The 288358-nt window shown below is 39.6% G+C and overlaps 1 protein-coding gene across 11 annotated transcripts; it reads left to right on the top strand.

Moving 5' to 3' along the window:
* Nucleotides 1–89364: 89364 nt before the first annotated feature.
* LOC126291722 (uncharacterized) lies at nucleotides 89365–233647 on the top strand. 11 transcript variants are annotated; one of them, XM_049985382.1, is made up of 14 exons: nucleotides 89365–89583; nucleotides 89863–90008; nucleotides 100043–100102; nucleotides 110793–110861; nucleotides 135420–135545; nucleotides 151709–151822; nucleotides 172846–172895; nucleotides 215219–215423; nucleotides 231983–232192; nucleotides 232295–232489; nucleotides 232645–232909; nucleotides 232986–233102; nucleotides 233195–233360; nucleotides 233436–233638. In XM_049985382.1, exons 3-14 carry the CDS (start codon nucleotides 100043–100045, stop codon nucleotides 233473–233475), a joined length of 1617 nt encoding a protein of 538 aa, XP_049841339.1. In that variant the 5' UTR covers nucleotides 89365–89583; nucleotides 89863–90008; the 3' UTR covers nucleotides 233476–233638. The 11 variants fall into 11 exon arrangements, with proteins under 11 accessions (XP_049841339.1, XP_049841336.1, XP_049841337.1 ...); XM_049985379.1 differs by having other exon boundaries at nucleotides 89365–89679; XM_049985380.1 differs by having other exon boundaries at nucleotides 89365–89712.
* The last annotated feature ends 54711 nt before the right edge of the window (nucleotides 233648–288358 follow it).

The following is a 288358-nucleotide window of genomic DNA, read 5'->3' as shown; positions in this document are numbered from 1 at the left end:
CAAAAACTTACCCAATGGGAGCGTAATGTTGCAACCACATACAGAAGTTGACCTGCTCTGAGGATGAAACGAGTAAGTACATTTCAAACATGAAATAGGTCGTTTAATATCAACATGAAAAACCAAAATTCCGAAAGTATAAAACATAACAGAATACTTACCAAAGAATGAAAACGTATCATGCTCCGCATCCGTCTCACTGGCATGTGGTGCACAAGATGCCCCTTTCTCCAAAAATGTACTAAATGGGAGCGTAATGTTGCAACCATATACACCAGTTGACCTGCTGTGAGGATTAAACGAGTTAGTACATTTCAAACATGAAATAGGTAATTTTATATCAACGTGAAAAACCAAAATTCCAAAAGTATAAATAGAACAAAATACTTAGCAAAGAAAGAAAATGTATCATGTTCCGCATCCGTCTCACTGGCATGTGGTGCAACAGATGTCCCTTTCTCCAAAAATTTACTCAATGGGAACGTAATGTTGCAACCACATACACAAGTTGACCTGCTGTGAGCATGAAACATGTTAGTACATTTCATACATTTAATAGATCATTTTAAAATCAACGTGAGAAACCAAAATTCCAAAAGTATAATTAGAAAAAAATACTTACCAAAGAATGAAAACGTATCATGTTCCGCATCCGTCTCACTGGCATGTGAAGCAACAGATGTCTCTTTCTCCAAAAATTTACTAAATGGGAGCGTAATGAAGCAACAACAGACATAAGTTGACTTGCTGTGAGGATTAAACAAGTTAGTACATTTCAAAGATGAAACAGTTCATTTTAATATCAACGTGAAAAACCAAAATTCCAAAATTATAAATAGAACAAAATACTTACCAAAGAATGGAAACGTATAATGTTCCGCATCCGTCTCACTGGCATGTGGTGCAACAGATGTCTGTATCTCCAAAAATTTACGAAATGGGAGCGTAATGTTGCAACCACATGCACACGTTGACGTACTGTGAGAATGAAACGAGTTAGTACATTTCAAACATGTAATAGTTCATTTTAAAATCAACGCAAAAAACCAAAATTCCAAAAGTATAAATAGAACAAAATACTTACCAAAGAATGAAAACGTATCATGTTCCGCGTCTGTCTCACTGGCATGTGGTGCAACAGATGTCCCTTTATACAAAAACTTACTCAATGGAAGCGTAATGTTGCAACCACATACACAAGTTGACTTGCTGTGAGGATGAACCGAGATAGTACATTTCAAACATGAGATAGTTCATTTTAAAATCAACGTGAAAAACCAAAATTACAAAAGTATAAATAGGACAAAATACTTACCAAAGAATGGAAACGTATCATGTTCCGCATCTGTCTCACTGGCATGTGGTGCAACAGATGTCCCTTTATACAAAAACTTACTCAATGGGAGCGTAATGTTGCAACCACATACACAAGTTGACCTGCTGTGATGATAAAACGAGTTAGTACATTTCAAACATGAAATAGGTCATACTAAAATCAACATGAAAAACCAAAATTCCAAAAGTATAGAACATAACAAAATACTTACGAAAGAATGAAAATGTATCATGCTCCGCATCCGTCTCACTGGCATGTAGTGCAACAGATGTCCCTTTCTACAAAAATTTACTCAATGGGAGCGTAATGTTGCAACCACTTACACAAGCTGACCTGCTGTGAGGATGAAACGAGTTAGTACATTCAAACATGAAATAGGTCATTTAAAATCAACATGAAAAACCAAAATTCCAAAAATATAAAACATAACAAAATACTTACCAAAGAATGAAAACGTATCATACTCCGCATCCGTCTCACTGGCATGTGGAGCAACAGATGTCCCTTTCTCCAAAAATTTACTCAATGGGAGCGTAATGTTGCAACCACATACACAAGTTGACCTGCTGTGAGGTTGAAACGAGTTAGTACATTTCAAACATGAAAGAGGTCATTTTAAAATCAACATGAAAAACCAAAGTTCCAAAATTATATAATATAACATATTACTTACCAAAGAATGAAAACTTATCATGCTCTGCATCCGTCTGACTGGCATGTGCTGCAACAGATGTCCCTTTCTCCAAAAATTTTCTAAATGGGAGCGTAATGTTGCAACCACATACACCAGTTGACCTGCTGTGAGGATGAAACGAGTTAGTACATTTCAAACAGGAAATAGGTCATTTTTAAATCAACGTGAAAAACCAAAATTCCAAAAGTATAAATTGAACAAAATACTTACCAAAGAATTAAAATGTATCACGTTCCGCATCCGTCTCACGGGCAAGTGGTGCAACAGATGTGCCTTTCTCCAAAAATTTACTCAATGCGAACGTAATGTTGCAACCACATACACAAGTTGACCTGCTGTGAGGATGAAACGAGTTAGTACATTTCAAACAATAAATAGTTCATTTTATAATCAATGTGAAAAATCAAAATTAAAAATTATAAATAGAAAAAAAATACTTACCAAAGAAAGGAAACGTATAATGTTCCGCATCCGTCTCACTGGCATGTGGTGCAACAGATGTCCCTTTCTCCAAAAACTTACCCAATGGGAGCGTAATGTTGCAACCACTTACACAAGCTGACCTGCTGTGAGGATGAAACGAGTTAGTACATTCAAACATGAAATAGGTCATTTAAAATCAACATGAAAAACCAAAATTCCAAAAGTATAAAACATAACAAAATACTTACCAAAGAATGAAAACGTATCATGCTCCGCATCCGTCTCACTGGCATGTGGAGCAACAGATGTCCCTTTCTCCAAACATTTACTAAATGGGAGCGTAATGTTGCAACCACATACACTAGTTGACCAGCTGTGAGGATGAAACGAGTTAGTACATTTCAAACAGGCAATAGGTCATTTTTAAATCAACGTGAAAAACAAAAATTCCAAAAGTATAAATAGAACAAAATACTTACCAAAGAATGAAAACGTATCATGTTCCGCATCCGTCTCACTGGCAAGTGGTGCTACAGATGTGCCTTTCTCCCAAAATTAACTCAATGTGAACGTAATGTTGCAACCACATACACAAGTTGAACTGCTGTGAGGATGAAACGAGTTAGTACATTTCAAAACATGAAATAGGTCATTTTAAAATCAATGTGAAAAACCAAAATTCCAACAGAATAAATAGGTCAAAATACTTACCAAAGAATGAAAACGTATCATTATCCGTATCCGTCTCACTGGCATGTGGTGAAACAGATGTCCGTTTCTCAAAAAATTAACTCAATAAGAGAGTAATGTGGACACCACATTCACAAATTGACCTGCTGTGAGGACGAAACGAGTTATTACATTTCATACATGAATTAGTTCATTTTAAAATCAACATTAAAAACCAAAATTCAAAAATTATAAATAGAACAAAATACTTACCAAAGAACGAAAACGTATCATGTTCCACATCTGTCTCACTGGCATGTGGTGCAACAGATGTCCCTTTCTCCAAAAATTTACTTAATGGGAGCGTATTGTTGCAAACATATACACCAGTTGACATGCTGAGAGGATGAAACGAGTTAGTACATTTCAAACATGAAGTAGTCCATTTTAAAATCAACGTTAAAAACCAAAATTCAAAAATTATAAATAGAAAAAAATACTTACCAAAGAACGAAAACGTATCATGTTCCGCATCTGTCTCACTGGCATGTGGTGCAACAGATGTCCCTTTCTTCTAAAATTTACTGAATGGAAGCGTAATGTTGCAACCACAGACACAAGTTGACTTGCTGTGAGGATGAAACGAGTTAGTACATTTCAAACATGAAATAGTTCATTTTAATATCAAAGTGAAAAACCAAAATTACAAAAGTATAAATAGAACAAAATACTTACCAAAGAATGGAAACGTATAATGTTCCGCATCCGTCTCACTGGCATGTGGTGCAACAGATGTGCCTTTCTCCAAAAACTTACCCAATGGGAACGTAATGTTGCAACCACATACACAAGTTGACCTGCTGTGAGCATGAAACATGTTAGTACATTTCATACATTTAATAGATCATTTTAAAATCAACGTGAGAAACCAAAATTCCAAAAGTATAATTAGAAAAAAATACTTACCAAAGAATGAAAACGTATCATGTTCCGCATCCGTCTCACTGCCATGTGAAGCAACAGATGTCTCTTTCTCCAAAAATTTACTAAATGGGAGCGTAATGAAGCAACCACAGACATAAGTTGACTTGCTGTGAGGATGAACCGAGATAGTACATTTCAAACATGAGATAGTTCATTTTAAAATCAACGTGAAAAACCAAAATTACAAAAGTATAAATAGGACAAAATACTTACCAAAGAATGGAAACGTATCATGTTCCGCATCTGTCTCACTGGCATGTGGTGCAACAGATGTCCCTTTATACAAAAACTTACCCAATGGGAGCATAATGTTGCAACCACATACACAAGTTGACCTGCTGTGATGATAACACGAGTTAGTACATTTCAAACATGAAATAGGTCATATTAAAATCAACATGAAAAACCAAAATTCCAAAAGTATAGAACATAACAAAATACTTACGAAAGAATGAAAATGTATCATGCTCCGCATCCGTCTCACTGGCATGTGGTGCAACAGATGTCCCTTTCTACAAAAATTTACTCAATGGGAGCGTAATGTTGCAACCACTTACACAAGCTGACCTGCTGTGAGGATGAAACGAGTTAGTACATTCAAACATGAAATAGGTCATTTAAAATCAACATGAAAAACCAAAATTCCAAAAATATAAAACATAACAAAATACTTACCAAAGAATGAAAACGTATCATACTCCGCATCCGTCTCACTGGCATGTGGAGCAACAGATGTCCCTTTCTCCAAAAATTTACTCAATGGGAGCGTAATGTTGCAACCACATACACAAGTTGACCTGCTGTGAGGTTGAAACGAGTTAGTACATTTCAAACAGGAAATAGGTCATTTTTAAATCAACGTGAAAAACCAAAATTCCAAAAGTATAAATTGAACAAAATACTTACCAAAGAATTAAAACGTATCACGTTCCGCATCCGTCTCACGGGCAAGTGGTGCAACAGATGTGCCTTTCTCCAAAAATTTACTCAATGCGAACGTAATGTTGCAACCACATACACAAGTTGACCGGCTGTGAGGATGAAACGAGTTAGTACATTTCAGACAATAAATAGTTCATTTTATAATCAATGTGAAAAATCAAAATTAAAAATTATAAATAGAAAAAAAATACTTACCAAAGAAAGGAAACGTATAATGTTCCGCATCCGTCTCACTGGCATGTGGTGCAACACATGTCCCTTTCTCCAAAAACTTACCCAATGGGAGCGTAATGTTGCAAACACTTACACAACCTGACCTGCTGTGAGGATGAAACGAGTTAGTACATTCAAACATGAAATAGGTCATTTAAAATCAACATGAAAAAACAAAATTCCAAAAGTATAAAACATAACAAAATACTTACCGAAGAATGAAAACGTATCATGCTCCGCATCCGTCTCACTGGCATGTGGAGCAACAGATGTCCCTTTCTCCAAACATTTACTAAATGGGAGCGTAATGTTGCAACCACATACACTAGTTGACCAGCTGTGAGGATGAAACGAGTTAGTACATTTCAAACAGGAAATAGGTCATTTTTAAATCAACGTGAAAAACAAAAATTCCAAAAGTATAAATAGAACAAAATACTTACCAAATAATGAAAACGTATCATGTTCCGCATCCGTCTCACTGGAAAGTGGTGCTACAGATGTGCCTTTCTCCCAAAATTTACTCAATGTGAACGTAATGTTGCAACCACATACACAAGTTGAACTGCTGTGAGGATGAAACGAGTTAGTACATTTCAAAACATGAAATAGGTCATTTTAAAATCAATGTGAAAAACCAAAATTCCAACAGAATAAATAGGTCAAAATACTTACCAAGGAATGAAAACGTATCATTATCCGTATCCGTCTCACTGGCATGTGGTGCAACAGATGTCCGCTTCTCAAAAAATTAACTCAATAAGAGCGTAATGTGGACAACACATTCACAAATTGACCTGCTGTGAGGATGAAACGAGTTATTAACTTTCAAACATGAATTAGTTCATTTTAAAATCAATGTTAAACACCAAAATTCAAAAATTATAAATAGAACAAAATACTTACCACAGAACGAAAACGTATTATGTTCCGCATCTGTCTCACTGGCATGTGGTGCAAGAGATGTCCCTTTCTCCAAAAATTTACTGAATGGGAGCGTAATTTTGCAACCGTAGACACAAGTTGACCTGCTGTGAGGATGAAACGACTTAGTACATTTCAAACATGAAATAGGTCATTTAAAATCAACATGAAAGACCAAAATTCTAAAAGTATAAAACATACCAAAATACTTACCAAAGAATGAAAACGTATCATGCTCCGCATCCGTCTCACTGGCATGTGGTGCAACAGATGTACCTTTCTCCAAAAATTTACTTAATGGGAGCGTTATGTTGCACCATATACACCAGTTGACCTGCTGCGAGGATTAAACGAGTTAGTACATTTCAAACATGAAATAGGTCATTTTTAAATCAACGTGAAAAACCAAAATTCCAAAAGTATAAATAGAACAAAATACTTACCAAACAATCATGTTCCGCATCTGTCTCACTGGCAAGTGGTGCAACAGATGTGCCTTTCTCCAAAAATTTACTCAATGGGAACGTAATGTTGCAACCACATACACAAGTTGAACTACTGTGAGGATGAAACGAGTTAGTACATTTCAAAACATGAAATAGGTCATTTTAAAATCAATGTGAAAAACCCAATTACCAAAAGAATAAATAGGTCAAAATACTTACCAAAGAATGAAAACGTATCATGTTCCGTATCCGTCTCACTGGCATGTTGTGCAACAGATGTCCGTTTCTCAAAAAATTAACTCAATAGAAGCATAATGTGGACACCACTTTCACAAATTGACCTGCTGTGAGGATGAAACGAGTTATTAAATTTCAATCATGAATTAGTTCATTTTAAAATCAATGTTAAACACCAAAATTCAAAAATTATAAATAGAACAAAATACTTACCACAGAACGAAAACGTATTATGTTCCGCATCTGTCTCACTGGCATGTGGTGCAAGAGATGTCCCTTTCTCCAAAAATTTACTGAATGGGAGCGTAATTTTGCAACCACAGACACAAGTTGACCTGCTGTGAGGATGAAACGACTTAGTACATTTCAAACATGAAATAGGTCATTTAAAATCAACATGAAAACCCAAAATTCTAAAAGTATAAAACATACCAAAATACTTACCAAAGAATGAAAACGTATCATGCTCCGCATCCGTCTCACTGGCATGTGGTGCAACAGATGTACCTTTCTCCAAAAATTTACTTAATGGGAGCGTTATGTTGCACCATATACACCAGTTGACCTGCTGCGAGGATTAAACGAGTTAGTACATTTCAAACATGAAATAGGTCATTTTTAAATCAACGTGAAAAAACTAAATTCCAAAAGTATAAATAGAACAAAATACTTACCAAAGAATGAAAACGTATCATGCTCCGCATCCGTCTCACTGGCATGTGATGCAACAGAAGTCCCTCTCTCCAAAAATTTACTGCATGGGAGCGTAATGTTGAAACAACAGACACAAGTTGACTTGCTGTGAGGATGAAACGAGTTAGTACATTTCAAACAGGAAATAGGTCATTTTTAAATTAAAATGAAAAACGAAAATTGTAAAAGTATAAATAGAACAAAATACTTACCAAAGAATGAAAACGTATCATGCTCCGCATCCGTCTCACTGGCATGTGGTGCAACAGATGACCCTTTCTGCAAAAACTTACCCAATGGGAGCGTAATGTTGCAACCACTTACACAAGTTGACCTGCTGTGAGGATGAAACGAGTTAGTACATTCAAACATGAAATATAACATTTAAAATCAACATGAAAAACCAAAATTCCAAAAGTATAAAACATAACAAAATACTAACCAAAGAATGAAAATGTATAACGCTCCGCATCCGTCTCACTGGCATGTGATGCAACAGATGCTCCTTTCTCCAAAAATTTACTAAATGGGAGCGTAATGTTGCAACAACATATACTAGTTGACCTGCTGTGAGGATGAAACGAGTTAGTACATTTCAAACAGGAAATAGGTCATTTTTAAATTAAAATGAAAAACGAAAATTGTAAAAGTATAAATAGAACAAAATACTTACCAAAGAATGAAAAAGTATCATGTTCCGTATCCATCTCACTGCCAAGTGCTGCAAAGGATGTGCCGTTCTCCATAAATTTAGTCAATGGGAAGGTTATGTTGCAACCACATACACAAGTTGACCTGCTGTGAGGATGAAACGAGTTAGTACATTTCAAAACATGAAATAGGTCATTTAAAAATCAATGTGAAAAACCAAAATTCCAAAAGAATAAACAGGTCAAAATACTTACCAAAGAATGGAAACGTATCATGTTCCGCATCCGTCTCACTGGCAAGTGGTGCTACAGATGTGCCTTTCTCCAAAAATTTACTCAATGTGAACGTAATGTTGCAACCACATACACAAGTTGAACTGCTGTGAGGATGAAACGAGTTAGTACATTTCAAAACATGAAATAGGTCATTTTAAAATCAATGCGAAAAACCAAAATTCCAACAGAATAAATAGGTCAAAATACTTACCAAAGAATGAAAACGTATCATTATCCGTATCCGTCTCACTGGCATGTGGTGCAACAGATGTCCGTTTCTCAAAAAATTAACTCAATAAGAGAGTAATGTGGACACCACATTCACAAATTGACCTGCTGTGAGGACGAAACGAGTTATTACATTTCATACATGAATCAGTTCATTTTAAAATCAACATTAAAAACCAAAATTCAAAAATTATAAATAGAACAAAATACTTACCAAAGAACGAAAACGTATCATGTTCCACATCTGTCTCACTGGCATGTGGTGCAACAGATGTCCCTTTCTCCAAAAATTTACTTAATGGGAGCGTATTGTTGCAAACATATACACCAGTTGACATGCTGAGAGGATGAAACGAGTTAGTACATTTCAAACATGAAGTAGTCCATTTTAAAATCAACGTTAAAAACCAAAATTCAAAAATTATAAATAGAAAAAAATACTTACCAAAGAACGAAAACGTATCATGTTCCGCATCTGTCTCACTGGCATGTGGTGCAACAGATGTCCCTTTCTTCTAAAATTTACTGAATGGAAGCGTAATGTTGCAACCACAGACACAAGTTGACTTGCTGTGAGGATGAAACGAGTTAGTACATTTCAAACATGAAATAGTTCATTTTAATATCAAAGTGAAAAACCAAAATTACAAAAGTATAAATAGAACAAAATACTTACCAAAGAATGGAAACGTATAATGTTCCGCATCCGTCTCACTGGCATGTGGTGCAACAGATGTGCCTTTCTCCAAAAACTTCCCCAATGGGAGCGTAATGTTGCAACCACATACAGAAGTTGACCTGCTCTGAGGATGAAACGAGTAAGTACATTTCAAACATGAAATAGGTCATTTAATATCAACATGAAAAACCAAAATTCCGAAAGTATAAAACATAACAGAATACTTACCAAAGAATGAAAACGTATCATGCTCCGCATCCGTCTCACTGGCATGTGGTGCACAAGATGTCCCTTTCTCCAAAAATGTACTAAATGGGAGCGTAATGTTGCAACCATATACACCAGTTGACCTGCTGTGAGGATTAAACGAGTTAGTACATTTCAAACATGAAATAGGTAATTTTATATCAACGTGAAAAACCAAAATTCCAAAAGTATAAATAGAACAAAATACTTAGCAAAGAAAGAAAATGTATCATGCTCCGCATCCGTCTCACTGGCATGTGGTGCAACAGATGTCTGTATCTCGAAAAATTTACGAAATGGGAGCGTAATGTTGCAACCACATGCACACGTTGACGTACTGTGAGAATGAAACGAGTTAGTACATTTCAAACATGTAATAGTTCATTTTAAAATCAACGCGAAAAACCAAAATTCCAAAAGTATAAATAGAACAAAATACTTACCAAAGAATGAAAACGTATCATGTTCCGCGTCTGTCTCACTGGCATGTGGTGCAACAGATGTCCCTTTATACAAAAACTTACTCAATGGAAGCGTAATGTTGCAACCACATACACAAGTTGACTTGCTGTGAGGATGAACCGAGATAGTACATTTCAAACATGAGATAGTTCATTTAAAAATCAACGTGAAAAACCAAAATTACAAAAGTATAAATAGGACAAAATACTTACCAAAGAATGGAAACGTATCATGTTCCGCATCTGTCTCACTGGCATGTGGTGCAACAGATGTCCCTTTATACAAAAACTTACTCAATGGGAGCGTAATGTTGCAACCACATACACAAGTTGACCTGCTGTGATGATAAAACGAGTTAGTACATTTCAAACATGAAATAGGTCATATTAAAATCAACATGAAAAACCAAAATTCCAAAAGTATAGAACATAACAAAATACTTACGAAAGAATGAAAATGTATCATGCTCCGCATCCGTCTCACTGGCATGTGGTGCAACAGATGTCCCTTTCTACAAAAATTTACTCAATGGGAGCGTAATGTTGCAACCACTTACACAAGCTGACCTGCTGTGAGGATGAAACGAGTTAGTACATTCAAACATGAAATAGGTCATTTAAAATCAACATGAAAAACAAAAATTCCAAAAATATAAAACATAACAAAATACTTACCAAAGAATGAAAACGTATCATACTCCGCATCCGTCTCACTGGCATGTGGAGCAACAGATGTCCCTTTCTCCAAAAATTTACTCAATGGGAGCGTAATGTTGCAACCACATACACAAGTTGACCTGCTGTGAGGTTGAAACGAGTTAGTACATTTCAAACAGGAAATAGGTCATTTTTAAATCAACGTGAAAAACCAAAATTCCAAAAGTATAAATTGAACAAAATACTTACCAAAGAATTAAAACGTATCACGTTCCGCATCCGTCTCACGGGCAAGTGGTGCAACAGATGTGCCTTTCTCCAAAAATTTACTCAATGCGAACGTAATGTTGCAACCACATACACAAGTTGACCTGCTGTGAGGATGAAACGAGTTAGTACATTTCAGACAATAAATAGTTCATTTTATAATCAATGTGAAAAATCAAAATTAAAAATTATAAATAGAAAAAAAATACTTACCAAAGAAAGGAAACGTATAATGTTCCGCATCCGTCTCACTGGCATGTGGTGCAACACATGTCCCTTTCTCCAAAAACTTACCCAATGGGAGCGTAATGTTGCAAACACTTACACAACCTGACCTGCTGTGAGGATGAAACGAGTTAGTACATTCAAACATGAAATAGGTCATTTAAAATCAACATGAAAAAACAAAATTCCAAAAGTATAAATAGAACAAAATACTTACCAAAGAATGAAAACGTATCATGTTCCGCATCCGTCTCACTGGCAAGTGGTGCTACAGATGTGCCTTTCTCCCAAAATTTACTCAATGTGAACGTAATGTTGCAACCACATACACAAGTTGAACTGCTGTGAGGATGAAACGAGTTAGTACATTTCAAAACATGAAATAGGTCATTTTAAAATCAATGTGAAAAACCAAAATTCCAACAGAATAAATAGGTCAAAATACTTACCAAAGAATGAAAACGTATCATTATCCGTATCTGTCTCACTGGCATGTGGTGCAACAGATGTCCGTTTCTCAAAAAATTAACTCAATAAGAGCGTAATGTGGACACCACATTCACAAATTGACCTGCTGTGAGGATGAAACGAGTTATTACATTTCATACATGAATTAGTTCATTTTAAAATCAACATTAAAAACCAAAATTCAAAAATTATAAATAGAACAAAATACTTACCAAAGAACGAAAACGTATCATGTTCCACATCTGTCTCACTGGCATGTGGTGCAACAGATGTCCCTTTCTCCAAAAATTTACTTAATGGGAGCGTATTGTTGCAAACATATACACCAGTTGACATGCTGTGAGGATGAAACGAGTTAGTACATTTCAAACATGAAATAGGTCATTTTTAAATCAACGTGAAAAAACTAAATTCCAAAAGTATAAATAGAACAAAATACTTAGCAAAGAATGAAAACGTATCATGTACCGCATCCGTCTCACTGGCAAGTGGTGCAACAGATGTCCCATTCTCCAAAAATGTACTCAGTCGGAACGTAATGTTCAACCACATACACAAGTTGACCTGCTGTGAGCATGAAACGTGTTAGTACATTTCAAACATTTAATAGAACATTTTAAAATCAACGTGAGAAACCAAAATTCCAAAAGTATAATTAGAACAAAATACTTACCAAAGAACGGAAACTTATCATGTTCCGCATCTGTCTCACTGGCATGTGGTGCCACAGATGTCTCTTTCTCCAAAAATTTACTAAATAGGAGCGTAATGAAGCAACCACAGACATAAGTTGACTTGCTGTTAGGATGAAACAAGTTAGTTAATTTTAATATCAACGTGAAAAACCAAATTTCCAAAACTATAAATAGAACAAAATTCTTACCAAAGAATGAAAACGTTTCATGATCCACATCCGTCTCACTGGCATGTGGTGCAACAGATGTCTGTTTCTCCAAAAATTTACGAAATGGGAGCGTAATGTTGCAACCACATACACAAATTGACGTGCTGTGAGAATGAAACGAGTTAGTACATTTGAAACATGTCATAGTTCATTTTAAAATCAACGCGAGAAACCAAAATTCCAAAAGTATAAATAGAACAAAATACTTACCAAACAATGAAAATGTATCATGTTCCGCATCCGATTCACTGGCATGTGTTGCAACAGTTGTCCCTTTCTCCAAAAATTTACTAAATGGGAGCGTGATGTTGCAACCACATACACAAGTTGACCTGGTGAGAGGATGAAACGAGATAGTACATTGCAAACATGAAATAGTTCATTTTAAAATCAACGTGAAAAACCAAAATTCCAAAAGTATAAATATAACAAAATACTTACCAAAGAATGGAAACGTATAATGTTCCGCATCTGTCTCACTGGCATGTGGTGCAACAGATGTCCCTTTCTCCAAAAACATACCCAATGGGAGCGTAATGTTGCACCCACATACACAAGTTCACCTGCTGTGAAGATGAAATGAGTTAGTACATTTCAAACATGAAATATGTCATTTTAAAATCAACATAAAAAACCAAAATTCCAAAAGTATAAAACATAACAAAATACTTACCAAAGAATGAAAACGTATCATGCTCCGCATCCGTCTCACTGGCATGTGGTGCAACAGATCTCCATTTCTCCAAAAATTTACTAAATGGGAGCGTAATTTTGCAACCACATACACTAGTTGTCCTGCTGTGAGGATGAAACGAGTTAGTACCTTTTAAACAGGAAATAGGTCATTTTTAAATCAACGTGAAAAACCAAAATTCCAAAAGTATAAATAGAACAAAATACTTACCAAACAATCATGTTCCGCATCTGTCTCACTGGCAAGTGGTGCAACAGATGTGCCTTTCTCCAAAAATTTACTCAATGGGAACGTAATGTTGCAACCACATACACAAGTTGAACTACTGTGAGGATGAAACGAGTTAGTACATTTCAAAACATGAAATAGGTCATTTTAAAATCAATGTGAAAAACCCAATTACCAAAAGAATAAATAGGTCAAAATACTTACCAAAGAATGAAAACGTATCATGTTCCGTATCCGTCTCACTGGCATGTTGTGCAACAGATGTCCGTTTCTCAAAAAATTAACTCAATAGAAGCATAATGTGGACACCACTTTCACAAATTGACCTGCTGTGAGGATGAAACGAGTTATTAAATTTCAAACAAGAATTAGTTCATTTTAAAATCAATGTTAAACACCAAAATTCAAAAATTATAAATAGAACAAAATACTTACCACAGAACGAAAACGTATTATGTTCCGCATCTGTCTCACTGGCATGTGGTGCAAGAGATGTCCCTTTCTCCAAAAATTTACTGAATGGGAGCGTAATTTTGCAACCACAGAAACAAGTTGACCTGCTGTGAGGATGAAAGGACTTAGTACATTTCAAACATGAAATAGGTCATTTAAAATCAACATGAAAGACCAAAATTCTAAAAGTATAAAACATACCAAAATACTTACCAAAGAATGAAAACGTATCATGCTCCGCATCCGTCTCACTGGCATGTGGTGCAACAGATGTACCTTTCTCCAAAAATTTACTTAATGGGAGCGTTATGTTGCACCATATACACCAGTTGACCTGCTGCGAGGATTAAACGAGTTAGTACATTTCAAACATGAAATAGGTCATTTTTAAATCAACGTGAAAAAACTAAATTCCAAAAGTATAAATAGAACAAAATACTTACCAAAGAATGAAAACGTATCATGCTCCGCATCCGTCTCACTGGCATGTGATGCAACAGAAGCCCCTCTCTCCAAAAATTTACTGCATGGGAGCGTAATGTTGAAACCACAGACACAAGTTGACTTGCTGTGAGGATGAAACAAGTTAGTACATTTCAAAGATGAAATAGTTCATTTTAAAATCAACGCGAAAAACCAAAATTCCAAAAGTATAAATAGAGCAAAATACTTACGAAAGAATGAAAACGTATCATGTTCCGCATCTGTCTCACTGGCATGTGGTGCAACAGATGTCCCTTTATACAAAAACATACTCAAAGGGAGGGTAATGTTGCAACCACATACACAAGTTGACTTGCTGTGAGGATGAAACGAGATAGTACATTTCAAACATGAAATAGTTCATTTTAAAATCAACGTGAAAAACCAAAATTCCAAAAGTATAAATAGAACAAAATACTTAGCAAAGAACGGAAACGTATAATGTTCCGCATCCGTCTCACTGGCATGTGGTGCAACAGATGTCCCTTTCTCCAAAAACTTACCCAATGGGAGCGTAATGTTGCAACCACATACACTAGTTGACTTGCTGTGCGGATGAAACGAGTTAGTACATTTCAAACATGAAATAGTTCATTTTAAAATGAACGTGAAGAAACAAAATTTCAAAAGTATAAATAGAAGAAAATACTTACCAAAGAATGGAAACGTATAATGTTCCGCATCCGTCTCACTGGCATGTGGTGCAAAAGATGTGCCTTTCTCCAAAAACTTACCCAATGGGAGCATAATGTTGCAACCACATACACAAGTTGACCTGCTGTGAGCATGAAACGTGTTAGTACATGTCAAACATTTACTAGATCATTTTAAAATCAATGTGAGAAACCAAATTTCCAAAAGTATAATTAGAACGAAATACTTACCAAAGAATGGAAACGTATCATGTTCCGCATCTGTCTCACTGGCATGTGGTGCCACAGATGTCTCTTTCTCCAAAAATTTACTAAATGGGAGCGTAATGAAGCAACCAAAGACTTAAGTTGACTTGCTGTGAGGATGAAACAAGTTAGTACATTTCAAAGATGAAATAGTTCATTTTAATATCAACGTAAAAAACCAAAATTCCAAAATTATAAATAGAACAAAATACTTACCAAAGAATGAAAACGCTTCTGCTCCGCGTCCGTCTCACTGGCATGTGGTGCAACAGATGTCTGTTTCTCCAAAATTTTACAAAATAGGAGCGTAATGTTCCAACCACATACACAAGTTGACGTGCTGTGAGAATGAAACGAGTTAGTACGTTTGAAACATGTAATAGTTCATTTTAAAATCAACGTGAAAAACCAAAATTCCAAAAGTATAAATAGAACAAAATACTTACCAAAGAATGAAAACGTATCATGTTCCGCATCCGATTCACTGGCATGTTGTGCAACACATGTCCCTTTCTCCAAAAATTTACTAAGTGGGAAGGTAATGTTGCAACCACATACATAAGTTGACCTGCTGTGAGGATGAAACGAGTTAGTACATTTCAAACATGAAATTGTTTATTTTAAAATCAACGCGAAAAACCAAAATTCCAAAACTATAAATAGAACAAAATACTTACCAAAGAATGAAAACGTATCATGTTCCGCATCTGTCTCACTGGCATGTGATGCAACAGATGTCCCTTTCCCCAAAAATTTACTCAATGGGAGTGTAATGTTGCAACAACATACACAAGTTGACCTGCTGTGATGATAAAACGAGTTAGTACATTTCAAACATGAAATAGTTCATTTTAAAATCAACGCAAAAAACAAAAATTCCAAAAGTATAAATAGAAAAAAATACTTACCAAAGAATGAAAACGTATCGTGTTCCGCATCCGTCTCACTGGCATGTGGTGTAACAAATGTCCCTTTCTCAAAAAATTTACTCAATGAGAGCGTAATGTTGCAACCACATACACAAGTTGACCTGCTGTGAGGATGAAACGAGTTAGTACATTTCAAACATGAAATAGGTCATTTTAAAATCAATGTGAAAAACCCAAATTCCAAAAGAATAAATAGGTCAAAACACTTACCAAAGAATGAAAACGTATCATGTTCCGTATCCGTCTCACTGGCATGTGGTGCAACAATTGTCCGTTTCTCAAAAAATTTACTGAATTGGAGCGTAATGTTTAAACCACAGACACAAGTTGACTTGCTGTGAGGATGAAACGAGTTAGTACATTTCAAACATGAAATAGTTCATTTTAAAATCAACGTGAAATACCAAAATTACAAAAGTATAAATAGAATAAAATACTTACCAAAGAATGAAAACGTATCTTGTTCCGTATCCGTCTCACTGGCATGTGGTGCAACAATTGTCCGTTTCTCAAAAAATTTACTCAACGGGAGCGCAATGTGGACACCACATTCACAAATTGACCTGCTGTGAGGATGAAACGAGTTAGTACATTTCAAACATTAATTAGTTCATTTTAAAATCAACGTTAAAAACCAAAATTCAAAAATAATAAATAGAACAAAATACTTACCAAAGACCGAAAACGTATCGTGTTCCGCATCTGTCTCACTGGCATGTGGTGCAACAGATGTCCCTTTATACAAAAATTTACTGAATGGGAGCGTAATATTTAAACCACAGACACAAGTTGACTTGCTGTGAGGATGAAACGAGTTAGTACATTTCAAACATGAAATAGTTCATTTTAAAATCAACATGAAAAACCAAAATTCCGAAAGTATAGAACATAACAAAATACTTACCAAAGAATGAAAACGTATCATGTTCCGCATCTGTCTCACTGGCATGTGGTGCAACAGACGTCCCCTTTCTCAAAAATTTACTCAATGGGAGCGTAATGTGGCAACCACATACACAAGTTGACCTGCTGTAATGATACAACGAGTTAGTACATTTCAAACATGAAATAGGTCATATTGAAATCAACATGAAAAACCAAAATTCCAAAAGTATAGAACATAACAAAATACTTACGAAAGAATGGAAATGTATCATGCTCCGCATCCGTCTCACTGACATGTGGTGCAACAAATGTCCCTTTCCCTTTTAATTTACTCAATGGGAGCGTAATGTTGCAACCACATACACAAGTTGACCTGCTGTGAGGTTGAAACGAGTTAGTACATTTCAAACATGAAATAGGTCATTTTAACATCAACATGAAAAACCAAAATTCCCAAAGTATAAAACATAACATAGTACTTACCAAAGAATGAAAACGTATCATGCTCCGCATCCTTCTCACTCGCATGTGGTGCGACAGATGTCCCTTTCTCCAAAAATTTACTCAGTGGGAGCGTAATGTTGCAACCACATACACAAGTTGACTTGCTGTGAGGACGAAACGAGATAGTACATTTCAAACATGAAATAGTTCATTTTAAAATCAACATGAAAAACCAAAATTCCAAATTTATAAATAGAAGAAAATACTTACCAAAGAATGAAAACGTATCAAGTTCCGTATCCGTCTCACTGGCATGTGGTGCAACAGATGTCCCTTTCTCCAAAAATTTACTCAATGGGAATGTAATGTTGCAACCACATACAAAAGTTGACCTGCTGTGAGCTTGAAACGTGTTAGTACATTTCAAACATTTAATAGATTATTTAAAAATCAACGTGAGAAACCAAAATTCCAAAAGTATAATTAGAACAAAATACTTATCAAAGAATGGAAACATATCATGTTCCGCATGTGTCTCACTGGCATGTGGTGCCACAGATGTCTCTTTCTCCAATAATTTACTAAATGGAAGCATAATGAATCAACCACAGGCATAAGTTGACATGCTGTGAGGATGAAACAAGTTAGCACATTACAAATATGAAATAGATCTCTTTAATGTCAACGTGAAAAACCAAAATTCCAAAATTATAAGTAGAACAAAATACTTACCAAAGAATGAAAACGTTTCATGCTCCGCATCCATCTCACTGGCATGTGGTGCAACAGATGTCCCTTTCTCCAAAAATTTACGAAATGGGAGCGTAATGTTGCAACCACATACACAAGTTGACGTGCTGTGAGAATGAAACGAGTTAGTACAATTCAAACATGTAACAGTTCATTTTAAAATCAACGTGAAAAACCAAAATTCCAACAGTATAAATAAAACCAAATACTTACAAAAGAATGAAAACGTATAATGTTCCGCATCTGTCTCACTGGCATGTGGTGCAACAGATGTCCCTTTCTCCAAAAACTTACCCAATGGGAGCGTAATGTTGCAACCACATACACAAGTTCACCTGCTGTGAGGATGAAATGAGTTAGTACATTTCAAACATGAAATAGGTCATTTTAAAGTCAACATCAAAAACCAAAATTCCAAAAGTATAGAACATATCAAAATACTTACCAAAGAATGAAAACGTATCACGTTCCACATCCATCTCACTGGCATGTGGTGCAACAGATGTCCCCTTTCTCAAAAATTTGCTCAATGGGAGCGTAATGTTGCAACCACATACACAAGTTGACCTGCTGTGATGATAAACGAGTTAGTACATTTCAAACCTGAAATAGGTCATATTAAAATCAACATGAAAAATCAAAATTCCAAAACTATAGAACATAAGAAAATACTTATGAAAGAATGAAAATGTATAATGCTCCGCATCCGTCTCACTGGCATGTGGTGCAACAGATCTCCCTTTCCCCAAAAATTTACTCAATGGGAGCGTAATGTTGCAACGACATACACAAGTTGAACTGCTGTGAAGTTGAAACGAGTTAGTACATTTCAAACATGACATAGGTCATTTTAAAATCAACATGAAAAACCAAAATTCCAAAAGTATAAAACAAAACATAGTACTTACCAAAGAATGAAAACGTATCATGCTCCGCATCCTTCTCACTGGCATGTGGTGCAAGAGATGTCCCTTTCTCCAAAAACTCACTCAGTGGGAGCGTAATGTTGCAACCACGTACACAAGTTGACCTGCTGTGAGGATGAAACGAGTTAGTACATTTCAAACAATAAATAGTTCATTTTATAATCAATGTGAATAACCAAAATTCTAAAATTATAAATAGAACAAACTACTTACCAAAGAATGAAAACTTATCATGTTCCGCATCCGTCTCACTGGCATGTGGTGCAACAGATGTCCCTTTCTCCAAAAACTCACTGAGTGGGAGCGTATTGTTGCAACCACATACGCAAGTTGACCTGCTGTGAGGATGAAACGAGTTAGTACATTTCAAAACATGAAATAGGTCATTTTAAAATCAATGTGAAAAACCAAAATTCCAAAAGAATAAATAGGGCAAAATACTTACCAAAGAATGAAAACGTATCATGTTCCGCATCCGTCTCACTGGCAAGTGGTGCAACAGATGTCCCTATCTCCAAAAATTTACTCAATGGGAACGTAATGTTGCAACCACATACACAAGTTGACCCGTTGTGAGGATGAAACAAGTTAGTACATTTCAAAGATGAAAAACTTCATTTTAATATCAACTTGAAAAACCAAAATTCCAAAATTATAAATAGAACAAAATACTTACCAAAGAATGAAAACGTTTCATGCTCCACATCCGTCTCACTAGCATGTGGTGCAACAGATGTCCCTTTCCCCAAAAATTTACGAAATGGGAATGTAATGTTGCAACCACATACAAAAGTTGACCTGCTGTGAGCTTGAAACGTGTTAGTACATTTCAAACATTTAATAGATTATTTAAAAATCAACGTGAGAAACCAAAATTCCAAAAGTATAATTAGAACAAAATACTTATCAAAGAATGGAAACATATCATGTTCCGCATGTGTCTCACTGGCATGTGGTGCCACAGATGTCTCTTTCTCCAATAATTTACTAAATGGAAGCATAATGAATCAACCACAGGCATAAGTTGACATGCTGTGAGGATGAAACAAGTTAGCACATTACAAATATGAAATAGATCTCTTTAATGTCAACGTGAAAAACCAAAATTCCAAAATTATAAGTAGAACAAAATACTTACCAAAGAATGAAAACGTTTCATGCTCCGCATCCATCTCACTGGCATGTGGTGCAACAGATGTCCCTTTCTCCAAAAATTTACGAAATGGGAGCGTAATGTTGCAACCACATACACAAGTTGACGTGCTGTGAGAATGAAACGAGTTAGTACAATTCAAACATGTAACAGTTCATTTTAAAATCAACGTGAAAAACCAAAATTCCAACAGTATAAATAAAACCAAATACTTACAAAAGAATGAAAACGTATAATGTTCCGCATCTGTCTCACTGGCATGTGGTGCAACAGATGTCCCTTTCTCCAAAAACTTACCCAATGGGAGCGTAATGTTGCAACCACATACACAAGTTCACCTGCTGTGAGGATGAAATGAGTTAGTACATTTCAAACATGAAATAGGTCATTTTAAAGTCAACATCAAAAACCAAAATTCCAAAAGTATAGAACATATCAAAATACTTACCAAAGAATGAAAACGTATCACGTTCCACATCCATCTCACTGGCATGTGGTGCAACAGATGTCCCCTTTCTCAAAAATTTGCTCAATGGGAGCGTAATGTTGCAACCACATACACAAGTTGACCTGCTGTGATGATAAACGAGTTAGTACATTTCAAACCTGAAATAGGTCATATTAAAATCAACATGAAAAATCAAAATTCCAAAACTATAGAACATAAGAAAATACTTATGAAAGAATGAAAATGTATAATGCTCCGCATCCGTCTCACTGGCATGTGGTGCAACAGATCTCCCTTTCCCCAAAAATTTACTCAATGGGAGCGTAATGTTGCAACGACATACACAAGTTGAACTGCTGTGAAGTTGAAACGAGTTAGTACATTTCAAACATGACATAGGTCATTTTAAAATCAACATGAAAAACCAAAATTCCAAAAGTATAAAACAAAACATAGTACTTACCAAAGAATGAAAACGTATCATGCTCCGCATCCTTCTCACTGGCATGTGGTGCAAGAGATGTCCCTTTCTCCAAAAACTCACTCAGTGGGAGCGTAATGTTGCAACCACGTACACAAGTTGACCTGCTGTGAGGATGAAACGAGTTAGTACATTTCAAACAATAAATAGTTCATTTTATAATCAATGTGAATAACCAAAATTCTAAAATTATAAATAGAACAAACTACTTACCAAAGAATGAAAACTTATCATGTTCCGCATCCGTCTCACTGGCATGTGGTGCAACAGATGTCCCTTTCTCCAAAAACTCACTGAGTGGGAGCGTATTGTTGCAACCACATACGCAAGTTGACCTGCTGTGAGGATGAAACGAGTTAGTACATTTCAAAACATGAAATAGGTCATTTTAAAATCAATGTGAAAAACCAAAATTCCAAAAGAATAAATAGGGCAAAATACTTACCAAAGAATGAAAACGTATCATGTTCCGCATCCGTCTCACTGGCAAGTGGTGCAACAGATGTCCCTATCTCCAAAAATTTACTCAATGGGAACGTAATGTTGCAACCACATACACAAGTTGACCCGTTGTGAGGATGAAACAAGTTAGTACATTTCAAAGATGAAAAACTTCATTTTAATATCAACTTGAAAAACCAAAATTCCAAAATTATAAATAGAACAAAATACTTACCAAAGAATGAAAACGTTTCATGCTCCACATCCGTCTCACTAGCATGTGGTGCAACAGATGTCCCTTTCCCCAAAAATTTACGAAATGGGAGCATAAAGTTGTAACCACATACACAAGTTGACGTGCTGTGAGAATGAAACGAGTTAGTACATTTCAAACATGTAATAGTCCATTTTAAAATCAACGTGAAAAACCAAAATTCCAAAACTATAAATAGAACAAAATACTTACCAAAGAATGAAAACGTATCATGTTCCGCATCTGTCTCGCTGGCATGTGGTGCAACAGATATCCCTTTCTCCAAAAATTTACTGAATGGGAGTGTAATGTTGCAACCACATACACAAGTTGACTTGCTGTGAGGATGGAACGAGTTAGTACATTTCACACATGAAATACTTCATTTTAAAATCAACGTGAAAAACCAAAATTACAAAAGTATAAATAGAACAAAATACTTACCAAAGAATGGAAACGTATAATGTTCCGCATCCGTCTCACTGGCATGTGGTGCAACAGATGGTTCTCCAAAAATTTACTAAATGGGAGCGTAATGTTGCAACCACATACACAGGTTGACCTGCTGTGAGCATGAAACGTGTTAGTACATTATAAACATTTAATAGATCATTTTAAAATCAATGTGAGAAACCAAAATTCCAAAAGTATAATTAGAACAAAATACTTACCAAAGAATGGAAACGTATCATGTTCCGCATCTGTCTCACTGGCATGTGGTGCCCCAGAAGTCCCTTTCTCCAAAAATTTACTAAATGGGAGCGTAATGAAGCAACCACAGATATAAGTTTACTTGCTGTGAGGATAAAACAAGTTAGTACATTTCAAACATGTAATAGTTCATTTTAAAATCAATATGAAAAACCAAAATTCCAAAAGTATAAATAGAACAAAATACTTACCAAAGAATGAAAACGTATCATGTTCTGCATCCGATTCACTGGCATGTGGTGCAACAGATGTTCCTTTCTCCAAAAATTTACTAAATGGGAGCGTAATGTAGCAACCACATACACAAGTTGACCTGCTGAGAGGATGATATGAGTTAGTACATTTCAAACATGAAATAGTTCATTTTAAAAATCATGCGAAAAACCAAAATTCCAAAATTATAAATAGAACAAAATACTTACCAAAGAATGAAAACGTATCGTGCTCCGCAGCCGGTTGACTGGCCTGTGGTGCAACAGATGTCAGTTTCTCCAAAAATGTACTCAATGGGAGCATAATGTTGCAACCACACACACAAGTTGACCTGATGTGAGGGAAAAATGAGACAGTACATTTAAAACATGAAATAGGTCATTTTAAAATCAACATGAACAAACAAAATTCCAAAAGTATGAAACAGAACGAAATACTTCCCAAACAATGAAAGTGTATCGTGCTCCACAACCGGCTTACTGGCCTGTGGTGCAACAGATGTCAATTTCTCATAAAATGTTCTCAATCGGAGCCTAATGTAGCAACCACTGCCACAAGTTGACCTGCTGGACGACATAACGAGTTAGTTCATTTCAAACATGAAATAGGTCATTTTAAAATCAACATGAAAAAACCAAAATTCTAAAAGTATGAAACAGAACAAGATACTTACCAAAGAATGAAAATGTATCGTGCTCCGCAGCCGGCTCACTGGCCTGTGGTGCAACAAATGTCGATTTCTATAAAAATGGGAGACTAATGTTGCAACTACACACACTAGTTGACCTGCTGTGAGGGAAAAACGAGTTAGTACATTTCAAACATGAAATAGGTCATTTTAAAATCAACATGAAAAGACAATATTCCAAAAGTATGAAACCGAACAAAATACTTACCAGCAGCCGGCTCACTGGCTTGTGGCGCAACACATGTCCCTTTCTCCAAAAATGTACTCAATGGGAGCGTAATATTTGTAACCACACACTCAAGTTGACCTGCTGTGTCAGAAAAACGAGTTAGTACATTTCAAACATGAAATAGGTCATTTTCCAAAAGCATAAAACAGAACAAAATACTTACCAAAGAATGAAAACTCATCGTGCTCCGTAGCCGGCTCACTGGCCTGTGGTGCAACAGATGTCGTTTTCTCCAAAAATGTACTCAATGGGAGCAAAATGTTGCAACCACAGACACAAGTTACCTGCTGGTGGAAAAAACGAGTTAGTACATTACAAACATGATATAGGTCATTTTAAAATCAACATGCAAAACCAAACTTCCAAAAGTATGAAACAGAACAAAATACTTACCAAAGAATGAAAACGTATCGTGAATCTCAGCCGGCTCACTGGCCTGTGGTGCAACAGATGTCCCTTTCTCCAAACATGTACTCAATGGGAGCGAAATGTTGTAACCACACACATAAGTTGACCTGCTGTGAGCGAAAAACGAGTTAGTATGGTTCAAACATGAAATAGGTCATTTAAAATCAACATGAAAAACCAAAAATCCAAAAGAATGAAAGAGAAGAAAATACTTACCAAAGAATGAAAAAGTATCGTGCTGCGCAGCCGGCTCTCTGGCCTGTGGTGAAACGAATGTCCCTTTCTCCAAAAATGTACTAAGTGGGAGCCTAATGTTGCAACCACACACACAAGTTGACCTGCTGTGAGGGAAAAACGAGTTAGTACATATCAAAATGAAATAGGTAATTATGAAATCAACATAAAAAACCAAAATTACAAAAGTATAAAACAGAACAAATAGCTTACCAAAAAATGAAACGTATCGTGCTCCGTAGCTGGCTCATGGGCCTGTTGTGCAACACATGTATCTTTCACTAAAAATGTACTCAATGGGAGCAAAATGTTGCAACTACACACTCAAGTAGACCTGCTGTGTCGGAAACACGATTTAGTACATTTCAAACATGAAATAGGCCATTTTAAAATCAACATGAAAAACAACAATTCCAAAAGCATAAAAGAGAACAAAATACTTACCAAAGAATGAAAACTCATCGTGCTCCGCAGCCAGCTCACGGGAATGTGGTGCAACACAAGTCCGTTTCTACAAAAATGTACTCAATGGGAGCGTAATGTAGCAACCACAGACACAAGGTGACCTGCTATCCAACAAAACGAGTTAGTACATTTCAAACATGAATTTGGACATATTAAAATTAACATGAAAAACCTAACTTCCAAAAGTATGAAACAGAACCAAATACTTACCAAAGAAGGAAAACATATCGTGATCCGCAGCCAGCTCACTGGCCTGTGGTGCAACAGATGTCCCTTTCTGGAAAAATGTACTCAATGGGAGCAAAATGTTGTAACCACAAACATAAGTTGACCTGCTGTGAGGAAAAACGGGTTAGTACATTTCAAACATGTAATAGGTCATTTAAAATCAACATGAAAAACCAAAAATCGAAAGTATGAAAAAGAAGAAAATAGCTACCAAAGAATGAAAACGTATCGTGCTCCGCAGCCGGCTCACGGGCCTGTGGTGCAACATATGTATCTTTCTCCAAATATGTACTCAAGGGGAGCGTAATGTTGCAACCACTGACACAAGTTGACTTCCTGTGAAGGAAAAACGAGTTAGTACATTTCAAACATGAAGTAGGTCATTTTAAAATCAACATGAAAAAAAAAATTCCAAAAGTATAAAAAGAACAAAATACTTACCACAGAATGAAAACTCATCATGCTCCGCAGCCGGTTCACGTGCCCGTGGTGCAAAACATGTCCGTTTCTCCAAAAATGTACTCAATGGGAGCGTAATGTTGCAATCACCCACACAAGGTACCCTGCTGTGAGGAAATAACGAGTTAGTACATTTCAAACTTGAAATAGGTCATTTTAAAATCAACATGAGAAACAAAGCTTACAAAAGTATGAAACAGAACAAAATACTTACTAAAGAATGAAAACGTATCGTGCTCCGCAGCCAGCTCACTGCCCTGTGGTGCAACAGATGTCCCTTTCTCCAAAAATGTTTTCAATGGGAGCATAATGTTGCAACCACTGGCACAAGTTAACCTGCTGGACGACAATACGAGTTGGTTCATTTCAAACATGAAATAGTTCAATTAAAATCAACATGAGAAACCAAACTTCCAAAACTATTGAACAGAATAAAATACTTACCAATGATTGAAAACATATCGTGATCTGCAGCCGGCTAACTGGCCTGTGGTCCAACAGATGTCCCTTTCTCCAAAAATGTACTCAATGGGAGCGTAATGTTGCAACCAGCCACACAAGGTGACCTGCTGTGAGGAAATAACGAGATAGTACATTTCAAACATGAAATAGGTCATTTTATAATCAACATGAGCAACAAAACTTACAAAAGTATGAAACAGAACAAAATACTTACTAAAGAATGAAAACGTATCGTGCTCCGCAGCCGGTTGACTGGCCTGTGGTTGCAAAAGATGTCCCTTTCTCCAAAAATGTACTCGATGGGATCATAATGTTGCAACCACACACACAAGTTGACCTGATGTGAGGGAAAAATGAGACAGTATATTTAAAACATAAAATAGGTCATTTTAAAATCAACATGAACAACCAAAATTCCAAAAGTATGAAACAGAACGACATACTTCCCAAACAATGAAAGTGTATCGTGCTCCACAACCGGCTCACTGGCCTGTGGTGCAACAGATGTCAATTTCTCATTAAATGTTCTCAATCGGAGCCTAATGTAGCAACCACTACCACAAGTTGACCTGCTGGACGACCTAACGAGTTACTTCATTTCAAACATGAAATAGGTCATTTTAAAATCAACTTGAAAAACCAATATTACAAAAGTATGAAACAGAACAAAATACTTACCAAAGAATGAAAAGGTATCATGCTCCGCAGCCGGCTCACTGGCTTGTGGCGCAACACATGTCCCTTTCTCCAAAAATGTACTCAATGGGAGCGTAATGTCGTAACCACACACTCAAGTTGACCTGCTGTGTCAGAGAAACGAGTTAGTACATTTCAAACATGAAATAGGTCATTTTCCAAAAGCATAAAACAGAACAAAATACTTACCAAAGAATGAAAACTCATCGTGCTCCATAGCCGGCTCACTGGCCTGTGGTGCAACAGATGTCGTCTTCTCCAAAAATGTACTCAATGGGAGCAAAATGTTGCAACCACAGACACAAGTTACCTGCTGGAGGAAAAAACGAGTTAGTACATTACAAACATGATATAGGTCATTTAAAAATCAACATGCAAAACCAAACTTCCAAAAGTATGAATCAGAACAAAATACTTACCAAAGAATGAAAACGTATCGTGAATCTCAGCCGGCTCACTGGCCTGTGGTGCAACAGATGTCCCTTTCTCCAAACATGTACTCAATGGGAGCGAAATGTTGTAACCACACACATAAGTTGACCTGCTGTGAGCGAAAAACTAGTTAGTACGGTTCAAACATGAAATAGGTCATTTAAAATCAACATGAAAAACCAAAAATCCAAAAGTATGAAAGAGAAGAAAATACTTACCAAAGAATGAAAAAGTATCGTGCTGCGCAGCCGGCTCTCTGGCCTGTGGTGAAACGAATGTCCCTTTCTCCAAAAATGTACTGAATGGGAGCCTAATGTTGCAACCACACAAACAAGTTGACCTGCTCTGAGGGAAAAACGAGTTAGTACATATCAAACATGAAATAGGTCATTATGAAATCAACATAAAAAACCAAAATTACAAAAGTATGAAACAGAACAAAATATTTACCAAAGAATGAAAACGTATCATGCTCCGTAGCCGGCTATCTGGCCTGTGGTGCAACAGATGTCCCTTTCTCCAAAAATGTACTCAATGGAAGCATAATGTTACAACTTGACCTGCTGTGAGGAAAAAACGAGTTGGTACATTTCAAACATTAAATAGGTCATTTTAATATCAACATGATAAACCAAAATTACAAAAGTATGAAACAGAACAAAATACTTACCAAAGAATGAAAACGTATCGTGCTCCATAGCCGGCTCACTGGCTTGTGGTGCAACAGATGTCCCTTTCTCCAAAACTGTACTCAATGGGAACGAAATGTTGCAACCACACACAGAATTTGACCTGCTGTGAGAGAAAAAGGAGTTAGTACATTTCAAACATGAAGTAGGTCATTATAAAATCAACATGAGATACCAAAATTCCAAAACTATAAAACAGAAAAAAATACTTACAGAGAAATGAAAAATGTATTGTGATCCGCAGCTGCCTCACAGGCCTGTGGTGCTACAGATGTTGCTTTCTCGAAAAATGTACTCAATGGGAGAGTAAAGTTGCAACCACACACACAAGTTGACCTACAGTGAGGATAAACATGTTAGTACATTTCAAACAGGATATAGGTCTTTTAAAATCATCATGAAAATCAAAAATTCCAAAACTATAAAACCGAACAAAATACTTAGAAAAATAAGAGAATTTATCGTGCTCTGCAGCCAGCTCAATGGCCTGTGTGCAACAGATATCCCTTTCTCCAAAATTGTACTCAATGTGGGCGTAATGTTGCAACCACACACACAAGTTGTCCTGCTGTGAGGATAAAACCAGTTAGTACATTTCAAACATGAAATATGTCATTTTAAAATCATCATGAAACACCAAAATTACAAAAGTATATATCAGAACAAAATACTTACCAAAAAATGAAAAGGTATTGTGCTCCACAGCCGGCTCACTGGCCTGTGGTGCAACAGATATCACTTTCTCCAAAAATGTACTAAACGGGAGCGTAATGTTGCAACCACACACACAAGTTGACCTGTTGTGTGGGAAAAACTAGTTAGTACATTTCAAACAGGATATAGGTCTTTTAAAATCATCATTAAAAACCAAAATTCCAAAAGTAGAAAACTGAACAAAATACTTACCAAAGAATGCAAACTTATCGTGCTAAGCAGTCGGCTCACTGGCCTGTGGTGCAACATATGTCCCGTTCTCCAAAGAATTACTCAATGGGAGTGTAATGATTGCAACCACACACACAAGTTGACCTGCTGTGTGGGAAAAACGAGTTACTACATTTCAAACATGAAATAGATCATTTTAAAATCTACATCAAAAACAAAATTTCCAAAAGTATAAAACAGAGCAAAATACTTACCAAAGAATAAAAACATATTGTGATCTGCAGCTGCTACACTGGCCTGTGTTGCAACAGATGTCCCTTTCTCCGCAAATGTACTCAATGGAAGTGTAATGTTGAAACCACACACACAAGCTGACCTGGTGGAGAGAAAAACGAGTTAGTACATTCCAAACATGAAATAGGTTATTTCACAATGAACGTGAAAAACCAAAACACCAAAAGCACAAATCAGAACAAAATACTTACCAAAGAATGAAAACGTATTGTGCTCCGCAGCCGGCTCACTGGCCTGTGGTGCAACAGATATCCCTTTCTCCAAAAATGTACTAAATGGGAAAGTAATGTTGCAACCACACACGCAAGTTGACCTGCAGTGAGGGAAAAACGAGGTAGTACATTTCATCATGAAATAGGTGATTTAAAAAACAACATGAAAAACCAAAATTCCAAAGGTATAAAACAGAACAAAATACTTACCAAAGAATGATAATGTATCGTGCTCCGCCGCCGGGTCACCGACCTGTGATGCAACAGATGTCCCTATGTCCAAAAATGTACTCAATGAGAGCGTAATGTTGCAACCACACACAGAATTTGACCTGCTGTGAGAGAAAAAGGAGTTAGTACATTTCAAACATGAAGTAGGTCATTATAAAATTAACATGAAAAAACAAAAATTTCAAAACTATAAAACAGAATAAAATACTTACAAAGAAATGAAAACGTATTGTGATCCACAGCTGCCTCACTGGCCTGTGGTGCAACAGATGTCGCTCTCTCCAAAAATTTACTCAATGGGAGTGTAAAGTTGCAACCACACACACAAGTTGACCTACAGTGAGGATAAACATGTTAGTACATTTCAAACAGGATATAGGTCATTTAAAAATCAACATGATAATCAAAAATTCAAAAATATAAAACCAAACAAAATGAGAATCTATCGTGCTCCGCAGCCAGCTTACTGGCCAGTGGTGAAACAGATATCCCTTTCTCCAAAAATGTACTCAATGTGGGCGTAATGTTGCAACCACGCACATGAGTTGACCTGCTGTGAGGGAAAAACTAGTTAGTACATTTCAAACATGAAATAGGTCATTTTAAAATCAACATGAAAAACCAAAATTCCAAAAGTATAATACAGAACAAAATACTTACCGAAGAAAGAAAACGATCGTGCTCCACAGCTGGCTCACTGGCCTGTGGTGCAACACATGTCCCTTTCTCCAAAAATGTTATCAATGGGAGCATAATGTTGCAACCACACACACAAGTTGACCTGCTGTGTGGGAAAAACGAGTTAGAACATTTGAAACATGAAATGGGTTATTTTAAATGCAACATGAAAAACCAAAATTCCAAAAGTATAAAACAGAAAAAAATACTTACCAAAGAATGAAAACATATTGTGATCCGCAGCCGCCTCACTGGCCTGTGTTGCAACAGATGTCCCTTTCTCCAAAAATGTACTCAATGGGAGCATAATGTTGCAACCACAAACCCAAGTTGACCTGCTGTGTGGGAAAAACAAGATAGTACATTTCAAACATAAAATAGGATATTTTAAAATCAACATGAAAACCCAAAATTCCAAAAGTATAAAACAGATCAAAATACATACCAAAGAATGAAAATTTATCGTGCTCCGCAGCCGGCTCACTGGCCTGTGGTACAACAAATGTCCCTTTCTCCAAAAAATGTACTCAGTTTGAGTGAATTCTTGCAACCACACACACAAGTTGACCTGCTGTGAGGGAAAAACTAGTTAGTACATTTCAAACATTAAATAGGGCATTTTAAAATCAACATGAGAAACCAAAATTCCGAAAGTATGAAACAGAACAAAATACTTACCAAAGAATCAAAACGTGTCGTGTTTCGCAGCTGGCTCACTGGCCTGTGGTGCAACAGATGTCCCTTTCTCCAATAATGCACTCAATGGGAGCGTAACGTTACAAGTTGACCTGCTGTGAGGGAAAAACGAGTTAGTACATTTCAAACACTAAATAGGTCATTTTAATATCAACATGATAAACCAAAATAACAAAAATATGAAACAGAACAAAATAGTTACCAAAGAATGAAAACGTATCGTGCTCCGTAGCCGGCACACTGGACCGTGGTGCAACAGATGTCCCTTTCTCCAAAAATGTACTCAATGGGAGCATAATGTTGCAACCACAAACCCAAGTTGACCTGCTGTGTGGGAAAAACAAGATAGTACATTTCAAACATAAAATAGGATATTTTAAAATCAACATGAAAACCCAAAATTCCGAAAGTATAAAACAGATCAAAATACATACCAAAGAATGAAAATTTATCGTGCTCCGCAGCCGGCTCACTGGCCTGTGGTACAACAAATGTCCCTTTCTCCAAAAAATGTACTCAGTTTGAGTGAATTCTTGCAACCACACACACAAGTTGACCTGCTGTGAGGGAAAAACTAGTTAGTACATTTCAAACAACAAATAGGGCATTTTAAAATCAACATGAGAAACCAAAATTCCGAAAGTATGAAACAGAACAAAATACTTACCAAAGAATCAAAACGTGTCGTGATCCGCAGCTGGCTCACTGGCCTGTGGTGCAACAGATGTCCCTTTCTCCAAAAATGTAATCAATGGGAGCGTAACATTGCAACCACACACACAAGTGGATCTGCTGTGAAGAAAAAACGAGTTACTACATTTCAAACATGAAATTGATCATTTTAAAATCTACATCAAAAACAAAAATTCCAAAAGTATAAAACAGAGCAAAATACTTACCAAAGAATAAAAAAATATTGTGATCCGCAGCTGCTACACTGGCCTGTGCTGCAACAGATGTCCCTTTCTCCGAAAATGTACTCAATGGAAGTGTAATGTTGAAACCACACACACAAGCTGACCTGGTGAGAGAGAAAAACGAGTTAGTACATTCCAAACATGAAATAGGTTATTTCACAATCAACATGAAAAACCAAAACACCATAAGCACAAATCAGAACAAAATACTTACCAAAGAATGAAAACGTATTGTGCTCCGCAGCCGGCTCACTGGCCTGTGGTGCAACAGATATCCCTTTCTCCAAAAATGTACTAAATGGGAACGTAATGTTGCAACCACACACGCAAGTTGACCTGCTGTGAGGGAAAAACTAGTTAGTACATTTCAAACATGAAATAGGTCATTTTAAAATCAACATGAAAAACCAAAATTCCAAAAGTATAATACAGAACAAAATACTTACCGAAGATAGAAAACGATCGTGCTCCACAGCTGGCTCACTGGCCTGTGGTGCAACACATGTCCCTTTCTCCAAAAATGTTCTCAATGGGAGCATAATGTTGCAACCACACACAGAAGTTGACCTGCAGTGAAGAAAAAACGAGTTAGTACATTTCAAACATGAAATAGGTCATTTTAAAATCAACTTGAAAAACAAAAATTACAAAAGTATAAAACAGGACAAAATACTTATCAAAGAATTAAAAATGTATTGTGCTCCGCAGCTGGCTCACTGGTATGTGGGTCAACACATGTCCCTTTCTCCAAAAATGTACTCAATGGGAGCGAAATGATGGCAACCACACACACAAGTTGACCTGCTGTGTGGGAAAAACGAGTTAGTACATTTGAAAAATGAAATGGGTAATTTTAAAAGCAACATGAAAAACCAAAATTCCAAAAGTACAAAACAAAAAAAAATACTTACCTAAGAATGGAAACGTATCGTGCTCTGCAGCCAGCTTACTGGCCTGTGGTGCAACATATGTCCCTTTCTCCAAAAATGTACTCAATGGGAGCATAATGTTGCAACCACACACACAACTAGACATGCTGTGAGGGGAAAATGAGTTACAACATTTCAAACAAGAAATGGGTTATTTTAAAATCAACATGAAAAACCAAAATTCAAAAAGTATAAAACAGAACAAAATACTTACCAAAGAATGAAAACGTATTGTGATCAGCAGCCGCCTCACTGGCTTGTGTTGCAACAGATGTCCCTTTCTCCAAAATTGTACTCAATGGGAGGATAGTGTTGCAACCACAAACCCAAGTTGACCTGCTGTGTGGGAAAAACGAGATAGTACATTTGAAACATAAAATAGGATATTTTAAAATCAACATGAAAACCCAAAATTCCAAAAGTATAAAACAGATCAAAATACATACCAAAGAATGAAAATTTATCGTGCTCCGCAGCCGGCTCACTGGCCTGTGGTACAACAAATGTCCCTTTCTCCAAAAATGTACTCAATTTGAGTGAATTCTTGCAACCACACACACAAGTTGACCTGCTGTGAGGGAAAAACTAGTTAGTACATTTCAATCATTAAATAGGGCATTTTAAAATCAACATGAGAAACCAAAATTCCGAAAGTATGAAACAGAACAAAATACTTACCAAAGAATCAAAACGTGTTGTGTTCCGCAGCTGGCTCACTGGCCTGTGGTGCAACAGATGTCCCTTTCTCCAAAAATGCACTCAATGGGAGCGTAACGTTACAAGTTGACCTGCTGTGAGGGAAAAACTAGTTAGTACATTTCAAACACTAAATAGGTCATTTTAATATCAACATGATAAACCAAAATAACAAAAATACGAAACAGAACAAAATAGTTACCAAAGAATGAAAACGTATCGTGCTCCGTAGCCGGCACACTGGACCGTGGTGCAACAGATGTCCCTTTCTCCAAAAATGTACTCAATCGGAGCGTAATGTAGCAACCACTGACACAAGTTGACCTGCTGGACGACAAAACGAGTTAGTACATTTCATCATGAAATAGGTGATTTTAAAATCAACATGAAAAACCAAAATTCCAAAGGTATAAAACAGAACAAAATACTTACCAAAGAATGATAATGTATCGTGCTCCGCCGCCGGGTCACTGACCTGTGATGCAACAGATGTCCCTATGTCCAAAAATGTACTCAATGAGAGCGTAATGTTGCAGCCACACACAGAATTTGACCTGCTGAGAGAGAAAAAGGAGTTAGTACATTTCAAACATGAAGTAGGTCATTATAAATTCAACATGAAAAAAAAATTCAAAACTATAAAACAGAATAAAATACTTACAAAGAAATGAAAACGTATTGTGATCCACAGCTGCCTCACTGGCCTGTGGTGCAACAGATATCCCTTTCTCCAAAAATGTACACAATGTGGGTGTAATGTTGCAACCACGCACATGAGTTGACCTGCTGTGAGGGAAAAACTAGTTAGTACATTTCAAACATGAAATAGGTCATTTTAAAATCAACATGAAAAACCAAAATTCCAAAAGTATAATACAGAACAAAATACTTACCAAAGAAAGAAAACGATCGTGCTCCACAGCTGGTTCACTGGACTGCGGTGCAACACATGTCCCTTTCTCCAAAAATGTTCTCAATGGGAGGATAATGTTGCAACCACAAACCCAAGTTGACCTGCTGTGTGGGAAAAACGAGATAGTATATTTCAAACATAAAATAGGATATTTTAAAATCAATATGAAATTCCAAAATTCCAAAAGTATAAAACAGAACAAAATACATACCAAAGAATAAAAATTTATCATGCTCCGCAACCGGCACACTGGCCTGTAGTACAACAAATGTCCCTTTCTCCAAAAATGTACTCATTTTGAGTGAATTCTTGCAACCACACACACAAGTTGACCTGCTGTGTGGTAAAAACTATTTAGTACATTTCAAACATTAAATATTGCATTTTAAAATCAACATGAGAAACCAAAATTCCGAAAGTATGAAACAGAACAAAATACTTACCAAAGAATCAAAACGTGTCGTGTTCCGCAGCTGGCTCACTGGCCTGTGGTACAACAGATGTCCCTTTCTCCAAAAATGTACTCCATGGGAGCGTAACGTTACAAGTTGACCTGCTGTGAGGGAAAAACGAGTTAGTACATTTCAAACACTACATAGGTCATTATAATATCAACATGATAAACCAAAATAACAAAAATATGAAACAGAACAAAATACTTACCAAAGAATGAAAACGTATCGTGCTCCGTAGCCGGCACACTGGACCGTGGTGCAACAGATGTCCCTTTCTCCAAAAATGTACTCAATCGGAGCGTAATGTAGCAACCACTGACACAAGTTGACCTGCTGGATGACAAAACGAGTTAGTTCATTTGAACATGAAATAGGTCATTATAAAATCAACATGAGAAACCAAACTTCCAAAAGTATGAAAGAGAATAAAATACTTTCCAAAGAATGAAAACGTATCGTGCTCTGCAGCTGGCTAACTGGCCTGTGGTCCAACAGATGTCCCTTTGTACAAAATTGTATTCAATGGGAGCGTAATGTTGCTAACACACAAACAAGTTGACCTGCTGTGAGGGAAAAACGAGTTAGTACATTTCACACATGAAATAATTCATTTTAAAATCAACATGAAAAAGTAAACTTCCAAAACTATGAAACAGATCAAAATAGTTGCCAAAGAGTGAAAACATATAGAGCTTTGCAGCCGGCTCACGGGCCTGTGGTGCAACACATGTCTGTTTCTCTAACAATGTACTCAATAGGAGCGTAATGTGTCAACCACACACACAATTTGACCTGCTGTGAGGAAAAAACGATATAGTACATTAACAACGTCAAATACGTCGCTTTAAAATCAACATGTAAAACCAAAATTTCAAAAGTATGAAACGGACTAAAATTCTAAACAAGGAATGAAAACGTACCGTGCTCCGCAGCTGGCTAACTAGCCTGTGGTGCAACAGATGTCTCTTTTCCCAAAAATGTACTCAATGTTAGCGTAATGTTGCAACCACACACTCAAGTTGACCTACTGTGAGGGAAAAACGAGTTAGTACATTTCAAACATGAAAAAGGGCATTTTAAATTCAGCATGAAAAACCAAAATTCTGAAAGTATGAAACAGAACAAAATACTTACCAAAGAATCAAAACGTGTCGTTATCTGCGGCCGCCTCACTGGCCTGTGGTGCAACAGATGTCCCTTTCTCCAAATATGTACTCAATGGGAGTGTAACGTTACAAGTTGACCTGCTGTGAGGGAAAAACGAGTTAGTACATTTCAAACACTAAATAGGTCATTATAATATCAACATGATAAACCAAAATAACAAAAATATGAAACAGAACAAAATACTTACCAAAGAATGAAAACGTATCGTGCTCCGTAGCTGGCACACTGGACCGTGGTGCAACAGATGTCCCTTTCTCAAAAAATGTACTCAATCAGAGCGTCATGTAGCAACCACTGACACAAGTTGACCTGCTGGACGACAAAACGAGTTAGTTCATTTCAAACATTAAATAGATCATTTTAAAATCAACATGAGATACCAAACTTCCGAAAGTATGAAACAGAATAAAATACTTACCAAAGAATGAAAATGTATCGTGCTCTGCAGCTGGCTAACCGGCCTGTGGTCCAACAGATGTCCCGTTCTCCAAAATTGTATTCAATGGGAGCGTAATGTTGCAACCACACACACAAGTTGACCTGCTGTGGGGGAAAAATGAGTTAGTACAGTTCAAACATGAAATAGGCCATTTTAAAATCAACATGAGAAACCCAATTTCCTAAAGTATGAAACAGAACAAAATACTTACCAAAGAATGAAAACGTATTGTGCTCCGCAGCCGGTTCACTGGCCTGTAGTGCAACAGACATCCCTTTCTCCAAATGTACTCAATCAGAGTGTAATGTTGCAACCACACACACAAGTTGACCTGCTGTGAAGGAAAAACGAGTTAGTACATTTCAATCACAACATAGGTCATTTTAAAATCAACATGAAAAACCTAAATTCCAAAAGTATATAACAGAACAAAATACTTACCAAAGAATGATAACGTATTGTGATCCGCAGCTGCCTCACAGGCCTGTGGTGCAACAGATGTCCTTTTTTCCCAAAATGTAGTCAATGGGAGTGTAAAGTTGCAACCACACACACACAAGTTGACCTGCTGAGATGGAAAAACGAGTTAGTACATTTCAAACATGAAATAGGTTATTTCATAATCAACATGATAAACCAAAATTCCAAAAGTCGAAAACAGAAAAAAATACTTACCAAAGAATGAAAATTAATCATTCTCCGCAGCCGGCTCACTGGCCTGTGGTGCAACAGATGTCGCTTTCTCCAAAAATGAAATCAGTGGGAGTGTAAAGTTGCAACCACACACAGAAGTTGACCTGCTGAGAGGGAAAAACGAGTTAGTACATTTCAAACATGAAAGAGGTTATTTTAAAATCAACATGAAAAATCAAAATTCCAAAAGTCTAAAAACGAATAAAATACTTACCAAAGAATGAAAAGGTATCATGCTCCACAGCCGGCTCAGTGGCCTGTGGTGCAACATACATCCCTTTCTCCGAAAAGGACTCAATGGTAACGTAATGTTGCAACCACGCACACAAGTTGACCTCCTGTGAAGAAAAAATGAGTTAGTACATATCAAACATGAAATAGGTCATTTTAAAATCAACATGAAAAAATAAAATTCCAAAAGTATAAAACAGAATAAAATACTTAACAAAGAATGAAAAGTTATCATGCTCCACAGCCGGCTCACTGGCCTGTGGTGCAACAGATGTACCTTCCTCCGAATATGTACTCAATGGGTGTGTAATGTTGCAACCACACACACAAGTTGACCAACTGAGAGAGAAAAACAAGTTAGTACATTTCAAACATGAAATTGGTCATTTTAAAATTAACAAGAAATACCAAATTTCCAAAAGTATAAAACAGAACAAAATACTTACCAAAGAATGAAAACGTATCGTGCTCCGCAGCCGGCTCACTGGCCTGTGCTGCAACATATGTCCCTTTCTCCAAAAATGTACTCAATGGGAGTGTAATGTTGCAACCACACACACAAGTTGACTTGCTGTGAGGGGAAAACGAGTTAGTACATTTCAAACATGGAATAGGTTATTTCAAAATCAACATGAAAAACCAAAATTCCAAAGGTATAAAACAGAATAAAATACTTACCAAAGAATGAAAATTAATCGTGCTCCGCAGCCGGCTCACTGGCCTGTGTTGCAACAGATGTCCCTTTCTCCAAAAATGTACTCAGAGAATGAAAAGGTATCATGCTCCACAGCCGGCTCAGTGGCCTGTGGTGCAACATACATCCCTTTCTCCAAAAAGGACTCAATGGTAACGTAATGTTGCAACCACGCACACAAGTTGACCTGCTGTGAAGAAAAAATGAGTTAGTACATATCAAACATGAAATAGGTCATTTTAAAATCAACATGAAAAAATAAAATTCCAAAAGTATAAAACAGAATAAAATACTTAACAAAGAATGAAAAGGTATCATGCTCCACAGCCGGCTCAGTGGCCTGTGGTGCAACATACATCCCTTTCTCCAAAAAGGACTCAATGGTAACGTAATGTTGCAACCACGCACACAAGTTGACGTGCTGTGAAGAAAAAATGAGTTAGTACATATCAAACATGAAATAGGTCATTTTAAAATCAACATGAAAAAATAAAATTCCAAAAGTATAAAACAGAATAAAATACTTAACAAAGAATGAAAAGTTATCGTGCTCCACAGCCGGCTCACTGGCCTGTGGTGCAACAGATGTCCCCTTTTCCAAAAATATGCTCAGTGGGAGTGTAATGTTGCAACCACACACACAAGTTGACCAGCTGTGAGGGAAAAACGAGTTAGTACATTTCAAACATGAAATAGATCATTTTAAAATAAACATGAAAGATAAAAATTCCAAAAGTATAAAACAGAAAAAATACTTATCAAAGAATGAAAAGTTATCGTACTCCGCAGCCGCCACACTGGCCTTTGGTGCAACAGATGTACCTTCCTCCGAATATGTACTCAATGGGTGTGTAATGTTGCAACCACTCCCACAAGTTGACCAACTGAGAGAGAAAAACAAGTTAGTACATTTCAAACATGAAATTGGTCATTTTAAAATTAACAAGAAATACCAAATTTCCAAAAGTATAAAACAGAACAAAATACTTACCAAAGAATGAAAACGTATCGTGCTCCGCAGCTGGCTCACTGGCCTGTGCTGCAACATATGTCCCTTTCTCCAAAAATGTACTCAATGGGAGTGTAATGTTGCAACCACACACACAAGTTGACTTGCTGTGAGGGGAAAACGAGTTAGTACATTTCAAACATGGAATAGGTTATTTCAAAATCAACATGAAAAACCAAAATTCCAAAGGTATAAAACAGAATAAAATACTTACCAAAGAATGAAAATTAACCATGCTCCGCAGCCGGCTCACTGGCCTGTGTTGCAACAGATGTCCCTTTCTCCAAAATTGTACTCAATGGGAGCATAATGTTGCTACTACACACACAAGTTGAAAGGCTGTGAGGGAAAAACGAGTTAGTACATTTCAAACACGAAATAGGTCACTTTAAAATCAAAATGATAGATAAAAATTCCAAAAGTATATAACAGAACAAAATACTTATAAAAGAATGAAAATTTATCGTACTCCGCAGCCGCCTCACTGGCCTGTGGTGCAACAGATGTACCTTTCTCCTAAAATGTACTCAATGGGAGTGTAATGTTGCAACCACACACACAAGTTGACCGGCTGAGAGAGAAAAACAAGTTAGTACATTTCAAACATGAAATAGGTCATTTTAAAACTAACATAAAAACCAAAATTCCAAAAGTATAAAATAGGACAAAATACTTACCAAAAAATGAAAATATATCGTGCTTCGCAGACGGCTCACTGGCCTGTGCTGCAATGTAAGTCCATTTCTCCAAGAATGTACTCAATGGGAGCTTAATGTTGCAACCACACACACAAGTTGACCTGCTGTGAGGGGAAAATGAGTTAGAACATTTCAAACATGAAATAGCTCATTTTAAAATCATCATGAAAAACCAAAATTCCAAAAGTATACAGCAGAACAAAATACTTGCCAAGGAATGAAAATATATCATGCTCCACAGCCGGCTCACTGGCCTGTGCTGCAACAGAAGTACCTTTTTCCAAAAATGTACTCAATGGGAGCATAATGTTGCAACCACACACACAAGTTGACCTGCTGTGAGGGAAAAACGAGACAGTACATTTCAAACATTCAATAGTTCATTTTAAAATCAACATGAAAAACCAAAATTCCAAAAGTTGAAAACAGAAAAAAATAATTATTAAAAAATAAAATTGTATTGTGCTCTGCAGCCGTCACACTGACCTGTGGTGCAACAGATTTCCCTTTTTCCAAAACTGTACTCAATTGTAGCGTAGTGTTGTAAACACACACACAAGTTGACCTCCTGTGAGGAAAAACCGAGTTACTATATTTCAAACATGAAATAGGTCATTTTAAATAAATGTGAAAAACACAAATTCCAAAAGCATAAACCATAAAAAAAATACTCTCCAAAGAATGGAATCGTAGCATGCTCCGCAGCCACCTCACTGGCCTGTGGTGCAACAGATTTCCCTTTCTCCAAAAATGTAATCAATGTGAACGTAATGTTGCAACCACGCACACAACTTGACCAGCTATGAGGTAAAAATGAGTTAGAATGTTTCAAACATGAAACAGGTCATTTTAAAATCAACATGAAATACAAAAATTCAAAAACTATAAGACAGAACAAAATACTTACCAAAGAATCAAAATGTATTGTGATCTGCAGCTGGCTCATTCACCTGTGGTGCAACAGATGTCCCTATGTGCAAAAATGTACTCAATGGGAGCGTAATGTTGCAACCACACACACAAGCTGACCTGCTGCGAGAGAAGAACGAGTAAGTACATTTCAACCATGAAATAGGTCATTTTAAGTTCATCATGTATAACCAAATCTCCGAAAGTATAAAACAGAAGATTTAATTGCCAAAGAATAAAATCGTATTGTGCTCCGCAGCCAGCTCACTGGCCTGTGGTGCAACAGATGTCCCTTTCTCTAAAACTGTACTCAATGGGATCGTAATGTTGCAACCACACACACAAGTGGACGTGCTGTGAGGAAAAAGCGAGTTAGTACATTTCAAACATGAAATAGATCATTTTAATATCAACATGAAAAACCCAAATTCCTAATGTATAATACACAAAAAAATACTTACCAAAGAAAGAAAACGTATTGTGCTCAGCAGCCGCCTCACTGGCCTATGGTGCAACAGATGCCACTTTCTCCATAAATGTACTCAATGGGGGCGTAATTTTGCAACCACACACACATGTTGACCTGCTGTGAGGAAAAATTAGTTAGTTTATTTCAAACAAGAAATAGGTCATTTAAAAATCAACATGAAAAATCAAAATTCCAGAAGTATAAAACAGAACAAAATACTTACCAAAGAAAGAAAATGTACCGTACTACGCAGCCGCTCCCCTGGCCTGTGGTGCATCAGATGTCCCTTTCTCCTAAAATTTATTCAATGGGAGCGTAATGTTCCAACCACACACTCAAGTTGACCTGATGTGAGGAAAAAACCAGATAGTACATTTCAAACATGAAATAGGTTATTTTAAAAACAAAGATTCCAAGACTTACCAAGCGGGAAAGCGCCGGCAGACAGGCACATGAACAAAACACACAAACACACACACAGAATTACGAGCTTTCGCAACTAGCAGTTGCTTCGTCAGGAAAGAGGGAAGGAGAGGGAAAAATGAAAGGATGTGGGTTTTAAGGGAGAGGGTAAGGAGTCATTCCAATCCCGGGAGCGGAAAGACTTCCCTTAGGGGAAAAAAAGGACAGGTGTACACTCGCACACACACACACATATCCATCCGCACATACACAGACACAAGCAGACATATTTGTGTCTGTGTATGTGCGGATGGATATGTGTGTGTGTGTGTGCGAGTGTACACCTGTCCTTTTTTTCCCCTAAGGGAAGTCTTTCCGCTCCCGGGATTGGAATGACTCCTTACCCTCTCCCTTAAAACCCACATCCTTTCATTTTTCCCTCTCCTTCCCTCTTTCCTGACGAAGCAACTGCCAGTTGCGAAAGCTCGTAATTCTGTGTGTGTGTTTGTGTGTTTTGTTCATGTGCCTGTCTGCCGGCGCTTTCCCGCTTGGTAAGTCTTGGAATCTTTGTTTTTAATATATTTTTCCCATGTGGAAGTTTCTTTCTGTTTTATTTACATAGGTTATTTTAAAATCAACATGAAAAACCAAAACTCCAAAAAAATAAAACAGAAAAAAATACTTACCAAAGAATGAAAACGTATCCAAGTTGACCAGCTGTGAGTAAAAAACGAGTTAGTACATTTCAAACATGATGTAGGTCATTTTAAAATCAACATGAAAAACAAAATTCCAAAGGATAAAACAGAACATAAAACTTACCAAAGAATGAAAACGTATGGTGCTCAGCAGCCGCCTAACTGGCCTGTGGTGCAACAGATGTCTCTTTCTTCAAAAGTGCACTCAATGGGAGCGTAATGTTGCAACTACACACACAAGTTGACCTGCTGTGAGGAAAAAACGAGTTAGTACATTTCAAACATGAAGGGGGTCATTTTAAAGTCAGCATGAAAAACCAAAATTCCAAAAGTGTAAAACAGAAAAAAAGACTTACCAAAGAATGAAAATGTACTGTGCTCAGCAGCCGCCTCACTGGCCTGTGGTGCAACAGATGCCCCTTTCTCCATAAATGTACTCAATGGGAGCGTAATGTTGCAACCACACACAGAAGTTGACCTGCCGAGAGGAAAAAACGGATTAGTACATTTCAAAGCTAAAATAGGCCCATTTTAAAATCAATATGAAAAACCAGAACTCCAAAGGCATAAAACAGAAAAAAATACTTGCCAAAGAATGAAAACGTATCGTGCTCAGCAGCCACCACACTGGCCTGTGGTGCAAAGATGTCTCTTTCTCCAAAAATTTACTGTTTGGGAGCGTAATGTTGCAACCAGACACACATGTTGACCTGCTGTGAGGAGTAAATGAGTTAGTTTATTTCAAACTTGAAATAGGTCATTTTAAAATCAACATGAAACATCAAAATTTCCAAATTTTAAAACAGAAAGAAATACTTACCAAAGAAAGAAATGTACCATGCTACGCAGCCGCTACACTGGCCTGTGGTGCAACAGTTGTCCCTTTCTCCTAAAATTTATTCAATGGGAGCGTAATGTTGCAACCACACACTCACGTTGACCTGATGTGAGGAAAAAACCAGTTAGTACATTTCGAACATGAAATAGGTTATTTTAAAATCAACATGAAAAACCAAAATTCCAAAAGTATAAAACAGAAAAAAATTCTTACCAAAGAATGAAAACGTATCCAAGTTGACCTGCTGTGAGTAAAAAATGGGTTAGTACATTTCAAACATGCAGTAGGTTATTTTAAAATCAACATGAAAAACAAAATTCCAAAAGTATAAAACAGAAAAAATAATCACCAAAGAAAGAAAATGAACCGTGCTCCACAGCCACCTCGCTGATCTGTGGTGCAACAGATGCCACTTTCTTCGAAAATGTACTGGATAGGAGCATAATGTTGCAACCACACACACAAGTCGACTTGCTGTGAAGAAGAAACGATTTAGTACATTTCAAACACGAAATATGTCATTTTAAAATCAACATGAAAAACCAAAATTCCAAAAGTATAAAACAGAACACAAAACTTACCAAAGAATGAAAACGTATGGTGCTCAGCAGCCGCCAAACTGCCCTGTGGTGCAACAGATATCCCTTTCTTCAAAAGTGCACTCAATGAGAGGGTAATTTTGGAACCACACACACAAGTTGACCTTCTGTGAGGAAATAACGAGTTAGTACATTTCAAACATGAAGTTGGTCATTTTAAACTCAACATGAAAGACCAAAATTCCAAAAGTATAAACAGAAAAAAAGACTTACCAAAGAATGAAATCGTATTGTGCTCAGCAGCTGCCTCACTGGCCTGTGGTGCAACAGATGCCCCTGCTCAAAAATGTACTCAATGGGAGTGTAATGTTGAAACCACACACACATGTTGACCTGCTGTAATTAATAAATGAGTTAGTACATGTCAAACATGAAATAGATCATTTTAAAATCAACAAGAAATACTAAAATTCCAAAAGTATAAAACAGAAAAAAATACTTACCAAAGAAAGAAAAGTACCATGCTCCGCAGCCGCCTCACTGGTCTGTGGTGCAACAAATGTCCCTTTCTCCAAAAATGTACGCAATGGGAGCATAATGTTGCAACCACACCCACAATTTGATCTGCTGTGAGGAAAAGAAGAGTTAGTACATTTCAAACGTGAAGTAGGTCATTTTAAAATCAACATGAAAAACAATATTCCAAATGTATAAAACAGAAAAAATAATCACCAAAGGAGGAAAATGAACCGTGCTCCGCAGCTGCCTCGCTGATCTGTGGTGCAACAGATGCCCCTTTCTCCGAAAATGTACTCAATGGGAGCGTAATGTTGCAACCACACACACAAGTTTACCTCCTGTGAAGAAGAAACGAGTTAGTACATTTCAAACATGAAATATGTCATTTTAAAATCAACATGAAAAACCAAAATTCCAAAAGTATAAAACAGAACAAAAAAACTTACCAAAGAATGAAAACGTATGGTGCTCAGCAGCCGCCAAACTGCCTTTGGTGCAACAGATGTCCCTTTCTTCAAAAGTGCACTCAATGGGAGCGTAATGTTGCAACCACAAACACAAGTTGACCTGCTGAGAGGAAAAAACGGGTTAGTACATTTCAAACCTTAAATAAGTAATTTTAAAATCAACATGAGAAACCAGAACTCAGAAGGTATAAAACAGAAAAAAAACTTACAAAAGAATGAAAACGTATCATGCTCAGCAGCCACCTCCCTGGCCTGTGGTGCAAAGATGTATCTTTCTCCAAAAACGTACTGAATTGGAGACTAATGTTGCAACCACACACACATGATGACCTGCTGTGAGGAAAAAACTAGTTAGTACATTTCAGAGATAAAATAGGAAATTTTTAATCAACATGAAAAATCAAAATTTCCAAATTTTAAGACAGAAAAAAATACTTGACAAAGAAAGAAAATGTATCGTGCTCCGCAGCCGCCTCACTGGCCTGTGGTGCAACAGGTGTCCCTTTCTCCAAAAATGTACTCAATGGGAGCGTAATGTTGCAACCACACACACAATATGACCTTCTGTGAGGAAAAAACGAGTTAGTACATTTTAAACATGCAGTAGGTCATTTTAAAATCAACATGAAAAACAAAATTCCAAAAGTACAAAACAGAAAAAAATACTTACCAAAGAAAGAAAATGAACCGTGGTCCGCAGCCGCCTTACTGATCTGTGGTGCAACAGATGTCCCTTTCTCAAAAAATGTACTTAATGGGAGCGTAATGTTGCAACCACATACACAAGTTGACCTGCTGTGAGGATGAAACGAGTAAGTACATTTCAAACATGAAATAGTTCATTTTATAAACAATGTGAAAAATCAAAATTCCAAAATTATAAATAGAACAAAATACTTACCAAAGAATGAAAATGTATCATGTTCTGCATCTGTCTCACTGGCATGTGGTGCAACAGATGTCCCATTCTCCAAAAATGTACTCAATGGGAGCGTAATGTCGCAACCACACACACAAGTTGACGTGCTGTGAGGAATAAACGAGTTAGTACATTTCAAACTCGAAATCAATATGAAAAACCAAAATTCCAAAAGTATAAAACAGAAAGAATGCTTACCAAAGAAAGACGATGTAACATGCTCCGCAACCGGCTCACTGGCCTGTGGTTCAACAGATACCCCTTTCTCCAAAAATGTACTCAATGGGAGCGTAATGTTGCAACCACACACACAAGTTGACCTGCTGTGAGGAAAAAACGAGTTAGTACATTTCAAAAATATAATAGGTCATTTTAAAATCATCTTGATGACCCGGCTGGACACCCAAGAACCTTGGACACATCAACATCACCTGACGATGGCGGAACGGTTATTGGCCGAAATATTGTGTAACTTCGACGATCATATCCGGCTGGACACCCGAGAATCTTGGACCCATCGGCATCACCTTGTGATGGCGGAACGGTTATTCGCTGAAATATCATGTAACTTCGACGATCGGACCCGGGTGGACACCCGAGAACCTTGGACCCATCAACATCACCTAATGATGTTGGAATGGTTATTTGCCGAAATATCGTCGTACTTCGACGATCGGACCCGGCTGGACACCCGAGAACCTTGGACCCATCAACATCATCTGATGATGGCGGAACGTTTATTCGCCGAAATATCATGGAACTTCAACGATCGGACCCGGCTGGACACCCGAGAACCTCGGACTCATCAACATCACCTGATTAGGGAGGAACGGTTATTTGCCAAAATATCGTGGAACTTCGCCGAGCGGATCCAGCTGGACACCCGAGAACCTTGGACCCATAACATCACCTGATGATGGTGCAAGGTTATTCGCCGAAATATCGTGGAACTTCGATGATCGGACCCGGCTGGACACCCGAGAATGTTGGACCCATCAACATCACCTGATAATGGCGGAACGGTTATTTGCCGAAATATCGTGGAACTTCTACGATCGGACCCGGCTGGACACCCGAGATACTTTGATACAGCACTTTCGCCAGGAAAGCCTCAGATCACAATAAAATAACCTCTTCATTGAAAGAAAATAAACAAATCTGCTCTAGGAAAATTAAGTAATTTCATTATGGGAAGAAGAGTCGTTATGTAAAATTAGTCTGGAAGACACTGAAATGAAAACGCTTATAAAAGAACCAGTGGCCACTCCCCTTAAAGAAACAACTGAAACATGTTGGGAAGAAACACAGAGCGAAGATTCTCTAGGGGAGATGGTTGAAATTTTTCTTGAGAGAAAACAATAAGTTTTTCCTCAAAGAGTAAGAGAAAATCCCTTGTATAAACCCTCAATCTACTTGAGTGAGTTGCAAAAAATTGCAGATAAATTCTTTATGTTTCTGTTGTGACTTCTTTTTTAATAGCTTTGCAGTTGTTTAGCAGTGCAGTCTGGTTGTAAATTTTTTTTATTGGTATTGATAAAGGTGCTGTGCAGGTAATATGGGCCATTCTTTTGCAAAGCCACACCCACATTTTCTTTTGATTGACGCACGCGGAATGGTGTTCCAGGATGTGTTATAGGGTACACTTAATGAAATAGGGATCCGGCCCCATTCCTACTCGGAACAGTTTCCCTCGCGTAACCTCTTTGTCGACAACATCACACTACCATGGCTGATGTTGGTGGGGAGAACACTGGGAGTATCACTGATGTTGGTAAGGAATTTTGTCTTTTCTAGTGACAATTGAAGTCCTACCTTGGTAACCTGGAGTTTGAGCATATTGAGCTGCTTTACTGCTACTTCCACTGAGCTCGCTATAAGTGCCAGGTCATCTGCATAAGCTAAACAGTCTACTACCAGTCCCTTCCATATGTGTCCAGGTAAATACCGATTCGCATATTAATCCCCACTTGCATCCAGTCTTGTATGTGTGGGAAGTGATTCAAATACTCTCCTACATGATACTGCCATGGTTTGGTGTAAGTTGTCCTCACCAATACATTTGACATATAGAAATTGGGGCTCTGAGCTAGGCATGTGTATTGTGGGTGACATATCTACTGGTCTATGGCGAAGTGAAAAAGTTTTGTGATGGAATTTCTTCTCACTTCAAGGATGCGATATGTGTTCTTAGGAAACATCACAAGACCACGAGAGTAGTGGACCAAAGCTACCACCAGTGCATTTTGTTAGTGCCAGTTGCTTACATCAGTGGCAGGTATGCACCCAGGGGCAAACCTATTGTTCTCCATTGATTGAAAGGTCATTAACCTATTATTCTCCTTTGTTGACAAATCCTTAACCTACTGTTCTGCTAAAAGGACCCTTTCTTTTGATTGACAGGTCCTTAACTTGTTGTTCCCCGGCCCCCCACTCCCCTGCTCAGGAAACCTCCTCCTCGCTGCTTCCGGTACACTTTCAGGTCTGAGTTATTGTAAGATAGTAACAAAGAGATAGAGGGGCTGGCCAGTACTTACCTCAGCTCAGTACAGCCGATAGAAACACAAAAAACAACCGAAAATTTAAGTTCCTAGCTTTCGGAATAAATGTTCCTTCATCAGGGAGGAGAGAGGGGAAAGAAAGGGAAGAAGGGAAAGTGGATTTAGTTACTCACAACCCAGGTTATGAAGCAACAGGGAAAGGAAAACAGGGAAGGTAGCAAGGATGGAGGCATGGTTGTCTGAGGGAAGCCAAAGATATTCTACTGCAGGTACTGTGCCAGCTTCAAACCAAAGAGGATGCATACAGAAGTAAAGAGGTGTATAGTATAAAGATGTAGGATGGAAAGATGCATGAATGGCTAAGGAGGAAAGGGAAAGAGGAGAAGACTGAAAAGTAAATGGGAGTGAGGTTGTTTAACGTAGGTTCAGTCCAGGGGGATGGCGGGATGAAAGGATGTGCTGGAGTGCAAGTTCCCATCTCCGCAGTTCAGAGGGACTGGTGTTGGGTGGGAGAAGCCAAATGGCACAGGTTCCTAGGTCCCTAGAATTATGCTGGAGGGCATGCTCCGCTACTGGGTATTGGACATCTCCTAGGCGGACAGTTCGTCTGTGTCCGTTCATACGCTCAGCCAGTTTAGTTGTTGTCATACCAATGTAAAAGGCTGTGCAGTGCAGGCATGTCAGCTGATAAATGACATGTGTAGTCTCACACGTGGCCCTGCCTTGAATTGTGTATGTTTTCCTAGTAGCGGGGATGGAGTAGGTGGTTGTGGGGGGATGCATGGGGCAGGTTTTGCAGCGGGGTCGGTTACAGGGGTAGGAACAGCTGGGTAGAGAAGGTAGTCTGGGAATATTGCAGGGTTTAACAAGGATGTTACGGAGGTTAGGGGGACGACGAAAGGCAACTCTGGGTGGTGTGGGGAGAATTTTGTCAAGGGATGATCTCATTTCAGGGGTTGACTTGAGAAAGTCATATCCCTGGCGGAGTAATTTATTGATGTATTTGAGGCCAGGATAATATTGGGTGACAAGGGGGATGCTTCTGTGTGGTCTGAGGGTAGGAATATTGTTGTTGGACGGGGAGGAATGTATTGCTCGGGAGATCTGTTTGTGGACAAGGTCTGCAGGATAGTTGCGGGAGAGGAAAGCACTGGTCAGGTTATTGGTGTAATTGTTGAGGGATTCGTCACTGGAGCAGATACGTTTGCCACGAATACCTAGGCTGTAGGGAAGGGAGCGTTTGATGTGGAATGGATGGCAGCTATCAAAGTGAAGGTACTGTTGTTTGTTGGTGGGTTTGATATGGACAGAGGTGTGGATGTGAGCTTCAACAAGATAAAGGTCAACATCCAGGAAGGTGGCTTTGGTTTTGGAGAAGGACCAGGTGAAATTCATATTCGAAAAGGAGTTGAGGTTATGGAGGAAATTAAGGAGTGTTTCTTCACCATGAGTCCAGACCACAAAGATGTCATCTATAAACCTATACCAGGCCAGGGGAAGCAGCTGTTGGGTCTTCAGGAAAGCCTCCTCCATGCGGCCCATGAAGAGGTTGGCATAGGATGGAGCCATCCTGGTTCCCATGGCAGTTCCCCTGATTTGTTTGTAGGTCTGGCCTTCAAAAGTGAAGTAATTATGGGTGAGGATGAAGTTGGTAAGTGTGATAAGGAACGAGGTTTTTGGAAGATCTTCGGGTGGGCGTTGGGAGAGGTAGTGCTCAAGGGCAGAGAGACCATGGGTGTGTGGGATGTTTGTGTAAAGGGATGTAGCATCTATGGTCACAAGAAAGGTTTCAGGTGGGAGAGGAGTGGGAATGGATTTGAGGCGTTCTAGGAAGTGGTTTGTGTCCTTGATGTAGGATGGGAGTCTGCAGGTGATAGGTTGGAGGTGTTGGTCTACCAGAGCTGAGATATGTTCTGTTGGGGCTTTGAAGCCTGCTACAATGGGACGGCCAGGATGGTTCTCTTTGTGGATTTTGGGTAATAGGTAGAAGGTAGGGGTACGTGGCTCAGGTGGAGTGAGTAAGTCTATGGAAGCCATTGTGAGGCCTTGTGACGGACCTTGGATTTTTAGGATTTTCTGCAGCTCAGTCTGAATGGAGGGAATGGGATCCTGGGTAATAGCTTTGTAGGTTGAGCTGTTGGAGAGTTGACGCAGTCCTTCTGCCACATACTCCACACGGTCAAGTACCACAGTTGTGGAGCCTTTATCCGCCGGAAGGATTACAATAGAGCGGTCTGTTTTCAGCTGCTTAATGGCACGGGATTCAGCTGGGGTGATGTTGGGGGTTGTCGGGATGTTCTTCAAGAAGGACTGGGAGGTAACACTGGATGTGAGGAATTCCTGAAATGTCTGCAAGGGATGGTTTTGGGGGAGGGGAGGAGGATCCCTTTGAGAAGGCGGTCGGAACTGTTCTAAACAAGGTTCAACACTGGGTCTAGTATTTGGGGGCTGTGTTTGGGTGGTGAAGTGATATTTCCAGTTGAGGTTCCAGGTGAAAGAGAGGAGATCTTTAACCAGGGCAGTGCGGTTGAATTTAGGTGTGGGGCTAAAGGTTAAGCCTTTTGATAGAACAGATGTCTCTTGAGGAGAGAGGGATCTGGATGAGAGGTTTAGAACTGAATTGGAGTTGGTGATATGTGGCATTTGACTGTGGTTATAGTTGAGATTTGGTCTGTGTGGGGTATGTGCTGGGATGGGGAGATTGAGTAGGGTGGCTAGGCTAGGTTTGTTGGCTATGAGGGGGGTTTGTTGACGGTTCTGTTGTGGTTGGTGTTTGTGAGGGATAGGGAGAGGGACCCCACTTCTTAGGTGTTACACTAGCACTGTGGATAGTTTTTTCAGGTGGTGTGTGGCATGGGACTCAAGTTTGCGGCTGGCTTCTAGGATGATGTTCCTGAGTGTGTTCTCCAAGCAAGGGTTTGAGAGGTGGAGGACTTGGAAGAGAGATAGGAGCTGTTGGGAGTGGTGGTTACATGAAGTAGTGTAGAGATTCAGGACAAGTTGGGTAAGGGCTAAGGATTGAAGGTTCTGGAAGTCCAGGAGAGATTGGTGGAAGGAGGAATTGCACCCAGAGATGGGAACTTTTAAGGTAAGTCCTTTAGGGGTAATTCCAAAGGTTAAGCAGGAACGGAGGAAAAGTATGTGGGATTGCAGTTTGGTTACGGTAAATGCATGTTTCCGGAATGAATGTAAATAATGTGGTATAGGATTAGGGTAAATAGTGGGTAACTGGTGGGTAGGGAAATTAAATAACTAAAGTTAGAATAGTAATCATAAGAAGGAATAAAACACGGAAGGAAGGGCGAGAAAGAAAGAAATTGTGTTGGTAACGTTAAATACCAAAGAAAGACCACCAAATAAGAAAAATGCGGAAAAAGTTGACCAGACCAAGCAAGTATGTCCAGATCAGGAGAAAAAGAACACACGCCCCTCTATCTCTTTGTTAGTAATTGTTTCACATCTTTATATGAGATTTTCCATTAATTATTGTAAGATAGGCATTTCTTATTATAGATGTTCTTGGTTAATCGATATGCTAATTGTAACTTATTAATTCGAGTTGTTGGTGCTGTTCCTTCTGATAGATCATGTTCCAACCATTCTCCTAGATGCTTGAATCTGTCAACTTTCTCAATTTGACCTTGTTCCAACTGTAAAACACTGGGAGTATCATTGATGTTGGTGAGGAAATTTGTCTTCTCTAGTGACAATTGAAGTCCTACCTTGGCAGCTTGGAGTTTGAGCATATTGAGCTACTTTACTGCTACTTCCACTCAGGTTGCTATAAGTGCCAGATCATCTGTGAAAGCTAAACAGTCTACTACCAGTGCTTTCCGTTTGTGTTCAGGTAAATACCTCTCAGTATATTTTGTTCTTACATTTCTTTTCCCACTCTATGTTCCATAGGATCTCAGTCAACTTGCTAATTGCTTTGTCTCCAGCCTGCTTCCACAGCTCTGCAACTATAGCGTCTTGTCCTGGTGCTTTGTTATTCTTCTGAGACTGAATGATGTTTTTCACTTCTCCTTCTGTTGGAGGGCAAGAGTTTGGTTGTCTGGGACTGTCTCGATAGATAAAGGAGGTTTTAGGGGACTCACAATTGAGGAGACTCTCAAAATATTTAACAAAATATGTGGCGAATATGTGGCAGTTTGGTAAAAGTTTCTAGAGTTATTCTCCTTTATATCTTCATCTAATTGAGTCAATTATTTAAATGAAGAATGTGTGTTCGAGAGCTGTTGTGTAGAAATAGTGGACTCGCTAGCAAATGTTATAATAATCTCAATATACAGAATTCCAGGGACATCAACAACAGAACTATTCTTATCTAAGCTTCAAATTATGCTAGAAGACCTTTGTAGAGAAACAAAGAAAAAAGTTGTAATAGCTGCTGATTTTAATATTGATATCACATGTAATAGTAGCCAAGCTTCAAGGTTCACTGACTTAGTTAAGAAATATGGTTTCAAATTGAATTTCTTTGAATCTACCAGGGACAATGGGCAATCAGCAACATGCATTGACAATGTTCTAACTAATTATGTATATGAAGATGTGTATAAATTTTGTGTAGATCTAGGTATTTCAGATCATTATGTATTGTTTATTGAGCTGCCACAGACAGACACAAACATTTCACATACAAGAACCCATATGAGCAGGAACTTTAGCAAAGAAAACTTGCTAACATTTAGTGAGAAGCTAAGAGATAAAACATGGCCTTTTGATTATGGTAACTCAAGTGATAAAAACTTTGAGAAATTCCTAAATAGTTTTCTTGCAGACTTTAATGAAACATTTCCACCTAGACTCTGCAGCAATAAGATAACAAATACAGTAAAGTGGATTACCCAGGGCATAAAAATTTCCAGTGTAAGGAAAAGGCAACTGCACAGAGAACTAAAATATAATAAAGATATAAATTTCATTAAATATGTTAGACTCTATAAAACCATATTTAAAAGAGTTGTCAAGGCAGCAAAACAACTGGCAAACAACAGGTTAATTTTAAATCATAAAAATAAGACAAAGGCTGTGTGGTCAGTCATTAAATCTGAGTTAGGTGTTAAAGCCTGTAACCAAGAAATTCCAAAAATTGACATTGAAGGAAAAACTGTTGTAAATCCAACTCAAATACCAGAGTACTTTAATGAATTCTTTATAAATGTAGCAAAATCTGATGTAGATGTAGCAGATTATCACAACAAAGTAAATCCCTTTGGCCTAGGCAAAAACTCTGAAAACTTTACAAAATTCTCAAAAGTTTCTTTTGAGGATGTAGAAAATGCTATTTTAACATTAAGAAACAAAAAATCTGCAGGTTGGGCTAGAATACCCACCAAAGTTATTAAAGTGGTACACAATAGAATTGCAAACCCACTAGCTCAGATAATAAATCAATGTTTTGAAGAGGGCTGTTTCCCAGAGGTACTGAAATATGCTGAAGTCAAACCACTCTTCAAGAAGGGATCAAGAGAGATCATGGGAAATTATCGTCCTATCTCAATTCTCCCAGTCCTATCTAAAATATTTGAAAAACTTGCTGTTGCTCAAATCCAAAACTTCATTGCAAAATATTCTGTTATTCTAAACAATCAATTTGGTTTTCAGCAAGGGAAAAACACCATAGATGCAGTTAACAGTTTCATTGAGAAAATAAGTACGTCATTAGACAAGAGAAATAAGGTGGCAGGAATTTTCTGCGACCTCACAAAGGCATTCGATTCCGTAAACCACGCATTGCTTGTTTACAAACTTGAAAAGTATGGCATTGGCGGCAGTGCCCTACAATGGCTTAAATCCTACTTATCCAACAGAAAGCAAAGAGTTAGCATTTCTTCAAATGGCGCATATTATTTTTCTGACTGGAAAAAAATTACTCAGGGTGTTCCACAAGGCTCCATATTAGGCCCAGTCTTATTTCTCTTTTATGTTAATGACTTACCATTAAATATCAGCTCCCCATCAGTTCTGTTCGCAGATGATACTTCTGTCTTAGTTGAAGATCAGGATTCAGAAAAAATTCTCAAATCTGTGATCAGTACCCTCAGTACCTTAGAAACTTGGTTTCAGCTAAATGGGCTGAATCTAAACATATCTAAGACTCACGTGATGCAGTTCAAAACCAAACAGTCAAAATGTGAGCAAATTAAGATTGTACACAACAACCAAGTTATAGAAGAAGTTGACTCAGTCAAATTCTTAGGTCTAAAAGTAGATGAAAATTTGAGGTGGCAGGCACACATTGAATACCTTGCAAACAAATTGAGCAGCTTTGCATTTGCAATGCAAATATTATCAACTGCAACGGACATTGACACGCGGAAAGTAGCATATACAAGCTACTTTGAATCCATTATTAGGTATGGTATTGTTTTTTGGGGTAACTCGACAAACATAGTGCGGATACTAAAAATACAGAAAAAAATCATACGAAATATGTGCACTGCCAATCACAAAGAACCATGTCGACCATTATTTAGGAAACTCAAAATATTAACTCTGCCATCCTTATACATATATGAGATTATTATATTTTTGTACTCCAGACGCGACTTATTTGAGGGAAACCATTTTGTCCATTCACATGATACCAGAAACAAAGAAAATTTTATGCTCCCCACCCACCGCCTCAGACTGTTTGCCCAGGGACCTCAATACATGGGAATGCAAATTTTTAATAAATTAAAAGGGAACAAGTTGATGCAGATGAATTTAGGTTCACTTAAAAGAAAGCTATATGAGGTACTGACAATGAAGTGTTATTACTCAGTGGATGAATTCATGCAGGACAATCTGGAAATTTGAGCTGGGTACAATGTGTTACATGTTCCAAGAAATATCCTTATAGTGTTGTTATTTATTATAGTGCTATCATTAATTAATGTAAAAATCATTGTAATTGTTTTATAAATTTTTGACATGTCTCCTGTACGCAAACCAAATGGATTGCAAATGTATGTCATGAGATGAATAAAACACAATTCACAATTCAATTGGTCCTGAGTGTACTGATGTTTAACCTGCCTGATGGTTTTGGCCGTTAGCCAGGGCTGTTCTATGAACTTCTGTGAGCTCCATCTTAGCCAAGCTGCTCGTCTCTTTGTGATCACTTGGTCGCAGGTAATTGGTCCCTTCATTGGTCCCAGTTGTTGCACTCATGATCTAGTGTTTGCATTCTCTCTGTAAGCATATTGCAGGTTTTCAGTTTTTCCAAGCCAAACGTGGTGAGTTTGGTAGTTTGAGACTTTCTTGTATTCCTGGACAGAAATCGGAGAGGTAGTGGTGTAACTCCAAATTAATCTTTCTTAGCACTCTCACATTCTGGACTTCTCTACAGGACTTTCTTGATATGGCCACATGAACGATTTGAAAATCTCATAGAAGTTTATAGGGTGAAGTCCATGTCTTCTGCTTTCTTGGTAGATGCTTAAGGGCTGTTGATTTCATCACTAGGTTAAATGGTTTACAGAGTCCCACAAGCCATTCTCCACTTCTGTTAGTGTGTATGTGAGCTGGGTATTCCCCCACTACATACTTATACTTCAGCTCTTTCCCTAACTAGGCGTTAAAATCATGCAATAATGTGACTGTATTCCTCCCTGTGACCTTGCCAATAGTATCCTCGAGTTTAATTTTTAAAATTATTAAAAAGTTTACTTATTTATTTAAAGAGTTTTACAGGAAATCGATCACCACCCCCGCCACCCCATCACCGCCCCCGCACCCCCTTCACTCTCTCCCTTCCATACGCTACCTGGAAATTAGCAGCTCTACAGTGGAGCGGAAGGATCTTACGAAGGGAAATTTAAGGGTATGTCGTTTTTTATAAAATAAAAGAGTTTTTGGCGCTTGGATTTCACTTGCTCATCATTCTCTGCTGTTTGGAAAGATGCAGGTCTTGTGAGAAGTAATTATAACGATCTCATATTTTTTTATTCCGTTTGCGCGAGGAATACCGTCATGAAACACCCATCACACGTAATTACACACAGTTAAAAATCCTTCTAACACGAAGCACACACCGCCCACCGTACCCTGTCCACTGGATCGCACACGACGCTACAGCACATGCTCCTAGGAGTCGGGATGCACCGCAAAGTGTCGAGGTGGCCATCAGCTGCTAAACCACATGCAGGCGTCAGTTAGGGTCCGGCAAGGATGAGATGGTGGCATCCCTTTGATACATGATAGCTGAGAAAAACTTGTCGCAATATGTGGTCATCTAGGCACCGTTGCTGGCGCAATGATGCAGAGCTGTGGGCCTAGCGCTTTAGAAATCTGTTCCAATGATCTATCTGCGAGATCATTTTCTAGTTACTCAGTGGTTTACAGCAAGCACCACTTCATTAAGTTTTCGAGTTTCTGGAGAAATAATTTCCGATCTATATCTTCGAAATTATACTGCACAAGCGATACTGCTAAGCACGCATTATTGCTATGTACTAGATATCGAGAAGTATCGCAAAAATGGTATGATATTCTGGCAAGCCATGTGATATTACATATGATCTTGTAATCCCAGAGTCTGGAGACTGGTGCAGAAAACAAGCAAAGCAAGCAGGTCGGGACCATGAACAGTGGTACTGAATAGCATATTTCATGACAGATGGATTGGTCGTCAAAGCACCCTACCATGGCCCTCACATTCACTGGATCTGACGTCCCTGGATTTCTTTCTGTGGGGAAAGTTGAAGGATATTTGCTATAGTGATCCACCGAAAACGCCTGACCACATGATCAGCGCATGTGTGAACATTACGGAAAGTGAACTATTCGCTCTTGAGGGGAATGTCGTTACACATATTGCTGAATGCATTGAGGTTGATGTATATCATTTTGAGCATTTATTGTATTAATGTGGTATTTACAGGTAATCACACTCTAACAGCATGCGTTCTCAGAAATGATAAGTTCACAAAGGTAGATGTATCACATCGGAACAACCGAAATAAAATGTTCAAATACCTGTTACCAACTGTTCATCTAAAATTGTGAGCCATATGTTTACGACTATTACAGCGCCATCTATCACAAAGAGAAAAAAGTGGTCCAACTAAAACATTCATATTTCTTTACGTATTACACGAATATGCAATAAAATGTGGGGGTTCCTATTTAAAAAAACGCAATTGATATCCATTTGACCTATGGCAGCGCCATCTAGCGGGCCAACCATAGCGCCATCTGGTTTCCCCCTTCAAGCTAGACGAGTTTCGTTCTTTGTAGTTTTATGGTCTGACGCTTATTTTGTGAGATATTTGGCCCGGTCACGATCAATGGACCACCCTGTATAGCAGTAAGAACATTTGTGTTTCAGAGATGTTTGTTGAAAGCAGGACTTAACGATTTCCAGGAAGGGTGCCACGTTAGGAGCATCAGGAGGAATATATTCAGCATTATTCTAGCCTATTTTCGTAAACAGGTTCTGTTAGGACAGGAACTTCCATGCGGACAAGCTGAGACATCACGAAAGCTCCTACAAAAGCGACCGTTAACTATTTCTGCGACACTTTACAATTTCCGAGAGGTTATTTACATAGCCATGTGACGTCAGTACAACATTGATAACTTTTAAACGGTGAGTCACTACGCTAACATTTTGCAGCGATGCATCAGCCACATTGGGCAGGTAAACACGCGTGCACAGCTAGACACAGCTTGCATTTCCCATTAGGATCACTAGGAACATTGCACCCTGAGCAATTCTGGTAAGCATTGGAACAGATTTCTAAAGCACTAGACCTGCAGCTTTGCATCATCGCGCCAGCAACGGTGCCTAGGAGAACACGTATTTTGACATGCATTTCTCAGGTGTCATGTATCACAGGGATGCTACCACCTCATCCTTGCAGGAGCTGAACTGACACCTGCACTTGGTTTAGCTGCTGATGGCCACGTTGTCACTTTGTGGGGGCCACCGGTGCATCCCGACTCCTGGGAGCATCTGCGGTAGCGTCCTGTACGGTCCAGTGGACAGGGCACAGAGGGCGGTGCGTGCTTCGCGATCTAAAGATCTTTAACTGTGTGTAATTACGTGTGAAGTGTGTTTCATAGCGATATTCCTCGCGCAATCGGAATAAAAAAAAAGAAATGTGATCGATGTAGCTACTTCTCACAAGACCTGCATCTTTCCAAAAAGCAGAGAATGATGAGATAGTGAAATCCAAGCCTGGCAAACTGATTTTTTTTATAAAAATAACACTGTACCCTTGAATTTCCCTTTGTGAGATACTTCCTCTCTACCGCAGAGCTGCCAGCTTCCAGGTACAGGTGGGGAAGGGGCGAGGGGAGGGGGCGAGGGAGGTGAGGATGGGGTGGCAGTGGTGGTGATCATTTTCCTGAAAAATTCTTTAAATAAATAAATAAACTATATTCCATACACTGCCTTGAATCCCATAAATTGTTTAAACAAAAATATTCCACTCATTGTCTAGTTTGTTTAAACAATATTCCATACATAGCAATCTGTTTCCAGACAAATTCTTTAACTGAATAAATTTACTATATTCCATATACTGCCATAAATCACTAAACAATATTCTATACAGAGTTTAAATTGTTTAAACAATATTCCATCCACTACAATTGAATTCCCTCCAAATGACAGACCAACTGAGTCTGAGGGTGGGAGGGTTCAAAATGGTTCAAATGGCTCTGAGCACTATGCAAGTTAACTTCTGAGGTCATCAGTTGCCTAGAACTTAGAACTAATAAAACCTAACTAACCTAAGGACATCACACACATCCACGCCCGAGGCAGGATTCGGACCTGCGACCGGAGCGGTCGCTCGGTTCCAGACTGTAGTGCCTAGAACTGCACGGCCATTCTGGCCGGCAGGTGGGAGGGGAGGGGGTTTTCCAGAGGGGGAGAGGTTAATTAATTGATCAATTTAATTAAGTAGTCAATCGAATTGATAAGAGTGAGAGGGGCTATTACAATAACTCAGACCTGAAAGTATACGTGTAGCAGCGAGCGGGAGCTTTCCTGAGAGGTGGTGGGGAGGGGGGGGGGGGAGGTGAGGAACAATAAGTTACGGACCTGTCAATCAAAAGAAGGATCCTTTCAGCAGAACAATAGGTTAAGGGCATGTCAATCAGAGGAGAACAATGGGGTAATCACCTGTCAATCAAAGGAGAACAATAGGTTTGCCTCTGAGTGCATACCTGCGTCTTTATGTAGGGAACTGGCACTAGCAAAATGCGCTGGTGGCTGCTTTGCTCCACTACTCACAAGCTGCTAAGTGAGCGTTACAAGAGAATCGTAAGTGATCTATCCTATGACCTACCAGCTGACAGCAATAGAAAAGCTGAATCGCAAGTAACTAGTTTTGTTTTAAGGAGATCAGTAACACAAAAGTTGAATTTATTTCAGTGTGGACGCGGAAGTTTCCTTGGCATAAAGGTTAGAATATATTACCAGCAAGAGAGTGTGGACAGCTGTGATTGTGTCCAGCAAGAACTGCAGGTATTTCAGATGTGTGTTACTTCCATCCAGGTGAGCTACGATATGTGATGAAATTCTCGCATGTAGTCTGTGCAACATGTGTGAATCACACATATACTCGAAATGCTGACATTTCAAGAGTTCTCGGTCTTTCGCGGCAGTCGTTATCCATCACGTAAACCCATGGGCAAAACCTATATAGAAAGTGAAATTGCTTTTCTATTCATTGATTGTGCGTCGGAACAGGTAAAAAAGTTAGATGTGTTGTTATTAATGACGTAACAGCATTCCTTTACAGTCATTTCGAATATTTCTTGTCGCTTCCGTTCTTCCGATTTGAGAATCAGGAAATAGACGGCACGAATCTGATGACGTCTATTTTGACGCAGACGACAATTTTATGTTCATCTTATGGTACATTGTGTGACACGTTAATGATCTGCACTCTAAAACGCTATGGTGAACGAAATGACCACTTTGAAGTCGTGTTGGTGACGTCCACTTGGTGCAATAATACCCTACAGTACAATTAACAGCGTGAACTGATTCCGTCAGGCTGTTGTTTACGTTAGAACTTTAGAATATATCTGACATACGCAGGTGTGCAGTCGAGTGAAATTAATAATTCGTGATCGTAATCATCCCTGTAGTTCCAGTTTTTTAGTGTGTAGCATGCACTGGCCTCCTGTTGTAAAATCCAAATCTCGTCATTGGGGCGCATGTGTGCACTCGGCCATGTTTGAGCAAACCAGCCGAAATCATGGCAAAATCCTTTTTCCCCACATATCTACAGTCCAATAGAATTTCGGTTAAAATAGCCAGAATAAATTCTGTAGGTGATAAAACTTACGACAAAGTTGTGTGTACAATTCTTTTATTCCTTGCGTGTTTCTAGATATCACGCCTTAAAAATGCGTATGAGTTTTCTAAAACACGCATTTTGCACTAATAGGTTTGATTTGTCTTGAGTACTTCGTTCCCAGGGCAATTTTGGGAAAAATCGACTGACAAAAATGTAGCACAACATAAAAGTTGATATAAGCAGTACCGAGGTAATCCTGCGCCCTTGATATATATATGCCAAAACGGTGCCCAAAGAAGGTTGCCGGAGGGGGCAAAGAGGAGAGGGGAGAAGGGCTGTCAACAGGAAGGGGCATCGTGCTCCCTGTACCACTAACAAAATAACATACTGGCCCAGTGAAGATACGGGATACAGGCTAGGAAAAAGAAGAAGAAGAAGAGCAGATAATTTAAATCTGAACACCATCTTAGTTGATGTGTTACGGTTTCCAACCGGAAAGTCAAAGCTATGAAACTGGCGGTTTCCCTATAAATTTGATTTTCACAAACACCTACTTTTCTCAAAACTTTGTGTACGTTATTCGGGCCCTTCTCAATGGCTCAGTTACGGTCAGAGTTTACGTGAGTAGTCGTGAAAGAATCATATACGATATTTAGAGTTCACTACAATATTACGCATAGTAAACAGGTAATGTTATGGAATAGTGGTACTTCTTAGTAATAGGTATTGAATATAACGGGATTAACGTGGGAAGGTGGGGGTTTTGGGCGGGGGCAACTAACATCTAACACAACACCTGCAAAACAGAAAATATACAGAAAACGTAACAAGGACATAAACAGGAAATAAGGAGAAAAAAATACTGAATTCCATAGAGTAAGGGCACTACACAGGTAACGAAATACACAAACAAATCGTGGAATCGATAACTAGAATGCAACAATATAGGACAGTTCTACTTATCGATTGCAACATTCATTATTTTCAGCGTTGTTTTCGTAGTAGGTGTGTGCAGTTCTTTGCTACAGGATTTCTGTTTTTGGTGTCGCTTTCTGTACTACCGTGATAACTAAAATATCTAGTAACCGGTAACTATATTTGGCCTACATAGGCCAATTCCAGTCGTCGATTCCATGGTATGCTATTTATAGCGTTTTTGCAGTAGTACAGGAAGCAATATCATAAGTTGCATCCCAAAGGAATTAGCAACCCTCACGTAAAGAAAATGACGTGATAAAGGAACGTAGAATCGGCAATTAGAGCGGTACCACATACGAAAACTCTAAAACAATGCACTGTAGATTATGCTTTCTTGGTGTTACTTTCTGTACTGCTGTTGTTACAGTAGGTGTGTATTGTGCATTCTTTGAGAATTGTCATCCATGTTATCCCTCTGATTGTTGATTCCACATTCCGTTATTCTTCATTTTCACTGGCTGTTAATTATTTCGTTAAGGATTTGACTTGTTCGTATCGCTCGCTAAGCTACTGGTAAAACGATAAAAACAACAAATGTTGGAATCGACAACTAGACTCGTATAGAGACACAAAAAAAGTCGCAGCAGAAATAAACACAAACACTCTATAATAAATCACGACTTGACTCGTATAGACACACAAAAAATGTCGTAGCAGAAATAAACATAAACACTATGAAATATCACGAAAAATAATGAACCGTGAAATGGAGAACTGAAATTGAGCCATATAGTTGTCCTCTTAGGTTGCTGCTAAGATCGTGCGATATTCTAAAAAAAAAAAAAAAAAAAAAAAAAAAATTGTGAGAACCAAGATTATAAATATAGCTGCCAATCGTTTCACATGTAGCAATTTAAGATTTGCTCTTAGGTTCTTACTTAGTCACCTTCGGAAATTATACCATATTCGGAAAAAGTAACCATATATATTTAGGAGAACCGATATATAAATACGATCGCTACTTCATTCACTCACAGCAATTCGGGCTGTTCACTTAGTTTCCCGCCTAGCCACACCTTCGAAAATAGCGACATATTTGCAAAAAACAGCATGTTTTACGTCAGTTACTAAGAGAACCACAGATAACATTTAATAACAACGCCAGTACATCATGCAGTACATTCTTCACATCGTGAACTCATAGCGTCACACAGGATGTAACTGGTAAAAGCTGACAGTTGGAATCACGAATAACACTTAATGCCTGAAATTCATCTAGACCCGTTAGAAATTCTTTTAAAAGTGTATTATTTCTTACGATAAAACCCTAGAAAACGTGTGTTTCAAGACAGCTTGGCGATGTACCAAACTTGTCGAACGTTATTTAAACGAGCGAATATGACGTGCACTTGGCACGGGTAGCTCCATATGAGCATTTATAATTTGTAATATTCCGATCTCACTCTAATTACAAAATTTATAAAATTAATTTGTCTCCAATACAAACTGCTTTACACCAACCGCGATAAACAGTGTGGACGATTGGTTTGCAGAATTAAATCACCCTGAATATAACTGCTGTGTCGAAGGTCTCTATATTCATTAAACATATATGACGTGAGAATTTGTGTTATGCGTCCGCAGAAAGGAACAATTGATACGACGCCTCTAGCTTTGGCTGGTCAAGATTCCCAGAAGTAAGATGCTGGTTCACAACTTACCAGACACCGCCAATTTTGTCCGTGCCCCTACTGCATTTCGAGAATTTTGAAGGTTTTGCTGAATGCGATCAGGAACTCTCATGCTGCTCGCCATTCGAATCGTCTCAGACTGTTGCTAAGATACGGCACGGGGCGTTAAAGAGACCGCAGTATTGTTGAAAACTACGTCACATCGCGATTTGTGTTGTTTACTCTAAGAGGGTATGCGGACAATTATCACCGTACACTGCAAGCGATAATGACAGGGGCACGAATAGTTGTGGCGTCTGGGGCAATGCCGCCGAGAATGAAGTCTGCCTGGTGCCTGAACGAAGGAAAGATAGAAAACATATAAAAACATTAAAACAGGAGGGGAAGATGGATAAAAATGGAAAAATGAACCAGCCAAAACAAATTTTTCGCTACGTTAACGTAATCAAAATAATTTATTGAAACTTCTCAGCAGATTAAAAATTGTTTTCGGGATCGAAAACGGAAATCGGAGCCTTTTCATTTCACTGAGAAGTGCGCTACCACCAGAGCTATCCAAGCGCGACTTACAGCCGCTTCTTACAGCTGTACTTCCGCCAATGTCTCATCTAATCCTTCCCAAACTTCACAGAAGCTCTCCTGCGAAACATACAACACTAACACGCCTCGAAGAAAGATTATTGCGGAGACACGGCTTAGCCCCAGGCTATGGATAATCCGTGCCACCGCAATATCCTTTATCCCAGGAGTGCTGATCTTGCCTCTTGAGGCACTGAAGGGAGTGAAGCTGTGAGGCCGTGCTTGGGATAGCTGACTATCGCGTTTGGCCCCGGCGGCTATAGCGAGAGAACCGGGTCGTGCTTACGTCTCCGCTGCTGGTAGCCGTGTTGTGTTCAAAAATGGTTCAAATGGCTCTGAGCTCTATGAACTTAACATCTGAGGTCATCAGTACCCTAGAACTTAGAACTACTTAAAGCTAATTAACCTAAGGACATCACACATATCCATGCCCGAGGCAGGATTCGAACCTGCGACTGTAGCGGTCGCGCGGTTCCAGACTGAAGCGCCTAGGACCGCTCGGCCACACCGGCCGGCCTTGTGGTATTCTCCGTGAGTTTACTTATTTCCACAGATCAGACAGCATTTTTGATGGCAGAACCTGTAAGGAAGGGCACTTTGAAGTTCATGTTTCACAATGACTATGCACGACCTAAGCCGTTTGTGGTAGAGGACTTTATGGAAGAAGCAGTTAACAGCTGAGGATATAACTGGAATTCTTCCGTCGACCAGTAGTAGAATCCCGAAAAATGTGACCTAATGGTAGAATTATACACTGTGTGATCAAAAGTATCCGGATACCTGGCTGAAAATGACCTACACGTTCGTGGCGCCCATCATCGATAATGCTGGAATTCAGTATAGTGTTGGCACACCATTAGTCTTGATGACAGCTTCCACTCTCGTAGGCATACGTTCAATCAGGTGCTGGAAGGTTTCTTGGGGAATGGCAGCCCATTCTTCACGGAGTGCTGCACTGAGGAGAGGTATCCATGTCGGTCGGTGAGGCCTGGCACGAAGTCGGTGTTCCAAAACATCCCAAAGGTGTTCTATAGGATTCACGTGAGGACTCTGTGCAGGCCAGTCCATTACAGGGGTATTATTGTCGTGTAATCACTCCGCCACAGGCCGTGCATTATGAACAGGTGGTTAGATCGTGTTGAAAGATGCAATCGCCATCCCCGAATTGCTCTTCAATAGTGAGAAGCAAGAAGTTGCTTAAAACAACAATGTAGGCCTGTGCTGCAAAACAATAAGAGGTACTAGCCCTCTCCATGAAAAATACGACCATACCATAACACTACCGCCTCTGAATTTTACTGATGGCACTACACACGTCGGCAGATGACGGTCACCGGGCATTCGTCATAACCACAGCCTGCCATTGTTTACTCTGATTCATCACTCCACACAACGTTTTTCCACTGTTCAATCGTCCAATGTTTACGCTCCTTGCACCAACGGAGGCGTCGTTTGGCATTTACTGGCGTGATGTGTGTCTTATGAGCAGCCGCTCGACCATCAAGTCATGTTTTCTCACCTCCCGCCTAACTGTCATAGTGCTTGCAGTGGATCCTGATGCAGTTTGGAACTCCTGTGGATAGATGTCTACCTACTACACATTACGACCCTTTTCAACTGTCGGCGGTCTCTGTCAGTCAACAGACGACGTCGACCTGTACGGTTTTGTGCCGTGCGTGCCCCTTCATGTTTTCATATTACTATCACATTGGAAACAGTGGACCTAGGCATGTTTAGGAGTGTGGAAATCTCACGTACAGGCGTATGACATAAGTGACACCCAATCTCCCGATCACGTTCGAAGTCCTTGATTACCGCGGAGCGGCCCATTCTGCTCTCTCGCGATATCTAATGGCTACTGAGGTCGCTGATATGGAGTACCCGGCAGTAGTTGACAGCACAATGCACCTAATATGAAAAACTTATGTTTTGGGGGGTGTCCGGATACTAGCTGGAATTCATCCGTCAACCAGTAGTAATCCGTCTATCTTAAGTTAAAGAATCCCGAAAAACGTGACCTACTTGTGGATTATACTGAACGTTCTGTCGGTGATGTTACTGTTATGAAAACAAGACTTGGAATGTTCCCTAACGTATAATCGTCTGTGGATATAGGGCTATTGATATTTATGAGGGGCAGCCTAGAGCGTGTACTGGATGTGGTTCCACGGGGCTTGTACCCTTTTAGTGTCCGGAGCGCCGAGTGAGCCAACTACGGACGAGGGAGGCAGCTGTCCCACCCATTATGTCGCAGCTGCCAACTACTGATAACGTACGTCACAGCAGTTCTTGGAACCCTAACTAAGACATCAGAGGAAGTTACTGATGACCCTGCGGGCCACGTCGAAGAGGACACCCGAATGGAAAAGACCAAAGCAGAAAACGCAGACATGCGGCCCCACGACAATGAACGAGGCTGTGGTGCAGTTATTGCGCACAAGAGCGCAAACGACGATGACATGACTGCAGCTCCAAATAATCAACAGAAGTCCGCACATTAGACTTAATCACATATGACAAACGACGAAACGACAGAAAGCTCCACCAACGAAAACAAAAAATGGAGGACTGCCCATCACAGACTTGAAAACCGTGTGCCCACCTGAGAGAAAAAGCGAAGCAAGCACAACAGAAACTACATGACACGCCATCGGAAAGCCAATAAGATCACCGATAAATTGCAAAGCAATCATGTGTGGCAGAACTGTCAGACCGTGAAATAGGGGAATAAAAAAACACCATAATAATTTTTAAAAAAAAGTTCAGCAAATATGAACAACCAACCTACGGAGGCACGAAATGAGAAAAAAGGAACACGGAAAGCCAACCATCCACAGGCATCGGAAGACTATAAGGATGAAGGTGTTCAAAACTAAGCAAAGGGCGCGACTGCTACGGTCGCAGGTTCGAATCCTGCCTCGGGCATGGGTGTGTGTGATGTCGTTAGGTTAGTTAGGTTTAAGTAGTTCTAAGTTCTCGGGGACTGATGACCACAGATGTTAAGTCCCATAGTGCTCAGAGCCAACTAAGCAAAGGCGGCGACTCTAGAAGACGACGCTCAAAGAATCGGGAAAAAATTCTGGAGAAAAGATTCGTAAGAAACCCCAAAGCAAAGAATGCCAGATGGCTGTCGTAGAACAGAGGGACGTATTGAAAATCTCACTCCATAGAGCGAGGACGTGTCTGCAACATTACACGACAACACACCTAGGCAGGAAGAAATGGAAGAGTGTAATCTGCCAGCAACACACGGTGGCGGACGTGATACAGGGACGCTCGGTGGCATCGGTGCAGACATGTTAGACGACTTCTATTAAGGCATAGCTGTGAGTCGAGGACTGACAGAAATGAGTACTGGTACTGATTTACAATCATATAGAACAGCTTGTGAGACCTGAGTTTCTCCTGGCGTATACAACTTTCATATAACTTGCGGCATTTCAGCCAGGCAACACTTTCAGCGACCGCCGATAATTCGCCTGTAGAACACCCCGCGCCCGCGTCTCGTGGTCGTTCGGTAGCGTTCTCGCTTCCCGCGCCCGGGTTCCCGGGTTCGATTCCCGGCGGGGTCCGGGATTTTATCTGCCTCGTGATGGCTGGGTGTTGTGTGTTGTCCTTAAGAGGTGGAACCCCTCCACGCCCACACCGGGATGATGGCCAACACAAAAGGTCTACTGCCATCTCTGCATAAGGGTTAGTATTTACTAGAGTGAGGTGTCGCAGGATGTGGGTACTGCGATGTTTGTGTACGTCTGGTTAGGATTAACCGTTAATACGCGCTCATCTGGAAATAGATTGGTCGAAATCTGACGAAGGATAGAGGTTTTAAGGGCAGAGGAAAAAAAGCGCCAGGGCAAGAGCCAAGAGAAGAAAACCTCTGCGATAGTTAGGTCGGGTGGTAAGAGCAGTAGCGGTTGTCTTGCTGCCTGCGATAGGTTGTGCAAGGACAGGCTTTGTTAGTAGCGGGTATCATGTCCTTAGGTTAGTTAGGTTTAAGTAGTTCTAAGTTCTAGGGGACTGATGACCATAGATGTTAAGTCCCTTAGTGTTCAGAGCCATTTGAACAATTTGAACACCCCGCCATTTTCAAGGCAAACTGCAACGGACAGGCGACGTACATGCAAATTATGTGATATAATAACACAGAGATATTGACATGCACGTCCAGCTATTGGGACTGTGTTATTAAGGAGGCAATTGAGGTTAAATTAGCGAGCAACCTCGGTAACAGGGATGGAGGTATTTGTTTAAACTCTGTAATCCGGCTCTCTCCCTTGTCAAAAAACAGAGGGACAGAGTCGGGGACTACCTCACCTGCGAGTTCGTAGTCTCACTATCGACAGCTCTGACTTTGATCATCTTTGGTGACACTAGTGTTCAGTGTGTGTGTTATCTTTCCTGCTTCAGTCCGAGAACCGAGGTTTTAAATTTGCATGTACGTCGCCTGTCCGCTGCAGTTTACCTTGAAAATGGTGGTGTTTTCTCCCGCCGAAATGTCGGCGGTCGCTGAAAGTGTTACTTGGCTAAATTCCCGGAAGTTATTTGAAATATAGAACAGCTACCGTTAACATTAACAGAATCTCTAATCTGATTAAAACAGAGTGCATACGAGATTTTATATATACCTTCGGTAAGACAAGTCATGTTGCACGAAGTGTGAGTAAACAAGGTCGAACATATCGCGATATACAATGCTATCCTCAATAGAGGACCTAAAAGCGGTACCCCCACGTTATTCAAGAATGGAACTATACCGAGACGTGTTAAAAAGGTAGGAAGTGGACGAGGAATTTCTGCCGAAACAGACACAGCTCGGTTCGCAAGCCACATTGGCTAAAACTATATTCTTTCAGGAAAGCATAGTTGAATTAATCAATCCCGCGAAACAAAACTCCAACATTGCTGGTGATTTCAACCGTGTTCTTTCCGCCGCCGACTAATCACCCGATCCCAACATAGGATTAGATCTGGGAGACTTAGTGAAGGAATTGTACCTCATTGACATCTTGCACAGCTAACCATGAGGGAACCCAGGGTTGACCTATTTTATTAGCCACTCTATGAGCAGAATAGACGAAATCTACGCCTCTAGTACCCTGAAAAGGAATGTATTCAGCGCAGAAACTTGTCCTGTCAGTTTTTCTGCCCATCTGGCAGTTGTGTCTAATATTAACATGCCAAGGCAAAGGACATTTAGGGGTTGGAGTGTGTGGAAATTCAATATCTCACACCTGATGGGCACAGCTTGAGCACGAGTTAAATTGAGGTTGGTAAATGTACTTAAGGAACAAACGGCGCTGCAGAACTAAGCTGGAATAGTGGGTAACACACACAAAACCCAATATGCGAAATTTACTAAAAAGTTATGATTTAGAAAAGAAATGGTGGGAAACACACACAATGGAATTCTACTTCCGGTGTCTAAGAGAATTACATGGAGATGCCACAAATATGCCACGTCACATCAGAAAATAAAACGGATCAAAGCCAAAATAACGCTGTGAAACGTCAACAAATATGGGGCGTTAAAATAAGATCGAGAGACAAAAGCGACGTCGAGCACGAAACGGTGATTGATGACTACTTATCCACCTACAGCACATCAAAAATTTTGTCCAACGAGACTATATTCTGCAGAAGGCACTGACGACAACGACAATTTTGAGGGTTTTTTAAACTGCACTGAACCGACTATGACGGAAGCAGAAAATGCAGATCTGGACTCTCAGATTATTGAAGAGACCTGTACGAATCGTTGCAAGGAACCCCGGGAAACAAACACGCTGAACCTGATGGACTACGGCTGGGGTTTTGCTTTAAGTATTGGAATTTGATCGGCAGTTTCTTGACCGCAGTGTTCAACGAAAAATCTACGTCTGCCGCCGGCCGGGGTGGCTGAGCGCTTCTAGGCCCTACTATCTGGAACCGCGCGACCGCTACGGTTGCAGGTTCGAATCCTGCCTCGGGCATGGCTGTGTGTGATGTCCTTAGGTTAGTTGGGTTTAAGTAGTTCTAAGTTCTAGGGGACAGATGACCCCAGAAGTTAAGTCCCATAGTGCTCAGAACCATTTTGTACGTCTGCCACAATTTCTTGTGAGTTTTTAGAAGAGCTCATAATGTTGATCCCTAAAGAGAACTGCGCTAATGATTTGTAAAACACTCGTCCTAAATCGCTTCTAAACGCTGACTACGAAACTAGCTGTTATAGTATTGCTTCATCGACTGAACACCATTGTTGGTCTCCTCATAGGTCAGTATCTAACGCATACCGTCCCTAGGAGGACAATACAGCAAGCGCAGTAGGAATACCGTGGTCTAACGGCTGTCGCTTCGCAATCCAACTGCAGAGTGACCACCATGTTGTTAGACATAGACAAAGCGTTTGACAGGGTCCATCACAACTGCCTGCTACGTGTCATGTCGTAAATGAGATTGAAGACATTTTTTGTAAATATCATCAGGAGATTATACATTCATGTAACTTCAAGAATTCTTGTAAATGGACAATTAACATAAAGAATTCCCATTGTAGCGTCGATACGACAAGGCTGCCCCCTCTCGATGCTACTGTTCTCAATATCAATCGAGGAAGTTCTACGACCACTATCTGAGAAGCTTAATGGAAATGAAACTGGAGGCAACAAATATGTTTGTAGATGTTACAGTGATGACCTGGCCGTATGCATGTCTGATCCAACCGATGTTATGAAGATACAAGACGTGATTCAAACATTTAGTTACTATTCTGGAGCTAAAAGTCAATGTAAGTAAATCCAGCATTTTGCAGTTAGATCGAGGGATATGTTTCATTGAAACTGGACCAGTAGAAAAGCAGATAGCATCAAAGTTCTAGGGATGTGGCTTCAAAATTGCTCTGAGCACTATGGGACTTAACATCTAAGGTAATCAGTCCCCTAGAACTTAGAACTACTTAAACCTAACTAACCTAAGGACATCACACACATCCACTCCTGAGGCAGGATTCGAACCTGCGACCGTAGCAGTTGCGCGCTTCCAGACTGAAGCGCCTAGAACCGCTCGGCCACACCGGCCGGCTCTAAGGATGTGATTTAGCAAATGTCCTACCAAGACAACAGCCTTGAATTTGAAAATGAAGCTCAATAATATCTGAGTGATATTAAGAAATAATTCCACTCGTCTTCTAGTTATCACGCTGGTAAATCTGGCTATGTTACCTAAGGTGTACTCCTCGTAAGTATTTTCACCTTGCCTCCAACAATACGGAAACGCAGTGAATCTGTTCCAGAGTGATTCGTATGGACATGGCGTGTCCTTATGGTTAATTACCAAATCATGACTCTACCTGAAACAAATGGTGGCTTAAGGCTCACCGACGTTAGAGATAAATGCAGAGCTTTGTTGATATCAAGGACAGCAAAGGTCCTAGCAACAAGTGACGGAAATCCCTAGCACACGTTGTGAGCGCAGCGTCTCCTCCAGATAGCAGCGTGTCAGCTATGGTCGGTCATATTAATTACAGGTTCTTGCATATTAAAACATATACTACTGCGAAAAGCTACGTCAGACAAAGGGTAAGGAACTACACAATCAAGAAAGTCTATAAAGTGCTGATAGAAATAAGTGTGTAAGCAGATTAGCGAAGAACTTTTCCACGACCACTTGGAGTAAAGTGTGCCAAAATATTCATGTTACAATTATACTGTCACACGTGTGCACTACGTGGTATTGCACTTTATACAACACTACAAGCACAAATGAGCGTCTATTCAGGATCGGCTTGTCAAATACTGGCCAATGCTCGGACTGTCAGAAGACTGATACACTGCTCCACCGTTTTACTTGCAGCGCTGTTAGCGAGATATGGAAATGGATACGACATACACTTGCCATCATGATCTGTACGACTGACGATATACAGGGTGAAAAGTATTTAAACCGACAAACTCTGGGAGGTTGTAGGGCGACGGCGTCCCTGTCCAGGTAATCTGCTAAATGACCCGGTCTCACGCAGACGTTGGTACACAGCAGCAAATGTCGTATGATGAGGGATACGGTGAATAGGATATTGTTGCTGATAAACCCACTGTGCAGCTCGTCCGTTGTGGTGCGCTACGCAGTAAGCTCCAACCATATTAGTGTACTCACTCCAAGTGTATCGCTCCATAGTAAACAAAGACAATGCACTACTACACTGGTGAACAGCAGTTGCCTGCAACTGAGGAGCGTAATACGGCCTCTAACAACTGAAGATCGTAATACGGCGTCTAACAACTGAAGAGCGTAATACGGCCTCCATCGGTTTAAATAATCCTCGTAGGAAAAAACCACGTTAGGGAAAAATATTTGTTCTGATGTTCCGTACAACCTCCCACAGTTTGTCGGTTTAAATACTTTTCACCCTGTATGTGCTGGTGTAAGCTATCGCTAGCGCACCAAGTGGCAAAGAGATTGCGAGAAGATCGATAATAGGCACAAGTAATGCGCCTATGAAGAGAGAGGCCAAAAACAGACTCGCAGGCGACGCGCCGCCAATGGCCTCTCGGCCGCCAGTATTTAGATAGCCGCTGTAGACCGGAGGGCCCAGTCAATCCTGGGCAGTCATCCAGTGAGTCAACAAGTCGAGTCATCAGTTTCAGCCCCAAAAGGAATTGCAGTTGCAGTTAGCTCAGCCTCTAGCTCAGAGTCAGTCAGTACCTAGCGACCAGGGTAGTGTGCATAGCGGGACATGTACTTCACCGGCAGTGAGGCTAACATGGACTATTACAGAAGAGCTGGTACCACAACACCTGGACTGCCTTAAGTAACTTCTTGTTCTTATGAATAAAGAACCTTGTTAATACAAGAGTGCAGTTTGTGTTATAGAAGAAGATACTGGCCAGCAAAAACATTGTCTCCTTGCTTCCCAGGGTACAAGCCTACAGTGACAACGAGTCGGCACAAAAACTGGCGACGAGTATAATTCAGTGCAGATTTACTTGCTTTTCTTGTGTTTGTACTTGTAGGGGTGCTCGTATTCAAGTGTTGCTAATCTCTTATTGTATTCTTACATGTATTCCAGAAGGGGAGCCGCAGAACTAATCAAATTTATCGTTTCAGAGGCTTTGATTGCTTTTATGGTATAACATATCTGTGTAAGCCGTGGCTACCCCATCCCCTCTACACCAGCCCCAGCGCCTCAGCCGCAGACGGTCAATGTGATGGCTCTAAGACAAGCTTTCCAGTTTCAGAACCAACAAATTGCTGCTTTGATGACTACAGCACAACAACTTGTGGCTGCACAAGCCACGTCGGCCACACGACAGCAACCGACCGACTGACTAGCGCAACACGTTCCGATGACCAGCATACCGGCGTTCCGGCAATTTAACGACACGGAAGAGGAATGGCTGGAATACCTGATACAGTTCCGAGCACATTATCAAGTTCATAGTGTAGAAAGTATTGTATAGCTACAATACTTTCTTCTGATTGAGGGGTCTCCATTGTTCAGGTTAATACAAAAACTATTCCCTATTGTATCTCCCTCTAGCACCACAGAGGAAATTTGATTTAATACGAGCATTCTTATCTTAAAAGAAAGATATGTATCCTTAATATTGTATTGTATGTTAACCATGGGGGGTAGAAACGACAGAGTCCCCGCCGCAGCCACAGTGGTCCACAATCCAACAACGACCACCACAGTCTACTTCACCCCTCCGCCGCCCCACACCGAACCACTCTTTCAGGGTTACTGTGCGGTTCGGACCCCGGTGGACCCGCCCGCCCCCCCCCCCCCTCCCCTCCCCCAAATTGAAGGTTTCACACCGGACGAGTGTGTAACCCCTATGTTTGAGTGGTAGAGTAATGGTGGTGTATGCGTATGTGGAGAACTTGTTTTCACAGCGTTCGCAGACATAGTGTAGCTGAGGTGGAGTAAGGGGAACCAGCCTGCATTCGCCGAGGCAGATGGGAATCCGCCTAAAAACCATCCACAGACTGGCCGACTCACCGGACCTCGACACAAGTCTGCCGGGCGGATTTGTGCCGGGGACCAGGCGCTCTTCCCAGTCTGGAAAGCCGTGGGGTTTAACGACACACGAATAACCAGGCGGGCATCCTCAGCATTCTTTTATATACACATAAGGAATGTGTTTAAATTTTCAGGAAGTCTGTTCATTTATGGATGCATAACTCACTATAAGTGTACTTACAAGGGAACCTCCCCATCGCACCCCCGTCAGATTTAGTTATAAGTTGGCGTAGTGGATACGCCTTGAAAAACTGAACACAGATCAATCGAGAACACAGGAAGAAGTTCTGTGGAACTATGAAAAAGTAAGCAAAATATACAAACTGAGTAGTCCACACGCAAGACAGGCAACATCAAGGATAGTGTGAGTTCAGGAGTGCTGTGGTCCCGTGGTTAGCGTGAGCAGGGCATTACAATGTTAACAAATTCGCCCCCGATAGCTCAGTGGTCAGCGCGATACAATGTCAATCCTAAGGGCCCGGGTTCGATTCCCGGCTGGGTCGGTGATTTTCTCCGCTCAGGGACTGGGTGTTGTGTTGTCCTAATTATAATAATTTCATCCCCATCGACGCGCAAGTCGCCGAAGTGGCGTCAACTCGGAAGACTTGCACCCGGCGAACGGTCTATCCGACGGGAGGCCCCAGTAACACGGCATTTATTTAACACCCACCTGATCGACGGCTATCCTTGGTAAGAAGAAGCCTGAGGCTGTGCGTCTCCTGCAGCGATTGCGATCTTACAATGAAATAGTGAAATGAATACTGAATGTCATGTATGTCTTTAAAATTGTAGTCATTCTGCTGTTGGCCACTCTTGAATGACTTTCACTTTCAGGGGAGTTGGAACGCCCTATCCCGATAATGTTAAATTTATTGACTTGGTTTACCTGTATTTAAGGAACTACTGCAGCCATTGACATGAAGCTTTTACAGGGCATTAAACTGTATGTTCTGTGTCTACTGATCTACAATAATTGCGTTTCAGCAACTGCTTTCAGAAATACAATTTTTTAATTACACGTTTTGAATTTTGTGTACTTTTTTGTACTTTATCCTAAATAATTTTAACTATACATAACATTATGTTCTTCTTTTAGTTCAGTGGACTCAGGATATGTATCTTATTGTTCCCAGAAAATCTTAATACTCTACTCCAACTGATATATGAGATTTAGGAAAAATGCAACAGAAAATGTCAATTTTTAGGAAGGGCTTCTAAAGTTTCAAAACACTGTAACTCACTTAATATAGGCTTGATTTTTTTTTAGTCACTCAGAAGCACCCTACACCATACTGCACATCATCCTATTGATCTTTTTCCAAGTTTTTCCTTTCTTGGTGGACTCCTCAGTGACTAACTGTTCTACATACTCTGCTTTATCAATGCGAGCCATGTCCATCCGTTCAAGTTCTCTGATGCAGTTTACTTCTGGATTAATTCCCATATGCTGTAGCACTTTCACCCTACCAATGTTGCCATCATTAAAAGCAATAACAGCATCACTGACCCCACGTTAGTGTCTTCATTCCAACAAAAACATTTTTTGGTAAGCGAGTCCATGCAATATTATTGAACGACTCATTGGGATTTTGAGTCTGACCATGCAGACACTTCTTCAGCAATTCAGGATTTGCTAGGTCTCTGTAAATAGGTTTTATGATATCCATGACTGCTGTTGGGATAGAATGTTTACGCCTGTATGAACTTTTTAAGTACTGGGCATTGCGGTAATTGCACCATGAATTAGGTCCCGGAGGGTTTTTCATCAGTTCACAGTCTGTAGAAGACGGTAGCCCATACTACCTGCCTCATTTTCAACAAATCATCAGTATTATTTCTGATGGTCAACCCATAATATTGCTGTAGTTCGTCAATAATTTTGTCTGTTAGCCTGTTTCTTATGGTTTTACGATCAGAAAGGTTCTTGTCTCTCAAACTTTGTTTCAACTTCCTCAACCTGGTGCCCATCCTGTTCTGGACATGACCAACGCATTCCAGCCTTCTATATAAAAAATTAGCGATTATATTAAATCTTGAAGTAATGTATGTAAAAATTTTAACATTTTCAGCCAGTGAAGATTATATTTCAAAAAATAAAAGAAAATATTTCCCATATATATATATATATATATATATATATATATATATATATATATATATATATATATATATATATATATTTTTATTCAGAAAATTGCAAATTTTATAATGGGATAAAAATCCGATAATGCGAAAAAAAAATTCCGTTCTAGCTCCCCTTAATGGTCAAGCTCTGTAATATCGTTGGCGAAAAAAAACAAAAAAAGCCCGCAGAAGGTAAAGGTCCCGAGTTCGATTCTCGGTCTGACAAGAAAGTTTTAATCTACCAGGAAGTTTCATACCCACGCATGCTCCGCTGCAAAGTGAAAATTTCGTTCTGGAAAGTTATTTATTTGTTTTTATGTTATTTTATACTTCTGGTTCATCAGGACCAAACTGAGGAGCAAATCTGTGTGGTCATGGAACGTGTCAGTACATGAAATTAACATCAGAAACGTAAATAACATTTAACGTTTACACGAAGCGTATGCAACTGACAAACTGATGAGTAAAAACTGGCATAATCAACAATATAACACATGAATTCCCGTCACACTAGAAGGAGTGAGCTATGAGAAAATTCTTCATGGTAGCTTATTGAAAATGGATGCATCATAATACTGCACACCTTTCTTCACAAAGAGGAAAGGAGTTGCGAGTAAAATGCAGGCTGGATTTCTGCCTAGTATTAACTGAGGGAAAGCTGCTACTTCTAGAGAATAAGCTCATGTTGTTAACAGCGAACTAAATTAGAGAAAACGTATACTGAGAGGCCTGTGTCAGAATTCCAAGACTCTTGAATGGGGGCCGAGAAGGAGTTCGCGAAAGTATATCACATTTTGCTCGAACTCCCCATTTCTGAACCAAACATACACTTTGATAATGGAAAGAGTTATCCAAGAGTATAATACGATATGCATAAACGAGTGAAACTAAACAAAGTAGACTAATTCGAGTGTTGGCCTATCACTTAGCTCAGATACTATTCTAATGGTGGAAAATATAGCAGCATTAAGTTATTGAACAAGATCTTGAAAAGAATTCCATGACAGTTTACCAACTATCCGAATATCTAGGAATTTGGATTGTTCAAATTCATAAATCATATGCTCATCCTGTGTAATCAAAATGCAATCTTAGTTGAATTTTGTGTTGGAAACAGTGAAATCTGGGTCTTATTGTGATTTGGCAACAGTTTTCTTTCTACAAGCCACGAACTGTACTGTTTGGTACTTTGCCTATGCTGCACTCGATTTCCTTCAATAACAAGTTAACAGAAATGTTTCAGAATCACCTGTCATATTAAAAATTATAACATTTATAAATATAAGAAGCGGGAACGGTGCCATCACCGAAACCTGAGCCGCCCCCCCCCCCCCCCCAACTATCACTCAGTCAGGCTCCACGTCTTAGCCGCTCTCATTACTGTGGATGTATGACCTCCGCTGTATATTCGGAAAGTGTGAGTGGAACCAATTGCGTGTTACTGGTCATATTCTAACTTCTCCAGTAATATTTTGTGACCAACACAATCGAACACGTTGTTGTTGTTGTGGCCTTCAGTCCTGAGACTGGTTTCATGCAGCTCTCCAGGCTACACTATCCTGTACAAGCCTCTTCATCTCCCAGTACCTACCGCAACTTACATCCTTTTGAATCTGCTTAGTGTATTCATCTCTTGGTCTCCCTCTATGATTTTTACCCTCCACTTTGCCCTCCAACACTAAATTGGTGATCCCTCGATGCCTCAGAACATGTCCTACCAACCGATCCCTTCTTCTAGTCAAATTGTGCCACAAACTTCTCTTCTCCCCAATCCTATTCAATACTTCCTCATTAATTATGTGATCTACCTATATAATTTTCAGCATTCTTCTGTAGCACCACATTTCAAAAGCTTCTATTCTCTTCTTGTCCAAACTATTTATCGTCCACGTTTCACTTCCATACATGGCTACACTCCATACAAATGCTTTCAGAAATGATGTCCTGACTCTTAAATCTATACTCGATGTTAACAATTTCTCTTGTTCAGAAACGCTTTCCTTGCCATCGCAAGTCTACATTTTATATCATATCTACTTCGACCATCATCAGTTATTTTACTCCCCAAACAGCAAAACTCCTTTACTACTTTAAGTGTCTCACTTCCTAATCTAATATCCTCAGCATCACCCGACTTAATTCGACTACATTCCATTATCTTTGTTTTGCCTTTGTTGATGCTCATCCTATATCCTCCTTTCAAGACACTATCCATTCCGTTCAACTGCTCTTCCAAGTCCTTTGCTGTCTCTGACAGAATTACAATGTCATCGGCGAACCTCAAAGTTTTTATTTCTTCTCCATGGATTTTAATAATTACTCCGAATTTTTCTTTTGTTTCCTTCACTGCTTGCTCAATACACAGATTGAATAACGTCGGGGATAGGCTACAGCTCTGTCTTACTCCCTTCCCAACCACTGCTTCCCTTTCATGCCCCTCGACTCTGATAACTGCCATCTGGTTTCTGTACAAATTGTAAATAGCCTTTCGCTCCCTGTATTTTACCCCAGCCACCCTCAGAATTTGAAAGAGAGTATTCTAGTCAACATTGTCAAAAGCTTTTTCTAAGTCTACAAATGCTAGAAACGTAGGTTTGCCCTTCCTTAATCTAGCTTCTAAGATGAGTCGCAGGGTCAGTATTGCCTCATGTGTTCCAACATTTCTACGGAATCCAAACTGATCATCCCCGAGGTCGGCTTCTACTAGTTTTTCCATTCGTCTGTAAAGAATTCGTGTTAGTATTTTGCAGATGTGACTCATTAAACTGATAGTTCGGTAATTTTCACATCTGTCAACACCTGCTTTCTTTGGGATTGGAATTATTATATTCTTCTTGAAGTCTGAAGGTATTTCGCCTGTTTCATACATCTTGCTCACCAGATGGAAGAGTTTTGTCAGGACTGGCTCTCCCAAGGTTATCAGTAGTTTCAATGCAATGTTGTCTACTCCAGGGGCCTTGTTTCGACTCAGGTCTTTCAGTGCTCTGTCAAACTCTTCATGTACATCCTCCTCCATTTCCATATATTGTCCGCAAGTACATCGCCCTTGTGTAGACCTTCTATATACTCCTTCCACCTTTCTGCTTTCCCTTCTTTCCTTAGAATTGGGTTTCCATCTGAGCTCTTGATGTTCAAGTAAGTGGTTCTCCTTTCTCCAAAGGTATCTCTAATTTTCCTGTAGGCAGTATCTATCTTACCACTAGTGATATAGGCCTCTACATGCTTACATTTGTCCTCTAGCCATCCCTGCTTAGCCATTTTGCGCTTCCTGTCGATCTGATTTTTGAGACGTTTGTATTCCTTTTTGCCTGCTGCATTTATTGCATTTTTATATTTTCTCCTTTCATCAATGAAATTCAATATCTCTTCTGTTACTCAAAGATTTCTATCAGCCCTCGTCTTTTTTACCTACTTGATCCTCTGCTGCCTTCACTATTTCATCTCACAAAGCTACCCATTCCTTTTCTACTGTATTTCTTTCCCCCATTCTTGTCAGTTGTTCCCTAATGCTCTCCCTGAAACTCTCTACAACCTCTGGTTCTGTCAGTGTATCCAGGTCCCATCTCCTTAAATTCCCACCTTTTTGCAGTTTCTTCAGTTTTAATCTACAGTTCATAACCAATAGATTGTCGTCAGAGTCCACACTTGCCCCTGGAAATGTCTTACAATTTAAAATCTGGTTCCTAATTCTCTGTCTTACCATTAGATAATCTGTCTGAAACCTATCAGTATTTCCAGGCTTCTTCCATGTATACAGCCTTGTTTTATGATTCTTGAACCAAGTGTTAGCTATGATTAAATTTCTGCTCTGTGCAAAATTCTACCAGGCGGTTTCCTCTTTCATTTCTTAGACCCAGTCCATATCCACCTACTACGTTTCCTTCTCTCCCTTTTCCTACTACTGATTTAAAGTCACCCATGACTATTAAATTTTCATCACCCTTCACTCTCTGAATAATTTCTTTTATTTAATCAAGCATTTCTTCAATTTCTTCGTCATCTGCAGAGCTAGTTGGCATATAAACTTGTACTTACTGAATTAGGCATGGGCTCCGTATCTTTTTTGGCCACAATAATGTGTTCACTATGCTGGTTGTAGTAGCTTACCCGCGTTCCTGTTTTCCTATTCATTATTAAACCTACTCCTGCATTAGCTCTATTTGATTTTGTGTTTATAACCCTTTAGTCACCTGACCAGAAGTCTTGTTCCTCCTGCCACCGAACTTCACTAATTCCCACTATATCTAACTTTAACCTATTCATTTCCCTTTTTATATTTTCTAACCTAGCTGCCCGATTAAGGGATCTGACATTCCACGCTCCAATCCGTAGAACACCAGTTTTCTTTCTCCTGATAACGACACCCTCTTGAGTAGTCCCCGCCCGGAGATCCAATTGGGGTAGTATTTTACCTCCGAAATATTTTACCCAAGAGGACGCCATCATCATTTAACCATACAGTAAAGCTGCATGCCCTCGGGAAAAATTATGGCCGTAGTTTCCCCTTGCTTTCAGCCGTTCGCAGTACCAGCACAGCAAGGCCGTTTTGGTTAGTGTTACAAGGCCAGATCAGTCAACCATCCAGACTGTTGCCCTTGCAACTACTGAAAAGGCTGCTGCCCCTCTTCAGGAACCACACGTTTGTCTGGCCTCTCAACAGATACCGCTCCGTTGTGCTTGCACCTACGGTACGGCTATGTGTATCACTGAGGCACGCAAGCCTCCCCGCCAACGGCAAGGTCCATTGTTCATTGGGTGGGTGGGGGGGAGTCAAACACCTTAGTTAAATAAAAAAGAACACCTAGTGTCCACGAGATTTTGTTTAATCCAAGTGACGCACAGAGAAAAAGGGAATACACTATTTTCAGTTATTAAACCACTTCTAAACCCAAGCTGATCTTTTGACAGTAAATTATGTGAACTGAAATGATTAATTTTCGTCATGTATACAGCTTTTTCCATAACTTAAGCTAACACCAGTGGTATAGGATTACGTCTGAAACTATCTACGTTATACCTTTCTCCTTTTTTACATACCGGCTCACTACTGAGTACTTTAATCGTTCAAGAAACTGACCATTCCTAAAGGAAAAGTTCTAAATGTGGCTAAGTACTGAGTTAATACATGCAGCACAGTGCTTTAGTATTCTCCACGTAACCCATCATATCCACGAGAGCCCTAAATCTCCAACGATTTAATTATTCACTCAGCCTCCCCCTTGTCAGTATCACGGAAGTACACTCCTGGAAATGGAAAAAAGAACACATTGACACCGGTGTGTCAGACCCACCATACTTGCTCCGGACACTGCGAGAGGGCTGTACAAGCAATGATCACACGCACGGCACAGCGTACACACCAGGAATCGCGGTGTTGGCCGTCGAATGGCGCTAGCTGCGTAGCATTTGTGCACCGCCGCCGTCAGTGTCAGCCAGTTTGCCGTGGCATACGGAGCTCCATCGCAGTCTTTAACACTGGTAGCATGCCGCGACAGGGTGGACGTGAACAGTATGTGCAGTTGACGGACTTTGAGCGAGGGCGTATAGTGGGCATGCGGGAGGCCGGGTGGACGTACCGCCGAATTGCTCAACACGTGGGGCTTGAGGTCTCCACAGTACATCTATGTTGTCGCCAGTGGTCGGCGGAAGGTGCACGTGCCCGTCGACCTGGGACCGGACCGCAGCGACGCACGGATGCACGCCAAGACCGTAGGGGACCGCACCGCCACTTCCCAGCAAATTAGGGACATTGTTGCTCCTGGGGTATCGGCGAGGACCATTCGCAACCTTCTCTATGAAGCTGGGCTACGGTCCCGCACACCGTTAGGCCGTCTTCCGCTCACGCCCCAACATCGTGCAGCCCGCCTCCAGTGGTGTCGCGACAAGCGTGAATGGAGGGACGAATGGAGACGTGTCGTCTTCAGCGATGAGAGTCGCTTCTGCCTTGGTGCCAATGATGGTCGTATGCGTGTTTGGCGCCGTGCAGGTGAGCGCCACAATCAGGACTGCATACGACCGAGGCACACAGGGCCAACACCCGTCATCATGGTGTGGGGAGCAATCTCCTACACTGGCCGTACACCTCTGGTGATCGTCGAGGGGACACTGAATAGTGCACGGTACATCCAAACCGTCATCGAACCCATCGTTCTACCATTCCTAGACCGGCAAGGGAACTTGCTGTTCCAACAGGACATTGCACGTCCGCATGTATCCCGTGCCACCCAACGTGCTCTAGAAGGTGTAAGTCAACTACCCTGGCCAGCAAGATCTCCGGATCTGTCCGCCATTGAGCATGTTTGGGACTGGATGAAGCGTCGTCTCACGCGGTCTGCACGTCCAGCACGAACGCTGGTCCAACTGAGGCGCCAGGTGGAAATGGCATGGCAAGCCGTTCCACAGGACTACATCCAGCATCTCTACGATCGTCTCCATGGGAGAATAGCAGCCTGCATTGCTGCGAAAGGTGGATATACACTGTACTAGTGCCGACATTGTGCATGCTCTGTTGCCTGTGTCTATGTGCCTGTGGTTCTGTCAGTGTGATCATGTGATGTATCTGACCCCAGGAATGTGTCAGTAAAGTTTCCCCTTCCTGGGACAATGAATTCACGGTGTTCTTATTTCAATTTCCAGGAGTGTATATTTCAGAGAATAGTCTTGGAAAGTCATTTTCTAAAAGAGTTATGTGAGTCTCCTTGGAAACTAAGGTATTTAGCTCACCTTCTATATTGGGAAAGTGATTGTGAAATATTGTAGCTAAATCTGACTTATCAGTAACGGAATCTATATTAAATACTGCTTTTATGTCCTTGGTATTGTGCTGCCGATCAGAAACTTCCTTCAATACTGACCGCATGGTTTTAATTTTATCCCGGGAATTAACTATTCTATTAGCATATCACATGCTTTTTGTCTTCCTAGTAACATTTTTAAGTACTTTACAGTACTGTTTGTAATGGGCTACTGCAATTCTATTGTGACTATTTCTAACATTATATAATTCCCACTGTATTCTACAAGATATCCTTATCTCACTAATCAGCTGCTTCGAATGCCTCTTAGTGCTAGTATCCAGTATGGAGTGCTCTAATGGAAAACAACTTTCAAACACCATGAGAAATATTTTGAGGAAAGTATTATATTTATTTGTCGGCGATGTTTTAAGCTCTATAAACGTCCAGCCACTTTTGTTCTTTAATGAAGTTAGAAAAAGTCTCTGTTGCCGCTGGTTTAACTTTTCTAAATGCTTTGCGATTATATTTAACATTTGTGTATGCACAAATATTATCTGTGGTTGTGCTACCGTACCGTGCACTTTGGTCAGAAAGAATATAATCAACGTCAGATGACATGAATTTAGCAGATCTTTCAACATTGTTTTTATTGCACAGTCACTTGTAAAATTAATGTTAAAGTCACCACATAAACTAATTTTTGGTACTTTCTATAAAGTGAGCCGAGGACCCTCTTTAGCTTGAACAGGAACTTCCTGAAATCCAAATTAGGGGACCTACAAATAATTAAAGTTTAACGTTAAGTTTCAATAAATTCAGCTACTCCTGCACAACAGTCGAAGGCCCTTTACAGTGCAGTGCTTTGCTACATCAATAAATTCAAATGGAATATCATTTTTCATGTGCATAGCCACTCCCCCACCCCGAAATGAGCTCCTTGCAAAAAAAGACGGGTAACCTGTATTGTGGCAAAAGTAGCCTCTGAAATGTCACATAGCCGGCCATTGTGGCAGAGCGTTTCTAGGCGCTTCAGTCCAGAACCGCGCTGCTGCTAAGGTCGCAGGTTCGAATCCTGCCTCGGGCATGTTTGAGTGTGCTGTCCTTAGGTTACTCAGGTTTAAGTAGTTTTAAGTTTAGGGGATTGATGACTTCAGATGCCAAGTCCCATAGAGCTCAGAGCCAATTGTAGTGCCCTGATATACCAACAATGTCTGAGTCAACATTTGTAAGCAGCTCACTCACTATGTTTACATGAGGCTCTCAAATCCAGATTTCATAGATCGATTTCACAATTCCATTTCAGGCTGGTCATATAAAGGAGAAGACAAGTGTGATGGGCAGAGTATGTACTCATCACAGGTAAATACCACAGCTTAAGCCTTTTTCGGTCCAGGTGCCTGCACATTGCTTTTGGCAGTGATACACATAACATACCCTCACACTATGGGGACCAGGCCTAGATTCACAAAAGTCGTATATAGCAGCATGATGAGCTCCTTTGTTCGTGCAGTCTTGATTTTACAAGCACTGCCATCGGGGCAAAACACATTTCAAAAGAATTGTGTTTTCTGCCGACGGTTCACCTTCTGATAACGCTGTACAGGGTGAAGTCAGTAACAGACTGAGATTTCTGTGTTCCTTGAAAAGTGACTTAGCTGCATTGTGTTCAGGAATTATTTTTCCTTTGGGAACTGTTGGGCCAAGTTTTCGGCGCCGGTTAACACTCCTGTCTATAAAGTTTTAAGAGAGCTCCTCTCTGGTTAATCTTAACAAAATAGTAGAGAAGGGGAAATCAGGACGCCAATTTCCGCGAAATGTCAACGTGGACACTAGCGTATTGGCTGAGGTGGAAAACTTAGGTGAAGAGTTGGAACTGTGTAAGAACTGCGCAATTGGTACTGAAACGATTAGTTTACTTTGTAAAACCTTTCGATATGCGGGAAGATAGTTGTGTTCTTAAAAAAAAAATTACATTGGTTGCATTTAGCAGAACCTTTTCCATTGGCATGTTGCAATTGCGCGGACTTGCGGAGTGGAAAGAGAAGTCTGTAGAGAATACGTTGTACGGCAAAAGACAAACGACGCACCACAAAGGAATTTTCTGAATGGGACGGAAATAGGTAGACACGATGTACATGTACAAACAAACAAACGATTACTATTTAAGAAAAATTGGATGATTTATTCAAAAGAAAGGAAGAGCTCCAGGAACTGAGCAAGTTAATAGAGTGTTGATCCCTCTGTGGCCCTTACACTAGCATTAATTCAGGTTGCCATTGATTGATAGTGTTTTTGGATGTTCTTCTGAGGGATATTGTACCAAACTGTGCCCAATTAGCACATTAGACTGTCAAAATTCGGAGATGGTGGGAGGGCTCTGCCCATGACCCTCCAAACATTTTCAGTTGGGGATAGATCCGGCAAACACGAAGACAAGTGGTACAAACTTTGTGTGGTCAGGCATTATTTTGCTGAAATGTACCCCAGGATGGCCTGCCACGAAGGGTAACAAAACGGGGCGCAGAATGTTGTCGAAGTACTGGTGTACTGTAAGGATGTCGCAGAAGACAACCAAAGAAGTCCATCTATAGGATGAAATGGGACACCAGACCATCACTCTTGGTATATGAAGATGGTATCTGTTCTTTCGGACATGTCCAAAAGAACAGATACCATCTTCATATAGTTAAGGCTAACTGGCCATTGACCTTCTTCTGTGCAGATGCCCCGGTGGAGGTTCGCGTCCTCCCTCGGACATGGGTGTGTGTGTTTGTCCTTAAGATAATTTAGCTTAAGTAGTGTGTAAGCTTAAAGACTGGTGACCTTAGCAGTTAAGTCCCATAAGATTTTACGGAACTCGGTAAGATTGTCTGTAGCGAGTAATGAGTATAATGGGCAAGAGCACTACGAATGTAGTGTGTGGACATTACGTTGGGAATGTGTGTCTCACGGGAAGTGTGCAAGGGATAAGTCCCTACAGTCGCGCTGTCCCCTGTGCCCTCGGTGGTTCAGGTGGATAGAGCGTCTGTTCGATTCCCGGTTGGGGCACACATTTTCATCTGTCCCCGTTGACGTAAGCAGCTAAGGGTGTTTATTTCTTTGTAACTTCATTCTAACGAGCTGCTTGGTCACCGATGGTATCTGTTCTTTCGGGCATTTCCGAAAGAACAGATACCATCTTAGTAAAAATATATAGATACCATCTTCATATAGTTACGACATACTGGCCATTGACCTTCTTCTGTGTGGATGCACACGCATTACCTGAACTCTTACGGGACTCGGCAAGATTGTCTGCCGCGAGTAATGAGTGTAATGGGCAGGGGCACTATGAATGTTGTACGTGGAGATTAAGTTGGAAGTATGGGTCTCACGGAGAGCGTGCAAGGGATAAATCCCTGCAGTCGCGTTATCCTCTGCGCCCTCGGTGGATCAGGTGGATAGAGCGTCTGCCATGTAAGCAGGCGATCCCGCTTTCGAGTGCCGGTCGGGGCACACATTTTCAACTGTCCCGTTGATGTATATCAACGTCTGTAGGCAGCTTAGGGTCTTGATTTCATTATCATTTCATTGCTCTTGGTTGTCGAGCCGTATCGCGGGCACACTCAGGTTGGTATCCCACGGACGTTTTTGCCCGTCATCGGGGTTCAGTTCGATGCGGTTCTCGTCACTGAAACAATTCCACTCCGGTGATTGAGATTCCAGGCCAAATGTGCCAGACACCACTGCAAACGGGCTCGTTGGTGTGCAGAGGTCAATGGTAGTCGGCGCAAAGAGCGCCACGAACTCAGCTGCCCTTCTGTGAATCGCCTATTAATGATAACTGTGGTCACTGAATTACTGGTTGCACGTCAAATCGATGATAATAATGAATTCGAGGCTCTTGAGTGCGTCTCTGATGATTGTTCCATCCTCACATTCTGTCGTCTCTCTAGGTCGATCGCGTACTTCTTGAAGCCGGAAAGCTTTTGACACTGTTCCTCACAAGCGACTTCTAATCAAGCTGCGGAGCTATGGGGTATCGTCTCAGTTGTGCGACTGGATTCATGATTTCCTGTCAGGAAGGTCGCAATTCGTAGTAATAGACGGCAAATCATCGAGTAAAACTGAAGTGATATCAGGTGTTCCCCAGGGAAGCGACCTGGGACCTCTACTGTTCCTGATCTATATAAATGACCTGGGTGACAATCTGAGCAGTTCTCTTAGACTGTTCGCAGATGATGCTGTAATTAACCGTCTAGTAAGGTCATCCGAAGACCAGTATCAGTTGCAAAGCGATTTATAAAAGATTGCTGTATGGTGTGTCAGGTGGCAGTTGACGCTAAATAACGAAAAGTGTGAGATGATCCACATGAGTTCCAAAAGAAATCCGTTGGAATTCGATTACTCGATAAATAGTACAATTCTCAAGGCTGTCAATTCAACTAAGTACCTGTGTGTTAAAATTACGAACAACTTCAGTTGGAAGGACCACATAGATAATATTGTCGGGAAGGCGAGCCAAAGGTTGCGTTTCATTGGCAGGACACTTAGAAGATGCAACAAGTCCACTAAAGAGACAGCTTACACTACACTCGTTCGTCCTCTGTTAGAATATTGCTGCGCGGTGTGGGATCCTTACCAGGTGGGATTGACGGAGGACATCGAAAGGGTACAAAAAAGGGCAGCTCGTTTTGTATTATCGTGTTATAGGGGAGAGAGTGTGGCAGATATGATACACAAGTTGGGATGGAAGTCATTACAGCATAGACGTTTTTCGTCGCGGCGAGACCTTTTTACGAAATTTCAGTCACCAACTTTCTCTTCCGAATGCGAAAATATTTTGTTGAGCCCAACCTACATAGGTAGGAATGATCATCAAATAAAATAAGAGAAATCAGAGCTCGAACAGAAAGGTTTAGGTGTTCGTTTTTCCCGCTCGCTGTTCGGGAGTGGAATAGTAGAGAGATAGTATGATTGTGGTTCGATGAACCCTCTGCCAAGCACTTAAATGTGAATTGCAGAGTAGTCATGTAGATGTAGATGTATGTTCGCCACGGTTCACCCATTTCTGCCAAAATCGTCGAGTAGAGGCATCGCTCTTACTGAAACGTCGAGCGATTCGCCAATCACTCCAACTGGCTTCTTTGAGCCCAACTAAACATCCCATCTCAGGTGGTGACATCTGTGTATATTGTTCTCGCCCCTGTCTGCGAGGCACAGTTGCTATCCAACTGAGTACTAGGAATGAGATTCGCAAAGACTTTATATCCCGGTTTTGCCGTGCTCCCTGTTTACTATACGTGCCAGCTGCGTGGTGAAATTGCATTGCCCCGTCATATTCTTCCATCGGCCGTCAGAGTTTACGGTTTTGCATTCTCCCTCGATACCTGTACGGATATTTATTTGTGACAAATTTGCACAACTCCTTCGTGGAGCATTTTTTATTAATTTATTTTTTTCGTAGAGAGTATCTGCTCAATCGGTCGCAAAAGCGTTGCTGCACGCTTGGTTCCCCAGGTTTGGTGTATCTCGAGACATAACAACAGATCGCGGGAAACAGTTTGAAAGCCAACTTTTCCACGAAATTCTCCTACGGTGCGGCTGCAACCACCTCCACACTACAAGCTACCATCCAGCGAGCAATGAAATGGTAGAGCGATTCCACCTTGAACTCAAAATGGGCCTTACGTGCAGTTCACCATCATTGTCAGAAGCATTGCCACTGGTTCTACTCGGTTTGAGAAAGCCAGTAAAGGAGGGACATCCAATGCTCACCAGTAGAAATGACCAACGATGAGCGGTTGAGGATTCCAGGATAACAGATCTCACCACCATCCGCACAGCCTCTCGTTGCGGAGATATGCTTCCAGTTTACACAGCAGCTCAGTGTCAGAATGAAGTCCATTCAACGTAGCCCTTTTGTCAGACACGGAGACCGACAGGTGTTTGTGCATAAAGATTTAGGAAAAACAACTGACGCGTGGTTCAGGGATGATACCACGCGCCCTCTCCTCGTTTCGCCACATTCAGGATCATAAACAGTAATCACATGTGGAAGCCACGCTTTTAAGATTGAAAAAGAAGGTAAATAGAGCGACACAAGCCTGCGTATACCAACGAAGGTACGTCTTCTTCGCATACCACAACATCGCACTCCAGTGAGGAGACAAGGCCCTTGGGTCTGGCAGAAGACTCCGAAACATCAACCTCGGAACAGGAGTAATCTTCGCCTCCACGAAGCGTCTTCTCGAGGACCAGCAGGCAAATTAAATACAAATTCCCTCATATACCGGGAATTGAAAAATTGGTGCTGCGAAGGTGGGGGGAGGGCGGGGGGGGGGGGGGGGTTAGAATGTGGCGACATCACAACATCCTTTGCGCGACAAATGAACAAAATCAGCGCGGACGGTAATAAGCATCTTTGCCCGATGTCAGTATAGTGACTGTCGTTATTTAAAAAGTTCATTATGTAAAATTGAACAACATTTATTGTGAATGCGAGAGTAAGATATAGTTCCAATAAGTGAAATTATCGTAGGAATCGCGTCAGAAGGATAACAAAATGAAAAAGATTTATAAGTGCAAATCAGACAGAATTGGAGGTTTTGATTAATTTATCCGCAGCTCGAGCCACTTTCGTTCGTTATTTATTGGTATGCTTGACAAATTGAGGCGTTAAGTCTCATGTAGTGTGCATTGGGTGGTCACCTTCAGACGGCGTAAATAATTTTATTTTTATAAGAGAGGAATGGGATATGTTCAGTATCTACTCCTGCAAGACATATACATACTTCAATTCGTGTGGACATCAAGTCATGTATTTCGCTCTGTCTTGTATTAGTTCCGATGAATTTGAATCTCACGGGATGAACTGCCTGTTGTTTTCATGTCAGTAGTACCAACATACGATGCAATGGAAATTAAATGACGTTCATCGTTTTGAGCAGTGTTGTGTATTACAAAAAAAATCCAGGACAGACTGCTTCTCTGGATTTAGGTGACGACGTGTATACTCTTCAACGTTTCACTCGTTGGAATTGTCCCAAACTGTAGTACAAAACGTAGATACCAAGGATTCTAGACATTCCATTTGCGACTTTCGATAGCTTTCGATACCATATAAAATTAAAAACAAGCGATTTTGGTTGAATGTAAACACACAATATCCGAAGTATATAAACAGAAATATTGTCGGTCAAGCGCAGAGAAGTGGTGTGTCCTAGTTTTGTGTTAAACATTTGTGAGAGGGCGATTACACGTATGAAGGATTAGCTTGAGCGCATCCCCGCAATATTCACGTTGGAAATTGTTAGTTTTGTCGTAATGAGAAGTGAATATATTGTGCGTAATTTGTTTATCAACATTAGCCTACATTAGTGACAAATTCAGGTCGAAACCATTAAATATTGTTATTGTGAAATATGCGTGATGATAGACCACCCAATATTTTGGTTTTTGGTGCTGGGTGTTATGATTCTGTGTTATTCACAGGTTACACCCAAGATGCACAACAGATGTTTTAGCTATATGTGTAGACAAAGAGTTCGTTGTCATAATTTTGCACAGTGTGAGTTTGTATGACACCACTTTATCGCCTAGCTGCCTTAATATTGTGAGGAATTTTTCAAACCCAGAAGTACTAGAAAAGAAGAATTTAGTGTTACAGTGTGATTATTTGTAGTTATTTGTATACCTTCTGTGTTTCTGACACCCCAACTACAGTTATTTGGGTCATTGTGTACATTTTTCTTACTCAGGCATTGATTTTTGTAGTTGGCATGTTGCATAGACATTATTTATAAAAATATATAAAAACCATACTGTATACAAAATATTTGAGTAAACTGTACCAACTGATACACAGCATTAGGACAGTTGACAAATATCTTATTTACTCATGCATTTAGCCAGGTGGGTTATAAATTCACACCGTGCACAATACACTGCCTTATCATTATATAATTTTTATATTAGATATATTGCATGGACTGTCAAAGTTTGAATTTAAGTCTCTCATAGATTATTGTAACACATTATTTTTACATTATCAGATACCTGAGTGAACTGCATAAGTTATCTAGAAATATGGCATGGTAGAAACACGAAAAATAACTTGTCTGTAATTGTCTATGATTCCTGTAATTTCAAAATGTTTCTCCATCCATTCCCAACTAAATTCAAGTGTCCTTAAGTTAATGTCATTGGAACTGGATAGTTAGCAGTACTACCATTATGATAGTGAGATCTGCATGAATGATTTTTGTATTTATAACCCACTGTTGTACAGTATTCCTTTTATGGTAATGTTTCTTCCAAGGTTTCAGCTTTAGCATCAAGCCTCTGAACTTTTAAAAATACAAAGTTACTTGTTTTGCTAAAGTCATTTTCATTGCTTTTAACCCCTAGGTTTTTGTGAATCACAACACTTCGATATAAGCATTTCTAAATCAGTTGATTTCACACTGCACTGATAAGTTGTTCAATTGTGTTCCTTATTCTTCGACTGAATTACATGATTCATACACATCCACAGTGTTCTGTTTGATACCATTATGTTCCTTCTTGCATCTCTAACAATCTGCCAGTTATTGGCAAGGCTCCTTGTTTCTTTGAAGTTCAACAGAGATGTTGACTGAACCTACCGATACCAGACTTTGGCATTGACCTGTGACATAATGATGTTGTGGCATTTGGCATCACACATACACAAACAGAAAGAGAACAGAATACTGATAATATTTGCTTCATATCTACATTAATTTTTAGAATATAAATTGTGATGACAGATTGACTTGTAGCAGCCTGAGGTCTAGATTGGGTTGGAAACTGACAGTTTGGTTGTGAGTTGGTGAAGTCAACGAATGTGGATACGAATCCTTTGTTACAGTGACTTTCTGATCTGTTGCATTGTATTGTATTGAACAGGGGACTTAGAAACAACGGAGATGCTTCGTCGCAGTGGTACACAACCCCATAACAGGTTACAGCAGTCCTCTCACCCCTCCACTGCCCCACACTGAACCCATGGTTATTGTGCAGTTTGGCCCCAGTGGATACGCCCTGGGAACGTCTCGCACCAGACAAGTGTAACCTCAATGTTTGCATGGTAGGTTAATTATGGTGTATGCATATGTGGAGAAAGTGTTTGTGCAGCAATTGCCGAAATACTGTAACTGAGGTGGAATAAAGGGAACCAGCTCGCATTCGCTGAGGCAGATGGAAAACCGCCTTAAAAACCATCCACAGACTGTCCGGCACACTGGACCTCGAAACTAATCCGTCAAGCGGGTTCATGCCGAGGACCGGCACGCCTTCGCACCTGGAAGGCAGTGCATTAGACTGCACGGCTAACTGGGTGGGTTGATCTGTAGCATCATCAGAGGCCAATGTTAGACTGAAAAGAGACAGTTGGTCTATGAGTTAGTGAAATGGCACAAAAAGCTACAATGAATCACATCGATGAGTCATGCAATCTGGTTGGCTAGCTTCAACTTTCTTTTTCTGTTTAAGTGAAGTCTCTGCCTGCTATGTTTTTCACAGTTCATTTTAGCTATATGTAGTAATTACTCACAACTAATTTTTGTACGCAGTTTCAGTATGTCAGAATTTAGTGCTGAGTTTCTGTATTACTCTATGGCCACTAGGTGGATGATTTTTCTCTGGTTAAATTCATTATTGTTTCATTTGTCTGATATAGTTTTGGCAATAATATCCTGTCACCTCTGAAGTGCAGACTCACTTTTATTTTTTGTCAACATTGTTGGCACTGCCTATGATTACATCTTTTCAGCTGGTTTCTTTCTTTGTTTAGGTTTTCAACTGTAGTACTTGACATAGCTCCAGTTTCAATATGGTGAAAACAGTGTAGATAATATTTGTGTAAAATATCATGAACTGATCCTGAAAGGCTTCCTCACTGCCTGCCTACATAAAGTAAACACGTTTTGTCTTTCCCTACTCTAGACTCACACTATGAATGCTGTATACAATACCAGTGAAACCATTTGCAGTTTTGTTGCATATGACGCAATCACACATCAGGAAACATTTTACTGAAACAGAATCTTTTTGTTTCAATCTTTAGTGGATTTGCAGTTCATTTCACCTTCACTATTTGCTTTTTCTTTCTATAAATCTAGTGACTTATTCAGTGACATTGGTATGAGAACAACAAAATTTCCATGTTTTAGCTGGTTCAAATGTTTCTATGATTTCTACCCTTTTGACTGAGATGAAAGGTCACTGTCAAAGATTAGGCGACACTCACAGTCAAAAGACTTTATTGATATTTGTAACTGACTGGTGCTGTGTTGTTGTTTAATACACATGCTATAGTTTCTTATATCTTGATTACGATAATTGTTTCACTTTGCTGTTGTAGTAGTTTACTCATACTCCTATTTTGTTGTCCTCTGTTAGTCTTACTCCTGTGTAACACCTAATGATTTTTCAAAATTTATCGTAATTGGAGATTGGAAGGAGCAATCTGTATTTGCCTTGAAGAAACTTTTAATATCCAAAATTGCATTCAATTGTGTTTGTTCCTGATGATTGGTTTCAACACGTAAGACTGTCGTCTTCAAAAGCTTGTTGTTATACATCCTATTCCATTATGATTATATCATACATTACACGTTGGCATTACAGTGGATGATATGTAGCACATTCCACACAGGTGTTTTTAAAAAAGTAATCATAATTTTAAACCTTTTCTAAGCTTTTTCGCTTGCATGTTTATATCATATATTTAACACGGTAACTCACTTGTAAAGTAATCAGATGTTTGAAGCTGTTTAGTACATGGGAGTTTGATTCCATAAAGAATCGAATTACCAATTAATTATGACACACACTGTATACAGACATGTGAATATACGCAAGTGTTTTTATCATGGAGTGGACAGGTGGTTGGCTGTGGTCTTATTGAAGGAATCCTGGAGTTCACCTAAAGTTGTTTAGGTAAACCTAAATCAGGATCACAGGACAGAGCATGGACTACCAACTAATATTAGCTCATTCAGTTCCTGTTAACATACAGGCCTTATTTGTTCCTACTGTACATATTTTGATTATTTTGGGCAATTTAGTCCAGTAACATAAAATGTAATACACCCCATCAGCTCAAAACGTTTTGAGACTGGAGTAATAAAAAATAGAGAAAGATTAAGATGGTGGTGTTAATGCCTCAGGTATACTGCATAGTCCCCACCCCCATCCCAAAGACACACACGCACACAGAATTGAGTGCAATGTACAGAACATTCATACAACCGTATATTAGTGTCAGAAAAGTCTTTCTGTCGGATCTTTGACTCATGTGTTACGGCTTGAGTGTTGGTGTCAGAGCATTATGAATTCTATGAATTCTTGCACTTTGTCATTTTGTGGTATGTTCATATTGATAATGCCAAGTTTCATCATGTGTGATTATTTTCCCAGAACAAAGTTGTTCACATTTTGCATTTCAATCAAGTCATGACAGATGTCCGTACGTTGTTGTTTATGCTTGGGTCTCGAGGTGGGAACATACTATGCACACTATTTTCTCCTGTTCAAAACATTCTGGAGCATACCCATAACACCTGATTTAGAAAAGTTCAGCTGTTACTCTGTTGTTATTTGTGATACAAAAATGTTGACGAGCTATGGCCACACGTCCACTACTTAACACTGTCTGCTCATAACTGACAGCTCACATGTCACAACTGTTGTTTACAGTCACTATAGTTGCTGTGCTGATAGCGCTTTTATGCTAGGAATAACATCAGTGTCACAACTTTTTGAATGGACAATTTATACTATTTGTTGTCAATGAAAACATGCATTACACTGATGTAATATTGTACAATATTAATTACTTTTCAAGCTAATTTTCATCTGTTACACCACCATCAGTTACAAACATGTGTAGCTGTGAAATTTTTGTGGGTCAGTGATTTGAAACTAGTGCATCTACAGAGTAGCTTAGTTGATTTTCGAAACAGACAATTATTTATGTGCACATTAGTACTAGACACTCTTTTGCCCTATGGCAAAGACAGCTCTTCAACTTTGGAAGAGAATCACTTGTAATTGTCACGAATTCTAGACGGGACAGTCTGACAGCACAATTTCCATCCAATTGATGGGACACCAGAAAAGTTGAAGACTTGCAAAAGGGGACTACCTTTGCACTCGACCTGTGTAAAGAAGGCCACAAGCTACAAATGCAACGTGAGGTGATACACAACAAATGCAGGAAGATAATGCACCTTGAAATTATGGAAATTAATTAGCATATAACTATTTTCCCAAAGTTAGTACAGAATAATCAGATTCCTTACTCACCACTTCTAACTGCAGTACTGCTGACAATCTCATCCAGACCACTTTGCAAAATTACCCCTGCCACTCCTAAGTTCCATTTTTCCTTTATTTCCTGTATTTGAGTTACTGTAGTTTCACTTGCCCCCTTCAAAAGAACACTACCTAGTATGATTACAGTTGTTTCGCTTACATGTTGAGTCTTACTTGTATTAAACATTGTAAAATCCAGGATGGAATGTAACAATGTTATGAAATTATATATCATAATATATTACCTGTTTGTAATAATGAACCGATTAAGGGCACGATTACCTTGTTCAGTCACCGCCTTGGAACATGTCATGAAAGCTTACTGAATATTAATCAACTTGCTTTTCTTTTTGGAACGGTTGTTGTAATTTGTCATTGAGTTCTTTATTTAATGTATCTCATAGATCTTTGAAAACTGAGTTGCTCTGTGAGATGCACTAGTTTAAAGTCTTTGGTCCCATAGAAATTTCACAGCAATGCATACTTAATTTTGTGTCTGACAATGGCACAACAACCGAAAATAATAAATATGGTATAATATTGCACCAGTGTCACGTGTTTCTTTCATTCATAATGTATAAAATATTCTACTAAGGATCAACTAAACAATCAATTACTGCACTATACTGCTCTTGAAGTTTCTCAATGCTTTTCATACATACACACATACTTGTAGATGACTTTAGGAGCATGAGGAAGTCAGTACATGCCTTTCGTATGTCGATGTAGTCCTTTCTGCCTATCTGAAAAACAGATGTAACATCTACACGTGATGAGTTATATGTTGAATTCAGTAGTTGTAAGATTGTTATTGTTGTAGTCTTCAGTACAGAGACTGCTTTCATGTAGCTCTCCATACTAACCTATCCTGTGCAAGCTTCTTCATTTCCAAGTACCTACTACAACCTACATCCTTCTGAATCTGCTTTGTGTATTCATCTCTTTATCTCCCTCTATGATTTTTACCCTCCACACTTCCCTCCAGTACTAAATTGGTGATCCCTTGATACCTCAGACCATGTCCTACCAACCGATCCCTTCTTCTAGTGAAGTTATGCCATAGATTCCTCTTTTCTCGAATTCAGTTCAGTACTTCCTCATTAGTTACGTGATCTATCCATGTAATCTTCAGCATTGTTCTGTAGCATCACATTTTGAAAGTCTGTATCCCCTTCTTGTCCAAACTGTTTATCGTCCACGTTTCACTTCCATACAAGGCTACACTCCATACAAATACTTTCAGAAAAGACATCCTGACACTGAAATCTATGCTCGATGTTAACAAATTTCTCTTCTTCAGGAATGCTTTCCTTGCTATTGCCAGTCTACATTTTATACCATCTCTATTTAGACTATCATCAGTTATTGTGCTCCCCAAGTAGCAAAACTAATTTACTACTTTAAGTGTTTTATTTTCTAATCTAATTCCCTCAGCATCACCTGATTTAATTTGACTACATTCCATTATCCTCATTTTGCTTTTGTTGATGTTCATCTTATATCCTCCTTCCAATACGCTGTTAATTCCACGCAACTGCTCTTCCAGGTCCTTTGCTGTCTCTGACAGAATTACAGTGATATCGGCAAACCTCAGAGTTTTGATTTCTTCTTACTGCTTGCGCAATATACAGATTGAATAGCATCGGAGATAGGCTACAACCTTTTCTCACTCATTTCTCAACCACTGCTTCCCTTTCATGCCCCTTGACTCTTATAACTGCCATCTGGTTTCTGTACAAATTGTAAATAGCTTTTCACTCCCTGTATTTGACCCCTACCTCCTTCAGAATATGAAAGAGAGTGTTCCAGCGAGCATTGTTAAAAGCTTTCTCTAAGTCTACAAATGCTAGAAATGTAGGTTTGCCTTTCCATACATACTCTATCTTCGAAGATCAGTCATAGGGTTAGTAATGCCTAACATGTTCCAACATTTCTACGGAATACAAACTGATCTTCCCCGAGGTCGGCTTCTACCAGTTTTTCCATTTGTCTGTAAAGAATTTGTGTTGTTTTTTTCAGCTGTGACTTATTAGACTGATAGTTCAGTAATTTTCACACTTATCAACAACTGCTTTCTTTGAGATTGGAATTATTATATTCTTCTTGAAGTCTGAGGTTATTTTGCCTGTCTCATACATCTTGCTCACCAGATGGTAGAGTTTTCTCAGAACTGGCTCTCCCGAGGCTATCACTACATCTAATGGAATGTTGTCTACTACTGAGGCCTTGTTTTGTCTCAGCTCTTTCAGTGCTCTATCGAACTCTTCACGCATTATCACATCTCCCATTTCATCTTCATCTACGTCCTGTTCCATTTCCAAAATATTGTCCTCCAGTACATCACCCTTATATAGATAATCTGTATACTCCTTCCACCTTTCTGCTTTCACTTCTGTGCTTAGAACAGGTTTTCCATCTGAGCTGTTGATATTCATATGAGTGGTTCTCTTTTCTCCAAAGCTTTTTTATTTTCCTGTAGGCAGTATCTATCTTATCCCAAGCAATACATGCCTCTACATCCTTACATTTGTCCTCTAGCCATCCCTGCTAAATCATTTTGCACTTCCTGTCGATATCATTTTTAAGACGTTTGTATTCCTTTTTGCCTGTTTCGTTTACTGCATTTTTATATTTTCTCCTTTCATCAGTTAAGTTCAGTGTCTTTTCTGTTACCCAAGGATTTATACTAGCCCTCATCTTTTTACCTACTTGATCCTCTGCCACCTTCACTATTTCATCTCTCAAAGCTACCTATTCTTCTCATATTGTATTTCTTCCCCCCATTCTTGTAAATTGTTCCCTAATGCTCTCTCTGAAACACTCTACAACCTCTGATTCTTTCAGTTTATCCAGGTTCCATCTCCTTAACTCCCTACCTTTCTGAAATTTCTCCAGTTTTAGTCTACAGTTCATAACCATTAAATTGTAGTCAGAGTCCACATCTGCCCCTGGAAATGTCTTACAATTTAAAAACTCGTTCCTAAATCTCTGTCTGTCAGAAACCTTCCAGTGTCTCCAGGCCTCTTCCACGTATACAGATTTCTTTCATGATTCTTAAACTAAGTGTTAGCTATGAATAAGTTATGCTCTATGCAACATTCAACCAGGCGGTTGCTTATTTATTCACCTGCTACTTTTCCTTCTCTTCCTTTTTCTACAGTCGAATTTCTGTCTCCCATGTCTATTACGTTTTTGTCTCCCTTCACTATCTGAATAATTTCTTTTATCTCATCATACATTTCTTGAATCTCTCTGTCATCTGTGGAGCTAGTTGGCATGTAAACTTGTGCTACTGTGGCAGGCATGGGCTTTGTGTCTATTTTGGCTACAATAATGAATTCACTATGCTGTTCACAGTAGCTTAACTGTGCTCCTATCTTTTTACTCATTATTAAACCTACTCCTGCATTCCCCCTACAACTTTGTATTTATAACCCTGTATTGACGTGACGAGAAGTATTGTTCCACCTGCCGCCATACTTCACTAATTCCCACTATTTCTAACTTTAACCTATCCATTTCCCTTTTTAAATTTTCTAACCTTCCTGCCCTATTAAGGGATCTGACATTCCATGCTCTGATCCGTAGAATGCCAGTTTTGTTTCTCCTGATAACAAAGTCATCCTGGGTAGTCCCCCGTCCAGAGAACCGAGCGGGGGGACTGTTTTACCTCTGGAATATTTTACCCAAGAGGACACAATCATCATTTAATCACACAGTAAAGCTGCATGACCCCGGGAATAATTACGGCTGTAGTTTCCCCTTGCTACCAGCCATTCGCAGTACTAGCATAGCAAGACGGTTTTGGTTAATGTTACAAGGCCAGATTAGTTAAACATTCAGACTGTTGCCCCTGCAACTACTGAAAAGCTGCTGCCCCTCTTCAGGATCTACACATTTGTCTGACCTGTTAACAGATACCCCTCCATTGTGGTTGCACCTATGGTACGGCTATCTGTTTTGCTGAGGCACACAAGCCTCCTCACAAATGGCCAGCTCCAAGGTTCAAGGGGGGTGGGGGGGAGTTGTGAGATTATTAGTCTTCAATATTAACAATAACCTTTTAAAGTTTTTAGCATTATCCTTAGTTGTTCAAGTAATCTCTAATGTGAAATATTTTCTTAATGAGCTATTCAGTTACTGTTCGAGAACAACTAGATGCCTGGAAGTTTCATGAGTATACCAACAACTGATGAAGGACTGAAAATACTTGAAGCTGTGTCATGTAAGGTTATATGCAACGAATTTGCTTTTCTGCAGCACTAAAAACATTTTGTGGATCCGTGTTCTAAATGTTCAGACAATTTACGGAATTAGTCATGAACAAATATTTCTTTCATTTTGATATGAACGTTTGAAAGATTTAGATTTTGCATATCTGCAAAACCACTGTGAAGTGCATGGAAGTGGAAACTTTATGCTGTAACACATGTTAGGGTTTTCTAAAATTCCGGTTACACCTGGGGCATGAGAAAAATTACTGTTTAAATACCTTTGAGCATTCTGTACTTAGTTTAATGTTGTCTTCATGGTTTCTGTGGGAGTGATACACAGAGAGCTGAACATTGTCTCTATAGATTCTTCACATAATACTGTTTTCAGAAACATCACAGCTAAGTTTCTCAGTATATATGGCATCTATCTTCAAGAGTCTGCCAATTCAGATCGTTTAACATTTTTGTGGGATGCTGCTTTGAGTCAAAAACCTGTGACAATTTATGCTGCCCTTATCTGTATACATTCAGGATCCGCTGTTAGCCATATTTTGTACTTGAGCAATATTCCGGGATGGGTCACGTGAGAGTTTTGTGAGAAATCTCATTTATACACATATTGCATGTTTCACCAATATTCTACCAGTAAACAGATGTCTGCCAACTATCACTGCTTCCAGCTCTGACTCATTGATGCTGTGGTCATAGAATATCACCTTTTTGGTTTCTTTAGTGAAATGCACAATTTTACAGTTCCGAACACTGAAAACAATTTGCCAATCTTAACACCACTTTGAGCTCTGATTATCTAGCTCTACATGTAAGGGCAACTTATAAAAAATCTACATATTATAAAAAATATGTAGACAAAAAATGATTTGAATAAACTTAAACTTCGTCAAGTACAGATTGAGTCTGTGTGTGTATGTGAAACTAGGTTTCAACAATTGGTTTAATTGTCAACTCCCATGCAATATCTGTGCATGTTTTGAAGCTCCAGACAAACAAAATAAAAGATTTGGAACTAGTCACCCACTTTTTTATAGTGCATGGTTTACATGCTATTAGTTCTTTGTTGTTTGTTTTGTTTTAATTTTTTTTAAATTTTTTTCCCCCAGAAGATGGAAGCAGAACAACATCAAAGCTTTGTCTGTGGGGTGACTACCATCAAACAAGAGTCAGTAAGTAATGTTAATATGAGCAACTATGTTTTTTTTAAAGATTGTAGTAGTATCTCAAAAATAAAACCAAAGATAGGGAAACAAATAGGCCTTTTTAAAATGAGTTATTGTCCAGCACAATCACGCAAAATTCCAAATGGAAATTACTGGTTTCTGCAACCGTTGACCAAGTTCATATCTTTTGTTACCCAATTTTTTTCACAGCTGTGAGTCACCTTCAGTGGGTCTTGCTTTCCTGAAAATTTAGTACAAGTTTGGCAGGATTTGTGTATTGTTATTTTTATGTCTAAAACTGTAGTAAGTGCATCAATCTTTGAAGTGATATCTCACTTTAAAGTGCATTACTTATGACTCAGATGCAACTATTTGGCACGTTGTACATTTATGGGCTCTCAGCTTGTAATATTTTTTGCCTTATGATGCTTTCTTATTTAGAGAATGTATTTACTTTTATTTTTTGCAGCATCCCTGCAATCTTATTTTGTATGATTGCAACAACAAATCAGCAGACTGGTAGTCCCTGTCAACACATTTCTTTTTTTATGATTTCACACCACCAGAAATCTTTGACATGTAGAAGTGTCAGAGCTGTTGATGTTACTCAGATGTTATGGTTACATCTGGAACAAGACAGTACACACACACACACACACACACACACACACACACACACACACACACACACACACACACACACACAGTTTTCTTCTTTTTTTAATTTTTTTAAGGGTGTATAATAATTTAAGAAGTGAGAAGTGGTTTTTGTTGTTGTGGTCTTCAGTCCTGAAACTGGTTTGATGCAGCTCTCCATGCTACTCTATCCTGTGCAAGCTTCTTCATCTCCCAGTACCTACTGCAACCTACATCCTTCTGAATCTGCTTAGTGTAGTCATCTCTTGGTCTCCCTCTACGATTTTTACCCTCCACACTGCCCTCCAATACTAAATTGGTGATCCCTTGATGCCTCAGAACATGTCCTACCAATCGATTCCTTCTTCTGGTCAAGTTGTGCCACAAACTTCTCTTCTCCCCAATCCGATTCAATACTTCCTCATTAGTTATGTGATCTACCCATCTAATCTTCAGCATTCTTCTATAGCACCACATTTAGAAAGCTTCTATTCTCTTCTTGTCCAAACTATTTATCGTCCATGATTCACTTCCATACATGGCTACACTCCATACAAATACTTTCAGAAATGACTTCCTGACACTTAAATCTATACTCGATGTTAACAAACTTCTCTTCTTCAGAAACTCTTTCCTTGATCTTGCCTGTCTACATTTTATATCCTCTCTACTTCGACCATCATCAGTTATTTTGCTCCCCAAATAGCAAAACTCCTTTACTATTTTAAGTGTCTCACTTCCTAATCTAATTCCCTCAGCATCACCCGACTTAACTCGACTACATTCCATTATCCTCGTTTTGCTTTTGTTGATGGTCATCTTAAATCCTCCTTTCAAAACACTATCCATTCCGTTCAACTGCTCTTCCAAGTCCTTTGCTGTCTCTGAAAGAATAACAATGTCATCGGCGAACCTCAAAGTTTTTATTTCTTCTCTATGGACTTTAATACCTACTCCGAATTTTTCTTTTGTTTCCTTCACTGCTTGCTCAATATACAGATTGAATAACATTGGGGATAGACTACAGCCCTGTCTCACTCCCTTCCCAACCACTGCTTCCCTTTCATGTCCCTCGACTCTTATAACTGTCATCTGGTTTCTGTACAAATTGTAAATAGCCTTTCGCTACCTGTATTTTACCCCTGCCACCTTCATAATTTGAAAGAGAGTATTCCAGTCAACATTGTCAAAAGCTTTCGCTAAGTCTACAAATGCTATAAACGTAGGTTTGCCCTTCCTTAATCTAGCTTCTTAGATAAGTCGTATCATCAAAACAAGAAAACATATCCTATAAAGGAGCTTGTGGAATCACATACTTTCTTAGATCTCAATTCTTGTTTACAGGAGGGGCTCAGTGTTATTACTAAAAACAACAGTGTGTCCCTTTGTTCTCCAGGATTAGGAATCACACTCCTTTGAAACTAAATCCATTATTTCTTCAGTTGCTGTCCTAAGTGAAAGTATTGATGATTGAGGTGTGGGGTACCAGGAGAGTGGGGCCTTCCCAACCAAACCAGTGGTGGTCCCGAAATGTCAGTGCTAGATGTTCTAGCACACTGCTGCGAGAATGTGATGGTGTGCCATTGTGCATCAACCTTATCTGTAGTCTTCATGGACACGACACATCCTTGATCAGTATTAATGAGAAAATACTGATAATGAGCACTGTTTAATCTCTGTGGCCCTATTAATCTTTGCCCAAAAACGCCTGTCCTTTTGTTGTTTGAGAAACAGTGCTTATCCACTTTTAGTGCAGGTGGATGAGGTTTTCATCAGCCCACACATGCTCATATTGGAAGTTTATGACACAAATTGATGTAAGCTGCGCATCTTATCTGTAAGTGAAATGTTAGATACAAACAAAGGATCTGCATTACACACTTACTTGCGCCATTGATAGAACTGCAAGTTGCCAATTGTGATCTTATTGCCTTGATGTCTGGTTGTGCTGGTATGGATACAGAAATTGTGTATGAAGTACTGTCTAGAAAAGGGTAGGAACCACACAGCCCGCTAATCGTCACACATTTTATAGAATTTTTGTCCGCTAAGGATGGCATGTTCCATCCATATCAGATATATGGAGTGGACAAGGCTATGGACTGTTTACCCTTTGGGTTGCCAAAGAACCTGTGTAACTAGGACTGTGGAAATGTTTGGCAAACAGTTTATTAGGTGCTGCTCTGAGGTGCAGATGTTTTTCAGCATGAAGTTCACATACTTGAAAGTTATTTACATTTGCTAAACTGCAACACATCATTTGTGGAGTAGTGGGTTTCCATTGTTGGAGAGAAAAGAAAATGCACTGGACCATTTGTACTTAAAAGCAGTATGAAAGTAATCTGTATAAGTAGCTAAGACACCACAATAAACACCAAGGGCTGTGAGTAATTTACTGTACAGTTACACAGACTAACAAAACAAGCTATGCTACAACACAACTCTAGTCACATAACTGACTACTGACCACATCAGAGTGATGTGTACTGTTGACATACTTTATGAAGCACCAAGTGGTGACTGTGCTCACATCAGCAACCAATAGTCTTTCAGCCTCTCATGCAGATTTCAGAAAGTATGCACATGTTAATTGGACTTGTTTTACTTGTCTTGATGACTAACACCACTTCTTAATCTATTTGGCACTTTGTTTGATGCTCTGTAAATATCAATACACAGGATACAAATGCCAAAAGGTACAGCAATCATACCAGAAAACATTAGTAATAAACCTGACAGGGTGTGGTATCTCAAACTTCATTCTTTATTTATGTCCTTTGATTGAAGTAAATGTTGTCACACATGACTATCAGTGGAGATGATATAGGAAAGGGTACGTCCATTAATTGTGTGAGGGCCTTTAAAGAAGATTTGGACCCACCTTCCTTCCTAGATGAGATGTGGTGAAACCCCCTCCCTTTCCCTCACATGAAGTTTACCCTATAATTTTTAAATAATTAATTTTATTTGATATGTTCATGTTTTTGCTTTATACCACTAAAAATACCTAATGCATTGCTCAGAATTATTTTTATAAATCTTAATGTCATGTATTATGATAACAGATATTCTCTGAATATTCTTCACCATTTGGCAGCTTTAAAGAAATTAAATCAATTAAAATTGTTGTTTTCCATTGTAAATGTAGCTGTCATTTGACAGCTAATTTTGCAGAAAAAAATGTAGTACATACATTTAGTAAGTGTATTAAATAATATTTTTAACTCGTGACTAAAAACATTTTAAAACACTTATTTTAAACATTCCAGCTCTGAGGAGTATCCAGATGGACAGACAAGAGTCAGACAGATGAAAAGGCTCTGAGAATATAGTATTCATAGTTTTGATGGATATGTAAAAAACTAGTCTTGTATTGATATATTTTATACAATACATTAAATCTTGTTGAACCTTTACTTACTTTGTGAATGAAAGACAACATTGTCTGTACTTTCCTTTGAACCTTACAATTACTTAGCTTTTCTCGCTCTTCATTTGTATGATCACTAGAGAGGTCATGTTGGTGAACTTCATCTTAGCATCCGCCCATGAATGCTTAACGTTTTGCTGGCATGATAGCATTGAGTTCAGAGGGGCCGTAAAGGTTGATGGACAATTTTATATTGTTATACAGGAGAGTAATTTTGTAAATGAAAATGTTATCCACTATGATAATATATATTCTTTCCATTAACAAACTGATGTGAGATTTTCATTGCCCTCCCCTCCTCCATTAAATGAGATTTGGTGAAGTTCTAAGTTCAGCTAGTTAATGGACATACCCAAACAATGTACACTGTTAAGACAGGTACCTCAGTGTCCAGAATGTGATAAGGTGGCAAAATAGTCCTGTACATAAAACCTTTCTGATATTTACACATTCATTCCTGATCCAGGATGTAATGGAGCTTGCATTTGAAGTTGCAGTTCTGGCTCAGATAGTTTTGAAAATGCAAGTTTTACTGATGGTGAAGGCTCAAAATTTGAACTTGAAACTTCTAAAAACAAAATTATCAAGTAGTGACAGCGGTATTATCAGCTCTGTACTGTGGACGGTTGAGTGCCGTTGTGAGCTTGGCCCTCCACAGAGGAATGCTGCGGTATACAAATTTCCATCATTAATTACATAAGTAATTTACAATAAAACCAATTTTATCAGGTAAATGAGTAAATTAACAGTGTTAGGCCATTTCAGAAATGATAATGAAGTGAATACCACTTTCAACTTGAGTTCTGAGAAAACCAACTCCATTACATCCAAAGTGAGTGTAGTTTCCAGAAAATAATTGCCTAACTTGTGAATGGTCATGGTGATAATAAAAGGATGGAATTATTAACTTGAAGATTTTCAATGTTACCAGACATCTGTGGGTATTATTGGGCTTTAAAAATAATATAGTTGTACTGTAAAGTATTGTTACATATGGTTTCATATGTTTTAGTTGAGGGTAGTTCCCTCCATTAATGCTATAAAACTGTGGTCCTTTGTGGTGAAATTTGAGGTACACTTATAAGGCACTGAGATGGAATTTCAGTACAAGTGCCACTCCAAAATGAAAGATTCTTCCAGGAATCAACTTGCAGTCTTTGGATGAGCTAATCCTCGTAATACTGTTTCACCTAGGAGTGCTAACTCAATAGAGGGTTAGAGGAGAACCTGTACACAGTCTTGGAAAACTGGAAGCAACTGCCAAGTTGAAGTTGGGTCTTGTGTTGAGACAGGCAAAGTCTGGGATTGGCTCCAGATTGAGCACAAGCATTCTCCTAGTCACGAAGGTCACCTCAGTATGGTTTGAGTAAATGGGAGGCAGACCCCAGTGGTGCCCCGGTATGAATGGTCTACTCTTATTTTGTTGTAGAGCCATACAGTATCACTGGAAGCCAACTTCCTGCAACCTGCGTACAACCTGATTCCAGACATTCAACCTGCAGCTGCACAGTGAGGTGCCTAATACAGTGGTTACTGAACACTCCTTATGCTTGTATTGCAGGAGCTGTGTGTATATTATGTAAATGAAATGAGTTAAAAGAGCAGAAATGAGTGGAGAGATTGGTACGGATGAAATTGGTGTAGATAGAATAACATGAATTATGTCAGTGAAAACTTTCAGGATATGCTGAACCTACAATGTGAAATATGTTGAAGGTATGCAAGTTTGTTTTGATGGGTAACAGTCTCTTCAGTTTATGTCACTGTACGGTATTGATAAGTTTAATTTGTCATTTTTGTACTCAAAAATTCAGACAAAACCATTAAAGATTTACTTTTATTGTATGGATTATGGAAATAATAGCTATGTGGGTGAGCAAAATTACATTTGCCTTTTCTAATTACAGTATAGATTTAAAAAAAATTCCAAAATAATAGTTTCACTTCACAGAATTAGCTTTCAGAACCTTAAATTATTGTCAAGATTAGAACAATGACTACTTGTTAACTTACATAAGAATTTATACTGTTACATATGGTTTTTACTCTGTTATTTGGAATGAGATGTTGTTACATAATGGTTGTTGTTCATTGGGTAGCAGGCATGATGGTAATAGTATGGCCAGCAGTATGTGAAGTGGTGACTTGAGTAGAGTAGAAACACATTCTGAATGGTATGTCTTCAAAAAAATATAATCATATCCAAGAATGAGTAAAATTGCATATTGGATATAACTCATAAATCACCAATTCCACATTCGGTGCATAAAAAATAGCAAAATCCAGTGCTTTAAGTAAATAATGGAATGATCACTATTGGCGCTGACTTCGGTCGCGCAGCTTGAGGCTGTTGCCAATGGGCACCACTGTGGGGAGCCGGACTTGGGTATCACGGGGATGTCAACCTCGTCCCGTCTGTCCCCAGATCGGTCTGCCGCTGTGGTTGGCCCGGTTGCTGCCTACAGTGGGGCTGAGCCCTCGCCTGTGGTTGATTGGGAGGTCGTTCCAAGACGTGGCAGGCAGCGAAAGGCGTCCCCGGAGGCTGATCAGAAAGCCTCCCCGGTGCGTCTGACAAACCGGTTTCAGGCACTGTCTCTGGCTGAGCCAGATGCAGCTGCCTGCCCTGTTTCAGAGGATCATTCTCAGCCTTCAAGGTCCGGGCAATCGCAGAGGGTGGGCTTACTGGTAGTTGGGAGCTCCAATGTTAGGCGCGTAATGGGGCCCCTTAGGGATATGGCGGCTAAGGAGGGGAAGAAATCCAGTGTGCACTCCGTGTGCATTCCGGGAGGAGTCATTCCCGATGTGGAAAGGGTCCTTCCGGATGCCATGAAGAGCACAAGGTGCAGCCAGCTGCAGGTGGTGGCACATGTCGGCACTAATGACGTGTGTCGCTTTGGACCTGAGGAAATTCTCTCTGGATTCCAGCGGCTATCTGATTTGGTGAAGGCTGCTGGTCTTGCTTACGAGATGAAGGCAGAGCTCACCATCTGCAGCATCGTTGACAGAACCGACTGCGGACCTTTGGTGCAGAGCCTGGGTGGAGGGTTTTGCGACCATGTTGGCTGCAGATTCCTTGACTTGCACCATAGGGTGGTGGGGTTTCGGGTCCCGCTGAATAGGTCAGGAGTTCACTGCACTCAGCTGGCGGCTACACGGGTAGCGGAGGCTGTGTGGCGTGGACTGGGCGGTTTTTTAGGTTAGAAGGCCTCGGGAAAGTACAGGGTGGGCTGCAATGACAAAGGGTGCATGGCAATTACAGGACGTGCTTGGATCAAGGAACAGTCGGAATTATAGTTGTAAATTGTTGTAATTGCACTGGAAAAGTCCCTGAGCTTCAAGCACTAATAGAAAGTACAAAAGCTGATATCGTTATAGGTACAGAAAGCTGGCTAAAGCCTGAAATGAGTTCTGCAGAAATTTTTACAATGTCTCAGACAGTGTTCAGGAAAGATAGATTAGGCAGAATTGGTGGTGGAGTGTTTGTGTCTGTCAGTAGTGGTTTATCTTGTAGTGAAGTCGAAGTAGATACTCCGTGCGAATTGGTATGGGTGGAGGTTATACTTAACAGCCGAATTAAGTTAATAATTGGCTCCTTCTACCGACCCCCAGACTCCGATGATACAGTTGCGGAACAGTTCAGAGAAAGTTTGAGTCTCGTAACAAATAAATACCCCACTCATACGGTTATAGTTGGTGGGGACTTCTACCTACCCTCGGTATGTTGGCAAAAATACTTGTTCAAAACCGGTGGTAGGCAGAAAACTTCTTCCGAGATTGTCCTAAATGCTTTCTCCGAAAATTATTTCGAGCAGTTAGTCCACGAACCCACGCGAATTGTAAATGGTTGTGAAAGCACACTTGCCCTCTTAGCCACAAACAATCCAGAGCTGGTAGAGAGCATCATGACTGATACAGGGATTAGTGATCACAAGGTCGTTGTAGCTAGGCTCAATCCCATTTCTTCCAAATCCATCAGAAACAAACGCAAAATAATTTTATTTAAAAAAGCGGATAAAGTGTCACTAGAAGCCTTCCTAAAAGACAATTTCCATTCCTTCCGAACTGACTATGCAAATGTAGACGAGATGTGGCTCAAATTCAAAGATATAGTAGCAACAGCAATTGAGATATTCATACCTCATAAATTGGTAAGAGATGGAATGGATCCCCCGTGGTACACAAAAAAGGTCCGAACGCTGTTGCAGAGGCAACGGAAAAAGCATGCGAAGTTCAGAAAAACGCGAAATCCTGAAGATGGGCTAAAATTTACAGACGCGCGAAACTTGGAACGTACTTCGATGCGAGATGCCTTTAATAGGTTCCAAACGAAACATTGTCTCGAAATTATGTAAAGTACACAAGCGGCAAGACACAGTCAATACCTTCACTGCGCAGTGCCGATGGTACTGTTACCAACGACTGTGCCGCTAAAGCGGAGTTATTGAACGCAGTTTTCCGAAATTCCTTCACCAGGGAAGACGAATGGAATATTCCAGAATTTGAAACACGAACATCTGCTAGCATGAGTTTCTTAGAAGTAGATACCTTAGGGGTTGCGAAGCAACTCAAATCGCTTGATACGAGCAAGTCTTCAGGTCCAGATTGTATACCGATTAGGTTCCTTTCACATTACGCTGATACTATAGCTCCCTACTTAGCACTCATATACAACCGCTCGCTCACCGATAGATCTGTACCTACAGATTGGAAAATTGCGCAGGTCGCACCAGTGTTCAAGAAGGGTAGTTGGAGTAATCCATTTAACTACAGACCTATATCATTGACGTCGGTTTGCAGTAGGGTTTTGGAGCATATACTATATTCAAACACTATGAATCACCTCGAAGGGAACAATCTATTGACACGTAATTAGCATGGCTTCAGAAAACATCGCTCTTGTGCAACACAGCTAGCTCTTTATTCGCACGAAGTAATGGCCGCTATCGACAGGGGACCTCAAGTTGATTCCATATTTCTAGATTTCCGGAAAGCTTTTGACACCGTTCCTCACAAGCGACTTCTAATCAAGCTGCGGAGCTATGGGGTATCATCTCAGTTGTGCGACTGGATTCATGATTTCCTGTCAGGAAGGTCGCAGTTCGTAGTAATAGACGGCAAATGATCGAGTAAAACTGAAGTGATATCAGGTGTTCCCCAGGGAAGCGTCCTGGGACCTCTGCTGTTCCTGATCTATATAAATAACCTGGGTGACAATCTGAGCAGTTCTCTTAGATTGTTCACAGATGATGCTGTAATTTACCGTCTAGTAAGGTCATCCGAAGACCAGTATCAGTTGCAAAGCGATTTAGGAAAGATTGCTGTATGGTGTGTCAGGTGGCAGTTGACGCTAAATAACGAAAAGTGTGAGATGATCCACTTGAGTTCCAAAAGAAATCCATTGGAATTCGATTACTCGATAAATAGTACAATTCTCAAGGCTGTCAATTCAACTAAGTACCTGGGTGTTAAAATTACGAACAACTTCAGTTGGAAGGAACACATAGATAATATTGTCGGGAAGGTGAGCCAAAGGTTGCGTTTCATTGGCAGGACACTTAGCAGATGCAACAAGTCCACTAAAGAGACAGCTTACACTACACTCGTTCGTCCTCTGTTAGAATATTGCTGCACGGTGTGGGATCCTTACCAGGTGGGATTGACGGAGGACGTTGAAAGGGTGCAAAAAAGGGCAGCTCGTTTTGTGTCATCACGTTATAGGGGAGAGTGTGGCAGATATGATACACGAGTTGGGATGGAAGTCATTACAGAATAGACGTTTTTCGTCGCGGCGAGACCTTTTTATGAAATTTCTGTCACCAACTTTCTCTTCTGAATGCGAAAATATTTTGTTGAGCCCTACCTACATAGGTAGGAATGATCATCAAAATAAAATAAGAGAAATCAGAGCTCGAACAGAAAGGTTTAGGTGTTCGTTTATCCCGCTCCCTTTTCGGGAGTGGAATAGTAGAGAGATAGTATGATTGTGGTTCGATGAACCCTCTGCCAACCACTTAAATGTGAATTGCAGAGTAGTGATGTAGATGTAGATGTAGAATAATAGATGAGAACATTGATCAGTAAAGTTGAGTAAAGCAAAGGATATGCTTGCTGCTCTTGAATAATTTTAAATTTGTTGTAAATTTTGTGTTGAGTAAACTGCATGCACAGCTAAATTCAGCATATCTACAATCTCAGTGATTCCCTCAAAGCAGGAGCATTTGAAATATGATGCATTGATTTCATGCGTGATGACCCAGCTATTTAATATCGCAGCATTTAACTAACTTCATGTCCATCCTTTGTGTGAGGCTAAGCCACAGTGGTCCACCGACTCTGTTCCTCTAGAGCTGCTGTTGTGTTCTGTACCATACATGTCATGGTTGTAGAACCTCAGGAAATAGGATTGTGAAATTGTAGGAGGGAACATCAGTGACAAATGAAAGTTTGAATCAGGCTAGGATGGTTTGTCAGACACTCTGACTATTGTGGCAATTTTGTCTAGGTTCAAGTCCCAGTCTGTCACAGGCTTTCAGTTGTCATGACATATTCATTTATGTTGTTTAGACCCATTTTTTTCTGTATTTTTGTAGCCTGTGTTGCACCTGACCCCTCTCATTTATTTTCATTCAGGTTGAAACCGACCCATCCACATCTCCAAATCAAGAGATTGAAGACATATTCATTAAGGAAGAAACTCTGGTAAGTATCAAAATTCATCTGTCTTTACATTGTCTGCAAACCAATGTGCACAGCATGATGGAAGGTGATTTGTGTGGATATTAACTCCTCGTTTTGTTAGTTCACTCATAGGTGATCCGCAAGGAATGTTACCGGCCCCCCACACGCATCCTAGCCTTGTACCTTATTTGTAAGTTCCAGGTGTGCCCTGTGTAATAGAGATACAGGAATTGTGTTTCAGTCTATCTGAACTGCTGGTTTTCTGAACCTACTTTCTGAACTGGATTGAGTGAGGTAGAACACTGGTTAAGACACTGGAGGACAGGAGTTGAGAGGCCTGTATGACCACCCATATTTAAATTTTTTGGAGTTTCCCTGATTTGGATAGGCCAAATGCAGGACAGTTCCTTTGTAAAGGTTGCATCTGATTTTCTTTCCCATCCTTTCCCTGTAAAGATCTTGACACCTGCAAGATGTTGAGCCCTAATCTGTCTCACTTCCTTTCCTTGATCTCCTTCAGTCTGGCATGCTGAGGTAAAAGGAACTATAAATCAAATATTCAGAAGTATTATTGATTATTTGTCGGTAAATGGTATATTGCTTGACTTACTCTTTATGAATCACAGTTCATCCAGTACAGTGCAAGGCAAATAGGTCACTATCAATATAAGTACATCACAGGAGAAAGGAAAGATGTAAAACTGACTGTTCAGTGTTCCTGAGTAGCAATGTCCTTCAGAATTTTTATTGAATATCATATACCTTCTCAAACCCTTGGGTTCAGTGTTGTCCACTGTACTTGACATTTGGTACTGGAAAGCATTGCAAAATTAACTTACTTTACATGCTTCCATCCATTGATGTCAAATGGAGTAACATTCTGGGTCATTTCTGGATGTAGACATAAAGTATCTATCATACAGAAAAGAACTGTGGGGGTAAATCTGATGCCCATCCTCAAACTTCATGTACACAACTGTTTAAAAAATTATGCATAGTAACAACAGCCTCACATATGTTTAGTATTTTATGACCTTTTGTTGTGAAGAGTTAGTCACATTATTTGAAAATAGCAGCACCCTTAAATAAGCACAAAAATGTCCTCCACTATCCCCAATATTACCTTAACTCTTGCACAGAAAGTTGAAAAGTATGCTACAACAAAAATATTTGATCACCTTTATGAATTAAAGTTGCTGGTGAATAATGAAAGTTTTAAAAACCAATTGAAAGTCTTTCTATTTGACAACTATGAATTTCTTGGGTTACATTTGTCAAATTTTGTTGTATATTAGGATAAAAAATCTGGTTACATAAATGGTCATAATGTAGCAGTATTTCAACAGAGAAAATGTATCTTATTTGGAAACTATTGATGCATTCCAGATCACAGTTGAGTTGTTGTGAATGTGATTCACAAAACATGCAAAAAGTAAAGCAAACTACAAAGGATGTTCTGAAAACACGTTTCTGTTTGAAAAACAATGATGAAACTTGATTGCCAAAAACAAATACACCATGACATCAAAAACTATACATTTTGCACTATTTTTCGACATAGTCACCACCAATATTAAGACATTTGTCAAAGCGTGCAATCAGTTTGAAGAAACCACTCTGGTAAAACTTGGTGCCCCTGGATGCAAGAAAATTTTGCACAGCCTGCTGCACTTCAGCATTGGTTTGGAAGTGACATCCTGAGACTAGATGTGGATAATCTGTAGTCATTCACACACTAGTCCAATGTAACCATTCGCACCAGTTAACAGTACATATTTCCATTGGTGACCACATTGTCAGTGCACATCTGTCTGCCATTGTGATATGTGCTCTAATAACCTCAGCTATGCCAGTTTAGTGCTATTCTCTCTTTTCTGGCCCTCTGTGCATATGTCATTCTTCCTCCACTGGCACCCCTTCTCTTTCTAAACTAGCAGTGGATGTCAATTCATATGGCACTTGTTTGTGTCACCTGGTGTACCACATTCTCTTTCAAAAACAATGACAAAAGTTGCTTTTGGAATGTCCCTTGTATATCTATATATATTGTAGGTGGTTCTTTAACAGTTCCACTCACAGATGAAGTTTGACAAGAATGATTACTTGTATGCCTTTCTCCATGCCCTGCTATAGGTTTTTATTTCTGCAGTCTCTTCAGTAGATATGAATGGTGTTCGAAAGGATTGTGTTGTGATAACTGAGTCGTATATTTTTGTAAATATATTTCATGGGATTTTGTTACCTTATCAGTTTACTTCACCTGTAGTTTCCATTATTACCTTCCACAGAACAGACACGTGTGTAACCATTTCTGCTATCCCTTTCTTTTGCACAAGTTTAATGGTCCCTGTTAGTCCAACCAGTTTTGGAACCCACACAATGAAGCAGTACTCTAATGTATGGCATAAGCAGTCTCCTTCACAGCCAAACTGAAAATTCCTGGTGGCCAATCGATGGATTAAATCTTGCCATTTGTTTTACCTAAGACTGAGATTATCTAGTAATTCAACTTCATATCTCTACAATTTGTTTACGCTCAGACACTGGCAGGACAGGTCTGACTTTAGCTGTGATTCATTAACCCCGTAGTGCAACATTACTGCATTTGTTTGTATGAGACTGATATTTTGTTGAAAACCAACTGGACATTCCTACAATTCTTTATTGAATGACTGTTTGTCATAGATACATTGTTTGCTAAAAGCTGAACCCGCCACTAATACTATCTGCTAACAGTAACGATCCTATTACACATCCATGAGAATACCAGGTATGAAATTCAGTAACTGTAGATGCTTCTTTATCCATTCATGATGTGTTATGACAAAAAAAAAAAAAAAAAAAAAAATACCGAGTCAAAAACTTCTGAAAAGTGTCGTAATACCAAATCCAGGTCAAATCCATAACTCTCACAAGGAAAGTAACCCAGCTGACATGGCTTAACCCAAATAAAAATAGTTTTTAAGTTTGGAGAAGTGTCTTCTCTGCCACTCATCAGTGTCATTTATCTGTGAAACTGTGCATTTGTGCACAATCAATGATCAAAGGTTAACAAATTTGAATATTGGAGAAGCAAAAGTCACAGAAGGTTCATAAGAATCATAAGTGATTTGGCAAAAAATATTAACACATGCAATATTTAGTATTATATTTCTAAAAATAGAACTTACATTTTGAGGTCTTTCAATCACCTCCTTAAATCTCCACAGTCACATTTCAATTACTAATAGGGGAAGATTTGCACAGAAACCCAGCAGCATCTATTTTGGGGAATATGAGTATTCAAGTACTGCATGTTTTTTCAAGCAAATATTTAGCTTTTTCCATTTGATACCTAATTTATGAAACGTATGCTTCTGTAGTCATTGATTCGTTAACCTTTGAACATTGGTGTGTTAAAATATTAAGGTTTATGGATAAATAACCTTGATGGGTGGTAGACCATACGTATCTCCTTATTTTAAATTAATTTTTATGCAGTGTCAGTCATCCAAGCTACTGCAGTTCCATTGTAGGAGTATCACATTTGAAGAGTACAGGATAGGTTTCACATCACTCACTGTTTAGGGAACCCAGACTCATTGCTGTAGAGAAGGTCACTTTGTCTTGATAGGCCATTTGTAGTAACTCTGTGAATCAGTTCTGCTGTTTGTTTATTTATTTATTCATTTATTACAATTGGTGTGAACTATGTTCAACAAATAATGGTTATTAGCAATTCACTTGTGGATTTTATGTAGGACCCAACAGGGATTAATCAATAAGTTTTCACGACTGCAAATGTTTCATTTATAAAATTATCTCATCTATTATGTTGAGGTGGAATGTATTTTCTGGTCTTTAGAGAATGTTCGGGAGCTGTGGCCCTTTCAATTTACCAACCACTGTGCCTCAGTGCTGACTGATTTGGTGTACATCTGCACCCTAGTGTAGTATCACATATTTGACATTATAATGCAGTGGACAGTGCAGTTGAAATAATACAGAATGTGAGTAAGAGTGTGACAAGAGAGTATTATATTTCTGGTTGATTAAGTGGTTTATACTTAACAACCATTATTAAAACAAATAAATTAGAACTAAACTTAATCATCTCCATGGGTTCAATTAAAAAAAAAAAACACACATTGAAGGTAGTTTAGGAGATATGGCTGCTTAAGAAATCAGGAAAAATAGCAGTTGTCCCCAACTACCAAAATTATAACAAAAACCTTTAAGAATTTGGCACAACAATCCTAAAATTAAAAACTTACATTAACACTGCTGTTGGCACCAATATAAAATAGAGAAACAATTTAACATTCAGATTTGATCAGTCATTTTACGGATATGCAAATTGAGAGATTGCCTTCAGCACCTTATTGTACAGAAACTCTTCAGATATCCTCTTGAATAGCTGGGAGTTACATTAAGGTGCCTGTTGACATGGCCACATAGGTTGGTCCCATCACATTCAGCAAGACTTCCAAAATCATCCAGGGTAAAGCTTTCGCTCTATATCAGCAGCCCGGTTGCTTGTCCAGTGTTAGTGTCCCATCAGTTCACCCACAGCCATCATTCTGTCTGCCAGTGAAGTACTCTCATGGCCGGATGTCACTTCGTGTAGCCACTGCAAAATTAAACACATGCACAGCTGGCAGCTACAGAATGGTGCTTGTGTCCATCACAGCACATACTCCCATCCCCAAAACGTATAGATGAGGTAGTTGTTTCCTAGTGAGGGAACTCGAGAAGACAATATTAGTGCCACCACTGCACGGGATACTACAGTTAAATTAAATTGCTAAAGGTCCTTTCCTTTAGTGTTGTTACATCTCCAATTAAGGATAAATTGGAAGATAGCAGGAGTAGAGGCAGTGAATATCTACCCACACTTTGCTTATAAGTACAGTTTGTTATATATATATATATATATATATATATATATATATATATATATATATATATATATATATATATATATATATATATTAAAAACAAAGATTCCAAGACTTACCAAGCGGGAAAGCGCCGGCAGACAGGCACACGAACAAAACACACAAACACACACACAGAATTACAAGCTTTCGCAACTGGCAGTTGCTTCGTCAGGAAAGAGGGAAGGAGAGGGAAAAATGAAAGGATGTGGGTTTTAAGGGAGAGGGTAAGGAGTCATTCCAATCCCGGGAGCGGAAAGACTTCCCTTAGGGGAAAAAAAGGACAGGTGTACACTCGCACACACACACACATATCCATCCGTGTCTGTGTGTCTGTGTATGTACGGATGGATATGTGTGTGTGTGTGCGAGTGTACACCTGTCCTTTTTTTCCCCTAAGGGAAGTCTTTCCGCTCCCGGGATTGGAATGACTCCTTACCCTCTCCCTTAAAACCCACATCCTTTCATTTTTCCCTCTCCTTCCCTCTTTCCTGACGAAGCAACTGCCAGTTGCGAAAGCTTGTAATTCTGTGTGTGTGTTTGTGTGTTTTGTTCATGTGCCTGTCTGCCGGCGCTTTCCCGCTTGGTAAGTCTTGGAATCTTTGTTTTTAATATATTTTTCCCATGTGGAAGTTTCTTTCTGTTTTATATATATATATATATATATATATATATATATATATATATATATATATATATATATATATATAGGAGATGATGATTTGCTCACAGTTGCACCAGTTCATTGAACACTATTACTGAACATTGGTTATCAACACAGTTGCTCTCCTTCTTTATACAGGCTTAAATTCATACACATCACTTATTACATTTTCTTACATCATTAGTATTGGGTTTAACGTGGGATGAATATTCCCAAAAAAATTCAATTACAATGTGGGTTTTTGATGTGAAGGGTGACTGGAGTTGCAAACAGGAAGAGTTGTACCATCACCTTCAATCTGGGCAACAACTTCATCATTATTTTATATTTACTGACTGCCTGAAAGTTCTGCACTCAGACTCTGTCACCCTGTTTGAGGTGAGCAGGACATCTCCCCTTGTTATAATTCTGGGCTTCTTGCCCTTCAAATTAGCTCTTGTCTTCCAGTAGTCTCACATCTGCATTGTATCACTTTTCTCAGTTAACAATGGGTTGATTAATCACAAATTTTCTAGTGGCATGTTGGGCTTACATGTGGACATAAGGCAAGTGGGATCTGTTTCTGAGACTCATGTACCATCATGTTGAAGGCAAAAGCTAACCATTGAAGTGAATAGACCCACCTAGAAAGGTCTTCATATTGGTCTGCTATGTGGGCAGAACACAAATTGCGGTTGACTCATTCCTCAAATGATGGGTTAGGACAGTAAGGCATTGTAGCAGTATGTGCAATCCCCCTTTCGAAACAGGAACCCTGAAACAGTCTCGACTTGAATGATGCAGCATTATCAGAGACTAAATTGCAATTGCCCAAGGGTACAAAGCAAGGACATGAAGCAATTTATAGTGCCATGTGCAGTCATATCACAGCTCGGAAATAACCAGCAAAAGCAGGTAAAGATATCCACACAAATTAATATGAACCTATTCCCGACTTGCTTCTGCAGGAGATTGTCTACATAATTAATGTGTAATATCTGCGTGGGTGACGTCACTATTTCAGAAGCTAGCAGTCACTCTGTGCCGTGTGCTCATCATTTGGTTACTCATTGCACAGACTTTGCAAAACTGTACCCACTCCTTAATTCCCTTGTCTGTGATCTGCTATATAATATTTTCTTGAATTTTCAGTTGTGTTTTAAATATTCCTAAATGGCTACTGACTAACAACTCTCGGTAATATTTACATTAGTAAAGATACTACTCCAGGGGTGAGAGGTGAAGCTATTTTGTCTTGTTTACTTCCCCTGACTGGACAGCTCAAAACATTTACAGTTAAACATTAGGGCTTAACCTTTTCTCCTCCCTGTATCACATCTTGAATTTCTTGTAACTTAACATTGGAACCCTAATGTTCTGCACTGCCTGTAAACAACCGCAGGAGATACGTGAGGATAGCCACAAAGAAGTCTGCTTTGTGCTTACTGCCTCCTTGAAATGTCCACTCACTATATGATTCAATATCCCCTTTCCCGAAGATAAAATAATGTTTGTCAGCAACAGCTTTATACCCCCCACCTATATGATACACTCTAAACTGAAGGCGGAGATCTGAATTGCTTCTCTTGCAATATACCCCATCCACCTCGGTTGTCCCCGTTCCCGATAAGGGCATGGTTATCACTTTCAACAATGAATGGACAGTATTCCTGGGATGTACGGATTTTCTGCAAAGCAAATAATACAGCCAACCTTTCCAGTCTGTAAACTGAATATAAAATTTCTGATCTTGGACAACTGAGAGAGGTGTACCCTGTCGGTCTTCTTCTTGACTAGTGTTCTAATAAAAGAAGAGGTGCTACACCTGATATAGAAGCATCCAGGGGATAATCCACCCTGAGAAAACCCTGACTCTTCCCCCTCCTCTTCTCTTGACCTTTTGTCCTGCTAATTGATTTATGGCACCTCCTGCAGATAATCCACCCTTCTGAGAAATCCCCACCCTTCCCCCTCCCCCTCCTCCACTCCTCTGTGGACCCCATTCAAATATCCTTCCTTTCTTTCTCATTTAACTCTGTGGACTAGCGATCTGGGCAAAGTTAAGTGTGAATTTTTGGAAAAAATTAATCATGCCAATGAACCTTGCCATAGCCTTGGGACTCTTAGGTGGCAAACGGTTGTGCACAGTCTTAAAGCAGCCTTGGTCAGCAGTAATACCCTGGGGAGAAACTGTGTGTGCCAAAAATGACATCTGTGATTGTCCAAACGTTACCTTAAAAGGTTTGACTGTGAGCCACTGCCTTATTACACACTAAGAGTCTACTCACCTTAACCTCGCCCCTATTACTGGCCTCTAGTCAGTCAGAATTCTCACTTTTCTTTCGCTGGATGCCTGGACAGTCTCATTTGAAATGGTCAGGACTCCCACATCTAAAATGTGTACATGGCATCCTGTTATGTGTAAGGCAGCCCGTTCTGCCTCCTATAGCGTCCTTTGAATCCTGTATCCCGGTCTCTGCCTTTAGATTAGATTAGATTAGATAAGATTAGATTAGATTAGATTAATTATTCATTCCATAGACCCATAAAAGAGGGAATCCTCCTGTGTGTGGAACATGTCAGATAAACACATTACAAAAATGTAATTAGAAAAACTTGAGTTTCATTAATTTTAATGACCCTCAGTCAATAAACTGTAAAATTATGTACATGAATTAAATTTAAACTTCTAATATTTACAGGTTTAATACTTACATCTGCTTTCATTACATCCATAATTCCGACATTTGCTAGTTTCTTGGCTATTACAACCAAGTATTGTCAAAAATTAAAGTAAATTATTCATTTCAGTGATCCTCAGTTAAGAACAGTCAGATTATGTACAAGATTTAAAATTAAACTTCCACTATTTACAGACTTAAGACTTACATATGCTTTCTATACATCCATCATTCACACAGTAGGTAGTTACTTGGTTGTTACAACCAAGTATTGTCAAAAATTAAAGTATAATAAATTTTCATTAAAATGGTCTGCTGCACTTGTTGAGAAATTTGGTAGAAAATCCGAAGAAATTCTGGTCGTATGTAAAGTACACAAGCGGCAAGACGCAGTCAATACCTTCACTGCGCAGTGCCGATTGTACTGTTACCGAAAACTGTGCCGCTAAAGCCGAGTTATTGAATGCAGTTTTCCGAAATTCCTTCACCAGGGAAGACAAATGGAATATTCCAGAATTTGAAACACGAACAGCTGCTAGCATGAGTTTCTTAGAAGTAGATACTTTAGGGGTTGCGAAGCAACTCAAATTGCTTGATACGAGCAAGTCTTCAGGTCCAGATTGTATACCGATTAGGTTCCTTTCAGATTACGCTGATACAATAGCTCCCTACTTAGCACTCATATACAACCGCTTGCTCACCAATAGATCTGTACCTACACATTGGGCAGGTCGCACCAGTGTTTAAGAAGGGTAGTTGGAGTAATCCATCTAACTACAAACTTATGTCATTGACGTCGGTTTGCAGTAGGGTTTTGGAGCATATACTGTATTCAAACAGAAAACATCACTCTTGTGCAACGCAGCTAGCTCTTTATTTGCACGAAGTAATGGCCGCTATCGACAGGGGATCTCAAGTTGATTACGTATTTCTAGATTTCCGGAAAACTTTCGACACCATTCCTCACAAGCGAATTCTAATCAATATGTGGGCCTATGGGGTATCGTCTCAGTTGTGCGACTGGATTCGTGATTTCCTGTCAGGAAGGTTGCAGTTCATAGTAATAGACGGAAAATCATTGAGTAAAACTGAAGTGATATCAGGTGTTCCCCAGGGAAGCGTCCTGGAACCTCTGCTGTTTCTGATCTATATAAATGACCTGGGTGACAATCAGAGCAGTTCTCTTAGGTTGTTCGCAGATGATGCTGTAATTTACCGTCTAGTAAGGTCATCCGAAGACCAGTATCAGTTGCAAAGCGATTTATAAAAGATTGCTGTATGGTGTGGCGGGTAGCAGTTGACACTAAATAACAAAAAGTGTGAGGTGATCCACATGAGTTCCAAAAGAAATCCGTTGGAATTCGATTACTTGATAAATAGTACAATTCTCAAGGCTGTCAAATTCAACTAAGTACCTGTGTGTTAAAATTACGAACAACTTCAGTTGGAAGGACCACATAGATAATATTGTGGGGAAGGCGAGCCAAAGGTTGCTTGTCATTGGCAGGACACTTAGAAGATGCAATAAGTCCACTAAAGAGACAGCTTACACTACACTCGTTCGTCCTCTGTTAGAATATTGCTGCACGGTGTGGGATCCTTACCAGGTGGGATTGACGGAGCACATCGAAAGGGTCATAAAAGGGCAGCTCATTTTGTATTATCATGTAATAGGGGAGAGAGTGTGGCAGATATGATACGCGAATTGGAATGGAAGTCATTTACAACAAAGACGTTTTTCTTCGCGGCGAGATCTTTTTACGAAATTTCAGTCACCAACTTTCTCTTCCGAATGCGAAAATATTTTGTTGAGCCCAACCTACATAGGTAGGAATGATCATCAAAATAAAATAAGAGAAATCAGAGCTCGAACAGAAAGGTTTAGGTGTTCGTTTTTCCCGCGCGCTGTTATGGAGTGGAATGGTAGAGAGATAGTATGATTGTGGTTCGATGAACCCTCTGCCAAGCACTTAAATGTGAATTGCAGAGTAGTCATGTAGACGTAGATGTAGATGGAATAGAAGGAGTTGGCCACCAAAAATTCTTTTAAATTATGTTTAAATTGTGCCTTGTCTGAAACTAAACTCTTAATGGTTGCTGGTAACTTATTAAAAATATGCCTTGCTGAATCCTGGACTCCTTTCTGGGCAAGAATAAATGATTTTAAATCTTTATGTATATTGATCTTATTCCTAAAATTGATACTGTGTACTAAGCAGTTAGTTGGAAAAAGAGATGTATTATTTACAACAAACTTCATTAAGGAATAAATATACTGAGAAGCTGTGGTTAATATGCCCAATTCTTTGAATAGGTTTCGACATGATGTTCTACTACTCATTACTCTTATTATACGCTTCTGTAATCTAGAAATTTTTTCTCTGTTTGTGGAGTTACCCCAAAATATGATACCATATGACATAATGGAGTGAAAATATTCAAAATATGCCAGTTTTTTTTAAATATTTATATCTCCTATGTCTGACATCAATCACATTGCAAACACAGACTTGTTCAGGCATTTTAGCAGTTCGTTAGTATGTTACTCCCAACTGAGTTTATTATCAAGTTGTAATCCCAAGAATTTTACACTCTCAACTTCATCATATTTTATACACACCACGGAAGGAAATCTGTTGGAAGTTCTGAACTGCATATAGTGGGTCTTTTCAAAGTTTAATGACAGTGAATTGGCTATGAACCATTTATTAATGTCAGTAAAAATTTGATTAGCCACCCTTTCTAAATTTATATTTGATTTAGTATTTATTGCAATGTTTGTGTCATCTGCAAAGAAGGCAAACTTGGCGTCTGGTAATGTAACAGATGACAGGTCATTAATATACACAAGAAACAGTAGTGGACCTAGTATGGGATCTTGGGGAACACCTCATGTAATTTCTTCCCAGTCAGTTGATGTCTGACTGCCTACTGCTGAAGTGTTACGTAATGACACCCCTTTGTTTTCTATTAATAAGATATGGCTGAAACCACTTTGCAGTACTACCAGTGACACCATAATATTTTAATTTACTTAAAAGAATGCTGCGGTCCACACAGTCAAACGCCTTTGACAGGTCACTGAATATGTCAGTTGCCTCTAATTTGTTGTCCAGTGAATTAAGGACATTTTTGCTGTAAGTGTAAATAGCTTTCTCAATATCAGAACCCTTAAGAACCCCAAATTGTAACTTTGACAGTATGTTGTTTTCACTAAGATGCTTAAGTAGATGCTTGAACATAATCTTTTCAAAGATTGTTGAAAAAGTTGGCAAAAATGAGATTGGTTGGTAATTTGACGGCATTTCTGTGTCCTCTTTCTTGTGGAGAGGTATAACTTCAGCATATTTAAGCCAGTCCGGGAATGTTCCTGTGACAAGTGATTGATTACACAAATAACTTAAGATATGTCTAAGCTCACATGAACACTCTTTTATTAACTTTGTTGATATGTTATCATAACCACTAGAATGATTTGATTTCAAGGACTTTATGATGGAGTCTATTGCTTTGGGTGAAGTAAGTGTCAATTCCGTTTCACTGAGATTGCTTGTGTGCACTGGTCTCAGATATTCCATTGCATTATTTACTGAACCGGACAACCCCATGCTATCAGTAACAGAGACAAAATACTTGTTTAAATAGTTTGCAACACATCATGTGTTTGTTACCAGGGTTTCATTTATTTTTAGAGCTATTTGTTCCTCCTCATTTCTGGTCCTACCTGTCTCTGACTTAACTATATCCCATATTGTTTTTATTTTATTGTTGGATGTATTTATCTTTTTCTCATAATGCAGGTGTTTAGATTTATGGATAACCTTCTTCAGTATTTTGCAGTAATTTTTGTAATGAGCTATAATGCTAGTATCAAAGGTGTCCCTTTATATCAGATGGAGTTTCCTTTTTGTCTCACGTGGTATCTTTCAGATTCATATCTGTGTAATGGATCGTGTACACACGTGTCTGCCTTGTAAATCCATGAATGAGTTGGCCTTTCTACAAACAACAAACAACACCTACCCTCTGGACTTACCCCTTCAACCTCTGCTTCACTCTGTGGTAATATAATGCCTTTACTACGTGCCTTATATCCCGCATGTACCGTGCTAACGGCTCCCTGTTATCTTATACCCACCAGTAGTCCCTTTGCACTAATTCCTGCAGTTTCTACAGAGAAGGTATCAGTTTCTTACACAAATAGCCCCAAAATTCACTAAGGCTACACTGTGCTATTCTAGCTGTATTATCAGGACACATTAACTGCCCTGCATGTTTTGGATATAGCAACTTATAAAAGTGTTGTCCTGTCAATCCACAGTTTTCACCTTGTTCCTGTAACTCATCTAGCGACCACAATAGGTGCTGAATCACCACAAAAGTGCTGAATCTGGCCTAAAGTGTTGACTGACAATTTTCTACACTTGTAACAACCCAAGTGAAAAATTAGGTAAATTACCAAACAAATTAAGGTACTATCAATCTGCTGTATTGTCTCGATATATACTGCAGAATAAGGGATGTGGCCGGAGTTACATGTGATTATCACTGATGGCCCTTGTCAAAGATAAAACTTATTTATTAATTGTCATCTTGAAACTGCCTGGAAGATTAAAACTATGTGCCGGACCGAGACTCGAATTCGGGATCTTTGCCTTTTGCGGGCAAGTGCTCTACCAACTGAGCTACCCCAGCATGACTCATGCCCCATCCTCACAGCCTTACTTCTGCCAGCACCTCATCTCCTATCTTCCAAACTTTGCAGAAGCTCTCCTGTGAACCTTGCAGAACTAGCACTCCGGAAAGAAAGGATATTGTGAAGACAGTTGGTAGAGCACTTGCCCGCGAAAGCAAAGGTCCCGAGTTCGAGTCTCGGTCTGGCACACTGTTTTAATCCACCAGGCAGTTTCATATCAGCACACACTCCACTGCAGAGTGCAAATCTCTTTCTGGAAACATTCCCTAGACTGTGGCTAAGCCATGTCTCTGCAATATCCTTTCTTTCAGGAGTGCTAGTTCTGCAAGGTTCGCAGGAGAGCTTCTGCAAAGTTTGGAAGGTAGGAGCTGAGGTACTGGCAGAAGTAAAGCTGTGAGGATGGGGCGTGAGTCGTGCTTGGGTAGCTCAGTTGGTAGAGCACTTGCCCACAAAAGGCAAAGGTCCCGAGTTCAACTCTGGCCGGCACACAGTTTTACCTGCCAGGCAGTTTCATATCAGCGCACACTCTGCTGCAGAGTGAAAATCTCATTCTGTGATTGTCATCTTGTCACAGACAAAAACTGTTTGGTGATTCTGCAGAGTTACTGTCCAAATGTCGCTAAGTTTTGTGGTCTCTACTTTCCTATTACAATCTGGCCTATGTTTATGTATTTCAGTGGCTTCTCTACATAGCTGTGGATAATAGTTCATTGTTGTAGATAAAAATTTGGTTACAGAAAATTTCACTTTGTGACTTCCTGGCTGAAGAGCATGTCCTGTTAAAGCCGATTTGACTATTTTCTCTAATTGGCAAAGACTTTTGGGTTCCTTTACACATGTATCCACACTTCTCTTGGTTGCTCCAATATAAACTTTACCACATGTACACAGAATTTTATACATGCCACATGCCAGTAGAGGAGGGTGTTTATCCACAGATCAGAGTGCTTGACCTATTTTCTTTGTTGGTGTAAAAACCAGTCTGATGTCATGTTTCTGTAAAATCTTTTCGATCTGATCTATTAATTTTTTAACAAAAGGCAGGGAAACTGTATTTTTCCACCATTGTTTTTCATGCTTGTCCTTCGACCTTCCATTATTTAGTTATGGAATTCTGTTTACTTCTTTCCCTGAGTAGCCATTTTTCTTGAAAGCCCGCTGTAGATGTTTTAATTTAGTGTACAGGTATTCCAGTGTGCAGATCCTTTTGGCTCTATTGGCTGCTGCCAGTTTTCACGTAAACCATGTACCAACCAACATGTAGCCCGCCATGTGGTCCATGGTGGTGTCAGTCTCTTGAACATGTTGATATGATTGTCCACATTCATCTCATCAGAGCTTAGTACACTCTGCTTCTATGCTTCAGTTAAATTTTATCTTGCCTTCTCATTAGGTGCAGTGCATCAGTCCAAATGCCAGGATGGTAGCAGATAGATGACTGTACATTGTGTTAGTACCTTTACTGCCGCCATATTTGGTATTAATATTAATAATTTATTCATCTAAGAATCATTTTACTCTGTTGATTAGCTGCTGTTCTGCTGCTACACTTTTTTTCGTAATCAAATCTCTGAAACCATTACTGAAATAAATGGTGAGACATCATAATTGTTGTATTACTTGATCTCGGAGTACAGAACTTCTCCGTGTCTGACATCTGCATCACATGTCACATTGCAGTTAGGCAAACAGTTTCAGTTGGTCTGTATGTGGTTAGAGTGTATTTACCTATTTCTGTTTATTAACTTTGTCCCTAACTGTGAAAGAACTGTAAGTAAAATACATAACAGATCAACATAAATACATGGCGATATTTCGTCAGTTGACTGCCTCACAACCAGAATAATTCCGTTGTGACTTGCCGATCTTTCAACATACCGCCGCGCAGGTACAAGTGCCCTCTACATGCAGCGCTGTCTGCCAGCCATGCAGCAGCCACGCCACCTAAGCGGCCAGCGAGCCTGTGGCCGCTAGACTTGGACTCAGTGCTGATTTGACTGTTACAGTGTACAGACGTCTTACTTTGTTTACTTTATCAGTGTGTTACATGTATTGTGTCATCCTAGAAATATATTTGTTCAACTTGACATTATAACAATTGGCGATGAGGTAGTGAATGTATCTTTCTTTCATTGTTGACCCACAGGTTTCCATGGCTACTTTAGAGCAACTATTGCAAGGTCTCGTTGAACAGGAAACGCTTCTCACACCTGCGATTCATGATTTCGCCGCGGCATCGAATGCGGGGCATCTCTCTTCGTTATCTCTACCTACTTTTCCTCCTTACGACGAGATGGCAGAAGAATGGTCTGATTACAAAAAATGTCTTAGACAGCACTTCTTGGCATTTCATGTCGTGGATGACCAAACATGTAAGTCTGTTCCTTTCATGGATTTCACCTCAAATTTATCAGTTGTTGTTGCAATTGGCTCCTTTGAAAGATCCTGTGTCTTTGTCCTTTGCTGAAATGTGCTCACTTCTGTCCATATATTTTCAAAAGCATATGCATGTGGTAGCTTCTCATGTTGCCTTTTATCGTCGTCAAAAACAACCGAATCAGTCCTACTGCGCTTGGGCTGCTGAACTTCAGGGCCACAGTTGAAAGTGTCAATTTGTTACTGACGTTCACAGAGAATCCTACGCCGACTCCATGGTACAGGATGCTATTATCCGGTCGGCGCCCAACAAAGAAGTTAGGCAACGTGCCCTTCAATTGGTAAATCGAACTCTAGATGAAGTCCTATCCATCGCGTAGTCTTTTGAAATTTCTTGCGCCGCTGGAGCATAAATAGAGGCATGGGATGACGTCGGGGAAGTACAACCTTTGTGCGCTGTTGACGACGTGTGCTGCGTGTCCCCAACGGCCGACGTGGCCGCAGTACGCTCCCACGTGCAGCTTCGGCCTAACCATAAACAAACTTGTAAGAAACTGCAGCAAAACCCACCGCAACTTCCTTCATGTCCGCGGTGTTTTACGAAACATTCACAGGAGGATTATCCCCAGCATTGGGCCGTGTGTTACACATGCAAAAAGAAGGGTCATGTGTCATCCGTTTGCAAACCCGACCGCATAGCTGACATTCATGAACATGACGCTGAGTCTGCTTCTGTGTTGTCTGTCAATGGTACTTCTTCCCTGATTACGGACATACAATAAACAGAAGATTTCTCTCTTGGGACAATTTAATGCTGAAGTATCTTACAAATCCATCATTTGCAATGTTCCCATATTTGTGGTCGACCATAGTAATGCGGAGAATCGTTTTGGTTTCGATGTCTTTCACTTTTTTGGGCTCTCCATAGATGACTCTGTCAATATTGTCTCTGATGCTATTCCTTATGCTCAATTGGATTCCTTCTCGACGACATTTTCATCCCTTTTTTCTCCTGGGTTAGGCCGTGCAAACGACTTTGAAGCTCATATCACACTCAAACCCACTGCTCGGCCTAAGTTTTTTTGGGCTCGGCCCATTTCTGTGGCCCTTTGTGATAGGGTCAAACAGGAGCTGGATCGTCTCACTGCTTCAGGGGTCTTGCTTCCTGTCACTTTCAGTGAATGGTCCTCTCCTGTCGTTGTCGTTGCTAAGCCCAATAGTGATATTCGTCTCTGTGGTGATTTCAAAGTCACTGTAAATGCTCAATGCCTCATCAACACTTACCCTATGCCCCTACCTGAAGAATTGTTCACTAAACTTGCTGGAGGCCAGTATTTTTCCAAACTTGACCTGTCAGAAGCTTATCATCAACTTCCTCTCGACACTGCTTCCCGGCAGTTCCTGGTCCTTAACACGCCTTTGGGCCTCTATCAATACCAATGATTGCCATTCGGGGTTGCCAGTGCACCTGCTCTCTTTCAGCAATTCTTGGAACAATTATTGCTCTTTGCACCTGGGTGTATAAATTACGTGGATGACATTGTTGTCACTGGCTCCACCACTGAAGAACATCTTCAGACTCTCCGCACACTTTTTCATGTCTTACAGACTGCCGGTCTTAAGTGTAATCTTCAGAAATCAAAATTTTTTCAGGCATCTATTATGTACTTGGCGTTTCAACTCTCTCAGGATGGTATTCGTGTGCTTCAGCAAACTGTCGCTGTGATCAGTGCCCTTCCTTGCCCTACATCTGTTAAGGAACTGCAGGTCTTCTTGGGGAAAATAGCATACTATCACAGGTTTTTACCGTCTGCAGCTTCAGTGGCTCAGCCGTTACATTGCCTGTTGCATAAAAATGTGCCCTTTCACTGGTCCACATCATGCGATGTGGCTTTCCAGAAATTGAAGACTATGCTGAAACAGGCCCTGTACCTGGCTACTAATCAACCTGGGCAACATCTTGTTCTTGCCATGGACGCCTCTCAATAAAGGGTTGGTGCAGTCCTTGCACAGCGTTTTTCTGATGGTTCTGAACAACCCATTGCTCCAAAAAGCTCACGGATGCCCAACGAAAATATTCTCAAATTGAAAAAGAAACTTTGGTCATTATTTATGCTCTTTATAAGTTTGGCTTTTCTCTATGGATCCAAATTTCATCTTGGTATGGACCACAAACCATTTGTTTCCTTGTTTCATCCATCAACATCGCTTCCCGACGAGGCTGCACACTGCCTCCAGCATTGGGCTCTTTACTTGTCTCATTTCAATTATGAGATTCATTTCTGGCTGACAGCTCAACATGCGAATGCTGGTGCACTGTCTCGCCTTGGGTCCTGATCTGGCATTCGATAGGGACGAACTTTTGTGTTTCCACCTGGATGTTGCCGAGCAGTGGGTTGTGTTTGGGTTCCCCATCACCGGGGACCGGCTGGTGGCTTCTACAGGTTCTGACCCTACCCTCTCCCAGGTTTTACACTTTATTCGGAAGGGTTGGCCAGATCGTCCGTCTGCTAAGACTTGTGATCTGTTGCGCAACTACTATTATTTGCGTTACCGCCTCATGGCTAGGGTCTTTCCACCGACAATGCTTTGTTGCATGTTGTTGTACCTGCGTCTTTGCATGCTTTGGTCTTGTGCCTCTTTCACCAAGGGCACTGGGGTGTCTTTCGCACAAAATCTCTGGTGCGCCGTCATGTGTACTGGCCCGGCATCGACTCTGAAATCACACACATGGTCGCTGCCTGCGGCCCTTGTTCATCACAGGCCACTCACATGGTCGCTGCCTGCGGCCCTTGTGCGTCACAGGCCGCTGCCCCGAAGTCATCTTTGTCACTGTGGCCTTCGCCTGAGAAGCCCTCGGAGCATATTCGTGCTGACTTCGCGGGGCCTTTGTTAGGTACTTATTGGCTTCTCATTATTGACACCTACTCTAACTTTCCTTTCATTGTCCGTTGCACATCACCTACCAGCGTGGCAATCACCAATGCTCTACCTCGCATTTTCTCTTTGGAAGGCCTTCCCTCTAATCTTGTTAGTGATAATGGACCGCAATTTGCCTCTTCCGATTTTGCGGATTTTTGTACCTGTCACTGTGTCATGCATGTCACGGCCCCTCCGTTCTATCCACAGTCAAACGGTGAGGCTGAATGACTGGTCTGCACATTTATGGCTCAGATGAGGAAACTCCTGACTTCTGCTGCTGATGATGCGCTTCTCCAATTTCTGGCTTCATACCGTTTCACCACCATGGGCGACCACAGCCCAGCTGAGCTCTTACATGGCCGACAGCCCCGCACACTACTTCATCTTCTGCGGCCTTCTACCTCACGGCCGCGGGTGCCTTCGCTTGACCCGTTCACCCCCGGCGACCTTGTATGTGTACGGGTATACAGTAGGCGGCCAAAATGGAGTCCTGGCCGCATCTTACGACACCGTGGCCGACGCCTGTGTGAAATCCAGATTGACACGGGTGTTGCAGTGCATCATTCGGACCAGCTTCGGCCTCGTGTGCCGCCAACGCCTATTCCGAATGCCGTTACACCACCTTTGGCTCTACCTGACGCTCGGGATCTTGGAATCTCTCATTACTCACAACACAGTCCTCTCACCATCAACTCGGTGCCAGCATAAGAACTGACGCCACCAGGAGACGTGCCCATGCAGGGACCAGATGACCGTCATCTGTCGGAGCACCTCTACTCGCCTCCTTCTTCTACAGATGCTGACACATCGCCCATGTCTCCTGTTATAACAACCGGACTTTCCACAACGGGCTGATTGGGGCACGGGCCCCCAGCAGATTCAACCCTCACGTCTCCTGTCATCTCGACACATTATCATCGGGAACACTTCTGTCCATACGGGAAGATGCCTCTTCGAGACTTTATGACCAGTCAAACAACACCTATGGACTTCAGCAATCTATAGGCCACTTCCATCAAGACCAGTGCAAAAAATTCAAAGGGGAGGAGAAGTGTTGAGACTCGCTGATCTTTCAAAGTGCCGCCGTGCAGTTACACGTGTCCTCTACATGCAGCGCTGTCTGCCAGCCATGCAGCAGTCACACCACCTAAGCGGCCAGTGAGCCAGCGGCCGCTAGACTTGGACTCAGTGCTGGTTTGACTGTTACAGTGTACAGACGTCTTACTTTATTTACTTTATCTGTGCGTTACATGTATTGTGTCGTCCTAGAAATATATTTGTTCAACTTGACGTTATAACAAATTCTTCCCTTCACATAAGCTAAGAATTGTACTTTCTCTCTTGTGGTCCTTTTCTAGCAAGAGTTGACTGAAAATCGTGATAAACTTAAAAATTATGGAGGCACATTTACTAGGTATATCAAGCAGAAATTTGAGAGAGATTTCGAACACGATTTCTGAAATCCATTATGTATCGTTTCTATTATCAAAGCCGACATATGTTTTACCAATAAGTGCAGATTATGCCTGAGAAATTTCAAAATTAAATGTCCTGCTACTGTGCCACATTTGCAGTGTGTGTTTCTATGACAATGAGTGGTAACAGAAATTCTGGTAGACAATCTATTACTTTGGATATGAAGTATAAAAATGTATTTTGCATTAGCTTGAGAAGTGAGAACCCTTGCACGTGTCAGTTTCTGTTTGTATTTAGGAGTACTTCAACAGTTCATCCATAATTTTCCTGTCAGTAGTGGCTTGTCTGACCAGTCTGCATTTTTTTGGGACACTCTATTTTACATATATCAAAGCACATTCCTAACACAGAATCTGATTTATCAGTTTCTGCTGCCTCCCATGTTACTGCTCTGCACATCCATAAATGGGAGAATAAAGCGTAAATGAAAAGAAAAGAGAATCATTTTTATGTTTGGCCTGCCAATTTCTAGATCACACTCTAGTTTTGAAATTATAGAAATGAACTATTGTCATTGTTTTGCACTTGTTTTGAAGCAGTTTATTTTTTCTTCTGCAGTATTCTAGACATTGGACATAACTGTTCCTTGTAGGCACTGTATGGAAAGTATTTTCTTTTTGCATTTTTGTCTTACAACAACATGGCAGAGACAAAGTAAGAGTATTTTTTGCTGGAACACTCAGACAGCTACAGCTTGCCGTCTAGTTAAGGTAGAGTCAATTATATGGCTCTGGAAGAAACATTATACCAAGTATACTAATTGCCAGGTGACTTGTGCATGAATGCACGCTTGGGAGTAACTCCTTTCCAATTTCTAAACAAATGTGAGTTTCCTGACAGTCTCAGTAGTGCACAGGACCTCTGAAGCATCAAGAAAGAGGTGAGTGTGTCACATTGAAACTAAGAGTTTACCTTGGTTTCAGTTGTAACTTGCCAGTTAATGTGATTGCTGTAAGGTTCTTCCTGGTGCACCTATATCACATGCTTGCTCTTTTATTATGTGATGTGTGTTGACTTGAGATGGCAATATAACAGCAGCAGAAGGTGTTTTGCGTTCTTCATCTCAACGGATACAGTTTAGTGCAGCTATGGCATATGGTTCTCACGCTGTGCCTTTGACTTCCAAGATCTCCTGATTGCACAGTATAATATTTATTTTTGTGGGGGTTTATGTAAGACTTCAACTATGCACCTTTGCTTTCAATGACTTTGGATGAACTGCGACACTGCCTAGCGACAGCATTGAATGCTTGAACTCCAGACTTAATTGCAAAACTATGGGACAAGTATGATCATTATCTTGGTGTTTGTCATGCTTCTGGTGGAGGGCACATGGAATATTTGTGGCAGTAATGAAAAGTTTCATAAATAAACATAATTTTAAAAAGTATTCAGAGATTTTATGCACACACATGTAGAAGACAAAACCTTGCAAAATTATAAATTGGTCTGAAAACAAAACTTTTGTAACCTGATGCAAGTTAAAATTCACCTTAAGTTTCACCTTCATTCATGTAGAAGATATGATCTTGTGAAATCTGATGACTCTTTTGAAATGTTAACGTATTTTTATTTTTCAGGTGTGATTTTGCTGCTTTTATGTGTAGGCACTTTATATCCTCTCATCTTATTTTGTTATCAGTTATTATGCTACTCAAATAGCAAAAGTTATCTACTACTTTTTTGCATCTTGGTCCTATTCTAATTCCCTCAGCATCAGCTGACGTAATTCAACTACACTCCATTATCCTTGTTTCACATCTGTTGATGTTCATCTTATAAAATCTTTTCTAGATGTTATTTTCTCTGGTAATTTAATCTTCCAAACTCTTTGATATCTCTTACAAAATCGCAACATCATCAGCGAACTTTCATGTTTTTAGTTCTGGTCACTTAATTTTAATTTATTGAATTTATCCCTTGTTTTATCCAAAAATTTAATTTCTTGTTGGCTTCCTTCACTACTTGCTTAGTGTAAGATGGAATAACTTGGAGTATGGCATACATCCCAGTCTCACTACATATTCAGTTGCTGGCCTCCTTTCATGTCTGGTTTTTGTTCTGGTTATAAATATGATGTTACTTCCAGAATTTTATTCATGATAAGTTCGGAATTCCAAAGAGTGTATTCAAGACAATATTGGTAAAAGCTTTTTCTTAACCTAAATGTGCCTTTCTTACCTCTACCTTCAAGCATAAGGCACAGAGCCAGCATTGCCTGTCATATTCCTACATTTCTCCAGAACTCAAATTCATCCGCTCCTGTATAGTCTCCTACCAGTTGTTCCATTCTTGTGTGCATAAAATGTGTTACCATGAGTTACAGGTTTTATGATTCAGTAATTCTCTCACACGTTAGCAACTGCCAAAGTCAGCATTTAACATAATGTGCTCATCAAATGTAACATAAGATGACACAGTAATTTTTCTTAGCCCTGTCACAGGTATCACCAAACTTTACATACAACTGGTAGACAAAAATTATAAAACATCAAAAACACAACACACTACCATGCCAAATACGGCGTAGGAAAACAGTTGCATTCAAAACAAATTCTATTTGTCTGAGTATGGATAAATTGAGTTTCTGTAAGGTTTTTACGGGAATCGTATACCATTTTTTATGCAACTAGTTTTGCAAATTCAGGCAGTGACAATGTAAATGGATAGTGATCATGCCGTCTTCTAGAAACTGAGCATAAAGGTTCAATAATATTGAGATATGATGACCTTGGTGGTTAGGGGAGATGCAACAATTCATCTTTGTGTTGTCAAAACGAGTCCTGGATGATGTGAGCTCTGTCAACAAGGGCCCTGTTGTCTTGTAACACAGTGTCACTACTGGGGAACATTGTACCACGATATGGACCTGGTCAGCCAATATGATCACATAATCCGTGGCAGGAACACAATATTGCAGAGTAACCATGGGACCCATGGAGTACTGTTTTATGGCTGCACAAATCATCACCGAACCCCCTCCATGTTTCAGACTTGGGGCATAAACTTGGCCAGAAATTGGAAACCTATGAAACAAGAGTCATTCAGCTGGGTCAGAGAGGTTACTTCTTTCGAAGAGAGTAGCAGTGTGTGTTGGACAATCTGACTATGTACTTGGTTTGAAAAGGGTGGCAGCTGGCCTGCCATAAAAAAAGGGGAGGAAGAATTATTTAAAAAGGATTTTGTAATAATATGTCATGAGGAAAAAAATTTGAGGAAATGAGATGATTCAAAATGCAGGAATGACAAAGCCAATTTTTAAGGTAATCCATTTTTTAAATTATTTGTAACTATAGTTTCTTATTGTTAGGACGCTGCATATGGTTAAAGTTTGCTGCAGAAATTTTATAGTGGACCGCATGGACTTGTCTGATAGTTGAACAAGCAATTGTACACAAGAGAGTTATTGAGAAATACTTTTGCTACTTAAGGTGTGAGAATTTTATGAAAAGGTGTATTGTTGTTATGGCTTAATGAAACATAGTAATACTTTGAATCTTTGTTCTCATTTATAAGTTGTTCAAGTTTATTTCCTCATTTTTTATTATTTACTTTCATGACTGTTTGCATACTTGCATTGCACGTGGTCAGTTCTGTACTGAGAAGCATTTTATGACAGATGGTAAGATACCATCTCACAATGCACATCACATGTATGGCAAATGAAATTTGATTTTTGACAGTCTCAATATATTTCTAATAGGAATGTGTTTCAGAGCGGATGAGTGTTCTGTGCCCACAGGTATGCCAATAAATTTAATTATCATCTAAGTTCACCGATGACATTGTAATTCTGTTAGAGACAGCAAAGGACTTGGAAGAGCAGTTGAAGGGAATGGACAGTGTCTTGAAAGGAGGATATAAGATGAACATCAACAAAAGCAAAATGAGGATAATAGAATGTAGTCCAATTAAGTCTGGTGATGGTGAGGGAATTAGATTAGGAAATGAGACACTTAAAGTAGTGAAGGAGTTTTGCTATTTGGGGAGCAAAATAACTGATGATGGTCGAAGTAGAGAGGATATAAAATGTAGACTGGCAATGGCAAGGAAAGAGTTTCTGAAGAAGAAAAATTTGATAACATCGAGTATAGATTTAAGTGTCAGGAAAATCTTTTCTGAAAGTATTTGTATGGAGTGTAGCCATGTATGGAAGTGAAACATGGACGATAAATAGTTTGGACAAGAAGAGAATAGAAGCTTTCGAAATGTGGTGCTACAGAACAATGCTGAAAATTAGATGGGTAGATCACGTAACTAATGATGAGGTATTGAATAGAATTGGGGAGAAGAGGTGTTTGTGGCACAACTTGACCAGAAGAAGGGACTGGTTGGTAGGACATGTTCTGAGGCATCAAGCGATCACCAATTTAGCATTGGAGGGCAGTGTGGAGGGTAAAAATCGTAGAGGGAGACCAAGAGATGAATACACTAAGCAGATTCAGAAGGACATAGGTTGCAGTAAGTACTGGGAGATGAAGCAGCTTGCACAGGATAGAGTAGTGTGGAGAGCTGCATCAAACCAGTCTCAGGACTGAAGACCACAACAACAACAACAACAACAACAACAACAAGTTTGTGTCCACTGCAAGGTATATTGAGTGTTTGAGTGATTTGTTAAACAATGTATCAGTTCCCAGGCTTAATACCAGTAGAAGATTTCTGTAAAATGCTGTCTTGTGAATTTTCAAGCAGTTTGACCAGAAAGTCAGATGCATTAATTTTATGTTCATTTGCTCAGTAATTACAGTGACAGTTCTGATACACTTACTGTTTGCAAGACTAATTATAAAGATTAATCTGAATCATTTTGTTTTGTAGTCAGATGGCATATGCAAATTTCGTTGAAAATGAATTGTTTTCTTGCAGACGAAATGTTTGACACACCGGCAAGTCTGGATTTCCCATGGTGTAATGTGTGTGTCGTTATCAGGAGAAAGAAAACTGGCGTTCTACGGATCGGAGCGTGGAATGTCAGATCCCTTAATCGGGCAGGTAGGTTAGAAAATTTAAAAAGGGAAATGGATAGGTTAAAGTTAGATATAGTGGGAATTAGTGAAGTTCGGTGGCAGGAGGTACAAGACTTCTGGTCAGGTGACTACAGGGTTATAAACACAAAATCAAATAGGGGTAATGCAGGAGTAGGTTTAATAATGAATAGGAAAATAGGAATGCGGGCAAGCTACTACAAACAGCATAGTGAACGCATTATTGTGGCCAAGATAGATACGAAGCCCACACCTACTACAGTAGTACAAGTTTATATGCCAACTAGCTCTGCAGATGATGAAGAAATTGAAGAAATGTACGATGAAATAAAAGAAATTATTCAGATAGTGAAGGGAGACGAAAATTTAATAGTAATGGGTGACTGGAATTCGAGTGTAGGAAAAGGGAGAGAAGGAAACATAGTAGGTGAATATGGATTGGGGCTAAGAAATGAAAGAGGAAGCCGCCTAGTAGAATTTTGCACAGAGCACAACTTAATCATAGCTAACACTTGGTTTAAGAATCATGAAAGAAGGTTGTATACGTGGAAGAACCCTGGAGATACTAAAAGGTATCAGATAGATTATATAATGGTAAGACAGATATTTAGGAACCAGGTTTTAAGTTGTAAGATATTTCCAGGGGCAGATGTGGACTCTGACCACAATCTATTGGTTATGACCTGTAGATTAAAACTGAAGAAACTGCAAAAATGTGGGAAATTAAGGAGATGGGACCTGGATAAACTGAAAGAACCAGAGGTTGTACAGAGTTTCAGGGAGAGCATAAGGGAACAATTGACAGGAATAGGGGAAAAAAATACAGTAGAAGAAGAATGGGTAGCTCTGAGGGATGTAGTAGTGAAGGCAGCAGAGGATAAAGTTGGTACAAAGACGAGGGCTGCTAGAAATCCTTGGGTAACAGAAGAAATATTGAATTTAATTGATGAAAGGAGAAAATATAAAAATGCAGTAAATGAAGCAGGCAAAAAGGAATACAAACGTCTCAAAAATGAGATCGACAGGAAGTGCAAAATGGCTAAACAGGGATGGCTAGAGGACAAATGTAAGGATGTAGAAGCTTATCTCACTAGGGGTAAGATAGATATTGCCTACAGGAAAATTGAAGAGACCTTTGGAGATAAGAGAACCACTTGTATGAACATCAAGAGCTCAGATGGAAACCCAGTTCTAAGCAAAGAAGGGAAAGCAGAAAGGTGGAAGAAGTATATAGAGGGTCTATACAAGGGCGATGTACTTGAGGACAATATTATGGAAATGGAAGAGGATGTAGATGAAGACGAAATGGGAGATACGATACTGCGTGAAGAGTTTGACAGAGCACTGAAAGACCTGAGTCGAAACAAGGCCCCCGGAGTAGACAACATTCCATTAGAACTACTGACGGCCTTGGCCTGACAAAACTCTACTAGCTGGTGAGCAAGATGTATGAGACAGGCAAAATACCCTCAGACTTCAAGAAGAATATAATAATTCCAATCCCAAAGAAAGCAGGTGCTGACAGATGTGAAAATTACCGAACTATCAGTTTAATAAGCCACGGCTGCAAAATACTAACGGGAATTCTTTACAGGCGAATGGAAAAACTGGTAGATGCAGACCTCGGGGAGGATCAGTTTGGATTCCGTCGAAATGTTGGAACACGTGAGGCAATACTTACCTTACGACTTATCTTAGAAGAAAGATTAAGAAAAGGCAAACCTACGTTTCTAGCATTTGTAGACTTAGAGAAAGCTTTTGACAATGTTGACTGGAATACTCTTTTTTAAATTCTAAAGGTGGCAGGGGTAAAATACAGGGAGCGAAAGGCTATTTATAATTTGTACAGAAACCAGATGGCAGTCATAAGAGTCGAGGGGCATGAAAGGGAAGCAGTGGTTGGGAAAGGAGTGAGACAGGGTTGTAGCCTCTCCCCGATGTTGTTCAATCTGTATATTGAGCAAGCAGTAAAGGAAACAAAAGAAAAATTTGGAGTAGGTATTAAAATTCATGGAGACGAAGTAAAAACTTTGAGGTTCGCCGATGACATTGTAATTCTGTCAGAGACAGCAAAGGACTTGGAAGAGCAGTTGAACGGAATGGACAGTGTCTTGACAGAAGGATATAAGATGAACATTAACAAAAGCAAAACGAGGATAATGGAATGTAGTCAAATTAAATCCGGTGATGCTGAGGGAATTAGATTAGGAAATGAGACACTTAAAGTAGTAAAGGAGTTTTGCTATTTAGGAAGTAAAATAACTGATGATGGTCGAAGTAGAGAGGATATAAAATGTAGACTGGCAATGGCAAGGAAAGCGTTTCTGAAGAAGAGAAATTTGTTAACATCGAATATAGATTTATGTATCAGGAAGTCGTTTCTGAAAGTATTTGTTTGGAGTGTAGCCATGTATGGAAGTGAAACATGGACGATAACTAGTTTGGACAAGAAGAGAATAGAAGCTTTCGAAATGTGGTGCTACAGATGAATGCTGAAGATTAGATGAGGAGGTATTGAAAAGGATTGGGGAGAAGAGAAGTTTGTGGCCCAACTTGACTAGAAGAAGGAATCGGTTGGTAGGACATGTTTTGAGGCATCAAGGGATCACAAATTTAGCATTGGAGGGCAGCGTGGAGGGTAAAAATCGTAGAGGGAGACCGAGAGATGAGTACACTAAGCAGATTCAGAAGGATGTAGGTTGCAGTAGGTACTGTGAGATGAAGGAGCTTGCACAGGATAGAGTAGCATGGAGAGCTGCATCAAACCAGTCTCAGGACTGAAGACAACAACAACAACAATGTGAGCTCCCAATATTTCTGTTCAAAATTAAATTTTCTCGTAGTTATGTTGCCCAGCATCAAAATTTATACATTCTGATATCAAAATATACTGTATAAACCTCTCAGATACCAACTAGACATTTACAAAGACGAGTTCACAAGTATTACAAGAAGTTTTCAGTCTCATTACACCATCTCCTCCCCCCCCCCCCCCCCCCCCCCCCCACCTGGTTCCCATCTCACAGTACTGTGAAGTGGTTTAGAATCTCCCTTTTCCTGTTGGTGCGAATGCTTAATTATTCATCTCTTCCACCACAAGTTTTCTGTTTGTATATAACAATGTTGTTCTCTTCCTGCAGGAACATGAAGCAGATGAGAAAGCTGGTTACATCTGCAATAACGTGTACAGAAAGAGAGAGTCATTGTGTGAAATTCATGAGAGGGACACTCATTTGCTGATGCAGTGTTTACCTACTATATGGTATCACTGCCCTGGTTGATAGACTGTTAATCACATGAAGAGGCTGATGATTGTTGTCCTGTATAAGCGGAGGGGGAAAGTCACCAATCTCGTCAATGCACATTGTTTCGCTGGATTTACTCTTAGTCTTCAAAAGTCTGTCATGACGGTTACAGACTAGGTAATTTATGGCCTTAAATAAGCACACTATTGAGAATTTGCAAATGAATATGGATACATTTATGCATCTCAATTATTAACTTTGTTGTTGTTGTGGTCTTCAGTCCTGAGACTGGTTTAATGCAGCTCTCCATGCTACTCTATCCTGTGCAAGCTTCATCATCTCACAGTACCTATTGTAACCTACATCCTTCTGAATCTGCTTAGTGTATTCATCTCTTGGTCTCCCTCCACGATTTTTACCCTCCACGCTGCCCTCCAATACTAAATTGGTGATCCCTTGATGCCTCAGAACATGTCCTACCAACCGATCCCTTCTTCTGGTCAAGTTGTGCCACAAACTTCTCTTCTCCCCAATCCTATTCAATACTTCCTCATTAGTTATGTGATCTACCCTTCTAATCTTCAGCATTCTTCTGTAGCACTACATTTCGAAAGCTTCTATTCTCTTCTTGTCCAAACTATTTGTCATCCATGTTTCACTTCCATACATGGCAACACTCCATACAAATAATTTCAGAAATGACTTCCTCACACTTAAATCTATACTCGATGTTATCAAATTTTTCTTCTTCAGAAACGCTTTCCTTGCCATCGCCAGTCTACTACATTCCATTATCCTCGTTTTGATTTTGATGATGTTCATCTTATATCCTCCTTTCAAGACACTGTCCATTCCATTCAACTGCTCTTCCAAGTCCTTTGCTGTCTCTGACAGAATTACAATGTCATCAGCGAACCTCAAAGTTTTTATTTCTTCTCCATGGACTTTAATACCTACTCCGAAATTTTGTTTTGTTTCCTTTACTGCTTGCTCAATGTACAGATTGAATAACATTGGGAATAGGCTACAACCCTGTCTCACTCCCTTCCCAACCACTGCCTCCCTTTCGTGCCCCTCGACTCTTATAACTGCCATCTGGTTTCTGTACAAATTGTAAATAGCCTTTCGCTCCCTATATTTTACCCCTGCCACCTTTAGAATTTGAAAGAGAGTATTCCAGTCAACATTGTCAAAAGCTTTCTCTAAGTCTACAAATGCTGGAAACGTAGGTTTGCCTTTCCTTAATCTTTCTTCTAAGATAAGGCGTAAGGTCCATTCATCTGTAAAGAATTCGTGTTAGTATTTTGCAGCTGTGGTTTATTAAACTGATTGTTCAGTAATTTTCACATTTGTCAACACCTGCTTTCTTTGGGATTGGAATTGTTATATTATTCTTGAAGTCTGAGGGTATTTCGCCTGTTTCATACATCTTGCTCACCAGATGGTAGAGTTTTGTCAGGACTGGCTCTCCAAAGGCCGTCAGTAGTTCCAATGGAATGTTGTCTACTCCCGGGGCCTTGTTTCGACTCAGGTCTTTCAGTGCTCTGACAAATTCTTCACGTAGTATCGTATCTCCCATTTCATCTTCATCTACATCCTCTTCCATTTCCATAATATTGTCCTCAAGTACATCGCCCTTGTATAGACCCTCTATATACTCCTTCCACCTTTCTGCTTTCCCTTCTTTGCTTAGAACTGGGTTTCCATCTGAGCTCTTGATGTTCATACAAGTGGTTCTCTTATCTCCAAAGGTCTCTTCAATTTTCCTGTAGGCAATATCTATCTTACCCCTAGTGAGATAAGCCTCTGCATCCTTACATTTGTCCTCTAGCCATCCCTGCTTAGCCATTTTGCATTTCCTGTCGATCTCATTTTTGAGACGTTTGTATTCCTTTTTGCCTGCTGCATTTATTGCATTGTTATATTTTCTCCTTTCATCAATTAAATTCAATATTTCTTTTGTTGCCGAAGGATTTCTACTAGCCCTCGTCTTTTTACCTCTGCTGCCTTCACTACTTCATCCCTCAAAGCTACCCATTCTTCTTCTACTTTATTTCTTTCCCCCATTCCTGTCAATTGTTCCCTTATGCTCTCCCTGAAACTCTGTACAACCTCTGGTTTAGTCAGTTTATACAGGTCCCATCTCCTTAAATTTCCACCTTTTGTGCTGTTTATTCAGTTTTAATCTACAGGTCGTAACCAATAGATTGTGGTCAGAGTCTACATCAGCCCCTGGAAATGTCTTACAATTTAAAACCTGGTTCCTAAATCTCTGTCTTACCATTATATAATCTATCTGATACCTTTTAGTAACTCCAGGGTTCTTCCATGTATACAACCTTCTTTCATGATTCTTAAACCAACTTCAAGAAGAAAATTGCTAACATTAATAAGTATTCTTGCTATCAGTAAACAGTTATCACTGCTCTCAGTTGTGACATCCCTGTTCTTAATGATATTGCGAGAATAAATTAAATAATATTCAATATTTCCAGTCTACGATTAGCATGTGCTAGTGGAAAAAGTGAAGACCTTGATCTGCATCTCCTCGTTGATGATACTCTATCCACTTTAGTATCATCCTTGGTACCTTCTTGGCTATCGACTCTACAGTCTTTTCCCTCTGTCTTATGGCTTCACGTCAGTGGTTACTGCATGGAGATCTTTGTGACTTTTTGAGGATATTGTCACTTCCTCATCATCACTTAATGGATCAGTTATTATAGTGGTCTCTTCATAGAGCCAACCGGCGATTATATACATCTGCTGTACTTTCACCACCCCTCTGTCAAATTGCCCTGAAGAGGTTGCAGGATATGTCTGCAGTGTGATCATCTGCGCTTCAAGATCTGCTTTCCCCCTTTATTTGAGTCAACCCCCGCTGGTCGGTGGCATGGCATACTAAAAACATTCCAAGAACTATTCAGGCTCATCAAAGGAGCATAAAGTATCTCAAGCTACATCCTTCACAGGCCACCCTCTATCTATATTACCCTCTAAGTGACAAGAGGTTTTTCCCAGCCTAACAATGAAATACATATCGGTGTGTACTCTGGTAATGCCAGTGAATACAGCTATTCGGTTTTATACTTATTCTTAAGTGTAGCATGAGTTAGCAGTAGTAAATAAATAACAGTGAATCAGGAAAAAAAATATACATTGTAATTCCAGTTGTTTACCAGTGGTATATATACTTACCAGTGTCACTTAAAGAGTTAAACACAGTAAGAGGGAATGCTGGGATCTTTATGTCCCTTTAGGAATGTTTGCCTGTTCATCCCACATGTATCTCAAGCTGCATCGTCTACTGTCTAGGGTTTCCTCCTTAATGGTGGTATTTCTATCAGTACATTGATTCTTGCTGAACACCACATGGCCCACGTTGTGACAGCATCTGCATGGTCTTCTTACCTGCCTGAAACTCAAATGGCATAAAAACAAGTTGAGGACATCCCCATGTCCTTTAACTCTCATCATGCCAAATTATATAATGAACATTTCACTGACTGAAGCTGCTTGAGGCTGTTGACTCACCATACACTGTGGCCCCAGGCCCTGACTTGGTTCATAATCAGCTGATCCAACATCCAAATGTTACTCAAAGGACTCTACCTACTCAAGGTCTTTAACTGTATTTGGCTAGAAGATGTCTTCCCTTTGCAATGGCAAGGTGTATCATCATTCCAATCCTCAAACCAGGCAGAAAACCATCATCCATCTGTAGCTAGTGACCGATTAGCATCGCCAACCTGCTCTGCAAATTGCTTGAAAGGGCGGTAACCTAGTTATATGCTGTGTTCTCAAATTACAGGACCTTCTTTCCCTCTGTCAGTGTGTTTTCTGGGAAGGACAATCGACAACCAACCATCTAGTTAGGTTGGAAAAAATAATCTGCCAGGCTTTTTCAAAATGCCAACTCCTCTTTCCAGTGTGCCTACACTTACATAAGAAATATGACACCACTGTGGTTCATTACATTTTACTTATCCTCCACGACTAGGACTTTGGAGGCTCCCTATTAATTTTTATTCATCAATTTTTATCATGTCAGTTGTTTCAGGGCTGTACTGATACATCACTGAGCTCTCCTTGGGTCCAGGAGAACAATGTTTGTTGGGGCTCTGCAATGAGCAGTACACTCTTCCACATCATCATCACTAGGCATGAGACCTCTACCAGGCCACTGGTCACTTCTGCACTGTATGTTGTCATGTGCCCATTATTTTTGGGGAGATGCCAAACCTACAATTTACATATGTCCTCCCAGAGTATCACACACTTTTTGTAGATTCGATTTGTTTGCTGATATCTTCTGAATACTACAGTCATCTATAAATGGTCCTGCTATTCAGACTCTGCTAATAATTTTCTTCACAATGCTCAGATCCTCTTCCCTGAACATTTAATGAATTAACTGGGATGAGAGCTCATTTCTCTCCTCAAACAACATAAAGCATTCATAACCAGAGTTCTATCATTTCAACAATATATTGTCAAATTAACCATTAATACAATGTACTCTACAGTGAGCATGAGGCTGCTCCTTTTCTCTGGTCTGTATACAATGTTACTGTTGTGGTCTTAAGTCTGAAGACTGGTTTGATGCCGCTCTCGATGCTACTCTATTCTGTGCAAGCCTCTTCATCTCCGAGTAACTTCAGCAACCTATATGCTTCTGAATCTCCTTACTGTATTCATCTCTTGGTCTCCCACTACAGTTTGTGTCCCCCACGCTTCCTGCCATTACCAAATTGATGTGTCAGAATGTGTCCTACGAACCGATCCACTCTTTTAGTCAAGTTGTACCACAGATTTCTCCTCTCCCCAATTATATTCAGTACCACCTCATTAATTACGTGATACCCATTTCATCTTCTACGTTCTTCTGTAGGACCACATTTCAAAAGCTTCTGTTCTCTTCTTGTCAAAATTTGTGTATCATCTGTGTTTCACTTCCAAATGTGGCAACACTCCATACAAATACTTTCAGAAAAGACATCCTTACACTTGAATTTGTACTCGATGTTAGCAAATTGCTCTGTTTCAGAAAAGCTTTCATTGCCATTGCCAGTGTACATTTTATATCCTCTGTACTTCAGCCATCATCAGTTATATTGCTGCCCAAATAGCAACACTCATCTGTTACTTTCAGTGTGCCATTTCCTAATCTAATTCCCTCAGCATCACCTGATTTAATTTGACCACATTCCATTATCCTCGTTTTGCTTTTGTTGATGTTCATCATATATCATCTTTGCAGGACACTGTCCATGCTGTTCAACTGCTCTTCCAAAACCTTTGCTGTCTCTTAACAGAAATACAATGTCAATGGCAAACCTCGGAGTTTTATTTCTTCTCCCTGGCCTTTAACTCCTGCTCCAAATTTTTCTTTCGTTTCCTTTACTGCTTGCTCATTGTAAAGATTCAATAACAGTTTAGATTGGCTACAATCCTGTCTCACTCCCTTCTCAACCACTACTGCTTCCCTTTCATGCCTCTCGACTTTTGTTCTACCACCTGGTTTCCGTACTAGTTGTAAATAGCCTTTTGATCCCCGCATTTTATCCCTGCTACTCTCAGAATTTCAAAGAGAGTATTCCTGTCAACATTGTCAAAAGCTTTCTCTAAGTCTACAAATGCTATAAATGTAGGTTTGTTTCCTTAACCTATCTTCTATCAGAAGTCATAGAGTCAGTTTTGCCTCCTGTGTTCCTACACTTCTTCAGAAGCCAAACTGACTTTCCCCACATTGGCTTTTACCAGTTTCTCCGTTCTTGTGTAAAGAATTCGTGCTTGTATTTGACAGCCATGACTTATTAAATTCATAGTTCAGTAATTTTCTTATCTGTCAGCACCGGCTTTCTTTGATATTGGAATTATTATATTCTTATTGAAGTTGGAGAGCATTTAGCCAGTCTCATACATCTTGCTCACCAGATGAAAGAGTTTTGTCATGGCTGGCTCTCCCAAGACTGTCGGTAGTTCTAATAGAATGTTGTCTATTCCTGGGGCCTTGTATCAACTTAGGTCTTCAGTGCTCTGTCTAATTTTTCACACAGTATCTTATCTCCTATATCATCTTCATCTATGTCCTCTTCCATTTCTATAATATTGCTCTAAAGTATATCTCCCTTGTATAGACCTCTATATACTCCAGCCATCTTTCAGCTTTTCCTTCTTTGCTTAGGGCCAGTTTTCCATCTGAGCTCTTGATATTCATGCAAGTGGTTCTCTTTTCTCCAGAGGTCTCTCTGATTTCCCATAGTGACAGGGTATGTCAAATACATTAGGTTTTATATAACGTTAATTGGTAATACAGGCTCTCTTGTTATTGCTTGGCGAGCCACCGTAACACCTTCCATCAGCAGCTGCACAAAATAACATATCCACAACAGCAAGTAACGACATCCATGCATCACTCGTGCCCAATGCAGAGGCAACTGCTTATATTGTTGCCTCTAGGTAAACAGAAGCCTAGCAAAATGTTTAGCTTCACTCTAGCTCGTTTAACGTAAAGTAACAGTTCTTCTGCATATTCACGTATAGTCTTCCATTTCTCAAAGAGCCTAAGAGTGACCATGGCATTTACTAATGAAATGTTATGGTATACAACAATCTCAAAGAATTTTGCATGTAGTGTAGCTCGCGGTCTGTAACGTTGGCTGAATCCCTGGTAGCTGAGTGATCATCACGACAGAATGTCATATCTAATGATCTGGGTTAGATTCCCGGCTGGGTCTGAGATTTTCTCCACTCAGGGACTTGGTGTTGTGTTGTCCGTATCATCATCATCATCATTTCATCCCCATCGACATGCAAGTTGCCGAAGTGGCATCAACTCGAAAGACTTGCACCAGGCGAACGGTCTACCCGATGGGAGGCCCTAACCACACGGAATTTCCATTTACCTTGGCTGAATGCTCGCTACAACATGCCATCCAAATGGCTCCTGCTCAGATCCTTCCCCATGGGTTTTAATTCTGTCTGGTGAAAGCACAAGTCATGCCTTTCTGTTGTCATACAACAGTCCATTTAACTTACAGCTGTATTTGGGTGTCTACTGTTGGGGTGTTGTCGCACAGTCCTAATTTTTTAAAGACCCTTCTTTGATAAAAAGTGGACATGCTGTCCAATATTCATCAACTAAAAACTAGCTTCATGGGAAAGATTAATGAGCTCTGCATCTTTGCCCATGACTCTTTGGGTGTGAATCACACCACTCTACTCTCTATTTATCAGGTTCAGGTCTGATTCCGATTGGGCTACAGTTGCTGGACTTATGGCTCAGCTGCAACTTCAGTTTTGAGTTTGTGGGAGTCAGTTTATCATCATGAAGTGAGTGGCTACTGGTGCTTTCTGGACTAGTCTGTTAAAAAGTCTCTTTGCTAAAATGGAAATTTTCCGTCTTCAGTTGATTGCTAGCAGCCCTTGCTCACTTCTGCAATCACCATTCAAAAACTTCCCAGTTATCCAAATTCTTGAAGTCTTTTTGCATAGAAGGGGTGTTGACCCCAAGACATTGACTCTCGGGTGGCATTACCAGTGGAAATGTGGTTCAAAGCCCTTTCTGCAATTCCTCTCCTTTTGCCCCCTTCCTTCCACCCTTCTTTGGTTAGTATCCAGACCATGAATTGGGACTGATCTATTTTCAGTTCCGTAAGTTTGTTGCCCCCATGACCCTTCAGTGTCTGTTTCTCTTGATGCTTCTGGAATATTAGGGTCCTACCATCATTTACCGAGACAGCTGTGAAGCCATGGATACATCTGCAAATGGTCAGGAACAACATTTGTTTGCTGGATCAGATAGTCTTTGTCACGACAGAGCTGATGGTCATTGACAGAACCCTACATTATATTAAACAGATCTCCCTTGAATGTCTTTTAATTTGTATTGTCTCAGTGAGCAATCTCCAGGCTATTAATCGATGTTACTCTTGTCACCCAGTGATATCTGCTGTTGCTGGCTTTCTCTCGGGCCTCAGTCATACTGCTTGCTAAGTTGTTTTTCTCTGGATCCCAGGTCATATGTGTATCCCAGAGAATGAACTGGCTTTCCATTTGACAAGATGCAATTACTTCTCATATATTTGCTTTGATGATTGCAGGAACAGAATTGCATTTGCAGATAAGACCTGTCCTCACTTGAAGTTGGAACATCTGGTGGATTGTTGCATCTTTTGATAAACTCTGCACCATCAAGGAGCATGATGCTCATACTCCTATTCCTTGTCCTATGTTTTCACCACATTGATACTTTTATTTTATGTACTGAAGCACCATCACATTATGGTTGCAGAACCTTACAGACAGTAGCTCACATCCTCATGGTATGACTCCTCCTTCTCACTCTCTGTGCCAAGCATTCTCTTCCAGATCCTTTTCCTCTAATATTGTTAGACAATTCATGGAAAGCTCATCTGGTTCTGTGTTTTCTACATGAAAGTGGTTTTTATTCTCGGAGATAACATTTTAAACTACTGCTGGGGTGGGGACAGTGTGAATGGGATTGGGTCATCTCCCACTGCTTGCTGGGCCTGGGGGACCCTCAACCCTGTGCCCTTTACCATCTACCTTTGCCATTCCTCTTTTACTCAGTTTTAATCATATTTCAGTGGGGTTAGCTTTTTTCACTGCTGCATCCCATGTTACTTTATAAGGGTAGCACTCTGACAAACACAACATTTTAAGGGTTTCTTATGTTTCTTATCCTTTATGTTAGTTTATGAGGAAAGACAGTTGAGCTGGTTTTTATGTTCCCTTCAGAATAGTTTTTATTGTTCCCGTCTTTAACACTTTTGCTATAACGGAGCTGGGGCAGGAGAACTATGGGTGGGACGGGCCCCATTATATGCTTAGTGCCAGGAAACACTCACCTGGCCCCACCCACATACTGACCTGAATATTTCCCTCACCTTATTTTATCATTGTCAGTCCAATTATGTTCTGTGCAGTTTTAGACATCTCACTTGTATTATTATGAATTTCCAAGCTAGAATGCATTCCCTACTCCATAACTGTTATAGTCCTTAATTGATTGGTGGAGGTCAGGTGCAAGTGAAGTTTCTCTAACCACAGATGAACGCTGGGGCCATCCTCATCTACTCGTTGAGCTGTATATTGGCCTTACAAATTTACATCTCTTTAAATTACATCTTAGCTCCATCCCTACATACTTTCATAATTCAGTCAAATTTCTGTCCGCTGTCACAACTCTAGATGACCTGTCTCTTTACCATAGGGCTGATGATCTCATTGCTTAGTCTCTTAATCCTCCAACCAACCAATCAATACTCCATAAAATCCACTCTATGGCCTGCAGTACTTCCCCCTCTGTTTTACTGATGAGACCTCACACCACTGATTTCCATGTAATTGGATCCACCATAGAAGCAAACAACACAAAGAAATTCCATTCCAAATAAGAGGTACACCACTTGGTGAACAATTGGTTGCTAAAATCTCAAATAATTTTTTTTCCGCTTGCTGTGAACAGAAACAACATTAGTAGGTTTAGATAAAACTTATGACAGTGTTGTCTGTGTACACTCTGTGGAGTTGTAATGTTATCTGGGATAAACTGTGGGGAGTAAAAGGTTGTCTACAACATATTCAACGACCATACTGCAGCCCTGAATCAAAACACATGAATGGGAAGCAGTAGTTGAGAAAGGGGTGAGACAGGGTTGTAGAATGACTTGGAGCAAGCAGTAAAGGAAACCAGGGAGAAATACGGAAAAGAAATTAAATTTGTGGGTTTGCGATTTGTCACTGACATTGCAATTCTGTCAAAGACAGTGGAGGACTTTGAAGATCAGTAGTCAAATTAAATCAGTTGGTGTTGAGGGAATGAAATTAGGAAATGAAATGCTAAAAGTTGTTGCATTGCAAAAAGATATACTGGGTGAATATATAATTTTTTAAAGTTTTTCACAGCCAGCACTGATCCAAGCCAAGACAGGCTTGAGCTCAGCATCACAACATGAATGTCAGAAAAATCAAACAGGCAGGAGAACCAGAACTGAAAATACTGTGACTCACAACCGAGGTTATTGCCACACATTGGTTGAACAAGATGTCAGAATTGGCACTTTGGCAGTATGACTTTGCTTTGGAGGTAACATAATGTCATTCTGACAGCACTGTAAGGTGCAGTAACTACATGTAAATCTTACACAAAAATGCCTTTCAACCTGCTGACATGGAGAAGGTGCCAAGCTGAAGAGCTGCAAGCCACAGTTGAGACTTAGAGGAGTGGTTAAGAATGCTGATGAGCCCAGAAAACTGGGCCACATTCAGTCATCCTCGCCGAGGGATAATGTCATTACCACCCACAGTCAGTTATACTTGGCCTCCCGAGCCCCTCTCTATTCCAGTTGCAGTGAGCCAGCACAGAGGGAGGACCAGTGACTCTCATGCTGACACCATTTCCCAGACGACTACTACCATCGAGAGTGCAGCCAGCCCCCTCTGCTGAACTTAACTGTTATGAACTGCTCACCTCTTCTCTGCTGATGTGAAGACTTGGAGTCTTCTACCACCAGCTTGCTAGAGGGCAAACTGACGGTGTTTGGCACACTGTCAAACTGTCACTGTATTGGGGAGGCGTGATAGCTGCTGCTACCCCCACTTGCATTTGTAAGTGGACGCTGGCATCCACTGCCTTCCTCCGGTGAATTGACACTACCACCACCGTCATACCGTACAGAGTTACTAGAAGCTTTCTAGAATGCTCATTAGCTATCCACGAGTGTGCCCTAATAAATTGTTTCATCAAGCCGTAGGGCACCACCACCGGACAAACGATGCCTGCTGCCAGTTAGGAAAGTGGCCTGCATGACACCACTTCTGCTGTGCTAGCAGCCTTGACCTCACTGACCGCCTCAAGTCTGCTGAGATGGATGTGTCAGCGCATTCCAATTCTGCATGCCGCCTCCACTGACCTCGCTGGTGCCAAGGAGATGATTATTCGATTGTAAATAATAACTGTCTAAACTGTTAATGCTGTCTCTCTCATTAGCAGTCAGTGTGCGTGACAGGTGCTTACTACTGTGCTCCACACTTCATCGTCCAGCATCTGTAAAGGTGACAACCCACCGACTCTTACAGAGTGATAGACGAGCTTTCCTACTTGGGCAGCAAATTGAATGACAGAAAAGAGGACATAAAATGCAGATTTGCAGTAGCCAGAAAAGTGTTCTTGGAAAAAGAAAAAATTGTTAATATCTAATATATATTAGTGTTATAAAGTCTTTTCTGAAAGTATTAGTCAAGAGTGCAATATTATATGGAGGTGAAATGTGGAAAATAAACAGCATATATAAGAAGAGAACAGAATCTTATTAAATGAGATATTACAGAAGAATGTTTAAGATTGGGTGGGTAGATAAAGTAAGTTTGTTGAGGTACTGCATAGATTTGGGGAGAGTAAAAGTTTGTAGCTTGACTAGAAGAACATATTGGTTGTTAGGACATGTCAAAATGCATGAAGCAAAAGTTAACTTGTATATGACAGCTAAGAACTGTAGACAAATTCTGAGGTTTGACAGTAGTAAGTGAATTCAGATGGATGTAGGTTTCAATAGAGATACTGATTTAGAGAGACGTGCACAGGGTAGGCTAACATAGAGCTGCTGCTTCTTTATTATTTTATTTGTTTATTTCATACAATTTTGTGTTTTTGCTATGATTGTTCTCTCATAATAACCACACTACCTGAAAGCAAAGAATTATTTTCCCACTTCTGTGTGTTGTAGCAAGCCTAGAGTTAATTCAGGTGGAGATTGAGCCGTTAGAACTGTGCACATATAATATTAGTTTATTTTACTATAACTCTTTAATATAGAATACTTAGACTGAGTGAGGTGGTGTAGTGGTTAGCGCACTAAACTCGCATTAGGGAGGACGATGGTTCAAATCCGTGTCCAGCCATCCTGATTTAGATTTTCCGTGATTTCCGTAAATCGCTCCAGGAAAATGCTAAGATGGTTCCTTTGAAAGTGCATGCCCGACTTCCTTCCCTAATCCAATAAGACCGATGACCTCACTGTTTGTTCCCCTCTCCCATATCAACCAACCAACTTAGATGCATTAGGTGTTGACGTGAATGACAATATATGTTTATAGTTGGTGCAGAGTACAAAAAGAACTGTTTATATATGACTACTTTACACTGACTAATGATACTGGCACAGCTGTAAGAAAACTGTGTTACTGTGGGGACTTTGTGAAAAAGCCATCTAGATTGTTTAACGTATTTCTTTACTTATAATGCTGTATTGACTGATATGATTAAAACTTGGAAATTGTAAAACAATGTCCAGTATTCATTCCAGTAAAACATCTGTGTAAGTGGGATGTTATTGAATGTGACATTGAAAATTGTTTTTCAAATTTCTAAGTTTTGACCTGACGAGAGCAGTAACCAAAATGAAATTAAAATAATGAAATGTGATAAGCGATCTAAACGAGTTTAGTCTCAAAACTGTTTTCCTTGACCATTAAACTGTGTCAGCATTGCCAGTTCCTAAATGTTGATACTACGTTCCAACTATTTGTAAGACAGGTTACCCATTGTATGCTCAGTTTCCCTGTTGAGTGTCATGCTGAGTGATGGGGTGCACATTCACATTGTTTCTAGTGTGTGTATACCACCATTTGACATTCCATTTACATCCAGGGGATTTGGTTATAATCCAACATCAATAGCTTAACTTTAATGTGTTTAAACAGCTGTGTTATCTGACTGTATTGTACTTATGACACAGTATAAATTTTGTGCGTGATACTTGTGTGGTACCACATTCATAGCTATGATCACTTCCACAAACACATTTGTTAAAAGAAAACAAAAGGAAGTGAGCTGATCATTTTTTGTGCTTTTGCTGGAAAGTCCCTCAGCTTATGTAGCATTTTCTAACTTTTTCAGGAATATTCACCTTCAGATGATTTTCCAGGGCCTAGCACTCAGGATAGTGGGAAAATGGAGGATGAGGAATGTTCGGAGGATATAGAGGATGCAGTGAGCGAGGGTGATGGTGAGGTGAGTTATGTTCCATGTGACCTGTCCACTGCTGGTGTGTTGGTGGCAGCCATGTGAGACTAGTAAAGTCAAATTGCTGCCTGTGGAATGTTAGATTTGCTTGTGAATGTTATGGACAAAAGTGATTTGGTGGGGAGGAAAAGATTTTACAGCCAATGCTGTTTAGTTCTTATATTGATGTGTACAGAGTACCTAGAAAGGACAACTTTTCTCACAGGAGGTAGTGCTGGGCATAACTGTAAAAACAGTTCTGTTAACGGGTGTGCAAAAGCAGAAACTTGTGTAGATATGGGCCATCTCACTCCTGCTGTGAAAGCCAGTACTTAGTGGTGTAGGAAATCCTCCAGTTGACGTACAGTGCTCATTCTGTATTGGTTGTGTTTGTCTCTCTACTTAATGCTGTTGTCAGACAATCCGTTCTATATTAGTCAATTTGATGTTACGCTGGTATCAGAACAGTATTACTGATCCTGCGAAGTGCGAACAAGATAAAGAGTGACATGGAATCCTATTATTGCATGGCAGACGTGATATTCTGCTGCAGTTTAACCAGTGGCATTAATTGACAAGCAGTTGTTAAACAGAGTGAACATCATACTTGGTGCCCTATTCCGTTTACAAAATGTTCAGCAGACTTCCAGAAATGGGTGCATTCACAATAAGAATGAGGGATCTCAGACAGTTTGCACACCCTTCATGGAACATTGCAATGATTTTTGTAGGATAAGTATGCAAAAATTGGAGCTAGTGAACACATAAACCACACTTTCACGTGGTCAGTGCTGTGCAAGTGCAAGGTTGAGACAAGATTCACACTGAGATAATAAATAAGCGCAATAACCACATGTGAATAGAAGAAAAATTATCAAGCATTCATGGAAGCAAGGGACCAAGTTCACTTTAGTGTCAATATGTTGTCAGGAATTATAGGTGACAGACTCATAGCACCATAAACTTTACCAGACAAATTACAAATTAACAGGTGCTGTCTATCACCAATTTGTGTGTGCAAATACCTATACTGTTGGAGAATGTTATTTATCCTGTAGATAAGAATAACTATTTCTCTTTTATGACCGAATTTCGATTATTTTTCCAGCAAAATACATGTCACCTAGTTGTAGCAAGCACCTTCAGTGATTTACAAACATATAAAAGAGGTACTTATTTAACACAATTTAGTGCCTGCTTTTGTCTCTCCTATTATCTTCATCCATTTGCTGTTGTGTTAGAACTTTTTGACTTGAACCTGATTGATAAGTTTTAAATCAGTTGCATTTCACTACTGTGCTGTTGACTACATTTAACCTTGCTGCTGCAGCTACAGATAGGCATAAAATACCTGTGGTTTAACAGCCCCTGCACACCACAGGCCTCAATATGGTATTGAGTGCAGCGTGAGCAGTAACATTAAATTTGACTTACACTGAATGAGTATATACAATGGATGGCAAGTCAATAGGCAGCCACAGCAACAGGCTATTGCTCTGTTTAAAATTTCACAATTTCATGGAACATGGGAGAATATAGTATTAAATCTTCCCACTGACTTACACAGTCAGCAAACTCATTGCATTTGAAATAACTTGTGGTAAGGATTCTTATGTGGTATATATTCAGTGATGAACAAGTCCCTGGGAGTAGACAACATTCCATTAGAACTACTGATAACCTTGGAAGAGCCAGCCCTTACACAACTCTACCATCTAGTGAGCAATGAGACAGGCGAAATACCCTCAGAATTCAAGAATAATATAATAATTCCAATCCCAAAGAAAGCAGGTGTTGACAGATATGAAAATTACCAAACTGTCAGTTTAATAACCCACGGTTGCAAAATACTAACACGAATTCTTTACAGACGAATGAAAAAATAGTAGAAGCCAACCTCGGGGAAGATCAGTTTGGATTCCGTAGAAATGTTGGAACACGTGAGGCAATACTGACCCTACGACTTATTTTAGAAGAAAGATTAAGGAAAGGCAAACCTACGTTTCTAGCATTTGTAGACTTAGAAAAAGCTTTTGACAATGTTGACTGTAATACTCTCTTTCAAATTCTGAAGGTGTCAGGGGTAAAATACAGGGAGCGAAAGGCTATTTACAAGTTGTACTGAAACCAGACGGCAGTTATAAGAGTCAAGGGGCATGAAAGGGAAGCAGTGGTTGGGAAGGGAGTGAGACAGGGTTGTAGCTTTTCCCTGATGTTATTCAATCTGTATATTGAGCAAGCAGTAAATGTAACAAAAGAAAAATTCAGAGTAGGAATTAAAATCCATGAAGAAGAAATAAAAACTTTGAGACAGAAAAGGACCTGCAAGAGCAGCTGAATGGAATGGACAGTGTCTTGATAGGAGGATATAAGATGAACATCAACAAAAGCAAAATGAGGATAATGGAATGTAGTCAAATTAAGTCGGATGATGCTGAGGGAATTAGCTTTAGAAATGAGACACTTAAAGTAGTAAATGAGTTTTGCTATGACGGTCAAAGTAGAGAGGATATAAAATGTAGACTGGCAAAGGCAATGAAAGCATTTCTGAGGAAGAGAAGTTTGTTAACATCGAGTATAGATTTAAGTGTCAGGAAGTCGTTTCTGGAAGTATTTGTATGGAGTGTAGCCATGTATGGAAGTGAAACATGGACGATAAATAGTTTGGACAAGAAGAGAATAGAAGCTTTCAAAATGTGTTGCTAAAGAAGAATGCTGAAGATTAGATGGGTAGACTAATGAAGAGGTAGTGAATACAATTGGGGAGAAGAGAAATTTGTGGCACAACTTGACTAGAAGAAGGGATTGGTTGGTAGGACATGTTCTGAGGCATCAAGGGATCACCAATTTAGTATTGGAGGGCAAAGTAGAGGGTAAAAATTGTAGAGGGAGATGAATACACTAAACAGATTCAGAAGGATATAGGTTGCAGTACATACTGGGAGATGATGAAGCTTGTACAGGATAGAGTAGCATGGAGAGCTGCATCAAACCAGTCTCGGGACTGAAGACCACAACACCAACATCACATATATAAACACTCATGGAGAGATTCACATAAAGCAGACATTCAGAGACAAAAGTGTTGCCCTAAAAAATGTATTATGTGAGTCTGAACTCAGTACAAGTAGAAATAATATTTTATTTGATTAATAGCAAGCATCCAGTATATGTTCAAGTGCCGCTCACAGGAAGAAAGTGTTTGTGCCTAAGTTCTGTTATTCTAGTGATTTTGGGTATATGGTATTCTTTGTTTTTCAATCTGTTGGATACACAAATAAATCAAAATGCTTACCAATCTGTCAGCAGGTCACATTCAGCTGTCCATATGAGAAACATGCATTTGCCAAATTTGGTCCACACACTTCTAGCAGTTGTCCCTGTGCTTTGTTGACTGTCATTACAAATGTTAGTCTTAATGGAAACTGCAAACTTTTGAAGACGAATGTCCCTAAGCCATCACATTGAGCCTTTAATTGTTCTAATAGTTTAGCATTACTGCTATCAAATTTAACCTTAAGAAAATCTGCCTGTAAATCTGATTTCATTCAGAATTTAACTCCTCACCACGAACCTTCATATCCACCTTTAAGTCTGCAGTTATTTGCACACTAAAGAAGCAAACAAATCCTTTAATTTCTCCTCTGCGCTTTTTGTTAAGTTGCCATTGGTTTACAGTATTTATGATGATATGTTTATAAGTAATCTTCTCCCACCAATAACTGTTTACAGAGTGGGTGACTTTGTTACAGACTTTTTTGAAAAACAAAATCAATTTCAGCTGTGCAAAACACATGCTATCACAAAATGAAATTAAAAATAATAACAATTTGGTTTCACTGCAGCTCATCAAATTAAGTTGCACAGCCTGTCATGTTGTGATATTAGCTGGAACCACATCAGCGCAACTCAGTGAGGTTGGATGGTCGTAGGTTGTCTACATGTACAGTGATACTCCCAGTCCACCTTGTGGCAAGTACCAGAGGCTACCCTGTACCAATACTAGTAATTTCCTTTCCTATTCTGCTTGCAAATAGAGTGAGGGAAAAATGACTGTCTGTATGCCTGTGTATGAGCCCTAGTTTCTTGTATCTTATTTTCGTAGTTCTTATGCACAGTGAATGGTGGAGGCAACAGAATGGTTCGGCAATCAGCTTCAAACTCCACTGGCGGCTCTCCTGTCTGGCGGCTCTGATCCCGCAGCCCAAGGCGTTCCCGCGGTTGGTTTTGGTTACTACAGGTTCTATAAATTTTCTCACTAGTGACCCATGAAAAGAATGCCCCTCCAGGGATTTCTATTTGAATTCCCAAGGCATCTCCGTAACACTTGTGTGTTGTTTGAACCTACCAGTAACATATCTAGCAGCCCACCTCTGAATTTCCTTGATGTGTTCTTTTAATCCAGCCTGGTATGGGTTCCAAACATTTGAGCAGTATTCAAAAATAGCTCACACTAATGTCCTTCATGCAGTCTCCTCTGCAGATGAACCACACTCTCCTAGAACTCTCCTAATAAACTGAAGTCAACCACTCACCTTTCCTGTCACAATACTCACATGCTCATTCTATTTCATATCACTTTGCAGTGTTACATCCAGATATTTAAATGATGTGACTGTGTCAAGCAGTACACTACTAATGCAATATCCAAACATTGTGAGTTTGGCTTTTCCTATTTATCTCTATTAACGTACATTCTTCTACATTTAGGGCCAACCGCTATTCACTACACCAACTAAAAATTTTGTCTAATTCATCTTGTGTCCTCCTACAGTCACTCAACTTTGACACCTTACCGTACATCACAGTGCCATCAGCAAACAATCACAGATTGCTTCCCGCCCTTTCCACCAAATCATTTATGTATATAGAGAGTATTAGTGGTCCTATCACATTTCCCTAAGGCACTCACAATGATAACCTTGCCTCTGATGAACATTCGCCATCAAGGACAACATACTGGGTTCTATAACATAAGAAGTGTTCGAGCCACTCGCGTATCTGTTAACATATTCCATATGCTCGTGCTTCTTTGTCAGCCTGCAGTGGAACACTGTGTCAGACGACGCGTTGTGGCAATCTAGAAATATGGAATCTAAAGTTTGCAATATGTTGTGAGAAAATGGCAAGCTGAGTTTCACATGAATGATGCTTTCTAAAACCATGCTGATTTGTAGACATAAGCTTCTCAGTATTTTTGTTGTGCCCATTTGTGACTCAGCATCTCTGCTATATGGTGAGTAGCTGCTTTCCTTCTCATAATATTGTATGATTAAAATTTTTATTTCTTCTTGATTAATTCCAATGTTTTAGTCAGTATTAACATTCGTTATCAGTTTGATCCAGTTCCAGCATTAATTTTTATGAGTACTTTCACCAGGGTGTCAGAATCCATTGTCCCTGTATATACGTGAGAACTGATTTTTGAGTTTGTTGACTTGCAGTTATCAATCTATGCACCTGAAATATGTTTATGTAAGACAATTATGCTGCTGGTCTTAAACCTGTGTCACCATCGCACTCTTAAGTGTGCTGGAAGTTAAATGTTTCCTTTCTCCGAAATAAACATGAAGAGTCCTCCTGCAGTGATTTATTACATTGTTTCACAAAATATAGACACTTCTTTTATCAACAACTTTACGACATAGATAACAAGACTGTGTCTGTTGTTTTGGCAACTTGAAACTTTACAATAGAATTAATACATATTTCAAAATTGACCTTTTGTTTGCGTGTATAGATTTTTCCTATTGTCATCTGTGGCCATGCACCAGTATGACATGGGGTGGTGATACATGGATTGTGCACAAATGACCCCATTGGCACTACCACTTGCATAGTTAATGATACATCAAGTGGACACAGGTGCCCCTGGAGATACTGGCTACATGCATAGTTAATGCCGTTGTTGTTCCAGTTTGAAGACATGCGTCACTCCTCCAGATTACTTGCCATGTACAAATACACATAAAAAATTGTGCACAGCAGTTGCACTCTCCTATTTGTTCGATAATTAGCTGCATACCTGGTAATGCCCAGATATGCATTTATTCTAATTCTATTAGTCCATCTCCTTTTTTCCCATCTCTCTGCCTGTCTCCTCCATCCCTTTCCATCCATCTCTTTCTCCTCCTCTCTGTTCCCCTCTTTCACCCTCACACTCTTACCCAAATCCCCCTCCCCCTCTCTCAGTCTCTCTCTTTTCTCTGTCCAATTCCTCTTCCCCAGCTCCCTCTCCATCTCATCCTCCACCCTCTCTGTATTCATCTCCTCCCTCCCCCAAATCTGTATCCGTATCGTCCATGCCCTCCCCCTCTGTCAATCTCTTCCTCCCCTCGTTCTCTGTCCATGTATCAACCCTATTCCTTCCCCCCCCCCCCCCCCCCCCCCCCCTCCCCTGCATAGGAAGTGATATGTGTAGCGGGTTTGACTGAATTGGTCCACATACATGGCACATTGTTTTATAGTCTGTGAGCATCTTCCTTAATCAAGGTAGGCATCAGGCTACACAGCAATCACATGGAGCGATATGTGACACCACAGTAGGTGTAACAGTTTTGAATGTTAAACCATGCAGCAGCATGCCAATCAGATTAAGTACAATCAAGAATTCAGTTGGATAATTGACAACTTTGGCTGGATTTATTACAGCATTGATGTACTGATGTGTTGCTATTTGTCCTAGCATTTCATTTTGAGTGCTGAATCTGATGACATTGAGATCATTGGTTCTGCTTGCCAAATAGCACATGTGCTTAGCAACTGATTATTTTTGTAATTCTATACAATATTGAGGGAAACATTTGTGAAACAATTCGTCTGTGGTTGTTGTAATTTTACGGATGTTTGTTGGCAGTGCAATACCTCAGTTGCTGTCTTCCGAATCCCAATTATCAACATTTATTTAATTGTTTTGCAAAATGTTCGTTGATTGCATCATGGTCTAGTTGTAAATGCATATTGGTTTTCAGAATCAGTTTGTGTACCATAGAAATGATGATTTGAGACACACATTAAGCTCATCAGCAGTTCTTGAATGCTTATACCTAGCAGCATATGCTGAAAATCACCAGACAGTAAAATGAGTGCACCACCAAATAGCTGTTCATTTCAACTCAAATATTTGAGTTTATTATGAAGCACTTCCAATGCTTTTTTTGCGACAATCCATTCAGCCCATATAAAGATTTCAGTGATTGGATTACCTTATCCAGTTCAGAATTTTTGTTGATATTGCATGTTGATATCTCAGGCATTTGCTAGGTGTCCTGTTTGGCCACCATCAAAGTGTTTTTGTAACTTCAGATGATATGATTGCTAGTGCAAATTTTTTTCAGGATTGTATGGTTTCCAGAATAAATGAAAAAAGAAAAGTTTTGCCTGTGCCTCTGAGTGCATCAAGGAAATTCAGTTCACTCCTTTGCTTAGAATTGCATTCACAATTCTGTCATATGCTAAGTGTTGTTCTGGAACCAATTTTGGAAGATTCGTTTGAACAAACATGCCTAATCTGTCGACATCAGAGTGTGTTTGTCTTTGCAAATCATGTGCGAGGAGGCACAGCCATTCCCAATTTTACCAGTGCCAAACATGTCTTCAATTGAAACAAATGCCTCATAATAAACAATTAGTATAAATTGAATATATATATTTTGATTTGTAGCTTGTGTTATTCCCAAAGATTCTTTGGATTAAGATTCTTTGGATTGGCTCAGAAGCATATTGTTGATATAATTGCAAATAACATATGTATTTGTTGTGGTTGAGCAGTATTTGATGCATCAGCACGTGAACTGTCCAAATGTGCATCATTCTCAAGATTTAACTCTTGCAGGCTTCACAATAAGTGCCACATACTTGACTGTCTGCTGTTCTCAGTTCTTGGAAGGATATTGGTCCATGTACATTAATTAATAGTAAATGCAAGTTAAAACATTATTCATTGTTTGATTGAATAGTGTACACATGGACTAACACATTGGTCAAATATAAATTGGGATGTTCTGCAGCTGTTTTACCTCACTTATGATATGGGAACTTGTCAGCTGTTGCATTCCATGCTTAGTATGCAGCACTTCAGAATGAAGTAACTCCCTAGTAAGCATATCATCTGTGCACAATGAGAAAATTGCAGTTAATGTACTTGATCAATTTCACCAAATTGGTAATACTTAATTTTGATGTGTTTTTTGTATATTTTTTAGAGTAATGGTGAATAGGATACAACCCAACAAGTATCGACTTCAGCGCCATTGTTTGTTTCCTTTGCTTTTTTTTTTTCATCTGATGAATTTGCTGTTGTCTTTGGTTGATCATTGACAGTAGAGTGGATGTCCAGCAATAGTCTCAACAAAGAAGTCTCTTGTGTATTATTCCGTGTATTTCATAACGAACGTGCATGGTGGATTATTGTTTAGTAAATCACATGGACTATGAAATATTTTTTTTGGTGATGACTTCAAATAAGTGCAAAATGGTATCAGCATCTGGTATTCCTGCTAAGATGACTTGATCAATTTGATGTGATGCTACGTGTTTGATCAACCAAATAAAAATGTGTGCATGTGCAGTTCTCTCTTTTGCCATTCAGTGGAATACATCCAACAGTGTGATGTCCAAAAACATGCTGCTTGACTTTGGAATCTTTTAAAGATTTTAGTTTTTGTTTGAATGTAGGCACATAAATATCATGGTGATCTGATGATAATGTTGATTGATTTAAGTTTGTAACACAGTGACAATTGATTTGTTTATCAATTTTTCCCATGAATTAAGAAATTTGTGAGTGTGTTTGGCAGTGGTGGTAGTGATCCAGCATGATTATAAGTTTGTTCTTGTATTTTGACTGCTATCATTTAATTCTTGCATATGATATTTATTGCATTGAACGGTGTTATTAGGAATCATGAACTGTACTTGCACATATTTGCCAAGAAATATTTCGATTACCTCATGTCACCTGACACCATTGTTGATAATGGTTCAGATAATTAACATAATTCTGGTAAATTTCACTTTCCACCTGTGCAGCACATTCTTAGGGTATCATTATTAAATTTTAGGGCACTGGGATATACAAATAATGTATCCATTTTCAAAAAACATACTCGGATGAAGACTGGAATCATAATTAACATTGTAATGCGGTGCACCATGGTGCAAATCAGCATGCAGTGTTTTTATGGATTGAGCTGTGTGTATTAGAATGATTTCCAAACTTGCTCCTGGATTGCGTATCTGTTTCTGAAGCTCATGATTCCTTTTTATTTTGTACTTTCTGAGACAAAAGCCAACAGGCAATAAACTAACATTTGGCCATAAAAGCCTCAACAGTTTTATACTTGGCTAAGTTTTTGCACCTGTCTCTATTGTTCATAGCGCAAAACATGGCTGAAATTTCTTTAATTTCTTCTAAAATGGTTAATAAAAATCTGTGCTATGGTTTTTCATGAAGTTATGATCTGTCAAATCTAATTGCTCTTTCTTGCACATTGTCTCAATGTTCCTCATAATTTTATGTTCTTTTTTATGTTGCTGTATTCTTCAATTCTTCTTCATTTTTATTAGCATGGCATATTTTTCAGGCCTTTAGTTTTTCTGTTATTCCCTTGTCACACTCCATTTTTCACCACAGGTGTTTTGTATTCTTTTCTCTGAGATATTTTGTTTTGCTTTATGATGTAATTTATCTTCTATTTCTTCCCCATTGCCAGAATCTAATTCTCTCATGCTTCTGTTTACCTTCTTTAAGTTGTAATTTGTAAATTTAAAAATCTTTTGAGAAATTGGTTATTGCAAATATGTGGACCAGAAGTCTTACTTTTGTTATACAGGTGATTCATGGAGATATGCAAATATTTTAATATGCTATTCTATAAGTAAAACTAAAGCAAAAAGTTCATATAAACATAGGTCTGCAAATATTTAGTTATGGATAATAAAAGATTTTGCCTGAAATTTAGTGACTTCAGTAATATGAAGCCATTGCAAACCTGTGCAGGGTTAAAGTAAAGCTTGATTTACATTTGTTTTGTTTTTACTAAACTGGTGGATCTAATAAAACATGTCCCAGGCGTGGTTCTGCAGCAGTTTTACAGAACATCCAGAAGAAGAGAGATTATTATACAAATAAATTGGTTTACTTTCCGTTAAGAATGCAGGAACTTTTATGTCATTGTTGGTAACTGATAGTGAGTTGTTTCGGTCATTTCCAAACCTTGAAACGAGTGATTTTTCTGTATTGTTAAGTGAAAGAACAACAGTGTATTTAAGTGAAACCACATGGAAACTGTTGTAGTTTGTAGATTATTCATGAAATAGGGATAACTTTCAAATTTACTACAGAGAAATGATCCTTTCATTATGCATAATTATTTTAGCTGTAGGTACCCTAATTATAGGAGTGTTTGCTTACTTTTGTTGCCAAAAATGATCAGTTTCTTTACTGAATCTTTTTTTTTCACTTTAATTATTCCTTTGGAATTCCACTCAGTTGTTGCAACATGATCTACCTGAAATTCTCTAATCATGTTATTGGTTGATCATGTTTTTAGGTAACTTAATGAATTTTGTTAGCCCTATTTTCATGTGAAATTTTCACACAGATGTATGAGTCTTTTCTATTTATATTCATTTATGTGCAATCAGAATCATTGCAAAATAATTTTTCCAAATACATTTTCTTAACCAGTCTGAGCATTAAAATCTCATAATAAAATGTTTACATTTTAACATGACACTTTATCTAACTTTGTACAATTGTTCCCAGAACTCCTGTAGCTTCTCTGGGTTATTTTTTTTGTCATTATTGGTTGATGCATATGCATTAATTAATGTGTACCTCTTAGTCCCATACTGAATTGTGATAAGAGAGAATCTTTCTAAAGGTAGTGAAAAATTTAACACTGAATCTGTTAATGATTTGTTAATTATAAATGTAGTACCTAGTGAGGTTTTTCCTGGTTTCTCTTTGCACATACTATAATTATCTGAATCTGGTGTTTCTTCATGTGTAAATCTGGTTTGTTGTAATGATGATATTTTACTTTGTAGTGAATTGAGCATATTTGCCAGTTCTTTGGGTTTATTACCTTTTATCAGTGCTAGAATATTTAGAGGCTACTGTATAAATGGCACTCTCTGCAGATCAATGTTGATCTTACAAGGAGACATTACAAGTTGCTCAAGATTTGATGATTTCCAAGAACTGATGAGTACAAAACATTTCAAAAACCGTAACAGAGCCATCGGAATCTGAGAGTATAGTGTAAAAGTCTTGTAATAGAATAGTTGGTGGTATGACTCTGATTTTAGCAACCTTTCAAAAAAATTATTTCAAATTTATTTTTTTATCAAATGGATATATTAATTACCACACAAACAAATACTTAATTATGATTTTTGAGAATAATGTACATTTATTTTTAGTTACCAGTCATAAGAAAGTAATGAAAATTTGATAAAGAAATGCAAAATGTGTTACTATTAAAAGAAAAGTATGTAAAGCAGTATTCAGAAGGTCATGCACAAATTGAAGGATTTAACATACAACTATATTCGAGTAGGAATTTATGTTCTTGGAAGTAGTTCTGCGAATGCTTTGGAATGTTGGAACAACAAGGACAAACAGTGCACTTTAGCAAAGCTGATGTTCTGTTTACTCAGCTGTGACCACCATGTTCAATACACCCATAACAACATCACACAGAAGTCTGACACACACTACCAAGCATATAAGGCAACCACAATCATCGTCAGACACTGTAAGTGTACTATTCCATTTTGCAAAGTACTGTTCATGCCACAAACATTGCATTTGTCTTTGGGAAGGCTGCAGTGCACATTACCAGTCCATAGAAGTACTGCAATAACAACCCACTTGTCTCAAAGAGCACAGATTCCTTCTCATCCCATCTAGTAAGTCTCTCGTGACCTGGGGTTCTGGGCAACTGTTCTGAACTCTTACCATTTCCTAAATCTCAGCAGTCCTTTTCTTTCACCCCTCTTCATTACCCTTCAACCCTTTTGCTAGAAGAAGGAGGCACTGGCTCCAAAAGCAGGCAAAGTTCAGTGCATTTTTATGTGTGTGGTCTCCTGCTACCTCTTGGTGAATAGAGTTTTCATGTATCCAGTTACATTTACTTTCAGAAATAAATTATTTCCAATGACAAATGGTAATCAGATATATGTACACATCAACTTATACATGAGACCTTAACAGCATGACAACAGATGGAATTTGTTTGAATGACAAGAAGTTGTATGTCTGGATGAATGGTACATTATCTATGCTGAAGTTGCGGTGTATGTGCATTGATTGTCCTTGGTGTTCTTGACATTTGTAAGCTTTCACTGGCTGAGGATTACTTCCAAGACCATAAGCTCCTATTCTAAAGTTGTTGTATTTTGACTCATCAGTCAGCTCCTTAAGTCTGTATGCAACTTTTAGATTGATCCTGTATGTCAGTAATATTGTTCAGTGATTAGAAATAAATGTGATGTTTTGCATTTTTGTGCACAGTTTTATTTTGTTGTGAATACTTGTATTTCATGTCATTAGTAATAAACAATGGTGAAATGTTATTTTTTAATCCTGTATTTATTAATTAAAATTACCATTTGCTAATAAATATTGAATAAAAAAATAAATAAATAAATAAAAAGAGAATTCCTTTAATCCTGCGGCAGGTGTGCTTAAGATTGTTGCATCATCGGGCACGTGTGGCACTCGTACCGCCTACAATTAAATACATAAAAGAGCAGTTTTTTAATTGTTTTGTGGAATTAATTAATTATTGTTTATAACATCATTCTTAACAGCATCGTTTAATATGATATGTGTACATATATCCAAGGTGCATGGGAAAATTAAAGTTGTTACAGAATATCTGACGTACATTTCAAGGATATTTCTTAAGTGCTTCTTTAATAACAAATTCTAAATAAATTATAGCCACAGATATGATTTTATTGTTTACCATTGTTAAAGCAAGTTTTACAAAAGCCTGTAATATGTGTAAAAACTTTGCAGTAATAATAAAGTATAAGGCAGTCAGTAATTACATATCAAGACTCGCACACTTTCATCCTCCGGAGAAGCTCTGCAATCATTACATGTGACAACATTGTGGCAATGTTGCTTCCAAATGAATCTTTTGCAGCTATTACAAGTGACGGTAGTTTTATTTTTTTTTTTTTACCACCACAAAGATGGCACCTCTCAAACCTTCTCACCATCTCATAATGATTGGCAGGAATTGATTGATGAGGTGACAGAAATCCTTGAATATCTCATGGTAGAGTAGAGAGCTGAGCCCTTTCTTTCAAATGGCAGTCCATCAGAGCCAAGGCCAGGTTTGTTACATATGTTCTTCTTCTGAATCTTTTCTCTGGATTGTTTGCAAAAAACAAGACCTGGGAATTTATCCCAGCAGTATCCAGATAATGAAAAAACAATGCTAAGGGCCATCTTCTTGTGGTCCTTTGTGTAGAGTAGGACGTACACATATAATCCACATAATCGACTCCACCTTTTGTTGCATTGTAGTCCAAATTTACAACAGACTTGCCTGTAGCGGTGTCGATTTCAGCAGTTTCATGCATTGACGACAGGAAAAGCACACTCTTGTTCCTTTTTGTTTGGCACGAAACAAGACATAAGTCATCTTGAAATTCGAAAAGACAATTTCCAATCTATTGTGATCTGTTGGACAAATATTCCGGAGGAATTTCCTTCTTGTTCTTTTTCAATGTTCCAATGAACGTTAGCCCATTTCCTAAAAGATGCTGGGCTACATGGTAACTACTGTAGTAGTTGTCCGTAGTTATATTCCTGTGAGTTCCCTCGATTGGCTCAACCAATCTCTTCACAATATCCATTGGCTGGTTAGATGCAACATATGGTCCAGGACTCTGTCTGTCACAGTATACTTCAAAATTAAAAGTATAAAATGTCTTGCTATCGCACAATGCATGCAACTTCAATCCATACTTAGAGGGCTAACTGGGCATGTACTGAACAAAACCACAATGTCCGCGAAATGGGACAAACATTTCGTCTATGGTTGTGAACTCCCCTGGAGTCGTTCTTTTCTTGTAGAAGTATCGTCAAACCTGAGTGACCAGAACAGAAACAGAAAGCACTTGTAGCTAAATGGTGCCCTTAGAATAATCATTCCTGTTCCATTTGATGCCTACAGTTCTAATACATTTGTGCGTCCTCCTAAAAGAGCCGTTATTCCAGAAGCAGAAGTAGTTTTGCAATCTCTAGCCCTTGAGTAATTCACAGATGATCTCTTGTTATTTATGTACTTGTTTGTGTTTGCAATGACATAATAAATTATCTCAGGAAAAAAACAATTGGAGAAAACTTTCAATTTCAGTTTTACCTTCTCTGCCATTGTGTTTCAGGCCAGGTAGGACTTTGATTATATTATTACGTGCGAGACAATAAAATAATTCTAATACCAAAGCAATGTGAATAACTAAATCATCATTTACCCACAGAGTTGTAAAACAAAGCTTCTAAATATCAAAGCATTCGACAATGGTACGGCAACATGTACTTCCATTACCGGTCGCGTACGGTACGCAATGCTGCCTCGGTGCAGTCGTCCACTTCGTAGGTGAGTCACAGCTGTTATGGTGGGTATAATGATTGCGCAGTAATGCAGTTTGGTGCGTGACTAAACAATCGAAGCATGTCTAGTACCACTGTTGTGTGCTTGGTGCACTGACGTAATTATTGAATGAAAACAAAATTGGCAGCACTGTATGCCACCAATTGCCTGCCGCAGGCTTGAGTGGGATTGAAACCAGTAACTTTGCAATTACTAGATTTCGGTGCTGTGCACTCAGTTACTACCAGTTCTGTTACATTACGTTAAATGTTTTGTACTTAACAGCATGTGTAAATCTTCAGAGTCAATTTTTTCGAATATTTTTGAGAATTGTGTCATACTGCTATTGTAAACTGGTGTCTGGCCACTGATCTCCAGAACCTGTAAGTATGAAGGAAACTGTAGAGGCCCAGCATGTGAGTTCCCCGTTGTATTCAGAAAATGAATACAGCTCATGACTTATCTTGTGTAACACTGGACATAGAACAACTGAATGAGACACACTTGGCAACACCTCTAAATCAACCATTGACATGGCTATTGCTCTTTGACTGCAGAAATTAATCTTACATCATAGATACAGAATATTTATTATTGAAAGTTTCATTTTGTAAAGATGGAGTAAAATAAGTAGATGAAGCCTTTCAAGCTTCTTAAAGAAACTTCTCCACAGCTAAAAAATGTAGATGTAGGTAACTGCAAAACAAATGAAAAGAAACAGTTGTACTGGTAAAGGAGGTGGCCAACAAACACAGGTAGATGTGTACAAGAAGATAACTCATTAATACGTTTATTTCCACTGTATACATTAGGAGTTGAGATATATGTAACTTGAATTGTCATAGGTTCTTCTGTGGTACTGAGCTACATTCAGAGAGAATAAAGTTCTTGATTGTAACAAGTATTCTTGAATGCTGAAACACGTACTTAAGTCTCTGACACACAGTAATGTTTAATAGTGTCATGGTACGTTGACATATTGTCCTCACTATAGTCTTGTGTGTTAATGTTGATAAGTCTGTCAACGCACTAAACCTCAGGGTGAAACGCTGAGCATGGTTGCTTAAAAAGATGGCCAATCAGTGTTACATGCAGTTAGATCACATCGGCGCTGGTGCAAGTATGTTTGGCAGCACCCAATGGAGAAGAGCAAGTGACCGATAGTGAGCTCGCCCTGATGGAAGGTTTAAAAGTACTCTCTATCTTGCATAGGTGAGAGCAGCTCACGGTACATCAGGTGTGGTCAATGAACATGCCATCTATACTGCAGAAACTGTATAATTCTCAGCACTAAGGCTCTTGAACATGGAGTGCTGGCCATTGCAGTGGCCCTTAATGCTAGGAAAAAGTATGTTTCATTGTCCGGTGGTATGGTTTCAAAACATAGAGTTGTCATTGTTATCTTTGTAACTAATATTCTAGAGAATATATCGTTTCACAGTTGATAATTTTTGGCTGCCTACCATTTTCCATTAGGAGGCACATCCAGCTGCACTATTGTGTTTCGGGCCACTTTAGATGACTGTGGCATCGTGTTATACTTTCAGCATTTGCTGAAGGTGCTTTTTAATATTTAGGAGATATTAACGCCATTGTTACTCATTGCTAAAGAAATCATTAACACAGACAGCACATTTATGTTGTTTGCTGCCTACTAGAAGGTTGGTCTTACAACTACAGTTGTTCATTGATATGATAATTGCCTTTCTCAGACATCTGATATCCAGCTATTTGGGGACCAACAGTTTAATATGTACAATGATGCAGTGCGTTGCAGCTTGATGTTTTGCAGATTAACCAGCATTGTCAGAGGTGTGTGTGTGTGGGGGGGGATCCTGGGTCTGACCCATATTCACCCACTGTTCCATTGGCACTCTAGTTCAGTATGTAATCACTAAGCTTCCAAGACAACTTAATTCTGTAATTGGCCTGTAAACATGACATTAATAATTGTCTTACACGTTCATACTATTTCTGTTCATTAATTGATGTGCAGTTGTTCAATAGATTAAAAGTTAATATGACATGTAGTTACTGCTGTTCAAGCGTAGAGCCATTTTTGTAACAGATGTTCAGTCATTATTGAATGTAGTCGATCTCCATAAACTTAACTGTTTGCTGCAAGTAGTTCGAATTTCCCAGTCATACTGTCCATCAAGAATTGTTATTGGAGCAATTAACTGTAGTCATTATCTACATCACCAGTATTGTCTTGGACATAACTTAAAAAATCAAAAAAATCATTTCTAACATCATCAGTGTGGGAGTGTTAACAGCACTTTATTTCATATTTAACTTCAGCTTGTACTTGAGTTAAACAAAATCTATTCTTTTGTAGTTTCACTAGATTGTTACATAATGACTGCAACTGAACTTGATTCATTTTGCAAAATGTTGCTAGTTACTGTTGATCCTAGTTTACAGTGAAGCAATCACAGAGTAATGTTTATGCGATGCAGGTTTCCAAGGCAAGCTAGATCAAAATTCATTTTTTGTGCTTGTCTAGAATCAACCGTGGTCTAGGGGTAGTGTCTTCGATTCATAATCAAAACGTCTTCGGTCCCGGGTTCGATCCCCGCCACTGCCTAAATTTTGATAAATAATCAGCATTGGCGGCCGAAGACTTCGGGCATAAGAAGTCAGCCTCATTCTGCCAACGGCCTTGTCAAAGAGGGCGGAGGAGCGGATAGAGGTTCAGGGCACTCTCTTGTCCTGGGGGTGGGAAATTGCCCCTAAAGGTGGAAGAATCAGCAATGATCAATGACATGAGGATGCAGAACGCAATGGAAACCACTGCATTAAAGACATATAACGTGTATCCACAGGACATGTGGCCTGTAGTTGAAGAAGTGTCATGATGATCTCTCCATTGGCAAAAGATTCCGGAATAGTTCCCCATTCGGATCTCCGGGAGGGGACTGCCAAGGGGGAGGTTACCATGAGAAAAAGATTGAATAATCAACGAAAGGATAATGTTCCATGAGTCAGGGTGTGGAATGTCAGAAGCTTGAATGTGGTAGGGAAACTAGAAAATCTGAAAAGGGAAATGCAAAGGCGAAGTGAAGTGAAGTGAAGTGGAAGGAAGACAAGGATTTCTGGTCAGATGAGTATCGGGTAATATCAACAGCAGCAGAAAATGGTACAACAGTTGTAGGATTCGTTATGAATAGAAAGGTAGGGCAGAGGGTGTGTTACTGTGAACAGTTCAGTGACCGGGTTGTTCTAATCAGAATCGACAGCAGACCAACACCGACAACGATAGTTCAGGTATACATGCCGACGTTGCAAGCTGAAGATGAACAGATAGAGAAAGTGTATGAGGATATTGAAAGGGTAATGCAGTATGTAAAGGGGGACGAAAATCTAATAGTCATGGATGACTGGAATGCAGTTGTAGGGGAAGGAGTAGAAGAAAAGGTTACAGGAGAATATGGGCTTGGGACAAGGAATGAAAGAGGAGGAAGACTAATTGAGTTCTGTAACAAGTTTCAGCTAGTAATAGTACCCTGTTCAAGAATCACAAGAGGAGGAGGTATACTTGGAGAAGGCCGAGAGATACGGAAAGATTTCAATTAGATTACATCATGATCAGACAGAGATTCCGAAATCAGATACTGGATTGTAAGGCGTACCCAGGAGCAGACATAGACTCAGATCACAATATAATAGTGATGAAGAGTAGGCTGAAGTTCAAGACATTAGTCAGGAAGAATCAATACGCTAAGAAGTGGGATACGGAAGTTCTAAGGAATGACTAGATACGTTTGAAGTTCTCTAACGCTATAGATACAGCAATAAGGAATAGCGCAGAAGGCAACACAGTTGAAGAGGAATGGACGTTTCTAAAAAGGGCCATCACAGAAGTTGGGAAGGAAAACATAGGTACAAAGAAGGTAGCTGCGAAGAAACCATGGGTAACAGAAGAAATACTTCAGTTGATTGATGAAAGGAGGAAGTACAAACATGTTCTGGGAAAATCAGGAATACAGAAATACAATTCACTGAGGAATGAAATAAATAGGAAGTGCAGGGAAGCTAAGACGAAATGACTACAGGAAAAATGTGAAGACATCAAAAAAGATATGATTGTCGGAAGGACAGACTCAGCATGCAGGAAAGTCAAAACAATCTTTGGTGACATTAAAAGCAATGGTGGTAACATTAAGAGTGCAACGGGAATTCCACTGTTAAATGCAGAGGAGAGAGCAGATAGGTGGAAAGAATACATTGAAAGCATCTATGAGGGTGAAGATTTGTCTGATGTGATAGAAGAAGAAACAGGAGTCGATTTAGAAGAGATAGGGGATCCAGTATTAGAATCGGAATTCAAAAGAGCTTTGGAGGCCTTATGGTCAAATAAGGCAGAAGGGATAGATAACATTCCATCAGAATTTCTAAAATCATTAGGGGAAGTGGCAACAAAACGACTATTCACGCTGGTGTGTAGAATATATGACTCTGGCGACATACCATCTGACTTTTGGAAAAGCATCATCCACGCAATTCCGAAGACGGCAAGAGCTGACAAGTGCGAGAATTATCGCACAATCAGCTTGACAGCTTATGCATCGAAGCTGCTTACAAGAATAATATACAGAAGAATGGAAAAGAAAATTGAGAATGCGCTAGGTGACGATCAGTTTGGCTTTAGGAAAAGTAAAGGCACGAGAGAGGCAATTCTGACGTTACAGCTAATAATGGAAGCAAGGCTAAAGAAAAATCAAGACATGTTCATAGAATTTGTCGACCTGGAAAAAGCGTTTGACAATATAAAAGGGTGCAAGCTGTTCAAGATTCTTAATAAAATTGGGGTAAGCTATAGGGAGAGACGGGTCATATACAATATGTACAACAACCAAGAGGGAATAATAAGAGTGGACGATCAAGAACGAAGTGCTCGTATTAAGAAGGGAGTAAGACAAGGCTGTAGCCTTTCGCCCCTACTCTTGAATATGTACATTGAGGAAGCAATGATGGAAATTAAAGAAAGGTTCAGGAGTGGAATTGAAATACATTTTGAAAGGATATCAATGATACGATTCGCTGGTGACATTGCTATCCTGAGTGAAAATGAAGAAGAATTAAATGATCTGCTGAACGGAATGAACAGTGTAATGAGTACACAGTATGGTTTAAGAGTAAATCAGAGAAAGACGAAGGTAATGAGAAGTAGTAGAAATGAGAACAGAGAGAAACTTAACATCAGGATTGATGGTCATGAAATCAGTGAAGTTATGGAATTCTGCTACCTAGGCAGTAAAATAAACAATGACGGACGGAGCAAGGAGGACATCAAAAGCAGACTCGCTATGGCAAAAAAGGCATTTCTGGCCAAGAGAAGTCTACTAATATCGAATACCGGCCTTAATTTGAGGAAGAAATTTCTGAGGATATACGTCTGGAGTACAGCATTGTATGGTAGTGAAACATGGACTGTGGGAAAACCGGAACAGAAGAGAATCGAAGCATTTGAGATGTGGTTCTATAGACGAATGTTGAAAATTAGGTGGACTGATAAGGTAAGGAATGAGGAGGTTCTACGCAGAATTGGAGAGGAAAGAAATATGTTGAAAACACTGATAAGGAGAAGGGACAGGATGATTGGACATCTGCTAAGACATTAGGGAATGACTTCCATGGTACTAGAAGGAGCTGTAGAGGGCAAAAACTGTAGACGAAGACAGAGATTGGAATACATCAAGCAAATAATTGAGGATGTAGGTTGCAAGTGCTACTCTGAGATGAAGAGGTTAACACAGGAAAGGAATTCGTGGCGGGCCGCGTCAAACCAATCAGTAGAGTGATGATAAAAAAAATAAAAATAAAGAATAAAAAAACGAATGAACTGCTTTGTACAGTCAGCTCTTAATGTTCCAAGCCAATGGCTTATTTTGGGTTTTAATTTTGTGATTGTATTTACAACAGTGGTCCGAATCGTCCTTGCGTGTTGTTTTGGGCTCCCCAAAACCAAAATGCACAGATGCGTGACTTGTATTGATGGTTTTACCTTGTTACTTATCACCTTATCAGTAGTTGCATCTGTCGGAGACATTGTCAGCATGCTTAATAGCTTTAGGAACACTTTGCTGTTATGATACTGAAATAACTTCTTAGGTTGTAGGCTCCAAATTTGACTACTCAGCTGCATCTATAACGTGGTGCAGGTGCTGCTGAACACCGACATCAACATGTGATAGAGACATGATCTACGGATGGCAGTTTTGGTCCACCCAAGATATTTTTTTTTCTTTGATGCCCTCCATATCTGATCAATATTTCTCCATCTTTTATCTTGGGACGTGCCTGATGGCAGAATGGCAACTCCACACAGGTGTTGTTGTGATTATTGTCATTATTATTGTTGTTATTATTGTTATTTATTATTATTACAGATGTTCTCCATCCTTCTTTCAGGAGCTCAAGGATGAAGCTACGTTGACACATAATCACAGTGCAGCAGAAAGGTATTGTACAGTATTTTTGTATCGTAAATTTTTGATTTTGTGTACTGTGTTTCAGCTTAACATTACAAACAGCACAGCAGAAAACATGGCAATACGCACATATGCACACGATTTGATGACTGCTGTTGATCAGTATCTGTGATTTCCATGTGCTGTTCTGCTGCGACACACTCAGCCGTAGGCTCCTTTTCAACCAACAGCAAGCATTCTTGCAATGGAGTGATGTCTACATTTATTTTTCTTTCTGTTTGTACCCCAGTTGTACAAAATTTATGATATGGCAACATTTTCCAGCTTCAATATAATTAATATTTCTTTTCCACAAAGTTGGGAAGAAGGCACACTTTAAAATAGGTCACACTAAGCTTTGATAAAATTGTTCATCTGTTGAAATAAGAGAAAGCAAAAATAAATTTGGACTACACTAAGTCAATTTCCTCTAATCACCTTGCCTAATGAATAAAGTTTTGCAGTATGCAAATGTCATCTCTTGATATGGGCAGCTCACGAATTTCTGTCCACTTGGCAAACAGTGGACACTCATTGACAAATACATTCATCACAACACAATAAGAAATGAATGTTTGTCCACCCGTGAAAAAGTATCATTTGGCATACACTTTTTATGACATTGACATTTCTCATGAGGGATCAAGTGTGGTCACATCTCTTATAAACTGTCCTCAATTGTTAATCTGTGCAGCACCACACACTTATTTGGAAGGTGAAGAAAAAAAAGTAGAATATGTGTATCAGATAACTTGATATAATATCCTTCAGTATGGTTGGTTGGTGGGTTTGGGGTATAAAGAGACCAAACAACTATCCTCCAGCATGGCTGTCAGTGTTTAGAAGTGACTTTATTGTTTGTGATGCACAAGCTGTTGACGTGCGCAGAAATAGGCATATCCCAACACCTGCTGTTCTTCAGCCATAACTGTTACTTGCAACACTTACAGTGCTGACATTGTCACATGAAAATGTTTTTTTAAATTTTGAAAAAAAAAAATCGGTATTGAGATACTTAAGTAATTGGGCTATGCATAGCTCTGTTTAAAAAGAATGTCTCAATAAATTCGCAGATCTTCTGTCATGCCCTGCACCTAAACTCGGTGCAAATAATAACATGTACCTGTGATATTGCTGTCAAATTGTAAATGCATTGGTTAGAATTATAGATTAATAAAATAATCAGAAATATTAAATAAAAGATAAGAAATAATTAGTAAAAGGGTTTTATTCTAATGTCTGAAATTTATGAAGATGACACCAGAGAATTACATTAAATAATGTTTATTCCAGTAACAAATCTCAAATAAACGGTAAGTGGTCCTACCATTACCAGTTATACAACAGTCAGAAAGATAACCTTATTAAAATGTAATGAAGGTAATTGTGTTACAAGAATGGTATCAGAACCCTCACGGTAAATAGTCATCCAAGAAATGCAAAAAACTTAAGTTCGTTTTGTGATCACAGTAAATGAAATAGTCATTAGCTCAAAATAATTCATGATTCTGAATAATGATTTATGCATAAACACACAAGAGATAAGGAATAGATACTCATACTGTGTCTAGTTTTAATTCTATAATACAGGGAGAAAAAGTCGAAGTTCTGAACTGGGGCATCTTCAGACTTTATGAAAGTTAAAGTCCCATTGAAAGTTAAAGTAGTCTAGCAGACATTTATAGCCCAGAATTTATCAACTACACAACAGTATCAAATGGTACCTCAATGTAAAAGTCCTTAATCACTCCCTTGAGAGCACCACTCAAAAAGTGCCCATCTTCACTTGATTCCAGTACTGTACCGCCACTGGCTAATTCTCATTGGCTGAAGGCCACATTCACGAAAAATACATTATTCTTATGTTCTGTAGGCTGACTAAACTTGACCACTTTCAGCTCTAAAATAATAAATTGTAACAATTTTTAATAAAAAGAATGTCACAAATATTTGGCCACAATCAGATAAAATAATAGTTCATTCATAAATGAACAAGCCAGCATTCTTGCACATGTGTGTTCACATTAAATGACAGTAAAGTATCAATTAAACAATTCCTTAGGCCATCTTTACATAAGCATCTTCTGGCACTCTTTTCAATTATGGTGTCAGTGAATACATGCAAGTGATCACTTTTAAGTTACAGTGGTTTTTAGTATCAACTATCATCAACATTTAAATTAAGTTATTGGCAAAAGTAGTAAAATACTTATTAAATGACTACACAAATATGACAAAACATTTGCCATTCATGCTGCATTCAATTGCTGCCTTATTGTGCAGAATACAATGTTCTGACAGATGTTTTCATAATGAAAAAGATATAAAAGCATAATACATCAATAAATAAAATAGATACAGATGTTAAGCTTTGAGGGATGATAGCTAAAGTGCTGTGCTATGATCTGAGACACTGTTGAAATCATTTAAAAGTGGTTAGTTTTGAGTTTCATTGTGTAGATATTTGGTAACTATGAATTATTCACTTTTGTAGGTTTTAAGATATGTTATTGTTTCATTTGATGTGCTTCACTTTTCTGAGACTGCAAATGTATTCAGATGTGCGTGACTATGGAACTGTGATTTATTATTGAACTTCTGTGAGTTGTAAGTAGATTTCTGACTGCCTTAAACACTGCCGTCACTGGTACATCTCCTGCACTCCTGCAATACGAGCAATCACTGTCCAAATTTTCCATATCTGAGCACTCACTGACTGCCTTTTTACCTGAGCTCACCTGGAGCAGCTGAGTGGCCTCCTCACACTGCTGACTTGCACTCAGCCAAATAAGCTTACTCACAACTCCTCAGTGCCAACCCTAGACAGATGAATAGTGTGTCTGAATGTGTAACATTACAGTGGGGATGGATGTTAGCCAGTAGCTCAACATGCAGTAGCAGATGTTAAACACACCAACAGCACATAAAGCATTGTGATATGGGCCATGGTTCAGAATAATAAGTTATATACAGTAAGAAAGAAAATTTGTGTGTAGCCAAGCACAATGACCCACATACCTGAACCCCCCCCCCCCCCCCCCCCCTTGCCTCCCCAGGGCTCAGCACTCTGGTGAGCTCGTGCCTGGCTGCCATGGGGGCCCAGCCTTTGCAGTATTTTTTTTCCCTTCTGTGCTGCATGTCTGTCCTCATGCTGTTCTTTTTCCCCTCATGTGGGGAACACGTCTGGGTTATTTCTGGAAATGTGTTCTGAATTTTCAGTAGCCTGACATCAGAACAGTGCCTCTTCTGTTCTTTCTTCATTCTCCATCTCCTACCTACATCATACTTCACGAGCCACGTAATGGTGTGTGCGGGACAGTACTTTGGTACCACTATCTAATCCCTCCAACCCCGTTCCACTCGCGAATACTGCATGTGGAGAATGATTGCTGGTAAGCCTCTGTATTGGCTCTAATTTATTGAATTTTCTCCTTGTGCTCAATATGCGAGATGTATATGGGGGAGAGGGGACGGGGGGAAGTAATTTGTTGTCTGACTCCTCCTGAAAAGTGCTATCCTGAAATTTCTATAGTAAATCTCTCCATGATGCACAATGCCTCTCTTTAACATCTGCCAGTGGAGTTTGTTTATCTCTCTCGCCAGCTAAACAATCTCGTGATGAAACGCACCTCTATTCGTTTGATCTTCTCTATCTCCTCTACCAGTCCAATCTGATAGGAATCACGGATAGATGAACAATATTCAAGAATCAGGCAAACAAGTGCCTTATTTGCCACTTTTTTCAATGATGGGTTACATTTCGTTAAGATTCTTCTGATGAATCTGAGCCTGGTCTCTGTTTGTCCCACTATCTGTTTTATGTGGTCATTCCTCTTATGATCGCTCTGGATAGTTACGCACGGATATTTTATGGCAGATGCTGTCTCCAACTGTTTGTCATCAACAGTTTAGCTGTACAGTAGTGGATTTTTTCATATGTATGCACAATATGTTATATTTATTTATGTTCAGGATCAACTGCCAGAGCCTGCACAATTCATCAATTCTCTGCAGGTCGTTCTGAAAATTCTTATTTTGTGGAGTTGCTACTTTGCTATAGACAACTGTGTCATCTGCGAATAGCCTTAAAAAGCAACCGACACTTTCTACTAGATCATTTATTTGTATGGTAAACAGCAATGGTCCTTTCGCACTTCCCTGTAGTACTCCAGGTATTACCTTTATATCTGTCGAAGTGTTAAGTTCTCTCTGCAAGAAAGTCTTGAATCCAATTGCATATCTGCTCTGATACTCCGTAAGCTCGTATTTTGTTCATTAAACGGCAATGCGGGACAGTGTCAGGTGCCTTACTGAAATCTAGGAACACGGTATCAGCCTCAGTGCCATTGTCCACTACGCTGTGGATCTCATGGAGGAACAGAGCAAGCTGATTTTTGCAGGATCTCTGTTTGTGGAATCTATGTTGATTTTTGTACAGAAGATGTTCAGTTTCCAAAAATGTCATAATTATTGATCATAAAACATGTTCCATAATTCTACAACAGATTGATGTCAGCAATATAGATCTGTCATTGGGTGGATCTGTATTACGGCATTTATTAAAAACAATATGTCCTGCACTTTTTCCAATTGTTAGGTATCTTTCCTTGCTCAAGCGATCAACGATAAATTACCGTTAGAAGGGGGCAAGTTCTTTCACATAATCTTTATAGAATCTTATAGGTATCTCATCTGGTCTTGACACCATTCCACTACTAAGCAATTGTAACTGCTTTTCAATTCTGCAATTGTTTATCTCAATATCTCCCGTCTGCCATTTCAACATTCGTACAATGATTGAAAGGAGGAACAGTGTTACGATCTTCCGCAGTGAAACAACTTCGGAAGACTGAATCCAGTATTTTGGCTTTCTTTGTGTTACCTTCCGTTTTGATGACAGTGTGGTCGCTGAGAGAATGAATAGATGATTTTGACCCACTTACTGATTTCAAATATGACCAAAATCTCGTAGGGTTTTTACTCGGGTCAGTTGACAACATCTTACTTTCAAATTCATTGAACACTTCTCTCATTGCTCTCCTTAGACTCATTTTTGCTTCATTCTGCTTTTGTTTGTCAGCTAGGTTTTCACTCCTCTTGAATCTGAAATGAAATGCTCTTTGTTTACATAGCACCTTCCTAACACGACTATTAAAACCCATGGTGGATCTTTCCCATCCCTTAAAACCTTACTTGGAACATACTTGTCTAGGACATATTGAACGATGCCTTTGAATTTTTTCCATTTGTTCTTCACATCTTCGTCCTCATCACCAAACATTTGATGCTAACTGCTGAGATATTCTGAAATTTGTATCCTGTCACCCTTACTGAGCAAATATAGGGTGATTCAGGAGGAAAGGTACATGCTTTGAGGGGTGATAATATTAGTGATTCTGAACAAAAAACTTTGTGTGGACGTATGTCCTATTCCAAATGGTTTCCGAGATAGAACATGTTTAATATCACTCTTGTACGTTTTTCTTGAATAACTCAAAAACCACACCCTCCAGCGAAAAAGTGTCGCAGTACAAAATTAAACTATTTTAAGTTTCCTATAGAAAAAGTTCCTGTTCATTTTTTTCTCAATAACAAATGGTTTGTGCAAAGAGAGTGGGAGAATGTTGAAAAACTCTCTCAACGTGCATGCGCTGTAGCTTACGTAGATTTTGTAGGCCAATTTGAGGTAGCATATTGAGGTAGCAACTTGAGATGAACGGGACACTTGTGCTCTACCAAGTTGGGAAACTTTTTAAGAGACAGTCTCTATTACTTCTAATCTGATCATGTAAGCACAGAAAAGATGTGGAATGATTTCAAAGAGATAGTATCAACGGCAATTGAGAGATATATACCACATAAATTAATAAGTGAGGGTACTGATCTCCCAAGGTTCACAGAACGGGTCAGATTGCTGTTGCAGAAACAACAAAAAAAAGCATGCCAAATTTAAAACAATGCAAAATCCCGAAGATTGGCAAAGTTTTGCAGAAGTTTGAAATATAGCGTGTGCTTCAATGCGAGATGCTTTTAATAATTTTCACAACGAAACTCTGCCTCAGAATCTGGCAGAAAACCCAAAGAGATTCTGGTCATATATAAAGAATTCACTGATGATAGTGCCACTACAGCAGAGTTATTAAACACGGTTTTCTGAAACTCCTTCACCAAAGAAGATGCAGTAAATATTCCCGAATTCCAATCAAGAACAACTACCAAGATGAGGAACGTAGAAGTAGATATACTCAGTGTAGCAAAGCAGCTTAAATTACTTAATAAAGGTAAGGCTTCTGGTCCAGATTGAATGCCATTCATGTTCCTTCCAGGGTATGCTGATGCAATAGGTCCATATTTAGCAATTATATACAACTGCTCGCCACAGAAAGTTCCATGTCTAAAGACTGGAAAATTGCTCAAGTCACACCAATACTGAACCAGGGAAATAAGAGTGATGGTGGAATTGCAGGCCCATATCACTAACATCTATTTGCAGCAGGGTTTTGGAACATATACTGTGTTCGAACATTATGAATTACCTCAAAGAAAATGATTTATTGATACATAGTCAGCATGGATTCAGGAAACATTGTTCTTGTGAAGTAGCTCTATATATTCATGAAGTAATGAGTGCTGCTGACAGGGGATGTCAAATTGATTCCATATTTTTAGATTTTCAGAAGGCATTTGACACTGTTCCTCACCAGCACCTTCTAACCAAACTGTGTGCCTATGGAATGTCGCCTCAGCTGTGTCAGAAAGGTCACAGATCGTAGTAATAGGTGGAAAGTCATCAAGTAAAACAGAAGTAGTATCCGGCATTCCCCAAGAAAGTGTTATAGGCCCTCTGTTGTTCCTGATGTATATTAACAACACAGGGGACAATCTAAGTAGCCCTCTTAGATTATTTGCAATGATGCTGTCATTTACCGTCTTGTAAAGTCACCAGATGACCAAAACAAATTGCAAAATGATTTAGATAAGATATCTGTGTGGTGCGAAAAGTGGAAATTGACCCTGAATAAATAAAAGTGTGAAGTTATTCACATGAGTACTAAAAGAAATCCACTAAATTTCGATTATGCGACATGTCACACAAATCTGAAAGCTGTAAATTCAACAAAATACTTAAGGATTACAATTACAAATAACCTAAATTGGAACGATCACATAGATAATTCTATGGGTAGAGCATATCAAAGACTGTGATTCATTGGCAGAATACTTAAAGTTGCAACATATCTACTAAAGAGAATACTTACACTACTCTTGTCTGCCCTGTTCTGGAGTATTGCTGTGTGGTGTGAGATCCACATCAGGTGGGACTGAGAGATGATGTTGAAAAAGTTCAGGGAAGGGTGACTCATTTTGTATTGTCGCGAAATAGGGGAGATGGTACCACAGACATGATACGTGAATTCGAGTGGCAATAATTAAAACCAAGGCGTTATCTCCTCCAATTGTGAAAACATTATGTTGGCACTCACCTACATAGATCGAAATTATCATCATGATAAAATACGAGAAATCAGGGCTTGCAGAGAAAAATTTAAGTGCTCATTTTTCCCGCATGCCATTTTAGAGTGGAATGATACAGAGACAGCTTGACGGTGGTTCATTGAACACTCTGCCAGGCACTTAATTGTGAATATCAGAGTAATCATATAGGTGTCGATGTAGAACAAAGAGGAATTGCGGCTATTCCTGGAATTGCAGTGTCCCCTTGTTTTGTACCTGCATATTACAACATTGTGTCCTTGTGACTGATTTGACCTCCCACATTTTCTTACAGTTCACTTTGACCTTCCCCCTGAGGATGGCATTTCATCTCATGGGGGAGTCATGCTTCTCGTCTGGGATGATTTTCATAGTCAAACCATCTCACTGAACACCTGGCTACTGCAAGCTGTTGCAGTCCACATTTTCCTTCCTTGCTCCACCTTTTCTCTTTGTACTGTCTGCATCTGTCCATGATTCAGTGTCACAAAGGAGGACTTCCTCCAGCTAATTGGTCATCTCCTTCACCCCTTCCTGCTGCTCAGTGACTTTAATGCACACCATCCCCTCTGCGGCTCTTCCAGAACCTGTCCAAAAAATGTCGTCCTGGCTGACTGTCTCAATCAGTTCAACCTGATCTGTCTTAACGCTGGAGCACCCATGTTTCTTCCAGACTCCATGCAAACATGCTTCCATTTGCACCTGTCATTCTGCACTGCCCAGCTTGCTTCTTATCTCGAGTGGTCTGTTGTCTCTGACATGTACTCAAGCAACCATTTCTTGTGTGCTATCCATTTGCTGACTCCTACCCCACCTATGTGTAAACCCAATTGGCTGCTTTCTAAGGTTGAATGGAGGCTGTACTCTTCCCTGGCCATCTTCACCAAACAGGATTTCCCCAGTTGTGATGACCAGGTAGCATACCTTTTAAACATTATTCTTACAACCACAGAATGTACCATTACTTGCACTTCATCTTTACCGTGGCGTGCCCAGGTCCCTTTGTGGTCTAAGGCATGCCACAACGCAATTTGCATGCGGAGACATGCTCTTCAAATTTTTAATCTTCATCCTACAATTGTGGACTATTCGTTATAAACAGTTGCATGCACAGTGTCATCGCATTCTTCAGGACAGTAAAAAAGCTTGCTGGATTTCATTTACTAGTTCTTTTAACAGTTCAACTCCCTCTTCCATCATATGGGCCTACCTACTCCTACTGTGGCTCTTTGAGTCCAAGGTCCATTCCTCAATTTCCAGGCTGACTAGCAGATGATGTCATTGTAGACTGCATTGCTGTCTCCAACATCTTAGGCTGCATTTGTGCGGAAATTTCGAGCTCTACTCACTATCACTCTGCCTTCTTCTGTTGGAAATGAATGGAGGAGGCTCGGGTGATACCCTTCTCCTCTCAGTGGAAGTATATGTATCTGATTGCAGTACTGGTTGCTGAGCCTCATAGTGTAATGTTAAAGATAAGGACACTTGTAACTTATGTGAAGTATTTTATTCCGAGAGCCCAGAATTTTAATTTTCTGTCTCACTGTCTCATCTTACATTAGGGTTATGTAGCATAAGTCGGTGAAGTGGCCAAATATTTGTTGTGCTTGTTGTATACAGGCTCTGAGGTGAGGCAAGAGTTTGTTTGCTTTTTACACAGCATTATCTCCTGATACTTTCTAAAGTCACGCACTCTATGATGGAAGAACATGCAATATTCCATTCTTTCACATTAACTAGTCGTGCGCATTGGTACAAAATAGGGATAGGTAAGCTCTGGCGAGTGAACAGATGACAATAATAATAGTATCAGTAACAAACTGACAATGAATGAAGTTTATTGCATTACAAAAGAATGTTAAGAATTAAAAATAAAAATAGGCTGATGTTCAGCAGGCACAATGCAAAGGTTTTTGTAACATTTAGTTACTGAATTCTGTTGTGGCTGTTTCCAGAGAAGAAAAATGAAGCGATACACATTGGTAATCCAGTGAGATCTGAACCATCAACTACCCTTTGTGTAGCATCATGGAGTGAGAATGATGCCATGGAGCAAACATGACACTGGTTTAGCTCTCTGCCATTGCTCTGATGATAATCAGTGCAGAGTTCACAACATGAAATACAAAACCAGATGAAATATAAGTGTGGAATTACCTTCCTAGCATTGAAAAATTGAACTTACAATGTCGATCTCATATGTATGCGATGGCTATTTAGATTACTTCATCAGTATGAAAACAGACTGTTGTGAGGATTTAGCATAATCACTTTGCATGGATCCCGAAAATGAGTGAACAGTCATGAGGCGCCAAACATCATCAGCAATATTGACAACTCTCATCTGTACTAGCAATATGAAGATCTTCATGGATTGCTCACAATGTCCTCACTGCTATTCACAGCCTACTTCAGTCAGCCTTCAGTGGAACTGTGCTTCAAGACATCGATCTAAGTGACAACTTCTAACCGATGTAAGGTTACACCACTAAAACATATAAATGAGTTGCAGTCTTATCCAGTTTGATTTGTGGGAAAAGCATATTTTAACAAAGCTAAAAATGTGTGCAAAACAACCTTGTCGAAAATGTCAGTAAATAGTAAGCTACTATGCACTGTTGACCTCAGATGGACTGTATCTAGTTCCAATCTAGTGTCCTGCACAACTGGAATATTGGGAATACTGCCAAAATCTAGAGATGTTATGGATAATAGACTAAAACATAGATGCCACATAGTAATGCATTAAATTGTAGATTCACAGGAAAAATTGAACATGTGACTACAGAAGTAGAAACAAAACAGCTTAATGTGCATTTGTGCACTTTCATATTTTTTTCATCTCTAGATCTACCGTAAGTAACACATACTCGCAAGCTTGTTCATAGATTATGTGGTTTGTCCCATCGTGCTTGATACTGAGATGATGACAAAACACAGATTTGTGTCACTAACGGTTGCTTTGAATCTGTTCAAGAGATTTTTTCCTGTTTTGTTGGTGATCTAAAGAGGTTCCTGTGACATAGATGAGGTTTCCAGGAGACAATGTGAGAAGGAGTGTTAACAATCATGACTTCGGTTGTGACAGTTAGTGGGTCAGTTAATGTAGTAGCGAAAGGAAGTGATAATACAAATCTTTTGCTGAAAAAAAAGAGAATAATTTTGAAAGCTGCCACTCTTTTAGAAAGGGAGCATTTTACAGTTATGCGGACAAGGCATTGCTGTAGTGAACATACTTACATTGCCATAATTGTAGCTGATGTAGATAGCTCGCAATGGGAAAGATGAAAGTAGCAGTATCTTGTGCATGAAATGTCCATTATGGAATCAAAGAATTTTGAAAAGTACAATATCTTAAGTGGGAATTATTCAGAATATTAAGGAAAAGCCAAGGAAATTTAGCAGGACCAGTCACTCACTCACAAATCGCTGTTATGACGACAGCATTACCAAACAATTCCTATGGTATTGGAAAGTCTTGACTATGCTAACTGGTATGATGCAAGGTAGGATCTGGACATTGTCTAGCTCGAGGCACTGTGCTCTCAGATATTTTTTAATTTTGAATTGCTGTAGGGAGCAACTACCATCTTAAACAATTTGGTGATTACAAAAAACAAAGGGCTTTCTGCGTTAAGTTCTGATGGTCAGACAAATTAACATTTTCCAAAATCAATTAGGCAGGCCGAAATAAGAGAAGTTTTTAATACATTCAGTAGCAATCAAGAGACAGGGTAAGATAGTCAGAAACTGACTAGGATAAGTGAAATATAAGATACTGCTAAAATTGGACATATTTTTGAAGTAGATTTAGAATATCCAAAGAATTACATGGTCTACATAAAGATTTATCATTAGCCCCTGAAAATGAAATTGTGCCAGGAACTAAAGTAAGCAAGTCTTTGAAAACTCTGAATCATAAAAAAAAAAAAAAAAAAAAAAAAAAAATATGTAGTTCGCTATAGAAATCTTAAACAATATTTAGTATTCCAGATGAAATTAACAAAAATACATAGAGTTTTAAAATTTAAATAATCAAATTGGTTAAAGTAGTATTTAGATTTAAATACAGAAATGAGAACTAAAGCCAAAAAGATTTTCAAAAATATTTCTATAAATAGTTGAATAATTCAGTGTTTGGTAAGACAGTGGAAAATATTAGAAATAGAGTTGATATAAAATTAGTATTAGATGAAGATAAGTATTATAAAATTATAGCTAAACCAAACTTTAAAGGAAGAACGATATTTAGTGAAAATCTTATGAATAAAACACAAATTACGTTTAATAAAACAATCTGTGTTGGAATGAGTATAACTGGGTTATCTAAAGAACTTGTGTACGATTTTCACTACAGAATAATGAAACCAAAATATGGAGAAAATATTGAGTTGTGTTATCCAGATACAGACAGTTAAATCTACAATATAAAAACTGAAGCTCTCTGTGAAGACATGAAAATGATGACTGAGAAATTTGATACTAGTGAGTATCCTGAAAATAATATTTATGGTATTCCACAAGTAACAAATAAAGATTAAGGAAAAATGAAAGATGAATGCAATGGAGAAAATAATGGAAGAATTTTGTGGATTGAGAGCAAAAATGTATTGTTATAAAGTTGGTAATAAAATAGAGAAAAAAATGTAAAGGAGTTAAAAAATGTATTGTTAAACTTAGAATAAGCTTAGAAGATTATAATGATTGATTGTTTAACAATAGGGAACAGTACAGAAAAATTAATATGATTTGAAGTGAAAAAAAAAAACAACAAAATATACACAGTTGAAATAAACAAGAAAGTGTTCAGTCCTCATGATGACAAAAGATGTGCTTTGGAAAATAAAATAGATACATTTCCATACAGACATTACAAATAATAAAACGTCTAATAAGAATTTTTCTATATAAATTGAGACTAATCAAGATGCTCAGCAACACAAATGTCCCAAAAGAGATTTAAAAATTAAATAAGTTAGAGGTAAATGTGTTGCACAATATTACTGGATGTTGTTGTTGTGGTCTTCAGTCCTGAGACTGGTTTGATGCAGCTCTCCATGCTACTCTATCCTGTGCAATCTTCTTCATCTCCCAGTACCTACTGCAACCTACATCCTTCTGAATCTGCTTAGTGTACTCATCTCTCGGTCTCCCTCTACGATTTTTACCCTCCACACTGCCCTCCAATGCTAAATTTGTGATCCTTTGATACCTCAAAACATGTCCTACCAACCGATCCCTTCTTCTAGTCAAGTTGTGCCACAAACTTCTCTTCTCCCCAATCCTATTCAATACCTCCTCATTAGTTACGTGATCTATCCACCTTATCTTCAGTATTCTTCTGTAGCACCACATTTCGAAAGCTTCTATTCTCTTCTTGTCCAAACTAGTTATCGTCCATGTTTCACTTCCATACATGGCTACACTCCAAACAAATATTTTCAGAAATGACTTCCTGACACTTAAATCTATATTCGATGTTAACAAATTTCTCTTCTTCAGAAACGCTTTCCTTGCCATTGCCAGTCTACATTTTATATCCTCTCTACTTCGACCATCATCAGTTATTTTACTTCCTAAATAGCAAAACTCCTTTACTACCTTAAGTGTCTCATTTCCTAATCTAATTCCCTCAGCATCACCCGATATAATTTGACTACATTCCATTATCCTCGTTTTGCTTTTGTTGATGTTCATCTTATATCCTCCTTTCAAGACACTGTCCATACCGTTCAACTGCTCTTCCAAGTCCTTTGCCGTCTCTGACAGAATTACAATGTCATCGGCGAACCTCAAAGTTTTTACTTCGTCTCCATGAATTTTAATACCTACTCCAATTTTTTCTTTTGTTTCCTTTACTGCTTGCTCAATATACAGATTGAATAACATCGGGGAGAGGCTACAACCCTGTCTCACTCCTTTTCCAACCACTGCTTCCCTTTCATGCCCCTCGACTCTTATGACTGCCATCTGGTTTCTGTACAAATTGTAAATAGCCTTTCGCTCCCTGTATTTTACCCCTGCCACCTTTAGAATTTGAAAAAGAGTATTCCAGTCAACATTGTCAAAAGCTTTCTCTAAGTCTACAAATGCTAGAAATGTAGGTTTGCCTTTTCTTAATCTTTCTTCTAAGATAAGTCGTAAGGTCAGTATTGCCTCACGTGTTCCAACATTTCGACGGAATCCAAACTGATCCTCCCCGAGGTCCGCATCTACCAGTTTTTCCATTCGTCTGTAAAGAATTCACGTTAGTATTTTGCAGCTGTGACTTATTAAACTGATAATTCGGTAATTTTCACATCTGTCAGCACCTGCTTTCTTTGGGATGGGAATTATTATATTCTTCTTGAAGTCTGAGGGTATTTCGCCTGTCTCATACATCTTGCTCACCAGCTGGTAGAGTTTTGTCATGACTGGCTCTCCCAAGGCCGTCAGTAGTTCTAATGGAATGTTGTCTACTCCGGGGGCCTTGTTTCGACTCAGGTCTTTCAGTGCTCTGTCAAACTCTTCACGCGGTATCGTATCACCAATTTCGTCTTCATCTACATCCTCTTCCATTTCCATAATATTGTCCTCAAGTACATCACCCTTGTATAAACCTTCTATATACTCCTTCCACCTTTCTGCCTTCCCTTCTTTGCTTAGAACTGGGTTGCCATCTGAGCTCTTGATATTCATACACGTGGTTCTCTTCTCTCCAAAGGTCTCTCTAATTTTCCTGTATGCAGTATCTATCTTACCCCTAGTGAGATATGCTTCTACTTCCTTACATTTGTCCTCTAGCCATCCCTGTTTAGCCATTTTGCACTTCCTGTCGATCTCATTTTTGAGACATTTGTATTCCTTTTTGCCTGCTTCATTTACTGCATTTTTATATTTTCTCCTTTCATCAATTAAATTCAATATTTCTTCTGTTACCCAAGGATTTCTAGCAGCCCTCGTCTTTTTACCTACTTTATCCTCTGCTGCCTTCACTACTTCATCCCTCAGAGCTACCCATTCTTCTTCTACTGTATTTCTTTCCCCTATTCCTGTCAATTGTTCCCTTATGCTCTCCCTGAAACTCTGTACAACCTCTGGTTCTTTCAGTTTATCCAGGTCCCATCTCCTTAATTTCCCACATTTTTGCAGTTTCTTCAGTTTTAATCTACAGGTCATAACCAATAGATTGTGGTCAGAGTCCACATCTGCCCCTGGAAATGTCTTACAACTTAAAACCTGGTTCCTAAATCTCTGTCTTACCATTATATAATCTATCTGATACCTTTTAGTATCTCCAGGGTTCTTCCACGTATACAACCTTCTTTCATGATTCTTAAACTGGATAAGAATATTTAAATACTAGATATGTATGGAGCTTAATAATGAGTTTGAGATTATTTTACTTGATAGATATTATAATTTGATTATTGATTTGGATTTACAAGTAACTGAAAGAGAACAGATGAAACTGAAAGGAATGAAGAAACTTAAAAATAGAAACAATGAATTTCATGATCTGGAATTCACTCTGTGAAAACTTTTTTAAAATTTCATTTTTTACTATTAAATTTTATATCCTTTAAATGGACAGTAGCAAACAGCTAAATAGTGTGGTGACTTTCTAGAGAAAAATAATGTTCATGAATTTTATAAAGATAAATATTGAAGAGATGGATATTGTTGGTTTTTTAAAGAATTTGAAATATATTATCTGACAATTAAAGTTACTTGTGAACATGGTAGAACTGTAAGTAATTAGGTAAGGAATAGATTTCTTACGTTCACCATAATTCATTTTATTTATTTTCTTACATTCACCTTTGATTTAAAAAATAATGAATTTATAATAAGTGAGTATGATGATAAAAAATATTTTTATTAATATTCTAAGTAATTTAATATAAAGTAGATGTTTTTTAAATGAAAATATGCAAATTTTGACCTAAAATTTGGAGTATAGGAGGATAAAAGTACCGGTCCTGGGTAACTTGGATAAGTTTTACTAATATTTAGAAATAAGTTTCTTGATTCACACTAGAGCAAATGTACTTTCTGTACGTATCACTTTGCTGACGTCACGAGTAATTTCTGCATTGGCACTTTATCCCGCTGTTGGCTCTGAGAGCATCAGATGGCCACCTGTCTCTGCAAGCCAGTGTGGGACCCTGCCACTCATTCCTTACTCCATTCATACTGCACCACTGATACATTCACTTCATGTATGTGAAATAACATAACTCAAAATAAAGTATACTGCAATCTTCTCTGAAAGTAGGAAGTACCTTACAAATGCTGTGCACTCACCATTTGCTGATTTCTGCTGCATGAGCCATCTCTCTTGCCTGTTAAAGGGAACTCTCCAAGACTGTGAACAAGCTGCACTATCGCGCCATTAGGTGTATCACTGAGTTATGTTGTGGGATGACTCTTGTCCCTGAAAACACCGTTATACATAAGCAGGGTGATAATGGAGTGTTATCACAGGGCAACCCAGTTGCTGGGAAGTTTGAGCACTTTGCGCTAAAGCTATAATTGGCCCTACTCTGAATGCCAAGAAAGAGATCGCAGGAAAGCTCTTAGTAGGGTCCTGTATATGGATGCTCATGTGCATGTGTTTGATCCAATGCATGTGGGATCTTCCCACATTCCTCTCACAAGGGTGCAGCTGGTAAAAAAGGCGTTATTAATGTCCAAAACAACGATGGCATTTCATGTTTTGTGTAGTCCATAGTCACTTATGGCTTGTGAGAGAAAAATTAAACAAAATCCTGAACATACCAGTAAGTGCCAAGTGGATATTCGTAGGTATTATAAACATGATGGTATTGAGTGTCCCATAAGCCTTCAGGATATCTGTAATTTAAGATGCCGAAATCCAATGTATCTATTATTGTACATGTCATACTTCATCAAAATTGGTGGTCAGCGTGCATAACATTTCCAAGGATCAGAAGGAGCACTACTTCTAGATCAAAAAACATGTACTGCCTTATATGGGAATTCAGGCTTTCTTGGAAGTCTTGATGATGAAGTTTTCTCCCTTTATCAGCTGAGTCAGCATGTCATTTCTGTGGCAAACTTCCGATAAATTTCTGCAGGACGATTCCTTGACTCAGCCGATAATGCAAGAAAACTTTATCATTAGTAGCCTTCTTTCTTTGCCCTCAGTTCAGTAAACTCAGTCATGAATGGCATTTTTGCTATAGGATCCTGAACTGGTTTACTACAAGCAAGCAAATAGAGCATCTGGTGAACTGCTCTACACAGGACCTGATACTTGCAGAAATAGCCATTGAGTCATATAAATTCCTCAAGTTAAAGGATTCTCTCTACAAGGAGAAAGTACCCTTTGTTGTATATGCTGACTTTGTGCGCATTCTCGCTACTGTGGCAGACTTTGAGGGTGACCCCACTGCTCCAAAAATAACATTTACTTGTTGTGGCAGTTTTATTAAACTGTATGTGCATCTGATTCGAATTGTAATAATTTTCTGTCATACGTTGGGGATGATCTTGCAATGTGGTTGGTCTCTGAGCTTGAAAACCTTGCAAAACGGTAGATCACAGTACAAGTACACAGTTGATTGCTACAATACACACATACTGTTGATTGCTATACTTGTGGGGTGCCATTAGCTAATAAAGCTGAAACACTGTGAAGGGGTCATTGCAATGTAACTGACAAATAACATGGTACTGCCCACAATTAATGCAGCTTGAATTACCATTTCCCATACCTGTTTTCATCGCTAATTTAAATGGGTATAATGTTCACTTCCTTGTGGAGCCCTTGACTTATTTCAGCCTGCACCATGATCAGTTTAGTATCCTGCTAGACAGCACAGAGAAATATGTTTAGTTTTTGAAGAGAATCACCAAGATGATATTGCTGCACTTCATGGCTCACTAAGATGGAATAGTGTGTCATGGGCATTTACATCTCACTCAGGCTCCATTCCCAATAAATTTCAGTCCATAATGAAGAAACGAATACATCCACATGAATATCTGTATTTTGTGGAGAAGTTCAACAAAACCAAGCTGACCAACATAACCAAATTCTCCAGCTAACTTTCAGGCACTGCCGTGTCAGATGCAGAGTATGAGCATGTGGTGAGTGATATGTGGAGACTTGCTGTGACTTGATTGAAATGCAACATGCAGACAAGAGTTTTCTGGATAGAATCATCACAGGTGATGACAGTCGGTGTTATCTATGCAAATGTATCACAAAACAACTAAATACCAAAATTCACAAGGAGGATCAACATATTGATGACATAGCCAACTTTCAGAGCAGTGTGAAGTGGAAGTTGAACAACATCCCAAAGAAAGACTTTTCTAACAGTCTCACATATGTTATGAATGTTCTGTGGGTTGCATTCAATTGGGGGAAACTAAATAGACTATCTGAAACATTTCAACCACCATCTTAACTTTTCTTGCTTGCTCATTAATTGAGTCTTGAAATATTTGGTCTGATGTGGTGCATACAGATTAAATAAAAATAGTTGCCTCATGTTGACAGTCATTTTGTGAGCTCTCCAGATATTAGAAGTTCAGCAGAACGCTAAAACATTAATTAAAATGTAAATCATGTTCATACATGTTTTTCATAACACAAATGAAGTTTGTTAATTTAGTAAACAATGGTGGCCAGCTTTCTCCACCATCTATAAATTTGTGCTTTCTTATTATGGAGAGCTTGTACTATTTCAGGTTTATTCATGATTTTATTAATGACTATTTGAATAACTGAGAAACCAACTAATAGTTTAAATTTTAAATAGTTGTCACGGGAAATATATCAGGTTAATTCATGTTCTCTGGGAGACTGAATACTGGCACATTGTGGTAGACATACTGTAATTAAATCAGCTGTAATTTTTGATATGGCTAAAATAATTAAAGTGTGGTTTTATTATGGTGATAGATGAGATTTACATCTTTTATCTCATTTCTCATATATTTTATTGTGATTTAAAAGTGTATGTGGAATTTCAGTTTCATTTTTTCTATAGTAAAATTCTTAACTGTAAAGAAATGTAACAATTTGTATTAACTGCTATACAGTTATGAACTATTTCATTCTGTGATGTCTCAGCCTCACAATATCCATGGTGAGTTTTATGGTATCATGATGATAGGCTGTGGAACATAATTTTACTGAATTATTGTAGCCATATTGGAATCGGCACACAGTGCCTGCATTTGAGGTCCCTTTATCTTCATTTACATTGCCCCCAATGGTTGCTTCCCCATCCACAAGGTGAGACATGACCCTAGTGGCAAGCTGTTTCTTGTAGCTGCTCGCTTTCTTGGCTGCTAGCCATTGCTGGCCCAGCAGCTCTTGCTGTCAAAATAAACTCCATACCTCCCACCACCCCCACTGCTCCTTTGTCTTTGCAAGACATCAGTTCATAATGTTGCAGGTGTGTAGAAGAATGCGAAGTGTATAAAAGCGTGTCAAAATCTTTAGGGATTTATTCTTGACATCAAAACACTCAGCATGACCATATGATTATGGACCTAAAAATCTTTTGATAGGAAGGTATGTAAGGAATTCACTGTATTTACACCCAATAGTGTAATTTCCCTCAGATGTGCATTTTCGCTCATATTCATGCTTACAGTTGTTCATGGTATCTGTGTATTTTGTCTGTTTGTTCTGTTTTAAAGTACTTTCCATCACAATGTTGTATTCAGTGTTTGTAATGTTGGATACAAATTGCGTGTACAGCCTAGCAGATGGGACTGTGGAGGCAGTATATTAAATTTGAGCTCATTGTTGCCATGAGAGGCAGTTATCTCTCACAAGAACATTAGTACTACTCTACCAAGATTTGCAAGAGGCAGTCTCATTTGAAAAGATAATTGCAAATGGCGGGAGACCGTGTACTATGTGAATGCCTGAGCATGAAGAACAAATTCTTCATACTGTGAATGAAACTCCATCAACAAGTATTGGTAGAGTTGTGAGAAGAGAAGGCATTAATTCCATGACAGTTGGAGCATTCTGCATGAAAATCTTTTATACCCATATAATCTTCAAGGGATTCAAGGTTTAAATGGGTCAGCCTTTCAGCTAAGAACTTTCTGTCTACACATAATAGGGCAGTGTGTGGTGTTTCTTCAGCTCTTGGCACATAGATTATTCACTGATGAGGCTAGCTTTCCAAGTGATGGGTTTTTCAGTTGTCATAAGAACTACATCTGGGTGTATGAAAACCCTCATGGAATGTGACAAGATGGACATTGACATGTTGGGTGGGATCATTCTTGACTGATTCTTTGTTCACTACTTCTTTCAGCAATGCCTTACAGCACAAATATATCTGTATTTTCTCAGACATGAGTTGCTTAATTCATTTATTGATAAACCTCTAGATGTCATCCAATGAATGTTGTTTGTATATGATGATGCTCAACCTCACTTGACATGTATAATTTGCCAGTATCTCAGTAAACAGTTTCGAAAGAGGTGCATTGGTCACAGGGAACCTACTGCATTGCCAACCAATTGCCAGGTTCAAATACAGTGGATTTTTTGCTCTGTAGGTATTAAGAACCATTAGCATATTCAACATGTCTTGAGGGATAGCATCCAAAATAGATTTGACCAAATAACGAAGACAGCAGGAGTTTTCCACCGAGTATGGAATAGAGGCTCAAAGGAAGCGTGAAAGCAAGAGATGAGCATTTTGAACAATTTCTGTAAATGTAAATGTGTTGGGTAAATGTATCAATCTTTAGTCATGAGTAACAAAATACTTTCATAGCTCCCTACTGAAAGGTTTTTGGACCCATGTTCATATGAAGATTTTATAGGTTTTGGTGTCAAGAATAAATCCCTATGTTTTATATGTACTTTGCAGTTAACCAAGGAGGGGATAGATATGTATATAGCAAAACTGTTTGTGAAGGAATGAACCCTCCATACCCTACAATTTTTTAAAGAAACTCCTAAGGAAAGAGTGACTGCTGCATAACAGGTACAAACGGAGGGAGGGAGGGTTATAGGTAGAGGGAGGGTTATAGATAGCGAGATGTGGAATTAAACATGTTTGATTGTCTGAAGGGCAATGAGTGAACCCTCAGCTGTGACCCATAACAGACTCTTTTAGGAAGTCTGCTCACCAAGGCCAAAGCCATTCTGCTCCTTTTTAAGACAGTGGTAACAAATTTACTGTCCAGACACTTACTGATGACACAAGAATCAAAGAATGACAAGAGCAGAAATGCTGAAATCGATTTTCATATGTTCCTTTAATGTGGAAAATTTCACCGTACTGCAACAGAATATTACTTTCACCACTGCAAGAATAGTGATAATAGTTTCAGTAATGCAGAGAACAGCTGAAACCATAAAAGTTTATCAATGCCCTAGGAACTCATGAAGTTTCTGTAAGATTGTATGAAGATTTTACAGCTGATTTACCCTTTACTATATGGACTAGTTTTACAAATATACACACGTGAACTCAAATGTAATGAGATACATCAAAGACAGTGATTTCATCTATGTCAACCAACACTCTCTCAATTCATCTTGAAAGCTATAGTAAACTTTAACCAGGGGATTGTAATATTAATTAATTTCTGAAAATCATGTGATTCCATCCCACAGTACCACATACTAGTGAAAGAAAGATCTTATCAACTAATAAATGAAACTTGTGACTGGACTGAATATTTTTTAATAGATTAGACACAGCATGTTGTCTTGGATGGATATTCAGTGACAGGAATAGAAGCAAATTCAGGCAGACCTCATAGAAGTGTATTTGAACACTTATTGTTGATGTTGTACACACTCCTGGAAATGGAAAAAAGAACACATTGACACCGGTGTGTCAGACCGACCATACTTGCTCCGGACACTGCGAGAGGGCTGTACAAGCAATGATCACACGCACGGCACAGTGGACACACCAGGAACCGCGGTGTTGGCCGTCGAATGGCGCTAGCTCCGCAGCATTTGTGCACCGCCGCCGTCAGTGTCAGCCAGTTTGCCGTGGCATACGGAGCTCCATCGCAGTCTTTAACACTGGTAGCATGCCGCGACAGCGTGGACGTGAACCGTATGTGCAGTTGACGGACTTTGAGCAAGGGCGTATAGTGGGCATGCGGGAGGCCGGGTGGACGTACCGCCGAATTGCTCAACACATGGGGCGTGAGGTCTCCACAGTACATCGATGTTGTCGCCAGTGGTCGGCGGAAGGTGCACGTGCCCGTCGACCTGGGACCAGACCGCAGCGATGCACGGATGCACGCCAAGACCGTAGGATCCTACGCAGTGCCGTAGGGGACCGCACCGCCACTTCCCAGCAAATTAGGGACACTGTTGGTCCTGGGGTATCGGCGAGGTCCATTCGCAACCGTCTCCATGAAGCTGGGCTATGGTCCCGCACACCGTTAGGCCGTCTTCCGCCCACGCCCCAACATCGTGCAGCCCGCCTCCAGTGGTGTCGTGACAGGCGTGAATGGAGGGACGAATGGAGACGTGTCGTCTTCAGCGATGAGAGTCGCTTCTGCCTTGGTGCCAATGATGGTCGTATGCGTGTTTAGCGCCGTGCAGGTGAGCGCCACAATCAGGACTGCATACGACCGAGGCACACAGGGCCAACACCCGGCATCATGGTGTGGGGAGCGATCTCCTACACTGGCCGTACACCTCTGGTGATCGTCGAGGGGGCACTGAATAGTGCACGGTACATCCAAACCGTCATCGAACCCATCGTTCTACCATTCCTAGACCGGCAAGGGAACTTGCTGTTCCAACAGCACAATGCACGTCCGCATGTATCCCGTGCCACCCAACGTGCTCTAGAAGGTGTAAGTCAACTACCCTGGCCAGCAAGATCTCCAGATCTGTCCCCCATTGAGCATGTTTGGGACTGGATGAAGCGTCGTCTCACGCGGTCTGCACGTCCAGCACGAACGCTGGTCCAACTGAGGCGCCAGGTGGAAATGGCATGGCAAGCCATTCCACAGGACTACATCCAGCATCTCTACAATCGTCTCCATGGGAGAATAGCAGCCTGCATTGCTGCGAAAGGTTGATATACACTGTACTAGTGCCGACATTGTGCATGCTCTGTTGCCTGTGTCTATGTGCCTGTGGTTCTGTCAGTGTGATCATGTGATGTATCTGACCCCAGGAATGTGTCCATAAAGTTTCCCCTTCCTGGGACAATGAATTCACGGTGTTCTTATTTCAATTTCCAGAAGTGTATTAATCACTTGAAAGACAATATTAAAAGTGACAATACAGTTTGCAGCTGATCCAGTTATTTATTTATGTGGAAGTACTGTCTTGAAAAGTCTACACAAAAAATCATTCTGTCCTTGATAAGATTTAGAACTGTTGCAAAGGTTGGCAACTTGCTTCAAATGTAAAACTGTGCATTCCTCAAAATGCAGAAACAAGCACAATATCAACGAGTCTTAGTTGAAATCAGTCAACTCATTCAAATATGTGGGTGTAATAATTGGTGGGAGCAGGAAATGGAGTGGTTACATAGGCTCATCCATAGGTAATGCAGGTGGTAGGATTTAGTCGATTGATAGGGTACTCAGAAAATGCAATCTGTCTGCCAAAGAAATTCCTCAGAAAACACTTAAATGTTGCAAATACAGTATTAAATGTATGAGACCCATACCAGATGTGACTAACAGAGTATACTGAAGGTATACAAGGAATGGCAACAGAAATTCTGTTTCCCATTTTTCTTTTTACTTGCAGGAGAGGGTTGTGGATATATTGAAAAATCTATACTGGCTGACACTTGAGGATGCTGTACGAGGGGGTGTGTTCATTGTATTGGACAAAAATATTGAGTTCGAACTTGAGTGTGACAGCAGTTGTCAGGTTACATGTAACATGTCTAGGTGGAACCAGACTAATTGATTGATGTTTTTACCGGCCTCCCGATTCTGCTGTGACAGTTCTAGGGTCATTCAAAGAAAGTCTGTGTTTAGTAGCACATAAATACCCAGATCATACAATACTGGTTGTTGACGACTTTAACCTACTGAGTATAGACTGGGATGTCTATGGATTCACTGCAGGTGGTACAGTCAGTCAGTCTTGCAATGTACTACTGATCATGTTTTCCAAAAACTTCCTTGATCAACTCGTTAGACAACCCACACACATTGGAAATATTTTAGACTGTGCTGGTACAAACAGGCCTGATGAAGTCTTCATAGTGACAATGGTTACTAATGTTAATAAACCTCTCAAAAAGGTGTGGAGATTGTTTACGCTACAAAAAGCAGATAAGCAGTTGTTAACATTGCACTTAGATAATGAGTGGACTTCATTTAGCTCCAGATGGACAGATATAGAGGGATTATGGGCAAAGTTTAAACAAATTATAAATCACTCTTTGGAAATGTATGTGCCAAGTAAATGAATTAAGGATGGAAATGACATTCTGTGGTTTAATAATCAAATTTGAAATATGCTGAGGAAATAGAGCTGCTGCACTGTCAGTCCAAAAAATATTGCAGAGATTGTTGACAGGTGAAAGTTAGTAGAAATTCCTGCATCGCTAAGAAGGGCAATGCGCAAAGCACACATCAACTTCCACCATCATACAGTACCTGAACGAAAGATATTGCCAAGAACCTGAGAAAATTCTGGTCATGTGTAAAATCACTAAGGCTTCTGTCCATCCCAAAGACTGCAGAAGGAAGGCTGAAGTTTTAAATTTCACATTTAAGAAATAATTCATGCAAGAGGATCGTACTGCTGTACAGACCCTTGCATGAAACACATACAAAATGACATCTGTGGCACAGAGAAGCAACTCAAAAATTTGTAAATCCGAAGTGGGTTCCAGCTGAGCTTGGTTATTTATTACATTTCAGAGTACTCTGCAGTATTGGCCTCTTACTTAGTCTGCATTTATTGCTAATCTCTCGCCCAGGAAAATGTCCGAAGTGAACGGAAAAAAGTGCTGGTGACAACTCCTTTAAATAAGAAAGGTAAAAGAACTGGCCAATATAATTAATAATTAACATTAGTTTGCTGTAGAATTCCTGAACATATTCCAAGATCGAATAGAATCAATTTCCTTGAGACAGAAAAGCTTCTGTTCACAGTTCAGCACAGATTTAGAAAGCATCACTTATGCAAAACTCAGTTTGCCCTTTTCTCATGTGGATGGAGGACAACAGGCAGATTAGATATTCTTTTTTTTTTTTTTTGGAAACCATTTGATGAAGGTCTGAGCACACAGTTTACGTTTCCAGGTATGTGAGTGGCTCGAAGACTTCTTAAGTAAAAGAACCCAGTACGCGGTCCCCTAGAAGAAGGCTATTGTCAGGAGTGCCCCAGGGAAGCATGACCTGACAGACAGTGTGAACAGCAATTTACAGCTGTTTGCTGTGGACACTGTGGTGTATGGGAAGATGGCATCATTGACTGACTAGGAATATACAAAATGTACACAGAATTTCTCGTTAATGTGATGAATGGTAGCTTGCTCTAAATGTAGAAAAATGTAAGTTAAAGTGGATGAATAGGAAAAAGAAGTCCTGTAACATTAGAATACAGCATTAATAGGCTACAGGTTGAGGCAGTCACTTTGATTAAATATTCAAGCATAATGTTGCAAAGATGTATCAATGGAATCAGCATATCAGATTGATAGTAGGGAAGGCGAATGCTTGACTTCGTTTTATTGAGAGAATTTTGGGATAGTGTAGCTCCCCATAGTGCGCTATTGTGACCCATTCTTGAGAACTGTCTGATTGTTGGGATCTACAACAGACAGATATTGTAGCAATTCAAAGGCAGGCTTCTAGTTTCGTTACTGCTAGGTATGACTAACATGTGAGTTTTTCAGAAATGCTTAGTGAACTTTAATGGGAGATCCTGTAGGGATAATGACAGTCTCTCCATGAGGCACTATTGTGCAAATCTAGAGTACTAGCATTTGAGGCCGATTGCAGAATGATTCCATTGCCACAACATACATTTCAAGTAAGGACCATGAAGATAAGATGCGAGAAATTAGGAGTCGTATGGAGGCTTTTAGACAACCGTTTTTCCCTTGCTCTATTTGCAAGTGGAACAGGATTGGAAATGACTGGTAGTGGTGCAAGGTACCCTCTGCCCTGCACCGTACAGTGTTTTCCGGAGTATGTATGTAGACGTAGATGCAGATAAATACCAAATTTCCATTGACAGCCTATTTACAATGTTTCCAGAGCCAATATTAACTGAAGATTCCCTGTAGATATTTTAAGCTCTCTTTATATCACGCTCATACCTCTGTGAAGACAAGATTATACCAATCACTGCACACACAGAGACATTGTAGTGATCATTTTTACCATGCACGACACATGAATGGAACAAGAATAAACACTAATAGGTGATAGAAATACAGTTGGAAGTATACTCTTCTTTGCAGTTCATTGTGATTTGCCGAGTATGGTTGGTCATGTGGGTTATGTGTAAAATATTCAAAATAAAATTGATTCCCAGTGAGTGAGACTTTTACCAGAGCAGCAAGATGTTTATATATTTGGACTCAGAAATGAAATTTGAGATCAGTTAAACCATCTTTGTGTGATATCTTGTGTTTCCCTATATTCAGCTCTTGCAAATGATCCAACACAAATACTCAGACTTGCAAAAGATTGATATGTTTGGATGAATTGAAGGTTGCATATTGAGTAAGTTACATTACAAACACATGAAGACTGCATATTTTATTCCATATTACCACAGTAGCTGCGTATTATATTCTGCATAATTTGCATGTGGCCCACATACCTTACCTTTCTTGCAGGTCATTTGCATAGTCAAACAACTGCCCCAAAAAAAGATTAAAGGGTGTTTTTTTGGCCAGCTGTGTTTGTTTTTGCATATAACCATAAAACAAATTTACACTTCTTCAACCCTGTATCTTTTTCATTGTAAAGTTTCGTTGTTTGAGCGTAAAATGTTTGTCCACATTGTGAAACAATAATTTTTAATGCAAGCATTCAACTGCTACCTTTTATAAACTGTAATAGCAATGAAATTATAAACAAAATTTAAAAATAATTACCATAATCCAACATATTGGTGTGCAAAACAATAAATGTATTACAGGGTGATTATAATTAAAGTTAAGCTTTCAAAATGCTGTAAAAATAGCACCACTGGTCAGAATGATGTCTAATTGCAACAGAATATTATTGGGGAAGGGGGAAATGTATGGCAAAAGAAAAAAAGTGTGAAAATTGATCAATAGATGGTGCTGTATGTGTCAGAACATGTAAATGAAACCACCTGTCATGCATACGACCTATTGAAGTTGGTATAAACATGCCGAGTACACAGCTTTCGCTTCTTTCGCATCTGCAATGTTTACCAAGATTGTCTCAAGGCAGGATCGCCCTCTGCTTGTAAAGCTGTATTACAAGAATGATGACTGCACCAGTCACTCTGAAAAAGTTCTGCACACTAAATAGTTTGAAAAAAGTCATTAGTCTGATGATTGCTGTGGGTCTGGAGAAAATGATTCAGGAATTCGAAAAGATGGGTTCTTTTGGTGTGCAACCTGGTAGAAGGAGGAAATGAATTGTTTTGACACCAGTGGGAGCAGTGGCCATTGCAATGCAGGAGGAGACAAGGAGGAGACAAGTGGTGGTGCACAAACGTGTAATGCACGGAGAATTGCCTGAACATTTGGCATACCCGTGAGCACAGTGTGTGAAATCCTATGAAACAGCCTCCTTTCCTTCTTTGCTATCCATTCAAAATTACCCATGTGCAGGAGTTGCTTCCTGTTGACCTGCCAACAAGAGAGACCTTTGGTTTAGAATATTTTGCTCACATGGAAGTGGACAATGACTGGCCGTGGAAGATTTTGACAGACAAAGTCCACATACATCTGACAGCATATGTCAATACACAGAATTGTCAAATATGGGCAATGGAAAATCCACACACAAATCAACCAGCACCACTTCATCCTGAAAAGGTCACTGTATCGTACAGGTTTACGGCATCATTTATCATAGGGCCATAGTTTTTTGAAAAGACAAGTGCTTCCGGTCCTGTTACCTGTACCATCACTGGTAAGCGCTATGAGTGTCTCTTACACAACCAAGTCATTCCGGCTCTCCAACAGCATGGATGGGATCATTTTTATGCAAGATGGCACACCTGCGCACATTGCAAATCCAGTTAAGCAGCTGCTGAAGCACCATTTCCCTACAGCCTGGCCATCCCGATCACCTGATCTAAATCCATGTGACTTCTGACTATCTGAAAGATGTTGTATTCAGTGTTTTAATTGCAAACTTAGCTGCATTGAAGGCACACATTGCTCAACACAATCTGAACGTGACCCTGGAAACACTTCGATTAGTTGTGGAACATGTTGTTTCTAGATTTTAACTTGTTGCAGGAAATGGTGGACAGCATATTAAACATGTTTTGTACCAGTCTCACAGAAATTAATAATCCGATTTGATTTTGATTGATGCTTTTTTTGTCATTTTTGGCCTCAGGACAATTAAAAACCGACGTGATTGATGCATTTTATGCGGTTTTTGGCCTCAGGACAGTTAAAAACTGATGTGAGCGATGCTTTTTATGTGGTTTTTGGTCTCAGAAGAGTTAAAAACTGATTTTTCCCATTTGATATGATATGACCTTGCCGTGGTGGATGGGCTTATATAACTAACGGTATCACACCTGTACACCCATGCACACTGATGAATACAGTTTGTTTAATGTCAAATGTGCACCTTAGGCATTGCTGTATGATTCATTTGTCATTTGTAGTCACCCACTATTAAATTATGATGCTTAAAGTGTCATCTATTGCTACATTTTGTAACTATTTATTTTTCTTCTGCCATACATATTTTCCCTTCTCCAATAATATTTCACTGCAATTTGACATCATTTTGACCAATGGTGTTATTTCTACAGTGGTTTGAATGTTTAACTTTAATTATAATCACCCTGAATATTGCACAAACAAAAAATACTTGTATTTGTTCACTACACATTTGATGATGTATTACTTTGTTATAATTTATATTATTATTACAATACACTAAGCATTTCATTAACACACAAAGACAATTTGCAAATATTATGACTGAGCCCTTTGATTTGAGTTATCAAGGTAGCTTATTCTTTACGGTTACTATTTTTTTTTTCATATTGTAGTTATCTTTGAGTCTAGTATTTTTTTAATGTATGATACTGTATAAAAAATTTCCCTCTATGAAGCAGAACTGCACAAAATTTGAGAATATGTCTTCTTTCAAATTATTATTTTTTTCTTTTCTTTTTTTTTTTCCTGCAGGCAGCTCAAACTCTACAACCTTTGGTAGGAAATTTCTGTCTTCCATTGTTTGAAATGAATACAGCTTCATGCTGCTTCTTGTCATCCGACTGCCTGCCAAGTAGATCTTCATGTAGTGCTCTTGCTGCTCCACTAGGGGATGCACTGGGCAAATCTCTGTCCCTGCCTGGAGAGCCTTCATTACAATCATCACTAACCCAGTATTTCACCACCGAAATGACAAACTAGCTGTATTTGTTTTTTTCTCTGGTTCAGAGCATTGTAAATTCCAAAAGAATTGAGAGGTCGACACTCGACTAGATAAAGGACAACATTTTTGTTCATTTCATCGATTTCCTTAGAACAGGTTAGTAAGAAAAGTACTGATCGCCCATTCAGCTCATTTCATGTGAGTATTGTATAGATTTACACACACAAACTTCAATAAATACTCTCCAGTTTTTCTATTTTTCTTTCATGTGTTTGACACAGAAGTGTCATGAATTATTTATATCATTCTGACATCTTACTTGTCTTTCCATACAAGGAAAAGAATGTTGCCTCTGCTAAATAAATCTGTCATCTTTCTTCATTCTTGTTACTTTAGCTTTCAAAGTTTGGGGTGAACTTCTGTTAACCCTAATAGTACCACAGACTCTTGTTTGGTTTTTCAATAGTAAATCTGCAGTAGAGGTACTATTATATTAATTATCCTGGTTGATATGGCGCCACACACCAAGATAACAGCCAAGAATTGAGAGAACAGTGTCTTCCAATTTCTTCCCTTCGCCAGTGTAAAACTCTAGATTGCAGATGTAGCTTGTGTCACTCACACACACCATCCTAACAAATAAACCATAGTTTGTAATCTTTGCAGGGTTGTACATTCAAAATCTCATATGTCTGCTTTACCAAATCATCTCCGTGTCCCAAATTTACTGAGGAAATAATCCAGCACAGGTTGAATTTTAAAAAGTCTTCCAGAGCTGTTACTCAGTTTCATGCTGTCGTTAAAGTGACAGAATGACCAAATCTGTTCAAATTTATTTCTGTTCACAGACTGTGAAAACATCAGGGTAGCTATGAGGCCTTTTTTCCTCCAAGATTCCATCAGTCGCTAAATGGCAATGACCGTGAACATCAAAAATGTTTTATTTGCAACATTTTGCTTTATTTCATTTTTTAGCTTTCATTTTTAGCTTCATTTACATAGCTTTCAGCTACATCTCAGCATAGGTGCCATTCTGACTTAGACATTTGTCACAGTGTAGTAGCAACTTTCCAATACCCTCATCATAGAAAGCAGCTACATGTGCTTTCCAATTTTCTCCGCTGGTCAGCAACTCTTTGACTGTGCTGAAATAGTCTTCTCATAGCCAACATTTCATGTGAGCAAAGAACTGAAAACCAGAGAAATCCAAGTCCAGGTTGTACGGTGGCTGATCAATCACTTCCCACCAAAAATGCTGCAGAAGCATCTTTGTTGCAGCTGCAGTGTGTGGCCAAACGTTTTCAGAAACAAGGACAATGCCTGATGACAACATTCCTCTTCACTTGTTCTGAATTGTTCTTTGTTGACAGATTTCTCAAATAGCCTAATCCACTCGCTGAACAAGATCATCATCCATCCCTAACCACCTGTATCATAAACATCTATACGTCCTCCTTCAAAGTCGTGAAACATTGCCACATTTTGCTGTCATGCATGACATATGTATTGTGGGCTACATGGAAATCAGGCGAAACCCCTCAGCATGCATTTCATACTTGGTGGGAGATTTGATTGTTCTAGGGTTCCCTGACAAAGACATCTTGCATGGCTCTCCTGTACACACTTAAAGTTTTGAGCAACGACATTCCTCAACTATTCACTTAAACTTGAGCTACATTCTTCTACATGCTCCTGTTCATAGGTAAATGTTCGTAGCAGAAAGGGGGACTAGAATGAACTTCAAACACCTTACATGGTTCAGTTCTTGCTTCGATGTTCATGATCAACTGTATGTTAATAAGACTGTAACTTTGTCTTACCTCTTGTCAACCCACCTATCTCACTCCTGCATGCTTATTATTATTAGGATTTTAAACACTGTTTCACTACCTTGTTGGATATCTATCTTCTTGACAGTCAAATGTTTTGCAAACTCGTACCACCACTACAGGAATGTGGTAGGAAGATACCTAGCAATAATCATATGTCAGGAGAAACTGCAAGAAACTGTACCAGAAAACATAGCTCTTAGACCTTTTGTTTCATGAAAATATATATACCATGACGGTTTCAGGTATTATTTATCAAAATTCTTGAATTTTTATTCTAGAGCATTAAAGCCACACATGGGATTACTTATGATTTAATTTACAAAATAAACTGCACTTGTCATTGGTTGTCTTAAGCTGTCATTACAGTGGGAACTATAAGACACTTGGTGGGACAGATGCATTACAGGTTAGTGGGTGTAGAGTAACATTATGTAAATACTATTACTCTGCTATGTGGTTTACAGTGTTGCATTCTAATGTAGTGCAAAATGTGCTTGTAGACTTGAAATAGTATTAGTATGGGAGTAGCATAGCTGTAAACAGCTGATGGAATGTGCTTGTGGTTTAGACATCCCCTTGCTGGTCACTGTCAGTAGGGTAACGATATAGGGGGATGTATACTAGAAATAGCATGCATTGCCAGAGCGAGGTCTCATAGAGCTTCTCTGGAACCAGTTGTGCATGCTGCTCCAATATATCTGATGCTGCATCTGCTATTTTGATTTCAGATTTGTAGTTATTCTTCCTATATTATGAGCCCCAGGAACTATGTATTTTGGCAGAACACCAGATATGGTACCTCTATAAGCATCTAGTATGTTTGTGAGATTTGCCTCATATTTTGTCCTCATTCAAGTATTTTGTGATATCATGGATTATTAATGAGAACAGACGAACTGACAGTTGTAGGATCAAGTGTGTGCCTGACTGGTGATCTGAAATTACACTACTGAGGAGAAGTCGACAGTAGTCAGCTCTTGTAACAAACTGTGTTCCATTAGTGAAATGTTTCTCAAGTAAAGTCTTTTGAGTGCTTCAGGTGGAATGGTTCAGAATGTATGCTGCTCAAATGTATTTGATTTTCACTCAAACATCTTAAGAGCTGAATTAGCGAGCATGTCTGCATGCTGTATTTGATATGTCCTGCTGCTGCTGCTCAGATGTATCAGGAACTGTATTGTCTGCATCATGGACCTGTTGAACTAAGGGAGAAATAAAAGAAAATAATTAAAAACACAAACATACACATACAAACATAATGAATAATTAACACTGTGTGAGAGAGGAATGGTATCATATTTACAATCAACTGTGCGTGGAGGTGGTAGAAGCCTGATGGTGCCTCGTGATGATGATCAACCTTTCACTATGGTGTACAGAACACAAGTGGTGAGGTGGTAGATGGCCACAATGCTTCAGGAATTGGAGCAACTATTTTGGACTGTGCTCAGAATCACAGGTCAGCAATCTTGGTCTCTGACATCTTCAAAGACGTCATGATTTTAAACTTAGAACCAGGCACATTTGTACTTGTAGCACGATGTCATAGAAATACTGTTACTGTGTTGGAATGTCACATGTGAATAAATTGCTAGAAATTAATAGCAGAGACTTCTTCTGAAGTGTTCTGATGGTTGGGAAGTATAAGATTTGTCCAGAAAATTTGTGAAATCTGTACAAGTAAGGATAATACTTGCTGGATGATGTTGCTAATATGCAAGTGTACTCTATGGTATTCTTGTTGTTGATATATGTTTTTATTGTTGGGCGTGTTTTGCCTACATCAGTATCAGGTTTTCAATACACCAAGGTGTACCTACAGTAAAAATCATTGTCAATTAAAAATAACACTCTCATCCATCAAAAGAGTGTGTGGATCAATGTACTTCTGGCTGGGAATCCTTGGCAGCTATTTAGGAACCTATTGCAGTCTCAATTTGCCATGAGACCTACTACTACTACTACAATTGCTAGTTCTATACCAACTGTTGTTGTTGTTGTGGTCTTCAGTCCTGAGACTGGTTTGATGCAGCTCTCCATGCTACTCTATCCTGTGCAAGCTTCTTCGTCTCCCAGTACCTACTGCAACCTACATCCTTCTGAATCTACTTAGTGTATTCATCTCTTGGTCTCCCTCTACGATTTTTACCCTCCACGCTGCCCTCCAATACTAAATCGGTGATCCCTCAATGTCTCAGAACATGTCCTACCAACCGATCCCTTCTTCTAGTCAAGTTGTGCTACAAACTTGTCTTCTCCCCAATCCTGTTCAATACCTCCTCATTAGTTATGTGATCTACCAATCTAATCTTCAGCATTCTTCTGTAGTACCACATTTCAAAAGCTTCTATTCTCTTCTTGTCCAAACTATTTATCGTCCATGTTTCACTTCCATACATGGCTACACTCCATACAAACACTTTCAGAAAAGACTTCCTGACACTTAAATCTATACTCGATGTTAACAAATTTCTCTTCTTCAGAAACGCTTTTCCTTGCCATTGCCAGTCTACATTTTATATCCCCTCTACTTCGACCATCATCAGTTATTTTGCTCCCCAAATAGCAAAACTCCTTTACTACTTTAAGTGTCTCATTTCCTAATCTAATACTCTCAGCATCACCCAACTTAATTACTCTACCTTCCATTATCCTCGTTTTGTTTTGTTGATGTTCATCTTATATCCTCCTTTCAAGACACTGTCTATTCCGTTCAGTTGCTCTTCCAAGTCTTTTGCTGTCTCTGACAGAATAACAATGTCATCAGCGAACCTCAAAGTTTTTATTTCTTCTCCTCGGATTTTAGTACCTACTCTGAATTTTTCATTTGTTTCCTTTACTGCTTGCTCAGTATACAGATTGAATAACATCGGGGAGAGGCTACAATACTGTCTCACTCCCTTCCCAACCACTGCTTCCCTTTCATGTCCCTCGACTCTTATAACTGCCATCTGGTTTCAGTACAACTTGTAAATAGTCTTTCGCTCCCTGTATTTTACCCCTGCCACCTTTAGAATTTGAAAGAGAGTATTCCAATCAACATTATCAAAAGCTTTCTCTAAGTCTACAAATGCTAGAAATGTAGATTTGCCTTTCCATAATCTTTCTTCTAAGATAAGTCGTAAGGCCAGTATCCTCATGTCTTCCAGTATTTCTACGGAATGCAAACTGATCTTCCCTGAGGTCGGCTTCTACTAGTTTTTCCATTTGTCTGTAAAGAATTCGTGTTAGTATTTTGCAGCTGTGGCTTATTAAACTGATTGTTCAGTAATTTCCACATCTGTCAACACCTGCTTTCTTTGGGATTGAAATTATTATATTCTTCTTGAAGTCTGAGGGTATTTCGCCTGTTTCATACATCTTGCTCACCAGATGGTAGGGTTTTGTCAGGACTGGCTCTCCCAAGGCCGTTAGTAGTTCCAATGGAATGTTGTCTACTCTGGGGGCCTTGTTTCGACTCAGGTCTTTCAGTGCTCTGTAAAGCTCTTCACGTAGTATCGTATCTCCCATTTCATCTTCATCTACATCCTCTTCCATTTCCATAATATTGTCCTCAAGTACATCACCCTTGTATAGACCCTCTACATACTCCTTCCACCTTTCTGCTTTCCATTCTTTGCTTAGAACTGGGTTTCCATCTGAGCTCTTGATGGTCATACAAGTGGTTCTCTTATCTCCAAAGGTCTCTTTAATTTTCCTGTAGGCAGTATCTATCTTACCCCTAGTGAGATAAGCATCTACATTCTTACATTTATCCTCTAGCCATCCCTGCTTAGCCATTTTGCACTTCCTGTCGATCTCATTTTTGAGACGTTTGTATTCCTTTTTGCCTGCTTCATTTACTGCATTTTTATATTTTCTCCTTTCATCAATTAAATTCAACATTTCTTCTGTTACCCAAGGATTTCTACTAGCCCTCGTCTTTTTACCTACTTGATCCTCTGCTGCCCTCACTAGTTCATCCCTCAAAGCTACCCAGTCTTCTTCTACTGTATTTCTTTCCCCCATTCCTGTCAATTGTTCCCTTATGCTCTCCCTGAAACTCTGTACAACTTATGATTGGATTGAAGAGTGCAGCAGTAATCGTCAAAATGTGTGTCGAACTTGCAGTTTCCTAGTTGTTGTATTTTTGGATTTGCACCATAAATTGGAACACCGATAATTCAGTAGATAGTACTGCCACGTGTTGTTCAACATACATGCAATGATATTCAGCATGCATGTCAGCTGTCTCCATTTACAATTCCTGTGGGGGCTTCTAATGTCATGAGTGCAGCATGGAGATGTAGATTGTGTAACAAAGTTCTGCAACATGTCCACTGTGTTGTAAGGAGACCATATTGTGCATTTGTAAGCCAGTAAGCTGTTTGTGGAGTTTTTCAAACTGGTCGAGTAACTGCATTTAACAATATTTCATTTGCTATAGTGGTTAAGTTACATTCAGTCTGCATGAAACTTGATTTCACAGACTGCAAAAGTACTTACAATTCTGTAGTCATGAAATTATAAAATGCCTGACTGAAGAAGGAGATGGCATAAGGTATGATTTATAACTACAGTGTTAATGCCAACAGAGTAGTAAGAAATGGCAAGTGACAGATACAAATCCTATGACTGATTGGAAAGTGGAAAATCTAAGTATTTGTCCCTTTGTCAATCAATAGAGTAATTAAAGCTGAGTCATCATTCTTTGGTCTCATAAAGCACAGGAGAAATGGATGGAAGACAGATTTCTGTATGCATGTTAGCTGACTCCATTTACAAATCCTGTGGGGTTGTGTGCATAGTGGAACATGTGAAGTGGGAACCTTTAGATGTGTAATTCAGTTACAAAAGATCATACCTACCCGCCATATACCTGTATAGTTGCCACATCTTTGATGGGTGCAATTCTACATGTAAATAATGTAATCCATTTGGTGGTTGGTCATGTTACTACCAATGAAATAATCACTGTCCATTCACACATGTTTTGGTGAATTTTTCAAGCACAGTACCAGAACTTTTTGTGTATGGGGGGGGGGGGGGGGGAGGAATCAGAGTCATCCCATAAGTATCCACCACCAGGAGGATGAATATGCGTCTCTAGTATTTCCATGCAGAACATATGCGTGGATCCATGCATATTATTTTCAGCTTATGTGAATTTTGACTCCCTGTCATTCAGGTTAAAGTGTAAGTGTGTTTTCTGCATTTTTCATCTTTCCCATCATTTTAATTCAAGTCACACAGGCTCTTACTGCAATGCTGTCACAACAGCATAGTAGCATTGGGAATCAGAACTTCTATACATCATTTTGCGTTAGGTTATTGAATCAGTAGAATGCGTGTGGTTTTTCCCTTTACAGAGGTGTCAGAAGTGCACGGTCGCATGACTCTAGGGCAGCTTTGCTCTTAGTATGGGTACTACAGATGGGGTTATGGCAGTCTTGTCGACGGATCTGACGATCATCAACTTCATGGCCATGTAATAGGGAGCTCTCCGTGGTAAGATACTTGTTTAAATGAAGACATAATTGTTACTACTATGCAGCATACAGGTTGCACTTTAACTTAGTGCAGTAACTCAGGATGCCAGTGTGGGTGTGTGTGCAGAGGTTCTGTCACTCCTGGTATTTGTTTAAATAAAGATTCGGATGGAGCTGAACTTACAGTTAGGAGAAGCAGTAGGCAGTAACCATACACCACTGAGGGAATAGTAGCTGGGGGAAAAACATGTAAAATAGCTCAGCAGCAAACATCTTCCATTCGTGACATCATAATGCCAGTATTCCAGAACTTGGATTCTGATGTCATACCGCCTGTTCCAGCATGCTCACAATTGTGATCATTTATTTGAATTCTACACTTTTATAAATAGCCCAACAAGTGGGAACTGCATTGCAACATTTCAGAGTGTCCTCATTTTCCACCTCTGGAACAGTGTACCAGAACTCTATTACCTTTATACATAGCCCACCAGCTCTGAGGTGGATTGTGATGTGATGGAGCCAAGGCCAGTATTCCAGCTATGGGACAGCATACCAGAATTCTATGCAGTTATACACTGAAGAGGCAAAGAAACTGGTACACCTGCCGAATATCATCTAGGGACCCCGCGAATATGCAGAAGTTGTGCAACACTAGGTGACATCGACTCAGCTAATATCTGAAGTAGTGCTTGAGGGAATTGACACAATGAATCCTGCAGGGGTGTCCATAAATCTGAAGGAGTACAAGGGGGTGGAGATCTCTTCCGAACAGCACGCTGCAAGGCATCCCAGATATGCTCAGTAATGCCCATGTCTGGGGAGTTTGGTGTGCAGTGCAAGTGTTTAAAATCAGAAAAGTGTTCCTGGAGCCACTGTGTAGCAATTCTGGTCATGTGGGGTGTCGCATTGTCCTGCTGGAATGGATGCAGGTGATCAGACAGGATCTTGTGTACATGTCACCTGTCAGAGTCATACCTAGACATATCAGGAGTCCCATCTCACTCCAACTGCACATGCCCCGCACCATTACAGAGCCTCCACCAGTTTGAGTATTCCCCTGCTGATAAGTAAGGTCCATGGATTCGTGAGGTCGTCTCCATTCTCGTACACATGCATCCGCTCGATAGAATTTGAAACGAGATTCGTCCAACCAAGCAACATGTTTCCAGTCATCAACAGCCCAATGTCAGTGTCAATGGGCTCAGGCGAGGTGTAAAGTTTTGTTTCATGCAGTCATCAATAGACTCGAGTGGGCTTTCACCTCCAAAAGCCTACATCAATGAAGTTTCATTGAATGGTTCTCACACTGACGCTTGTTGATGAGCCAGCATTGAAATCTGCAGCAATTTGCAGAAGGTTTGCACTTCTATCACATTGAATGATTATTTTCAGTAATTGTTGGTCCCTTTCTTGCAGGATATTTTTCTGGTCACAGCAATGACGGGGATTTGATGTTTTATTGGATTCCTGATATTCATGGTACACTTGTGAAATCATTGTACAGGAAAATCCCCACTTCATCGCTACCTCGGTGATGCTGTGTCCCATCACGCATGTACCGTCAATAACACCATGTTCAAATGCACTTAAATCTTGATAACCTTCCATTGTAGCAGCAGTAACTGATCTAACAACTGTGCCAGAAACGTGTTGTCTTATATAGGTGTTGCCGACCGCAGCATTGTATTCTGCCTGTTTACGTATCTCTGTAGTTGAATACATGTACCTACACCATTTTCTTTGGTGCTTCAGGGTAAATAGCCTGACAGGTCTGACCTGGATTGTGACACTACTGTTAGACTGGTGCTTGTATCATAACTCTGGGTTAGTGAGCTGTGGTCGCCATCTTTAATTCTGCGCTTAGGACAACAGCCGCAGGCATCATAGGAGAGAACAGTTGCACAATTGGGCCATTTTCGTTTAATTTCCCACAAAAATTCATGTTTACCACCATTTTATACATAGAGCAATTGGTGTTTGTCGGCGGGGGGGGGGGGGGGGGGCATATATCTCATCAATGACATGCTTTGGTGCCTGAACTGTCCTTGCTCATGTGCTTGTAATGACCCCAGGATGACATTCAAAATGCTAGCAAGTGTGCGCGACTGTCAGTTTCTCACCAGCCATTTTATCATAGGACAAAATGAATCATTCACAAGAACAGAATCACCTTCATTGTTATTGTCACAATAACTTGAAAGCATTGCCAACATACGCTTCTTTATGGGTCTGATTATGACACTATCAATGGACACATCCTCAGAACTGTAAAAACATTCAGTCACAAGGTACGTGGATATCCATTCTCATTAAGAACATATAAAGTCATTGTCAAAAACTCTGAAAGTATTTCAGAGTTGTTTTTTAGATTCAGGAGGAACTTTAAGACAAAAATAGTAATCATTTTAAATATCAGAATACAGCGAAAATGCTAAATACTCAAAAAGTACATGTAGGCTATCAGTTTGATACATTGACAACCGATGTAAACACCTAATAAGCAGAAGCAGTAAAAATATACCACAGCAAACAGCATCATTCATTATGTTGTAAACATTATGTGACAGTAGTAATTCCAGTTTTGTAATTTTCATATTGGGCTATTATGTATGAAATAATGTATCAATCAGTCAACAGATGAAACAGGTAATTAAGCTCTACATATTGCAAAAAATGTCTTATTAAATTTTTTTATTTACTCTGGAGTACTGACATGCATGCTGGTGTACCTGAAGACCATATTTCGAAGACAAATATCTGTATACATTTTCAAGAAAATGTGATTGACTTTTTAGTAGCCACACATTGATATTTAGATATTTCATGCCTAACATTGATGTGTTCTACCCAGGCCTTTCTGAGTACAATATTTGTTCTGTGGTCCATCAGTGTGTAAAATATTTTATCCAATCCTCCACAAATGATGTGTCATTCATAATACCACTCCAAACAAGGTAAGCTCATATGTTTTTGTGACTAGCAGTGTAGCCACAAAGAAAGTGTCTTCACATGTTGCGACATGTTGGTGAACTTCCAACGACATGTTTTAGTTGTACTGGTCTCCAGTCAACAATGAACACTGTTTTTACTCCAACTCTGTATGCTGCTCTATCCTACGCTAGTCTCTAAATATCTATGTAACCACAGCAAATTACATAATTTCAACCTTGCTACTGTAGTCAGTCTTAAGTCCCAGCTCTATACTTTACCTCCCACGCTTACCTCCATTACCAAACCATGATTCATTGATGCCTCAGCACATGTCCTAACAGCCAACGACATATTTTAGGCACATTGTGCCATAACACTCTGTTCATCCAATTCAGCTTAGTATATCACAATGAGTTATTTCATTTACCATCTAAGTGACAATGTTCATCTATTGCATTACATTTGAGTTCATATCTTCATATCTGAAGCTCTGATTTGTTTCCCTCACTGCCTCCTCAGTGTGCAGATTGAGTAACATTGGGGATACACACCAGTCACCAGTCTTATCCCATTCCCTTCTAAACTGCTGCCTCCTTGTCGTGTTTTCGACTCTTAAAACTGCAGTCTTCTGTTTGTAGAGGTTGTATGTTACCTTTTGCTCATAGTATTTTATCCTTGCTGGCCTCAGAATTTCAAAGGTTCTACTCCGGTCAACAGTGTCAAAATCTTTTTCAGTATCTACAAATTCTATAAATGTAAATTTTCCATTTCTCACCCTGTCTTCTAAGATTAGTCAGATTGAGTAGTATTGCATCATGTGTTTCTACATTTCTCTGAAACACAAATTGATATTCTCAGACTTCAGATTCTACCAGTTTTCCTGCAAATAATACATGTTAGGATTTTGTGACCATGACTTAAAAATCTGATAGTTTGGGAGTATTAACACCTGTCACCAACTGCCCTTTTTGGAACTGGTATTATGACACTCTTCGTGAAGATGAGGGGTATTTCGCCTGTCAGATAGATGGTGCATACCAAGTGGAATAGTGTTGCCATGATTGGCTCTCCCATGGATCTGAATGATTGTGAGGGAATAGCATCTACTTCAGGGGCCTTGTTTCAACTTAACATCTTTAGTACTCACTCAAATTCTTCTCATAGTATTACACATCCCATCTCAGCTTCATGTACTTCATATTCCCTGTCCCTAACATTGTCATTAGCTTTGTTTAATTGTGTCACCTACTATACATTCCTTCCAGCTTTCAGGCTTCCTTGTATGCATATATTGTCATACCATCAGAGTTCTTGATATTCAGTCACCTGCTTCTCTTTCCTCAATGGTTTCTTTAATTTTCCTGTAGGTTGCATCTGCCTTCCTGATGTTAATGCAGTCTCCTACAGCTTTGCATTTCTCCTCTAACCATTCTTGTTTTTTCCTTTTGCAATTGGCTTCTACATTTTTATATGTATGTATAAACCTTCTTGCCTGCTTCATTTTCTGCAGTTGTATATTTTCTCCTTTCATCAGCTAAATACAGCATTTTGTTTGTTATTTAATGATTTTCACTTATTTATTCTCTCCTGCATTGAAGCTTATCACGTGTCATATCTGTGCAGAATCTTCTATTGTTATTGTGTCCTGTGTTGCAATCAGTAGTTCAGTTGAGCTCCATAAACCTTTTCAAAACCGCAAGCGCTTCAAAATTTACGAAAGTTTCACTTCTTTAATTTTGTTTCAAGTTCTTTCAATTTATGCGAGCCCCACTTCCTTGATTTCATGCCTTTCTGTAATTTGTTAATTTTTAATATGCAGTTCATAAGCAATAAATTTTGGATTGCACATACACTCCTGGAAATATTTTCCTGTAGAAAATCTGGTTCCAAAACTCTGTGCAATTATGTAATATGTTTGAAACTTTCTAGTGTCTCTATGTATCTCCCATGTATAAAACCTACCTCCATGATTCTTAAAGAAAACATCTTTAATTATTAAATTCTGCTCTATGCAAAACTACCCAGTCATTCTGTTCCCTCAGCCAATGTCCTCCTAATGTTTTTCTGTCTCTTCCTTTTCCTGTAATCCATTTCTGCACCCTGTTACTCCAGTCACCAGTACAATTAAATTTCGTGAAGAACTGAATAATTTGCTTTGTATCATCATATTTTTATCACTCTTATCATCCATGTAGATAGTAGGCTTATGCAGTGGCATTACTGTTGTAGTTGTTAGCTAAGATAAGGCTGTCACTAAGCTATTCATAACTGCTCACCTACATTTGTATTTTCTTGTTCATTATTAATCCTCCTCATCCATTACTTATATTAAAATATGTGTTGATTCCCCATTGTTTAAGCCCCTATTTTACTTCTGAAATATTTATCCAAGACGATGCCATACCCATTAATCTTTACACTGAAGCTTCTTGTCTTGGGTATGTATAAACAGCTTTCATTACACCTGCTTACAGTACTAATATAGCATGACCACACTGACTAACATTAGAAGGTCCAGCAGTCAGTCATCGAGACTGATCCCACAGCAACCACTGAAAAGGCTGGTGTCCCTCTTCAACACTGTATATTAATCTAATCTAACCACACATACTCCTCTGATGAGTCTTCACCTGTGATACAGCTGTCTTTATCATTGACACACAGAAGTAACCCCACTGTGGCAAGATTCATAGTTGGCAAAAGGACAAGGTAAATTTCTAAATACATCTTCATGTGGTATGCATTAGATTTCCATAGGACCTATCAGCTAATTTCTTACACCTGGTATTTCACTTTGCAGTGACATGTTATCAGTGAATCTGGTTGAATTTATCTCTTCTCAGTGCTCTCTGACAAATTTGGAAACTTCTATGAACTGAAACCATACAGTATATGTATGTATTGGTTCAACCAAGCTTAAATATTGCATGAAGTTAAGACAGCATGATTGTCATTTAAAACTTAGTGTGCCAAATTTCTTGTACAGTGCATCCATGGGAGTCTCATGAGAAATTTTATACTCCATTAGTAAATGTAACTGTAATGTTATGAAAAATCTTTCTGACAATTTTTTTTCACTTTTCTGCAGCACTGTCGCTGTTGGCGTGGAGGACAACAGTGGTACTGATGGCAGCAGTGGTCTGATTACTAAACACAGATCTGCCTTTGGGAACAAAAATGGTACCAAACATCTGGTGCACAGGTGCACCATCTGTAAAAAGGCATTTCGAAAGTTGGAGGACCTGAAGGAGCACACACATGAGGAGAGTCGTGAATCTCTGCATTCCTGCAGCGTATGTGACAGAATATTCAGAAGGTCTGACCATTTTAAGAAACAATTAGATTAGCACACTGGTAAATGCCCCATTTGCTGTGTCGTTTGCAACAAGACATTTACAAAGGTTAGCAACCTAAACAGGCATTTGAAGGTCCACACTGATGAACGCCCTTACAGATTTGAAGTTTGCGAAAAGACATTGAAGCAAAAATTCCACCTGGTTTCACATTTGCGGATTCACTCCGGCAACTGTCCCTACAGCTGTGGCGTTTGCAACAAGACACTCACGTTTAGGGGCTATGTGAAGATATATTCATGCCTCCAAAGTGGTGAGAGGCCATACAGCTGCAATATTTGTAACAAAACATACATAACAAGTAGCTACCTGAAAAAGCATTCACAGCTGCACACTGGTGACCGCACATACAGCTGTGGTGTTTGCAACAAGACAGTCACAACAAGTAGCTCTCTGGAGATACATTCACTTCTCCAAACTGGTAAAAATGCATACAGGTGTATCATATGTAACAAGACATTCACAAAAAGTTCTTACTTGAAGCAGCATCCACAGCAACACACTGGTGAATGCCCGTACAGCTGTGGTGTTTGCAGCGAAACATTCACATAAAGTTGGCACTTAAAGCACTGTTTGCAGCTGCACACTAGTGAACACCCATACAACTATGGGGTTTGCAATCAGACATTTGCACAAAGTGCTATACTGAAATCACATTTGCGTGTGCATAATGGTGAATGCCAGTAAAGCTGTCATGTGTGTCTAAAGGCATTAATGGAAAGCAGTGACCTCAAGACAGAATGTCTACTTCACTTGGGAAACACCATGCAGTTGTAAATTTTGCCAACATAAATTCTTTAATAAGAGTAGTATGAAGAAGCACTTTCTTGAACACATAATGTGAACAATTACATGGCTGTGGATTGGGTCATAAAAGATCCAATAGCAACAGCAAGCTGATGGATCACTTGTTTCCACAGATGCCACCTACCATGCACTTGTGGCATACGTCACTTGTAGTATTTATGAAAATAAATTATTTTATAATACTGGTCTGAGGAATGTAATTTATGCAGACAAATGCACCTGTTGCTGCGACATGTGCCACAAAAGGATGAACCTGTGTATCAGCCTAGAAATGGTTTCAAAACCTCTTGTTTCAGATGATATGGCTGTTATTGCTGTGAGACTTCAAAACCTGGCCGCAAAACTGATTAAACAGATTTAGGTGTCTCACTTATGTCTGCATAATGTATTAACCACTACATCAGTGTAATCATGATTATTTTAAGACAGGGCAATTGGATGTGTCACAGGTATTCCTGAAGTGTTGAAGTAAAATGGTGGAATGATACTGAAGCCTAATATTTTCATGAAATTAAGTTGCTGTAATAAATATGCTTGTGAAACATAAATGACTACTTTTAAGTGGATTTAGTTCAGGTGACCTAATTGTTTGTATAGGAGAGAGATTATGTTAAACATATAATATGGAAGGAATAGTTTGTCAAAAGTAATACTTTGAAGTCTCTTCTGTATATAACTCAGTTCCTGTAGTTGCACCATCAGTGGTATAATGAGGCACAAAACTTGGAGAAAGTAATATTTAACTGCAACTGTATTGGTGTGTGAGGCATACATTTTGAGAGTAACTCAATCTGTGATTATGTTTTTCTGTTTTTCCCTCAATCAGATACACCATAAACCTCTCTGGTTAGATTAGATTACATTAGATTAGATTAGATTAATACTTGTTCCATAGATCATGAATAAGACACTTCGTAATGATGTGGTTAATGAAAGATGTCTCTACAAGATATTACATTACACAAAATATTGCATGACACTAATGCTTAAGTTAATTTTTTTCCCTCCCTTAATTTATATCTAAAAATTCAGCCAATGAGTAGAAGGAGTTGTCATCTAGAAATTCTTTTAATTTATTTTTAAATGTTGGTTGACTATCTGTCAGGCTTTTGATGCTGTTTGGTAGGTGACCAAAGACTTTTGTGGCAGCATAATTTACCCTCTTCTGTGCCGAAGTCAGATTTAACCCTGCATAGTGAAGATCATCCTTTCTCCTGGTGTTATAGCTATGCACACTGCTATTACTTTTGAACTGGGCTGGATTATTAACAACAAATTTCATAAGTGAATTATATACTGTGAGGTTACTGTGAGGATCCCTAGATCCTTAAATATATGTCTGCAAGATGACCGTGGGTGGGCTCCAGCAATTACTCTGATTACACGTTTTTGAGCAATGAATACTTTTCTACTCAACGATGAATTACCCCAGAATATGATACCATACGAAAGCAGTGAATGAAAGTAGGCATAGTAAGCTAATTTACTGAGATTCTTATCACCAAAATTTGCAATAACCCTAATAGCATACATAGCCGAACTCAGACGTTTCAGCAGACCATCAATGTGTTGCTTCCAGTTTAACCTCCCATCAATGGACACACCTAAAAATTTTGAAAATTCTACCTTAGATATTTCATGGAACAGAGAGATTGTCATGATTAATAACCAATCTTTTACTGAAACAAATTCACTTACTTTCATATATTGCCTTGGATTATATAACACTTGTGTTTAATGTAGCTACTAACTTCAGCTAGTAACAATGCGACTTGACATTGAGCATGTGCATCGTGTTACTAAAGAGCCATTGTGTTAGACAGTGGCAATATGAACTGTGGGAGAAAGTGTCCTTTCAAACAGATTTTAAGTCTCTTGCCTTAATTAAATCTGTGAAGGAATGTTGTGCTGTCACTGCCACATTAGATGTGACATTATTTTCTGTGGTTAGTTAAAGCAAATATATGTAACAGAAGAATTAACACTCCAAAAAATTTTAACATAGCATAAACAACAATAACAAGACAGTTTCACTACAATTAGAGTACTGAATATGAAAGAACATTACAGCAAGAGTTGGTCCATAATTTTGTGACAATTTTTGACTGGTGACATCTGTCAAAGTACATGAATTATAATGTATCTGTTACCATGACTACTTAAGTCACTATTGTAGTGGAGGTAGCTAGCATAAGTGACAGTTTGCTTCTATAAGTCCTGAATTCATTGTCCACTAATAACAACCTTCTAACAGGCAATTCCTATTCCTCTTGAGGGAACATACTCTCTGCTAACAATGCTATTTTTGTACAGTTCTTGCCATTCACCGTGACCTCTTGACAATTCTGTGGTTTGTTATTTTCCTCAAATAAAATGATGGGTTACTGTGGCTGATAGTCAAATGCACTACTGTACAAGACAAACAAAACACTTTATAGAACACACTTTTATACTGCTTGGATTTATGTGCTAATGACAGTTCTGTCTTCCTTGTTGGTAGATAGCATGACATTTTAAAAATTACACAAGACTCAGTATTACTTTAGCACTAAAACATTGCTCAGTACTCTGTGCCTGACCATACACACACATGTGTACTGTACATGTGCAGTTATTAAAAGTTCTTCATCTCAATTACTATGTGTGACAGCCAGGGGCAGTTATACCAACTGAATCCCTCTGCAACTGATTTGAATTTATCTTTGTTTACTTCTGTGTTAATTTGTAGGTGATCAGGCCACAATCTGACTCCATACTGTTTATGACCACTGTGTTTCAAGTTAATTTCATAACATTGTGACATCTTTTTATTGACATGAGATCTTTCCCTGAGTCTTCGGTGCCTTTCTTCAGTACTGTGTTCAAATTATTATACTCATATAAGTTTCCATATGGAGGCTGCAGTGACTACACCATTACTTCTGATGTGAGATTCTGCCAAAGTATTTACTAATCCTGTAGATACACCATCACAGTGCAATGCCTCTCTGCTAATTAACAATTTGCCAGTATTCGCAGCTCAGCTTGTTCGTGAATTTATTGACCCTGTGGCTGCTACAGACATGCTCACTGCATTCCATGGAAAGTGCAGCTTTTTGTGCCCTTGTACTGCTTCCAGCACTCGGAGACAGTGTATAGACAGCTACCTGTGAACTGGTTTTGCCATATGGCCCACCTCCCCTGTACACCTCCCCAATACACAATAAATATAGCTACTCTAACAAATTAAGTTCTTCTCTTTAACCCTCATCTAGAAATGAATCACTGCATAGACAAACAAGTGTGGTGTTATAGTTTCATGCCTAAGAATTACAACTATCCTGGAAATTTTAGTAGGGTGTTAGAATTCCATTTGTAAACCAAAGTGTCACTTTCATTTCATCTCAGTAACTTAGTATTGTTTCATAGCTACTCTTCCATAAACCTGCTATCCAACATATATTCATGATTGGAATAACTGGAGGAAAGGGTGAATCTATCAGTGATATCACTGTAATACATCAGCAGTCATAATACTACTGCTAAATGTTGATTGAGTCCGTTCATTAACAGTCAGCAAATTGTTTGAGCAGACATGGGCCACTGGTGAAATAATTGTTATCCAATTTTAACTGAGCTATTTGATGAAAATTTTGGTTCTTTCACAACTTACTCCATGATATCTTCACTTGATAAAGAACCAAACTGCTATTGGTTATTTGTTTTTACTGTGCTGCATACAGTTCAATAAAACATTGAAGAATTTCTTTTAAAGATTTTTCCAGAGATGAAAACACATTGTGTAAGACATTTATTCCAGCATATGAAATATAGGCAACATTTTCAAACTGTACTTAGAGCTGATACCACACTGATACGTATCACTGATCTGAAGATATTGGTTGTTATACCTATGGGAGGGTTACATGAATTGTCAATAACAGGCTTGAGTGGACATGTCGACCATTATGGAATACATTAACATCCGATTTTAAGCAAACTGTCCGGTGAAAAATTTTGTTCTTGCAGTATGATATATTCACCTAAGAAATAACTGATTTTCCTTTCATTATTTGTTGTAGTTACTGTGCCGCATTCAGTGGAGTAAAGCATTATACAATATTTTAACATTTTTGCAATGGTAAAAATGCATTGTGTAGACTTTGAGTACAGTTAAAATGTACCTAACATCCTGAAATTGTATTTAGAGCTGAAAGCAGAGTGATATATATATGCCACTGTTCTCAAGATACTGATTTTTGCATCCACAAGAGGGTTGCGAGTATTGTGTCCAGTGTTCCAGCCATGCCCCATGTGAATGATGTGGTCGTAACACACATCATATTACATAAACAGTTCAAGATTTTGAAATGCGTTTTTTTTGCAAATGATAGCATGCACAGAGGTGTGTATGTTGCAGTATGATTAATACTTGAATCTTTTCCCTATTCTGCCCATACTATTTCACTCTGTAAATAGGTACACTTCTCAAAAGAACTATAAGTGCTGAAGCAGTGAAATTTTTACTTAATGTACATAACATTTCACTTTTTTATACATTAATTGTTATAAAACAGTTTCTGTTCAGTTAGTGGTTCTCAATTTACTTGTAATAACTTATTAACGTCTGCTGCTTGTGGTCTCGCGGTAGCGTTCTCGCTTCCAGAGCACGGAGTTTCGGGTTCAATTCCCAGCGGGATCAGGGATTTTTCCTGCCTCGAGATGACTGGGTGTTGTTGTGTCATCTTCATCATCATCATCATTCATCCCCATTACGGTCGGAGGAAGGCAATGGCAAACCACTTCCACTAGGACCTTGCCTAGTACGGCGGTGCGGGTCTCCCGCATCGTTCCCCTACACTCTGTCACGGAGTATGGGACTTCATCATCATCGTCAACTTATTAACATCCTGAGTATAGATTGACCAGATTTCATATTTCTACTCCAATTAGTTTAGAAAATAATGGTACCTGAAAGTAAAAAAAAGTGGTTTTGAGAAAAATCATTTTAAAGTTTAGTATAGCAATTGTAGACTAGTTATTGATGAGGATTACTTAGCACTAATTTTTCCTGCACCATACTGAACATCATCTGAATCATACTGACTTTTTATTCTCCTAGTGCCTCTTCTTTTCTGTATATCTTCTTTTGTGCATTTTAAATTAGCAGTTTCTGCTTTGTGGATTTTCTCTTTATCTATTTGCACAAAGGATTTTGCAGTATTTCCACTAGGTTTTATGGCCAATATTTCCAAAACATCCAGTTTTCTTATTACACCACCACTGAAGCATAAAATAGCATCATAAACACCAAATTTGAGGGTTGTAATCTGAGCAAATACAGTTTTCGGCAAGTGGGTCCAAATGATAGATTTCACACATTGATATAAATTTTGCATATTCCTGTGAAGACATTTATTCAACAAAGTATCATTACTTATAGCTTTAATTTCATTCACTACTGCCACAGGAAAAAAATGTTTGTGGTATTATGTTGCACTTCCCATGTACTTGCACCAAGTGTCAGTATCATTTGGGCAGAGATAGTACTGAGGATTTTCATTTGTGAAAAGTGTATGGAAAAAGAAAGTCCATATAGTTTTTTTCAGGTTTTCTAAATTCCCAACACTTCTCCTTATCGCCAAGTAACAATAATTCTGTAATCTACCTATTTCAACATTTGTTGGGTGGCCTTTGTCGCACATCTTATTACCATCTTCTAGTACTATTTTCTCTTAATAATCCTCTCAACCTGGATCCCATTCTCTTCTGGACATGCCAAATGCATTCTAATTTAGAAATTAAGACATTAGGACCATAGGGTTGATGTGCACATATCCAGTCATAAGCCTTACTGTCACCAAACCCATAAATATTGTGTGTACCTGACACCTCTGTTTTCCACTGAATGATTAAAAATTCTTAGAATTCCTGCTACTTCCATTCCACCACATGGACTAGTATAATCCATCTGACAGTTACATTCATCCTCTTTCTCACTTTCACTGCCATAAGTTTTACAGTACTAGCGTACAATCTCTATACCAATTACCTTGCCTGTGTATCAAATAATGTAGCTGTCATAGCACCATTTAGTGAAGTGTGGCCACATTTCTGTCAACTGCCACCAAAACATGCACAAACATCCCCACTTGCACTGTCATCGCTTTCTTTGAGCGCTTCTTCAGCTGCATCCTTCATTGAGTTGCTACAGTCTTCAGCAACAGCAGTTCCAGTAATTTTATTGTAAGTCATAAAGTTTACAGGTGGAATTGGGATGTCAAGTAATGCACATAAAAGTTTGCCTGCCTCCATCTCTTTACCAATAAATCTGAGACCACAAACTAGCCTTACGTTATTCTTGTACAAATTATTATTTGCCATTTTTGATGTTGTTGTTGTAGCAACTGCACCACATTTGGTGCAATTCAAAATCAGGTTTGGCACAATCCCTGTGTGAAGATACTGATTCTCTCCCAAGGATAACTCATTACTGCATATTCTGCACACAGTATTATTCAAAATGAAATTGCAGATCATGCTAAGATTCACCACAGTATTTTCAAAAGTGTGTTCACCTCCACAAGCTGACTAGGAGGAATCTCCATCAAGACACTGCACTTTCTTTCTTGAGGTTGTGATTATCTTCTTTGTTCCTTTGACCCTCTACCACTAACCTTATTTAGCTTTATGTATTTATTTCCTCTAAATTTTAATTTAGGTGATAATTTCTTTATTTGTGGCATTTTTATGAAAATGTGCAAAACCAGAGAAAAGGTAAATCAGCACTTACTTCACTCACAACAAACTTCACAAAGTACAACCAGTAGAACTCAAAAACACATGCCTTTATATGTATAAAAGTCACGAGAGGTACTATGGCTGCGCTGCTTTCAGACATCCTTTGGCATCCTCGAAGGCATCGATAAATGTCTCTGTTGTCAAGGTATCATTCTGACTGCAGCAGCCATTCTAGCAAATGAGTAAACAAAACTTCACTGTTATGTATATCACGTCAAAAGATCTATCCTCTGTAGTTCAAAAATGATATTGACAGGAAGTGCAAAATGGCGAAGCAGTGGTGGCTAGAGGACAAATGTAAGGATGTAGAGGTTTATCTGACTAGGGGTAAGATAGATACTGCCTACAGGAAAATTAAAGAGATCTTTGGAGAAAGGAGAACCACTTGCATGAATATCAAGAGCTTTGATGGAAACCCAGTTCTAAGCAAAGAAGGGAAAACGGAAAGGTGGAAGGAGTATATAGAGGGTCTATACAAGGGCGATGTACTTGAGGACAAAATTATGGAAATGGAAGAGAAGGTAGATAAAGATGAAATGGGAGATATGATACTGCGTGAAGAGTTTGACAGAGCACTGAAAGACCTAAGTTGGAACAAGGCCTGGGAGTAGACAACATTCCATTGGAACTACTTACAGCCTTGGGAGAGCCAGTCTTGACAAAACTCTACCAACTGGTGAGCAAGATGTATGAGACAGGTGAAATAGCCTCAGACTTCAAGAAGAATATAATAATTCCAATCCCAAAGAAAGCAGGTGTTGGCAGATGTGAAAATTACCGAACAATTAGTTTAATAAGTCACAGCTACAAAATACTAATGTGAATTCTTTATAGACGAATGGAAAAACTGGCAGAAGCTGATCTCGGGGAAGATCAGTTTGGATTTCGTAGAAATGTTGGAACACGAGAGGCAATACTGACCTTACGACTTATCTTAGAAGAAAGATTAAGGAAAAGCAAACCTATGTTTCTAGCATTTGTACACTAAGAGAAAGCTTTTGACAATGTTGATTGGAATACTCACTTTCAAATTCTGAAGATGGCAGGGGTAAAATACAGGGAGCGAAAGGCTATTTACAATTTGTACAGAAAGCAGATGACAGTCATACGAGTCGAGGGGTATGAAAGGGAAGAAGTGGTTGGGAAGGGAGTGAGACAGGGTTGTAGCCTATCCCCGATGTTATTCAATCTGTATATTGAGCAAGCAATAAAGGAAACAAAAGAAAAGTTCGGAGTAGGTATTAAAATCCATGGAGAAGAAATAAAAACTTAAGGTTCGCCGATGGCATTTCTAATTGTGTCAGAGTCAGCAAACGACTTGGAAGAGCAGTTGAACAGAATGGATAGTGTCTTCAAAGGAGGATATAAGATGAACATCTACAAAAGCAAAACGAGGATAATGGAATGTAGTCGAATTAAGTCGGGTGATGCTGAGGGAATTAGATTAGGAAATGAGACACTTAAAGTAGTAATGGAGTTTTGCCATTTGGGGAGCAAAATAACTGATGATGGTCGAAGTATAGAGGATATAAAATGTAGACTGGCAATGGCAAGGAAACCGTTTCTGAAGCAGAAAAATTTGTTAACATCGAGTATAGATTTAAATGTCAGGAAGTCGTTTCTGAAAGTATTTGTATGGAGTGTAGCCATGTATGGAAGTGAAACGTGGACGATAAATAGCTTAGACAAGAAGAGAATAGAAGCTTTCAAAATGTGGTGCTACAGAAGAATGCTGATGATTAGATGGGTAGATCACATAACTAATGAGGAGGCATTGAATAGAATTGGTGAGAAGAGGAGCTTGTGGCACAACTTGACTTGAAGAAGGGATTGGTTGGTAGGACATGTTCTGAGGCATCAAGGGATCACCAATTTAGCATTGGAGGGCAGCGTGGAGGGTAAAAATCATAGAGGGAGACCAAGAGATGAATACACTAAGCAGATTCAGAAGGATGTAGGATGCAGTAGGTACTGTGAGATGAAGAAGCTTGCACAGGATAGAGTAGCAGGAGAGCTGCATCAACCAGTCTCAGGACTATTCAGGTGTTACTGTGGCTGCATGGTACAGCGCGTATTAACTGCAGTCTCTATAGCAATGTGTGATTGATAAATTTATGTCCAGTACTGCTTGGTTTCCATGCTAGAAACCATTTATTCAGACCTTTTTTGTTCTGTAATCTCTCATTGATTATTGCTAGAGGTAGTGCACAGTGGAAAAATTCACTGTGTGTGTTTGTGTAGTGACGTTTACATGTTGAACAAAGTGTGCATGGCACAGTTTATAACTAATTTTTGTTTTCTTTTTTGTATAGTTCAATAATGGCCCTGGGCCTTAATGTATGGAAAGAGATGCAAGTCTTCAACAACAATTTATCATAATGTCACCTGGCTGATTCCCACCAGTTGCATAGCTTGTCTGATCGATTTCCTGGGGCTGGTTTGAAACACAACACGTGTCTTCTCCATGTTTTCAGGTGTTGTCACAGCATTCCCACCACTGTCATCATGAACACTACCCATTCTGTTGAACTTGTGAATCAAATTCTTGATTGTTAGCACACTTCTACTGGTTGTCTTCTGCTTGAACTAAGTTGCAAACTACCTTTGAGCTGCAGTTGGACTGTTATTGCTCACCTAGTAGGCCTTCAGGAGGGCTATATGCTTAGGCACACTGTAGCATGAAATTTTCATGTACAAATGGCCGGCAGCAACAAGATGTGTGCACATGCTCATACTAATTCCCATCATGCCCTGCAGCCAGCCATGCAGTTTGAACGACCTAATGCAAACCATTCAGAAGTAATGACAATTTTATTTCATATAGTTCAATAACTATCATCCAGTATAAATGTTGCTGACGATAATATTTCTTTGAATCTTTGATCAAGTGACTGCATCTGGCCCAGGAACTACGTCAGCCAGAGATAGCACCCAAAACATGTTCATCAGATGATCCAGGGAGGTCCGCCTGGAAAGTCTTTCACTGCTTGCTACACATTGGAGTGACCTCCCACTTGACCACAGCTGAGAGGTCAACTTCACTGTGAGCAGTATGCAGAATGGCTACAGTACTGAACCAGTCAAGAGACACGGGGGATGTCCTGGCCACCCCAATAATGCCCATTGTCAACAGCCCCAAGCTGTGTTACCAAAGACAACACCACCTGGAGCTGTGCACAAAGGGTCTCCAAGTCAGCTCACATCTGGCACAGCAGTCACAGTCCCTATTCATACCAATGACAGCAAAACTATACTAGGCATTAATAACTGTGTAGTGTAAACACCCAAATATGCAAGAATTTAAACAGAAACTAAACTAGTATCCACATCAAAGCTCGTAAATATAACTCACAGACAAATGTGTACTTGCCTTATCTGCAGCACCAACAGAATGTCCTGGCTCACTGACCGTTCAACTGATATTGAAAGTGTTATGCATTATAGGTAAACGTAATGACATCAGTTTGCCAACTAGTCCCTCCGAACACTATTGCAATGGCCTTTATGTGTATGTGTCTGAAACTCTACATCTGTTTCTTTTTTCCTATGATCCCAAGTACCATAAGTAATTGCTTGTCACCACCTTCATGGCTTCTTCTTCTGTGCAACCACAATGGTGTGCCATTTGCTCAGTCAAAAACAAAGATGAAGACAGCAAATGAACACAGGTCGAACAACGGAATCCTGCTGTGCACTCAGGGCAGAAATGTGGGTATTTGGCTGCCCTGCATGGCCACTAAGTGCTTCGCAGATTAAACCATCCAGAGCACACAGAGACCTGAGCAGCTGGCTGTGGGAACACTTTGGAAGCACAAAGGTGGTGGCAAAGGGGTGCACATATATACATCTAAGAGCACCTGATGGAAGGATCAGTGGTACACGTAAACACATCCAGAGCATCCAAGAACAGTAGGAGTATCTCACACCGACATGTCCAGAACAGTCAGAGGTTTAATGCATATTGTTGTGATGAAGGCAGCTCATCTCAATTTATGGGGCTTTAAAAATATGACAAGAGGAGAAAGTGATTGTTCTGATGGAAACATCACAACACTGAGAAAGTAGAATATTCATTGGCTTCCAGCTGTTTCAGTTGGTTAAAAAGACATGAGTTTTTGCTGAAGTACTCCTCAACATTGTCAGTGGGATAACTGCTGATGAGCTAATCATACTTTGTTCCATGCTCCAGCTGCTGGCTATGACATCACAGATGTCAGCAGGTCGGCATATTGGAGTATATATTGACTCCTGATTTGATGCACCTGTTTGAACCTCATGACCACTGTATCCCGTGCCATGCTGAGCTGTAGATCGCCATCTCTATTAAACTGTTGTCAGTGATTAGTATTTAATTTGCTGCTTTAACTACATTGTCTCATAAGATTTTAAATGCTAGCCAGGTTTCATAAAATTTTATTCGGTTACTATTTGCAAGACCATGTTCAGTCACAGCAAATTTCTAGGGGTAACATGAGTGGGAAAACCTCTCATACTCCTTCCTGCATTATTGTACACTGTTTATCCAATATAAGATCTTGTAGGATATTTTGTACATCATAGGTGTCCTAAAAAATAGTCAGATTTTTGTGGGCGAACTTGAGACCAATTTGATGCTGTCACCTTTAATAAGCCAGCATAGCTTACCTGACAATGATCCACAGAGCATCAAGAATATAAATTTAATGTGAGTGTTACTTGAGATCACATCATTTATTGAATTATTGTTGTCTGCATTGTTTGTGACTACTTCACATTGGTGGTTCATCTTGTGGCACAAGTTATCAGCATTTCATGTTTTTCTTGTATTATGTAGCAATGTGTGTAACAGTACGGTGTTATCTGCAGCTTATGATCTAGTGTCTAACATTGCTGCCTCTGGATCACGGGGTCCTGGGTTCAGTTCCCGGCTGGGTTGGGAATTTTTTCTGTGTTGCCCTCATCATCATCATCATCATCATCATCATTTGTGACAGTGACTAGATTGGATGTGATAAATTTGGACTGTGTAAAAATTGGGACTTTGTACGGGTGCTGATGACAGCGCAGTTGAGTGCCCCACAAACCAAATATCAACATCGTCTCCAGTATGGTGCTGTGCCAGGAGATACTTCGTGGCAGGCAGTTATAGCTTAGTGTGCATTGGTTTCTTGTAGAGACTGGCCGAGCATTCATTGCATCTGTGATGGTTAGGAACATTGACAACGGGCAAGGCATTGTCTTTTTCAAGTTCCGTGATGAACTGGATGTTATTGCTAATGATATTGAGATGTTTCAGGAACTCGTAATGTTTTTGATGTCTGTGGAGCCAGATTAAAATGTGTTGCCAAATATCAAAAGAGACATTTAGGCTTCAATTGGACTGTATCTAAGGCAGGCCCCAGCCGTCAGCTGATACACCTCTCCTTAGTGACACGTTACATGTTTAACTTTTCCTGCATTTTACTAGCAGTATATTTCTTAAATTTTGTGCATGTTTTTCTGTTCAAGAGGTTCAATCTTATGTTTTGTAAGTTCAAATTCAGGCAGTCCATCGCACAGTTTTCTGGTGATGCATCAGGAAGGTAGCATGTTGTGTACCTAGGTTTTTGTCTGCTTTTATAGTTTACTTCTTCTGTCAGTCTTACTAGCATGGGTAGGATGTATGCATGCTGTGTGGAGACACAGGAGAAGCTGGCTGTAGTTTGAGAATGGCTGAATGTGCAGCAACATTCAGGGTACTACCTTGGAGTGTAGCATTCAGGCTACTGCCTTGTAGTGTAGCAGTGGCAGAGAATCTGGGGTGTAAATGGGATGTGGAGGCTGGCTGTCTGGCCTCACTATTTGACCTGTGAGTGAACAGGTGGCTGTTCCTTCAACAAGGTCCAAGCAGGCACACATGGTGGGGGGAAGGGGACTTTCTAGTTATCAAGAGCTCCAATGTTAGGTGCATTATGGAGTCCCATAGGAAGATAGCAGCTTTCAGGGCTGGAAACAAAGCCAACAGGTGCTTGGTATGTCTGCTGAGGGGCCTCTTCTGAGATGGGGAGTTGGCCTTGCCTGCTGCAGTTGTGTGGAAATTGTGACGCACATCAGCACAAATGATGCCTGTGACATGCATTCTGAGATCGTCCTCAGTTCATACAGGCAACTGGCTAAGATGGTGAATACTGGCCTTGTACGTGAGGTGCAAGCAGAGCTCGAAATTAGCAGTATTGTTCCCAGAATTGATCGGGGTCATTTTGTTTGTAGCCAAGTGAAGCTCTCAACCAAATGCTTTACTGACTCTGTGACTGTCTGGATGCATATTTCTACACTTTCAGCATTGGCAGCAATTTGTGGGACTCTCATTGATAGGTCAAGAGTGCACTACACAAAGAAAGCAGAGTACTTGGGGAGGGCACATTGTGGTTTTTTAGGCAAGGTGGTAGTTTGATGTACTCTGACATACACTCACCAGACATTATTCAGAAAGGGAAGTCAAACTGTGTCCAAAGTAACGAAACTTGGACTGTCAGAATTACTTCAGTAAATTGGCAAAGTATTTGTAACAAATTTCACTAATGTACCTCCATCAAGGAAAGTTCTTGGGCTCCAATTGTTCTCGAGACTAGGAGCTGACTGAAATCCAAAGTAGAAAGATCCAAGATGTTTAACAAATCATGAATGTTTATTGCAGAGCCATTTCAAGAAAGTCAACAGTCAGTAGAGCATAAATGCCCTAATCGTGCAGCACTGGTTAGAGGCGACTATAACCTACCGAGTTTAGACTGGGATGTCTGTGGATTCACTGCAGGTGGTGTGGGCAGACAGTCTTGTGATGTACTTCTGAACAGGTTTCCAAAAACTGCTTTGAAAAACTAGTTAGACAACCCACACACATTGGAAATATTTGAGACCTTGTAGGCACAGACAGCTCAGACCTCATAGTAACAGTATAGAGAATTGTATTGGTGATCTTGGTGTCACTATAGTGACAATGGTTACTAGTGCATCGTATATTTGAGTACTGCTCGAGTGTTGGGATTCGTACCAAGTGTCTTGTGCCATATGTTTCAACCACTCTGCCATTCAGTTTGGTAGGTGAGTGCAGTGAGTCACCTGGTTATCGAAGGAGAGGCCTCACGTTATTCTGTAAGCATTTTAGAAACAATGCCACACGGTCCTAGAGAACCGAGGTGCTGTGGTTGGTTCTCCTCGTGCCAGCCAGTTGAAAGCGAGCGGCTGCAGATCCATGCATATGCAATGCAGTGTACAGAGCACCATGAACCCCAAGCACCTAGCAGCCAACACAGGTACACTATTCTTCACAGTCCCAAAAAATGTGTTTTACAATAAATACTATTGCTCAAATATCAGCAGAAATGTTGGAAGGTTCACATCCCAATGACACTGAAATGACGTTGAGAAGTGCTATTGTGTTTGTTGTTTATGGGTGCTTTATTTGAAGGAAAAAACCAGCAACTCAGGATGTGGTAAGTCATTTTATTCTTGATCTGTTTCAACCAGCATTTGTAATTCAAGAATGGAATAGTAGAAAAATGGTCAGAAAGTGATTTGGTTTCTTCCTTCGTTCAGTCTTTTATTTCTGTTCGATTAGCCTGAAGCTATGACATCAGATAAACTCGTTTCTGATAAAGCATGCTATTAGATGCAAATGAAAGCCAGATATATTGTTCCAATCCCGACAATAATAAAATGACTTACTGCATAGTTGCTGGTGTTGTTTCAATTGTTGTTGTTGTTGTTGTTGTTGTCTTCAGTCCTGAGACTGGTTTGATGCAGCTCTCCATGCTACTCTATCCTGTGCAAGCTGCTTCATCTCCCAGTACCTACTGCAACCTACATCCTTCTGAATCTGCTTAGTGTACTCATCTCTCGGTCTCCCTCTACGATTTTTACCCTCCACGCTGCCCTCCAATGCTAAATTTGTGATCCCTTGATGCCTCAAAACATGTCCTACCAACCGATCCCTTCTTCTAGTCAAGTTGTGCCACAAACTTCTCTTCTCCCCAATCCTATTCAATACCTCCTCATTAGTTACGTGATCTATCCACCTTATCTTCAGTATTCTTCTGTAGCACCACATTTCGAAAGCTTCTATTCTCTTCTTGTCCAAACTAGTTATCGTCCATGTTTCACTTCCATACATGGCTACACTCCAAACAAATACTTTCAGAAACGACTTCCTGATACATAAATCTATATTCGATGTTAACAAATTTCTCTTCTTCAGAAACGCTTTCCTTGCCATTGCCAGTCTACATTTTATATCCTCTCTACTTCGACCATCATCAGTTATTTTACTTCCTAAATAGCAAAACTCCTTTACTACTTTAAGTGTCTCATTTCCTAATCTAATTCCCTTAGCATCACCCGATTTAATTTGACTACATTCCATTATCCTCGTTTTGCTTTTGTTAATGTTCATCTTATATCCTCCTTTCAAGACACTGTTCATTCCGTTCAACTGCTCTTCCAAGTCCTTTGCCGTCTCTGACAGAATTACAATGTCATCGGCGAACCTCAAAGTTTTTACTTCGTCTCCATGAATTTTAATACCTACTCCGAATTTTTCTTTTGTTTCCTTTACTGCTTGCTCAATATACAGATTGAATAACATCGGGGAGAGGCTACAACCCTGTCTCACTCCTTTCCCAACCACTGCTTCCCTTTCATGCCCCTCGACTCTTATTACTGCCATCTGGTTTCTGTACAAATTATAAATAGCCTTTCGCTCCCTGTATTTTACCCCTGCCACCTTTAGAATTTGAAAAATTTCAATTGTACCAAACGAAAAAAAAAAAAAATGGCTCTGAGCACTATGGGACTTAACATCTACAGTCATCAGTCCCCTCACAAAGAACAGAACTGTAAAGAACAGAGCTGTAAAGACAACATGAATAAAGTTTATATGTGTATGTGTGGTTTTGTAGGTAAGGTCGAAAAAACATCAGTTTATGCGAATCTCCACGGAGCAGCGAACAGTGATGCTAGATTTCATGATGAAACATGCGGAACTAGCAACTGGGAGATACACAGGACCAGATGGAGTCAGACACAAGCAGAAAATTTTGCAACAACTAGCAACAGAGCTCAACAGCCTGCCTAATGGAACATCAAAAACAGCAGATAAATGGATGAAGGTATCATAGGAATACTGTTATGCATTACTGATTACAGGCTGTTTTCACTAACCTATGTTGCAGTCCATTTATTTATCTGTATTTTCATCTCTTTTGTATCAGTCCTGGCAAGACTGGAGAAGTGATGTAAAGGCCAAAGCTTCTCTAGTAAAGAAGGAACTGCAGAAAACAGGAGGAGAACTAAGTACAAAAGCTAAGCCCCTGACCCCTCTTGAGGAGCGGCTACTTGACTTCTTGGGTCCATGCACTGTTTATGGACATGAAGAAGTACCAGACCCCCTAACCATAGCGCATCAGGTATCAGTGTACTGTTTTTTCTCATGCAAGATATGTGTATGTCATTGTCTCTGAGCCTTACTTCATAACTGTACAGTTACTACCTCCACTCATGTAAAGTTCAGTGAGCCTTGAAAAGATTTCCTAAATTCAACTGATGTAACTCTGTATTGCAGGATTCAGGTCAGGTCACCCAAAATGACTCAGATAACAAAGATACAGTGGAAATGGATGAATATGTTGTCCTTCCTGTGGAAGGACTGACCATAATGTCTGCATCGGATATTTCATCAGACAATGTATTGCCTGCTCTGACTACAGCCCCATTGGCTTCACCAGAAGAAAGTACGCTGTCCTCTACATCAGGGTTTGTACCTGCTTCACACGTAACTGAATCTTCATGTGGTACAACAACTGCGAAGAAGGGCAAATGCAGTTCTGGTAAGTATCATTACCATCTGAGGTTAACCTGCATCAGATATTCCATCAGACTATATATCACCTGCTCTGACTACAGCATCGTTGGCTTCACCAGAAGAAAGTGTACCCTCTACATCAGGTTTCATACCTGCTTCACACATAACTAAATCTTCACGTGCTACAACAACTGCGAAGAAGCGCAAACGTAGTTCTGGTAAGTATCATTACTGCCTGAAGTTAACCTGCAGAAGTTAATAATTTCTTAATATTTTGATCTTGTAATTTACATTGTTTTGGTACATCTAGGTGGTACATTAACAAAAGATGATGATCCTCTGGTGGATATCACCAGACAACAGGTGATGTGCATGCAGGAGCAAAACGCTATCAGACGTGAACAACTTCAGTTGGAAGAACGCAAGACTGTTGCCATTGAAAATGCAGCTGAGGCATTTGTAGGAGTCATGAAGGTGTAAGTTTAAAACAAATTTTATATTTTGATTTTTTTGCATTTTATTTATTGTTTAACTGTTTTGCTTTCTTCCAGACTGGAGGAATACCTGAGGCATAGGAGAGACAAGGAGTAGTGCAAACTGTGAAATTTTGCTTGAATTATATTACATTCTAATCAGACAGTGAACTCGAAGCAATCACTGTTGTATAATTAAAAGTTAAAAATTCACCTCAGAGGTACAAACCACATCATGTCCATATGTATTCATGTTTTGATATAAATATATTAAGTCTTGTTTCTACAAATATTGACTCAAACTTTCATTACAGAACTAATGAAACAACACCTTCACTAAAATACTGAGGAAATAATAACATTCTGATTTCCTTTGAAAAGATAATTTGTGTTGATTGAGCAATGAAATTCTTGTGTAATGAGTTGACATCATTTTCATTACATAAAAATCAAAGATGGTTCTCTCACAGCATTTGTAGCTTAAATTTGTGGCAAGATTGCCTACATCTTGAAAGAGACTGCATAACTGAAAGATAAATTGTAACAATACGAGAGAAAGAAAGTTGCTACTCACCATATAGTGGAGATGCTGAGCTGCGATAGGCACAATAAAAAGACTTACACAATCATAGCTTTAGGCCATTAAGGCCTTTGTCAGCAGTAGACACACATACACACACGCACACATACACTGCAGTGTAGTTTCAGCTCTCTGGGATTGCAGATGTGTGTGCAAGTTACGCTTGCATCAGTGCGTGTGTGCGCACGTGTGTGTATGTGTGTCTACTGCTGACAAAGGCCTTAATGGCCGAAAGCTGCAGTTGTGTGAGTCTTTTTATTGTGCCTATCGCAGCTCAGTATCTCTGCTATATGGTGAGTAGCAACTTTCCTTCTCTCGTATTGTTACATTCCATCCTGGATTTTCCATTGTTTGAAAGATAAATTGGTTATTGTGCTGAAAATGGTTTATGGGGGTAGCGATTTTTATGCAAACTGCTGCAAAGATATAAAAAGGAGATTGCTATTATATATGATAAATTAGCTGCAAGAGGAAATTCACCAGGGTTCTCTAGTATTAAAAAAATCCATGTTATTGAAAATTTGAGACACAGCCTGTCTTTGGGCACACGAATGGGCCCTACAAGGGTTGTAGGGTCAATAAGGTGGACGAGGGGCAACCTGGCAATAATTCTTGCTCTGACAAATCGAGTCTCCTGCAGCAACGCCTCTCTCGCACGGCCTTCATTCACCATTGGCGGTGCCTCATCTCCATCACTGCTGCTGTCACTTTGATCTGCCCATGTTCCTTCACCTCAGCCTAAAGCACTCACACATTTGTTGTTCAAAATTGCACATGCAATTGTAATGAAGCCTGCTTTCATTGTGTTGTACTCCAGTAATCCGTGTTTAAAACAAACACCTCAATCTGGTGCGTAAGTGTCGTATCCTACTCTCCACAACGCATCTGTCATATGAGCTAGATTACAACTGGCCTCTCTGCTGTTAGGTAGCCGATCAGTCACTGGTACATGGAGCCACGAGTCATAATGATATCCAGAATCCCCTACTAAAAAAGCATATCATAAAAGTAAGATAAATATGTGCAAATAGTTGTACTTTATGTTAGCTTGTATTAAAGTCAAACAATGATTGCATTTAATATTTCTTTGCAGTTACCTTATAACTAGCTTTCTTGTCCTCCTCTATACAACTTTTCAATTTTTCACTCTGAGTGCAGTGTTGGCACACACAAAGAAGTCATTCAACAACCCAGAGTAACTGGCCAAGAAATTTATGATCATCATGACCAAGTCACATGTCTGATAGCATAAATGACAAAGTAGTAAAATAGTAGTATTGCTGCAGTTTGTACATGCAGCAACTTAAGGTTTTAAATCTTATTACTTACTACTTGAACTTATTGCTGTTATCGTTTCATCTGCAGTAATTTCAGTTGTGCTCTTAAATTCCTGTCTAACCACACACACTCAGAAATCGCTACATACTCAGAAAAAAAGGGTGAAGCTGACTTTGCTGTGGGCGTAAGCCATTAATGGATGAAATTTTGAAAGGTTTCCACTATCAAGCTCCACAAAATTCCCTTCCACTGTTACTTAAAAGTTGTAAATGCACTTCAGTGATTAATAACTAAACCATTTGCAGGAAAAAGCTGAAATTACTAGTGGCTCTTTTGTACTAACACTTATTTAATATATGTAAGCAGAGACAACGTCTTGCAATTTAATCATATTTAAGCTTTAACAGATATTTACAGCCAGAATATTGACCAAACATGATTTTTTGGTGTTATAATCATTTGTAGTAATAGCAATACAAACCATATTTCTAACAAAGGAAATTGTCTGTTATGAACTCACTTTCCACTCAGATGTGTCTGGGTGCTTCTTCAGTAAAACATAATCACTAAATCTGAAACTAAAATCACTTAGTATTTCTAAAATAACAAGTTCTTGGTTTAAACAAATCAGGCTGAACCAAATGAGTGGCCATACTGAAACCTAACCACCTCTCGATATAGTTGTTGAAGAATCAGTGGGTGGACCAATCAGTAATAAACCTCAGAAACTTACAGAAGAATAACTTCAAGGCTAACCTACTGTACCGATCAGTATGAATGGTACAAAATAGGGCTCCAGGCCTGATTAAAAGAAGTTATGGATGCAATTAAGAGGCAGGCTGCTAGATTTGTTGCCAGTAGGTTAGGACCACACATAAGTGTTGTGGAGATGCTGCAGGAGCTCAAATTTGAATCCCTGGAGGGAAGACTATGTTCTTTTCAAGGAACACTATTGAAAATTTTTTGATAATAAGCATTTGGAGCTGACTGCAGATTGATTCTACTGCTGCCAACATACAATTAACGTAAGGACAATGAAGGTAAGATATTAGGAATTAGGGCTCATATGGAGGCATATAGACAGTCATTTTTCTCTCGCTCTGTTTGCAAGTGGAACAGAAAGGAAGATGACTGTTAGTGGTACAGGGTGCTCTCCACCATGCACTGCCTGTGGCTTGCAGAGTATGTATGTAGATGTAGATGTAGATGTAGATGTAAAGAGGTTTGCAAATGTTGGAGATAATAGCCTTCCCATCACGATACGTCTGTCTCATTATGATGCTGACTGTTGTATATAAAAAAAAAAAGATAACATAAAAGTGTGCCCAAAGAACTCTACCACATCATTTTCAATAAACTGGGATACTAGATCACATCAAACCAATTCAGATCAAATTCTTATTATACATAACATGCCTCACACAATCAAAGATGGTGACGGAGGTGACTTGTCAATTCTAAAATTACATTTTTTTTCCTTTTTCTTCCCTCTTTCCTGACGAAGCAGCCGCCGGTTGCGAAAGCTCAAAATTCTGTGTGTGTGTGTGTGTTTGTGCGTTTTATTTATTGTGCCTATCTACCGGAACTTTCCCGCTTGGTAAGTCTTGGAATCTTTGTTTCTAAAATTACATACAGATTAATAAAATTGCAACACATTTGTTGTTACTTCATAAAATAGGCGTTATTTTACATGGTTATGATTTTAAAAAATCCATGGTTATAATATGTGTGTTGTTACTATTTCACACAGGTACAATATTACATCATTCAAGAAATCTTCTACACTATAATAGCAACTACTTTTCAAATATTTTTCCAGGTCTCATTCAGCATTTTGTAGATTTAAGGCGCACTTCCCCTTCCAGAGTTTATATGTATATTTTATGCCCATAGAGTAATGGAGTTTTCTCATACAGTTTTAGTCTGTGGGTAGTTAACATGTAACTTGCCCAATGTCGAGTCTCGTACTGAGGCAAGAAGCTCTTGCCCTCAAAAAGTTGTGGCTTTTTCTGTGAACATGGGAATCTCATATGTTCATTGAATTGGAATTATATCTATCTTTTCAAATAATATTTTGCAGCATTGTTTCTATTTAGCTCCACCCATGGCTTGGATGATGTGTTTGTAATCTAAAAACTCTGAGTAGATTAGTTTCCTCTGACTCCTAGAAAATTGTACTGCACATAACTAATGAATCAAAATCTGCATAATATACAGTTTTTTTGCAGCTAAATCAGTGATACTATATAAGAAGTTCATGACAGCATACTGAGTCAGCTGAACAGTCTTTTGTATGTCCACATGATAACTCCACAACATATTTTTATTTACTAACACACCAAGGCATTTGACACAGTTTTCACTATCCAATTTTTTGTCCATTGAACTTATTTCACTTATATATTGTGATGGTAGTTTTGTTGTGAAATGAACAATTTGTGTTTTGGCAATGTTTAATTTCAAAGTATCATTTTGGACCCAATCCTTGACTTCCCTAAGTATGTGCTGAATATGGTGGATTAAGCATTCATTCGTTTTGCAGCACACCATTGCTGCTCAGTCAACTGAATCTGGCATCACATATCATGGGTGTAATATAAAAATAGTAGTGACCCTAATATTTAATCTTGTGGAACACCTAACTTTGTGTGTTTCCAACTAGAAAGGAATTGTTATTAACAAATACACTCTCTTTTCTGTTTGCCAAGTATGTTGACATCCAACTAAGAGCCTTTCCTTGAGAATCGAAACTAATCAGTTTGTGGAATAGCACATCAAATTTACTGTATCAAAGGTCATGTATCAAGGTCACAGAATTTACCTGATACACATATTCTGTTATCGATACAACTGCTGCCTTTTGTGAACAATTCATTTATTGCATGGGTTATGCTACGAAATCATTCTCATTGTGTAAAATAATATCATGGGATTAAGGATAATTTTCTATCTAATCACATGCAGCTCTTTCAAATATTGTTGAAAAAATGGATAACAACGAGGTAGGCCTGTTGTATCCCATTTCATCCTGTTTACCCTTTTTATGATTCTGTCGAATTTTAGCATATTGTAACAAATGTGGAAAGCATCCATCTTCAAAACTCTGTTTGATTATGAGAGGGAATCAGTCTGCTACACTGTGACGAACTGTTTCTATTAGTCTGTACCTGAGCCACTGGAACATGTCACTTCATGGTCACTCCGCAAGTGCCCTAAAGGTGGCAGTATAACTGACAAACAAGTAAGAAATGCAAGGCGCTGGATCCTCTTAAACCAATAACAGGACCGAAAAAAGCCAATTCCAGCGTCAGTGCTACCACATTGCTGGATTCCGTATGTTAGTGTGCGACCGCCTGCATTTGTGTTGTGTTACCGCCTCGACTACAGTTTCTCTTTATGAAACAATGTCATCAAAACGATGTCATTCACCAAGCGACAATCCGTTGCACCATGGAGTGCCATTAAATAGTCAGGCTTTGAAATTGCTATGGAGGACACGTGAGTTTTACGAGCAAGAAAAACAATTTGTTTCTGTTCATAAGCATGCATCGATTCCCACCTATAAAGTTTTAGAGCATACATTGAAAATTCTATGACTCAGTCAAAGAACAGTTATAAGGAAAGGAGTGCTACTTCAAGACTTACAAAGCACCGAAGTAAACAGTGTGGAAGAAAGCCCCATCAGAAAAGAAAGTGTTTTTAAGAACTCCTGGAAAGAAAAAAAAAGAAGCCTCATCCTGTTACAGACATTGATTCTTTTCAATCCCATGCAATTCGTCTGCACATATATGGATATTACAGAAGGAAAGAATACCCCACAATAGTGAAGTTGCCAATTTCTTTAAAGGAAGGTGAAATTTTCACAGGTGGGAAAACATCACTTAAGACGGTGTTAAAATGTATGGGCTTCCATTTTAAAACATTAGATGGACAAAAACTGTACTCAAAGAAACTCACGTCATTGCATCCCATGCCATATTTTTACACAGAATTGTAGGAAAGGACATATGGTTAGACGAAATCTGGGTTAACACAGGAGAATCAGTTCAGAAATGCTGAATAGCAGCCATCAGACAACAGGAAGAGGATCCAGATTAATTATGGCCCATGCAGGATCTTCAAACGGCTTTGTGCTTAAAGGACTTTCAAGTTTTTGATCAAGATTGCTGATGACTATCCTGAGGATGTAGACCACCCATGGTTTCTGAAGTGATTTAAAAATTTGTTGCTCCTGTTTAGTGTTCTGACAGTGTTTGTGATGGACAATGCACTGTACTATTCCATGATTTTAGATAAAACTCCCACCACTAGTGACCATAAAGAAACTATGGTGCAGTGGTTGCAGGCGAGAGACACTGCTGCAGACATGAGCATGACAAAGTTGTTCTTATATTTGCTCGTGAAACAAAATAAGCCTGTGATGCCTAGATACATTATGGATGAAATTGCAAGCGAACAGGGTCACTTGGTAATTAGGCTACCACCTTATCACTGCCATTTTAATGCAATTGAATTTGTTTGGAGTGCAGTCAAGGTATACATTAGAAGTAACAAGAAGACTTTTACTATAACAGAAGTGGAAAGGCTATACGTGATCTGTCAAGTGACATGTTTCACCGGCCCGGGTATAGTGCAAATCTTATCCCAACATACTGGTATGAAGGTTTTTTGGGACAAACCCTAGTATGGCAGTCACTAATTTATTACAATTAATGTAGAGGTTATGGATGTATCATTAACATCTCTACTATTTTCATCATGTTAAAGTGGCACTTTCACTCCATTTCACTGCCAGCTTCACTTCTTACAAAAGACCAAACAACTTTACCATTTGAAATGAATCTACTGTTTGCAGAACACTATGCTGTTTTATGTACACTGCTAAATGTTTTTTTATGTGCTTAATATCTAAGAAATTCAGAGTTCTGATGTAACTTTTGTCTTCATATGAAGTTTCCTCTTATTAATGTCAGCCATTGTAATTCCTTTTGTTACCCATGATCTGCTTTTATGAGACTCAGTGTGTAATGTTACAAAAGAGAAGCATTCATTGAATATATTCTTGAATTTTATTGAGAAGGATTTGAAATTGTCATTTGTTGAACTGTTTGCTGATTGATCACATAATGAGACTTAGCTTTTTCTTTAAAGTGCCTCCACATTTTCTTGACTGAAGTTCCTTCATCTTTTTGTTGTGCAGCCTGAAATTAATGTTGATATCACTACAAATAGTACAGCGTGGTCTGATCTCCTTAATATAGAATTTTTTTTTTCCTTTTACTCTGTAACTATAACCAATTACAGTATCATCAATATATGTTTAAATAGTTGCTCTAACTCTCTTACATTGGTCAAAATTGATATTTAGCCCATTTGTGGCAATCAGGTTTTTAAATATGAAGAAAATTTTTCATCAGTTCTTACATCAGTGTTGAAGTCAGCACGTATAATTAGCTTCTTAAGCAGTTTTTCAGTTTTAACTTTATATTCCAAAATTATCTAGAATACAGAGTTTATATGGCACCCAGCAAACGACTTGGAAGAGCAGTTGAATGGAATGGACAGTGTCTTGAAAGGAGGATATAAGATGAACATAAACAAAAGCAAAACAAGGATAATGGAATGTAGTCGAATTAAGTCGGGTGATGCTGAGGGAATTAGATTAGGAAATGAGACACTTAAAGTAGTAAAGGAGTTTTGCTATTTGGGGAGCAAAATAACTGATGATGGTTGAAGTAGAGAGGATATAAAATGTAGACTGGCAATGGCAAGGAAAGAGTTTCTCAAGAAGAGAAATTTGTTAACATCGAGTATAGATTTAAGTGTCAGGAAGTCATTTCTGAAAGTATTTGTATGGAGTGTAGCCATGTATGGAAGTGAAACATGGAAAATAGATAGTTTGGACAAGAAGAGAATAGAAGCTTTCAAAATGTGGTGCTACAGAAGAATGTTGAAGATTAGGTGGGTAGATCACGTAACTAATGAGGAGGTACTGAATAGGATTGGGGAGAAGAGAAGTTTGTGACGCAACTTGACTAGAAGAAGGGATCGGTTGGTAGGACAAGTCCTGAGGCATCAAGGGATCACAAATTTAGCTTTGGAGTGCAGCGTGGAGGGTAGAAATCGTAGAGGGAGACCAAGAGATGAATACACTAAGCAGATTCAGAAGGATGTAGGTTGCAGTAGGTACTGGGAGATGAAGGAGCTTGCACAGGATAGATTAGTGTGGAGAGCTGCATCAAACCAGACCACAACAAACTGAAGACCACAACAACAACAACATGGCACCCAGGGATGGGATATGTAATGATGATTAAAATGTTGTATTCTTTAAGTTCTGTACAGCTACTTTCAAATGTAAGTTCTTCATTTAGATGTCTAAAATTGTGTCTGATTTCATAGTCACCTGAGGAATAAATTTCAATATTATGGGAAGAAAAGTTGTTATTTACAATGTAGCAGATATGCTAAGCCTCAGATAGGCACAACAAAAAGACTCTCACAATTGTAGCTTTCGGCCATTAAGGCCTTTGTCAACAATAGACAGACAGACACACACACACACACACACACACACACACACACACACACACACACACACAATTGCAATCTCAGGCAACTGAAACCACACTGTGGGTAATAAATTAGTATGCAAGATCCACTATACCCATTAGTTCTCCAGAAGCTGGTAGCCAGTTTATAGCCTATAAGTTTATTGAGAAGCTCTATATTTTCAGTTTTAAGCCTATTTTCTGTCAGACACATTACCTTTGCTGACGGTTTCATACTTTCTAATAGAATTTGTGTATCACAAATGTTGCTAATCATTCCTTCAGACAGACTTCTAATGTCTCCAATGGGTAAAGAAATTACAGCTGCATACATTGTCAGGTAAAGAATCTTAAAACTTTTTTAATTCAAAAATAGTGGAACGTCCATCTGTGTACAGAATACTTCTTCAGGATTACTAGTGTTGTGCCAAATTAGGGTGATGACTTGTTTGTTTTTGCATTTGCTTTCATGCATTATTTCGTCAACAGCCTTGCTCATATTTAGCATGAGTCTTTTGTTACCAGATTCATTCAGGTATTATTCATCCATTATGAAACTTTTTCATAACTGTTGACATTGAGAAGTCTTACATTTTTAAATTTCGGACAGAAGTGATTCGTTCATTGAATTTCACTAGTTACGCAAGACTAATCTCCAAGATCAAACCTCATATGGAGCTTCGGCACTATCACGATTGTAGCTGATAGCAACTGCAAGATAGCCTTTTTTTTTTTTTTTTTTTTAAAAAAAAAAAAAAAAGAGTCCCAAAGAGTTCGCAAAAGACACATTCATAAAGAGCTCCACCACATCATAACAGACCATAATTTTACTCTCACTATGTCAAAGACGATTAATAAATCTGTTGCATCAGTGAACCAGTAATGGATTTGATGAAGCAGAAAGGCTTCTCATCCTCTTGGATCTCATGTAGAACATAAACAGTAGGTCGTTGTGGTGCTTGAGAGCGAAGATTCTTGATCTCACTGGTTCCCATGATGAGTGCTTGAGAAGATAAGATGTTGTTTTTACTATTCACAGTATTGGATCATTTGGGAGCTTTTGATAAGTCAAGGAAAGTGAAAAAGATGGACCTGTGTGATCCGCCTTTACCATTTGTTGAGCATTTTTCTATATCTCACTCATCCTCATCAACTGCAGGTGATAATGGATGATCTTGATAGCAGGGAAGGTGCACAGAGCCAAAATGTTTTTATAAAAATTCATTTTGTCATGATTTCTTTATTCATTTTTTGTTGCTACCCAGAATAAAAGAGGAGATTTGTAAATTACAGATGAATGAAAACTCTTGTGCCTTATTTTTGCATTTGAGTAACAGGACAGTACCACCTTAGAACTTTTAGCATTTAAATGATCTGAATGTCTTTTATGAAGAACTAGTAATGGTCTCTGGTGATGTCCAGTAAGGCATTTATTTCGAACAAGAACCACTCACCAACAATGTTACCAACAAATATTTGATCATATTGTATCTTCATCACAGATCTAGTAATTACATCAACAACTCATTTCACTACTTGCATAGGTCATAATTATATATGACTACTGTGCCATTAGTCATCTAGTACAGCAAATTACTTAGATATTTAAGTACTTGTGGTGAAGCTATCTTTGCAAACCTGAGATCAAAAATTCGACTCTTAGTGTGAATGCACTACTTTACCACACAACAGAGGTTTTGGCGTTTTCTGTGACCTGTCAAAAGCCTTTGACTGTGTGAACCACTAACTGAACACATTATGGTGTCACTGGCAATGCTGTGAAATGGTTTGAGTCTTACCTATCTAACAGGGAACAAAGGGTGTCATTGCGAAATACCTGTGCAGTAAGCAGTTAGTCTTCATCTGACTGCGAATTAATTACGTGTAGTGTTCCTCAAGGTTCCATCTTGGGTCCATTGCTTTTTCTTGTGTACATTAATGACCTCTCATCTGTTTTATTGCCAGATGCTAAGTTTGTTTTGTTTGCAGATTATACAAATATTACAATAAATAGCAAATCAAGTACAAATTTAGAAATAGCTGCTAATCAAATTTTCACTGATAATAATAAGTGGTTTAAAGCTAATTCACCACCATTAAACTTTGAGAAGAACCACTATATGCAGTTCAGAACCTGTAAGAGATTTACTTCCAGTATGAGTATAACATTGAAAACATGCAGATTGAAGGATTACAACTCGATAATAAATTCAGTTGGGAAGGGAATATGACAGAATTGCTTAAGCACCTAAGCAAGTCTGCATTTTCAGTGAGAATGATGTCAGATATAGGAGATATAAATATTAAAAAAAAACTTGTATACTTTGCTTACTTTCATTCTACTATGACATATGGGATCATATTCTGGGGCAACTCATCAAAGCGAGAAAAAGTTTTTAGGGTGCAAAAGTGTGTGATAAGAGTCATTTGTGGTGTAAATTCAAGAACATCTTGTAGAAATCTGTTCAAGGAACTTTGTATTCTAACCACTGCTTCTCAGTATGTTTATTCCTTAATGAAATTTGTTGCAAGTAATACATCTCTGTTTCCAACCAATAGCTCAATACATAGTATCAATACTAGGAATAAGAACAATTTACTTACCTTGGTCCAAAAAGGGGTCCAGTATCCAAGAACACATTTTCAATAAATTGCCAGCAACCACTAAAAATTTGGTTTCCGATAAAGCGCGGTGTAAACAGAGTTTGAAAGATTTTTTGACAGGCAACTCCTTCTACACCATAGATGAATATCTTAACAGAGACTGTTAAGCTAGCTTAAGTAAAAATATTGCAACTTTGACCACACTTGGTCACAACAGTCAGGATTAGGTATTTTGTATATGATAAATTTATTAATAGTCCATAACAGTGTTTCATTCTGACAGCGTGTTAATTCTGTAAATATTAGGTTGATACAATGCAGTAAACTGGAACAGCTACTTCAATTCTCCTGACAAATGATCAGGGTAGTAAGTATTATATTCAAATGTTTTGTTATACTTTCTGACATGTTCCACACCCAAGAGAATGATCTCATTTTTTGGGTCTATGGAACAAAAACTGAATCTAATCTAATCTCATGTTTTAAAGCAACATCCTGACAATGTACAATGTTGCTTAATCGCAAATATAGGTAGATATTACAAGTTTAGGCTACAGATAAATAAGTTTTGAACAGACAGATTACCGTAGAGTCCTATTTTACAAAATTGTAGTCAGTTGACATGAGTATTCTTGTGGTTATATAATTAATTTATGTTTGCAGTTACTTTGTCTCATCAGAAATTACATCAGATCTCACAGCAACTGAATTCTGAGTCTCAAAACACCATCCTTTGATGATTTTACTCTACATAGCAAACCTCTTTTCTGTATGTCACATCTTTCAATACATATATGTAGAAATCTCTAATGTCATCAATGGTTCACTTCTTTATTTCATTATAGCATATAACTCTTTACGTCTTTACTAGGGAGTACTCTGTACATCTTTACTTGGGAAATACTTCAAAAATTCTTGTGTATCCATAATATCATCAGTCTTCACATTTACGGTGTCTACTAAAAACAGTAAACAAAGTGAAAATTGTTCTTCAAGTAATTCAGCCAACCATCATTTCACACGAAAAATTTGACTTCAGATGACAAGGTTTAAATTACTATCTTATTGGTGTCTGTTATGTAAGTGCCATACAGGTTATTTATACAGTGTTTTGCAGTAGAAATGCCATCAAATGTTGTTTTACTCTACCACAAAATAAACAGCATAAACCATTTTTATGTACTCCTGACTGCAACCATTAGTGTAGAACCAGCACATGTAATAGTGATATACGGAACTGCATCAACCAAGCAACATTTTACAGACAAAAGTATCCAATGTCAGAAGAAGTGTTCATAAAGTCTGTAATGTTCAGAGTCTATATTCTTTCACAACAGTCTTTTCATTGACTTTGTAAAGGGTCATAGTTCACCAGCAAGTATAATGATACAATTATGATGTAATGTGTGAGTAGTATAAATAATGTGTAAGTACTATAAATTTCAGTATGTGTCTGTAGTGTACTTACAAACATAAAACATGTAAGAAACCTGGGGTGTGTACAAATATCTACAGACTCCACAATGTGAGTTCAGATTAACCTACACCTCAACATGCCTTCTAAAACAGTATCCAAAGTTACTTATATTTTATCATCATCATTTTTAAGCATGTTACTGTGAGGTATATGGTCAAACAGCCAAACTTCTGACTATCATGTCATAGTATCATTAATTATTTATCATTGTTATATTCGCCTTTCAGGTAAGTGATTTAAAGTTGGTTGTGCAAGTACCTATCATGTACAAAGCAAAATGTATCACATATGTCACACACAACATGTGATCAGTCTTAAATAAATAAATATAAAGTGTAGTAATAATACAATAGAATCATTAGTTTGGTAGAAGAATATAACTCGTATCATATGAGTAAGTGTCAATAAGAGAAGCTGTTCTTGTCATGTGGTCACAACTAAATAACATACTGCAATAGCTACACATTAACTCTGTCACGTGTAAATGTAATAATCCAAGTAGAATAATAGTAATAAACTGTATGAGAATAAAGCCAGAGTTCTTCAGTATTGATTCCAAGATGTTTTACATGTGTGTAGCATCCAAATTGAAAAGTAAGCATCAGCATGGTTTATATCTGATGGCAGTAGTACAAGTAACATCATTATACAGTATCCCATCATAACATCAAAAGTATAGAAGTGGAAAAATCTGCTGAATCAAACTCTAGCACCATCATACATGTATAATTTATATAGTTATTAGGATCACAGCAGATTCTAATATAGCAAAGATAACAGCTGTAGTAGAAGATGTCACTGTGGAAATGTTGTAATAAACACATTGTATTGAGTTACAAAGTAGTAGAGCAACGGATGTTAATAAAAGTCCAAATAGTAAGTGGCAGGCATTAATAACATTTTACTTCGGTGACTTTCATTAACACAGTCATATCATGGTGTAAAAGAAATAGCATTATCAGAAAAAGGTAAGAGTAATAGATATAGACTTTATCATTTCTCGAATTAACTTATATAAGACTGAAGGACTACATAACCATGGGCCTTGTCCTCACCTAGTACATAACTCAGTGGTCATCAAACTTTTTTGCTCAAGCGCCAAAACTAACAATATGATGTGGCACCTTGGGCCGCAGATTTCCAGCTCTTTTTATTAACTGTCAAACCACATAAATGGTTTGTTATGAACCTCCAATAGACTAGCTATAGTAATGAAGTGAGAGGTTTACTACTGACTTTCTAGCACTTATCGTAAAAGCCGATACCATTTGGACCACTATGTGTAGAATGTTCTCTGTTTCAGATTGCTGCCACCTTCAATGACCCGTAAATTGTAACACTGTAATCGCCCGACGAAATGTTGCTGCATTGTCTTCGTGAACAGATGGTTAATAACAACAAATGGACTTATACTTTAATGTATTATGTAACATGAGGCAGATCACAACTGTTTTCTACATGTTTTGAAAGTCATTTTTCTTCAACTCACTTGACTGAACTACAATAGCCTTAATTTTATTTCATACTAGATGAGGTACCTGGCATTGGCTAGATATGTATTTATTCCAATCTTCCATCCCTCACTCTGTCGTCCATCTCAACCTTCCCCTCACTCACCATAGCTTCACCCCTTTATCTGTCCATTTCGCACTTCCCCTGTATGTGTCCATGTCCTCCTCCCCCTTCTCCCTCCACATTACCATCCCCCACCTCAATAAGACGTTGTCTTTGCTTACCCCACAATATTTCATACACATTGAAAATAATGTGTGTATTAGTGGGGTTGAAATCGATCTGAGGATTTAGGAGGAGAAGTGAAGGATAAACACACACACACACACACACACACATTTTTAAGAGCTACTGACTAATTACTTCTTTTAACAAATAGGTACTGCATATGACCGTCTCTATAATGCGTATTCATGAATCCAACACACTTTCATTTAAGATTGCCCCGTACCAATTATTTACTATTGTATCACACACACCCATTTGTTGTCAGCAGTGAGAAACAAACAAGAAAACATTTAAAATAAAACCATCCCCTCTCACCGCAACACCAAATCTATCTGCCCATGTACCAAGTGGCACCTGTAAAGGTAACAGAACAACTGTCTGGGCTCCTACTTACAATTCTGCCAGTATATTTTTCATTTGATGAAGGAGACAGGTACAGCCAATAGCTGCAAACGAATTTGGATACATATCAGCTATTGTTCTTCACAAACTGTAAACATTAGCACCTGTTAAAATGAAATAGTGCTTTCAGAAACAAATCACCCGCAACTGTTGGATGTATGTGACTCCTTCGCCCAATAACATTGGTGTGCCGTTGCTGACAACAATAAGCCGTGTTTATGACACTGAAATTCTGCACTACAGGGAAAAAGATTTTTAAATACCTGTCCACCAGTTTGACAATGATTAGATTATGAAGGATATATTCATAGGAGACATATGAGTAGTTGTGTCACTTTGTCAACAATTACATTTTTAGTCAGTCTTCACAGGAGTACAATGTTGAGACCGAATGGAATAATTGTTGTGGTAGCATGAGTCAATGATGGCGTGCACCATTCACAGACTTTCACAGAATGACTGTCACCATGTTTACGGGTGCTGAAAACTGCATGAAATGCTGCTGATCAAATTTCAATAAACTGGAAAAAATTAGTCAGATGCACTGTATGCTTCATTCCAGTTTAAATATCTCTGTGAAAATAAAATTCACATGAGTTGCATAATCTTACAATATTCATATAACTAGACAGGAGCATATGAAGGGTGAATGGAAGGAAGGAAGGGAATCATTAGTAATTTTGAGCCACTACCAAAATCAAATCTGGAATCGGTGTATTTTGTTCCTGAAATTTATTTTAAAGTACTTTCATGCAAGATGAGATAGATGTATTATTAAAATATTATATTACATTATTCAAACGGCCACAAAAACTTTATTATAATTGCGTTAACATCAAACTTTCAAAAAAATGTAGAAATAAATAAGAAATTTAAAAAATAAGAAAAGGGAAGATGCACTGCACATGCAACAGGCTATATAAGAAAGCTATAGGTCTCCTATTGAATCTGGTTTTTATTCATTGTAATTGGAAAACAAACCTAAATACAAATATATAATTTTTCATTAATGTGACTTGTGATGTTGAACTATTTTGGCTATGTCGTCTATATCTGCGTCGTTTGGGTTGCTTTCAATCCTCATTGCGTCTTCTAAATGACTGGAAAACCGATTACGATATTTATTTTTCAGGCACTTAACGTTTGAAAATGAAGTTTCACGAGGGTAAGTTGAAGGAAATGGCGTTAAAATGAACTGTGTACAGTCTCGTAAATTTTGATAATTGTTAGCCACACATTTCCAAAATTCAGGGTACCGTTGTATTTCACGATGTTCTATAAACAGAGCTTTAAGCTATGTGTCATGCTGAAGTTCGATTATTTCATTTAGCAAATTAGTTTTAGGAAATCCAAATTGTCAGAATAATTTGAGAGCATCATGCCAAGGGTTCTCTAAGAGAATGAGAAATATTGGAAGCTGTTTAACATCTGTAAATCTGTTTTTTATTTCTTCCAAATAGGCTTCCAAATATTCTTTCACGTTTTGGTAAATAGTTTCGGCGATAGTTAAGCCTGATCGGAAAATAGCAACAGTTGGAACTTCGAGTTCATTTATATATAATTGTAGTTTGGCTTCAAATGCAAATAATTCGTGAGTCATTTGCCCTGTTATCTTGTTTGGTCCTTGTAATTCCAAGTTAAGTGTCTTGAATTTTTGTGTAATATCGGTCAAAAAAGCTGTAAGTATCCACCATTCATCAAGTTCAGGATAATTTTTGCCACTTTGTTCTCAGAATAAAATAATTTCAGATTTCAAATTGACAAACTGTTCTAGCACTTTTCCTTTGCTGAGCCATCTGCCAGCAGTATGTAGGAGAACATCACTGTAACAAACTTGCAATTCCTGCAGAATTTCTTTAAAGTTTCGGTGATTAAGTTCATAGGCATGAATGAAATTTATAACGCTTATAACCGTTTGCATAACATTGTTCAGTTTGGTATTTGAAATTTGACACGCCAAACTTTCTTGATGCAGAAAGCAGTGAATTTGGCAAAGTCCATTCCTTCTTAATCAGTGCTATCAAACCACTGTTGACGCCCGTCATTGACCGACAACCATCTGTATATAATGATATTAATTTGCTCATACATAAGGTTCTTTTTTTTTACAAATTATTTAATTGCATCCACAAAATCGTATCCTTTGAGTGACCTTTCATGGTTATAATTGCTAAAAAATCTTCCTCTATTACCCCATCATTTCTGCTGTAATGCAAATAATGAGCCATCTGAGCTGAATCTGTACTGAATCACATGCAAGACTGACTTTATTAATTACTGCCTCAAACTATGCAGATACTTCAAACACATATTTTGAAACATCTTCAATACGACGTGGACAGGTAGATTCTGAAAGTGTGACCTTATTTGTTTCAGCTGTTATTTGTTTAATGTTGGAGAAATTTTGAAACAAAGTGTCAGAAACAGTCATCATGCATTGCTTCACCAATTCAGCATCAGTCAAAGCTTTCATATTTTCTTCAAGAATATTACATACTTGGTATGATGCTCTTGTGACAGCCTCACTTGGCCCAACTGCTGCTAACATGTTTTGCTGACGACCAATGGTAGATTTTAGATGAGCATTTTTTCCATTTCTTTCATTTCAATTCAAAGGAAAAGCTTCTGTAAATGAATTGTGCTTACTTGTGTCGTGGCGAAATAAATTGTATGTCTTCAATCCCACAATCATATCCCGGCATATCAAGCGAATAGCAGTACCTTCTTTCTGTCCACTTATAAAGCAAAACTCTTCTTCCCATATTTCTTGGAAACTTCTTTTCTCTTCAAGTATTTTCCTCTTAGTCACTGTTCTTGAGGGTACATCAGACATTATTTATTCCACTAATAATATATCACCAAATATGAGCACAAATACACTCAATACGCGACAAACGCTCAGGGGCACCGAAACTTAATTCACGACCGACACGCCAATGAGGCGGCTGCGGCACAAGCCCGCCGCCGACAAACGAGCGGCCGTGGGCGCAAGGCGCATTTGACGCACGGCTCATGTTGTTGGCTAGCAGGCCGCTCACGCCTTCAGCGCTGCGGAACACCGGCAAGTGGGGCGTTAATGAAAGTTTTCAGTTATGTACTGTAATTATTTCCCCGACTTTAATCACAAATCTACGCAGTTTCCGCAAACAAAACACCGCTACGCCATACAAATAGATAACTAATGCTACCTGAGCAAAGCCGAATAGGGTCGCGGGCCGCAGGGAAACATGATCTGGGCCGCATGCGGACCGCAGTTAGACACACTAATTGAGCTGTGTCAGTGGTCGTCAGTCCTCCAAAGGGTTTGAGAAAATTTAACTCAAATTTTTGTCCAAATATTATATAGCTCGGCAGAAATCCTAGCATAAAGATGTGCGACCTAAATTCCAGTGTAAAATATAACACATAAATAAACGATAATCATTTAGCAAATAATTTGAACTTCCTCTTGGAGACAAATTTGGATGCATCCCTTTTTTGTTATTCTATCAAACCACTTTCATTCTGGTAGTTAAAACTGTCTACACTTCTTTTACCTCACAGTTTCATTCACACGCATAATTTTACTACACATTCAACAGCAAGTCTTTCTCACTTAAGTCAAGAGTCCAATAAAAACTGCTTGTCCTTTCAACACAAGCAAACATTTTCATCTCCAAAACCTGATATTATAAGTAATGTAAAATCTGTAAAGCTGAGATGCATAAGAAGTTTTGTAACAAATGACTTTCAGTTCAGTTCTGTATCATTAGAAACACGCAAAAATTTATAATTTATAATATTCAGTTTTATTTATTGATTTATTCTCATGCATTATTTCTAATGGTGTAAGCAGTCCTTGTACAGTACTGAACAGTATTAATTGTGTTTCGATCACAGGAAATGGAGTATTACTTAATTTAAACCAGTCATCAATTTTCAAAAAAGTGTTATATAAATTTTCATGCATTGAAGGTTCTCCATTTGGCTTTATCATAATATTGCATCATCGGTAAAGCAAATTATTTCTGCTTATTAAATTGATGCTGGAATATCATTAATGAATAACTGCAGTACCAGTATCGATTCCTATGGCACACATGTAGTGATGATTTACCATTATGAATATGCAGTTTTATTGTGTACCCTTACTGAATTTTTATTGCAACACACTATCAATCAAATCAGATGGCAGTTATAAAAGTCGAGGGGCATGAAAGGGAAGCAGTGATTGGGAAGGGAGTGAATAACATCGGGGATATGCTACATACAACACTGTCTCAATCTGTATATTGAGCAAGCACTAAAGGAAACAAAGTTATTTTGATCGCTTCTCAGTTTTGCACTGAAGATGATTTCCATGTGATCGAAAATCGATTCTGCTTTAAATAAAACATCAATATTACGGCCAATGCTGACCTTCCTTTTAATTTAACAAAAGAAAAATTCGGAGTACGAATTAAAATCCATGGAGAAGAAATAAAAACTTTGACAGAATTACAATGTCGTCGGCGAACCTCAGAGACAGCAATGGATCTGGAAGAGCAGCTGAACGGAATTGACAATGTCTTGAAAGGAGGGTATAAGATGAAAATCAACAAAAGCGAAACGAGGATAATGGAATGTAGTCGAATTAAATCGGGTGATGCTGCGGGAATCAGATTAGGAAATGAGACGCTTAAAGTAGTAAATGAGTTTTGCTATTTGGGTAGCAAAGTAACTGATGATGGTCGAAGTAGAGAGGATATAAAATGTAGACTGGTAATGGCAAGGAAAGCGTTTCTGAAGAAGAGAAATTTGTTAACATCGAGTATAGATTTAAATGTCAAGAAGTCGTTTCTGAAAGAATTTGTATGGAGTGTAGCCATGTATGGAAGTGAAAAGGGACGATAAATAGTTTGGACAAGAAGAGAATAAAGTTTTTGAAATGTGGTGCTACAGAAGAATGCTGGATGAGCAGACCACAAAACTAACGAGGAGGTATTGAATAGAATTGGAGAGAAGAGAAATTTGTGGCACAACTTGACTAGGAGAAAGGAGAGGTTGGTAGGGCATATTCTGAGGCATCAAGGGATCACCAGTTTAGTATCGGAGGGCAGCGTGGAGGGTAAAAAGCGTATAGGGAGACCAAGAGATGAATACACTTAACAGATTCAGAAGTATGTAGGTTGCAGTAGGTACTGGGAGATGAAGAAGCTTGCACTGGATGGAGTAGCATGGAAAGGTGCATCAAACCAGTCTCTGCACTGAAGACTACAACAACAACAACATCCCATCAGGTCCACCGGCCTTTCCTCTTTTAAGCTATTTTATTTGTTTTTATATTCCTCTTTCATCTATTTCGATAACTCCCATTTTGTCATCTGTGCGACAATCTAGAGAAGGAACTACAATGGAGTCGTCCTCTGTGAAACAGCTGTGGAAAAAGACATTTAGAATTTCGGCCTTTTGCCTGTCATCCTCTGTTTCAGTACAATTTTGGTCACAGAGTGTCTGGATATTTTGTTTTGATCCACCTACCGCTTTGACATAAGACCAAAATTTCTTAGGATTTTCTGCCAAGGCAGTACATAGAACTTTACTTTTGAATTCGTTGAACGCCTCTCGCATAGCCCTCCTCACACTACATTTCGCTTTGTGTAATTTTTGTTTGTCTGCAAGGCTATGGCTATGTTTATGTTTGCTGTGACATTCCCTTTGCTTCCGCAGCAGTTTTCTAACTCGGTTGTTGTACCAAGGTGGCTCTTTTCCATCTCTTACGATTTTCAGTTATTCAAAAACAGTCCTAATCGCATTTATTATTATTATTGTTATTGGCGATATAATAATAATCGCATTTATTATTATTATTATTATTATTAAGACTGTTTTTGAATAATTGATTAATCATTCTAATCGCTGCTTCATGTCCGCAACAATGTTGTCCAAAAATCTATGTAGTCTACCAATACAGGTTCTCGGAGATTGCATTTCAAATTTTCCTAAAAGTCTTTAAATCATGAAACTAAATACAAAAATCCTATTTAACAGGAAATGCTTGCAACAGATAATTGTTCCAAATTATGCTATGAATATCATCAATAAGAAATGTGATGTAGCAAATTTTATACAAAAGAAAAGTAGTAACCTTTTTATAAAAAACGAAATTAGGATGGCGGTTAAGCAGAAAGATGAATTGAAGTAGGATGTATAAATTGTACCTTGAGATAAGTAACTCTCTGTCACCATTGATATTTTCTCTTATCCTTAACGTGTTTGATCAAAGAATAGATCAATCTAGGAAAGACATTATAGAGAGGCAGGAAAAGAAAATACAGGCACTGATAAAAGATCAGGTCCTTTCTAAATTGGAACCATTTGAACATCATCATAAATTTTACCCAAGGTTCGCTAATCATAACAAATATTAATTTCCCTCCAGCTGAATTAACACTTCTTAATAAAGGTCTAAAATATAACATCCCTTCACCTATCAACGACAATAATACGAAGCGAGTTATTTCCAAGGTAAAAATGGCAAGTAAAAAAACCAAACTAAATAGGCGTGATACATATAAAATAGCGCTAGAAACTGAAGAAATGCTACAAAAAGAGAAAGACAAATGTTCAAAAAGAAGTAGACACGAAATAGGAATCCTGAAGTCCATTAATAATAAACTAGCTACTAGCAAATCGATCATTACAAAAACAGAAAGGTAATACTCTAGCTGTTATTATTGAAGATAATTATCTATCAAAAATTGAAGAATTTTGTAAAGAAAATGACATTAGTGTAATTAATAAAGACCCTTTATTGAAATTTCAAGCCATAATTCGTAAAATGGTGGACGAAAGTAAATATTTATTCTCCCCTAAGGAGAAATTATTTCTCAATGCGGTGAACCCCGAAATGCCTAAGCTCAGGGCCCAAATAAAATTACATAGGCCTAAACAAGATTGGCCTATACGACCAATAGTTAATAACATAGGATGCCCTTCTTAGAATCTTAATAAGATACTGAATATGCTGTTAAAACAGTTCTATACATATGACGATAATTTTTCCATGAAAAATACCTATGAGTTAGTAACAGGAATACATAATATTGTTGTTGTTGTTGTGGTCCTCAGTCCTGAGACTGGTTTGATGCAGCTCTCCATGCTACTCTATCCTGTGCAAACTTCTTCATCTCCCAATACGTACTGCAGCCTACATCCTTCTGAATCTGTTTAGTGTATTCATCTCTTGATCTCCCTATACGATTTTTACCCTCCACGCTGCACTCCAAAGCTAAATTTGTGATCCCTTGATGCCTCAGGACTTGTCCTACCAACCAATCCCTTCTTCTTGTCAAGTTGTGCCACAAATTTCTCTTCTCCCCAATCCTAATCAATACTTCCTCATTAGATACGCGATCTACCCATCTAGTCTTCAGCATTCTTCTGTAGCAGCACATTTCAAAGGTTTCTATTCTCTTCTTGTTCAAACTACTTATCGTCCATGTTTCACTTCCATACATGGCTACACTCCATACAAATACTTTCACAAACGACTTCCTGACATTTAAATCTATACTCGATGTTAACAAATTTCTCTTCTTTAGAAACGCTTTTTTTTTTTGCCATTGCCATATCCTCTCTACTTCGACCATCATCATTTACTTTGATACCCAAATAGCAAAACTCATTTACTACTTTAAGTGTCTCATTTCCTAATCTAATTCCCTCAGTGTCGCCCGACTTAATTCGACTACATTCCATTATTCTCGTTTTGCTTTTGTTGATGTTCATCTTATATCCTCCCATCAAGACACTGTCCATTCCGTTCAACTGCTCTTGCAAGTCCTTTGCTGTCTCTGACAGAATTACAATGTCATCGGCGAACCTTAAAGTTTTTATTTCTTCTCCGTGGATTTTAATACCTACTCCGAATTTTTCTTTTGTTTCCTTTACTGCTTGCTCAATGTACAGATTGAATAACATCAGGGAGAGGCTGCAACCCTGTCTCACTCCCTTCCCAACCACTGCTTCCCTTTCATGTCCCTCGACTCTTATAACTGCCATCTGGTTTCTGTACAAATTGTAAATAACCTTTCGCTCCTTGTATTTTACCCCTGCCACCTTCAGAATTTGAAAGAGATTATTCCAGTCAACAATGCCAAAAGCTTTCTCTAAGTCTACAAATGCTAGAAACGTAGGTTTGCCTTTTCTTAATCTAGCTTCTAAAATAAGTCGTAGGGTCAGTATTGCCTCACGTGTTCCCATATTTCTACGGAATCCAAACTGATCTTCCCCGAGGTCGGCTTCTACCAGTTTTTCCATTCGTCTGTACAGAATTCGCATTAGTATTTTGCAGCCGTGACTTATTAAACTGACAGTTCGGTAATTTTCACATCTGTCAACACCTGCTTTCTTTGGGATTGGAATTATTATATTCTTCTTGAAGTCAGAGGGTATTTCACCTGTCTCATACATTTTTCTCACCAGATGGTAGAGTTTTGTCAGGACTGGCTCTCTCAAGGCTGCCAGTAGTTCTAATGGATTATTGTCTACTCCCGGTGCCTGGTTTCGACTTAGGTCTTTCAGTGCTCTATCAGATTCTTCACGCAGTATCTTATCTCCCATTTTATCTTCATCTACATCCGCTTCCATTTCCATAATATTGTCCTCAAGAACATCGCCCCTGTATAGTCCCTCTATATACTCCTTCCACCATTCTGCTGTACCTTCTTTGCTTATAGCTGGGTTTCCATCTGAGCCCTTGATATACAAGTGCTTCTCTTTTCTCCAAAGGTCTCTTTAATTTTCCTGTAGGCAGTATCTATCTTACCCCTAGTGAGGTAAGCCTCTACATCCTTACATTTGTCCTCTAGCCATGCCTGCTTAGCCATTTTGCACTTCCTGTCGATCTCATTTTTGAGACGTTTGTATTACTTTTTGCCTGCTTCATTTACTGCATTTTTATATTTTCTCCTCTCATCAATTAAATTCATTATTTTTCTGTTACCCAAGGGTTTCTACTAGCCCTCGTCTTTTTACCTATTTGATCCTCTGCTGCCTTCAGTATTTCATTCTTCAAAGTTACCCATTCTTCTTCTACTGTATTTCTTTCCCCCATTCCTGTCAATTGTTCCCTTATGCTCTCCCTGAAACTCTGTACAACCTCTGGTTCTTTCAGTTTATTCAGGTCCCATCTCCTTAAATTTCCATCTTTTTGCAGTTTCTTCAGTTTTAATCTACAGTTCATAACCAATAGATTGTGGTCAGAGTCCACATCTGCCCCTGGAAGTGTCTTACAATTTAAAACCTGGTTCCTAAATCTCTGACTTACCATTATATAATCTATCTGATACCTTTTAGTATCTCCAGGGTTCTTCCAGGTATACAGCCTTCTTTTATCATTCTTGAACCAAGTGTTACCTAGGATTAAGTTGTGCTCTGTGCAAAATTCTACCAGGCAGCTTCCTCTTTCATTTCTTAGCCCCAATCCATATCCACCTACTACGTTTCCTTTTCTCTCTTTTCCTACACTCGAATTCCAGTCGCCCATGACTATTAAATTTTCGTCTCCCTTCACTACCTGAATGATTTCTTTTATCTCATCATACATTTCTTCGTTATCTTCAGAGCTAGTTGGCATATAAACTTGTACTACTGTAGTAGGCGTGGGCTTTGTGTCTATCTTGGACACAATAATGCGTTCACTATGCTGTTTGTAGTAGCTTACCGGTACTCCTTTTTTTATATTTATTATTAAACCTACTCGTGCATTACCCCTATTTGATTTTGTGTTTATAACCCTGTATTCACCTGACGAAAAGTCTTGTTCCTCCTGCCACTGAACTTCACTAATTCCCACTATATCTAACTTTAACCTATCCATTTCCCTTTTTAAATTTTCTGATCTACCTGCCCGATTAAGGGATCTGACATTCCACGCTCCGATCCGTAGAACGCCAGATTTCTTTCTCCTGATAACGACGTCCTCCTGAGTAGTCCCCGCCCGGAGATCCGAATGGGGGACTATTTTACCTCCGGAATATTTTACCCAAGAGGACGCCATCATCATTTATCCATACAGTAAAAGTGCATGCCCTCGGGAAAAATTACGACCGTAGTTTCCCCTTGCTTTCAGCCATTCGCAGTACCAGCACAGCAAGGCCGTTTTGGTTAATGTTACAAGGCCAGATCAGTCAATCATCCAGACTGTTGCCCCTGCAACTACTGAAAAGGCTGCTGCCCCTCTTCAAGAACCATACACTTGTCTGGCCTCTCAACAGATACCCCTCCGTTGTGGTTGCACCTGCGGTACGGCTATGTGTGTCGCAGAGGCACGCAAGCCTCCCTACCAACGGCGAGGTATATATTTCATGGGGGTCGCCTATCTTTAGATTTTTTAGGTTATGATTAATTGTCGATATTTCCACATCCTCAAATAAGTGACAACTTCTCTGTGCTTGAAGAGCCGTGACATACCGCTACCACGGCAGCGGACGCCGTGGCCAGGGCAGAGATAACATCATATGAACACAGCAGCTGCTACCATGACGACAGCGTCCTCGCTACACAGGCTAGAGGTCGCCTGATATACGCTTTGTAGTCCGTGGCAACGTCGTCCTCACCACAAGGAGTAGACGGCGTTGTCCTTCCATATTAACCATTTTAGTAAATTGACTCAAATGTTTTCTACGTAAATGTACGAGTAGATATATTATAATACAAGACGACACTAGTTTTTGTGTGTCACAAATTGTTTTAATTTATATTATGGCACATAATATAATATACTTTTACGAATTTTACGAGTTGACTACGGAACATTTGTTGTTATTTTATGATTAACGCTATAATTGTAACTCTTTTTAAATGGAATGGTTCCGTTTTCTGTTATTTACTGTCCCTTAAATTTATGTTAAACCAAGGTGACTAGTAATTATACACTCCTGGAAATTGAAATAAGAACACCGTGAATTCATTGTCTCAGGAAGGGGAAACTTTATTGACACATTCCTGGGGTCAGATACATCACATGATCACACTGACAGAACCACAGGCACATAGACACAGGCAACAGAGCATGCACAATGTCGGCACTAGTACAGTGTATATCCACCTTTCGCAGCAATTCGGGCTGCTATTCTCCCATGGAGACGATCGTAGAGATGCTGGATGTAGTCCTGTGGAACGGCTTGCCATGCCATTTCCACCTGGCGCCTCAGTTGGACCAGCGTTCGTGCTGGACGTGCAGACCGCGTGAGACGACGCTTCATCCAGTCCCAAACATGCACAATGGGGGACAGATCCGGAGATCTTGCTGGCCAGGGTAGTTGACTTACACCTTCTAGAGCACGTTGGGTGGCACGGGATACATGCGGACGTGCATTGTCCTGTTGGAACAGCAAGTTCCCTTGCCGGTCTAGGAATGGTAGAACGATGGGTTCGATGACGGTTTGGATGTACCGTGCACTATTCAGTGTCCCCTCGACGATCACCAGAGGTGTACGGCCAGTGTAGGAGATCGCTCCCCACACCATGATGCCGGATGTTGGCCCTGTGTGCCTCAGTCGTATGCAGTCCTGATTGTGGCGCTCACCTGCACGGCGCTAAACACGCATACGACCATCATTGGCACCAAGGCAGAAGCGACTCTCATCGCTGAAGACGACACGTCTCCATTCCTCCCTCCATTCACGCCTGTCGCGACACCACTGGAGACGGGCTGCACGATGTTGGGGCGTGAGCGGAAGACGGCCTAACGGTGTGCGGGACCGTAGCCCAGCTTCATGGAGACGGTTGCGAATGGTCCTCGCCGATACCCCAGGAGCAACAGTGTCCCTAATTTGCTAGGAAGTGGCGGTGCGGTCCCCTACGACACTGCGTAGGATCCTACGGTCTTGGCGTGCATCCGTGCGTCGCTGCGGTCTGGTCCCAGGTCGACGGGCACGTGCACCTTCCGCCGACCACTGGCGACAACATCGATGTACTGTGGAGACCTCACGCCCCACGTGTTGAGCAATTCGGCGGTACGTCCACCCGGCCTCCCGCATGCCCACTATACGCCCTCGCTCAAAGTCCGTCAACTGCACATACGGTTCACGTCCACGCTGTCGCGGCATGCTACCAGTGTTAAAGACTGCGATGGAGCTCCGTATGCCACGGCAAACTGGCTGACACTGACGGCGGCGGTGCACAAATGCTGCGCAGCTAGCGCCATTCGACGGCCAACACCGCGGTTCCTGGTGTGTCCGCTGTGCCGTGCGTGTGATCATTGCTTGTACAGCCCTCTCGCAGTGTCCGGAGCAAGTATGGTGGGTATGACACACCGGTGTCAATGTGTTCTTTTTTCCATTTCCAGGAGTGTATATAATAAACTGTATTAAATGCCGTTGACCGCCACTGGGGGTGTTGCCGTCTATTCACGTGATCTCAGTACGCTATTTAAGCCCATGCAAAGGGTTAGTCGCGCATAGTTTCCTGCCGTTATGTAGACAGGAGCGACACCACCAGCAGTCGACCAATAGGTAACATATTTTAAATATACGAAATTTTAGGTGTTTCATTAATAGTCTTTCTGACGGGTATCTATAATTTCACAGTGTAAACGTCTAGAAGATGAGCCCTACGTCGGGTGGAAACCGGTTTAAAAAAAAGTGGTATAATAATAAAAATAGTCGAGGGACATGAAAGGGAAGCAGTGGTTGGGAAGGGAGTGAGACAGGGCTGTAGTCTATCCCCAATGTTATTCAATCTGTATATTGAGCAAGCAGTGAAGGAAAAAAAAAAAAAAAAAAAAAAAAAAAAAAAAAAAAAAAAAAATTCGGAGTAGGTATCAAAGTCCATGAAGAAGAAATAAAAACTTTGAGGTTCGCCGATGACATTGTTATTCTGTCAGAGAGAGCAAAGGACTTGGAAGAGCAGTTGAATGGAATGGACAGTGTCTTGAGAGGAGTATATAAGATGAACATCAACAAAAGCAAAATGAGGATAATGGAATGTAGTCGAATTAAGTCGGGTGATGCTGAGGGAATTAGATTAGGAAGTGAGACACTTAAAGTAGTAAAGGAGTTTTGCTATTTGGGGAGCAAAATAACTGATGATGATCGAAGTAGAGAGGATATAAAATGTAGACTGGCAATGGCAAGGAAAGCGTTTCTGAAGAAGAGAAGTTTGTTAACATCGAGTATAGATGTAAGTGCCAGGAAGACATTTCTGAAAGTATTTGTATGGAGTGTAGCGATGTATGGAAGTGAATCATGGACGATAAATAGTTTGGACAAGAAGAGAATAGAAGCTTTCGAAATGTGGTGCTACAGAAGAATGCTGAAGATTAGATGGGTAGATCACATAACTAATACGGAAGTATTGAATCGGATTGGGGAGAAGAGAAGTTTGTGGCACAACTTGACCAGAAGAAGGGATCGGTTGGTAGGACATGTTCTGAGGCATCAAGGGATCACCAATTTAGTATTGGAGGGCAGCGTGGAGGGTAAAAATCGTAGAGGGAGACCAAGAGATGACTACACTAAGCAGATTCAGAAGGATGTAGGTTGCACTAGGTACTGGGAGATGAAGAAGCTTGCACAGGATAGAGTAGCATAGAGAGCTGCATCAAACCAGTTTCAGGACTGAAGACCACAACAACAACAACAACAAATAATAATTATAATAATAAATGCGATTAAGACAGGGACACCATGCGGAGAAGAATCGGAGCTTCTCAAAAACTTCTCACGCTCTCAAAACGAAACGTAAAAATTTTATTGGTACAATTAATGTGAACACCCTCACTAAAACAGGCAAATTAAAGCAACTTACCAACGCAATGGGAAAATTTAAGCTGAAAGTCACTGCACTGCAAGAGACAAGATTCACAGATGAAGGACACTTTAACACAGAGAATTACATGATCTACAAGGGCAAACCTGCCATAAAAGTAAGAGACAAACTACCACTTTTCGGAACAGGATTCACCGTACACACTTACGTACTCGACTCAGTTATTGACTTCACGTCTCCCAATGAAAGAGTTTCCCTGTTATCAGTAAAATCAGCTAATAAAGCATACACTCTGATCAATGTGCACGCCCCCACAAATCAACACAATAAAATCTACCCTGAAACAGTGGACAATTTCTGGGAAACACTAGAAGAAACAACAAATGAAGTACCTAGGCACCATGTGAAAATCTTAGTTGGCGATTTTAACGCACAATTAGGGAAGGAAAAAAAATTCAGAGGTACCATTGGACCCCACACCAAACAGAAACGTACCATCAAGAATGGTGAAAAACTAATCGACTTCTGCAGAAACTTTGGACTTAAAACAATGAGTACCCAGTTTCAAAAACCTGCACATAAATTAACCACATGCAGATCACCCAGTCAGACAGGGTGAATACCAAATAGACCATGTCGCAATTTCCAAAGAAAACGTAAAAGAAATTCAAAACATCAGAACCCGCAAAGGTGCCTTTGAATCAGATCATCATCTTCTCCAAATAAAAACAAAATTCCAACCCAACAGAATGCTAAATAGGCCACCCAATAGTACCAAACCAGATCCGGAATATCTGCAACTCAACAAAGAAAAAATCATCATGCAAATTAATCAGGAAAAAAAAAACAGACTGGAAGAATCTATCAGAGAAAATTGCAGATAACCCTCCAATTAGGACAACCCCCTCGTAACAGGAAACATCAATGGTGGAATGCAACCTGTGATGAGGCAGTCGACAAACGAATAACTGCATGGAAAAAAATTAGCAGTCACAAAACTGAAGAAAACTGGGAGAACTTTCTTAAAACCCAGAAACAGACCTCAAAAATAATTGGAAAAGAAAAACGGGGATATGACAACAACAGACTCTCTGAAATCCAGCAGGATTTCATCAAAAATAATACAAGAAATTTTTATAAGACTTTCAGAGAAAACTTACAGGGATACCAAGCGCCTAGCTTGTGCTTCAAGAAACCCGATGGCTCTTTGGAAACCAATACGAAAAATAACTGCAAAATCTTAGCCCAATATTTCAGTTCCCTCCTCAACTGCGAACCACCCCAAGAAATACTTGTCTTCTCTTCTCCAGTATTCACACACCCAGACTCACATGCCCTGGATCTTGAAGAAATTATGGAGATAGTCAAGCAGCTGAAAAATAACAAAGCACCAGGAGAAGATGGGATCATTGCTGAATTCTGGAAACTAAACGATCCTATACTTATGCAGAAATTACACCATATAATGTCAGACATATGGATAACGGAGCAGATACCAGAGGACTGGAAATGCACTCTAATTCACCCGCTACACAAAAAGGGTGACAAGACAGACATGAACAATTACAGAGGAATTTCCCTGCTCCCAGTCGCTTACAAAATCCTTTCCAAAGCGCTTTTAAACAGGATGGAATCCCAAGCAGATACACTAATTGGTGAATACCAGGCCGGATTCAGAAAAGGACGCTCATGTGTGGAACAGATCTGGAGCTTAAAAACAATATTACAAATGAGGAAATGCAGAAACACAGTAGTTACATTCATCGACTTCAGGAAAGCATATGATTCAGTGGACCGTGGAACCCTGTTGAAAATCATGGAAGAATTTGGGATCGAACGAAAGACACGAAAAATCACAGAACAGACACTTACACGAACAACGGCCAAAGTGAAATTCATGGGCGAAGTATCAGAAGCCTTCGAAATCAAATCTGGAGTCCGACAGAGGGACGGACTATCCCCAATCCTTTTCAATATTGTTCTAGAAAAGGTAATCAGGAAATGAGAACCTCACGTAAAGGGTATCCAAATTGGTATCAAGAAAGAGAACCGAATTAAAGTCAAGTGCCTTGCTTTCGCTCACGATATTACAATTATCACCAATAACACAACAGAAGCGATTCACGCAGTGGAAAAACTACATGAAATAACACAAAAAACCGGACTACAGATATCTTATGAAAAAACCAAATATATGGAAAGGCAGCCAGAAAATTAATCTTCTTTAATAACAAAATATGGCAAAATAGCACAAGTCTGCCATTTTAAATACCTCGGTGAAACTATACAGTCCTCAGGATTAAACCGAATTGCCAATGAACAAAGAATCACCAAGCTCCAGAAGGCCTACAAGCTAACATGGACGCATTACAACAAGAAGTGCATTTCGACAGACGCAAAATTAAGGCACTATACAACAGTGATTCTTCCAGAAGCAATCTATGCAGCTGAAACAATGGTGATTGATGGTCATTCAAAAATTAAGGGAATAGAAAAGCAGGAAAGAAAAATTCTCAGGAAGTTTTACGGTCCAATCAACAAAAATGGCTTTTGGATGAAGAGACCACAAAACGAACTCTATAGAAAGATCAACATAGTAACAGATGAAATCAGAAAGCGCCGAGCCAAATTTTATACACGCATCTACAGGATGGGAGACTAAAGAACAGCAAAGAAATTATTCAATGTTATAACAAGGAGTAAATGTGGCACAGAATGGCTGAAAGAAGTCCAGAAGTATCTGCAGCAGATCAACCTAAAAAAACTCGAAGATCGCACAGAGTGCCGGCATAAAATCACAAGTGTGAAGATTGGGGAAAGAACATCGCGTCAGCCTGGTAAAAAATGGACAGAGGAGCGGAAGAAGGAGCATTCTGAGAGGATGCGGAGGTTTTGGGAATCAAAGAAGAAGAACATCCGAAGATGAAATTATGAATTCAAGTTCAATCGCTCTCCTGAAGAGGAACAATCGTTATAATAATAATAATAATAATAATAAATGCGATTAAGACTGTTTTTGAATAATTGGTTAATCATACTAATCGCTGCTTCATCTCAACAACCATGTTGTACAAAAATCTTACGATCTTGCTTGGCACATAATCTAATGCATATTGTACGATGGTTTTGAATTTTGTTTACTGATTCTCAGCACATATCAGTACTTGAGATAAACTTCTGTGTTGGGCCGTAAAGTACTCTGAAATCCGCTTTTTGTCACTTTTGCTAAACCAAAAAATCTTCCTACCTTTTTTAATATTTCTGTTTACAGCTGAAATCACCGATGCTGTATCCGCTTTATGATCGCTGATTCCCTGCGTTGACTGCTTCAAATATTCGGGTCTGTTTGTCACTAGAAGGTCTAATATGTTATCGCCACGAACCGGTTTTCTGTTTAACTGCTCAAGGTAGTTTTCAGATAATGCACTTAAAAAAATTTCACTTGTCCCTGCCACCAGTTATAAACGCTTTGAAATTACCAGATATAGACTGGAAGACTCAATCTCCACCCAAAACTATAACATGGTCGGGAAATCTACTCGAAATGTTTTCCACATTTTCATTCAGGTGCTCTGTCACAACAGCTGCTGAATCAGGGGCCTATAGAGACATCTATTTACCATGTTTGAGCCTGCTTTAAGCGTGACCTTCACCCAAATTATTTCACATTTTGGATCTCCGTTAATTTCCTTCGATAGTATTGCACTTTTTATCGCTACAAACACTCCTCCCCCTTCACGGTCCAGCCTGTCTCTGCAGCATACATTCCAATCTGAACTTAGAATTTCATTACTGTTTACATCTGATTTCAACCAACTTTCCGTCCCTAGTACTATGTGGGCATTGTGACCGTTTATTAATGAGAGCAGTTTTGGCACCTTTCTATAGACGCTCGTGCAGTTTGCTATTACCACATTAATATTGTCGTTCCGTGTTGCGTTTTGCCTACTACTACCTTGCCGCGTCTCAGGAGGCGTCTTGTCTGACCTAGGGAGGGAATTCTGTAACGTAGAAAACCCACATGTGCACTCCACATGTACTCCGCTACCCTTGCAGACGCTTCCTGCGTGTAGTGCACGCCTGACCTATTCAGGGGGACCCTACATTTCTCCACCATATAGCGGAGGTCGAGAAATTTGCACCCCCAGATCTCCGCAGAATCGTCTGAGCCTCTGGTTTAAGCCTTCCACTCAGCTCCAAACCAGAGGACGGCGATCGGTTCTGGGAACGACACTACAAATAATTAGCTCAGTTTCCACCCCGCGAGCGAGGCTTTCCGCCTTCACCAACTCCGCCAACCGCCTGTATGAACTGAGGATGACCACTGAACCCAGACGGCAGGAGTCACTGGTGCCGATATGAGCAATAATTTGCAGTTAGGTTCACCCGTGGTCTAGGGGTAGCGTCTTTGATTCATAATCAAAACGTCTTCGGTCCCGGGTTCGATCCCCGCCACTGCCTAATTTTTGATAAATAATCAGCATTGGCGGCCGAAGACTTCCGGCACAAGAAGTCAGGCTCATTCTGCCAACGGCCTTGACAAAGAGGGCGGAGGAGCGGATAGAGGTTCAGGGCACTCTCTTGTCCTAGGGGTGGGAAATTGCCCCTGAAGGCGGAAGAATCAGCAAAGATCAATAACATGAGGATGCAGAAGGCAATGGAAACCACTGTATTAAAGACACGTAACGAGTATCCACAGGACATGTGGCCTGTAGTTGAAGAAGTGTCATGATGATCTCTCCATTGGCAAAAGATTCCGGAATAGTTCCCCATTCGGATCTCCGGGAGGGGGAGGTTACCATGAGAAAAAGATTGAATAATCAACGAAAGGATAATGTTCTACGAGTCGGGGCGTGGAATGTCAGAAGCTTGAACGTGGTAGGGAAACTAGAAAATCTGAAAAGGGAAATGCAAAGGCTCAATCTAGGTATAGTAGGGCTCAGTGAAGTGAAGTGGAAGGAAGACAAGGATTTCTGGTCAGATGAGTATCGGGTAATATCAACAGCAGCAGAAAATGTTATGACAGGTGTAGGATTCGTTATGAATAGGAAGGTAGGGCAGAGGGTGTGTTACTGTGAACATTTCAGTGACCGGGTTATTCTAATTAGAATCGACAGCAGACCAACACCGACAATGATAGTTCAGGTATACATGCTGACGTCGCAAGCTGAAGATGAACAGATAGAGAAAGTGTATGAGGATATTGAAAAGGTAATGCACTATATAAAGGGGGACGAAAATCTAATAGTCTTGCGACTGGAATGCAGTTGTAGGGGATGGAGTAGAAGAAAAGGTTACAGGAGAATATGGGATTGGGACAAGGAATGAAAGAGGAGAAAGACTAATTGAGTTCTGTAACAAGTTTCAGCTAGTAATAGCGAATACCCTGTTCAAGAATCACAAGAGGAGGAGGTATACTTGGAGAAGGCCGAGAGATACGGGAAGATGTCAATTAGATTACATCATGGTCAGACAGAGATTCCGAAATCAGATACTGGATTGTAAGGCGTACCCAGGAGCAGATATAGACTCAGATCACAATATAATAGTGATGAAGAGTAGGCTGAAGTTCAAGACATTAGTCAGGAAGAATCAATACGCTAAGAAGTGGGATACGGAAGTTCTAAGGAATGACGAGATACGTTTGAAGTTCTCTAACGCTATAGATACAGAAATAAGGAATAGCGCAGTAGGCAAGACAGTTGAAGAGGAATGGACGTCTCTAAAAAGGGCCATCACAGAAGTTGGGAAGGAAAACATAGGTACAAAGAAGGTAGCTGCGAAGAAACCATGGGTAAGAGAAGAAATACTTCAGTTGATTGATGAAAGGAGGAAGTACAAACATGTTCCGGGAAAATCAGGAATACAGAAATACAATTCACTGAGGAATGAAATAAATAGGAAGTGCAGGGAAGCTAAGACGAAATGGCTGCAGGAAAAATGTGAAGACATCGAAAAAGATATGATTGTCGGAAGGACAGACTCAGCATACAGGAAAGTCAAAACAACCTTTGGTGACATTAAAAGCAACGGTGGTAACATTAACAGTGCAACGGGAATTCCACTGTTAAATGCAGAGGAGAGAGCAGATAGGTGGAAAGAATACAATGAAAACCTCTATGAGGGTGAATATTTGTCTGATGTGATAGAAGAAGAAACAGGAGTCGATTTAGAAGAGATAGAGGATCCACTATTAGAATCGGAATTTAAAAGAGCTTTGGAGGACTTACGGTCAAATAAGACAGAAGGGATACATAATATTCCTTCAGAATTCCTAAAATCATTAGGGGAAGTGGCAACAAAACGACTATTCACGTTGGTGTGTAGAATATATGAGTCTGGCGACATATTATCTGACTTTCGGAAAAGCATCATCCACGCAATTCCGAAGACGGCAAGAGCTGACAAGTGCGAAAATTATCGCACAATCAGCTTAACAGCTCATGCATCGAAGCTGCTTACAAGAATAATATACAGAAGAATGGAAAAGAAAATTGAGAATGCGCTAGGTGACGATCAGTTAGGCTTTAGGAGAAGTAAAAGCACGAGAGAGGCAATTCTGACGTTACGGCTAATAATGGAAGCAAGGCTAAAGAAAAATCAAGACACGTTCATAGGATTTGTCGACCTGGAAAAAGCGTTCGACAATATAAAATGGTGCAAGCTGTTCAAGATTCTGAAAAAAGTAGGGGTAAGCTATAGGGAGAGACGGATCATATACAATATGTACAACAACCAAGAGGGAATAATAAGAGTGGACGATGAAGAAGGGAGTAAGACAAGGCTGTAACCTTTCGCCCCTACTCTTCAATCTGTACATCGAGGAAGAAATGATGGAAATAAAAGAAAGGTTCAGGAGTGGAATTAAAATACAAGGTGAAAGGATATCAATGATACGATTCGCTGATGACATTGCTATCCTGAGTGAAAGTGAAGAAGAATTAAATGATCTGCTGAACGGAATGAACAGTCTAATGAGTACACAGTATGGTTTGAGAGTAAATCAGAGAAAGACGAAGGTAATGAGAAGTAGTAGAAATGAGAACAGAGAGAAACTTAACATCAGGATTGATGGTCACGAAGTCAACGAAGTTAAGGAATTCTGCTACCTAGGCAGTAAAATAACCAATGACGGACGGAGCAAGGAGGACATCAAAAGCAGACTCGCTATGGCAAAAAAGGCATTTCTGGCCAAGAGAAGTCTACTAATATCAAATACCGGCCTTAATTTGAGGAAGAAATTTCTGAGGATGTACGTCTGGAGTACAGCATTGTATGGTAGTGAAACATGGACTGTGGGATAACCGTAACAGAAGAGAATCGAGGCATTTGAGATGTGGTGCTACAGACGAATGTTGAAAATTAGGTGGACTGATAAGGTAAGGAATGAGGAGGTTCTACGCAGAATCGGAGAGGAAAGGAATATGTGGAAAGCACTGATAAGGAGAAGGGACAGGATGATAGGACATCTGCTAAGACACGAGGGAATGACTTCCATGGTACTAGAGGGAGCTGTAGAGGGCAAAAACTGTAGAGGAAGACAGAGATTGGAATACGTCAAGCAAATAATTGAGGACGTAGGTTGCAAGTGCTACTCTGAGATGAAGAGGTTAGCACAGGAAAGGAATTCGTGGCGGGCCGCATCAAACCAGTCAGTAGACTGATGACCAAAAAAAAAAAAAAAAAGGTGCACCCAGTGCTCTCTATTGCCATCGTCAGGGTCTCCTTCACATCTCTTCAGATATGAGACCCCCTCCGGCAAGCAGACAGTGGACACTGGCCTTCTTCCCCAACCTTTCCGGAACGTAAGCCCCACGTGTAAAGAGGACGGAGGATACCAGTCCTCCAGCATATGTTGTAGGCTTTCTCCAAATCGAAATCACGGCCATAGTCTGGAATTTCCGCAGAAAACCATTCCTGACATCGGTGGACAATGTGATATTGTCAACTGCATGATGTCGCGCTCGAAATCTACACTGTGCAGTGGTCAGTAAATTGCGAGACTTTAGCCACCATACCAGCGAGGCCTAAATCATACGTTCCATCACGTTGTAGACACAGTTGGTGATAGATATGGGTCGGTAGCTAGAAGGAAGATGTTTGTCCTTACCAGGCTTAGGTATAGTATGACAGTGGCTTCACGCCAGTGTCTGGGATACATGCCCTCTGCCCAAATGCTGTTGTACGTATGAAGCAGAAAGTGCTGTAGCATCTGAATGTGAGTAGCGTCTGGCCTTGGTGAGGAGGATCAGGATGAAGTGAAAGCATGATGTAGCTGCCTCATAGTAAAGATGGCGTTGTAGCACACACGATTCTGGGAACAGAAGATATCGTCCGAGCCGCCTCTGCTCGTTTCCGATGGAGGAAGGCAAGGTGATAGTGGGAAGCACTCGTAATACCCTCAAAATGGCGGCCCAAGGTGTTGATGACATCGTTCACTACTGTAGGCCCGGAAATTGAGGAATGGATCTTTGTCCCAGAGAGCCGTTGGAGGTTGGCCCACATGAGAGAACTGTAAAAAGAACAAGTGAATGAAATCCAGCTAGGTTTTTTGCTATCCAAAATAACGCAACAGCACGCATCTGTTTATGGTGAGTGCAGTATGCCATCATAGGATGACGGTTAAAAACGCGGAGAGCACGTCTCGGAGCGCAAATTGCACCACGGCATGCGGCATGCCTCCGTCCACCAACGGACCTGGACACGGCGTTCTAAAGATGAAGTGTGAGGAATGGGATGTTGTGCAGTGGTAAGGATAATGCATATAAGATAGTCAACCAGATCATAACAACTGCGGAAATCGTGTTCTTCAAAGGCCGCCAGGGAGGAGTAAGGCTGTCAGATGGTCTTTGTAAGCTACCATTGGGTGTGCATGCAAATGGGGTAGGAGTCAGCAAATGGATAGCACACGGGAAATGGTCACACGAGTAGGTGTCAAAAAGAATGGACCACTCGATGGGCAAGTGCACAGTACAAAAGGATAGGTCCAAATGGGACTAGGTGTGCAAGGAGTCAAAGGAATGTGGGTGCTCCTGTGTTAAGGCAGAAGAGGTTAAGAATGTCAGCCAAGAGGGCACCTCTCAGTCAGGTTCCTAAAAAACCCCAAAGGGGATGGTGCACTTCAAAGTTGCAGAGGAGCAGAAATGGGTGAGTAGCTGCACAATAAGCTGGAAGCCTGCACTGGTGACATCAATGGAGAGACATAAATGGTATGAAGGGAAAACGTCAGGTGTGGAAGGAAAAGGCGAACTGAAACAGCTTGAAGACTGGTAGTCAGGGATATGCGTTGACTATGTATGTCATCCTGTATGAGAAGCATGACTCCCCCATGAGATAGAATGCCAACCTCAGAGGAAAGGTCAAAATGGACTGGGAGAAATTGGAAAGCTCAAAGCAGTTGTGAGGACGCAATTTTGTTTTCTGAAGGTAGAGGGCAAGAAGATGCTCTGATTCTATAAGCAGCTGTAAATCCTCTTTGTGAGGCCGAGAATGTTCCACTGGAGGAGAGTCGTGATGAAGAAAAAAAAGAAGCGGTATCGCCTCAGTGGCTGCCTAGTGCCAGCATGTGAAGGCTCGCTGCTACAGGGCACCGAGGCAGAAGGATCCTGCTCCATGAGGTCAGGGATTTTCACTTGCCTCTTGATGACTGGATGTTTGTATTGTCATCATTTCATCATCGTTCATAAAAGTGGCGAGATTGGACTGAGCGAAGGTTGAGAATTTGTACAAGTGCTCATAACTGCACAGTTGAGTGCCCCACGAGCCAAACATAGTCGTCGTCGTCATCATCCATAAGGTCCACAGAAGCATTGGCTCTCTTGTGTTGTGCTGTTGGCCTGCAGAGTCCAACCCAGAAAAATGGTTGGTGGTGCCCTCCGGCGTTTCGGGGGGGGGGGGGGGGCGGCATGGGCAGCGAGACGACGATGGGAGCGGCGGCGGCGAGACGGGGGGGGGGGGGGAAGGGGGTGGCGGGAGGGGGGGGGAGAGAAAGGGGGGGAGGGAGGGAGAAGATGTCGGGTCGTATCTTCTGTTGGAGTGGGGTGTGTTTATTCTGTGCTGTGTGCTGGCAGTAATTTTCTTATATTAGTTTTCATTTATGGAGAAATATTTGGCGAATTCATTCAAAAGATTTCGAAAGGTACTTTAATAGCGCATATGCCGAGACATCCAAGGGTAGTAATTAACTTGTTCAGGAATTCAGAATTTTAGATTTTTATGATAATGTTTTACTTTCTTACAAACATGTATGCTAGTAATGCAAAGGCTTGCCAGAATAACTACGCTCATGGAGCAGTCTGTAAAAAATGGCAAGATCAGCCAAGCCGGAATGTCAGCCATTAAAAATGAACTGGCAGCTTGGGCCATCGTCCATGCAAAACTAGAAGGAAGGCTAGAAGAACTAGAAAAAGAAAACAACAGACTAAGAAAGCAGCCAGTGAAAACTTGGGCGGCAGTGGCAGCGCAAGCTCCCACCAAGCCCAACACCACTAGAGAGACAATAGACAAGGTAACTAAGAGGTCAGATACGGCAGTCTTTTTGAGAACACTTCCTGGACAAGACACTAGCATAAAGAAAATACAGGAGTTATTCACGAAAACCGTGGACCCTGTGAAGGAAAAAATAAAGATAAAGAGAATCAAACCGAGTAGGAATTCAGTCATCGTAGAAGTTGCCTCGGAAGAGGATAAAGAAAAGCTGTTGAAGAACCAAAAGCTGAACTCAGTGGTGAAATGTGAGCCACCAAGAAAAAGAAATCCTCTCGTCATACTTTATGACGTGCCATCTATTATGACGAACGAAGAGCTGTCAGAGACAATCAGGGCACAAAATTTTGAGCACTTAAGCGTTGATGAATTTAATAATTGTTTCAAACTTAGATTTAAAACGGGTCCACGAGGTCGTGATGTTGTACATCATGTCGCTGAAGTGACAGCACAGATGTGGAAGGATATCACAACAATGGGCAGGATCTATGTTGGCTTCCATGCCATCAACACCAGAGACTATGTCGTGGTACCTCGTTGCCACAACTGTGGTGACCTGGACCACATTCTCAGGCTGTGCACCAGGGAGTCGGCGTGCACCAAGTGCGGAGAAAGTGGCCATAATCGCAAGGACTGTAAAGGTACACAAATCTGCATACCATGCAAAAGTAGAGGGAAGAAGTCTTGTGGAGCCGTAGGTCGGAATTGCCCAACATACAGAATGTTGGAACAAAGATTAATCTCGAGAACTGATTATGGCTGAACTCGGCATACCGAACAGGATGCCGAAGCATAAGTCCCCGAGCAAGAGGAGGAGGGACGCTATGAGGGCAAGTAAATTCAAGTTATTTCTGGGGTCGCTTACGGGCGCCGGAAAAACGGAAACAACAGATATAGCCATTCAAACTGAGCCCCAAAGGGTGAACATAGCTATACAAACAGATCTCCCTATAGCAGCAGCTCCCTCCTCTGAAAGCCGGGGAGCAGAGCCGATAAAACATCAGAAACGGCAAGGGCATCCTGGGGCCATAACAGTCTCTGGAGAGAAACAGAACAAGCATGAGAAACCGATTCAAGAAAATGAAGTAACTAGCTCCAGCATAAATTCTACCGAACAGAGTACTCCAGTGGTCAGATTGCCACCTGTGGATCCTGTGAGGGTCTACCCTAATTTAGAATATACTATGCAGCTAGCAAGACTTGAACAGCCGGCTACCCTGACCACAGTCCTGAGACATGTGGTTCGTGTAGGACATGAAGAAGGAAGAAGGGTAACCTTCTCGGTGATGGAGGCTGTTGACAGAAGCCAACTAAAATCAGTGAATCTCCCCACCGACTTCGGAGCCCTGCGGGACCTGCTACGAAAAGTCTTCGAAAGGTGAGAAATTCGACTTAGACGACATTTACGAGCAGGCAGTTCTAGCCAATGGAAGAATTGCATTTGACTGGTCTAAAACCTGGCCAAATGACCGTATACATACATACTTCCCTTGATGACAAAGTTTACCATAGGACAACTAAATACACATAACAGCCGACTCGTAATGCAGGAACTCCGAAGGGAGGTGGAGGAGAGGAGATTGGATGTGCTCTGTCTACAGGAGCCGTACTCCCAAGCTGGAAAGGTCACTTTTGCTGCCGCAACATGGCAGATAATTAGTAAAGGAGAAGTCCCGAAAGCGGCGATAATAATAACAAATAAGCTCCTGAGAGTCACCACGCTCTCTCAATTCACAACTACCCACTGCAACGTCGTGGAGTTGCAATCCCCAACCGGAATCGTCTTCATAATAAACATGTACTTTCAGTACAGTGATAATATTGAAACACACTTAGATCACCTAACGAGAGTGACCACGGCGTTGCGGGGGAAAAAGTTGATAATTACAGCTGACATAAATGCCAAATCCCCCCTGTGGTACAGTGGCACACGAGATGCAAATGGTGAGAAGGTAGAAGAATATATTATGGCAACACAACTTGTGGTGGCTAATAGGCCGGGCAATCCTCCTACCTACACGGCGGGAGGAAGACAAGGGACAAATATTGACGTAACTCTAATAACACCAAATGTTACAAACATACTCCAAAATTGGAAGGTAATAGGGAATGCCACCACAAGCGACCATAATTTAATAACTTTCACCATAGGGGATAGAGAGTGCCGCTGGGCCATGGGGTGGGAATTGCAATATAACTTTAATAGAGCAGATTGGGAGCGGCTAGCGAGGGAGTGCGACATTCCTCCTTTACCGGAAGGGGACGCACAACAAGATATAGACGTAAACGACAGAACTGACGACATAGTGACCGCCATAACTAGAGCGGTGAGGGCTGCTGTACCAACCAGGAGGAGAGCCATGGCGGCCTCTCCGTCACCATGGACGCCTGAACTAGAGGAATTGCGTCAGTCTGTCAGAAGGCTAAGGAGGTACTACCAGCGCAGTGTCGTCTGGCAGGAGAAACAAAGATGGCAGTTGCGGTATAGGGAGGCCTAGCAACAGTTCCAAAAGGAACTACGCGAGGTCAGGATGCGGAGCTGGGAACGCTACGTGCTCAGTCAACTTGTGCTGGATCCATGGGGACTTCCCTACAAGTTAGTGAGGGAAAAGATCCGCTCTCCTATGGAGCTATCAACTGTCAGGCACGGGGGCGGGATGACGGAGTCCTGGCAGGAAACTGCTGGGGTCCTCCTCCAGTCCCTGTTGCCTGATGACTATGCGGACGGGGAAACTGAAGCACAGCGGCAACTGCGAGAGGAGGATCAAGTGCAATATAACAACGATGCAGCGGTCTACCCCTTCTCGGAAGAGGAGGTGGCGGCCCACATAAATTCTCTCAAAAGAGGGAAAGCTCCTGGGCCAGACGGCATTGTGGCGGAGGTGGTGCAATTCCTGGCCCCCCAGCTGGTTGCGCCATTAACGCATTTATATAATGAATGCCTAAGGCAACAACAGTTCCCAAGGAGATGGAAAAAGGCAAATGTTGTCATTATAAAGAAAGGACAAGATAAAGATCCAGCGGAAGTGAAGTCATACAGGCCAATCTGCCTGTTGGACTTGCTTGGTAAAATATTAGAGAAGTTGCTGGCTGACAGACTGGCGGCACACAGAGTTTTGTGCGGGATGAGCAGCAGGCAATTCGGTTTCAGGCCGGGGCGATCGGCATCTGATGCAATCGCCCTAGCAGCCGAGGTCTGCGGCTCAACCCCGCATAAATACGTGGTGGGCATCATGGTGGACATCAGTGGCGCCTTTGACAACCTGTGGTGGCCTTCGCTCTTCTCCTGCTTGCGGGAGAAAGAGTGTCCAGGGCCGCTATATGGTTGCCTGAGGAGCTATTGCGAGGAACGAGAGGTCTGGCTATCATCCTCTAGCGAGAGAGTTAGTAAAGTGATCACGAAAGGATGTCCCCAGGGATCGGTCCTTGGACCGCTTTTTTGGGACATCCATATGGAGCCTTTATTGGACAACCTACAACAATGCGAGGATGTGCTAGAGGTGATAGCCTACGCAGATGACCTCCTCCTGTTGGTCGGTGGCCGGAGCCGAGAAGACATTGAACCTAAGATAGAAAGGGCCATAGACAAACTTCAACAGTGGTGCCGCACCACCAAAATGACAGTCTCACCAAGTAAGTCAACTTACTTACTGCTAAAAGGACAACTAACCAGGAACCCGACAGTTAGAATCGACGGTTCACCAGTATTACGAAGACGTGACACACGATACTTAGGAGTCATCATTGATGAGAAATGGAACTTCGGGAGGCACATTGAAACCGTAACCCAAAAGGCCCAACAAATTCTAAATAATCTCATTTCCATAGGACATAAAAGATTTCACCTCCCTCCACACCTCATTAAACTATATCATAATAGTATCTTAACCTCAGTGGTGGGTTACGGCTAGGGAGTCTGGGCGCACAGACTCACGAGGGTTGTGCCCGCCATGGCAGTGAGAAGGGTGCAAAGAAGTATGATATTACGATCTGTGGGGGCTTATAGAACGTCTCCAGGGGGGGCCCTGTTAGTCATAATGGGGCTCTGCCCACTAGATATAAAGATAAGGGAGCAAGCAGCCTGGTATTGGGCAAAAAAGGGGAATCAAGGCAAAATTGAAGACATTATGGGGGTGAGGGTGGCAAATAAGAGGGAAATTATGAGAAGGGGAGAAGAATTATGGCAGGGGACTTGGGAAACGGAGGAAACCGGACGTAGAACTTTTCAGTTCATTCCGGACGTGAGGGAACGCTTGCAAATGAAGTATTTTGAGCCAACAAGGGGATTGATCCACTTTCTCACTGGACATGGACCCTACCCGACATACCTATGTCGGTTTGGGAAGAAGGCAACGCCCGCGTGTGACTGTGGCGTTCCGGAAGGTACTCCTGAACATGTGATCTACGAGTGTCCTCTCTTCAATGATGTTGCAACCACACTCCGAGACAGACTACCAAACCAAGACACATACCAACTTCTAAGACGCGAAGATACCTTTCAACTGCTTAACACTCTGGCAAACGAGGTATCACGTAAGGTGTTGATGGAATATCTGAGGGACATGAATTAACATAAACTCAGAAATATACACCGATTTCGTCTGGATCCCTGTTCCCATACCGCCTGTGCGCGGACTGGCCGACTATCCACCATCGTTGGGATCCGCCGCGTGCAGGAATAGGGGGAGTAGGGGTCAACTCTACCAAAATGGAAAGCACCGGATTTGACTTAGGATAAGCCTAGTTTGTAGGAATTAGACTAGGATATTTACGTTTAGGAAACTGCAGCGAAATACGAGGGTCAGTCAAAAAGTAATGCCTCCTATTTTTTTTCTACGTTTAATTGTCAGGAAATTTAAATGCAATTACATAGGTTGAAAACCACAACATTAAGGATCATTTTGTCATTTTTCAATGTAATCTCCGCCCATCTCTACAGTTTTGGTTCATCTTTGAACAAGGGCACGTATCCCAGCACGGTAAAAATCACAGCTCTGCTTCCTAAGCCATTGACGCACGGATGTTTTGACGGCCTCCTCATCTTCAAAATGAATCCCACGATGAGCTTCTTTTAGTGGCCCGAACAGATGGAAGTCTGATGGTGCCAGGTCAGGGCTGTATGGGGGATGAGGCAAAACTTCCCATCCAATTTTGACAATCTCGTCAGAGGTGTGACGACTGGTGTGTGGTCTTGCATTGTCATGCAAAAGAAGAACATCTGCCATTGATTTTGTTGGGCGAACTCGCTGAAGACGTGCTTTTTTTGAGGGTTGTGACGTATTGAACAGAATTTATTGTGCATCCCTGCTCCAAAAAATCAACCAGAATCACACCCTCTGTATCCCAGAAAACTGTTGCCATAACTTTCCCTGCCGATCGCACAGTTTTGAATTTTTTCTTCCTCGGCGAGCTTGTATGACGCCACTCCATTGACTGCCTCTTTGATTCGGGTTCAAAAAAATGCACCCATGTTTCGTCCCCGGTCACAATTTTTTTCAGAAACTCTGCAAGTGTTGGGAGGCTATTGTTTTCCTTGCCTCGTTATTCTGATCGGTTAACATTCTTGGAACCCACCGTGCACAAACTTTTGAGTACCCCAATTGTTTAATAATCGTGATCACACTGCCTTTACTAAGAGAAATAATGCGACACACTTCATCTGCAGTCACCCGACGGTCACCACGAATGATGTCATCAATTTGCTGAATGTTGTGTGGAGTCACTGCACTCACCGGCCTGCCGCTCCGCTTTTCGTCAGTCAACGGTGTTTGCCCTTCAGCTTCCTTACAACGACGAATCCATCGTCTAACAGTGCTGACATCCACTGTCACAACACCATACTCCTTCTTCAGTCTTTCATGAATGCGTATGGGCGTTTCACCTTCTGCATTCAAGAATTCAATCACACAACGCTGTCTCAAACGAACATCGATGTCGGCCATCTTACAAACTTCTGCTGTGCTGCCACCTGTTGACACAGAAAGTTACTACTGCAGTGGATTGCAGAAGAAGGTTTGAGGAATGGCGCCAAATTCAAATTTTTCACTTAACTTAATTTTTTTAAGTAGAAAAAAAATGGGAGGCATTACTTTTTGACCGACCCTCGTAAAATCTTGGCCTGCCCAGTGCCAGGGGCATGCTCTTCGGGTTTAGCTCGAAGAGCAAGACAATTATCAGTAGGTTTATACTCTCTGCTGGCACATATGTGACGCTGCAGATGTTAGAACTTAGTGATAAGAAGTAGTATTTAATTGTAGGTATAGACAATAATATTAGTAGTGCCCATTATTGTGAAACACCTGTAGCTCACTTACAATTTAGAATTAAGAGCTGCATATTTGTAATAATCATTGTATAATAATAAAGACCCACTAATCAACTAAGGGAGTGGGTTATTATGTATAATTATTATTGTTGTTGAAATAAAGATTTAAAAAAAAACCATGTATGCTATCCGTCTTTGAAGAAAAATTTGTAAAGAGAATTTGTTTAGGTTTTTCCACCATTATTAAAAATTCACTTCGTATTATTTCAAGAGGTAAAATATTTTGTCTCAGTGATGTAAAGTTTTGCCGATTAAGTTACTTTTTTATTTTTCCATCAATCAGCATTCGCCTCTTTATTTCAAGTTTCATATATATGATTTTGCTTTCCTGTGTTTCTTACAAACAGAATTTTGCTAATAAAACTCATTACTGCAACGACCATTGTCACAGACGTTTTGTGAGGGTGTGTATAGAGATTAAAGCATACACTGCACATTGAGTTGCTAGTAGAATTTTTATTTTTTAACTAGCATAGCAGCAGCAGCTGCCGCAGCAGTGTAGAGACAGCAATAGCACACCACCAATAGGTAGGTCATCCATGATTTATGCGTGATACAATTCTTTCAACAGTAACATACTTTTCAGGCAGGGCATTTTTGGTAGTTCCTCAGCCGTAGTAAAAATGTTTCATCAGTTACTTCCTGGCAACTACTTCCACGGTCACCTAGTGTGATTAAATGTGTCAATGTTCTTGATGAATCGCCAGTAAATAAAGTGAATTCTTAAAATTTTTTTAAGGTAAATTCACGATATTTATACATTTCATATTTTTCTCGCAGTCAGCTTGCTTGTATTATTACTAACAGCACAGTTTTCTTAAATTTAACAGAATAGACTACTCTGGCCATGCCCGTTGCAGTACACAGTTTAATGTTTCATTTGTTATTAACTTTTACACTGATCACTTTCCAAGAATTACTTAATTACTTACGAATTTAAATATGAGCCCTGTTTCTCTAATAATGAGTTTAACAGATATAATATTTGTAAATGTAACTATGTATTACCATACAGCAAAAACTAACTAACTAGCCACTTTCAGCACTCAACCCGTGAACGGGCTTGTGGCCTGACTGCGGTTGTAGTGCAACGTTTCGCTTACCACGACATTATTAGCGGTATGCAGCGAGTTCAGCGCCCTGGCTACCTTTTACCACCAGGAAAGATTCTAAAGCAGGCTGAATGGACCAAGGGGCATCCTGGATGGACTGGAACGAGGAAAATTGTCTGCCTCCGCCTGGAATTTGATCCGAGACGTCTTAGCCCAGAGTCTAGCGGCACAATATCCACTGAAAAGAAAAACCTCGTGTTGGATTATGCAAACTGTTGTTACCAAGATGCTTACTCATACACGGAAATCTGTTATGTAGATAGAAGGCTCAGGGACTCTCTCCATTTAGACTAGCAACGAGTGAGGTGGCACAGTAGTCAGTACACTGGGCTTGGAAAGGTAGTTCAAACCAGCGTCCGACCACCCAAATTTAGGTTTTCTGTGATGTTCCTTAATCGCTTCAAGGAAATTCCACAATGCCTGCTTTGAAAGAGCGCGGCAGATTTTCTTCCCCATCCTTGAAGGAATCCGAGCTTTTACTCTGTCTGTAATGACATTGTTGCGGACAGGGGATCTTGGGATATTTCGTCAGCGTCTTGCCAATCTTTCCAGTCATTATGATTTAGATAAAAATTTTCAGGTATAAAAATAGAGCTATACTAATAACTTGACATTTTTAGATTAAAATAAGATAAAGTAAATATTTGCAGAGCTTCCTCATAGCCATAACACGACAATCTTACATATTTTATTACTAATGATAAATTTCCACTTTTTGCACCATTCAGATATCTTCGCAAAATAATTTTTTAATCGCATTCCATAGTCTCTTGACTTCATTAGGCGGAAACATCCACAAACAATGTAATAAGGGTATTCAGATTGCCTCTTACTTTGTTCTATCAATATAACTGATTTAAAAGTTGTATTATACGTTCTTGACGATCACTCGATATAATTTAGGTTCCAGCCAACGAGTTTCCATTAGTTATTACGAGCTGGCAGGAAGCTCGCATCCAGTGGAGACGGTTTTCTACAGCTATGTAATTCGAGTTGAAACCACTTGTGAAGAGCAGTTTCAAAAGCCTTTTTGGAATCTAAGAATATGGCAGCACCTTGACATCTCAAGTCCACAGCTCTCGGCTGCGCCGTGGTGTTTTGTACATTATCAAACGTTTGTATATTATTCATAATTTCAGATTCGATGTCGACAGTAGGAGAAGAGATCGAACATAAACTGATAATATTGAGCAGTGGGGGCTCACGGCCAGTAAAAGGACGAACAACAGACCGAAACGATTGTGATGTAGCACTCCAAAACTGCAGGTGCCTCAAATTCATTTACTTTACATGACCTGATACTGTTTTGTGAGACGTGGGACTTGGGGAAAGCAGGAAAGGTGTGGAAAGGGCTTAATCAGTTACCGTTGGTTGCAGAGAAAACATATTATTTTAAAAAAAACTCTCAACAATCTTTTTGAAAGATTTTACTACACTGATGGGTGAAAGCCTTATTAGAAGAATAGCAAGTTGTTGTCGGCTGAAGGCCACAAGCAATGTTACACACAATCAACGGCTGAAGGCCTGATTAAGAAGGTTGAAAATATTCATGGGCTGACGTCCACAAGCTATTTCAGAATACACAAGGGCAGAAGGCCTGAATTACAAATAAGGTGGACAATTACACTTTAAAAATACCAAAACCATTTATGGTAATCTTAATAACTTGTAAGAAGCTATAGTGATGGCCGAAGGTCTCACTAAAACACGATTGAAAATTATTTGTTTGCTGAAGGCCACAAGCGGTGTTATAAACTATTAACGGCTGAAGGTTGGAATTACAAGTGGGGAAGGCAATAACATGTTAAAACATTGGGTTAATTTTAAACAATTATGACAACTTGTCCAAATAAGACGGGGTGATACACTGTGCTCGCTGGATCGACCTGAGGAAGGTGACTACAGTTGTGTAAGCCGTGAGTCAGGCAGACAAGAGTTGCACTCACATAACAGGATGGCAACTCGCACTAAGGGAAACTTAAGCACCGACTAACCACTCCGCCTAACGTCCGATCTCCGGTACGACGATGAAATATTTTTAGACAAGGGCAAAGAAACGGACAGCACCACGTCTTCAGAAACACACCCAAGTCTGAAGGAAACACTAGAACCAAGGTAGACCTCCTCAAAACATATGCACAGTACAATTCAAGAGGCTCTCGAACTACAAGCCTTGTCGGACAGCACCAACACGACGAGGAAAGGTAGACTGGTGGGAAAGCATGCTAACCTCCAGGGCAGGTAACTGGGGGGCTAGCAGCCACAAGGCAGAAAATACCGCTGGTTGCACTTCAATAAGAAGAATAATACTAAATCCAAACTGACATCAAGGAGTAGAAGTCGGCTAATAGCTTCCGCCAACCTGACATACTCTACTTGTTGCAGTTGGACTCACCGACCCTGGGAACAGCAACACGCAAACAACAGCGAGATCTCAAACAGTGGAGGTTTCAGTACTGGTCATGGTTCACTCAACTTCGACGACCGATCCCAGGACGTTTGGCTACAGCCCCTCAGTCCGACAGTGCCCGCACGCCACCAGTGGTCCCAGCCTGCCCTCACGCTGCAGACCTCCTCGCTGCTCTGTCCGAAGTCGAACTGCTGTCCGTTCGCCACTCTCCACTCCACACCAGTACGCAGGCAGCATTAAAATAACTGCCCATTCAAAACCACAAGATACAGTTGGATCCGGGAAAACAATTCCACCAATATTACCACAATACCAAAATCAGTCGCTGTGAAGCAACACGGGCGAATTACAAGTGGGCACAAACACAGAAAAGCCAGAAGCGGTCTGAAGACCAAACGCACATCATCCGCTGCGACAACCGACCGAACGACGAACCAACGGTCCTCCCACTCAAGTCAGACACGGGAAAGATCCCAGTATAAATATTCGACACACACACACACACACACACACACACACACACACACACACAAACAAACACACACAGTGAAAGTTGCACTACTCGAATATCACTGTCCATTGAACTAAAACTCGCTGAATCCCGTCCTCTCGCGCCCACATCTTTCCGTTGGACAGAGCATGTGTATCGCCAACGGTCGGGCGAGTACTGGCTGTCCAGACCTCAGTGCTGCTCCGTTCCAACTCAACTGCCCTCGACACACGACGACCCGCACATACTAGAGGCCGCTCCAGAGGTCATATCACAGTACGCGCTATCGATAAGCGCTGCTGCTGCCACTCACGGACAGACAAGGCGAGCAAACGTAGTGGCGCCAGAAAACATACTAAAAAAACGAGACGCCACTGTCGCTATTAAAAGGTGCCAAGCTATGAATGGCATCAACGCAGGCCACACACGGCTCGAAATTATAAAAGCAGCAGAGTTCAATAAAGCAAGCGAAAAACTATCTGTTGGGTTGGAAGAAGAGCCGAAATGCACGCGTTTTAGCTCACGCAGGTTGTCGTGAGGAGGGAAGAACTATACTGACGTGAGATCTGGAACATGACAAGGAATTAGAATTCAGAAAGTGGGCGTAATTAGTTTGATACTTAACTTTAATCCACTAATGATGAACGTCGCTCTTGACGGTACAAGTGTCACAATATTATCTGTTCATAATAGTAACTGAATATGTCGACTTGCTAGGTCGTAGCAAATGACGTAGCTGAAGGCTATGCTAGACTGTCGTCTCGGTAAATGAGAACGTATGTAGACAGTGAACCATCGCTAGCAAAGTCGGCTGTACGACTGGGGCGACTGATAGTGAAGTCTCTCTAGACTAGACCTGCCGTGTGGCGGCGCTCGGTCTGCAATCACTGATAGTGGCGACACGCGGGTACGACGTATACTTACGGACCGCGGCTGATTTAAAGGCTACCACCTAGCAAGTGTGGTGTCTGGCGGTGACACCACACTATCTACAATTCGTACAGGAGCAGTGACAATAGTTAAACGACTTGAAAGTGAAGTAGTGCTTGCGAAGAGTCCAATCTGCACACTGACCTAGCAGTAAACGAAACCAAGGAGAAATTTATAAAGGGAATTAAAATTCAGCTAGAACAAATAAAAATTTCAATGTTATCCAGCTACGTTGCAATCCCATCAGAAAATTCAAATGACTTGTATGATCAGTTTACCAGAGTGATTACTGTACGATCCTGGTATATTACAACTATCTGGCGGACCGGGACTCCAACCTGTGACCTTCAGCTTCCGCAGGGAGTTGTTTTGCCTGCTGAGGTATCTCAGCACGACTATCGACGGGCTTTCACAGCTACACTTTCTCCTGTGCCTGCCTCCCATATAGCAAAATAAAATGGCTTTGAAAAGAGCTTATAAGAGGAGCATCAGCTATAGTAAGACAGGTGTAATTGAACGTGAAAGAACTAAATCGGACGATGCTGACAGAATCAGCTTAGGAAATGAGGCCCGAAAATTAGTAGATGAATTCTACTACTTTGACAGTAAAAGAATGACGACGGTCGAAGTATACTGTATTTAAAATCCCGACTGGCAATTGCAAGTAAAGAGTTTCTGAAAAACAGAAACTTACTTTCCATGTCAAAAATGTAAGTGTAGGAAATTATATGGAGGTTTTTGTCTGTTACATTGAAAGGGTCTTGTAGCCTCCTTTCATTAGTCCGGTAGCCCAATTTCATTACCATTTCTCTTTCTTTTCCTTGTTTCTCTTTTCTCATAACTCTCATAGTGTTGTAATTGAATGAATGTGGTTGTGTGTCACGTTGCTAGACGGTGGCCAAGTCTGCTATAGTCATACAGATTGAGCAGCAGTTGTACAGAGTAGCCAACTCTCGTAGTGCCAAGTAGGCAAAGAGGTTTGCGCTACTTGTGAAAAATCCACCTGCGTTAGGTTGGTGGCGGAAATGTCATCCTTGGATTTTCCGGGCCACGCGGAGCGTGTAGGAGACTGGAGAGAGAAAAGGGTGGCAGTCTGCTGCCGGTACGGAAAGCGTCCACAGCTGTGCTCCAGTCGAAGAAAGGTGAGTTGCAAAAAGCATTCTTTATACCAATAGCTTCATATTCTATTAATTAATTAAACCAAACAAGCAATAAGCCTCCTAATTCAGGCGATAGCAAGGAAAGGCGTTTGTATCATTCTCACGAACTTTTTCGCAATAAAGAACAGCGGTAATTGTTCCTGTTGTACTTCGACGAAACGTGAGTAATTCATAGTCATACCAACAGTGTTTGTCCGTATTTTGCGTTACATCTTAAAGTCCTCCAGGAGCGCTGTTAAATGAGGAGATGCGTAATGATTGAGGTGTTTAGTTGCTATGTGATAGGATCTGTGTTCAAACCTCGTTTGGTGCTTTATATCTTCTGTTTTTAAAAACAGTTTCGAAGTGTCTTAATTCATGAATTTTATTCGTTTGAATGTAATTTTTTGAAATTTCTAGTGCTTTGTCTCTTCATTATAATCATAATAAGTTTTCGGTTTTTCTAATTTTGCCCTCCAATATTTCTTTTTACAGCAATTAAAAACAATGAAAATGCACACATACAAACAAAACAGATAACATGAATATTGTAGATTTTCTCTTCCGCAGTCGCTGTTTTACTATTCATATTGAGATATGTTCTTTTGCGACAGTATTAAAAGTATTATTTAGGGCAGAATTTCGGCTCATACGTTGTCGAGCTACTTGATTGTCGGTCGCAATTCTTTGCTTCGCTGCTTTGGCAACATCATCATATTCAATGATTTCGTCGATTGATCTATGTTTTAGCAAGTATTTTCTGTCCGTTGGGACAAACACAAATTGTTTGCGCACTGTGCCTCACTGCCAATATATTTTAGTTTTTCTATGTTTTATTACGTCCACAATTCAGTTTTGTGTACTTCGCTAACTTTGTTTTAATCAGAATATTTTGGAAAAAAATCGAAATGACCGGTATAAATAAAACTTTTATTACAGTCGCGAAAGACAGAATATTTCACAATATTACATACGACACCTCTCTGGTACTTAAATTAAATGAGATATTGTCATACAGTAAATTTCATATGAAATTTATGTACCTTCTCCACATTTCATTCTCAACATTGTGGCAACTAACATCGACCATATGGAAAGTATACACTATGGACTTTTACCTCTGCAAACTCTTCAAAATTTCGTGTAATGGTTTACTACACTTAATGCTGCACAATAACTGCATTGAATATCGAAACAAAAGTGTCATTTATGGGGGGAAGGTACCAGTCAAGAAGATGTGTAAAAAACAAATTTTGGGGCCAAATAGTTTTTGAGAAATCGAATGATAAGCGTCAAAGCAGTCGGAACACTGTGTGTCAGCACAGGCGAGCATTGCAGGGATGACTAGATCGCGGGCAGTGCGGAATGCGGGGAGCACGTCTCTGTAGCAGCGAAAGGGTTAATGCGGCCGTGGTGGCTTTACTTCATAAACTGCGCACTCACCCCTAAACGTAAGTTTGAGAACTATACTATAGTATGGCGCTGCTTCTCTTGGCAACTTGGCAACGCAGCAATCTGGGCAGGGCACACGCGAGCCGCCAAGATAAAAGAATTGAACTCTAGTGTGTCTGCCTTTTCAGGGGTGCAGTGGACCCCTCCTTCTTGCTGATGGGTGATAACGCACGGACGCACCAAGCTGCCATCGTGGAGCAGTACCTTGAAACAGAAGATATCAGAAGAATGGAGTGACCTGCCTGTTCTCCAAACCTAAACCCCATCGAACACGTCTGGGATGCTCTCGGGCGATGTATCGCTGCACGTTTTCAAACCCCCTGTGACACTTCAGGAGCTCTGACAGGCACTGGTGCTAGAATGGGAGGCTATACCCAAGCAGCTGCTCGACCACCTGATCCAGCGTATGCCAACCCATTGTGCGGCCTGCGTACGTGTGCATGGTTATCACATCCCGTATTCATGTCGGGGTACATGCACAGGAAACAGTGGCGTTTTGTAGCACATGTGTTTCGGGACGGTTTTCTCAACTTATCACCAATACTGTGGACTTCCAGATTTGTGCCACGTGTGTACCCTATGTGCCTACGGTATTAGCGCTAGTTTTGTGTAGTGTCTCATTGTGTGGCACCACATTTTGCAGTTATCCTTAACTTATGAGCATGAGTGCATATGTTTGCACAAAAAATACACTTTGTAAATGTCAGTAAACACTGTTCTATTTAAGAGACTCCAAAATACAATATCTCCTAAATGATTAGCACTAGAATCCTGCAAGAAATACCAGTGACATTCTAATTTACCCTGCTTATAGTTTCCACACTGACACTTGTTTGTGCCATTAAACCTGCGTGGTTGCTAGGTATGATGTTAATGTGTTTGTTTACAGTGTGCTTCTTGGGTACAGTATGACAGTCAGTGTGCGACAGTCTAAGCAGTGGGTCATGAGTAAACGATGGGCTTTACCAATGCAGAAAGAGCAGACAAACTCATGGTGTGCGGAGTGTGTAGGAAGAAACATAGTTCTTTTTTGTAGGGTGTATGTGGCAACACATCCAAATAGACGTCAATCGTCTCGACAGTTACTTGTCAACATCTTCAACCAGTTACGTGTAAGTGGTTTCGTAACTCCTACACAACATAACAGAAGGAAATAAGTGACGGCAGAAGAGGGGAAAATGATTGTTCTTGCTGCTGTTAATCCTCACGTTACGTCCCGCGCAACCGCATGAGGAAGTGCTGTGAGTCAGTCATGTGCCTTACGCATTCTCCATCAACATAGGGATGGGACCTCTCCATCAAGAGTTCCATGGAAACGATTATGAGAAGAATGTTAACGTTTGTACATGGGCATTAATGCAGGATGCTCTAGATGTATCAAGTATTTTCTTTATTGATGAAGCCACATCTACCAATCGTGACCAGGTAAACAGCCGAAACATTTTGTGCTGGTCTATTGACAATTCCCACTGGAACTTCAGCGCTCATGGAGTTTGAATATGTTGAGTGGGATAGTGAACCATCAGCTTATAGGCCCATTTTTCATAGATCGAACACGCACAAGTATCACATCCTCCTAACAGACCGTCTTCCACAGATGCTAGAAGACGTTCCTGCGCAGGCTAGGAGGAACCTGTAGTACCAACGTGATGGCTGTCTAGCCAATAGCGCACGACGTATTACAGTACGCCTTCAAAAACTGTTCCCAAATTGTTGGGTTGATGCGTAGGACCTGTAACTTGGCTCGACCATTCCTCAGATGTGACTGTAGTAGACCTTTTTCTTCAGGGAAAGCTGAAAGTCGCTGTGTATCACGACATACCAACTGCACCCGACCATATGCTAGGACGCGTGCATTTCTGCTGCCAGTGGTCATTTTGAACACAGCCTGCGATGATCAGTTTTCTCGTTTCTGGTTAGAATACATGTAACTAGTGTATGCAGCTGTGTTGTTCTTTAACGTGCTACAATAGGTATTGAACAAATGTCGGTGTGGAAACTTTTCAAAATAAACGATCTCGTAAACGACACGCACTAGAATCCTGCAACAAACTACTTTCAGTATGAGGCATTATTCCATATAAAAAGTACATATTTGCACGAAAAGTAAACGTCATAAGTATTATTACAGTCTGTTGATTGGCTAACAATACAAGCTCGTATACAGGGTGTTACAAAAAGGTACTGCCAAACTTTCAGGAAACATTCCTCACACACAAATAAAGAAAAGATGTTATGTGGACATGTGTCCGGAAACGCTTACTTTCCATGTTAGAGCTCATTTTATTACTT

This window comes from Schistocerca gregaria, chromosome 9, assembly GCF_023897955.1.
Source record: "Schistocerca gregaria isolate iqSchGreg1 chromosome 9, iqSchGreg1.2, whole genome shotgun sequence".
Lineage (NCBI taxonomy): Eukaryota > Metazoa > Arthropoda > Insecta > Orthoptera > Acrididae > Schistocerca > Schistocerca gregaria.
The sequence above is the reverse complement of the archived record's forward strand: the minus strand, read 5'-3'. Positions and strand labels throughout refer to the sequence as shown.

Coding starts and splice junctions, on each gene's coding strand:
- LOC126291722 (XM_049985382.1), top strand. CDS start 100,043: ATGGAAGCAGAACAACATCAAAGCTTTGTCTGTGGGGTGACTACCATC. Junction 135,546..151,708: donor CAGATCCCTTAATCGGGCAG/GTAGGTTAGAAA, acceptor TAACTTTTTCAG/GAATATTCACCTTCAGATGA. Junction 233,361..233,435: donor TTTGTAGGAGTCATGAAGGT/GTAAGTTTAAAA, acceptor GCTTTCTTCCAG/ACTGGAGGAATACCTGAGGC.